At 36.0% G+C, this 288,358-nt stretch overlaps 5 protein-coding genes across 6 annotated transcripts; 1 reads left to right on the top strand and 4 right to left on the bottom strand.

Annotated features, from left to right (window-relative positions):
* Positions 1-42,441: 42,441 nt before the first annotated feature.
* enc1 (ectodermal-neural cortex 1) lies at positions 42,442-58,423 on the bottom strand. The gene is made up of 4 exons (XM_056458064.1): positions 58,070-58,423; positions 56,386-56,685; positions 54,475-55,999; positions 42,442-47,384 (listed from the first exon to the last, which is right to left on the bottom strand). Exons 2-3 carry the CDS (start codon positions 56,677-56,679, stop codon positions 54,518-54,520), a joined length of 1,776 nt encoding a protein of 591 aa, XP_056314039.1. The 5' UTR covers positions 56,680-56,685; positions 58,070-58,423; the 3' UTR covers positions 42,442-47,384; positions 54,475-54,517.
* A 3,734-nt stretch (positions 58,424-62,157) lies between these two features.
* Positions 62,158-81,032, top strand: hexb (hexosaminidase B (beta polypeptide)). 2 transcript variants are annotated; one of them, XM_056458062.1, is made up of 14 exons: positions 62,158-62,498; positions 62,648-62,796; positions 63,082-63,147; positions 65,287-65,333; positions 65,461-65,571; positions 66,827-66,928; positions 70,413-70,545; positions 70,651-70,831; positions 70,958-71,044; positions 75,126-75,198; positions 77,376-77,553; positions 78,952-79,042; positions 80,333-80,437; positions 80,641-81,032. In XM_056458062.1, the coding sequence occupies exons 1-14, from the start codon at positions 62,257-62,259 to the stop codon at positions 80,702-80,704; spliced, it is 1,629 nt and encodes a 542-aa protein (XP_056314037.1). In that variant the 5' UTR covers positions 62,158-62,256; the 3' UTR covers positions 80,705-81,032. The 2 variants fall into 2 exon arrangements, with proteins under 2 accessions (XP_056314037.1, XP_056314038.1); XM_056458063.1 differs by lacking the exon at positions 77,376-77,553 and adding an exon at positions 75,566-75,740 and having other exon boundaries at positions 62,159-62,498.
* gfm2 (GTP dependent ribosome recycling factor mitochondrial 2) lies at positions 80,985-99,392 on the bottom strand. Its single transcript, XM_056458060.1, has 20 exons — positions 99,110-99,392; positions 98,280-98,361; positions 98,151-98,196; positions 97,841-97,938; positions 96,079-96,204; positions 95,013-95,101; positions 94,640-94,728; positions 94,495-94,555; positions 94,227-94,412; positions 92,796-92,876; positions 92,248-92,396; positions 92,028-92,168; positions 91,675-91,774; positions 90,540-90,717; positions 90,385-90,461; positions 88,895-89,033; positions 86,001-86,183; positions 85,787-85,902; positions 83,161-83,343; positions 80,985-81,376 (listed from the first exon to the last, which is right to left on the bottom strand). The coding sequence occupies exons 1-20, from the start codon at positions 99,143-99,145 to the stop codon at positions 81,248-81,250; spliced, it is 2,289 nt and encodes a 762-aa protein (XP_056314035.1). The 5' UTR covers positions 99,146-99,392; the 3' UTR covers positions 80,985-81,247.
* Positions 99,393-102,293: 2,901 nt separating this feature from the next.
* On the bottom strand, positions 102,294-132,250 carry aif1l (allograft inflammatory factor 1-like). Its single transcript, XM_056458059.1, has 6 exons — positions 132,118-132,250; positions 131,854-131,915; positions 117,942-118,008; positions 113,413-113,454; positions 109,762-109,924; positions 102,294-104,048 (listed from the first exon to the last, which is right to left on the bottom strand). The coding sequence occupies exons 1-6, from the start codon at positions 132,140-132,142 to the stop codon at positions 103,961-103,963; spliced, it is 447 nt and encodes a 148-aa protein (XP_056314034.1). The 5' UTR covers positions 132,143-132,250; the 3' UTR covers positions 102,294-103,960.
* Positions 132,251-134,231: 1,981 nt separating this feature from the next.
* Positions 134,232-275,325, bottom strand: lamc3 (laminin, gamma 3). Its single transcript, XM_056458058.1, has 28 exons — positions 274,563-275,325; positions 266,471-266,775; positions 236,246-236,376; positions 233,850-234,016; positions 228,036-228,224; positions 224,666-224,783; positions 221,675-221,773; positions 220,434-220,570; positions 219,254-219,370; positions 201,837-202,035; positions 199,448-199,551; positions 187,965-188,198; positions 160,659-160,847; positions 160,187-160,438; positions 157,701-157,854; positions 157,102-157,244; positions 152,884-153,062; positions 150,508-150,700; positions 148,851-149,092; positions 148,683-148,759; positions 148,467-148,601; positions 146,122-146,374; positions 144,618-144,761; positions 143,538-143,640; positions 141,362-141,564; positions 136,676-136,819; positions 136,144-136,243; positions 134,232-135,334 (listed from the first exon to the last, which is right to left on the bottom strand). Exons 1-28 carry the CDS (start codon positions 274,930-274,932, stop codon positions 135,084-135,086), a joined length of 4,932 nt encoding a protein of 1,643 aa, XP_056314033.1. The 5' UTR covers positions 274,933-275,325; the 3' UTR covers positions 134,232-135,083.
* Positions 275,326-288,358: the final 13,033 nt, after the last annotated feature.

Below are 288,358 nucleotides of genomic sequence, written 5' to 3'. Positions count from 1 at the left end.
TAAATAAACATAAAAAAAGACCTATTACACTGCAAAAAATGCTTTTCTTAATTAGATGTTTTGACTTGTTTCAGTCCAAATATCTCAAATTTGCATTTTACGTTTCCATTTTCCACAAAAACAAACCATATCGTCTCATTTTAACAAATAATATGTCAAAATTAAGAGAGATTTTTTCCTTAAAACAAGATAAATAATCTGGCAGTGGGGTAAGCAAAATAACCTATGTCAAAAGGAAAAACTAGATTATTTTGCTTACCCCAATTGCAGATTATTTAGCTCGTTTTAAAGGTACCATATGTTGCATTGGTTTAAAGACAGGGCTGAGAGATTCATCGAAAAGTAATCGAAATGGTCGTTCACAACCTATAATCAATCTAAATTTACCAGGTAGATTTTTTCCAATTACTTTTTCCTATCTAGTGTGGAGTCATGTGACCCCGCTCTGATTATTCTTCTGTGTCGGGACCCCTTGCCGTGGCTGACGCTGATGTGCACCTCTCAAAAAATGTAACTACACGTTGCAAGGATGCGTAGCATAAGCTCTGTGATTGGTTTGTTTGGTGTCACTGATGAGTGTGGGTGGGGCCAAGAGAGAGGAGCGAGCCTGTTAGAGCGAGTGTTTACAAGTTTCGAGGAGCTCCATATGGAGACTTTTGTGTTCACCTTATGATTAAAATTGTTGCACGTCTGCCGGTTTCCGCCTCTGAATAAGCGAGTTTGAGCTACTTCTACATTAGGGTAGCATTCAGAGCAAGATTCTCAAAGGCATGCGTTTAAAATATTATTTTTGTGTTCTAAATTTATCCCATTATGGGCTGAAATATTTAAAACTCTATCCAGAGTTTTTCATTGTGAATTCGTTTTTGACCCACTTTAGGTCATTTTCGGAATTTCAGACAAAACTAGATCACTCCAGGATTCCCAAAAACATCTGTTGTCTTACAGCCTTATTGTGGCAAAGAAACTGGTGCTAAGGTTTTGGAAATCAACAGAATCCCCATCATTTAGATCTTGGCTGGAAGAATTAACTGTATGGGCCCTTAGAATCGTCCTAACCCCCCACCCCCACCCCCCTAATTTTTTTTTTATTTAATTTTTTTCAATTTTTTATGTGTGTTATTTAATTTGTTTAATTCTTTTTTGCAAAAAAAATTGAGATGTTGTAATATTTGCTGTAATGCTGCAATGAAAATCTCTATAAAAAAAACTTTAAAAATAAAATATTATTTACAGGATCAGGATATACAAGTGCTATTTTATTTAGAAGGGATACTGCTTATTTTCTACTTTTAATATGAAAAACATTGAAAATTATAAATTTTGTTTCCAAAAGTGCAAGTTTTTTTTTTTTCACTTCTTTTATAAGATAAAAGTGACTGTAAAACTGTTGTAATTTCAGTTGTTCAACATTGATGAATTATTTTAAGTAATGCACCCTTCATTCAAAAATCTCTCGCTTGTAATATGTGAGCATATTTACTGCATACAAATCCTGTCAGTGAACTATGAGGGCAAAAAAAATAAATAAATAAATAAATAAATAAATAAATAAAATAAATAAATAAATAAATAAATAAATAAATAAATAAATAAATAAATAAATAAATAAATAAATAAATAAATAAATAAATAAATAAATAAATAAATAGTTCATTAATCATTATCGAGTTAAAATGTTCAATTAATGAAGATTTATATTTTAGGCCAAATCGCCCAACCCTATTTAATAAGTTAAATTGTTCTCTGAAATCTGCATAGTAGGTTTACGTCTAAAAAATTCTCCAGAAATGGTTTTATATGCGCCTTTATTACTCCATGAAACACCCATAGAATCAGAAGGTCCATGATTGACCATATATGGCTCATGTCATGAATATTAATGAGCTCTGCTCTGATGTGCTGCCCTTAAAGATACACACGCACGCACGCACAGCATGATGTACACTGAACATGGACAAATATAAACCCAATCAGAGTAACGTTAACCTATTTTGCTCACTAGATCTGTTGTGGATAAAGGCTAAATTATTAAACTTGACAAAAGAGAGTAAAAAATATAGACAAAAGTATAGTAAAAACAAACACAGCCAGGAATTAATATCAACTTCTGCATGAACAGATGATAACTGGGCAGAGTGATTTGACACAATTCAGGTGTCTACATGTGTTTGTTGAAATGTACGCATCGAATTTTACAATAAACACAATAAATTAACAAAAGATGTAACTAAACACACCCCATGCCTCTTCAGAGTGGAGATGAATAAATGTGTAATCTGTAAATCTTGCATTTTGCATCCTGAGGCCAGTTTAAATGTGCCCCGTGCTGTCGTTGCCCAGTAACACACAGTAAACAAATTGGTGCTCACGTTTTCAAAATAAAAGTCTCACATACATAGTAAATGAAATATACACTTTGAATAACTAAGGGAGAAAAATTATCCCTGTTGTATCACTAGAAAATGTTTGGATTATCAAATGTGGCCTGAGGCATGCATATTAATGATCCCAGAGCTTGATGACATGGCTGCTCATCAGGTCTGGATGAACGACCCAAATTAGGCTTGCAAATTATACTTGCAAATGTGGAGGGCATGGCAAGTGAGTCACGTCACAGTTTGTTTTGTCATCTGATTGGCCCGTTGTCCACTGAGGTTTGGTGGAATTACCATGTAAACGAGGAAACGGTGGTGTCTGAGGCTCAGTATGCCCATTTCCATATATGATCTTTTATTATTCTACTATGCTGTATACCCAGATTCATTATAGGGCACCTTTAAGGAAAAACTCACTTAATTTTGGCATATTATTTCTTAAAACAAGAGAGTATTGACTTGTCAAAAAATGCTTCTTGATTAAGAATTTTTAGATATTAGAGTAAAAACAAGGCAAATAAATATATAAAAAAATAAAAACATTTTACTACATTCATAGTGATGTTTCCTTCACTTTGCACTTCATACCTTATATGACAGACCCTAACATCAGATGTAAATTTGGTTTTAAGTTCTGTGACTAATTTGGTTGTTAAGGAGGCATGCAGCAGACTCACTATCAATTCTGTTTGGGAGTTTGTACACTCATTCACAAAGCACCAGTTTCCTGGAGTTGACTTGTGCTTAGTCAGGTTGTGTGTGACGATTCCTCACTGTGAGTTCAATGTTTTTAAAATTAAGATAAATTTAAACACATGAAGCCCCTGCAAAGTCTCGGTCTGACCCAGCAAATACATGATGATTCACAGATTTCATGTGCTGTCTGGACTGAAGGACTTCAGTACTGTGGGGTTTATGGAATCAGCTGTTGTCACATCAGAAGGATCCTGGGCTAAAGGTTTCCAGTCTGCGGTCGATGACTCTGAAGCTGGTTTGTCTGGGTGCATTTAAAATGTCTGGCCTGGGGCCCTTTTTAAAACACATGTTAGAGATTTAAAGGAGTGGGGTGGGGGGTGGGGGGTGCGTAACTTCGAATAAATGGTTACTTTCCATGTTTGTGTGACAATAGACAATATCTGGTCTCAAGGTATACCATGTTTTGGAAAGGTTTTAAAACTAACTTTCTGTTATACCGTTCCTGTGGTATATGTGAGTTTTTTGGGGTTTTTTTAACGTGTTGTCAAAGGCTATTTTTACTTTTTTTTAGAGCAACAGTAATTCCAGCAGCAAAGGAGCATCCACATCAAAAGCTACTGGTCAGCCCAAGATTCAGCAAACATTTAAAAAACAAATCGCTTATAAACCAACATCCAAACTAGTGCTTCGCAGCTAATCGAAAAAAGATTGTGATTTCGAATCGACCCTACACACTATCTTAAGTCAGCTTTTCTACGATTCAGCCAACTATAATTTAATAAGCCAACTATAATATAATAATCAGGTGAGAATTGTAAAGGCGCTCGCACAACTTTTCACACTGTTTTATATATGTTGCTCAATAACATGGACACCTCCAAATTGTGTTAAACGTGTAACATACTGTATTTATAAGGTATAATTCATCTCAAAATGTCGTTTCTGTCTTAATGTAATGATGTATTCGCCATCAAGAAATCACACGAGCTGACGCACTGTTTGTTTACAATCGAGAAGACGTGCGGGTCCGCCCGACAGTCAATGACGTCTACTTTAGTGAACAACTAAGTATTATCAACCGAGTATTATCAACTCAACCGAACTTCATTCACTTCCCCAACGTTATCCTTTTGTGCTCCACTGTTGGAATAAACATCTTTCATAATTTACTCACCTTGTTTGTCCGTCTGCTTCCCTAACAGAAGACCGGACCAAACTACAGTCAACAGCATGAGCACTCACGATCCCTTTCAGGAGTTGGTGGACTCGCTGAAGAGAGTTCTACTACCATCTGCTCCACTTCTCGAAGCACCACCAGCACTGAGCACTTCTTCACTGTCCACCCACTCATCCAGTCCCATGGCTCGACCAGTGCCCTACTCTGGCGGGGCGGAGGAGTGCAATGGATTTCTATTACAATGTTCTCTGGTTTTCACTATGCAACCCGATTTATATCCCACAGATCGGTCCAAAATTGCGTTCATCATCTCCCTTCTCTCTGGGTCAGCTCTTCGGTGGGCTGAAACCATCTGGCAACAAGCTGGGCCGGTAACAAACTCTATTCATACATTTACCAAGTATTTCAAGGAGCAGTCTGGCTGCTGCTAGCAGATGGAATGAGCGATCTCTCCTCACAACTTACCAGCTCGGATTGGAGCCCAACCTTCGATTACAGCTGGCAGCCCTCGACGATACCATGGGGTTGGAAAAATTCATTCAACAATCTCTTCGCTGTTCTGATCGTCTGAAGGTCTACCAGCATGATCTTCCACCAGTATCCCAAGCACTCCTCCGTTTGCCAGAGCCAGCCGTCCCTCCAGAACCAGAACCAATGATCGTGGAATCTGGTAAACTCACGATCACTGAGCGACAGAGGAGGCTGACCCAGAGTCTGTGTATGTACTGTGGTGCCGAAGGACATGTCAGGCTGGACTGTCCCATTTGTCCAGTACACTCCTTGGTGAGTGTGTTCAGTTCTCCCATTGAAAAGATGCACCCTCTCACCACCAATGTTCAGTTAACTACCCATTCTGTCTCTGTTTCAGTCACGGCACCTATCGACTCCGGGTCAGCAGGAAATTTCATCTCGCACGCTCTCTGTCGCCACCTCCAGCTCCACACCGAAGCCTCGACGCACATCTACCAGATTCAGCCTATAACCAACGATATCCATTCCCAGGCACGTATCCATCATAAATGTGAACCCGTCAATCTTCAAGTGGAATTACTTCACAAAGAAAAGATTCAATTTCTGGTTCTGGAGGGTGCATCAATGGATATCATCCTAGGGCGCCCGTGGCTGGTGAAGCACGATCCCATCCTCTCTTGGGGCACAGGAGAAATAAAAAGATGGGGTGAAGAATGCTTATCCAGCTGTTTTCCCGACCTACCCTTGCAGATTCAGAGACCCCTCACCGTCTACGTCACGTCTGTCGAAAGCCTAGTCGAGAAACGATCCGTCCAGATCCCTAAGATCTACTCTGCATACGAGGACGTATTTTGCTCCAAGAGAGCTTCCCAGCTACCTTCACATCGGCCATGGGACTGCGCCATAGACCTGCTTCCAGATGCTCCTATGCTCAAAGGTAGGATCTACCCATTGTCCCTTCAGGAAACGAAGGCCATGGAGGAGTACATTCAGGAGGCTCTGAGTCAGGGGTATATTCGCCAGTCCACGTCACTTGCTGCCTCAAGCTTCTTCTTCGTGGCCAAGAAGGATGGAGGGTTGCGGCCATGTATAGACTATCGAGTTCTGAACCAAGGGACAGTTAAATTTAGGTATCCCCTGCCTCTCGTCCCTGCGGCCCTGGAACAACTCCGATCCGCCAAGATATTCACCAAGTTGGACCTCCGCAGCGCCTACAACCTGGTAAGAATACGCAAGGGGGATGAATGGAAGACGGCGTTTGTGACCCCTACTGGGCACTATGAGTACCTGGTCATGCCCTATGGTCTGGTCAACGCCCCCTCCGTATTCCAAAACTCTCTCCGTCATAGTCTACATTGATGATATCCTGATTTACTCCCGGAGTGAGGTCGAACACCGCCACCACGTTGCGGAGGTCCTACAAACCCTCAGAGAACACCAATTATACCTCAAGGCAGAGAAGTGCTCATTCCACTTACCATCTGTTCAGTTCCTAGGGTACATCATCGATCAAAAAGGGGTTCGCATGGACGAGGGGAAGGTCACTTCAGTTATTTCCTGGTCAGAACCAAAAACCATTAAAGAACTCCAACGATTTCTAGGGTTTGCCAATTTCTATCGACGTTTTATCCACAACTACAGTATCATCACCGCTCTGCTGACTAACCTCCTCAAGAATCAACCCAAAAAACTATCCTGGGCTCCAGAAGCCGTCGCAGCCTTCCAAAACCTCAAGAAATCCTTCACTCAAGCTCCACTCCTGACTCACCCCGATCCTGACCTGCCTTTCGTGGTCGAGGTAGATGCATCGACCACTGGAGTGGGAGCCATCTTATCACAATCCTACGGTACACCAGCATTACTCCATCCATGCGCCTATTTCTCCAGGAAGCTCAGCCCGGCGGAAAAGAACTATGACATCGGGAACCGAGAACTACTGGTTATCAAGCTCGCCCTGGAGGAGTGGCGACACTGGCTGGAGGGGGCCAAACATTCGTTCCAGGTGATCACAGATCACAAAAATTTACAGTACCTCAAAGAAGCTAAAAGACTCTGTCCTCGTCAGGCCCGGTGGTCCTTATTCTTCTCCCGATTCCAATTTTCAATATCATACCGACCAGGATCAAAAAACATCCGAGCAGACGCACTTTCCAGAATTTATGATCAGCAGGAAATCATGGAAACCCCAGCCAAGATCCTTCCAGATCAGGTCACTGTCTGTCCCATCACCTGGTCCCCTCCTACAGTCGTCGCCACTCCAAAATCCAGGATTCTGCCGGGCTGCCCCCCCAATATTTATCCCTGAAAATCAACGGGTAGATCTTCATCATTCATTCCAGCCATACATCTTTGGGCACAGGGCATCCCGGGGCCAACAACACCCTCTCGCTGCTATCCCAACGCTTTTGGTGGCCGAATATGGCAAGGGATGTGAGGAGATACATCCAAGGCTGTAGAGAATGCGTAGAGAATGTCAAAGAGTCCTTGCCATCTACCTGCAGGTAGACTCCATCCCTTCCCCATCCTGAACCGCCCCTGGTCACACCTAGGAGTGACTTCATGACAGATCTCCCATCATCTGAAGGTAATACCTGCATTTTAGTCATTGTCGATCGATTCTCAAAATTCTGTCGTTTGATTCCTTTGAAGGGTCTGCCCACAGCCCTAGAGACCGCCGAAAACCTGTTCAACCATGTCTTTTGATGTTTTGGGTTACCTGAAGATATAGTCTCAGACCGAGGACCCCAATTCATCTCCAGACTATGGAAAGCCTTCTTCAGACTCCTAGGTGTGACCGTCAGCCTCTCGTCTGGCTATCACCCACAGACCAACGGCCAGACAGAGAGGAAAATTCAAGAAGTGGGGCGGTTCCTCAGGACCTTCTGTCACGGTCATCAATACTCCTGGAGCCAGTTTCTGGGCTGGGCGGAATACGCCCAGAATTCCCTGCGACAACCTACCACCGGACTTACACCATTCCAGTTCATCCTGGGATTCCAACCTCGACTCTTTCCCTGGGATGGCGAACCTTCTGATGTCCCCGCAGTGGATTACTGGTTCCAGGAGAGCGAGAGGGTCTGGGACGATGCTCATCACCATCTCCAGAGGGCAGTTCGCAGAGCCAAGGAGGTATCCGACAAAAGGAGGATTCCAGGTCCCATCTATACTCCGGGGCAGAAGGTCTGGCTCTCCACCAGAGACATCCGCTTGCGACTGCCCTCCCGAAAACTAAGTCCCAGATTTGTTGGTCCCTTCACCATCCTGGAACAGATCAATCCAGTCACGTATAAGTTACAGTTACCACCACAATACAGAATCCACCCCACATTCCACGTGTCCCTTCTCAAACCCTTTCACGATCCTCTGATTCCCTCCACAGAGCCTGGCCACGAAGAGAAACCCCCTCCCCCACTGATGTTGGAAGAAGGGTCCATCTATAAAGTCAAGGACATCCTACGGTCCCGGCGTCGTGGTGGTCATCTGGAATACCTCGTCGACTGAGAGGGATATGGTCCAGAGGAGAGGTCTTGGGTCCCCAGATCCGATATATTAGATCCCGCACTTATGGAAGAGTTCCACTCCAATCACCCCGAGTTCCCAGCACCTCGTGGACGAAGTAGACCACCACAGCGTCGGATGTTTAGGCCCTCAGGAGCGGGCCCTGGAGAGGGGGGTAATGTCACGGATTGGCCAGGCTCTTCCACCAGTATCACGCAACGAGCACCATCACCATCATGCTTGAGAAGAAAGAATAATAACAGCCTGCTCATATTAACATTTATTTTACATGGTCTTTTATGGTCTTGATTTTAAGCAAAAAAAATCATGATTCTCATTATAGCCAGAATCGTGCAGCTCTAATCTAAGCATGCAGGCTTGTTTTATATCCAAAGAAAAAAGATATCCAAAGATGTCTTTTCAAGTTGTAAAAAAATAAAGACAGCAGAATTAGGGCTGGGCGATATAGTGAAAAAAGTTATCACAATAATTTTTTTCATATCAGTTCATATCGATAATTATCACGACAAATGTCAAATCTTTATATCTATCATATATAAAGGCTTTCCAGCATGCCAATCCCTTTGTGCAGCTGATTTAACACATTTTGTAACATGTTCTAGCTGTGTGACAAAATAAATAAAAATAAGCAGAAGCAATAAGCAAAAGAACTATTATCTTATTATCTTAATAATTTTTTCAGCAAAAGTTTTCAACAATCAAAGACATTACCCTACAAGTTACTGTATATTATTGTTCAATAAGAAAAAAAAAGTGACAGAATTTTCAGTTTTGAATGAACTCTTCTTTTAATGGGGAGTATGGTGAATTTAGGATGAAATATCCTTTAATATATTTTATTTAGGGATGCTAGTGATTATTTGATGATTGAATGATTGTCAATAACCCTTTGATCAAAAGACCTTATCGATGACTAATTAAGCATGGACATTTAAAGGTTAAGTTTTGCTTTGCGCTGTGATATGAGTCCACGACTTGATGCATTACATACTGTAATCAAGTGTGTGCAGTTTATCTTACCTTATGGAGTCACTCTCTTGACATTCCATATTGTGAGATGCATAAAACTCTGTCATGAACAGATCATGGTTATATCAGTGGGTGTTTTAACCAATTCATCTGACATTGTTGCTTTATCGAAAAAATATATAGTGATAATTATCATTAACGAATTATCGTCCAGCCCTAACAGAAGTCAATCTTTTTTGCCTAAATTTTTTAGCCTAACATGTTTACGGTTTCAAAATATTATAAATGTTCCTTAAAATAAAATATATTTAGCTTAATGGGAAAAAAAGTAGTTTTTTTACCAGTACATTTAAAAAGAACATATATTAGAATATGCTTAAATATTAAACATATTAACAACAGCAACAACAACAACCTGACCACGTTGACCAGGTGCTGTACAAAAGATTTCGAGCAAAAACAGCAAAAGCTCGTTCACCTCAAGATTTAAATTTTGCACCAGTAATGTTTAATGTAGTCTCTGGTTGGATGGCCTGAGGGACTTTACAGAATTATAAATAGATAATAAATCATGCAAATAAACAGGAGCTAAACCATTCAGAGCTTTAAAAACCAGCAAGAGTTTAAAATCAATTTTATAATAGATTGGGAGCCAATACAAAGATCTTAAAGCTGGCGTAATGTGCTCTAGTTTATGCACCACCAGTCAGAAGCATAACCATAGCATTTTGCACCACTTGAAGGCAATAAAGTATATATATATATATATATATATATATATATATATATATATATATATATATATATATATATATATATATATATATATATATATATATATATATCTCTCTCTCCATACATACATACATACATACATAAACACACACACACAGTTGAAATCAGAATTATTAGCCCTCCTTTGAATTATTTTTTTTCCCCCAAATGATGTTTAACAGAGCAAATTTTCACAGTATGTCTGATAATATTTTTTCTTCTGGAGAAAGTCTTATTCGTAAGAGCAGTTTTGCACTTTTTTTAAAAGCCAATTTAAGGTCAAAATTATTAGCCCCTTTTCAGCTATTTTTTTCGATGGTCTACAGAACAAGGCATCAATATACAACAACTTGCCTAATTACCCTAACCTGCCTAGTTAACCTAATTAACCTAGTTAAGCCTTTAAATGCCACTTTAAGCTGTATAGAAGTGTCTTGAAACATATAGCGTAAAGTATTATTTACTGTCATCATGGCAAAGATAAAATACATTAGTTATTAGGTTATTAGTAACACTATTTTATAATTATTAGGACACACTTTGCACCAGCAATCACCGTTCCCCATATAGCAGCCTCGATTCCAGTCAGTCAGTGCCTGGAATCGATGTCATATGGTTCACCTTACCTTCTCCTTTACTCGCCTTCTTCCATGGATGTTTCCCCTCTCCTATGGACGTTTCTCCTAAGGACATTTCTCCTAAACCTGTGGATACACAAGCTATCATTAAGGGAAGTGACTTTATTCGTTATGCTTAAATGAAGATCCTTGTTTACATTGGGAACAACATTCCATCTACTCATCTGCAAAGACGATCACTTGCTTGCTTCTCCTGTTGATTAATTCACTGTGTGTTTGAATAAATTGATGAAAAGAGATAACCATCTTCTGTCTCCGTTGTGTGACCATGACAATTTATGGCCATATTTGAACACAAAAAACAAAAATCATACATGTACATATTTGTAACTCCAATGCTTGGGGAAAAAAATAGAAATGTCTATTTTTGCTATATTTCAAAATATATGTGTCATCTATGACATTTATTTTATGAAATTTAAATATGCACTTGTATGTCATAGATGTAATTTGCATATATTGTCATATATCAGTATACATGATGTAATCCATCTTCATCCATAAAATGACTTAATCATGACTACATCATCGCACTCATATCAGCTGCTCAGCCAAAGAGACCTGGAAAACATCAGGATATGACATCAGCTTATATATGTAAAATGTTTGAGAGAAAAAAAATAGAGGAAAACCGATCAATACAATTTTTTAAAAAAACATGTGAGAGAGATTTGGACAGCGTTCAAACTTAACATTTAACACACTTTAAAAGCATGTAAGCTTAATCAATAGTTTGGTTGATTCATTGACTTATAATAGCATAAGTAAGGTGGGAATATAAACACAGTTGAGATAGATGTGAATAGCCCTGTTGTTGAATGGTTAATTTGTAATCGCCGGTTAGATAGCAACACATCCCTACTACTGTTTCGAGTTAATAAATAATATGTAGCTCGAAGCTATGAAAGGTTTCAACAAGTTGTGAATAAAAGACAAAGAATCCAACTGTTACTTTTTATCTTATAAAAATATAGAGATAATATATCTGATAGTGATAAGATATCTGCTAAAAATCAAAAACATAAACAACAATGCATAATGAAAAACAATTACCAATCCGAAATCCATATGGTCTCATGGACAGCCATTAGAGGACACAGGATGGCAGTGGTGAGGATGTAGAGGCCCTTGTTTTAACCTCTGACTTTTGACCTCTGTACTGAGAGAACTACAAGTCAAACAACAGGCCTGTTGTAATAGAACAAGGACTGATACATACTAAAATTACAAGAGTCATGAGAGCTAACACACATGATCCTCCTGATTCTCCACATTTCCTGCAGCCCAAGGCCTGACCTTTGAATAACCTTCCTGATACTGGGCCAAAGAGACCAAACCTGAACTCCCAGAAGGAACATCTAAGACGCAGAGGAAAGAGGGAGGGAGAAAGAAAACAAAGCTATATAGGTATAGAATGAGAGAAAGAGAGATCGAGACCGGGACAAAAGAAAGGAGGTATTGGAGACAAAGTGCCGATTAGTCGGATTTGAGCATCTGAGAGATATGAGTAAGCTGTGAGGCAGGGGAGAAGCTTCAGGCTAACAGATAAAGCAGATTCCCAACAGACGGCATCATGGGAAGAGACGAGACCTGATCTAGAGGAATTCCTCTAAGAAAGAACCTTATCTTAGAAAAATAAGCTTCATGTCTTGTAATGGGCCGGGAGATGTATGTATATATATATATATATATATATATATATATATATATATATATATATATATATATATATACATATACATATACATATACATACGTATATGTATGTATGTATGTATGTATGTATATATATATATATATATATATATATATATATATATATATATATATGTATATATGTATATATGTATGTATGTATGTATGTATATATATGTATATATATATATATATGTATATATATATATATATATGTATATATATATATATATATATATATATATATATATATATATATATATATATATATATATATATATATATATATATGTATGTATATGTATGTATATATACATACATATACATATACATATATATACACATACATACATATATATATATATATATATATATATATATATATATATATATATATATATATATATATATATATATATATATATATATATATATATATATATATATATATATATATATATATATATACATATATATACATACATACATACATACATACATACATACATACATACATACATACATACATACATACATACATACATACATACATACATACATACATACATACATACATACATACATACCATACATACCATACATACATACATACATACCATACATACATACATACATACATACATACATACATACATACATACATACATACATACATACATATATATATATATATATATGTATGTATATATATACATACATATTTTGTATTGTGTATTTTGGTTTAAATCGCCTCAGGAAAAACACTAAATGTGTAAACATAACAGCAGCGATGCACACATGCTAGACAACTACTTGGGTTGTTTGTAACCTAATATGATTATTTGTTATTATCAGCGCATTGCTTGAGTTGTTGATGTAAGACTGTTTTTAGTTTGATAGTCATATTTATAATGATTATAACGATCGCACGTGATGGCTATTACCACACACACACACACACACACATATATACAGAGCCTTCACAGCACCCCAAACAGTAGCAGGGGAGACGTGTGCCAGTGACTGAATCCAGCATAAAATAAATATTATTAAAACATAAAACAATGTTCAATAACGAGTAATTACAGGTCCAACATAAAAATAATAGATATCGCTAAATAAAATGCAATATATAAAGATTGTACTTTCAAGCTTACTAACTTTCTTACAATCATGTTATTCTTGTTTGGGTCTTACTGTATTTTGTGACATGACAAAATAAACAATATAAACCATAATATGAAATGATAACATATCAGGACAGAAATGTGTATAATAACATGGGTATTACATAGAGATGGTGAATTATGAAGACGTTGCTGATGTACTCATTTTTAAAAAGGCTTATAAATCCATACTTTTTATTCTGAAAGTAAAACTCCATCATTTCTTTTAAGGGGTAGTTAAAGGTGTACGGCTGGGCAAGGGCTGGGGCAATATAAAATACAGTCTGTACAGCTTAAAAACAATAGAAGCCTATGAAATGTCCCACGATTCACAAAAATGTGTGTGTGCATGCATGTGTGTGTTTAGGGGTCAAAAGCAGCTTTAGTTATACGGCTGTTGAGACTAAGGCAAAACAAAAGATAGTTTGTGTTTGTGTATGACTCAACGTTTGTGATTGTCTTATTCTCTAGAAATAAGCCAAGAGCTTTTCAAACAAACAAACAAACAAATGAGAACATTTCAAGTAAGGGTAGAAAAGGCTACCGATAGCTGTACAGCTTTGAAGAATACATAAAAACACACTTTTTTTTCAGAGCTCTGATCTACTCTTTTGGATTTATTTAAGAATACTCAATTGAGGATCATGGTGCAAAAATGAGAGCAACCCAGAAATTTAGCAGGTTGTATTTTTGTTATAGGGTATAACCTCTATTTTCAGTAGCTCATTTGAATGTCAGTGCATTATTTTTTTACTAAATACATCAGGTGATCACACTCTTATATTAATTAATATAAATGTTTGGTTAAACTGCAGCATTATAGTCTATATTCAGTGTGAAATGGATACAACTCTAAACATATAATAGGTGAAAAAAGCTGATAAAACGAAATGTGCTTTATTTATTACTTGAAAAGGAAGACTAGGTTACACTTTAATTTCAGGTGTATTGTTACAGTGTTGTTTCAAGTATACACACTATATAATTAAGGTTAAAATGCAGGTTAGGTTTAGGGTTATGCACAATGCATACTTGATTCTAATTACTATACAATTAACATATGCAACATGGACACCTTAAAATAAGGTGTAACCAAAGACTGTTTACAAGGTGCTTGCCAGGGATATACAAGGGATACTTCACCCCAAAATTTTAATTCTGTCTGTTCTGAACCTGTTTGAGTTACTTTTTTCTGTTCAACACCAAACACTATATTCCCAAGAATGTTGGGAAAAAAACAGCCATTGAATTTGATAGAATGTTTTGTTCCTGCAGTGGATGTCAATGTCATTTTCCAGCATTCATCAGAATATTTTCTTTATATTCAATAGAAGAAAGAAAGAAATAAAACTTTAGAATTGCCTGAGTGAGAGTAGGGTGAGGAAATGTTCATTTGAACTATAACTTTAAGAGGTGGCTTAAGACAAAATATATATTTAAAAAAGGAATTAGGGGAATCAGGTTTTGCTCCAGTCTGAAGGTTATTGCACACCAAATCCGGAATTTTCACATGTTAAAAAATAAGACTGACCTCACGTTGCGTGAATCATATTGACACACTGCCTCTGAAACTTTCATCCATCATAAAAAAAAAAATAATAAATTGAACCGGGTTTGGTTTTTTCGCTTTTCGCATCAGAAAAAAAAAGCGCTTTGAGAGGTATTTTGACAGTTCAGAGTCACCATAAGTGAAAAAGTGTTAATACAGAATGCCATCATTTGAGCTACAGATAACTTTATGACAAACACAGCATATAAAATAAAGACAGAATGTGGCAGACCGTTGAAAACCTGTGATTGGATTCAGACATTAGCAATGTTTCTATCCACCTATTTGTATGTGCATTTGGATGGAGACAGTGCTTTATCTGCATGTTTTTTATGCAATATTGCAAGGTTTGTTTACATGACAAATTTGCATAGAATACAAAAAAAAAAAAAACGCATACGAAAATTTCGGACTTCAGTGTGAAACAACCTTTACTGTCAAAACACAAACAGACATATCCATTAAGCTGAGAATATTTACTCACAAAATGAAAATCTTGGTTTAGACCAAACCACCACAAAAAACACTGCCATTTTATGGTGTCATGATGTGAAGGTTCTTTATTATTATAACTACATTTGCTGTTTCACAGGCTTTTATCTACAATAGGGCTGTGCGATTAATCAAAATCAAATAGCAATTTGAAACATTGTGATTATATATATATATATATATATATATATATATATATATATATATATATATATATATATATATATATATATATATATATATATATAAGTTTAATTTCCCCCACCCAGAGCAAATGCGTGACTGCTATCTGTGTGTGACAGTCTTACTAGCTAATTGAGTGAGCACACTTTCGTTCTGCCCAATCAGAATTGCGCAACTGAACTATGCGGAATGCCCATAATAAACAAAATAACAAACAAACAGGAAAGCTCTGATGAGTGGAATGATGGCATCTGGTGCCTCAGGAGCATTAGACAAATTAATATCGAAGAAAAAACAGGACATCAGTAATATGGGAATATTTGTTTTCAAACTCACAGGTAATTTGTAAGAATTGTTGCCACAGCACGAGGAAATACAACAACCAGCACCTAAAACACACCACAGGCAGTGTCTTGCCAAAAAGTCAATTGAAAGTATTGCCAGTGACACTCAATATAGTAGCAAGCAACAGCAAAGTACAATTTCCGAGTTGTTTCAGCCATGTTAGTTTGCTGAGTGTTCTGTATTTTTATAATTATTATTTTGTTTTTATAATCTCCCTAATTTGAGTTCAACTTGTTTACAGAAAGGTAAGGTCATTTTATTTGTGTTTACTGTTTGCTCTAGAGAGAAATGAGCGTTTCATTTCTGGATATTTATAAACAAATTTGAATAAATGTTTAAGTCAATATCTTCTCAGTTCCTTTTTTAACTAACACTCACTGCATTTTAGCAGTAAGAAGATATAATAAATATTATTGAGCTGAAGCTTAACTACAACATTAAATCGCAAATTGAAATCTTAATATCTGTCAAAAAAATAAATAAATAAATAAAAAATAAATAAAAAAAATAAAAAAATCACAATTAGATATTTTCCCCAAATCGCAGAGCCCTAATCTACAGTACCAACAAAAAGCATTCTGCTGATGTTTGGCTGTTGTTACAAGCTAAAGAGTCCTCACCTGGTACTCCTTAGAACAATTTTCTTTAAAGTACATTGTAAATATTTGATGTGCGCGCACACACGCTGTGGTTAAACACAATTAAAATACTTAAAAGATGTCTGAACAGCAGGTATGTGACCTCCAGCATGAGAGAGGGCTTGCTTTTCTGGTCAGAGACAAAAGCTCCATTTAGGTCCACTGCTCCTGCTGTGATTGGACCATTTGAAAGAGGAAACGGATTCAATTGGCTCTCTGACACAAGGCACTTCTCTCTCTTTCTCCGTCTCGCTCCCTCACTCTTTCTCAAACATGCTTAATTAGCTCAGGTCAATGTATGTTTTTCCGCTCAGATCACTTTGGTTATAAATGTCAAAAGACATAAAATTAGTGTTCCAGAAAGTGGATAAAGCAAAAAATTACCATATAAAAATATCAGCACTGCAATATTAGATGTTCACACCATTGACCTTTGGTTATTGCTTCCTTCAGGGAGACGGTTATGAAAGGAAAGAGAAAAGGAGAGATTCTGTTTTGATCTTCTTTGTCCCATTAATCTTTATAATGGAAGTAGTAAAACACCGGATTGAAACTCACACACCTATATTGCTCACTGATACTATTTTCATCAGTGCAGTGAAATCTGCGGTTGATGATAAAGCCTTTGCACATGTAAAAAAACTAACTTTTTGAGATAACTTCAAATCTGAAGCAGATATGGCTCATAAAACAGAGTGCAACTGATAACTGAAAAGTTCATGTTTACTCAGAAGTGTAGTATTGAAGCACAGTGTTTGTGTGTGTGTGTGTGAACTGTAGGAGGAAACTCACAGTGACACTCTCATCACTCAAACTACACAATAATGTAGACTCATCGCATCAGTGTCAGACTGAAGTCATTTCTGTGACAGATTCACATCAGTCTGGAGCACAAACAAATACAATCAATTACATTACGTCTGAAGCATACCTCATTTATTATATCAATACTTGAAAAAGGAGAGACTCTTAAAGTCTGCAGTCTTGCCAGAGAGTCCACTTGTGATTTAAAAGGAATTAGTCTCAAAATGAGAAGCTGTAAGTAAAGGAAGCTGAAGTGTGCTCTAGTGTGGAGCTTGAGGAAACAACCCCTAGTCACTGCTTCGTGTAATTAAGTATTATTTAATATGCAGGATTCAATCCATCTTGAATATTTCATGATCGTATTAAACCATATTCTCATATTATCAGATTTAATCAAGATGAAATTGAAGCTTTTACTTAGCCAAAGAGTATGATGCATTTTCATCCATTAAAACTAGCTTTTATTAATCAATGTTCAAAAAAAAAATGTGAACAATTCAGAAAATGCTTTGAGGCTTTAAAAAAATAGTAATATTTTTTTTCAGCAGCAAGCCAATGAACATGAATATATTAAAGGGATCCTGAAAAAAAGTAACACAAAAATATGGTTTTCAGCAACAAAAGCTAAAGTGCATCTGGAAAGTATTCATAGCGCTTCACTTTTTCCACAATTTTTTATGTTACAGCCTTATTCCAATATGGATTAAATTCCTTTATTTCCTCAAAATTCTACACACAATACCCCATAATGACAATGTGAAAAAAGATTTTTTGGAACTGTTGCAAATTTAATAAAAATAAAAAACCTGAAAAATCACATGTACAGAAGTATTCACAGCCTTTGCTCAATACTTTGCTGATGCATCTTTGGCAGCAATTAAGTCTTTTTGAATATGATGCCACAAGCTTGGCACACCTGTCTTTTGGGAATTTTTGCCTATTACTCTTTGCTGTACCTCTCAAGCTCTATCAGGTTGGCTGGGAAGCAACGGTGAACAGCCTTTTTCAGATCTCTCCAGAGATGTTCAATAGGATTTGGGTCTGGGCTCTGGCTGGGCCACTCAAGGACATTCACCGAGTTGTTGTGAAGCCACTCCATTGATATTTTGGCGGTGTGCTTTGGGTCATTGTCCTGCTGGAAGATGAACCGTCGCCCCAGTCTGAGGTCAAGAGCACTCTGAAGCAGGTTTTCATTCAGGATGTCTCTGTACATTGCTGCATTCATCTTTCCCTCTATGCTGACTAGTCTTCCGGTTCCTGCTGCTGAAAAACATACCCCACAGCATGATGCTGCCACCATCTTACTTCACTGTCGGAATGGTGTTAGCCTGGTGATGGGTCCCTGACTAAGGCCCTTCTCAACTGAATTTACCACAGGTGAACGTCAATTAGGCTGCTGAAACATCTCAAGAATGATCAGTGGAAACAGAATGTACCTGAGCTCAATTTAGAGCTTCACAGCAAAGGCTGTGAATACTTCTGTACATGTGATTTTTCAGGTTTTTTATTTTTAAGAAATTTGCAACAATTTCAAAAAATATGTTTTCACGTTGTCATTATGGGGTGTTGTGTGTAGAATTCTGAGGAAATTAATTAATTTAATCCATTTTGGAATAAGGCTGTAACATAAAACAATGAGGAAAAAGTGAAGCGCTATGAATACTTTGCGGATGCACTGTGTGTTTACATCCACCTATTTTGCCACAATGCACATACATTGTACAAATAAGCATAAAACCATATGCGCATAACTTAGTATGATAAACTTTTTATTCAATAAGAAAAAATGTGCATAAACAACAATGGAAATACTTTTACTGAACAAATTGCAGTATGCGCATTAAAAAGTAATGTGATTTTGTTATAAGAGATCACCTGATGATAAAAATATGTGAATGGTCGGTGTTGACATATGGTGCGTTGCACTTCAGGGTGTCCCGATAGGGCTTCACAATGAATCGAAAAAAGATCACAATCTCGATTCAACCCCCTACATAATCTTAATCCAGCATCTCTACGATTCAGCCAATTTTAGTTTCAAGTTCGGGAGAGGCATAAAGGAAGTCGCACAAGTCTTCACATTGTTTTACATATGTTTCTTAGCAACGTTGACACCTCCAAATGGTGTCACATACTGTATTTATATAGTGTAATTCACACAAAACTATCATTTCTGTCTTGATGTAATGATGTATTCATGGCCGCAAAATGACACGTGAGCTGACGCACTCTGCTGAGAGGACGCGACCGTGCCCACGAACGATGTCTACTTAGTGACCAGAACCTGCATAGGCTGTGAATGACAGGTAATAAAGTTGTAAAATAATGTTCAGTTTGTTGCACAGAGTGCGTCTGAGAGCCGTTTTTTTCCTTAAAATGACGGCAGCCATGACATGAGGGCACTCGGCAGTGAAAGTGAAACCGAAAGCTTGCACATCATTTAAATGATCATATCGCAATTATGAGTTAAGATTACGACAAACATTTGATGATTTTTTTTTCATAGCGAACACAAAGTGTTGTGCATGAGAATAAATGTTAAACAGTGTCTGTATAACAACTCTAGACTATATAAATGTTAAATATAATGCAAGAGGGAATCTGATAATAATAATAAATGTCTGATTTTACCAGTTATATAAAAAAAAATTCTAATAATGTTGTCAATGACAGATTGCAAGAATATGTCTTAAACATAAAAATTCAACTTTAGAATTATGAATAGTTATATTCTGATGTCATCGCTTTACTGTGCATTAACAAGCAGGACATATCTATCCAAACCCACCACTCCAACTCTACCCAAAATTTAGCATTTTAACCAACAGTAGACCTACACATAGGCCTAATATTATTAGTGCTGCTTTGCCATATGCTTGAGAAATAACAATAATAATAACCTGCTCATATTAACCTTTATTTTACATCTACAGAATTGTGAGAAAATCGTGATCTTGATTTTAAGCAAAAAAAATCATGATTCTCATTTAGCCAGAATCGTGCAGGCCTACGTCCCGAGTTTGAATCCTGGCTCGAGGACATTTCCCCCCTCTCCTCCCCCTCCACCCCCTCTCTTTCCCCACTTCCTGTCTAATTACTGTCCTATCTAATAAAGGCAAAAAGAAGGTTGACTACATTATAAAACATCTGAAAAGTGGTTTTAGTCATTCTAAAAGGCCTTAACCACACCAGTATTAGTGTTATTATATTATTAACTATATTATTATCAGCAATTGATAATACATTTGTGTAAGATTTGTGTAGCCATTGCAAAGTATAACCATAACCGAGGGAAACTTTCATTTGCATGGGTTTTAAAGGAATTTCAAGAAAGTGTTGAGCATTCTGGCACAATGACGTAAATTATTTATTCCTTTAATGAAGAATAATTTTACTGAATTATTAATACAATGACAACTACACAGTGTTATCTTACATTATTTCATTTCTGTATCTGAACACAGTTTGACTAAACCGGTAAACCATAAAGCATACTTTTTTCTTAGCTCTATAGTAATTATTCTTGCAATTTGTTTATATTTTTTATACATGATTCACACCCTTACAAAATCAACTTAACCAATCTATATTAACATTTTTTTTTCACAAATAGATCTATTCAAACCATCTGGTAAACTTGTATTCATATTACAATATATCGCAGAAAAACAAAATATCGCAACGTCAGATTTTTCCAATAGCGTGCAGCCCTAGTCAAGAGTGTCTGCGTCTCACGCCTTCAATGGCCACCACGCATTCATTGCGTCATGTCAGCATTGTCTTTTGAGGTGCAAGTTTATTTATAAAAATAAAATAAAAAATTCATGCAGCTTCTCCTACCGCAGCAAATTCTGTTTTTACTTTTGATATTTGGCGCCAGTTAATCAGAAAGCGACAATTTAGTTCTCTTTGACTCATTTGATGGAAACGTTTCTTTGTACATCTTCTATGCGATATTCCAGCTTTGCGCGTAACTTTAATTAGCATCTTTGTATGAAAAAAAAGTTAGTGTGTACACAAAATTCAACGAAAAAATCTATTAAATAAAATTACATTTTATTTTTTATTGTAAATTAATTTATCGAAATGATTGTTTTGTTATATTCAGACAAAACAAATGCAGCCTTTTTAGGCATAACTGACTTAATTCAAAAATACAAAACAATGCAAAATTGAATTTTTGAATGCTGTGTATTAATTGTTAGTTGTCGTCAATAACAAAATTAAATTATAAAGCTTCCTGTATATGTTCATCTTTTAAACCAATATGTACAAATGATAAAAGAAGCATTATTAACACCCAATTTAAAAATTATTCATTATAGCTTTAACTTGCAAATACTAACTATAAAAGTGAGCAACATCAAATACATTCACTGAATTTTTATTTCTTTTCTCTCCATCACCATGTCCAAATCTCTGTTGTTGTGTCTGAACACATTTAACACATGCGTCAGAAACGTTGACCTACATCAAGCCGCTTGCTCAGCTAATATCAGTACACAAAGGGATTAGCCTAAGATTAGGATAAAACCATCTGTGGAGTAATTGTTTCTGCCAATTACAATCTAACATAAACACAATTAATTCAACAACTCAACCATGCAATATTTAAATATCCATCGAATCAATCCATCCATCCGAGACAGCAGCTGTCAGTTTATCAAAAACTGCTAAATATGAACCAAAAAAACGTATTTGTTTAGTGGTTATTTTGTCCTTAGTATTGCACTTTAGCATTGAAATGTTTTCCAAGAGTGTGGCATGTTTACATTGGCATCCTGATGGACCAGACATTGTCAGATTGGACCTTGTGTACTGTTGGTACACTTTTTTTTTTGGTCTCACTCAAATGAAGTGACTTATCCAGCAGACATTGGTTAGTGTAAACGCACAACATCGTTAACCCTTGTTAAATAACCCTGTTGTTTACTAAACAAATAAGTAAGTGATGTCCATCCAGCATACAGAGACATGTTTTTTGCAGCTGTCCACCTATTTGTCAAGTCATGTTAGTAAACTTTAAGATCTTCAAGCCCTTAAATGGAAGGCGCTGTCTGCGAGAATGCAGGATCCACCCAGACACACACACACACACGTTTCACTGTCTTATGCCTGGTTTATACTTCTGCGTCAAGTGATCGGCGTGACCCACGTCACACATGCAACATTTATACATCTGCGCACTGTTTCTGTTGCTCTGCAATAACACTTCCGAAACGCTAATTGGCAGTGAGGTGTTTATGTTCCTCTGTGTCGAGTTTCCACTGTGTTTTGTTTTTTCTAAATGCTTCCTTAATGTACAAGTAGTTTAAACTCGCTCATTTTGAGGCAGGAACTGGCGGACGTGCAACAACTTTAACCATAAGGTAAACAAAAAACAAAACTTTCCATCTGGAGCTCCTTCACCAGACTCGACACTTGTAAACAGTCGCTCCAACAGACTCGTGCGGCTCTCTGTCCCGCCCACACTCATCAGCGCTTCCAAGCTGACCAATCACAGAGCTTGTGCTATGCGTCATAAAATTTTTTGAGAGGTGCGCATCAGCGATGCCGACGGCCACGGTGAAGGCTATGCGTCCATGCGTAGGCTGCACTGTAGCGTACACGTGCGCTTGATGCAGAAGTATAAATCAGCCTTTAGTGTGGACATTGCATAGACTTCAGTGCTTCCCACAGGTTTGAAATATACTTGCTGTGTTAGCTCGACCCATGGCACATGGTTACCTACATGTGACAAAAAAGTGATTTTTAACAATATTTTTATTTATTATGACACTGTTATACACTGTTTCTTTTCAATGGGTTGAAGTTTTTTTTTTTTTTGTTTTTTTTTAAAGACTGTTGAAATAAAAAGGAAATTCAGTGTTTGTTTTACTTTTATTCTATTCAGGAGGAGCCATGTGCACCCACTGATATGTAAAATCTGCTTCTGACATTTTGTACAGTATTGCCAAAGCATGTTATATGTATAGAACATGCAATATATCAACATCATCAAATTTATTTAAAAAAAATACAGCAAATGAGAAATAAATGACATAAATGACAATATCTCTAAAAAATATAATAATTACAAGAATAAAAAGTGTGGATTATTTAAATAAGGAAAACGAGTTAATTAACCATTTCTAACGTGTACATTTAGAGTTTAGATGTAATTTCGTTGTCTCTGAGTAAATAGAAAAGTCGTTTAATAGAAGAGTCGTTAAGATCAAAGAATTAATTATATAATGTTTCTCTTGGTCTTGCATCTGTGTACACAGTAAATCAGCCCTAAAATAAAAATGCTATGCAAAAACACATATAATTAACCAACAAACGTCAACTTTAGAAAGCGAAACCAAAAGCAGAATCCCAAACATTTTAGGAGATTTAGAAACCCAGGACAGACACATTATTAGTCCCAAAAAGGTTCGTCTGTGTGGGTCCTCTGGGTCTCTGCAGAGCATGTGAGACTGTCTGGGAGTTTTGACAGTTCACATGCAGTAGGAAACGTGTAGGGAGAGAGAACATTTTCCACTGGTTAATCGATCGTGCATGTTTGGCTATTGGGTAGATACAAAAAAAGGGGGTAAAAGGATGATAATAGTAAAAAAAATAAATGTCACCAAATATACTTGGGCTGCTGTTAATATACCTGGGCAGCCAGTCTAAGTAAAGTCTATGTGTGGGAATCACTGGACTTTGTTTTTTTAAATCAGGTTGATAATATGTCTATGGTCAAACCCTACTCCAACCTCTAAACAAAACCATCATCAAAGAAACATGAAAAATATCTCTTTTATAAAACTTCATGTAGAAACCTTCACAAAAGTGAACATACACCAGAATAAAGTGTAATTAACTTATTGATTATGGCTCAAATGATGATTTAAAGTGGTCGCCTTGCAGCAATAAGGTTGCTGGTTCGAGTCCCGGATGGGTCAGTTAACATTTCTATGTGGAGTTTGCATGTTCTCTCCATGTTCCCGTGGGTTTCCTCCGGGTGCTCTGGTTTCCCCCACAGTCCAAAGACATTTGTGTGAGTGAGAGTGTATGGGTGTTTCCCAGTACTGGGTTGCAGCTGGAAGGGCATCCGCTGTGTAAAACATATGCTGAATAAGTTGGCAGTTCCTTCCACTGTGGCGACCCCTGATAAATAAAGGGACTAAGCCGAAGGAAAATTAATGAATGAATATACAGTAAGTGAAATATATTTACTGTGTATTTAATGTGCACATTCAAGTTTTTTTGCATGGAAAGTAGCATACTCACATTTCCTCCCCATTTTGTGGACGTCAAGTTAAGAAATGAGACCTCATAATAATTCAAATATGTTTTGGCCAATTTTTGAATAGTGAGGACCAATGGACCGTTTCACAAGACTGTTATGATGAGTTTAACGATAATCATAATCTTAAATCCTTGACAGTTTTTTGATATTTAGATTTTTTTAAACAATTGTACATTTATATGTACAGTATATTTATGTATGTATTAAATCATCTTTCTTTGCATCAAATTATAAAAAATAAAAGAAAATTACTGCTTATGCGAGGCTTTGATGTTGTTCTCTCTTCTGGCTGCTGCTATCAGTGTCACACAATTCCTGAAAGTCTTGATAACACCATTGAGCAGTTTTTCTTTTATTATTTCACCAAACAGGATTGTAAAAAAAATTTTTTGTTGTACTCTACTATTCACTGTGCTCTAGATTTGCCCAACTACAGTATGATGACTTCCGCTACTAAGAAACCTGGAAAGGGTCCATTAACGGACAAAAATTGTATGAGACTGAACGGCAGTCAGAAAAGAGAAGAACGTCAAATTTACGGTCCTGCCCATACACTCTGCATTTGAAACGCAATGTGAAAAGGGTCCATTGTGCTCACTAACCAGTTGTTATGATATTTTTTCACTATATAAAAGTGCCATTTTCCCCTCACACATATAACTAAAGTAAATCAGTAAACACACACACTTAGAGATATCTGTGCAGGTGACTTCTCATTGACAACAATTTATGTGCAAACTATACATTCTATCTAGATATTCAATAAACAATATTATATCGAATCATGATAAAATTTATGTCAATAACAATAAGCAGGCAACATGGTGGCGCAGTGGGTAGCATGATCGCCTCACAGCAAGAAGGTCGCTGGTTCAAGCCTCAGCTTGGTCAGTTGGTATATCTGTGTGGAGTTTGCATGTTCGCATGTTCGCGTGCTGCTCCGGTTTCCCCCACAAGTGCAAAGACATGTGGTATAGGTGAATTGGGTAAATTGTCCGTATGTATGTGTGTGCATGTTTCCCAGTGATGGGTTGCGGCTGGAAGGGTATCCGGTGCGTAAAACATATGCTCGATTAGTTGGTGGTTCATTTCACTTTGGCTGCCCCAGATTAATAAAGGGACTAAGCCAAAAACAGAATGAATGAATGAATGAATGACAATGATAAGCTCTGGAAATTTTACTCTACAGTATATTGATCTAAGAGTCAATCACACAGCAGAAACATACAACAATGGGAATCTAAAAGTGTGTTGAAATTTGAGATGTACCAAATTTTCGGCCACCGGTCAATAATATGTTATGGCATTTAATAGACCCTCTAATTTTTATGGCTTCAGTCATTGTTGGGTTACTCTTTTCGTTATCGTTCAATGTGGAAAATAATTATCGAGATTTAATTTTTGCCATTTCGCTCAGCGCTAATTCTATCATCATAAACACCCCTCCCTCTCCCCCAACAGATTATACAAAGAATTATGACATTTATCATAAATTACTAATATGAATGCATTCAAATGAAACTCAAATAAAATAAGAATAATTCAAACTGTGAATATAATTTTCAAATGTGGGGTATTTTTAACCCAAATTAGGATAAAATATGGAAAAAGCAATCACTGGGTTAAACATTTAAATTTAAAAAGTGACCCATCGGTTAGGTTTCTCTATATTTTATCCAACTATAGGTGGAAATATCCCAGCATTTTTAATAGTGAAGAGAAATGCTACTAAATATTTTACCTCATGTCATTCCTAAGCAGAGTGACTAACTTTCTACTGAGGGATAAAAATGAGGATCTGTTTTTGTCCATGCACAGAAAGCCAGTGCTGTTGAAACTACCGGATTACTTCAAAATATCTTCTTTTAAGCTCCACAATTCTAAACGACATATTCATTTGGAACAAATTGCAAATGTGTAAACGATGACTGGATTTTCATTTTTGGGTGCAGAATCCCTTTAACCCTGAATTATATGAAAATGTGTCCATCAGGTGTGTTTATGCATGCACAATAGCACTGAATGTGAATGCATACATGGCTGTTTGAAAGCAGTTACATGTTTGCCATATGACTTTTTGCCAGGGGTATGCGTGTGTGGTCTCAAGCAAATCTGTTTGGAATAGTTTTTTTCTCAGAATTTATGTTTGTGTGTTACACCTATAAATTCCTCTGTTTTACAACTTACAATGCAGGCTTTGCTCGATTACAAATTAAAAAAAAAGAGATTTTGGATCATATTTAACCACACACAGGTAGGCCAGGCTGAAAGAATAAAGGAGAAAGAGACACCAATACCTTAAAAGAGATGGGGGAAACAGAGAAACAAACTGAAAGAGAGAATGGAAAAGGGAGACATTCAAAGAAACGTTCACTGGAGAGAGTTGGCAGACTGTCTCCACAGCCTACAGTTAATAAGCCACCGTGGGAGATACAGGACTCACGCACTCACTCATACACTCACTCACACACACACAACCAAAAGAACAAAACATAATAAAAAAGACCCCCACTAGTCTTTCTTCGCGCATTGGTGAAGAGAATAATAAAAAGTCTGGCGTGTGGAAAGGCTACCAGGTGAAATGTCTCAGAGTGGAACTCTTCACAAATACACACACACGTAACAATTCTAAATAGCTATTGGATTTCCTATGATACTTTACTAATTACAAACTCTCCGGGTTCCTCCTCCCACTCAAACACACGCTCACACACACTCCATCTGCTCGCGTGCTGTCTAATTAGGGAGCAGCTCATTTAAGTGATGAAAGGAAAGGCGGCCCCTGAACGTCAGACCGCAGTCCCAGTGAAGAATCCAAAGCCTCTGGTGTTTCAGCCTATTAACAACACAAACTGGTGCCTCGGAGGCTGCCTTTGGAGGAATGTGTGCGTTTTCATCCTGCCTCGTTAACTGTGGGTATCCTACCTTCATACGTCATTGACCGAATTGACCCCGTATGATTAAGGGCTCCGTCTCTTATTAGTGATTTTTTTATTTTTTTATGTGGGGTGTTGCAAAAAAAAATTGTTGATTTGGTCTTTCTGTTCTTACTGCACGTTTATTGCAAATGTTACTCATTTGCATCTTGTGGCACAGCCATATAATGAAAGTTTAAATTTTAGTGAACGTCGCTGTTTATAGAGAATATATTTTTTTTGTCAAACCTTATAAAAGAAAAAACAATATAGCCAATTAGTTATTTCTTACAGAAATTATATGATTTCCTCTGTTCTAAGTGTAAAATAATAACTCTTTGTTTTTGTATGAGTTCTCTGATTTGTATTATCCCAGCGTGAGATATGGTAAATTAATTTGGTGACATTCATTAAAGAATGTGGCTTGAGTGCTAACACTCCCACCTGAACTTAAAATAAGAAAAACAGATATGAAATCAATACATATCAATGACAAAATGGGTTTTATCCAGTGATGGGAATAACAGTGCTATAAATAAACAGTGTTACTAACGTTGTTACTTTTTTCTGTAATGAGTATTCAAATAAATTACAGTTTCCCCCGTTACAACGCTGTTCTTGTTACTGACAATAAAATGTGCTTTACTATAATACTATAATAAAATCACTGAAGCTGTTTTTGAACAGCATCTCTCTCAGCCAGGACCTCTCAGGACCTCTCTTTCTCTGGGGTGGGGCAGGACACATAACCAACCAGCAATGATGACTGGTGTGTCTGTGAACATGGTGTAACTGAGAATGTGATGACTGGCTTATGCCGAGTTCAAACTGCATGATTTTAGCTCCGATTTTAACTTGCCGATAGGTTTTGAGAAATAGCTGACAAATCGGTGACCGTTCACATGAGTGACAATCACACAGTGTGAACGATCAAAGATGCAATCTGAGAGAATCGCCGAAGAGTCACAGACACCCGTGAGATATTTGGCATGCTGAAGCTGTCGTCGATTCCAATCATGCCGTGTGAAATGAGTTCTGATTGAAAATGACATCCCCGATTACCTACAGCCAATGAGAGAACAGCATCCACTAGTTTGGGTATTTGCAGGCCAGCGGAAGGTTGAGGGAGAAGTTAAAAAACGTTTATTTTCGGTCCATTTATACCCAAGAAATGAAGGAAAAACTAGTGGAAATTTGGCACTTGTCTTTTTGACGTATCAGCTGAGCAATACCATAACTGGATTCAAAAAGAAAAAAGTTTGAGAAAAATAGTTAATTCCCTTTAAAAGCCAGGTGAGCAAAAGAAGTACATTTTCCACCCAACTAAAAGCTTTTTCTCATCATGTAGTTAATAACAAAAGATATACTACGAGGCCGCTGGGTCGTTTCTATGTCACGTCTTGCATGTGTTTGGTTGTGAGACGTAGTTTGTGGACCGAGACAACGTTGTTGGCGATTCATTCTTTTGTAGAGTGTGTTCATGCAGTGTGAAAACACCTGTGACACGACTACTTTGAAAACCGTGTAGTCTGAACTCGGCATTAGATAGAGTACATTTCCATCGTTTGCCAATCAAAGGCAGAGTAGTGCTGGCTTTCACACACAAGCACACCCACAGTCAGTCGCACACACCAATGAACAGGAGTCAGAGCAATGGCAAATCCAACAAGTTCAAAGATAGCAAACGGGAAATATAAGCACTATTTTTCCCTATGTTCTAATATTTATAATGATATGTTGATTTGACGGTTGTCTCTCACATTGTCCCACAACAACATTAAATGTGTGTGGATTAGTGTACAATGTTTTATATTTATTTTATAGTCATTTGACAAATTTGATTTTTTTAAGTAATGCAATAGTTAATTTCCCTGGTAATTAGTTACTTTTATAATTGTGTAAATCAGTACTAATTCAGTTACTATTTATGAGAAGTAATTGGTAACTATAACTAATTACTCTTTTAACGGAACGTGCCCGACACTGGTTTTGTCTCACTAGGAAACGTAACTATTTTACGCATTGTTTATATTACGGCACAATATATCATTTCAGCATCAATATTGCAATGTTCATACCCGCAATAGTCACAACGCATGATGCAATATGATGAGTCTGGATTATAATCAGTGAGCAACTTCAGAGCTTAACTATAATGGAGTGAAAGTTGCATGTGTTTTTAAGGCCTGTGACTGTGTGAGCATTTTAAGCGAGTTTAGCATTCAGGCATGATAAGTTGTACCATTTGTAACTTTAATAAAGATGTATTTTATTGAGTTGTTTATATAATGAAGACAATACAGTGTTAATATTTTACATTCGATTATTCGATGTCTGTACTTCCACCCATAAAGCACTGTTTAATTTTTTTCTTAACTCTATTGATTTTATCTTTGCTTTTAACTTGTTTATTATTTTTAATGCAGGATTCAGACCCCTACAAAACCACCCCAATATCAGTTAATGACTTCTTTCCAAACAGAGCTATTCATCTAGTAATCTGGTGAAACTATATTCATACCACACTATATATGAACAACAAAATGTCTGAATTTAAGATTTTTCCAATATCGTGCATCCCTAGCATTGTCAGAAAAGTCCCCAATTTGTAAAAATTAATTCATACATAAACATACAATTTTCAAAAAGAGGCGTGCCCCCAAACCTCACCCCTAAAATCAACTGCCATTGAGGCATCAGCAAATCGAACTAAAATGTATCAATGAGGTTGTACATGCAAACTAGCCACCAAATCCAAAGGTTATGTATTGCATTGATATTACAGCTTAATCCCCCCCCCCCCCCCCCCCCCCCCCCCCCCCCCCATATTCATTAGAATATCAAGGATCAACCATTTTACCATACAAAACACCTAACTGGCATTCTGCGTAACAGTAGTTTATTTATAGCAACAAAAAAAAATCAAGAATCATTTTATCACATAATAAAATAACCTATTTAAAGATCACAATACTGCCAAATAATACCAATTAATTGTCATTTTATTTATACTTTATTTTTACTATCTTGACCACTTTAGTCTTGCCTGCAGGATGTTCAGAATCAGAATCAGAAAGAGCTTTATTGCCAGGTATGTTCACACATACTAGGAATTTGTTTTCGTGACAGAGCTTCTACAGTGCAACAGGATTACAGAGACAGGACAAAAAACAGATAATAAATATATTTAAAAAAAAATAGAAGTAAGTAGTGAATGCAAATATACAGATTGACAAGTGTATGTACGTGTTTATTACTATATACAACGTTATATGTGCAGCTGTTATGTGCAAATTGGCATGTAAAGTGTGTTGTTAAATAAGTGTATATGTGTATAAAAGTGTATAGCAAGTAGTGATGTTGGTTTCGCAATTATTATCATCAAGTGTTCATGAGATGGATTGCCTGAGGGAAGAAACTGTTTCTGTGTCGGGCTGTTCTGGTGCGCAGTGCTCTGTAGCGTCGACCAGAAGGTAAAAGTTCAAAGAGGCAGTGTGCTGGGTGTGAGGGGTCCAGAGGGATTTTGGCAGCCCTGCATCGCAATCCTCCGCCCCGCCCCTGTCACAGCAGCAACCCGTTTGTGAAAAATGCCCCATTTACACTAAAACGTCTTTGTTTTAAAATGGTATTTTAGAATGAAAACGATCCACGTCCACACTGGCATTTCACTTAGCATTTCTGATAAGCCCTCCTTCCACACTATACCGCTGAAATTGCACATCAAGTAACAGTGCAGAGCAGTGCACATCGGACAGTTGGATCAAGGATGTACTGTTGGATCGCGTCTCACTACAGTTGTTAAGCATGATATTTAATTAATCTTGTCTCAATCTAACGACTCTTCATTGTTTTGAATCTATCATGTAATGTATCACAGTTACGTATCGCTCAGGTAACGTATCACTTCAAACTTTCGCTTTCATGCTTGTACTTATTAATTTTAGCGGAAACCTCAGATACTGTTGGTTGGTTCCAGTTGGTTGTGCACCTTTTTTACCAACCAAGTTTGTCGACAACATTATAACGACACAGATCACTCGGCCTATTCATGCCAGAGTCCCCCAGAAAAAGTGATTGACAGGTGGTAGTTTGTGTGTAACTTATCTTTATTTATTTATGATTTAGTTATGGGTAAAGCAAAGACCATGCAGGTCAGGTAGTTGAAATGGTAGGCTACAACTAATTAATTCATAATGAATTAAATAACTATTCATAAATAATTAATTCACCGCCCCTATGATGACGATGCCATCGTCCATCGCAATGTTTCACATTAGACATCGTAAGATGCCAAATTGATCGACATAGCCCAACCCTAACCATGATACAGTAAAACTGTTTCTACCACTGATAATAAAGGTTTCCTAAGCAAATTAAAGTAAAAATTAAGAATGACATGATTAAGTTTGATTTTCGCATTAAAACAGTTACTTTTGTAATTTTAATAATACTGTATTTACTCTAATACTGAATGACTGTATTTTCTAACCTTTATCTCTGTATAAATATAAATTCTTTACTGCAGGAACTGATTAGCACAAATATTAAAGGCTGCTATTAAAAATGTAAACAGTGGATGAAAATCAATGGCTTTGGCACTTAAAAGTCATAAATTGACAGTTTTAGTGATTGTGTCATGTAAAGCACACAGCCTTCATTCTTAAGCAAGCATTAGGCCAGTATTTAATGTTAAATTCATCAAAGAAACGGAGCAAGCAGTCAATATGTGTCTGGGTCAGGGCAGGCTGATATTGACAACATCCCTCCCTCAGTAATTACTTTTCCAGTTCGTTAAAGACCAGCGTCTTTAACGAGAATGGCAGAGACTGATAAGAGTGAAGGCACTCGACTCGCGCCAGCTGAAGCATGAGCATTCTCGCTTTTAATTAAAGGACAGTAAACCTGATTAATTTCTCTTGTCTTTATGTGGAGATCCACTAGTTCACAGCTGGGCGTCCGTCACTGAATCACATTGATCAGACTCCTCGAGTCTGTTGTTTTAAATGAGCTTTCCTGTTATGACAGCCTGTCTGTCTCTGAGGGTCTCCAGCATTTCCAACAGCTCTTGGATTAATGAGAGGACGCGTTTAGAGAGACTGCGCTAACTCTCCTCCCCCCACCAAAAAATAAGAAGAAAGATTTACAGCTTAACAGCTTTTTTGGGCCTGAAATACAGCATCAAATCTATTTGGTTTGGTGAGGGAGGTGGGGGTTAAGCTGATGACTAGCAAATGTATCCATGAATGAACTAATGACACTTAAAAAACATTTTTCCTTCATTTTTCGCGATCAGAAAAACATGGCAGACCTTTATAACGCAGGTGCTGGAGCTAATGGAGAGGGTGATAGTGTGTTTTGATATGTAATGAGCTGTTTCCAGAGGCTGAAATGAGACGGCAAGCACAACAGGGGTTCCCAAGAGAAAAATGCGCACAGAAAAAGTTGAATTACAAAAAAAAATGAGGAAGTTAGATGATTACATGTGTATTTTACAACTACAATATGATTTGAATGAAATTAACACTCAAAAATGCTTTCAAAATTCAGCTCAACTCTCCAAATTGTGCTAGAGCTGCAGGATAATCATGACAGTGGCTGGTAGGTAATCTTAACCAAATAATGGAGATATGCAAAAGAGAGAGGGAAGGCTATTAAGCGGATATTCAACTCTGCCAGGCCTCGTAATACTGATCCAAAGAGCTCTTAGTGAAAGAGCACAGCCAGGCTCTGGAGGAGGGAACAGACTCAGACGATTCCAGGCTTTTGTGTGTGGTCTCAATAGCAAGCCCCTTGAGAACCACCCCTCCTCTGCTGCCTTCTCTCTCTCCATCCATCTCTCTGTTTACACGCACACTTTCTCTTCCCTCCTTTCCTCTTTTTTTTTAATGCACCACAGGTGGGCAGGCACAACTGAGGGCAGCTAACCTTCTCAGAGGTCAACACAGGGGCCATTACATGCGTGTATATTTTTGTGTGTGGTCTCAGAGTTTATGTTGGTCTTTTGGGAATATTGTGCTTTTAAGGCTGGGACTGAAATCAAGCACATGGCAGACTATTGCAAGTTCATGGAAGCTTTTTGATTTTATTTTTCTGAAAGGATTCGTTCACATTTTATGTTTTCACCTTCTTGGACATGCATTTTGTGCTAGTTTTTTTTTCTTAATTCATTCTCAATATTTGCAAACCCGTAAGTGCATTTCTTAAAACAGAGTACAAAGCACCACACAATGCTACCTGCAACTTTCTCATAATCCATAGTTCATCTTTACAAATATTTTTTGCCAATGAATATATCAGTGTCATCAAAATAACAAATTCTTGTGTCATTGACCGCAAACAAGACAGTCAAAATGCTTAGCCATGTTGTCAAATATAATATATCCTGATAGAATTGTCTAATGTAAACTATGGCTACAGTTTTGCTGACGATTTTTTTTTCTGTAAGGCATATTAAGTGCAACAGACAACAGAGATACACTATAATTTATGTGGGACTTACACTCACCGGCCACTTTAATAGGTACGCCTATTCAACTTTTTGTTAATGCAAATTTCTAATCAGCCAATCACATGACAGCAACTCAGCAAATGTATTTAAGCATGTAGGCATGGTCAAGAGGATCTGCTGCAGTTCAAACCGAGCATCAGAATGTGAAATAAAGGGATTTAAGTAACTTTGAATGTGGCATAGTTGTTGGTGCCAGACGGGCTGGTCTGAGTATTTCAGAAACTGCTGATCTACTGGGATTTTCACGCACAACTATTTCTAGAATTTACAGAGAATGGTCTGAAAAGGAGAAAATATCCAGTGAGTGGCAGTTCTGTGGGCACAAATGCCTTGTTGATGCCAGACGTCAGAGGAGAATGGCCAGAATGGTTCGAGCTGATAGAAAGGCAATGGTAACAAGGTATGCAGAGGAGCATCTCTGAATGCTCAACACATCAAACCTTGAGTCGGATGGGCTACAGCAGCAGAAGATCACATCGGGTGCCACTCCTGTCATCTAAGAACAGGAAACTGTAGCTACAATTTGCACAGGCTCACCAATATTGGACAAATAGAAAACTGGATAAACGTTGCCTGGTCTGATGAGTCTCGATTTCTGCTGCGACATTCAGGTGGTAGGGTCAGAACTTGGCATCAACAACATAAAAGCATGGATCCAACCTGCCCTGTTTCAATGGTTCAGGCTGGTGGTGATGGTGTAAGGATGTGGGGGATATTTTCATGGCACACTTTGAGCCCATTAGTACCAATTGAGCATCTTGTCAATGCCACAGTCTACATAAGTATTGTTGCTGACCATGTCTATCCTTTTATGACCACAGTGTACCCATCTTCTGATTGTTACTTCCAGCAGGATAACACACCATGTCATAAAGCGCAAATCATCTCAGACTGGTTTCTTAAACATGACATTGAGATCACTGTACTCAAATGGTCTCCACAGTCACCAGTACTCAATCCAATAGAGCACCTTTGGGACGTGGTGAAACAGGAGATTCACATCATGGATATGCGGCCGACAAATCTACAGCAATTGTGTGATGCTATCATGTCAATATGAACCAAAATCTCGGAGGAATATTTCCAGTACCTTGTTGAACCTATGCCACGAAGGATTTAGGCAGTTCTGAAGGTAATAGGGGGTCCAAGTAGGTACGAGTAAGGTGCACCTAATAAAGTGGCCGGTGAGCGTATGTACACATACTATGAGAGCTATGGTATCTATCTGTATCAAGTACATTTACTGTAATGTTAATGGAATGGACATATGCAATATGAATCATTACAGTACAAATTATATTAATTACACAGAGACCTAAATAGAAGTGGACAAGAGCAATATGAAGCATTACATTTACTGTTTAATTACTTGTTTAATGAAGTAATGACTAGATATTTGTGAAGTATTCAATATAACCACAATTTATTTTGACAAACAATTGATAATGCAGCAAGCAGTAAGTTGTACAAAATCAACTGTCGGAAGGAATGTACCAAAGCATTCGCAATTTGTAAAAGCAGTAAGAATTTGCTTGTGTGTACAAGTGAGACTTGAGACCTGAGAGACACTTTAGAGAGACACAAGTGAGACCTTCGAAATACTGTGTAAAATGACATCACATGGAGTCTGTGTGGCCTACATGATGTCAGCATTTTGCTACCATTCGAAAAAAAAATGCTACTATATAAACACGGCGTCTTTACCAACCGCGATATGGCAAGTGATTTATTGTGTCACCAACAAAGCGCAAAAATATAGCGTGACATGTTAGAATTAAGGGCCAAACAATCTATGAAGCGTAAATATAAAAACACTTACCTTGCATCCTCATGTCTGCCGCGACTTCTGGGGGTCATCACGCTTTGTATTTCTTAGCGTAATTTGTAATTGTCGCCCCAAACGTATCCAATCCTACAGTTACATAAACAAGCATCCTTCACCATGCCAGTTTGATGTTAATCACGTGATTACCCAGGAATCGGTTTGAAGTGTGCTGAGGTACGCGCATAGATATATACACTAGATTTCACACAGAGACCCCGAGCATGCGTCAATAGCGCCGCCACATTTGTACAGTGCTTCCAGGACAAAGTCATTCAACCGCACTAGTCAAGACAGTGTGACATTGTGAAGATATTAATGATATTGTAAAACAATTTATGTTCTACTAGTTTTATTCACAAACTAAATATGTCATTAACTTAACATTATTTGTTATTCTGTCATATTGTTTGTCATATATAGGAATTTGAATTCTAATATACATTGACCAAACAGGGTTTGCAGTGGGTAGCACGTTCGCCTCAAAGCAAGAAGGTCGCTGGTTCGAGCCTCGGCTGGGTCAGTTTGGCATTGTGAGTTTGCATGTTCTCCTCCGCGTGTTCGCGTGGGTTTCCTCCGAGTGTCCGTTTTCCCCCCACAAGTCCAAGACGTGGTACCGGTGAATTGGGTATGCTAAATTGACAGTAGTATGAGTGTGTGTGTGAATGAGACAAAAACTTATGCTGGCGGTTCATTCTGCTGTGGTGACCCCAGATTAATAAAGGGACTAAGCCGAAAAGAAAATGAATGAATGAATGAATAAATTGACAAAACTCTCACATTATCATAACAAATACTTAAAAGTACTTAAAAAGTTCAAACTAAATGTGAAATTTAATAATTTCTTTGTTATTTATTGTGATTTTAAAGTATCACTGTATTCATTAATTATACACATATGAGTTTACATATTATATTATAATATTATAGTGGCTTGAGAAAGCCAACATACTGTTATACTACATAAACTTCTTCTTCTTCTTCTTCTTCTTAGACTATTTTAAGAACGCATCTCCTCCGAGACCGTTAATACTACAACCACCAAACTAACACCAAACCTCCAAACTGTACTGAATTAAGTTGCGATATCTTTTCCAACTGATCTGACTTAAGGTTTTCCCAGAACTGACCTGGAAAGTTTGGAAAAGTCCCATTGACTTAACATTGGGCCAAATTTTGTGACCTCATAACTTTGCACCAGATTGTCATACAGATTTAAGGCTGGGCTCATTTAACTCAGACTACCAATCTGCCAATCACTGACCACCTTTTAACTAACTAGCCATATCCTAGCCACCACTTACGGCACCCTAGCAACTGTCCCTCACACTTCCATTATAAGAAAATGCCATTGACTTTACATTGGACATACTAAAAACATACCAATCCTAACTAGCAATATAATAATTCATACTATAAATATACTAGCAACATGCTAATTTTTACTGAATTCATGCAAACAACATGCTAGTTTATACTCGAAACACGCTACTAGCAACATGTTAATTCATGTTAGAACTATGTTAGCAACATGCTTATTTATACTTGAACCATGCTAATTTATGTTAGCAGCTGCCTAACAACTCAGAACACCTTAGCAACTGCCTAGCAACACCTTAGCAACCACCTAGCAATGCCTTAGCAACAGCATAGCAAGCACTCAGAACACTTTAGCAATAACCTAGAACACCTTAGCAACCGCCTAGCAACATCTTAGCAACCACAAAAAACACCCTAGCAATGCCTTAGCAACTACTCAGAACAGCCTAGCAACAGCCTAGCAACACATTAGCAACCCCCTAGCAACATATTAACAACTACTAAATATATAACTGTTTCAAACTTTTTAAAACTACATTTATTTAACATTTAAAACTATTTTAAACTTTCAGACGAGGCTTTCTTAAGCCACCATAAAGTTTGTCTAGGAACTTTACTTTTCTAGTAAAGTAATTCCAGTAAATGATCTAAAAGTGTTGGTTTAGGTTAAGTATTGTTTTAAAGTGCTGATAAAGAAAGACGCACATTGATTCATTGTCAGGAGCATGCTTTGCTTTCCAGTCTGTAAAAATGAAGGAGCTTATAAGGATTCTGAAAATGCCATTAAATTTATAAATGGTTATGAATACCTTACTGAGGTTATGACAGAATATCTAAATACATTATATGGTTGTTTTGTTTATAAAGTGCATGACTTTTGTATGTTTATGTCCCTTATATTGTTCAGCTAATAAAACAACAGAAACCACACTGAATGATAAGGGTTGTAAGACAGGTTATGAGTTTTATAGTGCTGCGAGAGACTGGCACACTTGTTTTGCCATTATTTCTAAAGTAGGGCTGCACCTTATTGAGGACTGTAGGTCAGATTTAACACAGTGTGACCTATAATTGGCCAAGATACTGTGTGACATCTCAAGGAGGCTCTTACTACGGCAGAAAACACTGAGCATGTGCCAGCTTACTGGAACTGACAGACATGTTGCTTGGCAACAGGAAATTGAGGAACATCATATCACATGACTATCGAGTGTATATTTGTGCATGTAGGGGTTTATACTATGCTAACTGGAGGAGATTACACAACCAGTAAAACATTATTAACTATCAGAAGTTGTTATGATATTATCGTACAGATATAGTGTAATTGCTTGGGTTACATGAGTCAGTGAGAAGTGTGAACTTTATGGCTTCCTGAACACATCCTTATCATCTTGCATTTGTGTCCTCGGAGCCTGTAAAACTGGTCTTTCTTTAACTTTACAGAAAGGGAGTCGCTTTATCACAGGAATGTAAACACTCCTGTCCTCAGGAAGAGCAGGTTTGCAACATCATGTGTCACTGCGTGTCTGTTTACTCACTGCACACCTGGTATATGCAGTGTCCTCATCTAATATTGGCACCCTTGGTAAATGCAAGCCAAAAAAAGACTGTCAAAAATATTCTGTATTTTTTTTTTAACATTCTGCTTAAAATATATTACCGAAACTAAACCCTGTAGACACTTGAGTGTGTTTTGGAAGGCAGAGACAGTTTCTAACAGTTGATTTCAGATTGTAGTTTTTGAGACTTTCTGGATCTCAAAAAGGTTTTTTTTTAGCTATTCGAATGATCCTCTGGTAAAAGTATGTTTAAACACGACAAACACACATCCGGGGTGATTCATAACACTTACAGTTGACTGGAATTCTGTAACACTTTCTGTGAAGCCCACTCTTCTAATGAATTATAGCTCTGCTTATAATTATTAGGGACATTCTACCAGAAACGTACATTTTCACTCATAAAAAATGTGACAGGGTCTGACTTAAGCTTGTGGTCCTCAAAAACAAAAATCATACAAATCAAGCATAAAATCGTACAATTCAATGATAGAACGCATCCTTGATCACTGTCAGCTTCTTCATCAAATTAAGTCACTTTTGAGTCAGTCTTAAATGTGTATTGCACGCATTTTATGTTAAATTTAATGCAAATGTGAGAGGACTGACGGAAACACGAGGACAATTGTACATTTATTTGTATTAAAATTTTTTATTCGTTCATTTTTTTTCAGCTTAGTGCCTTTATTAATCAGGGGTCACCACAGCGGAATGAACCGCCAACTTATCCAGCATATGTTTTACACAGCGGATGCCCTTCCAGCTGCAACCCAGCACTCATAAACACCCATACTTGTGGGGGAAACTGGAGCACCCAGAGGAAAACCCCTCGCGAACACAGGGAGAACATGCAAACTGCACACAGAAATGCCAACTGACCCAGCTGGGGCTCGAACCAGCGACCTTCTTGCTGTTAGGCGATTGTGCTACCTACACCGCCACTGTGACGCCCCTATTGTTGTATGTATTTGTAGAATTTATTTATAATTTCATGTTTTTAATCAATTGATATGAATGATAACATCTTAAACTTTGCTATTTCTGAAGTTTTTTCTAAATAGATTTTTAGCATAGTAACAAAACTATTAAAGCTGTAGGTTCTGTTGGGCTGAGGACCAGGACTATGACAGGGTTTGAACATTTGTAAAGTGTTTTTAATAAAGAACAAAAATCTGAGAACCAAATGAATGACACTCCTTTACAGAACAACTCCCAGAAATCAACCATCAGTCCACTTTAGAGATTTTTGAGATGAAATACATTTTATTCACTGTATTTGTTTTTATTTCAGGGACATATAATGTATGTTTCTCGTTGAGTGTCCCATTAATAATCAAGCAAAATAATTCTATAAATGTATCTGCAAAAACACAACAAGGCCTATATACTGCTCTATAATGACAGCTACAGCTATATTGATAACAGTGTTATTAATACTTATTATTAGTGATGCATTTGATTTTTTGGGCTTCATAAGAAGTGTTTCCAGAATTTCTCATTGCCCTGGTTAAAGAAATGTATTTTCTTAAAGCTATTTCTTAATTTGTGAAGCTCAATAACCTTTTGCCGCAAATCAAAGCTGTAAAAGTTTTAGTTTTTACCCATTGTGATAAATGAAGTGAGTTTGGTCTTGTGTTGCCTCATATCTATTGCCCAGTAAAACAGGATATCCCAGCTGAAAAATGTCCTGTTCCTTCTCACCCAAATTATTTAATGTTTTATATAAAATTCTTATGAATTCATAAGGATGCCAATAACAGTGGCTAACATATATTTCACAAAGTATTGTAATATTGTTATTTATGTATATCGTCTCCTTGGAATTATTAAGTTCTATCTGCGTTCTAAAGGATTTTGAGTGTATGTAACAGTTCTCTTTCATACATTTACATGACAGAAACTCTAAATGTACTCTAAATGTAAATTATCAAAATTCTTATCAATTGCAAATTGAGGTAAAAAAAAACAAAAAAACAGGGCAAATGCAGACAGAACCTTCTAATTCTAAAAAGTCGTTTCCCGCTTGGAGTTATAAGGTTCTATCTGGCAGATCATTAATCGAAACATTACTTATCAAGAAATAAAATCAGCCTACTTATTAATTTAGTAATGAAAAATAAAACTTGGAATTGTAACAATATGTTGATGTTTGAGAAAGTTAACTTTTTGCTTTCTATCACTTTTTTATTTAATATTTTAGGATATTTTTTTTCTTGTTCAAATTAAGCACACAAGACTGCTAAATATTTTGTCCGGTGCAGATGCTTATTTTATGTAATTAATAAGGTAACATTTATTGTCGAAATTAAGAAACAAAACGAAAACAAATCAAACGGAAAAAACTTGCATGGAATTTAGACTGCTTAAAAATTTAGACTGCTGTTCTTGACAAGATTGTCTATAAAATAGTCGACAGGGAGGTTTCTTCTTAATTTTGTGTGGCGCGGCATTATTTAGTCGATTCTGATTTTGTGTTTCTTTCCCACTGTCAACGAGGCAGTCTAGTGGAATGACAAAGAAAACTGATCCTAATTGGTCCTCCTGCGTGCATTCGAAATGCTGATTGGCTAACAGAAAGAACCTAATAGAGCCAAGCTAGAGTTTGACTTTGTAAATAAACCTTTTTGTTTTTTTAAATAAAAGTCTTAAAATGTAAACAACTTAATGTAATAAGTTGACTTTTAATAAGAAGTATATAAACTTAATTTTGACAAAAATGTCAGATAGGCTTAAGCATTTTTGTTATTTAGTTTAATTGATAAACCAGTGTTTCTCAACCATGTTCCTGGAGGACCACCAACACTGCATGTTTTGGGTGTCTCCTTTGTCTGTCATGCTATTACAGGTCTTTCAGTCTCTGCTAATGAGCTGATGATCTGAATCAGGTGAGCAAAGCTGGTGGTTGAGAAACACTGTGCTAAACATCACTTTTTTTTACATTGCACCATCTTTGCTCACATTCAGAGTGCCAATATTAGTGAAAAGCATTGCATGTTATTCAGAATGCAAACCATTTCAAATGTTTAAAAATAGACCAGGGTTATCTGCAATTCATTAAGGAATTAAGGTAACAGGATGAAAACAAACGTAGGAGGAACAAAAAAAAAAAAAAAATGGCAAGAGGACAAGAAAAGGAGGCCTGTGGCGCTGGAGGTCTTTTAAATTTTCATGTTTCACATCAGCTGCCAGAGTTTGCAGATAATGGTCAGGGTTGCCAGGGAAACACTGGAATAAAAGGGAAAGAATCTTACGGGTCACGTATGGCCGTTACTTCCTGTCTCCCAGACACGACGAGATGATCTCAGCCCTTTTTTGTGCATTTATAGGGGCCCCTAATAAACACACACCCATTTAATACTTTGTACAGACAAGTGCTTCCTGCCGTATAAATCTGGCCAGATATGGGAGAAATGTTTTAATGAGCTCCCACTAAACTGGAACGAAAAGCTTCATTTCCCTGCATTAAAAAAGATACGAAAACTTACTATATATTCTAAAAAGTCAGTCGTAGTCAATCAGGAAGAGCTGAATAATGCAACACACCTTTATATCTATCAAGAGGAAAAACTCTTATCTTTATTTAGCCATGAATTTCACATTGTGAAAAAATCACTTGTACAAAATAATGTTAACCGCAGTGGTTGAGATAAAATAACAATACAATTATATAATACAACAAATATAGAAATGAAAAAAAATGACACTCACAAAACAAACAAACAGTACAGCCCAACATTGACAGTGTTTTAGCAATGCGTCTGTTTGTGAAGGCATACAGCGTTTAAGAGTTCTTTAAGAGCCACCTCCGAATCAATCTTTCACTTGAGCAGGAGAGAGGGAAGTTGGGAGGGCAAAGGAGTAAGAGGGAGAGAAAAGAGAAAAACAAAACACTTGACTATTACCAGTTCCAATGGAGAGGGAGCCATGATTGTTGACCATTGCTGTGGCAACTGTGCTATGCGAGGGGGCAGGACGGGGTGTTCTGATTGGACGGAGGTCAGAGTGTGCAGTGTTCTGTGAAAAGGTATTCTGAAGGGGGGTGGGGGGGGGGGGGGGGGTCAAAAACCCTAAAGGCCAGAGGGAACATTGTAAGCAAGAATTTCCTGGTGGAGATGAGAGGGTTTAGGGAGGAGAGCTTTCCTTTTCCTTTATGCAGTGACTATGCAGTGACTACAATTTAACAGCACAGAATTTATTATATTCCGTTCAAATAAAGCCGTGTCATTTATTTGTGTCGTGTTGTCACCACAGCTATTGTGTGTCAATATGCCAGTGGTGCTTTTCATCCTACCCAAAAACTGTTGTCACTGTGTCGCTTCGCAGTCAAAATTCAAACAGACAGATCGTCTCTACAGGCGGTGCGTTTGGCAGTCACATGAAAGCACCGTGGTCTTTGCCCTCATGTAGACATCACTTTTAGTTATGTTGAGAACTTTGGGATTTAGCTTTATCATAATTAACCCCATTGTGGTTAACATCATTAAATTTGTCACAGGTTTACGCCAAAGGCTGTTTCAACTAGCATCCAGTCTTAAAATAATGGTTATTTTTGACAGTTAGGCTTCTATAATGTCTAGACAATCTCAGTGCAACATTCTGAATCCATTTGTACTGTTGTTGGAAGAAGTGCAAGGTAAGGTATCAGAAATAGGTATTAGTTTACTGTCTGTATCACTTTTTAACATTCTTATAATGGCCTCAATTTGCTTATCAATCGAAACACTTGCATTCACAGTTTAGACATGGTGTAAGGGTGTTTCACACCTACGTTATTTAGTTCGGTTGAATCGCACTACAGTTCGTTTTCCCTCTTGGTGTGGTTCATTTGGGCAGGTGTGACTGTAGCAAATGCACTCGAGTGCGCATAAAAGCGGACCAAAAAAGCTGCTATACATTCTCGAAATGTATAGTTTGTCTAAAGTGATGTATACAAACTATAATGTATACTATGACCAGGGATACAATCAGCCAGCGCAGTCGTACCCCCATAGTAAAAAGCAACATTCTGTGTCTGCCTGTTTGTTTACATGCGGGAGTTCCATTGGCATTTTCCTGCACGTTAATTCGGACCAATCGAAAAGCAGCTTAGGAAATACTTTCAATAACATCTGGCCAATGAGTGATGTGAATTTTGTCACATGACTGCACATGAAAGCAATCAGTGTGGTGTGAAAAGAACCCAAAAACGTCAGAAAAATGCTACTGTGTGTCATTTGTTGCCCTTGGTCCAGACCAAATGAGCTGAACCACAGATGTGGAAGCACCCTAAGAAAAAATTAATAATTGATAAAAGTGTCCTCTGGGAACCTATAATGGTTCTTCTCTACAACTAGTACATCAAATTTATTTTTAAGAGGAATTCAGGAATGTGCCTGTGACGTATTCCTAATCCAATCATAACGTTAACAGCACCAGTGAACTGTGAGGGACAGGTCAAAGTTACAACACGCTGGTGACGGTTCCAGCTGTTCTGAGAGCAGCTGCGAATGTCACATTCCTCAGATAGCTCTACAGGATCCTTACAACCCACAGAGACCCTGGGTCACCGTGAGTTTCAGTACTGACAGTGATAGATGCATGGCAGGGTTACAGAGGCAGAATACTAAAGTCAGTTTGGCATGGGGTCACTTGCCACTGGTCAAAATCACTTGATAAACTACGCTAATGTTCCATTACGTGAAACCTAATGCCTTTTGAATAGAGGTTTGAGGTCATATTATTTGCTTTAAGATCAGTTTATGCATGTTAGTGCAACATTGGAACCAAATTGATTGGTCTGTGCATAAAACACATAAAAGATTTAATTCAGTTGCATCATTTAAAGAAATTCTAATAATGTTTAAAAAGATCAGTTTGCCCAATAAGGGGCTGATCACAACAAACACGCTTTTCTGTTCCAAAAACGCGAGCCGCACTGCACTGCCTTTTTTGTTGACAAGAAAGAGAAAAAAAAAAAAAAAAAGCGCAGTGCACTTTTTGTCCCTAAGCAACGACTGAATTAGTGTTGCTGTTAATATTAATACAATTTTTGCTAGTCTCTCCTCCATCTTCAAAAATCTGCGCAGTCGTCTTGACAACACAAACACTGCAGGCACCTCAACGTAAATTCTGCCTCTGCTTTCATTTGATTGGAGAATGAAAAAGATATTTTTCCGCTAAAAGTTGACTTTGCGGAAGCGCGAGCGCACAGACTGAGCGCACAGACTGCGTGAGCGCACAGAACACAACGGAAAAACGCAAGGCACAGCAGGTGGTTAAAATGCGAGGTGCGCAGGGCGCATAAGCAGCGCGCACAAGGCTCGCAGACGTTAGGAAATCATTAGAAAAGGCGCCTCTCAACCCAAAAAGCGCGTTCGGTGTGATCGGCCCCTAATGGACCCTTTTCACAAGACTGCTATGATGTGTTTAACGGTCACCATAATCTTAAATCCTTGAAAGTTTTTAATATTTCGATTTTAATTTTTCAACGTACAAACATTTATAAATGTATTAAATCATCTTTGCACCAAAATACAAAAAACTAATTACCGCTTATGCGAGGTGTTTCTAATGCAGCGTCTATGGGGCTGAGAGTAAATATGACGTTATTCTCTCCTCTGGCTGCCGTCAGTCACACAATTTTTTCCCTTTTTCTGAAAGTCTCGATAACACCATCGGTGAGTTTTTCTTTTATTATTTCAGCAAATAGGATTGTAAAAAAATATTTGTTGTACTCTCCCATTCACTGTGCTCTAAGTTTACTCAACTATGATGACTTCCTCTACTGAGAAACCAGGAAATGTGAAAAGGGTCTATAACTCCGATGACAGAATTTTCATTTTTTTTTAAAGGCAACTCCTCCAATTTGAATTCTTGTCCTTGTAGCCGCCCCAACTCTCAAAACCACTTCCCAACTCCCCCGTCTGCTGACCTGCCCACTTGCACCCTGGGTAATCTGAGTCCATGACATCATTCAGCCCATTCTTATTCCTCTTATGACCTTTGACCCCCAAACCTCCCCGTTTTTGATCTGATCGCTGACCACTACAAATTCCACCTGCTCAGTCCAAATGACCTTATATAAATGTGCAAAAGAGCAGCAGGAACACAGAGCATTTTGGGCCATGCGTGGTACAAAAACCTGTCAGCGTCTATAACATCCAAACATTAGGCAAGCAGAAAAAATGAACAATAAATAAAAAAAGAAATGTTGTTAATACACAATGGATCAAACGAAAACAAAAAGCTTCAAAAACATCATAAATTAAGACTATTAATAGGCAATGAAATATTTTAAGCCAGGCAGCCAGTTTCTTGCACTTTTTTTTTTTTTAATTTACAGTTTCGTTGTCGTTGCCATAACGACTGCATTCCCTCGCAGGGTGACGAAATGGCTCTCACCTCTTTTCTCTCTCCTTCTGTCGTTCACGTTTAGAGTGACTGTATGTGCTTAGAATAGTACAGGCAAAAACGGCAGAAGTGTCTCGCACAGTTCAAGCCTTGTGCAAGAAAAAGTTGAGCCGGTGAGTGATCAGGACGGTGTTTGTTGGTGTTTTCTCAGAGGACATGCTCAGTCAGTTTGTCGGGTGTTTATTTTGACTGGGTGGGAGTATGATCGGGTGTTGACTGGGCAGATGGACTCTCGTTCAGATGAACATGCTGGGACATGCCTCTCCTGCACTCACTTAGTCGCATACGCACAGCTGGCACATGTACCTTGGGACACACTGTGCCCGTGTCCATTTTCACACCAAGCTGCTAAGGTCTGTTCAACAGGACCAGTTCAGCATCAGTCTGTCCTCATTGTACAGACGTGTGAAGGACAAATTTGTTAAACAAACAAATGTTCTTCGGTCCTTTTATTCTTCAAACCAGCAAAATATGATGTTTATCAGTCCATAAAGAGTCCACATCAGTATCTCTCCTACTGAGCAAAGTTTTTTTTTTCTCAAAACATCACTATGGGAGAAGAAAAGGAAAAGGAAGATACCTATCAGGATGTGAGGTACTTTTCCTGGAGTATCTTAAACATCTCCAATCATGCGTTGAGACTCCTGTTGATCTCCATATCAAAAGCCTCCACTCATCCATCCTTCATGCAGTATACAAATTAAGACAGGCATACGGGTCTATTTCAGCTTGCATGGCATCAGCTTTGTACAAAAACGGTCATAAACCTGGGCAACGAAGCTGATGATTATGCTGGTTGTAATGGAAGCAGACTGGACTTTCAGGATGCATCTCAGTTCTTTTGGTTTTCACTGTGAAGCCCACATTTTGATACTTCACAAAATGTACAAGAAGACATCACAAAATAACTTCCAAGCAAAACATTAAAAGTTTTTGGCGAACTTGCAGCTGGAAAAAAAAAGCTTTGCAACTGGACTTCGTGGACAATACTTAGCTCTTAATGGAGAAAGTCTCTTCATAAAATTGCACAGGAGGGTTATAGCGTTTCTTCACAGTTGGAATCCAGTAGACAATAACGACGAATGGACACAAGGAACTCTGTGGAAAAAACAAAACAAGAAAACCAACATTAGGGATATCTTCAAGTTTCTTTTTCACCATTATACTTCTTTGAAAGTTAGATAAGATACTACATTTGAACTTCACAGTGACTATGTTTACATGGACATCAGTAATCAAATGATTTGCCTCTAAATAAGACAATAATATGATTAAGGTGTTTACATGAGCTGCTTTTTGAAAGTTTCTTTCATGATCCCATTTTACATGTCATAGCACATAATTCGATTAACGTCATTGCGTCAGCACGCTATCCACATTTCCTCAGGAGTTTCATGTAAGTTTCGGGCGTTTAATTTTTAATTTGTTGACTAACTGCAGTTTGGCACTTTCACTTTCATTCAGAAACATTTCATGGATGCCCCCTATGACAAACGATTGATATTGGATGAGAGTATAAACTGCTGGAACAGTGTTGTTTTAATGAAATTTGATACCGCAGGCCGTATGGGGAAAAAGAACTCAGCATTTTGATGGTGCAGAGAATGGTGTCAAACAGCCAAGTGTGTATAGATCCTGTCGCAAAATGTGGCGAAAATCCTACACGACGGTAATAGTTTGATTGCGGTGTTTACATGTCTGTACTGCACTTCTTCAATAAAATTGGCATACTTCACATGTCTTAATCCGATTTCTGTTTATTTTAATAATGACTTTAGTTGGATTAAGGTAATCAAAAAACGAAATCGCTATTTACATAGTAGACTCTTATTCAGAGTATTGTCTTAAATCACATTAAAATCAGATTATTGGTGTCCATGTAAACGTACTCATTGATGCCATTCATTTAATCCATGCACTTGGATAAAAAATATTGTCACTAACACAGACCATTTGTACCTGTTGTTTTTTTTAATCCCCTTAAAGTAAAAACAAGAAGAGAGGACATATAAGGTCAGACTCACACACCTGTTCAACAACAAGTACAAGCCAAAAGATATTACAAACCTGAATGCTTGGACTCTTAAACATGGCATTCAGTCAGATTATTGGCTGTGTAAATTCAATTAACAAAAGAAGCACCAGGAACCAAGAGCACAACCAAATGTACTACAACAAAAGCTTTATTTTCTGTCTATCATGGTTGCACCAAAATCAATACAGCGTGATTCACCCCTTTAGCTTTGATTCTACAATTGTTTTACAGCCTTAAGCTTCCACAATGGCCAAAATCTATTCTGAAGTCACGTATTCTCTCTCAGTGCCTCACTTTAGTTTGAAAAACAGGAGAAAAACGAAGTGTAGGTGATCACTTGAAAGCTGAAGTCCCCTAGAGTGTCCAAATCAAGCCATTAGAACGCATTCTATTTCTTATGGCTTTCCAACCCCCACTTCCATCTTTTAAGTTGCACATGCAGTTCGTATAGATGACAGCAAAGGGCAGCTGAAGCCTGCAGTTACAGAAGAATTGCTTGCCAATTAAAACCCACTCAAACAGAAGCCCAAAGAAACTGGATGGGGGCAAAGCCAAATCCATGCCTCCATCGATCCCAAGCCAGTTGGGTGTAGAATCTACAGAGCTGCTTTAGAAGACTAAATGTTCAGTGAACCATGACACTTGATCTGAGCGTGGAGCTGACGGTGAATGAACACAGCTTAGACTAATGACCTCCCTCCACTCCCACACCCGCCAAACACAAGCCTGGCATAAACACATACACACGCGTATGTGCAGTTCACACTTCAGCACACGCGCAGCAACATGAGCTTAGCATGGAAAAGATTTTGTCTTAAACAAGTTCAAACTTCTTTCTTTCTTTCTTTCCTTAAAAACAACATATGTATTTATTTGTATATAAAATATCTCTCCTGTTGTTCAGCATGGATGCATTCAAGCATTGATTAATGATGAAAGTGAAGAAAATTAGAATTGTATTCAATTTCAGGTGAATACTGATCAATTGAATCATTTATTAAATAATGCTTAGAACTACCGCAAAACTATCACAGCCTCCATAAAATATTAGCCAGCACAATTGTTTTCAACATTGATAAAAAAAAGAAAATGTTAGATATTGAGCACAATACAGTATACAGTATTTATTTATTTATTTCATTATTTCTGAATGATTAGGTGAAATTGAAAAAGCTTCTGAAAAATCAGCCTTGCAAACACTGAAATAAATTATTATTTTTAAAAGGTTTAAGATGTCATGGGGGGGATGTCTAGGTGTCAGGGGTGAGGTGTCTGAATAACAAAGCTAAGTAACTGCTGCGATCAAATACTATACCAAAATCGGTGATGCGAAGGTGTTATAGACCGTACCAAAAAGCTGAGGACCAGGGCAGGGAGTGGGTGGGGGTATGGTGGGCGAAGGGAGGGGGGTGGGGGGCAGGGTGGGGTGGGGTTAGGGGGCATGTGAAATTACCGGAGTTTTCCGGGAGAAATAACAAAACGGGAGGGTGACAGGAGATGGGTCTGAAATATGGGAGACTCGGGGAAAAACGGTAGAGTTGACAGGTATGGTTCTCTGCCTCAGATAAACAGCACAGTGACAGACATGAAGTAAGCAGATCTCACGTAACATTTGTGAGAAATACTACAGTAAAAACTTTACCAATGATTATTTGATGTATTTGATGTGGAGTTAATTCAAGCCTTTCTGCAACGATGAGTCACACACAATAGTGTTACAAAGTTCTCACACATACACACACAGTGCGTGCGCGTTTAACTTTGCACTATTTTTCTACGGCAAAAGTGACAGGATACAGGTTAATATCCACTGCTGTATGGACATCCGTTACGTTAATGTACAAAATAAACCTGATTTAACGTCCACAAATTGGGACTGAAGTGTCTTCTTTTATAATTGTAAAATTACAAACAAACATACACTGTTTTAAAAACGTTTTAAACTTGTAAAACTCATTCTTGATCACATTTGATGATGATTGATGATCACAGCTAGCTCAACAGATCTTTTAATTTCAGTTGCTTTGCACACGTCCTGTCTTGTTGATATGATTATAAACATTACTACAAAGACATACGCAGCTGTCAATCAGTTTGGTGGGCGGGAAAACCCATCCTACGTCACGTTGTGGTGGGCCTCAAAAAAGGAGAGATTTTGATCCTACTTAAACTTTAGGAAAAAAATTATCATAAAATAAAAAGAGACTTATTGTCTTCATATCACCCCAATAGGACTGTGGACACAATATACCTACGCACAGTTCTGTCCAAACAGCTTCCAAAAGAGGATCAAAGGTGCCCTTTAAACTACTAACTAAAAATCCTACAGGCATGTACTTATTCCATTTTGTCCTGGTTAAATTCAGCATTTCTGCAAAGAACATCCTTGAACCTTCCAGAGTCCAAAAACAGTTTCACAGAGAGACGGAAAAGATAAGAGATAAAGGGAGCAGTGTGTCTGTATGTAGGAAAGGGAGGATCTCTGTAACCAGATGCATTCTCGTGGGAGAGCGATAGCGGGAGTTTGAGTGTGAGAAAACACAGCGAGTTGGAGAGAAAGAAAGAGCAAGACTGAAAATCTTTGTTTACCCTGCCTTATCCCGTCCTCCCCCTCTCTCCTCATCTGTGTCTTCTCTCTCCTCCCACTCCTCTGGCCAGCAGTGAGGCTTCTCATTGTTAGTGGGGAGGAAGCTTGCTTAAAACACTTCATGCTCTTTTAAATGCCCAGGAATGGCCCAGCGAACAAAGGAAGGACCACCACTTTGAAATTAACTGCCCTGTCAAGGTGGGCGGCATTTCACACACACAGAGAGTCACTGAGACCTTAAAAGTGAAGCTAAATGACCAGCGCCAAAGGGTCAGGAATGGAATGACTGCCTCCGTTTTTGTTTTTTAGGAGGAAGTTAAAGTGGCTATATATCTTGTTTAGTCTACTGCCCTGAGTTTGGTTCACTCTATCAGTATTTACGGGTTATTCTGCTCTCGCTGCAGCCAGACTGATTACCTGCCATGAAGGGAGAGGAGAAATTTATGTATAAAATATTCATTTCACTCTACCAGGCGGAGATAAATCTTTCTATTGTTAGGCTTCATATTATTGCTCCTATTTCCTTCTCTTTAAAAGCTGACTACCTGCGTTTGTCCACAATATGCATGTCAGATAATACAAATATTGTCCAGGTGTTCTCTTTTTACTTTCTATATAGTTACAGTCACTGGATATCCAGATAGATTTGTGCTTTTCACTCAAGTCACAGTCGGAATCGCAAAAAGATTTCAGCACACAGTATAACATGGTGCTTGACAGTACTGAAATGGTTTACGAAAAACAAAAGCTATGACTCACCTGAATTACCTCATGAATTACGTTAGGCTTCATATTATCGCTCTCTATTTCCTTCTCTTTAAATGCTGACTATCTGTGTTTTGTCCTCAATTTGATTGTCAAATAATACAAATATTGTCTAGCTGTTCTCTTTTTACTTTCTATATAGTTACATGGCGATTGACAGTACTGAAATGGTTTATAAAAAACAAAAGCTATGACTCATCTGAATTACCTCATCGGACCTAATGTATTTTACTCTTAGTCAGGCCAAAGGTTTTCAAACCAAGATCCTCTGAATCAGCAACAGCGTGAATTTTACGGCTAACACTCATCTTGCATCTGTAAATTACTGAAATCCTTTAAGGATATGTCTATTGTAATTGACCATCTCCTTTTAAGATAATCTGATTATAAAAACAGAGCAGGTACAGGCCATGAAGTTCCAACATCAGACAGATTACAGCAATAATTTATGATTTAGTTTTTAAATTTATGAAAGCACTGTAGACTTACATAAAATGCACCAATAATTTAATAAATAAATTTAAAAATGATTACTCTAGTCATTATTGCTTTTATTACTATTATCATTAATAATATTATTAACAATATTAGAGTGATTTCTGAAGGATCATGTGACTGAAGACTGGAGAAATGAAGCTGAAAATTCATCCTTAATATCACTGGAATAAATTGTTAAATTAAATTATAAACTACTTTTAACTTTGAACAGTTGTTTTATAGTGCAATAATATTTCACTATTTTACAGTTTGTACTGTATTTTTGATGAAATAAATGCAGCTTTGGGGAGCAGCTGATTTTAAAAAAATCCTACTGACCCCAAATTTTACACCGGTAGTGTGTTTTTTAACAGAAATTATACATATAAATAAATCTAATTTCTGTTGGCGAATTATAATCTACACAACCAGACATTGTAAAATCTGTGCAGGGAAATATTTTGCCCTCATGTAAAATTCCAGTCTATTGAAATGTCTGTGAAAATTCACCAAACAATGGTATATGTGACCGCACCTTTAATCACAAAGACAGCGGTGATGCATGAGGTGCATTTAATCATTCAAATATTTGATTACGCTTTGTGGCATGGTTTCTCAGACAGGCAGATAAAGACTGTAGCTCAACAACACAAAACCCCACATTAAACAAGCTCAAAAGTACTGAACTGGTGATCAGACTTCGTGCTACATAGCATGCTTCATGTTCTCATCCAAAATAGCTCATCCAAATACATCAAACCTCACCATTCCTCTCAGTGTTTCCCCCCAAACCCTCCCACGTCTGCGATGCTCTTCCCTCCTTCCTTAGACAAATTTCCCCCTCAGGAACAATAAAAGTCTTCTATTCTGCTTCAATTACCCTCGGTGCAACGCCCCTCACTGCACACTCATAACTCATTCAGCCCTACCGCAAGCCATCTCCTCACAACAGAGGCGCACAAATGCTCGATTTTCCTCTGGATCTAAATTTTACATGTTAAGATTTGCATGAGCCTATAAGCACATTGAAATTCAGGTGGAGCCTAGCATCTCTGCCTGCTAGGTGTGTGGAGCATCAATATCTTAAAGACTAAGGCTCTGAATTTTCTCCAGCAAGGATCATCGCTCTTTTTTTTTTCTCTCAGTCTGGAGACTGATCTGATACCGCAGAGTCTCTGTATCAGCCAGGCCAGACATAGCGCGCGCACACACACACACACAACACTGGGCATATCACTGCTGAGAGGTAGATACTGGAAAGCCTGATGCCCTTTTCCATAGCAGTCCTGCTGTGACAAAGCCTGATTTCCTGGAGACTGAGCAAGACTCAGTGCCTAATAGCAAGTATTTTTATGGTCTCTCAAGAGAGAGGACATCTGTAACATCCTATTATAAAGCATCCATTAATGCCCCAGCTTTGAAAGTTATCGATTAAAGTGAAATGCTGAGATTAGTGCACCTATGCACATCCACACAACAGAAAAATCTCATTACAGAAACGAAGAAAAAGGAAAACTGGGAAAAGTTCATCAGCAACTGGAAGAAGAAAGCAAGCACTGGGGACCTGATAGACTGAAAAGAAACAGATAGGTATAAAAAGAAATGACTTATTGTGCGTATGAGCTGAGTTGACCTGGTTGGTATTCATAGCAATGCTGCCTTGCCATTCTTTTCCTCTTTGATTCGTAAAGCAATCTAATTCTGTCAATACTTAATTTGCTGCTGATTTTAATAAGTTCTTCTGTCAATGTATGTTCAAGCCAAATCATGATGATAACTGAAATCCTTATATCCAAATACAGTGTGTATTTGAACAAAGAAACTGTACAATTTTGTATGATGGATGAAGTTAACCAGAACATTGGGATTTTGTTTAATTGTATAAAGTAATGTAAAATATATAATTAAATAATGTATTTTTTGGGAAACAGATCATTAGTAACCTTCAGTTCATGACCTTAACTAACAAGGGCATGGTGCATCTCAAATGGTTCCTCTGAAATCCCTCAAGTCCTTAAAAGTGCATTTCAGTTCCTCTACAGTCTGTAAAAATCCACCATAAAATAAATCTGGCTACATGTTAAGCCAATAGCACATCTTAAAATCTAGCACTTCACATATTTCACCTGAAAAGACCATATTTATGCTATTTTTGTATGAGTATATAAGTGTCAAATTAGTTTTTAATTAATTTTGCCATCATGGCTTTAAGATGTAGAGTACGAAAAATATTGCTTAATTAATAAGTGTATAAATTGCATCACTTTTTAATTGAAACACACAAAAAAAGTCTGGTAATTCTGCTTTTTAGTTGAACAACGTACCTTGCAGGAACAGTAGGGTCACACATGGGACTACAGGCGTGCTTCAGGCTGGGAGGTGTTTCCAGGTGCTGACGAAGGCAGTAGGAATTAAGGAATAAGGTACGGTAGTGATGCTGTTCCACGCATCCAGCGTGGGGTCGTAACAGTCCAGGGTTTTGCAGCGCTGTGTACCAAAGTAGCCACCCACCACATACAGTTTGTTTCCAGAGGCCACAGCCTGGCAGCTCATTCGTTTCGCTGTAACATCTCCAACTTTAGTCCACTGATAAGTCTCACTGCTGAATTTGTAGGCAGAACAAGCTGAGAATTCGGTGTCACCACCCATTACAAAGATCTGGTTGCCGAGAACAGCTGCAGCAGTGTAGCGCCATGGCTGCGGGCAGGACGCTGGGACCGTCCAACGATTTTCTGAGGGATCATAGCACTGAACTTTGGGCAGCTTGTCATGGGCCACACTTGTCCCTCCAAACGCAAACAACTTGAGCTTTACGCTGACGACAGCTGCATTACTGACTCCTTCTCGCAAGGGTGCCACCATGCTCCACTTGTTAGCAACTGGGTCAAACTGCTCTACCTGCTTCAAGGACACAGATGGTGATGCAGGCAGACAGCCAGTGGCAGCTGTGTGACCTCCGACGACGTACAGGCAGTGGCGTAATTCTGCAGAGCCGTGACCGAATCGAGCTATCAACATCGGAGCTGCCTTGGACCATTCCTCGTGTAATGTATCGTACACCCAAACGTCCTTGGACACACCGTTCTCTGAGCCTCGGCCACCTGTCACATATACTTTGCAGCCAATGGCGCAGGCGCTGAACTCTTTGCGTGGGCTGGGGATGTCAGCCTTTGGAATGATCTCTTTGGCCTTCTGGTCAACCAGGTAGAGCTTGTCACACATAAACGTGGGGCCACCCAGCAGGAAAAGGGCATGACTGGTCTTGCGGGGCCGGGCACAAGGACTGTTGACAACACCGTCATTTTGCAAGATGCGCAGTTTGCATCGGATGGCCTCGTCCACCAGCTCTTTGCTTTTAGCCTGTGCAATGATGAGCTCTTCCGTTGAGACATTTTCCATGAGGAAGATGGCAGGCAGGAGCGCCAAACGCACAGTACGGAGCAGCTCCGGAAGGTGACAGTGCCTCCTCTCAAGGTCGTAGTTCACCCAGTTGAGTGCCGACTCATAGACTAGGCGTTCGTCCTCGGTTTCGAGTTCTTCATGTGCCAGAAGTTGCACCAGCATGTCCTTGGGCAGCTGGAGAAACTCCTCAGTTTTGCAGATAGCAGGGAAGTTGCTGAGGCACATGCTCCAGGACAGCTGGAACAGCTGGGTGCACTGGTGAGCATCTGAGAGCAGCAGCATGCCCAGGCAGTTAGATGGGTGAAGGTTCTTCTCCAGGAACTCGGCACAGGCATCGCGGATGTCCTGAAACTCCAGCATGTCACCGGCCTCAAGCAGAGACTCTGCATTCTCCTCATTTATTATCACTCTTGACGAGTAAGCATAGTCCAGAAGAAGCTCCAAAACCTAGACAATGTGGCATAAACACAAAGTTAACCAACAAGTGGCAACCTCTAATTTAAGGTCATTTGAAAACCACAAAACTATTGTTCTTCAAAAGCAAACCATATGACTAACCCTTGACATGCTTAGTAATCTTTAATCAATCATGTTTTATACCCAATTTGTCATCGGTTACTTAGTTTCATACCATTTTTAACCTTTCACACAAAAGATTATATTTTGGGGAGTGTTTGAACTTATGTCTTTCAAGCCCACTGACAGTCATTGTAACAACAATGGACTAAAATCCTCCATCTTTCATTTTAGAAAAGAGAAAAAAAGGACGTACGGGCCTAAAACTACAAGACGGTACAAAATTTTTTACATTTTTTTGAGTACTACAACAATACCTCAGGATGAATAGAGTCCCTGAAGTCCACCTCACTGTCTTGACTCTCTCTCAGGCCTCCGCTGAACATTGCTTCAAAGTAGCGGCTGCAGGCAGCCAGCACAGCCCTGTGGCAGGGGAAAGAGCGGTTTCCCGCATGGAGCAGGACATCGGTGAACAGTCTCTGCTGACGAAGGGCATTCAGGTGCATTAGCACACTGTCAGCGTACGAAGACTTGTGGAACAGGAAGATGTTCATTGACCCTGTACTGGCACGAGACTTGCGGTTCTCGTGGACACAGACAGACATTTTCATTGAATCCTGAAAAAGAGAGAGAAAAAAAATTCTGTTGATGCAGGAAGATGCAGGAATAAAAACAAATCATAAATGCACTTCTTTCTAACAAGTAACATATGCTAATGTTTTTAGACTATTGTAAATCACTCATGAAAATTGAGAGCGAAAGATTCTCAGGAGCACTTTTGAAACCTAGTGAGAACTGGCATCCTGCTGGGGTTTAAACAGCCTCAGTTGTCGGTTGCAGAAGTTGACTGACATTGTTTTGAACAGTGATATGATCAATATCAGCAAAATACACAAAGAGCATGCCAAGCCTCAATATGAAGGCAGAGAAAGATGATGTAATTCTGCAAACACAACATAAAAACCCACTGGAAACCTCTCTGATGTCTAGCCGACTGGAATGTGAACAAATGCGAGGGAGTCTAATCATTACCAGGTGTTCAAAGGCGGACGGATAAGGAGGGGGAAACTGAAGGGGAAAAAAAACTTTCAGAAGTAAACACTCCTGCCTGAAATTTACTGTGGAAAAAACGAACAAAGAGTTGAGCGCTAGGCACAGAGTCAACACAAAGTGTGTCAATGTCACCGACTACCATCTGGTCGCCTATATGGTGCACATTCAAATCCAATCAGTCTGAATTTCCATGTAAGCGATACACGCCCCCTGGTCCCTGCCGGCTGTCAACATCTCTCCAGGGAGAATTTAATTGTGTTTCCGCTAATGTTGTGCAAAGGCAAAATGTAGTTCCAAACTGAGCTAAATACATTAATGACACAGAAGCAAATGTGATGTATCACACCTGATACAGTCCAGTAATCCATTCAAATTGGTCACAGCTGTGAAGGACAAGAGCCAGAACCCATGTGCTGACATTGACCATTAATTATTTTGAAGCAAACCACTGAAAAACTGCAACGTAACATGCATGACCGTATGCATAAAGAATAAACTTTCAGCTTGTAACTTACAATGAAACAAAGTGTAATGACAATTTCATAAACATTTCTAAAATAGTGGCTCTGTAAAAACACAATTAACTGCTTTTCAAGTACAATTTATGGTTGTATCCTCAGATTTAACAGACATCTTAAATGATGACATATACTGTAATATTAAATACTGTTACAGTATATTTTGACACATTCATAGGCACACAATTAAATCAGTTGCAAAAGGAATATTAATTTTAATACGTTTTAATCACTTGCCACTGTTAAAACAATTCACTACAATAATGCACACTAGATAATACAGTGTATTATCTATAATAAACAGTAATTATATTACTATTACTCTACTACTACTACTAATAATAATATGAATATATTTAGACATAACTCCCACTAAACATACCTTTATAATCGTATAATAGACATCTGTTTATGAACATGAAAATCTAACCTGTTCAGGAGCAATGAGGATTTCAGTTCCGTCTGCTTTGGTCGTCGAACATGCCACAACGCGACGCGGACAGAGTCACAACACTGGCGGCGTTTGGAGCTCTGGCAACAGCGTGCGATGTCGCGTGGATAAACCACAGAATAAACAAATAAAGTGTGACTTATTCCACTTGGTTTTAACGTAATCAACGAGCCTATAAATGACGTTTGGTATATTGTTGCTAAGTTACACGGAGAGCTGCACGACTTCCTCAATTTTTGTTACCGACATGCAGAAATATACTGGCTCGTCTCGTCAGCGAGCAGCTCCGGCGCTGCGCGTGCAGGTCTGGATAGTGAACAGCTGACGGGTGTGAACAGCTTTTAGAGGAGGAAGAAAGAAAGAGAGGGGGGCGGAGCGCCGCTGCTCTTCAAGAGAATGTGGGAGGAGAACGACTGATGAACCGACGAGAAAACAGATAAGGACACCGTTGGTGTGGCTCATTAATAAAATAAAGGAATTTTATTAAGCTGCTCCAGGGAAAATGTGGGTTAGAAATCATTGCATTAATGAATTAAAGCTATGTTCACACATCACTGTGCTGCATTATCTAGTGAACGTTATTCTTATAATAATAGTAATATATAAAAATAAAAAAATAAGTGAAGGTTTTTAAACAATAGATGCACGCAGAGTCCAGCCTAAACTTCGTTTGTTCATTGGTTTGAGATGAACTACCATGCACACGTTGGTTGTTGGTTCAGAGCTTCAGAATTGATTATGAATTTGAATTCACAGCGCAATGTCGCCCCCGACTGAACAAAAGGTGCATTTGCGTTGTCTGATTATACTTGTAAATGCCCCATTGATTTATGGACCGTTTGAATGGAAAATGTACATTGTGGGTCTTGGGTAGTAATGTGGTGGACTAAATAATGAGGCTATCGTGGACCTCCTTCACTAAATATGTGGCTGATCTAAAATATGTGCTCTGTACTGTCAGCTATAGGGCTGTTTGTACAAACAAAATTACAATTAATTGTATCAACAATAATGATAATAACACTAATAACACTAATAATAATGTCAAGATTAATAAATAAAATAAGTTAATAAACATTGTATCTATTAATAAAGGCATAGTCCACCCAAACTTGAAAATTTTGTCATGTTGACCTACCCAAACTGTTAATTTTTACCCTGATGAACACAAAGGAAGATATTTTAAGGAATGCTGTACATTTTTTCCTGCTATGGATATCCAAATTTTCTCCGAATATCTTCTTTTTGGTTCTACTGAAAGTCATTTTTTTTTTCATTTTTGGGTGAACTGTTTCTTTATGGAAGCGCCATCTGGCGGACAGCACGGACTTGTTGTGGAGACAATTGGCACACGGGATGTCCAAGCCTGTTCCTGTAGGGCCACTGTCCTTTTTTTATTATTATTTTTTTTTAGTTTAGTTTATTTGTTTACAGGGTGAATGCACATTAATAAACATTACTGTAAAATGTGCCACAATTAGCCAAGAATGGCTATTTTTCACCTGTTGACCCCTTACAGTATGTTAAAAAGTCACAGCTAAAATAGAAGCACGGAATAATAACATAAATTACAATTTGATGTATAACAACCAATAAAAAGTAAACAACAAAAACAGACTGATGGCAGCAGAAGAGGACAAAAAGTGTCAAGAATACAGTACTAATGCTGACAATGCTGATTTGTCACTAACTAATTTCTTGGTCCTGCGGAGTTTAGCTTCAACCCATAGTAAACACTTTTAAACGAACTAATTAGGGTTTCAGGCCTTATATTAAACTCAGTCATTATTACAGTCAAAGACAAAGTGTCTTATTAATAAGCATAAATCAGGTAACATATTTGTTTTCTTGGTATGTTCAAGTGTTGGCTGTATTATGTTTAAAGTATATGTGAAATAAGAATGTAGTAGTATCTTTATTGTCGTTGTACAGGTGCAACAAAATGAAAATAAAATTGTGTGTGAACATTGCAAAAATTGTAATGAAAAAATATAATATAAGGCATAACATTGTTAATACAACTGAACAAGAACATGAAGGGCCCAGTTATGGTATAACTAGTACAAAAAAAAAAAAATAAAGGACTTGTGTACTGAAGTATTTGTCCAGAATATGTAGTATGCGGACACAAGTGGTTTTTTTTCTATAAGAGTGTGATTAGCTTTAGTGAAGGTTACAGACAGTTTGATATATGTGACAGATTGATAACTTTCAATATAAGATGAATTAGATTAAGTATTTTAATTATTGATCCTCAATGCACAAAAATTTGGAAGCCTTCAGTGAATGATGACACATATGAGAGTTAGGTTTTTGTGTTTTTTGAAGATAAAAACTGAAATGTTGACAGAAATAAAAGTATTCAGAGCTTTATACTGTCAAAGACGGGCAACACGATGGCTCAGTGGTTAGCACTGTCACCTCACAGCTAGAAGGTCGCTGATTTGAATACCGGCTGGGTCAATTATCATTTTTTTTTTTGTGGAGTTTGTAAGTTCTCCGGTTTCCCCCTCAGTTCAAAGAGATGCGGTACAGGTGAATTGAATAAACTAAATTGGCCGTAGTGTATGTGTGTGAATGAGTGTGTATTGATGTTTCCCACTTCTGGGTTGCAGCTGGAGTGGCATCCGCTGCATAAAAGATATGCTGGATAAGTTGGTGGTTCATTCTGCTGTGGTGACCCCTGATGAATAAAGGGACTAAGCCGAAGGAAAATTAATGACTGAAACTGTCAAAGTAAACAAGAGTGAAAAATTACAGTAAACAGTAAATTTACAGTAAACAAGAGTGAAAAATAATTTAAGCAATAGTTTTACAAAAGAGAAGTTAAGTTTGTCCCTCTTTTTGATTTAAATACCATGATAACAGTCACAGCAATTATTGTGCTATGGAAATACACATTTTGCTGTGAGTGTTGGCATTTTAATGATTTATTTTGAAATGTGTTTGAAGTCTGTCACATCTGTTATAATTGACTCATCTTGCAAACTGTAACAATAATTTAGCTCAAAATTGTATAACAATGGTATTTTGCCCCTCAGCCATTTGTCTTGTTTCACTTTCCAGTTTTGCAAGTTACCCACATGACAAAATACTATAGTAATTTGCAGTAAATATTATAGTAAAGTGAATTGTACTATAGTTCACTCACTCCCTTTCAATATCCCTGCTTAATCAGGTCACCACAGTGGAATAAAACCACCAATTACTCTGGCATATGTTTTACGCAGAGAAAGTGAAACCAATAGTGCTGGCAAACACCAATTCAATTTATCCAATTAACCAACAACACATTTCTTTGGACTGTGGGAGAAACCGGAGCACCCAGAAGAAACCCAGGCAGACACAGGGAAAACATGCTAATTCCACACAGAAATGCCTCCTGGTCCAGCCAGTACTCAAACCAGCAACCTTCTGTTATGAGGCGACACACTAACCATGTTTAGGGTACATTTGTCACTATTAACAAATAATCAACAAATATTTAGCTCAATAAAGCACTATATGTAGCTTAGTAATAGTTAGTAAGGTAGTAGCCTAGTTGTGTTTAGGATTAGGGATGTAGAATGTGATCTTACTTTAATCAACTGCCAATATCTTAATAATAATATAATAAGCCAGTAATTGCTACTTCAGCTAAAGTTTGCCATTTGTATTACTGTAAATATGCTGTAATATTAAATATCGTAAACTGTATATTGTGGTATAGCATATACTTTAATCTTTACTACAGTAAACTGTGGTGTATTGTACTAGCCTATACCCTGTGTGTGAAAGCTAAAATGGGTTATTTATTTATATTTTATTACTATAGTTGTTGTATTACCAAAGCATATATAGAATTACCACATCAGTTAAAGCAATTTACCATACTGTACGGTTCAGAAACACTAGTATTTCTGCATACTGATTCTTTTCATTTAGGTAGCCTACATTGAACTACTGAGCTTCATTTTGCTCGAGAGATAAAACGCTGAGGTTTGGTAATAATCTGTGCAGGTCAAAGGGACTTTAGGAAGGGAAGGTGTGACGGTTTGGAAGGTCCCATGACTTGGGTTGAGTCGAGGTAAACCCGCCTCTGAGCTTCGCACAGCACATCCACACACACGAACAGTCCTCAGCTCAGACTGAAAGCAGAGTCAGTCAGCTGACCGCTCAACACAGCCATGCTCTGTCTGCTCAAATTTACCCCTCTGTTTTTGGTGGTGGCCGTCGGTCACGGCTGGCTTTTTGGAGATCTTTTTGAAAAACAAAAAGAGTTGGATGAAATCTCTCTCTGGCCTCTACCGCAGAAATACCAGTCGTCCGCGGTCGCTTTTAAACTCAGCCCCGCCAGCTTTCAGATCGTCCACGCCAAACAGTCCACCGCCGGACCGAGCTGCAGTCTACTCGAGAATGCATTTCGCAGGTAACGTATGATCTCAATCGCATTTATGCCGATTTTGTGTTATGAATGGCGCTGATGTTTTGCCTTAACAGGAAGTATTAGCACGTGATTCATGTGAGCTCCCTGTCAACATGTACAGTAAGCAGAGTCATGACTGCTTTGCCTTGCAGATATTTTGAATACATGTTTGGAGAGCTGAAGAAGCAGGACAAGAGCCGAAAGAAAGCGTTTGATTCGGATCTCTCGGAGCTGCAGGTATGGATCACATCAGCTGATCCGGAGTGCGACGGTTACCCGAGTCTTCGAACCGACGAGTCATGTGAGCTTCCTTTCTCTTCCGCCTCCGTGATCCTCAATGATCTGTAATCCGAAGGAAGATCGGCAAATCCACTAACAGACATCTGCCTGTCGGTGGTCTAATCCGGTTAACGAATTACCGTAATTTAGAAGCTCTTTTTAGATGTAGTAACATTTGACCCAAGTAAATTGTAAACACTTTTCTTGGGATGTTATCAGACAAACTGCATCAGGATTTCAACTATAACTGTGTTGTTATAAACTAGTGAGTGGTTTGGTTGAGTAACGATATTCTTTCTTTGTGTAGATTCGCTGTCGGTTGATGAAACCTCAGCTGTGCTCAAAGCTGCTAATGTATGGGGAGCTTTGCGAGGTAAGCAAAACTCCACAATAGAATGAAGCTGTATGTAAAGACCATAAACAAGCACACGCTTGGACATGCACAACATTAAAAAGAGTGTAATAAATCAATCACAAGTGATTTTATTGCAAAAAAAAAAATAATAATTATATGTATGTATCTATATATATATATATATATATATATATATATATATATATATATATATATATATATATATATATATATAAATATAAAATTTATAGTTAATGTAAGTTTCTGATGATAACCTTGGATAAAAGTACCACGGTGTCATGGTATTGTAATTACTGCTCTTAAACAAGTTCTTTTTAAATGTCTCGGTAAAAAAACAAAAAAAAAAACATTTTCCCTATTGAACTCAATATATTTAATTTTAAGAAACATTTCTAATATTTTGGAGCAGTAAACAGGGCAGGTGAAAATAAATCATTGTCTTCTGCACTCTTCATTAATTTCAAAAACACATTTCTTTACAACACAATACATTTGAACAACTTTACATGTCCAATACTGCATTGTGATAGCTAAAAAATATTTGTTTTCAATGGAAAAAGGCATAAAAACTACTTTTTAAATACTGGCTTTCAGAGTTTTCTAGCACATTACATTTAGAGAGACACAATCTATCTGATAACATTACTGGCTTCGAAGCCACCTGGAAACCCTTTTTTATTATCTGTCAAATGCCAAGGATAACAGTTTAAAGGTAAAACCCTGTCATCGCCTGCAAGATCACCATATTGCCTGTGTCCACTGGCCTAGAAATATATGTGTAACATTGTTAACCCATGTATAATACTGGAGGAACTGATGTAAAAATGTTTTTTTTTTCTTCTGTCTTTTGTTTGCATTTCTTTTCTGTCTTTATTGTTGTTGCTAATTTTTTTGCTCTGTGTTGCTTTAAGGTCAAAATACAAATTTAATATAAAAAAACGTACATATACCTTGGGAACGGTATGGCAGAACTATTTTGCAGTATTAAAACATTGACTTTCCTTACCACGGCAAACCTTGAAACCGGTTATTGTCACATGCCTAATATATATATATATATATATATATATATATATATATATATATATATATATATATATATATATATATATATATATACAAAATACAAAATATTGAGTAGCAAAAATAAAAAAATTTTCTTGAGCTTTAAGGTCAAAATACAAATTTATTAGAAAAAAAAAAAACGTACGTATACCTTGGGAACGGTATGGCAGAACTATTTTGCGGTATTAAAACGTTGACTTTTCCTTACCGCGGCTAACCTTGAAACCGGTTATTGTCACATGCCTAATATATATATATATATATATATATATATATATATATATATATATATATATATATATATATATATTACATACATATACTATATATATATATATATATATATATATATATATATATATGTATATATATATATGTATATATATATATATGTATATATATATATATATATATATATATATATATATATATATATATATATATATATATATATATGTATATATATATTATACAATATACAAAATATTGAGTAGCAAAAATAATAAATTTTTCTTGAGTAGCAAATCAGCACAACAGAATGATTTCAGGAGGATCACGGGACACTAAAGCAGGAAGATTGTAGAAATTATACTTCAAATTTAACTTTGGCAAAACTGGAATAAATTACATTTAAATATTTTAAAATTAAACATTCAAACTATGAAAATACATTTGATAACAATAATATATTAGCTTGACTTTGCTGAGTATATCTTTGAAAATTGTACAAACTCCTAACATACAGACAAGACATGAAATATTTTTCTTAATGACATTTAACGGAGTCTGCATGACAGGAAATGCTTAACAGGGTGTAATATGTAACAGCTTATCACATTTAACAACCACAAATGCCACAAGACTGCAGCTTATTTCCTTTCTTATGGGCTGCATTGCAATCTTCTAAAATAGTTTTGTTGTTTCTAAGTTGGGATTGATATTATACTGCCAGCAATCCATAGAGAGATTATGAGAGGAAGGGATTGCAGTCTCTATCTTGTCTATATATTTTATTTAGATTTATGATTAAATTGGTGTGTAAGGTCCTCCTTTCTTTTTTGTTGTTTTAAGGACTGGAAACGTTCAGCCAGTTGGTCTATGAGGATGACTATGGAGTTGTAAGTTTGAAGCAAAACCTCATTTATTGGATTGTAGTAACGTATATATGCTGCATTTAATAATGAATGTAATCAATGCATCTATGTAAACTCTTCTCAAATAAAAACCTTTTTTTTATCCTAATAGAGCAATATTAATAAGACCGACATATCAGATTTTCCACGATTTGCCCACCGAGGAATCCTTCTGGACTCATCTCGCCATTTTCTGCCACTCAAAGTCATTTTAGCCAACTTGGTAAGTCTTTTTCTTCACGATAAAGGGTCTAGAGAGGCACTTTGGCCAAAATAGGCTCAGATTAATTGTGGAGTTTCATGAATGCTCGGTTTAAGAAATAGATATAGAGGTTCTTTTATTCCCACTGCTGTAAGACCTATAAATCTGTGAGATTTTAGAACATTGTGTGTTGTTACTCGTTTTGTCTATCTTGTGTGATGTTTATAGATTCTGTTTCACCAATAATTGCAAATTGAGCTTATGGTAATAAACTTGACTTCCTCATTAGAAGACTAATGTCACCCAAACAACTGAAGGAAGTTATTTAACTTCTGAGACTGGAAAGTCAAGGGTTTTTTATATTCACACATGAGAGAAATCACAAGACAGTTGAAGTGCTAATCACATGAATTATCTAGAACATTTGCAGCTTGTGCACAGTAGGGTGAACGTTTGACTGAGGTTCTGTCATTTGGTCTTTCATTAAATTTAAGTCACGTTCATACCAATGTGAAAATCTTTCTATTTAAACCCCATTTCCTGCATTTACATATATATTTTAGCTACTATAATGATACACAATCAGGAAAAAACAGGCTGATTAAACAAATGTATTTCAAACTAACCTAAAAAATTTATTAATAAATTAATAAATGCTAATAAATGAACTGTGGGTACTGAATCACTATTTTGTAATATTAATAACAGATATAATGTAGGCAAATTATATGAAAATGATCATTATTCATAGTTTTTCATGCATAACACATGTAATAGCACAAAATAGATTTACATTCCTGGCACTAATTGTTTTTGTGCAGCATAAATTGCTAAAAGTTAGTATAACATTAGCAGGTGTAGACATTCTGTCCAACGATTTTTTGACCTGAGCTAATATAGGCTACTTGATCAACCAAATCACATACAGTAGCATTTTTTTCCCTAGCTGACATTGAAGTCATCTGTTGCTGCTTGGCATTTCATGGCTGTCTGAAATGATCATTTTAACTGCATTTCTGCTCATTAGACCATCACAGAATTATTTTTAGAGCATGTACGCGGACATTATTGAACACAGATGCATGCAAAACACACGCAAACTCTCTGTAGTCTGTGGTGATGATGGCGAGCAGCTGGAAATCATAAAAATTGGGCGGGACAGGCTTTTGAAAATGTTCATGGGGTGGAGTATGTGCAATGATAGGTGTGAGGATGGTATTTTGTTGCCTATAAAATGTCTTTCAGTATTCAACAATGAAATGTCTAATTTTTACAGGAGGCTATGGCCATGAACAAGTTTAACGTCTTCCACTGGCACATTGTGGATGATCAGTCATTTCCTTTTATGAGCCGTACTTTCCCAGAGTTGAGCCAAAAGGTCAGTATGTGATGAATTCAGACATGACTATTTTTGGATTTATGCTTGACTGCCTCATTGATTAGATAGGTGCATATCCATAAAAGCATTGTTTGGCAAATTATAGTTTCTTCATACCAACATACTTCAACATTTTTGCAATTCCTGAATACATATGAAGAACCACATTTTGGAACCACAGCTCTTGACCTTTGATTAGAAGAATAGTTTTTTGTAATATGACATTTCTATTAAGCTGTATTGTTTTAATCCATGCACGCAAAAATGTCATCCCCTGTCTTTATTTTGATTGAACTAAAGAGCAGTTGTTTGAGAGTGTCCATAAGTCTATATGCTATAGTACCATGGCAGAACCATGAAACCACACAATAAAGCACAAAAACAGCAAAGGTGGCATTGGATGCCATGTCAGTCATCATCAGGGCAATGAAATAATGTCAGGTGTTACCACTGTGTTACAAAAAACACTTTGATCACCACTGCAAATTCATGACATTTAATCAATAGCCCGTACTAGTATTTATTTTATGCTACTACTACTTATTTTTTTAGATACTACTACTTATTCGTTAGATACTAGAGTTTATTTAAAATATATTAGTGCTTACTCATTAAAAACGAGTTATTTTTTATTATATAATAGTACTCATTCATTATGTACTAGTACTTATTCATTTGATCAAAGATGCTTGAAGTAGGACCCGTGGGCCAAAGTTGGCCCATGGTAACCTTTGATTTGGCCTGCCATCCCTCTGAGAAGAGGACGAATGATGGGGATGGTTTTGAGATTGTCAATTCAAATGTAATGTAACCCTTTGTTTGTTTTATTTTTAAAAGCTAAATGAAATAAAATGTTTCAATTAAACGATCTAAATTAAAAATTGTTTAAAATGTCTTAAATTTCAAAAACAAGATTTTAGACCTTAAAAAGTCTTAAATTCACTGGAATATTGTGTTGTATGTCTTAAAATCATTTTCAACAGGTCTTGATTTTCCTTTTTCCAAGTAAAGCTATACCCAATCTGACTGACATCCAATCACCAAGAATCCATCTTAATAATATCAGGGAAAGAAAACTAAAAACTAACACAAATTACACAGTTCCTCATTATGATAAAGGAGCAAAATATCCCTTTCGTTAACTTTCAATTATACAAAAAACCTTTTACAAAAGTAAGGGGGAATAGACAATATTTATAAATAGGCATGAAACTTAAGGTTTTATAACAGAAATGCATTAGGTTGAATAGAAGTTATAATCAATCAATTTGGACCAAAATATATTTTTGATTATTTATGTAATTGCTTCTATAGTAAATATGCTTTTAACAATGTTAAATTTACAAAAAAAAAATAATATTAATTTAAAAAAGTGTATACAACTAGATTTTTTGTATTAAAGAATGTTGCTAAAAAATTATTAGATTTTTTTTTTTCGTGGCAAGCATAGAGCATTAGAAATAAAGCATTAGAAATTATCATTAGTGTTCAGCTCTATTTAAGTCTAAAGTGTCATTCATAATAGTCTTAAAAAGTCTTAAATTTGACTTGATGAAATCTGCAGAAACCCTGACACTGTTACCCGACAATGCAGAGACTTAGGTAGCAAATCAAGCCAGAGGCAAATTCTGCTTCACTAGAGTATTCAGCATTTATCTCCACTGTGGTATAAATGTGATTGTTTATGTTTTTATTGCAACAAGCTGTAATTTAAAAAGTTATGTTAAAGTAATGAAAAGTTAAAGTAATGTTTTCTATTTTTTTAATATTAGGAAATAAATTGGGAACTTACCCATGGCAATTTTAATGTAATATAGTTTGGTATATTTACCTTCAGTCCACAGCTCATAATATTTGGTTTTTGGCCATTCATATGAAAAAGTTTTGGCACCCCTGCATTAGATACTAGTACCTATTTAATAGGTACTAGTACTTCTTCATTACATACTAGTACCTAATAAATAGATACTAGTTCTTATTCATTAGATACTTGTACCTATTAAATAGATTCTAATTTGTATTTATTAGATATGAGTACTTATTTTAATAGTGACTAGTAACTATTCTGTCGTTACTAGTAACCATTTTTTTATTTGTTCCATTGATTTTTATGGGGATCTGATAAGAGATATCAACTATTCAGTTTTGACTAGTATGTATTCCAGTTGGGACTAGCACTTATTTTTCATGTACTAGTAGTTAATCATTAGGTTGTAGTACTTATTTATTAGATACTAGTACCTAATTAATAGATACTAGTACCTATTCATTTGATAATTAATATATACTAGTGCCTATTAAATAAACACTAGTACTTGTTTATTATATACTAGTTCTTATTCATTAGATACTAGTATTGTTTTAATAGATACTAATACTTAAGTAGATACTGTTACCAATTCATTAGATACTAGTAACTATAAAATAGATTCTATAATTAATTTAAAAGATACTAGTACACATTTATTAAATACTAGTACATGTTTGAAATGTTACTAGTAATTGTTTTTTATTTTACTAGTAAAATGTTTAATTGAATTCTACTCTTCCATTTGGACTAGTCATAACATAAGACGAGTAAAACAGCAGTTGGTTTGCGCCTCGGCTAGGTCAGTTGGTGTTTCTGTGTGGAGTTTGCATGTTCTCACTGCGTTCGCGTGGGTTTCCTCCGGGTGCTCCGGTTTCCCCCACAGTCCAAAGACATGCGGTACAGGGGAATTGGGTAGGCTAAATTGTCCGTAGTGTATGAGTGTGTATGGATGTTTTTCAGAGATGGGTTGCAGCTGGAAGGGCATCCGCAGCGTAAAACGTGTGCTAGATAAGTTGGCGGTTCATTCCACTGTGGCGACCACAGATTAATAAAGGGACTAAGCCGAAAAGAAAATGAATTAATCCATTTAGATATAGGTAGGTACTAGTATCTATTGAATATGTGCTAGTACCTATTAAATAGATTCTAGTATCTAATGAATAAGTAATAGTATCGAATGAATGAATACTAGTAACCAAAAAAAAAAATGTGTCTAATGAGTAAGCACTGTTTATTTTAAAAAGCACTAGTATCTAATGAATAAGTACTAGTACTTAATAGAAAAGAAACTAGTATCTTTAAAATAAGTACTAGTAACATGAAAATAGATACTAGTACGGGCTATTGATTAAATGTCAAAACTGCTTGCCATAAGTTCACCGATTTATTGAAAGTATTATATATAAAGCCATGCTTTTAAAAACAGTTTCTCATCTACTGTTTTGTATTTGCTGCATTGGAAGCGAAAGGTAAGGGATGGACATGTAGTAGAAATAAAATAGAAATTTAGACAATGTAAAAATTTCACCTCATATAAAAAGCTTTAGCTGGACTGTTTACAAGCTTTGGGGCTGTAGAACTCAACTGCTATTGTTATTAGCTGAAAACTGACTGGGGAAGTGTTTTTCTTTCTGTACTGATCATGTTTTTTCCTAATTGTTTTGTGGTTTTCAGGGAGCCTATCACCCATTTACACATGTCTACACTCCGTCTGATGTGAAGATGGTCATTGAATTTGCTCGTATGAGGGGGATCAGGGTCGTCGCAGAGTTCGACACCCCAGGACACACGCAGTCATGGGGCAATGGTCAGTTGGTGGACACCATACATAACCGCTTTATAGATTTTTGTTTAGTCATTTAAATGAAACATGACAAATACAATTTCCTTTCTCTGTGGCTTCCTCCTTCAGGCATAAAGGATCTGCTAACACCTTGTTACAGTGGCTCTAGTCCTTCAGGATCATTTGGGCCGGTGAACCCCATCTTAAACTCCTCTTATGAGTTCATGTCCCAGCTTTTCAAAGAGATCAGCACAGTCTTTCCTGACGCTTACATTCACCTAGGGGGAGATGAGGTCGACTTCTCTTGTTGGTGAGGAGGAGGAGCTCAGTCTTACCTTTATACTTACCCAGAAAAAGAACCCAGTGCCAATAATGACACAATAAACTGTGTTTACAGTTAAAGTTCATGCTTACATTCCACTTACTCTTCTTGTAGGAAGTCCAATCCTGATATTCAGAAGTTTATGAATCAGCAGGGCTTTGGCACAGACTACAGCAAACTGGAGTCCTTCTACATTCAAAGGTAAAAGTTTTAGTACAGTGAAGTCCATGTATTACAGAGCACAACAGTAAAAAGAAAATGTATAATATGTATAATAACTGATATTACAGTGGGGAAAATAAGTAATAATAAGGGAATAATATTTCTAAGGGAGCTGTTGACATGAAATTGAACCAGATTTTGGTAAAAACCCAAACAATATAAACATAAAAATAAAACAAAACCCCAATGAGTTATGTGTAATAACAATGAAATGACACGAAGAGAAAGTACTGAACTACTGAAACATATTTAATACTTCGCCTCTCATATTTAATATATTTAACACTGACGCCTCTCAAATGGATAATGAAGTCACAGGAATTGCTCAGGTGTGAGTTTTTCCACAGACTTCAACAGAGCGTAAAAATCTTAATGGTTCTGTGGGTCTCATCTATCAAATCTGATCTGAGCTGGGCCATTCTACAGCTTGATTTTCTTTCTGTGAAAAAGCATTTGAGAGTTTCATTGGCTGTGTTTTGGATCATTGTCTTGCTGAAATGCCATCCTGATAATGTAGATGTTGGACTGAAGCAGCTAATATTAATTTACAATGATGAAGGGTAGAGGGTTGCTGAAGAACTACTGAGCGATTTCAGCTGCAGTCGGGCTTTCACTGTCTTTCTTTACCTCCCTTTCTTCATGTGTTCAATACTTTTGCCTGCATCATTTCATTTTATCACACAACACTTAATTTCTAAACTAATTAGTATAGTTTTCTTTGAATATATGGATTCCTTTGGTTGTTACCAAAATTCGGGGAAAATGACACCTTTAGGCTGCATTTACACTGCAGATCTTGATGGTCAATTCCGATTTTGTGATTGTATTTTTTTTTTGATGACCGGCTTACATCATCTTTTAAAAGTGACTCATATCTGATTGTCTGCATTTACACAGCAATGGCAAAGATGCAATGACACAGAAAAAAAACAGCGGGAGCTGACTGACAGCTGATAATAAAAAAGCCCTTTTTTCTACATTCCTGTATTTAATAATAATAATAATAATAATAATAATAATAATAATAATAATATATTTTATTCATAATGCGCTTTTTTAAAACCCAAAGCACTTACAAGAAAGTAAAAACAACAAAGCACAGTAAACAATAAAAAAAATACAATAAAAAACACAGGAAGAATAAAAGAGATATCACAAATCAAAAACAGTCCTAAAAAGATGAGTTTTAAGTAGCTTTTTAAAAGCGTCCAATGAACCGTCATTCCTAATGTTAGTGAGAAGAGAATTCCACAGTTTGGGAGCACGAAAAGAGAATGCCCTACCTCCCATGGTGCTGAGTTTGCAGTGAGGCTGAAACAGCGTAGGACAGGCAGAGCGTAGACAGCGAGAGGTAAAGGAAATGGATATCAGGTCACAAATGTAACCTGGAGCAGAACCATGAACCGCTTTATATGTTAAAATCAATGTTTTAAAATCAATACGAGACTTGACGGGCAGGCAGTGTAGCTGTTGGAGTATGGGAGTGATGTGCGACCGAGACGATGTATGTGTCAACACACGTGCAGCAGAATTTTGAATGTATTGTAATATCTTGAGAGAAAAGCATGGACGAGTCTTTCAGCATTAGGCCTCGAGAGAAAAGGATGTAAGCGAATATATTACGAAGATGATAAAAGGCTGTTTTAGTTACGTGTTTAAAATGAGGCTTCAGACTAAGCTGAGAGTCAAGGAGAACACCAAGATTACGCACCTGCGGAGATGGTGATAAGACAGACCCATCAACCGTTAAGTCAAATTCACTACACCTCTTAATGTTAGAAGGAGTGCCAACCATGAAAATCTCTGTTTTCGAACTATTCAGTTTGAGATAATTATGTTGCATTCTAGCTTTAATTTATTTAATCTGTATTTAATCTGTTCGCAGGGTTTCATTTTTTTTAATTCTTTTTAGCCAGGGGTTTTACTATAGGTTATGACAGAAAACTTCTCATTTTGCTATCTTCTTTTAATCTAGGCCTTTTTAAATTAGTAGGCATCATAATCGTAATGTCCATGGCTTGATTTATGCACGTGATGTATGCAACAGTTTTATATTAGTTTATATTGGTTACGTCCCAGATGTTGATCTCCCTCTTTTATAGCTTTTTTAGTCCTCGTGTATGAGATTTAAGATTTGCCACTCTGCTGAAGTCTATTCCGAAATGAAAGCGTCAGAGTTGACGTCATTCGCTACATTTTTTAATGGTGCGTGACTCACATTGACAGGTGAAAATCCAATCTACGTGCTTACACTGCAGACACAAGGGCACGGGTCCAATTCATATCGGATAAATTTCCACCTATGAACAAGGCCTGAATCTGATTTGAGTAAGTCGGAATCCATGTGATTTTTTCCTGCTTACACGTGCATGGGCTATATCCGATTTTTGCCACATGGGAGAAAAAAATCAGAATTGAGTCACCTAAACCATGTAATGTAAAAGCAGCCTTAGAAATATGTTTTCTGAAAAAAATGGTGATGTGTTCAATACTTACTTTCCCCGCTGTAAATCTTTAACGACAGAACTGCTGTTAAGAGGATCATTAATGGCAGGGGTGCCCAAACTGGGTCCTGGAGGGCTAGTGTGCTGCATAGTTTATCTCTAACCCCAATCAGACACACCTGAGCCAAGTAATCAAGCTCTTACTGGGCTTGCTAGAATCATCCTGACAGGTGTGTTGAGGCAAGTTGGAACTTAACTCTGCAAGACATTGGCCCTCTAGGACCGAGTTTGGGCACCCTTGATTAATGGTGTGTGCAGTTTAATAGTGGATTTTGAAAATTCTACCAATCAGAGAGCTGCAGAGATTTCTCTCTGTTAATGTGTTTAGAAACACATTTCTAAACATAATAGTTTTAATAACTCATTTGTAATAACTGATTTATTTTATCTTTGCCATGATGACAGAACATAATATTTGACTGGATACTTTTCAAGACACTTCTATACAGCTTAAAGTGGCATTTAAAGGCTAAACTAGGTTAATTAGGTTAACTAAGCAGATTAGGCAAATTAGGCAAGTTATTGTATAATGATGGTTTGTTCTGTAGACTATCGAAAAAATATATAGCTTAAAGGGGCTAATAATTTTGTCCCTAAAATGTTTATTGAAAAATTAAAAACTGCTTTTGTTCTAGCCAAAATAAAACAAATAAGACTTTCTCCAGAAAATATATAAATATTATCAGACATACTGTGAAAATTTCTTTGCTCTTTTATCATTTGGGAAATACTTAAAAAAGAAAAAAGTTCAAAGGGGGGCTAATAATTCAGACTTCAGCTGTCCTTTGCTTCAAACCACAGTTTGTAATGTAGTGATTCACCTCATGATTTTGTTCATTGCTTATAAGGCTTTAGCCAAAACTGTTACTATTAATATGAGAAAATACTTATAGAACTATTGCTGCTAAAAAAGTGATGTGAGAAAAAAAAATGCAGAGCTAGTGTTTTTCCCATACTGATAAACTTCCGGTGACCTGTTATTGTGAATTTTTACAGTTCCTTTTACAGCATCGATGTTGTAATGTAATTAAAATACATTCAGTTAAAGAAACTTTGGCATTCATTTAGTTGTTCAAGCGTAAAACGAGACAAAAAGCTGTTTACTCACACACGCCCATCAGAATCGGCAGGCTAGCACAGAAGCTCCATTGAATTTAATGAGGTAAAATAAATGCTCATATTATAAAAACATGGTGGGGGAAATGTAATTTATTGCAGTGCTTCTCATACAATCTGAGACCCACTTTATATCAGATATCACTCAGCCAGTGGAGATAGCTGATTTGTAAAGAAAACTGACCTTAAATGCGCCGATTTTTGCATTGGCATACAGTTGACCGGAAGCGTTTAACCCAGGTTACTGGCAAATCCAAAGTCCTATTAGCATGCTTCAGCATATACCCTATTGTCTGCATTGTGTAAATCACAAGATGTTTATGACAGCTTGCCTTTTGGTTTCCCCTAATTGTATGTAATTGTGTTGGTATTTAAAACAATCTAAATACAATCTGACACAGTCATTATTGAATAAAGAAATTCTCATCTTTGACAAACAGGTTACTCGATATTGTGGCTGCTACCAAAAAAGGTTACATGGTGTGGCAGGAGGTGTTTGATAATGGGGTCAAGGTAAGGCTCATCTCTTCTTATTTCTGTGGACGGGCTTGTGCTGTTGGGAACTCACTTTCAGGTCTTATTTCCAATCTGTCAATTAAATGTAGTTAAATTAAGTTGTAATTTGGGTGAATTGTATTGCTGCTGGTCCAGAATGCTTTGTGACTTCAAAAGACTCCAAATCAAAGCCTAATCTACTTTCCCTTAACCTTCTTAAATCACAAATAGCAAGACTTGCGTGATCACATTTTCACAAGCCACTGCTAACTTGCGACTAATTTGCTGTTTTTGTCTGCATTTTCTCGCATGAGGATGTTATATGCTTGCCCATAATAATTTATTAATTGACTGGGGTACATAATGTGCTTTATGCATGTTCCAGCTAAAGGATGACACTGTTGTGGAGGTGTGGAAAGGGAACGATATGAAGGAGGAGCTCCAGAATGTGACTGGGGCAGGATTTACAACCATTGTTTCTGCCCCTTGGTACCTGGACTACATTAGCTATGGACAGGACTGGCAACGCTACTACAAAGTTGAGCCACTCGATTTCCCTGGTCAGTTTCTTCAGTCAAACTCTTTTTGATTTCTTTTAGCACCACTAGCATAGTGTTTAATAATCCAGTGATGTCAAAATCACTCATTTTGAAACTCATTTATTGGATTTAGCAGTTTTGTGTGATGGTGTTGATGTGTTGTTGGCAACTTGGGGTTAAGATTGTCGGTTTAGATTCTACAGTTTTAATCAAATAAAGATCTTTCACTAGGTTTTCAATCACTTTAACTTTGTTTTTGGCTTCAAAATAGGCATGGATGTTGGCAAGGTGTTCATAAGATTTGGGGGTTGAGGCTCTGGTTTGAGTAGAGATTGTAGGTTTGTGGTGTTGTTAGTCTAGCTATAGCTTTTGCTTTTCACTGTTTTTGTTTTGTTTGTTTTGTCTAGGCTTGTCTAAAAGTATAGCGTTTAACCACCTCTGTTCACCTCTGAGCTCCTCACACATCTTCAATAGATACTGAAACCACTCTCTCCAGCACACGGTCCACAAAGTGCCAAACTAAATAGAGAGCCATTCAAAAGTCAGTAAGATAGTTTTTTAATGAATTCACGGTTGTTAGCAAAAATGCAGTGAAACCAGTAATGCTATTACCAAATAATTGTCTATTACAGTATATTGAATACATTTCAAACGCTTATTATTCTAGTGTTTCAGCAGCCATCATGTCATTTTCAGTGATCCTGCTGAGGCCTTTAATTAATAGAAAGTTTGGTCACACTTTATTTTGATGGACGTTTGTTGAATTAAGTTACATTGCATCTACATGCTAACTTATTCTCAGTAGATTATTAGTAGACTGTTAGGTTGGGGTTAGGGTAAGTTGACATGTACTTGCTAAGTTTCTTATAGTCAGTTAAATATCTGTTGAAGGAGCAGTACCAACAGATATTAAGCAGACAGTCTACTAATACTCAAATGGACCATCAAAATAAAGTGTTACCGAAAGTTTTTGCCCTTTAGCAATTTATTTTAAACTTGCTTAATAAAAATGAGACGATAAACAAATCTTACTGACCCCAAATTTGAATGGTGTATGCTTTGCCTTCACTCTTCCTTCAACATTCCTTTTACCTCACATTGCATGTTGCTTTTCAAAGGCCATAAATTATTGATCTAATTAGCAGGCATGCAGATTGATTCAAAGTTCCTTCCAGGAATTGATGATGCAATTGGTGTATTTCTCTGGACTGCATTTAAGATAATTTAACCAATAGTTATGTTTCAACTGATCTAAAGCCACATAATCTACATTTATATTGCTCTTAAACTCTATTCTTTCTAGATCTGTGAGGTCACTAGTCTTGGAAAATTTGATAAAGTAAATCTGACACCAAGTATGAAAAGCCTTATTATCAGGGGTGTCCAAACTCGGTCCTGGAGGGCGGATGTCCTGCATTAGCTCTAACGTCCTTCAACACACCTGCCTGGCTGGAAGTGTCTAGTGCACCCAAAAAGAGCTTGATTAGTTGGTTCAAGTGAGTTTAATTGGGGTTGGACCTAAAATATGCAGGACACCGGCCCTCCAAGACCGACTTCGGACACCCCTGACTTAAATAGAGTCCAGAGGGATGCATCTATCTGTTGATGGATGGCAGTTTGTATGTTATACATGCGTGTGTATGTGTACGCATGTAGCTGAAAGCCGACACACAGATCCATGTGTGGAAAGAAAGGCCGCAGTACCAGGATGAGATGGCGCAGGTAACGGCGGCTGGTTTCAGCGCTCTGCTCTCCACACCCTGGTACCTCAACCGAATCAACTATGGCCAGGACTGGGTGGACATTTACAAAGCCGACCCCCAAAACTTCAATGGTGTGTGTCATCCGCAAATCAAGATTGTGGATTCATTTTGGCCTCTGTTTATGTTCAGCGAATTGTTTCCGCTTCGCAAAATAGCACAACATCAAGGTTTAAAGTGTAAAAATGGACTGTTCATTAAATTAGGCTGTTTATTACAGTTAAATAGTGCTATTAAGGTTATTTTACGAACTGTTGGGAGTTGACTTGTTTTTAACAAAGTTTCTAAGATTTAATGGGGTGAATTTTCTATTCTTTATAGTAACTATGATTGGTCTAAATGGTTTTAAAGGGCAATGGGGTGAATAAAGGTGGCATGTGATTGTAGAGAATATTTACACTAGATCAGGGGTGCCCAAACTTTTTCTTATGAAGCTAGATTGAGGCTAGTGGGCCCAAGGCAAATATAGTTGCCATGGGTACTTCCTCATTTATTTAATAGTATTTTAAAAATAACTTGAAAACATAATAACTAATACAGTATATATATATATATATATATATATATATATATATATATATATATATATATATATATATATATATATATATATATATATATATATATATATTTATATATATATATATATATATATATATATATATATATATATATATATATATATATATATATATATATATATATATATATAATTTTTTTATTTATTTTTTTTTCATTTTATAATCATCTTATTACAGTAAAAACAACCTCATTTATAACAGAATGGAGTTACACTAGTCAAGCTGCACCTGATTTTGCCTCGACTTGCTCGCAGATGTCTTCTGCATTGTCTTCTATCCGTCGAGTCACAGTATTTACATTTTTACAAAGTATTTATTTACAACAAACATTTAAATGAAACATTTAATTTCAGTTGGCTTTTTGTGTAGCTCAGCAATAAAGCAAGCAAACAAAAAACTAGAAATGACAATCTCTGTCAAAGTCATTCGCCCCAATCCTGCCCATCATGCTCACTCTCTTCTTAGATGGGATGGTGGATCAAATTAAAGGTTACAATGGGCCAACTTTGGCCTGTGGGCACTAGTTTGGGCATCTCTGCGCTAGATATTCTCATATCCTTAAAACATCAGTTCCAGTTCAGAGCTTTGCAATAGCAAAGGTGGTTTCCTTTAGTAGGTGTGCAAACAAACGTGCATATCATGTGACTGAGTTTTTGTACAGGATGACTGATATCCGTCTATTCAGCGATCCTGATTTAATAGTTTGCTTTGTCTGCAGGTATTCAGGAGCTTCAGACTCAAATGAGATCACTTCTTTCCATCCATTTTTCATTTATGTACCCCTAATGAGATGCCTAGTGTTAGCTTCTAGCTCTTTAAGTGATCTTGAACAAACTCGTTTTCCAATTTGTTTTTGGTTGTTGCTTCTAACTTGTGACATTTTGACCACAGGCACAGATGCACAGAAAAAGCTGGTGATTGGTGGAGAGGCTTGTCTTTGGGGAGAGTATGTGGATGCCACCAACCTCACTCCTCGACTCTGGTATGACCGTTAACCTTAAGCTAAAATATAGACTAAACTCTCTATAAATTCAGGATAAACCATAGGGGTCCCATGGGTCCTTTAAATTCTTGAAAATTTGTGAATCCAAAACAGGCCCTGATTTCAATAGAGATCAATAGAGATCCTAGACATTTTCTAGAAAAAGAATCCATAATTTCCTCCAAGGTACTAATGTGTTTTTTCACCAACACTTTAGGCCTATGAACACTAGATTGCTTGATTTACATTAGTTATGTGTATTTACGCATGACGTAAGTGTTTCTTGTGTGAGGTAGGTTGCCATGATGTTGACCCATGCACAAACTCATATGATGGCAACCTCAATGTTTTATAGGCACAAAACTTTAAACTGCTGGCTGAATTAGTCTAAGTCCTTTCAATGAAATCTGTCCAAAAAGTTCATAACGGACCAATTGTGTCCCTGGACAACATAACCAGTCATGTGGAAATTTGATTCATATTATTTTATTTATACAACACATGAAATCTGTATTATATATATATATATATATATATATATATATATATATATATATATATATATATATATATAAGCTTTTTTTTTATTAATGTATGTATGCATGTATTTATTAGGATGGAACATTATTTGGCTAAGAAACAACTATTTAAAATCTTGAATCTCATGTTTAAAAAAAAAATCTAAATGCTTAGAAAAATGTCCTTTAAGGTTTTGTGTATACTGTGCTTAGCAATGTACATTACTAAACAAAAAACGTCTTGTTATATATTTACAGTAGGTAATTAACAAATTATCTTCATGGAACATGATTATTACTAAATACTCTAATGATTTTTGGCATAAAAGAAAAATCGATAATCTTGACCAATACAATGTGTTGTTGGCAATCATCAAATATATACCTATAGACTGGTTTTGTGGTCCAGGGTTAAATTTTATAATACACTATAGGATGTACCAAATATTCCTATATAGTAAAACAGAAATTTAACAAACAGAATATCAGATCTATGACAAAAACAAAACAAAAACACATTATTGTCCATGAATTCATCTGACCTGTAAACAGGTCCTTGAATTTGAAGTAAACCAAGGTCTGGACATCCTGCATATACATGTTATAGGTGTAAAATTACAAACAACAGTAAACTAACTGAATATCTTGTAATATGTAAAAGTTTATGTTTGGAGTCTGGGCTAAAAATGTAAACTGATCCTAGTGTTTGTATGCATTAAGAAAATATAAATCTATTCATTAATATAGTGTGGTTTTATTTCTGCCCTTGCAGGCCAAGAGCCAGTGCCGTCGCTGAGAGGTTATGGAGTGATGCAAGCGTGACAGATGTCGGAAATGCTTATATTCGCCTGGCCCAGCATCGCTGTCGCATGGTCAGGTGAGTTAAACGATGACATGACATGTACAATATTCTTCTAAGGCAGCATGTTTGGGGCTAATTTTTTTTTTTTTTATTGAAGTATTTCTTAACGTCTTAATCAATTTACATGCAACAATTAGCCATGTCAACAAACATACTTAAGATACATTGCATAAGCATATTTTTTATGTTTGACTGATATTTTCCCTTTTCTTCCTCAGGAGAGGCATACCTGCAGAACCTCTATTTGTTGGTCACTGCCGTCATGAGTACAGGGGTCTGTGAATGCCATGATTTAGTTCACAGTAGACAACTAAAGGGAAGGACAAAACAGTTTTTGTTTTTACAGATTAAACCATGTTAGCCATTTGGAAAACTATGATTTGCTGTTGTATGCACTGAGCCAGTTATCTAAGACTTGATGTTTGTGATTTTTAACTATACACGTTTTTAAATACTTAGGTTTCAGGTTTATTAAATGATAAGGAATATTCTTGTGAATAAATTTTATGGAATGTGTTTTATAATGAACGCTAGGTATATTCTGAGGGTTTACATGATTGTAATACTGCACTAAGTTTATATATTTAAATAAATACGATTTCTGAACGCATTGCTGTTGTAAAATTATTGTATATTTACACACATACATTTGCATACTCACACTAATAAGTTCTTGCTGTGTTTTCTTCACTTGAGAAAAAAAAGTCCAAGGGTTGTCTGTAGATGGAGGCTCCAAGATCCAAGATCATCCTCTAGACCATATGTAAGCAGCAATTCACAGAGCAATATGAAACTGTCTGTATAAATAATCAGTTGGTAACAGGGTCAAGTGAGCCCAGCCATCTTGTTGAGCAGTGTGTTCTGGTCCTGAGTGTTCATGGGTTCATAGCTGGAAAGCTCCAAAGAAAAGGTGGCATTTCCAGAGGTCAGAGTGCGCAGAATGGTTGAGTAGCCCTTGAAGAAGAAAACAATAAGTTAAAAAATAATTCCTAATATAGTGCTGTATATACTGTAGTAATCATGTGTTAAGAGTTAAGACAAGAGTTAAGATTTCTGTACTTAATTGTGATTTTGGGGTATTTATACTGTACTTGAGTATAATTAAAACGTAAATTTAGTCAAAAATAGTCATATTTTGGAGATTATTTATTCTTTTTTACCATACCATATCAAACCAATTGAATTGTGCCGATGCCCAGTTTTATTTAAGCATCATTTAATCTGCCAGTGCAATTCATTTTTACATTCTCTAAAATTGTCCGTATGTGTTCATTGGTTTTTTGGAAGTGATGTTATGTTGCGTCAGTTACCACAATGCACAATAACACCTTGACCTAGATCAGAGAGAAATGATCAGTCCGTCCCAAATGGCATACATCACCCTCTGAAGGGCACTTCGGAGTGAAAACAAACATGGCTGCCATATTGAAGTGTCATTCCAAATTGAAAATGCTGAAAAACTGGCTACTTCAAATTGATGTATTTTGAAAGGTAAAGCTGCTTGACACTCATTATCCTTTTGGTCGAGGGAAGTTGTTTGGTGTTAATATGCCCTAATCCCTTCAAAGATGAGGGTAAAACCTTTACTTTTCATACTGAAATATTGACACTTCGGCTCCACATTCAGACTCAGGGGTTTAGGGATTTTAGGATTTTCATTTTAGGGGGACTCAGCTCCTTATAAAAGGTAAAAAATAAAAATAAATCTATATATATGTTTAATATGGGTTGTATACTATTCCACTGTATTACATAGACAGGCATAGCCATTTGAGTTCTCAATAAGCCAGATAGGCTCAACCCACCTGTTTACTGTAGTAAAAACCACTTTCTATATTCAAGTGATTTTTGGTTTCCATGTATTAAATAAACTGCCACTTTTCTAATTAAATGGCATAAATATATATTTTTAAACTTACAGGCTAATTGACATATTTCACGATCTGAATGATAATAATAAATAAGTATTTTTTTTAAAATACTAGACAACACTTGTTTCATCCTCTGACAATGACTCAGTGACAGTTAAAACGAGTACATTCTCTAAGTGCTTCTGTCACTGTGTTTAATCTGTTCTGTGCAAGAGTGTATGGTATAGTTAATGCCACACGAACTGTAAAGTGTTTAATATCGGTAGTTCATTTTGAAATAAAAATAGCGAAATGTTCATTAAGAGAAAACCCAACTACTCCGTGGCATTGGGGTACAGATGATACAAGGTTATCTATATCAAAGAATGGCAAATAAGCGGATATTATAACAATTTATCAATAATCACACACCTTGTTCTCTCGCAGTCCAGTCCACGGCTGTGGTTTGCTGATTAAATAAAAAACCAAAGACAGGGAAGAGCCGAATTCTGCTGCCGTTTCTTATCAAATTTAAAGGGGACTGAGGCAATAATTCAGTCTACAGTTTATGAGCTAATTGCAAAAGTTTTAGGGGGGCTGAGTAGAAATATAGAGGGGCTACAGCCCCCCTAAAAAAAACCTAGCAACGGCCATGCTCAGGCTCCAAATGATTTGCGCATGATGTCAGAAGCCATCTTTGGAATACTTTGGCTTCATTTTTAAACAGTGGAAAAACAAACTCAACGAAGTAAATTCTAGGGTTCACGTTTTCATTGACTATAAATGCTAACTACATAACATCAGTACAACTTACTGCGATAAACTACTTCTACTTCTAACACTGATGTCATGTCATGTTTTTAGTAGCAGACAGCACAGTACACTCACCATCATCCCAGCCAAAGGAACAGCAGCCAGCAAAATCTTGTTTTCCTGTCGACTTTGGATGTCAAATATGGTACCACGTCGCTGGGAGAGATCTGCAAGCACAGAACTCAGATGCTCCTCTCCTACAGTCACTTCCAGAGCCATCACCGGCTCCAAAACCTGCCCTCCAGCCTGCTTCAGAGCCTACACGCAAACATACAAAAAGGCCTGGTTTAGAGTTTGTGATCGACAATTGCATTTACATATAGACCTTTTTCTTTATTGCTGCATGGAGGGCGCCATAGTGACCAGCAACTTCCAGTAGGTGGCTAAGAAATTTTGTTAATAATTGTCATTAGCCAGAGCAGCGTTTCTCAACTGTTTTGAGTAGCTTAGGCAGTGTTTTTGTCATGCAAAACTTTAATTTTGAGAGAAAGACGTGTGTTAAAGCCGTTACACTTCTGTCAGATGCTGTTCATGCGTGAAAGAAAAACGTTCTCCTAATTCAGTGTATGCCGTCAAAGCATCAATGTTCCTGACCGGGGTGACGCGGTGGCGCAGTGGGTAGCGATGCTGCCTCACAGCAGGAAGGTCGCTGGTTCGAGCCTCAGCTGGGTCAGTGGGCATTTCTGTGTGGAGTTTGCATGTTCTCCCCGTGTTCACATGGGTTTCCTCCGGGTGCTCCGGTTTCCCTCACAGTCCAAAAACATGCGCTATAGGTGAATTGGGTAAGCTAAATTTTCCGTAGTGTGTGTGTGTGTGTGTGAATGAGAATGTATGGGTGTTTTTCAGTGATGGTTTGCAGCTAGAAGGGCATCCCCTGCGTAAGTTGGTGGTTCATTCCGCTGTGGCGACCCTAGATTAATAAAGGGACTAAGCCTAAAAGAAACTGAATGAATGAATGTTCCCAACCCATCAGCTGTTATACTGTACTCTGCTGCTCTTCAACACACACACACACACAATACCTCACCGCATTATAAAGAGCAAACCATATTACTGGCATGAAACTAGCTGGTATGTAAGCCATGCAATTTCCAAAACATGACCAATAAAAGTTACTGATAGTATTCTGGCTGATTTGCATGTTGATTCTTATCAGGAGCACTTTATGTGTCCTTTAGTTAGTTTGTATTGTGCAGTATTTACCAGGGTTTGTATTTTTCTCATTTCAAAATGCCACTTTATTTTCACTTTGTGCCACTTATTCAATCAATGTGTTAGTGGGACAGTACAGGCTACATGTGTGTGTCAAACATTTTGGTGAATTAAATTAGTTTGGGTTGGTTATACATTTGAAAGAAAGAGAAATTGTTGACTTTAGCGATGACGAGGCTTCATTTAAACGGCACGAGATGCCGTCTGACAACTAGGGAAAAATACATGGCAGAAGTTGTTTTCCCTCCCATTATGCCGAGTTCAGACTGCAGGATTTTCAAAGTAGTCGTGTCACAGGTGTTTTCACACAGCATGAATATCTGAGCTAGCGTTCCATCGTCGCTGTGTTTACACTGCAGGATGGATCGGGGACAGGGGGTTTCACACTGCATGACTTTACAATAGGAAAAATCGCCGACAACTTTGTCCAAACTACATCTCACAACCAAACATACGCGAGAAGTGACATGGAAACAACACGAGGTCTAGTTGTATATCTTTTGGTATTAACTGAATAATGAGAAAGGAGCCTATAGCGGGTAGAAAATATACTTATTTTGCTCACCTGGCTTATTAAAAGTTTGCAACCTTTTTATTTTCCGACCTGGTTGTGGTATTGCTCAGATGACACGTCAAACAGACACGAGTGCTCCTGCCAAATTTACATTGGTGAAATTGGACCTCCATTTCTTGTGTCCAATCAAATAAGTGCTTTTAACTTCTCCCCCAACCTCCTGCTGTCCTGCAGGTACCCATACTAGTGGATGCTGCTCTCTCATTGGCTGGAGATAATCACAGAAGTTATTTTCAATCAGAACAGATTTCACATGGCACGATTTAAATCGCTGACAGGTCCAGGTTTTTAGCATGCCAAATATCTCACGGGTGTCGGCGACTCATCGGCGATTCTCTCAGATTGCGTCTTTGATAGTTTTCACTGTGTGCTTGTTACTCGTGTGAATGAGCACCAACTTGCCTGTGATTTCTCAAAACCTGTTGGCGAGTCAAAATCGGGGCTAAAATCAAGCAGTCTGAACTCGGCATTAGATCACATTTTTTAAATGATCAGTCCAGGAGGTGGCGCTGATCGACAGCAGGATTAGTTCAAAGACATTAAAAGTAAGTAAAATAGATTTAAACTATTGTTCAAAGCTGTCCGAATGGGACTCTTTATACACATCAGTTGTCGACCGGAAGTTCGAAGCATCCCCCTTGCGCATACACGCAAAGCATAATGGGTAATTTTGCGTTTTAAGAAAAAGGTCAAAAGGTATGTACATTACAAAATGGCTCTCTAAAATTATTTGATGCATCACATGACAGACTATTGTCGTCTCATCTGGTTCTCGGTTTCACCGAGGAAAAAAAAAAACTTGTGGACTCAAATACTGCACTGACAACCTTATTCTGCTGATGTGTGATTGTGGGTATAAACTCGTGTGTGGTGTTATTTGATAATAATTGTGGAAAAAAGGTAAAGTTTGAGTACCTTCAGCATGCAGCGAGATACACAGGCCGACACCATGGCTGCCGATGTGCCTGATTCCAAACGTACATTCTTGATAACGGTCTGTACTCCTTGAACAGGAAAACCCAGCACAGGACCTGCACCGAGAGACAAAGTCACAACTGCACTGCAATACTACACACGATTATCTGAATGTGTTAAATGTTCCAGGTTTAGAATCAACCATTTCTGTTACCTTGGAGGTAGGCACTCTCAACCCCGTTTTCCACAGCCTCTCTGACATCAACAGGAAGCAGCGCTTTTACGTCCTCTTCAAAAGTGATGTCACAGGAAGCACTAGAGTTCTCCTTCAGAGGATGAACGGTGAGCTCCACAGAGACAACATGCCTCTTTTCACCCAGAGTACGATCTAACAGGTCTGAAATGATCATCCAAATCATACACTTTTTTTATTTTACGGGATAGTTCAGAGAAAAATGAAAATTCTTTCTTCTGTTGAACACAAAGGAAGATATCTTGAAGAATGTTGGTAATATTGACTTCCACAGTATTTTTGTTCCTACTACGGATATCAATTGTTTCCAATTTTCTTCAAGATACCTTGTTCTGTATTCAACTGAAGAAAGAAATTCATGAGTGTGAGTAACTTTTCATTTTTTTCCCTTTAAATAAAAGTAACACTGTAGTATTTGGTATAATATTATAATGCAATTAAATACAGGGTTTCCACTCCAAGCCAAATGTCAAATTCCCTGACTGAATTTCCATGAGCTACAGTGCTCAGTATATACAAGTACACCCCTCACTATTCTCTCTTTTAAATTCAGAATTTTAATAGGAAGCCATACAATATTATATTTGTGCATATACATTAGATTAGTCAGTACTGAAGCCAAATCTGGAGCTTATCTAACAAAACGATACGATAATGGTCCAAAAACTAGTACACCCAAATTTATGCTATAGAAAAATATTAAATACAAAAAAATAAAATAAAATAAAAAGAGTAAGAATTATGGAACAAAATCAATGCCAAAAGTATTGAATTAAAAAAACTTGTTGAATAGCACAAACTGAAAAAAATAATACAATGTTTTAACAAGTTCTTGCATTTTGATGAGTTGAATTGCAGAGTTTGTATTTTTAGGTCCTGAAATTTAACAGCTGTTTATTAAAGCTGTGAATATTTCGACTAAAAATAGTTCAAACACGTTTTCGAACTTGTAAATTCAATCATTCATATTCAATTTCCAGGTTTCACTTACAAAATATTCAATACAAAATATTCAATACTGCAATAAAAACTGCCCAAATAAGGGTTTTCTTATTTAATACTGAAAACAAATTAAAATAATTTATAATAGCCTATTATCAAACCACACTTGGCTACTCATTTTATTACTTATTCTGAGACATTGATATTATTGCTACTTTTGTGCCGTTAATACCCTTTTTCTTGCCTTAGCTACATAACAATAAAACGATAATCTTTACAAACTATAGGACATTTTGCAAACGTTTAACCGTGGCAGAACCCCAAAAATTAGAAAAAAGAGAAAACAGGCAAAGTGATAACTAATAAGGGATAGAAATAAAGGGTGTTAAATATTTTGTAAGTGAAACCTGGAAATTGAATATGAATTATTGAATTTACAAGTACAAAAACGTGTTTGAACTATTTTTAGTTGAAATATTCACAGCTTCAATAAACAGCTGTTAAATTTCAGGACCTAAAAATACAAACTCTGCAATTCAACTCATCAAAATGCAAGAACTTGTTAAAACGGTGCATTATTTTTTTCAGTTTGTGCTAGTCATCAAGTTTTTTAATTCAATACTTTTGGCATTGATTTTGTTCCATACAGAATCAAGAGAAGCAAAACAATTGAAAGATTTTATTTAAATTTTGTAGGCTGAAATTTATTTATTTATTTAATTGTATTATCTTTCAATTTCTAAATATGTTTGGTGACTAAAATATTATTTTAATAAATATATCTAATAAATCTGTTTTGTTCAAATGCACCAAAATACATTGCCAGTATTCACTGAGAAATGGATACAAATATAAATTTTCAAAATGAGGAGTACTCAATTATGCTGAACACTGTATAATGAATAGAAAAACAGGCAGCGGTTGTGTTGAGCAGTCCCTCCAGATTTCTGGTTCTGCAAATGCTAAATTTAACACAGAAATAGTGTAAATAGCACATAATTGAAAAGAGATTACAGTTTTTTAATTGCCTCAGATTTCCCTCATATTTTGGCTTTTCCTTGACCACTGTTCAAATGTTCTAATGCATGTTCAAATTTCTTCTCAAATTCTGAGTTGTCATAGACTCAGCAATGCGCTGCGCTTTTCTCTAGGTGTGTGACCCACTTTAGATGCACCATGTGTACACTTCATATGAATTATAGAGACCAAAGATTCTTTAGGTTTTATCATTACTTCAAAAAAGTAATGTGTACTATTATCTATATTTCTTAAGTAAAACACCACAAGAAATTCAGCAACTATTGCCACAAATTTTGAGAAAGGTCGCTACAAAATCAGTCAATTTAGTCCACAATTATTAAAACGTTTTCCCCACAAAAAACAAGGACTGATTGGGCACAGAGCAGACAAAAAACAGGTACAGCCTAACCTAAACATAACAATAATAATATGATAAAAAATACATTATCGAAAAATACATTTTAATGAATGGGAAGTAAAATTAAAAATAACAAACAAAAATCCATGATCTTGCAAGACTTTGAAAAAAAAATAAACAAATAAAATCCCCTGATTTCACTGTCTGGAATAGACCTTTAAAAAATTGAATGATATTTCAGACATTCCATGATCTCTGGAAACCCTGTGAATGTTACAGTTAGTTGTGTGTAAAACTCCAGGCATGTCAGTTCCTGACATATACCATATACACACATATACATTTTTTATTTATTTATTTATTTTTTATTTTATTGTTTTATGCCTAGTCTTATCCATGGGCAAAGTCTATTCTGTTAGACTGAACAATAAATGAGTGAATACAGACAAACAAATCAGATGAACTGACAAGTGTTTTACCACAACATTGTGAAATGATAGTCAAAATATGAAGACATTGTTTACATTGGCGTTACCTGTGGCCGTTGCTGACTGCAGGATGGTCTCTCTGTAGGCCACTTGCAGGGGTCCCAGATGAGTTTCGATTTTGTACTCTCTCTTAATTCGGTCATGGATGATCTCAATGTGCAGCTCTCCCATTCCGCACAGTACTGTCTGTACGTGTGTATACATACAATGGTAAAACTTTAAAATAAGTTTGTATTAGTTAATGCATTTACTAACATGAACAAATAATGAACATTACATTGATGACAATATTTGTTCATGTAAGTGAAAATACAGTCGCTCGTTGTTAGTTCATGTTAACTCACAGTGCTTTAATGTAAACAAGCATGAATTCAGATGTTAATAATCTATCATGTTGATCTACGATTAATAAATGTTGCAATGTATTGTTTATAATTAGTTCATGTCAGTTAATGAAACCTTATGCTAATTGTAACCAATAAAAGAATAATTCAAAGGAATGACAAAGATAGCACAGCTATTATATTCTGGTTATTTTGTAATTATACAATATTTAATGAAGACTCTTCCTTCAATGTAAAACTTTTTTATGCCAGATAACAAACAAATTAAGAGCTGGAAACAGTTTTAAGGTTAATATTATAAGCCACCTTAAGATTGTTCTTTTGATTGGCTACAGAACAAACCACTGTTATCCGGTGGCTTACCTAATTAACTTAACTTGATTAGTGAACTTAATAACCTAGTTAATCCTACAAATGGTACTTTAAGCTGAATACTAGTATCCTGCAATATAACTAAAAACAAATTATGTCATCATGACAAAATAAATAAGTTATTAAAATTATTATTTTACCTCCCTTAAGTTTGCATATAACAGCTAATTAAATTTCATTGATTCTAAATAAGTTAATAGTGTTAATTATAAAATAGTGAAAAAAATGTATACTTTTCATACAATGATACATTCAAATAACTCATCAATATTGGAAAAAGGTTACCCCATTAACTGCCTGCTCTACCAAATGGTTGACCATGTTTTAAATAAATAAGGACTGTTAAAGTCATTTCAAGAAAATACTGTTATAAATAATGGTTTGCACACACAGCTTTGTTGGTTAACAAAAGAATTCAAACATAATCCTGTTGCACGACTACACGACTAAGTGAAAATCGGAAATATTTCATGGCATATGTAAAAAATAAAGATGATTTAGTATTCAAAAATGATTTATTTTGATTATGTTTCAAATAATTTTTTCTCACACTTTCTCAATCTCAACCATTGGGTAAAGTTTGATATTTTAGAAATTTTGGAATGTGCTCAAAAAAATGCATTGAATGTGTTAACTAACGACATTAGGAGTTAAGAAATCCAATCTAATTTTTTATTTTTTTTGTTGGGGCAGTTAAAGGGTTAATGCAATGAGGGATATGTTTGAACAACCATGCCAATTAATCATGTAAACTGTAAATGGCACAATTTAATAGACGAAACACTTTCAAAGATGAAATCCTGTGTAACGGGTTCATTTACCTGTCCAGAATCAGGATCTATTCTGACTTTCAGACTGGGGTCTTCCCTCTGCAGGCAGTTAAGTGCGTGCTCCAGATCTGTTTTACAAACCACAGAGAGATCTCAATCCCGGCACTCGTTGCAGCTTATCTGGAAAAAAATCGTAATGTTCTAACCTGCTTGTTTGGCCATAGTAGGAGGTTCAATGGAGCAGAAGAACACAGGCTCAGGGACCTCCACTCCTGCAAGAGCCACACTGTGAGAGCTGCTCCTGTTCTCTGCTTCAGCCTGAGCCAGTCGAACCGCCGCTGCTGCAGATGCTTTGGAGGACACGATGGTGTCACCGGTTACTGTCTGACTCAAAACAAGAAACATTATAGAAAATGCTACCATAACAATGTGTACAATGCATGACAGCATTACACTGAACTGAACATTTATATACTAAACTGAACTAGCTTCAATTTACTATAACTACACCAACATTCTACACTATTCTCTTGCCTGCTTGAATTGCTGGAATGTTCCATAATTTGAAATATTATGGCTTTTACTGTCTTTTTATTATCTACAGTGTTATAGAAATTAAAATGAATTGAATTGAAAGACAAAAATAGTGTTTATTGTACTTATAGTTATCACTCCTAATAATGAACCCATTTTTGATCACATGACCTTGGAAAAGTGATAAATATGACCTATTTACCTTATTTCAAATGTGTTACATTATTATAAAGCAGTTCAAACAAGCGTTGTAAACATGTATAAATTCTACGTACTAAGGCTGTACTATCGTTTCAGCGTTGATATCGCAATGTGATCATTCACAATAGTCACATCGCGAGTATATGCAATGTTGAGTCGAGATTATAAGCTATGATTTTGACTGTGTGAGGGTTTTAAAAGCATTCAGGCATAAGAAATTGTACTGTTTGTAACTTTGACAAACTAATAACAATTCATTTTATTAAACTGTTGTGAAGACTATGCAGCATTATTTTATATTTTATTATTCAATTACCGTTTACCTGAATAAAGTCCGACTTCTCTGAAAACAAATTACTATTTATTTAATTGGTATCTTTTTCTTTATTGAATTTATCTATGCTTGTAGACTGTTTTTTTATATTTTATGCATATGCACTCCCCTAGAGGATCATCCAAATCAATCTAAAATTATACATTTATTCAACAAATCTAGAGAAATTGTATTCCTATCGCAATATATATCGCAGAATAAAAAAAATAATCGTAATGTTAGATTTTTCCAATATCGTGGAGCCCTACTATATATCATTGCAGCTGAATTACCTGTTTGAGTCCAACAGTGAGTGCAATGTTTCCTGCAGACAAAGACGGGATTTCTATTTGTTGATCGGCAAAAGGTAAAAGAAGTCGACTCATTCTCTCCCTGGAGGACAACACACAAAATACTGTTCTTCAGGATAGAACTTCAAACAAAACAAATCTTGACTCATGAGAAAGCGTAAAGACATCTAAGAATTAGTTTTAAAAAAAACAACAACACCAAAGTACTTGTTTTTCAGTTATTTAAAGTTAAATATCAGCTTTTATAGTGAAATTAAAGTAAAATTGTCATCAGAACCATTGGGTCTCATTTACTGACAAGTAACTGCATGGGATGTAACGTTTACTAAACCTACGTTTCATTCCTGTTGATGTTGTGCACTGATGACTGAGCTTTCATGCTTCCTGAATAGATCCGTACAAACACAAGCGGACCCCTCTGTTTGTCATGAACCACTTTGAATGCCAAAGCACACAGATCATTTTGATACCAGCGCCTGTGCAGACAAACATATATGCATTTTTAAATGGCAATAAAAAAACACTTAGTAGAGTTTAAAGAATGGGTGTACTCACACCAGGTCATGGTTCCTCTCATTGGGGGCAGGAAGGTAAGCAGTGATGGCATCTAGCAGAGGTTGAACGCCTTTATTTTTTAGAGAGCTTCCATACAATACAGGTACACCCTTACGAGCTAAAGTTACTCTCCTCACCGCCTCCTGCAACTTGATTCATAAAGAGAATTTGCCCAGAGGCTGCTGGTTTCAGTTTCAACCTCACAAATTTAGTTTTGCTAGATTTTATAATACAGAAAATGTTTTTTAATGAATGACACAATTTTCTTTCAATAAGTTTCTTTTAAATGATAGATTTTATTCTAAATACTGTACATTTTGAAGGATTTGTTGTGGATTGAGGGGAACTAAAACATATGTTCATAAATTTGTTTTATTTTTTTAAAATATCAATATGTTTATATTCATGAAACTATAAAATGTGATTTATACACCAATTGAATTAATATGCGTTTTGCTTTATTTACTCTTTACAATTAAATTGACACTGTGTGTGTCTAATAGTCAGATGCAGTTATTTGCATAGACCACTGTATTGTATATTCTTACCTTCACTGCAGGAACTGCATCAAAGTTTTCACCATACTCTCCCAGCAGCAGCTCTGCAAACTCATCATCTAGATCTGCTACCTGTCCACACAGATTATGCAAAGATTATTTCCATCTACATACCTAATTAGTTTTCCAAAAAAATGAAATGCAAAAATAACAAAATCCCTCTGGTCTGCTCAAATGATGAGGCTAAAGCTCACAACCTCTAGTGTCTCATGCTAGAGCACCTGAGATTCACTCGCACAGTCCCCACCAGCTGGCCTCCATTACACTCACCCCCCAAACCTTAAAGTCCCAAAGAAATCAAACTAACCATATGATTTTGTTAGCTCACATTGTAAGTTTTGTGGTGACCAATTCAACTTTGCATGTTATTAAAAACAATTGCCCTTCTAATCTTTAATTGACATCTGAAAAAGCACTTCCAATTTTTTTTTCATTTAATTTGTCAGATTACTTATCTTGGGTCAGTTTTGACAACAAACAGAAATGGTGAGGAGGAGGAGTCTGTTAGGTTGTAATAACTCTCCCCAAACTAATTTCCCCATCTTTCTGAGGGAAATGCCTACTTTACTACGTCCATTCAACTTGCAGTAAAAAAAAAAAAAAAAAACATGCCACGCCCACGGTTTGCTCATTTAATATTCATTTTTTCTAGGAACTGCATCATAATACAAAAAAATAAATAAATAATCGCAGCTTCCGGTTCATTGGGACTTTAAGGGTGATTTACACTGATTTATTCAAACCTTTTGCCATGGCTGGCACTGATGTGCACCGTAAAAAAAATTAACTACACATCACAACAACACAAAGCGTAAGCTCTGTGATTGGTCAGCTTGGTAGCAATGATGATTATGGGTGGTGCAGAGAACTGTGAGCCCATTGAAAGTATAAATGCATGACTATGCACAAAGCATGCACCGTGGGTTACGGCGATCAACACAGAAGTATAAATCTGCCTTTACTCCCATGTGTCTTAAGGCAACAAATGTTACCCCCCTTGTTCAACATCCATCCACCCACTGAGAGCGTGGCTCGAACTGGAGATTCCAGCATGGCCGTCTCCCATGCTAGAATCATCGATTCGAGCCCTGCTCTGAGTGGACGGGTGGGTGTCAGACTTGAAGTATCGCAAAAATATCAAAGAGCACAAGTAATTAAAGTAATATAACTCATCTACTAAACATTTCTAATGTTGTTATGATATTTTGATATTTTCAAAAAATGTTTTTTGTTAAAACAATGAAAGTCAATAAGTTCTGTTGTTGTTTGATCACAAGCATTATTCAGAATAACCATTTCAATCCACTAAAAAAGGTGGTAAGTTACGCAAGGAGGAAAATAATTTATGATAAAACTTTTATTTAGGGAAAAACTAAACTGATCAGAATGTATTTTGTTTTTAAATAGATTTTTGTGTTTCACCTGTTCTATCAAAGCGGCTCTGGCCTCACTGACAGCCAGCAGCACATCTGGGTCATCCGAGTGCTGAAGGCTGTTGATCTCAAAGGAACGACCATCATGTGTGAGTGAGTTTCCTTGCCACGTCATTTTCTGCCTAGTGATCAAGTCCACCAATCCGGTAAAGCTCTTCCCAGACCCAACGGGAATCTGCAAATGACACGAAGTGTTCAGACTGAATCCTTGTATTTGTAAGTGTGGTTGCTTAATAAGGGTTGCTCAAAAAGCGTACCTGAAGAAGAACAGGGTTGGCTTTTAATTTAGCCTTTATGCTGTCTATAGAATACCTCAGGCTAGTAGAGATGAGATAGAGATTAAACCTTAGTTATCTGCAGTCATTCATTCATTCCTTTAAATCAAATATTTGTGTGCATCACCTAGCTGCAGGTTTGTCCATCTTGTTCAGGAAGCAGATACAAGGAATGTTATGTTTTTCTGCCTGTCGCCACACAGTCATGGTTTGAGCCTGAAATATTGGTCAGAAACACCAAGACAATTTACAAATGAATAAACCTTCTGTCCGTGATACAGTGTCAACATTCCACTTATGAGTAATATTAGTTAAACACTATATATGTACTATATGGTTAGGGTTAGACCGTGTTATTTGCATATAATTAAGCATATTTATTAAGTACAAGGTAACTTTTACATAAACTTTGGCCTAAAAAAAGATTTATAATGCCATCAATCAATATTACAATAAGTTATTAATACAATGATTATATTATGAAATCATTTCTGCCAAACCTCTACTCCAGCAGAAGCATCAAACACAGCGACAGCTCCATCTAACACTCGTAAAGCTCTCTCAACCTCCAGAGTAAAATCAACATGACCTGAAAGAAGAAAGAACACTTATCAAGATTGTCAATGCAGACGAGCAAATGTTTGGTGCCCGTATGTCTTTTTCCCAAGCAAATGTTATGCTTTAGAACTTTCTATGAAATACATAATGTTACATTTATTCATATAAGAAAGCAGCAGCACAACTGTGTCTTACATAAACAATAATAAACCTTTATTTTGCAGCAGATCCGCATATTAAATCAGTGGTTCCCAAAGTGGTGATTGCTTGGCGATTTCCAAAAATCAAATTCATTTATTAAACTATTAAATAAACTATTTGTTAAACCTACTGAAGAAAAAAAATAGTAACATTGTTAACATGTTAATAATAAACATTAAAAAAACAGCATGCAAATAAAAACCATCAGCCTTTCGATTTTTTTGCAAACTCTGGGGTGATTACATTATATTAAAGACACAGCAATAGTGTCAGATGCAGCATATTGATTTTATGGCATCAAGTTAAACTTTCTGACAACTTTACAGCATTCACGTACATTAAAGATAAATACACGCCAAAACTGAACATGGACGATGGTTCGAGTGGCGTTCTCCAAAATTAAATGATGAATAGACTTGTGCCTTTGGATATGAGTGCACTGTTGTGTGCAAGGTTTATACATTTAGAACCACCTCAGAGGATATTGGGCATTATAAGTCACTGGCATTGTTATTTTGGGGATTGTTAGCTGAAAAGTTTGAGAACCCCTGTATTAAATAACATTTGTGAGATATTGTAACAGTAACAGAATAAATGACATTTTACACATCTAATTTCTCACGTTTTACAACAAAATGTAGTCTTTGTGCTCATGAGGCATCTTGTAAAAACATAACATATTTTTAATCCATAAAATAATGCCATAGATCTTACTTTAAATTTGAAGTAATATGTGCCTTTTGCCTTTCATAGAATATAATGCTGTAGTTGTGAATGAGTGACACGTGTGTGATGGCTATCATGTACCTGGTGTGTCTATGAGGTTAATCCTGTAATCCTTCCAGTCAAAGGTAACAGCAGCTGACTGGATGGTGATTCCTCTCTCCCTCTCCTGGGCCATGTAATCAGTTACTGTGTCTCCATCATCCACATCTAAAAATAACAGATGACCATTCACACAAAACTAAGGCGCACAACACTTCTTTAATCGTGCATTAATGCTAAAAACAAATAGCTATTTTGAATTAACTTTTACATGAAGATTTTTTTCTTTTCTTTCGAATATAATATCTTTAAAAGCTTTTTAATTATTTGCATTAAGTTTTAATAATGTTAGTACAACAGCTAAGTCTTTTCATCTAATAGTTATATTTTATTTCAGGCCCATACCCAGCCTGGTGAAAAGGGTGGTTCTTTTTTTCTCAAAAGTGTACACATTTGCAGTTACTCACCTTATTTTCTATTTAATTATGAGGTTTAAATACTGCATTTAAGTGAGATTTTAAGCACTATTTTTAGCTGGACAAGCTTGTCATCATTGCTTGGTCATCATGACCACACTTTTTGAGGTACCAAAAACATTTGCTAAATATTTAGAATAAAGAAATATGAAAAAATATATATATAAAAATAAATAAATTAATTAATATATATATATATATATATATATATATATATATATATATATATATATATATATATATATATATATATATATATATATATATATATTCTCTATACATTACAAATTTATTACATCATATATCATTAGGAAAAAAGGAGTCTGTTAAAGTTTTAAATTAAATTAAAAAAAAAAAAAAAAAAAACTGTAGCCTAAACTGGGCAGCACATTCAATTTTGGCCATCTGAATTATAAAAAAAAGTAAAAACATTAATATTAATAATGGGGAGCTTCTTGATTTTCCTTTTCTTTATTTCTTGTTTAACAATAATAGCCACCCTACTAGTATAAAAAATGTACTTTAATATGAGCTGCTTTTGGTGCTTTTAATGTTTTTATAGTTATTTTGTTTTCTTTCAAGAATAAGGTCCAAGATATTAAATAAAAGTTACTTGTAGTGAAAGATAACTTCACTTACGGCAGATTCTATGCTAGGCATGGGACGATAACCGTTTTAAGGTATACCGTGGTTTGGAAAAGTCAAGGTTTTAAAATTGGCAAAATTGTCTGTAATACTGTTCCTAAGGTATGTGTAAAACTTTGTATTTTTTTAGGACGACAGTATCTCCAGCAGACAAAAAATGCAAAGAAGTTTTAAATGGTAAAGAAATCTGTGTTTTTGAAACAAATGACGAGAGTAGAAGTCAAAGATCCATTTAAATTATTTAGCCTGACATGTCTACTGCTCCAAAAATATAAATCTTTCAAAAAAATAAAATATTCAAAGGGGGAAAAGTTTTAGTTTTTTTACCCAGACATTTAAAAAGAACATATTTTGAGCAGTAATCACATTTCGTGATACCGTGAAATTTTTATTCCAGGTTATAATACCCTCAGAATCTTACACCGACCCAAGCCTATTCTATGTTTCTTTTTTTTTGCACAACTGGACATGGACAATTTTTGGAATCCGTCTTTGATGCCTTCACAACTAATGATGGCATAGCAGTCAAAATAAGACAAACCTTTTATCAGTGGGGGGTGGGTCTTTTGAACCACCCGAACCCCCCATGGCTATGGGCCTGCATTTTATTTAAGTGCTAATTCAATTACGATAAAAACATTGATCTTACTCCTAATCTACTTTCTTTCTAAACAAGGGCTCACCTCCAAGAGCCCGTGTGTAGCCAGAGTAGAAGAGCATCCTCTCAGTGGTGGTGGTTTTCCCTGCATCTATATGTGCCATGATGCCTATGTTACGAATTCTGATCAAAAGCATTATAATAAACACGTGGCGTGAATAAACCATTTTTTATTCAAATGATAAAAAGTTTAGAATCTGTTTATTCTAGATTATTTATGTGAACATAAAAACACTTATCTAAATACAGTCACCTGGTTTTCTTTTGATTCCAAGTTCATTGCTATCAAAACCACACTTGCAACAACATGTTTTGTAAAGGATGTCAAATCTTACTTTGAGATGTCAGGGTTGACCACCGCTCTAAGTGACTTTACTTCATCTGCAGAACAAAAGAAATGCAGTGATTCACCAGCGTAAATCTGCAAAACATTCTGTAACTGAATAACTATCAAATCATTTTACCTTGTAACAAGCTGTAACTTCTTTTCCATGTCACTCTCCATCTGCATGTCTGTAAGGATCGGTTTATCAGGTGTCTGGTGCTCTGAAAGTAAGAAACCAATATTATCAATGAATGACTTTTATTCTATCATGTAATCTGATTGAATATGACTGGTTAAATAATTTCAAAAATGTAAGCACAGTTGCAGTTAATTATGTAAATCAGCAATACAGGCTTATTATATGACGTAAAACTCTTTTTAGTATTCACCAATCTTATATTAAGGTAAAGTTGAATTTATATTCACACATTCGTTCAGTGACAACTTGTGACACGGTCCCTATAATGTTTACCATGCTACTTTGAATATTTGATCATAATAGGATGCAAGTAGGACTTGAAACAACATTAGCACTATTGAATTGACTGTGAACAATATTATACTTTGAAAGTCTTTGGCTGACTAACAGAAGATCCCTATTTAGAATTTGCAAAGAATACTTTTCTGAAAATATAATATTAAAAATAAGATGTGAATATAAAACCAACTTCACCACAATCAATCTTACTGACCCACACATTTGAATGGCAGTGTACACCTAACAAACTCTGACTCTTAACGTCTAAAGAATTATGAAAGAGCTCACTTTTAGGTTACACTCGGAATTAGCATGCAAATATGACTTTTCTGAAATTACATTATTAAGGAGAATGTCTGAATATCCGAGTATAAATCCAACTTTACCTCTATTCATGAAAAAATGTAAATATCAAGCTAACTTAAACGACTGTCAGTATCAGATGCCTCCGCATTTTATTCATTCAATCTTGTCAAACAAGACACACTTACCCCTCGGAGGACGGGGAACGTCAGACTTAAAAGCATTTTGCAAAAGAATATTTTGTTGAGTTAAAGATCCTGTTGTACTCTGTGACACATGACTGATGTGCTTCAAAGTCACTTTGAGATCTGACCGGACATTTAACCGCTTAAACGGAGTCACTTATGAAACAGGAAGGTTAAAGCATTAGAAATTGTTATTTTCCAATAACATAATGTAGAAAACGTGTAACTTGTATTTATTTAATGCCTTTATTCAGTCGGTGACACTTAACGACAGCACACCGTTCGGTGCATCTGTAAATAAGTCCGTTCGCAAAAAAATGACTGAACTGTAAGACGTTCCGGGGCTTGAAAAGAACCGGGGTCTCAAATCAAACGCCAGATGGCAGCAGCGTTGGCGAGCAAATCAGTCCGTGTTGATCAAGGGATTGTAAAATAGTTTTATCATAATTTTATTTTTTTACAAGCGTTTCAAAAAAGATTTCCTTTCGTTTTATAGCAAAATATAAGCTATATCTTTTAATGTTTGTTTAGTGATAGCAATAAACCAAAAATAACAATAATAATTATTGGTTTCAAATTCAATACTATTACAGCGCTATGAATTCATTAATTCAGTTTTTTTAACAAACAATAAAATGCAATTAGATGTTTTCCTCCCGAATTGTTGAAACTGCTTTAAGGAAATACCAAATATAGCAGCATTAGTAAAATATTGATTACAAAAAATATTATAGAAATTATATTTAATGATAGAAAAGCTTAGTATCGATGAGAAATCAAATTAATGCAGATAAACCAAAGGAATTGTATTTATTTTGGTTATATACCCACTTTCTACATTCAGCCACCTTGAATAAACAAATTAATTAATTTTATGTCACTAGAAAATTGGTAGATATTAAAATGTTAAATGAAGCAATAAAAAATAAACATATAAGCAACTTTTTGAAAGACGAACAGACAATGACTGAAAAAGTAGAGAAACCATTTAACATTTAATCTCTAAAAAACGTGCAGGTATATCTTTTCACGCTATCTGTGTTGCTATATATATATATATATATATATATATATATATATATATATATATATATATATATATATATATATAGCACTGGCTATTTAATAGGTACAAGTGTCTATGATTATGAAGCCTACTAGTACCTACTAAATGAGACCAGTCTACTGAGTAGAGGAATATACACATACTTATAGGCATCATCTTGTGCTCAATGAAGAATCGCTCACATATACAAACATGTACAAGTCACAATCTAAATACATAGTCAAAACTGCATAGTTGACATCAATGAAATATTCCTTTAAAAAGTCAATGGCTAAAATATGAAACTCTATATTAGCAGCAATACAATAAATAGTCCATTGGAGAAAATTGTCAACCTAGGAGGAAAAATAACGGAGAAAACAGATGACTATATGGCTCAATTATATCATAGACAAGTTGAGTAAAGCTCAGTGTTTTTGTTAGATGATTCCCATTCTATGCACGAGTTTCATCTTCTCCATTCTGGTATTTGATACAGAACTCCTATTAGTTAAACAAATCGGTTCAAACTTTCATTTATCCCCTCACATGTAAAGCTTTTAAATGTAGGGAAGATTTGTATTGTGCAGTGTGTTTTTGTGTATTATGTGACATGCTTGTATGCTGCAACCAAATTGCCTTCGCGAAATGAATAAAGACTGATTTGGTGATATATAGCCTTTACTTTGTGGAAAGGTTACCAGTTTCTAAAAAGAAGTATAAATATATCAAAATAGGCACTTGCCTAGTAGATTTATTAAATGTGATATACCACAGGTGTTCCTGGAGGGCAGCAGCTCTGCACCGTTTAGTTCCAAACACCCCTGATCAAACTAACTGAGTCCTTCAGGCTTGTTTGAAACCTACAGGTAAGTGTGTTGAATAAGGGTTGAAACCATAAGTTGAAACTAAACAGTGCAGGGCTTCGGACCTCCAGGAATGGAGTTTGACACCCCTGGGTTACACAATTTCTTCCCAGTAGGGGGAAACAAAGTTCCTAATCACGTAATTCAAACAAGAGATGACAAATAACAGGACAACACGATCATTTTCAAATGAGTAATGTCAAAAATCACTCGTAACTGATCAGCTTAATGGATTTCTTACATTTGTTTGCAACTGAGGCAGACTGAAAATGTTAAGGTACATAAGACATGTCCATGTTTTATAACTCGTATGACTGGATATTCCCTCTGAAGCACACTGGAAAGAAGTTCGACAGAACTTGTTGTAGACCTTCTGTTTGGCGTTGTGGAGGAGGAGCAGGAGGTGGTAAAAATGACTTCATCTTTAAACATTGTTTCACATGTACTGATAAACTGAACAAAGAAGTGAACTGTGGATGAGAACAAGGCCACTTCAATGTGGTTTGTAATGCAGAAGTCTCACGAGGAAGTGTTTAAATGGTCCTTTTCATTATCATTATTCTGGAAATTACCTTCAAATAACTTCTGTTTTTAAAACATGTTAACAAATAGTTAAGTGGTTTACAAAACCGTTTTTAGAGCAACATGTTTGTTCCTTTCTTTTAGTTCCGAAATGTCATGTTTTTTCCCCATTCTAAAGTCTTTCGCCCTAAAATACATAAACAGGATTATGAAATATTTATCCTACTCGATGAGGTTACTATGACAATACCACAGTTACAGCATATTTTTAGTGGTTTCATATGCTGGAAACAATAACACTTATAAATTTAACGGGCTACAGGTTAAGACACGAGTTATTTATGTGACTGAGTTTGTGGTTTTCCGTCTGCTCTTGTATCACTATTATGGCTGCTGAACAATATGAGATACACAATACGCATTTCATCCTCCTGTATAAGATTATTCATTTCCTAAACTTGAGAAACTTATTGACCCACACATTTGAATGGCAGCAAACACAGACTCCAACCTTATGAAAGAGCAAACCTCAAAAAAGGACATTTCTGAATTTCCCAAAATAACTCTTTTTACACACTACTGGAAAATTGTCACACAGAAATATTAAGTTTGTATTTCACTTACTATTTAATAAACATTTGGAACAAATTCACCTTTTTACCAGTTTTCATTTTTACATAAAAAAAAATTATATTATGATTTATAAACATGGTGGCTGAATGTTAATATTTACAATGTGAAAAACACACACACACACACACACACAAAGAAATAAAGGAGCACCACCAATAGCTCAGGTGTAACAGCAGGGTATTTACTTCCTTTGGTGTTTGCAGAAAAAAAAAATACAAATGCCTCTGCTAATTAATAAGCTGACAAAACTATTCATGATGTCTAATAACCCTTTAAAAGGGCCTTTCTAATAAATAGCAATATAGTGCAGCCATTAACTCACATGTACATGATTTAAGAAAAAAAATAAACATTGAAGAAATAAACTTGAATAGAGGCACAGAAATAAAACTCAAAACAGAACAAAAGTCAATTTCATTGCAGATAAAGTATGAAAACGGAAGTGAAAGCCACACCTGCTACTTCTGACTCATGTCCTTATTTTCTGTATATTAAAAAAATGAGATCACATTGTTTTCCTTACAAAGCACATGTTATTGAAAAAAAAATTGATGAGGCCAGTGGAAAAAAAAAAAAAAGTGAGGACAAAAGCACTACTGGAATTTTGCATCAGAGCTGAACATTTAAGTTCGCTTGGATTAAAACATGACAACATTTCCAAGGACTCCACAACATGACGACATTCTTGGAATGTCTCAAAATACAACTCGACAGAATAAAAACTCCTAGCACACATTCGCGCGCACACACAAACATAAAATCCATTTCAAAGATGCTTCACTCAATCTTCAGTCAAAACCTGGGCTACATTAAACTGAGTGAGGCACTTGAAAAGAGCGGCTTCAAACTAATCGCCTCTAGGGACTCAAATCTGCACTCCTGCAGAACTAAAAGCTGAAAACAGCAACATCATCCCTAATTTAAGCAGGTGAATTTATAAAAGCAAGTCCTAAAAGTGTGATTCAAAGCATTTCTGTACAGTACGCATGTACTTAACCGTTAATGTGCTTATACAGTACAGTAATGTTACAGCTTAGTCATTTGAGCACACAAACAGGTCAACAAGGAAAAAAAGAGTGAAGAGTAAGAGTGAAAGAGGTACAGACTGACTGAACAAAGTTTGAGGAACGAACGCTTTTCCCTTTTTGTCTTCACTCACTCAAATCCCAGCGTTCTTGGTTTGAACCTTCCGGTACAGAACTGTTACAAAGAAGATCCTGCATTCAAAAGCAGAACAGTCTAAATGAAAGCGGAGCACTAACTGAATTTTTAAAAGAGCCTCATGTACATCTACGACATCACACTACGAGACACGGTGAGCAGAATTAGCAAAACGCTTTAAGCGAATACGGAAAACACTAATGTACTGGAATGAATTAAGCACACATTTTGGGGGAAGATGAAAAATCTTACTTCTCAATCTTAATTCGTGAAATCTCTTGCAAGCTAATTGTCATCCCATACAGCTTAAACTTAGTACACTAAACTTCACTAGTACTTCACTCACAAGATTTGTGCTTGCAAACACTATTCAAAAACACTTCTCATATAAATATATACATTTGTTTACTTATAAAAAGCTACTCTGCGCTTCAACTTTTTCACAGCAAATATATAAACATCTTTCACTTTTTTTTTTCTTCAGTTTGACCGTCTATGAACTAAGATTTTCCCTGGATCTTGGCAAAAAAGATTCTAGGTAAGGCTATAGAAACCTTGTCCCTAAAGTTAAATGGACGGGATTTGCGAATGTAGGGACGTCGATCATATTCATTCATTTCCACTGGTCTACGGTAGGCTGGTGATGTCACGTTTGGGTGGAGGCCCATCCGGCTTACAGCTGGACCCATTAGCTTTGTCTTCGAACATCATAACCCTGTACAAGAGAAAGAAAATCAGTCGTTAGTATGAAAGTATTTAAAAGGTCATTTCACATGTCAAATTAATCTATGATATTTCACTACACAGGTGTATCTATAGGCTGATCCACTTCATGTCTATGGCTTATTGTTAAGGAAGTATCCTTATATACACAATGGTCTAATACTGAAACATCAAATGCAAGTGCTTTGCTTCTAATGAAAATTAGTCGATGATTGCAACATTTTTTTTGTGCCCTTTAGAAATAAACCAAATTAATTGAATGTTTGTCAGGAAGAAATAGGAGTGTGGGAGTTTGCTTGAAGAAAAAAGAAAGAAAGAAATAAAAAAAGAAATTAAAGCACAAGTCATGCGCTCTAAAGGCTGATTTATATTTCTGCGTCAAGTGATCGGCGTGACTTGCGTGTTGCTATGCATCTATACTTCTGTGCACTGTTTATGTTCTACTGCAATAACACTTCTAAAACACTAGCAGGCGGTGAGGTTATGTTCCTTTATGGAAAGTTACTTCGCTGGTGTTTTATTTTTTTCCTAAACGCTAGCCTATTGTAGAAGTAGTTAAAACTCGCTAATTCAGAGGCTGAAACTGGCGGACGTGCTGCAAGTTTAATCATAAGGTAAACACAAAACAACAGTCCATCTAGCGCTACTTCACGGGACTCGACACTTGTAAACACTGTTGTGGCTAGATCAGATATGGTTGCGGCCGGAAGTTAACGAGAATTATTCATATTATTTATTAAGTTTCCCATTAATTGTATTTTATTAATATCTACCCCCACTCCAACCCTAAACCCAACCGTGACAGTAAGTATTATTTATGCTATCCATTGAAAATCACTCAAAAAATTGTTTCATTAACACCTACCCTAAACAAGACACAGTACTCTAAAATATTAAGTATGTTATACAGTGTCATAAAAATGCTGCTATATTGATGTGCATATTGCACTACGGGCCCTCCACGTGTCTGGTCTAGACTTTACCTGTAAACACTCACTCCAACAGGTTTGCGCGGCTCTCTGTCCCGCCTATACTCGTCAGCGCTACCAAGCTGACCAAATCACAGAGCTTGCGCTACGCATCGTTTGGACTTGTGGTTACATTTGAGGTGCGCGTCAGCATTGCCATCAGATACAGCGAGGGCTAAGTGACCACGTGCAGGCGATCACATAGTTAAGTTTAGAGAACTGAAGCCTCAAGCGCACACGTATGCTCTGGCGAAGAAGTATAAATCAGAATTGACACACACCTAAAACATGTTCACAGAACACTTCTGATCTTGAATTCAGTTCTCTACACTCAATTCTGCACAAAATTATTCCAGAATATCTGTATTTACACAAGTCAGTCTTGAATGAATCTAACAGTTGCATTATATTAAAGCCTATATAACAAATAACAACTATTGCTACTAATATAATAAAAGCTTTTTAAGTAAAATACACACAGATGATGCGCTGAGAATGGTAATAAAGTTGAATTGTTGCCCTCAGAATAAGTAATTTAATTGTAAGGCAAGTAAAGTTTCACACCTCTAATCGATTGTTGATTAAAAGAATTGTTGGCAAACAAAAAACAAGCTAGAAATGTATTAGTCACAGTTATTTTTCAAATTTTTTTTTTTTTAAACAGTGTAGATTACAAAGGTCATCCATACACTAGAGTCCTGTGCTTCAGAGAATAAGGCTTTATATGTCCAGCTATAGCTATTTAGGAACACCACAGACACATGGGGCTAAAGCCATTATAATGTCCACTCAGTGTCCAGCACTGGATTTAAGCAATCCCAGCCCCCCACTGCGCAAATCAATTACTGTAGAGAGAGAGAGACATGCTGCAATAGGAAAGTAAAAAGAGATTGGGTCAGCTTGTGGAATTGAAAAGGTTGGATCAGACAAAACCTTGCTGTTTTGGAGATATGAGATAATAGAGAGAATAGTGGATGATGGTGAAGAACTGCTGACTGATCTCTTCAGAGCATGTAACTGAGTTTCAGGTAAACCTGGACAAATCTCTCATAAGCTTTTAACAAGCCCTGAGTCAACTAGCAGCTAGTCCCAAAATCACCCAATTCACAACATGTAGAATTTAGAAAAAAAAAAAAAAGGTGTACACACTGCTAAAAACTAATAATATATTTCTATGTATCTGTGCCATGATTCTGTTCCAGTTATATTAAATCTCTCCAGCACAGCCCAAAATTAATCAATCCCCATCTGGATCATGGCAGCCAAGAACTGCACATTTAGACACAGTGCTTATATTTAGCAAAGCACGCAATTTACAAATGATCAAAGTAATCGGTTGTTTCAATGTCATTACAAAATGATTCCATATCTAGAATGACATCTTCAAAATTTGACGTTTGACATTTCCAAAAATTCCAACTGCAAAGTTTACAGTGATTTACAAACAGCAGAGTTCTGTGGGCAAGACTCCCCAGTCTGTGTCCACTCAAGTTTTGTGATAAAAATGGCTTAAAGTGGAAACTTGGCACTAGTTTGGTTGCAGACAACCACCACAATCATGTTTTTGACAAAGGCAAAAAGGGAAAGGAAAACAGGAAGTTGAAGGGTTTGATTAAATGGGCTGCATTGAGACTAGGGAGGGGGTTTACCAATGACAACGTGGACCACATTAAAGGAGTGGTCCACTACGATATCATATTTTTAACTTTACTTCATGTGTAATGTAGCTGTGTAGACAAACAACATTTCTGAATGTAATAATACGCTCAGAGCTCAATGCAAAAGGAGACACTGCTTTTACTGATTTAGCTTATCAAAGCCTACAGCGAAAAAAGTTTGGGGACAACAAAAAAAATTGATCTGGGTTATCAAACCTTCAGGTTATGTGCATACACCCAGTTCAGCGAAGGGTCATCGCCAGATGCGCTGTAATGTTATAGCAGAGAAAGCTAAAATGAGGTCCAAACGCTGCCATTTTCAGAGCTTGTTCTGTTTCTGCATTTGGGCTTCCAAAGGACACGACATAAAAGGCCCGTTTCCACTGAGTGGTACGGTATGGTTCTGTTTGGTACGCTTTTATGGCCGTTTCCACTGTCAAAAAGCGTACCGTACCAAACCGAACCGTACCACTTTTTCAGCACCCTTTCAAAAGGGTACCAAACACGAGAAAGGGTACCAAAAGGCGGAGCCACACGTGCAGCTGAACGCTATTGGTTTAAAGAGATATGTGACTGAATGAAAACAAAAAAACCAGCCATGTTTGAATTACATAGCGAGAGATTAAAGCAGAATTATAAATACATATAACAACGAGCCATGGTCGATCTGGGCTCAAACAAACCTTGTCGTTATTTTAATAAACAGCCACAAATCCGAGAAGAGCAGATTTACCCTGTGCCCCGTAGTTTTTTACAAGCCAGTCTGAGGCGCGAGCAGTTTCGCTTTCTTGCTAGCGCGAGCGCGCGTCTAACATTATATCTTAAATAAACTTCTAAAGCTGATGATAATAACCTGCGCTTGATTATTGACATGCTTTTGAAACCAGATCCTGTCAGACACTGACAAACGCGAGAGTGAAGTGCGAAGAAACAAAGGAGAAGCCGGAAAAAAAGGAGCACATTATTTTTTCAGCAAACGCGAACAAAATGCCATGATTAACTAACTTATTATCTTCACATTTTGGACTAATATGAACCGGGAATGATGGAATTACTCTCTAACAGAGGCTACATGTGCTGCTGAAGCTTAAAGACAAAGATAAGAGGTTTTCACTGACTGTAGGCTATAATTTCTGTTGTTTTGAACCTAAATACGGGCGAAATGTCTGCTGTGTGTAGTTCTTCTGTAGTTGGTAACATATCGGAGACTGTAAGGGGCTGTATGTGTTTATATATGTTCATTTATTTAGTTATTAAATATAATTACAGACGTTACAGTAGGCTGTTTCGCACTGTCTTTGATCTGCAGTTATAATTAACTCATGTTCATTGAAAAGTTAGTAATAAACATTTCTACACAAGTATTTATGTGTATGAAGCATCTGTTTTGTGTGAAGTGCTTTTTATATGATATGTAAGACCTGTACAGCTTTATTGTAGACATTTCGAGAATGACGTCGACAAAAACTTTCTGTCATACACCACGCCCACCAAAAGGGTACCCTTGTTAGTGGAAACGCAAGCCTGATAAAGGTGACCCGTACCAAACCGAACCGTACTGTACCGTACCAGTTAGTGGAAACGAGCCAAAAGAGAGAAGTGCTTACAGTTTAATTTTATTTCTGTTCCAGAAAATTTTTTAAAAATATATATAGCTAGCATTTGACAAAAGGAGAGCTTCCGGAATCTCTCCCAGTTCAGTGCTAGATTCTGCTAAAAATTCTTCAAAGAAGGAGCAGCTCCAACTATAATAGATGAAGCTGTAACTTTGAGCCACAACCTGGAAGTATATTCATTTGTTAAAATTTATCTGTTACATGCACAGTTTTTAGCATTAATGGCATGTTGTAACATACACAAGAATGAAAACAATGGAAAATACTGTTTGGCACCACTAACAATTTAGCTACAAATTCATATTGATCCATTAAACTGCTGTAAACTGACAATCTTCAGCAGCGCTGCAGTGTCTCTCAATGCAGCCGCTTTCCTTGCATTCTACATGTCAAATAACGAACTTGCAAAAGATGTGAATGTTTTTATATTATATACACATGCTTAGAACTCGAATATATATGAAAGACATTTTAGATATTTTAAAGACTCAGATTTTATTTATTTTAGAGAGCAGGCGTGAGCGAGGTTCAGCAGTGTCCTCTGTGTCATTTTCTGTCTGATTCAGTCTCAAACTGATACGGCTAACAGCTACTCTGACTGACATTATTTACACAACGGCAAAGCACGGGCTAGTAGAGGTGTGGCGCTTCCTGGTGACATGGAGTTGATCTGCGAATCCCAGCACATTATGCTAGCTGACCAATCAGAGCTTCTTGGGAGCGGGCCTTCAGAGAAACCAGGAAATATGATAGTCCTTTTCATGTTAGCCAAGTAGCAGTACGTAATGTAATATATATATATATATATATATATATACATAAAAAACAATGTGATTAACAAATGAAGCATTTGTGCCCCAAACACAACCAAGCCTTAAAAATACAATCAGGACCACCCCTTTAACACTTGTGTCAGTGGCAGCCATAATTAGGCCATAGCTATATCCCTAACGTGATGTGAAATGTAGGTGTGAGTGTCAGTAAACATGCATAAAGAAAATGTTTGTATTAATAGTATTTTTTTTTTAGGTTTAAAGGCTCCACGCATTAGTGAAATGCCATAATTTAATAAACAATATCAATTAGCTGATAGTGCCAGTTTCATTTTATCAGGTCACAGAGGAGTGTTTATTTATTGCCTTATGCATTGATTTAGTATTTATGCTGGCATTTAAATGTGCCAAAGCCAAATGTCTGGTATTGATCAAACCACTAGTGTCTCATGATGATGACATCACCACCTGCCACAGCTGATCCTACTGAGAGATAATGGCACAGATATGCTGATCCTGCGCTGGATGCGCTGATAAGATTAAACACACACGAAGAGACATCTAAAAATAGCTGGACTCAAAGCACACGCCAGCAGGAAACAGCCTGACAATTCTGCATATTGGCATTTGCTGATATCAGAAACATGCATAAAGAATCAGAAACATGCGCGCACAAACACACACACTTACAGTTTGAGAACAGCTGATCGCTTGCCGAGCATCATTTTCACAAAATCCCTGTAGTTGATGGTGTCGCTGCAGCCTCCGGTCACCTCAGAGATCATTTTCTTCATCTGCAGATGAGTTTTTGGCACACCCAACTTCTCCATCATTCGCTTCAAGCCCATCATGTCTGCAAAGAAACCCATTACATTTACACAAACAACTTGATTATAGATCTCAAAGATGAGACGGCTGACTAGTTTTCCAGCTAGTCAGTTTATTGGTCTACAATTTTTTATTATTTAAAATCAACCCTTTTACACTGTATGTTTATTTACAGTTTTTGTATTTTAAAGAGCTAAATAAATCCAAACAGTTAAACTTAACCATTTATCAGGTGAAAAACCATATATCGTAACCTCATTGACACTGATTACAATGTAGTTTTTATTTTTCCAAGTCATAAAAGTTAAGAGTCTTGTAATAACCCAGAGGTTTTCCAATCAGTAAAAATAAATAAATTTGTCTGCATGTTTCCCAAGAACAATTTTCCTTTCAGATTGGTGTGGTGAGCAGGATCAAAAATCAGCCTTTTTATACAAGACAGATAAATTCTATAATTTGGTCCACCCATAATAAGAAATGTATTTATACTTTAGCAAATGCTACATACATCAAGATAATGTCACACCATATATCATATGATAACATCCTGAGTGTGAACAACCCGCAGGGCTGAAACGACACCAAGTTTGACACCAGAGAGAGTAGAGCTACACAGAATGGTCACTGTGCAGCAAACCACGTTATTTGCATTCGTGGAAAGATTTCAAAGACTTATTTTATCCTCATTGTATACTCATTTTGGTGTCCACAGTAAGCATCTCTCACATTCTATCACAAACCACATATTTTTACAATCCATGAATCATTCTCTGAAGTGCACACACATCAGCTGTTTGGATTTACTGACAGGAACGAAAGCCTATGCTGCTTTCCTACAATAACGGATGCGGGGAAGCCTGTCATTTGCATAGAAATTAGTTATAATTGCATTATAAAAAAAATTATTAAAAAAACGTACAAAAATTACACTAAAAATCTAAACCGGAAAATAATAGAATTAAAGAACATGGTTATTCTATCGACAAACAGTACTTTGTATAATAAGAATAGTGTTAAAAAATATTCTATATATTTAACTTAAATTTTTTTTCCAAGCCTTGGCAGGTTTTAAAGTTGTAGTTTTGGCAATATTATTTACAGAGGAAGTGTATATTTGTTTTTTTCCACAGTAATCTAAATATTGAAAGTCCTACTGAAAAGAAGAGGGCAAAGGCTGTGACAGGACAATGGTTTTCCTATTATATTTCATGAAGGACAACGTGTCTATAGTTCTGTTAAGATTCTGTGCATTAAAATCCTGCATGTACAGCAAGCAACGTGATAATTTTTTGTTTTAGCTGTGACACCACAGAAATAACCACCAGCAAGTACAAAAACTCCCTATAAAGGTATATTTTATCAGATGTCGCAGTAGCTTGTGTGTTTTTAGAACATGGTGTAATCTAGCAACTGAGATGCTCCGGTGTAAAGAAGAGAGAGAAAAAATAAAATAAAATAAATAAATAAAATAAATAAATACATGAGAAGTTTTGTAAGAAACGTACGAAAAAAGATACGTTTTGTGACATTGGTGCCAAAGCCCAGGAAGAAGGAAAAACACACAGCCAGAGATGCTGATGGGAGAAAAAAAAATGTAATAAATAAAAATAATAATAAAAAATAAATATTCAAACCGCTGAAGAGGTCAAGCAATAGAAAGGACTGAGTGACAGAGTGCACTAATTTTGTTTGGTTGTTTGTGTTAATCTGTTATACGGTAATCATGTCTGCACATTTCTAAAAAGTTAAAATAAATGGCAAATACCCTGATGGTTAACTGTTGATGTTAAATTTAAAAGCTAGATATTAATTTGAATGGGCGGGACACCTGTCAGTGTTCATTTTCTGACTGAAATGTACATCTTGACAAGCTATTTGCAATCATGGCACGAGCCATGTGTTGGAGACCAAATGAAATAATGAATGGCAACTACAACACTGATCAGGACCTGTAGTTTTCTACAATGGAGGATTGTCTTGAAGCACACAAACATTTTTACAATAAAAGAAACATGTGAAAAAATGTGTAACCTTTCAAAATCTAAAAACACTGGATATACCTAGGCATAGCTGAATAATAGGATTACAGTACATAGAGAGCCTCAAACACCACGGTTTCCTCGTTCTCATGCAAAACACATAAGTGTAAAATTCCAGTGATAAACACGACAATCTGAACAAAACTTATGGGATCATTAAGATGCATGCCCTAGCAGTGTTTGATTGGCCACAGCGTTTCCTAGTCCCATCACAACAATTGACAATTTTCCCCTATTTTAAGTTAATCTAAATTTGAATTATATTTGTCATGTATACGAGACTCTTATTTTGGAAACATGGCAGGTCTATAAGTAAAGCACAAGCAGTTCTGTGAAGCAGACAGCAGGTCAAAAATCAAAAATGCGGCACATCCGGATTACACTTTATTCAATGTCATCCTGAAGATGAAGAAGGTCTGTTTAAATGTATCTTTTGTTAATTTAATAAATTGTGTATATTGTGAAATTCGCCATGTTTGTGGCCTCAAAGTTCATGAATTTTAGTTTAGCTTTTTTTGTCTTGTTTTTTATTAAAGGTGCCATATACTCCATTGATTCAATAAGTTAAACTGTTCTCTGATACACTACATGTGCTTTTGTTGAAACATACACAGCAAAATTTACAAACACAATAGCTTAAGATACAATTAAACATGCCTTATGCCTTTTTTGAGGTATAGCTGATTAAATGTATAATATGTATATCCCGCATTTTACATCGTGACGCGCATGTGAACAGATGGCTTGTGGAGTCATTACATACCTATGCATAAAAAAAAAAACAGTCTGACAAATGTCATACATACACATACAAAGCAAGTTTAATATCGATAAACAAAAAGAAGGGAGGAAATTAGCATTGTTTGAATGTCAACTGGAAAATTTGTGACCAATCAAACAACCTGGGGCATGCATATTAATGATCCCATGCGCAACATTTCACATTCTGTGTTTTGTCCGCTGATCTTCTGATGACACTAGGTCTGGATGACATAGAACATGACCTAATATACATGGAAATGTTGAGGGCATGCTACTCAATAGACCCGTGAGCAATGCAACAGTCTGTATGATGTTCTGATAAACCTGTTTTCCCCAGGGTTTTATATTTGCAGAATTTACATGAGAACGAGGAAATAATGGTGTCCGAGGCTCACAGTTTGGCCATTTCTATGTACTGAACTATTCCACTATTGGAAATCAAAAATAATAGTTTAACATAGAACAGTCATAAATTTACATCAACACATTTATATGGTGATCCAAATTATTGTCGTTATCATTCCTTTTATACATCCCCATCTCCCATGAGCCTCTCCTACTCCATCTACAGCACATGACATTGACCTTTAAGTTGGTTACAGGTAAGTTCTCATGTTTCCCATCTGTCAAGCATGGTATCACCTACACAGTGAGCATGACAAAAGAGCCCTTCCCCATTAACACTCACAGTCTTAACTACACATGCACTTACCGATTTCCCCTTGATCGTTCAGGTCAAACTCTGCATATTTATCTGTGGATTAAACAAACAAGCAACATTTTAATAATCCAAGCAGCACAATTGAAATTCACCAAACCAATATCACACACACAAACACTAAAATGCCAGCACCATCTGACAGTGACAGTATGTAGAGGTCAGGCATGTGACAGCTGCGGTTCAGTGGAAAACAACAGAGGGGACATCTGGAAAACCCATCATCTCTCCACACTTTTTTTTTTTTTAACAAAATTGAGGCCTGTTTCTTAAAGATGGCTGGCTATATCTGTAAATGAGGACAGCTAGAGCCAGATTTGAATCCTTGCCCTATTTGATTTTACTGGATTATTCCACATTCAGAGTATTTCCTCCCTCTCCCTCATTCTGTGTTGTTTCAAATCTCACAATGAGGCTTCTGTTGGAGAGGATGCATTGAAAGTGTAACAGAGTCACCGTGAGAGGAGGCTGATGGGAAGGAGAGGGTTACAATGGACCCCTAAGAACACAAACGCAGCCTGTTCACCCCGAGCTGAATGAGTGCATGCGAATCAGAGCCGTCGAGAGATAAAAATGCAGTGATGATGCCATAACTGTAACTCACAATTTTCACTGGCTGAATCACCATCTCTCTAAACAATTTTCTTTTTGGATGGCGTACCCTCTTATTCCCAACTGCATTCATTTACTCACTGCTCTCTTATTTCATTTCTGGAGCAGTCACATACACGTATACTGACATTGGTGGGTCAAACACTGCAGCAAGTGCTCAGACTGTATGGAAGAAATAAAGGGTGTCCCTTTATTTCAACAGCGTCAAGAGCAATCTTGAAGGTTTCATGCTCCACTTGTCCCTTGTTCTGACTTCTGTCCTTTCCTTCCATTCTCTCACTCTGTTTAACAAGAAATCATTGTAACATTCAGAGCCACTTAACCCCTTTAACCCGATCACTCAGTCTCAGTAATGACCCACAAACCCAAATGTACACACAGAGGACAGTTGCTAGTAAATAATTCAGAGTTATAGGAGGCACTTGGGTCTAAAGCCAGCATGAAGCATGCTTCACAAGCCATTTATTTTTAGAATCTGTTGTATTCCAGATTAGACTTGGTTGGATTGTGAAAGGTGGATATTTGGATACCAAAATGGAGACAGGTGGTTGAATGGGAGGAGGAATCTGTGATCCTTCAGATAAGTATACACTGATATTAAATCCTCTCTCCAATAATAAGAAGCAGATGTTAGGTCTCATAACAAGTGAAATTAATGACTGTCTATAAAAATACAGTACAAAAATCAGTTCACTAGTAGTGTAACAGATCACAAATCTCATGGTTTGGATCACACTACGGTGATTTGAATGATGCGAGAGGTGATCTCTCTGCAATTGTTATAAAATTTGTATTAACCAACAAATTAAAAAAAAAAAAAAGTTATTTAATCACATTGATACTTATGCCGAAATGGCCCACCAAACCATTTGAGAAAAGAATGAGAACGATGCCTCATTAAATGCCTTTAAAAGAGATCGTCATTTATAATTTCACGTAAATCAGTGTTTTCATAGCATAAGAGTGAAGATGTTTTTCAGACCGAAAGAGTTGTTCTAACCAGGTATTAGAATTTTTTACCCTCTCCATTTCAAAGTAGTTTATGCATATTGTAATAATTTGCTTATTATATTTAAAATTAAGACGATGTCTTCTCTAGTGTATCACACTGATACGTATGGCAATTATACAAGTAATATTAATTATTCACCTTCTTAATCATGTTTAATATGATGTTATTGTGATTACTGCTCTAAAAGTTGTTTTATTAATAAATGTCGGGGTTAAAAAAAAAAATAAATAAAATGAAAAAAAAAAAAACTTTCCCCATTAAACACACTTTTTTTTTTATTAAAAGATTTAAATATTTTGGAGCAGTAAACATGTCAGGCTAAATAAATCAATGAATCATTGACTTTTGCCGTCTTCATTAGTTTCAAAATCACCGATTTATTTACATCTTTGGATATCTTTCTTTCTGTGGATTAGGGTTGGGCGATGTTGACCAATTTGGCATTGTACAATGTCTATTGTGAAACATCACGATGGACGATGACATTGTCATAGGCGGGGGTGGTTGTTGTTAAATAACAATTAATTCGTAACTAATTAATTAATTGCAGCCTACCGTTTTCACTACCTGACCCACATAGTCTTTGCTTTACCCATAACCAAACCATAAATAAAGTTACACACAAATTACCACCTGTCAATCACTTTTTTCCGTAGGACGCTGACATGAATTGGCACAGTGATCGGTGTTGTTATAATGGGTTTTTCCCACAGCTGGTGCAGGAGACGAGAGTTAGTTTGGAGTTCACTGTAATTTGTATTGTGATTGATGATAACTTCCTTTTATTATTATTATTATTATTATTATTATTATGAGGAAATAATAACAAAGTAAAAATGCTAGGGCTCAACCGTTTTGGTCGCATATGCGCCCAAAATTTTATTTATGCGATCTAAAAATATATTTGGAAGGATTTGAGTGAGTGCATAAATTGTCGTGCAACCAGTTTTCACTGCAAAATCCTCACCACGTGCACGGATTTAGGAGACATTTATGCAGAATGCATCTTTGCACCTAAAAGTGCCAAACGCAGCGCCCAGGAAGAGGTTAAAACAGTTGTTATGTGAACTTGCTGAAGTAAAAAAAAAAAAAAAAAAACACAACGCTTGCCCTGCCTTCGCGCTCTTAAGGCTGATTTATACTTCTGCAATCACACGCATATGCTATGGTGCGGCCACTGACAGATTTCGTTTTAGAAACCACCTAAAGTTAGTATTAATGGCACATCTTATTAGTGATCATTAGCTGAATGTTAATCCACCATTTACACTTTTCCAAGAGTGGATAAAAGACTTCCAGTAGCTTCAAGTCCGCTATGAAAATAACTAAAGTCATTCACTGTAAAGTCTGTGGGACGTGGTTTGCAGGTATGAGCGTTTGCCACTGAATCCACACATTTTAAGCGCGAGAGGTACTGTATAATCCTTCATTAAATCCTCACGATGCTGTCAGCCATGCAAGCGGCAGCTATATGTCAAATTTAACACAGCTCATGAAAAGACCGTTATACCTATTAAGATGACATGCAAACATTAAAAGTTATACATTAATATAAACGTGGGGCGGGGCGATGGATCGCGATGCCGGCTCAGCATTGTGAAGTATATCGGCCATCTGTGATGACATTGTCTATCGGCCCAACCCTACTGTGGATATAAAGTACAGCCTCTGCATTGTTCAGCTCTATAGCATACTTGGATGCTATGTTTGTTTTTCAGATGTTTGCTGAATCGTGGCCTGACCAACAGCATATTATGTGGAGATACTGTTGCTTTAAAATCTAAATAAAATATTATAAAACACATTGAACTTAAATATGCCTTAGGAACAGTATAACAGAACATTTTGGCGGTTTTACCACCTTGACTTCCAAACCGTTGTAAACCTTAAAACCGATTACTGTGCCATGCTTGGTCTCTATCCTATTATATAATAAGTAAATTTATAATTTTTTGCCAGTTGCCAGTTCACTGGATCAGAGGGCCTATTGTTTATTTTTTGTTTTGTTTTTTTTTTTAAGCACGAAACATTGTAAATGTCCAAAGACCTCAGCTTATGCCAGAAAACATAGATATACTGATATTTATTTTTGTAAAAACCCAGCGGCACAGTCACAGTTTTAGTTTATATATATATTAATGAATCTTAATTAGTTTGTATTATTCTTTTTTTTTTTTTTTTTTGGAATTTACTTGTTTTAGAAATTGCATTTTACTTGTGGCAGAAAATATATTATTTAGCAAAAAATGTGCAGCATTTAAGAAAAAAAAATGAAAGTGATCTTCACCTTAAATCAGTTTCTAATAATTTTGTTTAAAAAAAATCGTGAGATTAGTATCGTGAATCGTATCGAATCGTGAGTCTAATGAATCGTCATTATCTTTCCATTGTACAATAAAACCCACATTTGCTCACGCGCTAAGATTTCTTTGGTTTAATAATAGTTGTGGGGTCAATACACAAGTGAATAAAATATATACTAAATAAAATATACCATTTTAGAAGGGTTAACATTAGAAAGATAAGAGGACTTCAGATTTCAGGTGGCTGAAGCTTGCACAAAGATTTTCAGAGAGAAAAGCAAAACCACACTTAAGCTTTAACCAAAAAGCTCAGAAGACTGTTAGTTTACATTCCAGTTGTCCTTTCCCACACACACACACAAACCGTTATTTCCTTCTCCCACAAGCAGCACGTCCAAAACCCTTAGTGCTAAAACAACAACAAGGGGGCAAGACCAGCACATTCCTGCAAGACCATATGGAGAAAGCAAGTCAATCACACATGCGCAAACACCCACACAAGCTCTCTTAGCATTCACGCCAACACGTGCACATATAAACACTGGACTGTTGTCGGTTTTAAACATTTCAACAATACTTTAGTATGCCACTCTTACTTTTAAAAGAATCCAGCTTTTCAGGCAAGTCCTCCTCGTCTCTGTACTTCTGATCTTCCATGAACTCCTGGAATCAGAAAGAAGGAAATCATGATCATGAACTAGAAGAAAATGGGTGGATGAATGATTATGCTCTGTTTGATTTTTCTTCCACATGGCAGAAGCCCAGAGAATGAGCATGTGTTCAGGATCCACAGGCCTGTGTAAACCATTTTAAAGTGCTGATTATTGCAGGGTTAATAAAAAAGCATGTTTCAATTAAATGTTGTAAATGAATCTGATTATATGCAAGTAATGTCTCTTGATGGATAGAGGACAATAAAAAGAGACATTGGTGAGCAAATGAAGGCAAAAAAAAAATGTAACTCCATTCTGTTCTGAATTAGATTGTTTTTGTGTTTACTTTAATGTGTTTATTATAAAAGGTAAAATATGATGTATTAGTTGATATGAAGTAATGTTTTCTAGTTATTTTTGAATATTATTAAATAAATTAGGAAATTACTCATGGCTACTATATTTACCTCCGTCTCACTAGCCTCAATCAAGTTTTTGGCCATTTACATTAAAAAAAAGTTTCGGCACCCCTACCCTAACACAACATGTACAGTATAAAGAGTCTGTGGCTCCAATGAAAACAGATTAACAACAATTTACTTTCAAAACGTTTCCTTACATTTTTTCTAAAGAATGGAGTTTGTTTGTATGACTTTTCAGTCTCTATAACAACCAAAGGTTGTGTATTCAAAGAGAAGACAAAAATCAGTGTATAAATTTAATAAAAGTTCTGACCTTGACCATTACTACTAAATGCTCATGAGACTATTAGCGCAGCAGTGGATGCTGACTCCCTAAGAAATACTACAAATTTGTGTTTTTTTTTTATTGCCACATCAGCAACTTATAGCTTTCATGTCAAGATTAATACGGATTAAAAAATAAAAAAAACATTGCATAATAATGGCATAATTATTCATGCATGAAAGACAATACAAAAAAAACATTAACTAATACTTTTCACTTCAATATATGATACAATTTTAATTTTTTTACTAGAAAAACATAAAACACCAATGTATTCTCAGTATAATATCCTTGTGTAGTACTCTTTAGAAATACTAATGTTGTAGGAATCCTAAAAATCTCCATCCATCTATCCATCCATCCATCCATCCATCTATCAATCAATCAAAGAATGAGTGAAAGTAGGACTTTTTTTTATTTTTGTGGTCTGAAAAGATGATATGGCATTGGAACAACACCAGGGTGAGTGTCTGATTGCGGAGCTGTACTTCTGGCCAAATGACTAATGTTTAGGGATGAATGATATATCGGCGGCCATATCATTATCAGCCGATAAATGCTATTTTTTTAGATTATTGTTATCGATTCGATGTCTAAATTAGGCCGCTATCTTTAAGCCGATAAATTACGTAATTGTACAGAACTGCCTGCCTCGCGCATGCGTGGGTGGAACTTGTTTAGACTTGTCCAGTGCACTATAATGGTGCTCTCCACACATTGTTCAAGTCTGTCCTTTCTTCATGTGGTATTGCTGTGCGTTAATGACTCAGTAAGTAACCATGTTCCTTCTCATTGTAGACATGTTTGATTGAGTGCCATTGTGTATTTTGCTTTAAAGGGCACCTAGGTTAGCCCTTTTTTCAGATTTAATAAGTGTTTTGAGTCTCCAGAATGTGTCTGTAAAGTTTCAGCTCAAAACACCCATCAGATTTTTCATTATGCCTTTCGCAAGATTCCATTTTAAACATTTTTGCACTAGGGGTTTTTTTTGTCATACTGCGCCTTTAAGGCTAGTCCTCCCCGCCCACCGTTTCTACGTGCCTTTCTGCGTGCCTTAATCTCCTCCCTCGGCTGCGTCAGACAACAGACAGACTTAAAGGAAGCAGATCACATGTAGTGTTTGTGAGAAATACTACAGTAAGAACTTTACCAATGAGTATTTGATGTGCAGTTGCATCGATGAGTCACACAAAGTTCATGCGCGCACACACAGATACACGCGCACACACACACACACACACACACACACACACACACACACACACACACACACACACACAGAGAACCCGTTTAGCTTTGCACTCTTTTTGCACGCAAATGTGACAGGCTACAGGTTAATCTGTTATGTTAATGTACTAAATAAACCTGATTTAACGTCCACAAACTGGGATTGAAGTATCTTCCTTTATAATTGTTCTGACACGTGGCTGTGCTGATGAAGTAAATTGTTGTAAATCATTACACACGTGCACCGTTTTAAAACATTTTAAACTTGTAAAACTCACTCTTGATCACGTTTGATGATGATTGATGATCCTAGCAAACTGAACACACCTTTTAATCTCGGTTGCTTTGCGCACGTCTGGTCTTGTTGATATGATTATACACGTGACTACCGGGACTTGTTAATACGCGCAGCTGTCAATCAATTCGGTGGGCGGGGGGACCGCTCTCCTACGTAAAGTTGCGGTTGATCTGAAAACTGCTCCAATTGGTCCACCGTTTTTATGTTGCTAAATTGAAAGAAAAAAGGACTGTGTGTGTATATCACCCCAATATGACAGTCTATACACCATACATGCACATATGTCTGTCCAAACAGCTTGAAAAGTAGATTTTTCACCATAGGTGCCCTTTACGTCGCACCAGTTACTAAATGCAGGGGTTCTCAACTCGCCGCACATTCTGTCTTTATTACGCTTTGTGTTTGTCATAAAGTCATCTGTGGTCAATGATCAGGTGTTGGATCAAAATCTGACTTCAAAGGCAAATCTGTGCCCGCAGTTGAGTGAAACTCACAGCGGTTTATCATGAAGTTTATCAATCATTTTTCCCGCAATTAACAGCAAGAACAAACACAGAAGCGTTGTCTGATTGACAAGCAGCAGCTAGATGCGTATAAAAAAAAAAAAATCTAAAACGCCAAATAGGATGAATCTATGCCGCATTTTCTAAAGTAATACAAGCTGTCTCTAACGGTTTGCATGTACGGTGGCTCTAAACTGTCAAAACACCTCTAAAAAAAAAAGAAAAAAAAGGCTTTTTCGGACATTGCATATTTGTACATATGTACATCACTGTAACACGTTTTATTCAAGAACATTTGTGCTGGTTTCAATCCTTAGCTCTTTCAGTTTCATCTTATTTAAAATATATTAAACTTGCTTGTTGATTATATCCCATTTTGTTATTTAACCTATTGTTTTTATGCAACAGTCAAGTTGCATAATTTGCCATGAAGAAAAGAAAATAATTAGTTTTTTGCATGCTGATTTATGTGAAATCGTGATTATAGGTTTATATAAAACACCTTGCAATTTTTAAATTATAGCTTTTTTTGCTTTGAGTAAAGACTATTCAGTTCATAGGTTCAGTTCAATAAGTTTGGGCACAAATATGAAGTTAGCTGTAAAAAAAAAAAAAAAAACCATTTTGAAATATTTATAATTATCGGCCTATATATCAGCCTCCAAGTCTGAAGAGTTATCGGTTATCTATATCGGACAAAAAAAAAAAATCCATATCGGTGCATCCCTACTAATTTTACTGTATAACTCTGCAAACCAATCAATTTTGTTAGAGGATACGCATGTTTTATAAACCCAGTCTGTTAGCTAATGACATCCACAAGACATTCTAAATCTACAAAAAGACATTCAAAGGTTTTACCATCATCCTAAATAAAAAAAAAGTCCCCAAAAAAAAAAGTTAAAATGTAACATCTTAATGATCAATGAAATTGCGAAACATTGACTGTAACTCTTAAATCAAAGATCCACATACACAATGAGACTTTGCTATCAGTAAAGCATTAAGAGTGTGGGTGTGAAAAAGAATAACAGTGTGTGTTTTGTCAGTGGATTTTAATTCTGGTTGGTATGAGATGCTGCTGATGAAGTAAAGGAATGTGTGATGGAGGCAAAAAGCATGTTTGCATGGACATCTATCTATCTATCTGAGCCTGAGGAGAACAAAATAACCTTGAACACTCAGTTAAGAGTGACTCATCATGACGTTTTCTTGTCTCTGCATTTTTCTTTTAACCCTCACACACAGAGAGGGAGTAAGAAAACGCGTAGCATGGTAAACTGTGATTAAGTCATGAGAGTAAACCAGAATTGGATGATAAAGGATGATGAATAGTATGCTGTGAGTCATGCTGAGAAGAGCACGATTGCCACTTTTACAGAACCTCAAATCACGACTACACATCAACATTCCTTCACATCGGAAAGCGGTACTGAGGGTTTGCTTCAACAGATAAACACCCAGGGTTGCTTTTCATCAGTCTGCATTATTTGACCAATCACCACCAAGAGCTCTTATCTGATGAAGGCAACACATCTGACTGACTCTTTTTCCAATGTTTTGTGGTTATATCGCACATAAACAAAATGTATAAAAGACAAGGGTGCCATTGTATTGGAAGAAAAAAAAGTCTACTCAAGTACATTTACCTTCATTTTTGTTATTATTAGGCATGAGATGATAACTGGTTTCAAGAATTACAACGGTTTGGAAAAGTCAAGGTTTTAAAACCACCAAAAATTTTCTGCTATACAGTTCCTAAGGTATGTGTAAGATTTTTTATTAAGATTTTTTAAAACAACAGTATCTTCAGGAGAATTTTTTTTTCCAAAGATGCCGTTTTAAACTGTAAAGAATCTGTGTTTTTGAAACTAAAGAGAAGAGCAGAAGTCAATGATTCATTAGAATTTAGCCTGACATGTTTACTCCTCCAAAATATTATAAATCTTTCAAATAATAAAATATATTGAGTTCAAAGGGGACATTTTTTTTTTTTTTTAAAACGCAGAAATTTAAAAATAATATATTTTAGAGCAGTAATCACAATATGGTAAAACCATGCTATTTTTATGCAAGGTTCTCATATCGTCAGAATTTTATACCGGCCCATGCCTAGTTATAACAAATAGTAACAATTTAATGGAAACATTGATAGATTTTTTTCTCATTTATTTTGATGATTTCACCACTGTTACGCTGTTCATAATTAGATTACTTGCACAACGTGGCACTGCCCATACTGTCATTCTGCCTTTTTATCCACTTAAGTCATGACTTATCGTAGGGCCAGACAGAATCTGCGGACCTTTTTTGTTATTTCTGTGGAGAATTTTGTAAAAATCTGCGGAAATCTGCGCGCGCAGATTCTGTGTGGGCCTACTCAACGGTGACGTATGGAATACGGTTTCCGGGTCCAAGCCGCTACTCATTTGAATTGAGAAAATATCCATTTATACCCATTTTTTACTCATCACACATTAAAGTGAATTTTATATAAAATCATGGTGTACACATCAGTTTCTGGACTTAATTGCATGACAGACATCCACATTAACAATTTATAAAAAAAAAAAAAAAATGAATGGCCATCGGATGTTAGGCATGGATATATAGATAGTGAATGTGATTTTCCCATAAAGTTTGATAGAGCGATTGGAGCCGGAAGCTGCTTCGAGTGACGTCACACTTAACAAGTGGATAGAAATAATAATCCTACTAAGTTTTAAACAACAGATGCTACATTTCTAACCTAAAAAAAAAAAAGTTGTCTAATTAATACTTCGACTCTGAGCAGAGCAGATGTTTTATCTTGTAAAATTTGCAGTACCATAAATTCATACACACAAGTCACAGTGTGACCTTGAGGCTACATTCACACAATGAGCTTTCACTATCTGATCTCTTTTTTTTTGCCTAGTCTCAAAAAAGTGTAAATACGAAACCACTGAAACCAACAAAAGTGATGTAGAATACGGATATAAACCTTGTGAACTGTAACAAGACAAGATAAACATGGCAAACACTTTTGGTAAAGCTGTTAAGCTCAGTAGCACAAACAAACATGCAGTCCTCAACTGCCATTTTTTGTGTAAGGTTACATGATGTAGCAGTGCCTGACTAGGGTCAAAACATGGGATAATAACATCTTCGTTTCACAAAATTCGCAGATCAGGTGTTCACATGAACACTCTGATACACTCAAAACTCCACCAAAACACTTCTGTCTGGACAAAACACCTACAAATATGATACAAAATTTGTGTACACAGCAAAATGGATCTCTGTGTGAATTTGGCCTCATCCAATAAGAAAAGGGCAAGGATTTAGTGGATTAAAATTGAGAAGTTCATTCTCTAAGGTTTCAGATCAAGTTTTACCACTTCAATTAAAATTACTTCTGCTTAAATGGTGAAACAACAGACTTCAAATTCGTTAAAGTTATCACTTTCGATTTTGTAAAATATAACAGCTTCCTGAGATCAATCTCTAAACTATGTGCAGGTAAACGCTCCAGATGTCACCAAGTAGGCCAGTACATGACCTGATTTCCCCATTATTTCTAAGTGATCATGTGACCAGATCAAGCTGTCACTTCCGCCAGCCAGTCCGCATGAGACGGGGGAAGAGAACAGCCGCTCAAATACCACTGCTGCCCACTCCTCCATCTCTCTCCCGCATAATGGATCCATTCATGCCGAATCACAGACACCTGTTTCCCGTCTGAGAGCACAGAGACAGCCGGCTGCGGGGAGACAAACTGCCTCTTATCACTTCAAAGAAAGCTGATCTTAAAACATTAGCTTTAGAATAACACCAGTCAAAAAAAACAAGCCTCTTGGGATTTTCGTGAAAGGTCAGATTTTGCTTGAAACACGCAAGATTACTCAAAAGGTTAAGGATGTATTTTCTTAACTTTGTTAAGAGAGTTTACGCTAAAGAGCTATCTGTAGAATTCAGAAACCTTAGGCTACATTTACACAACAACAATGTAGCCCTTGTGTTTTAAAGTTTTATGTTTACACGACAATGTTATAAATATGATTCACGTTTACACAAACAGGCAAAGACCCTGCAGATCAAATCAGGCTATTTCAGTCAAAAAAAGAACAAACAAACAAGCTTCAGCTTAGCTTAAAATTTATTAAAATATTTCAAATTGCATGTGGTGGTATGACTTTTCAAGATTCCCCTGTCCACCTCAAGAGCTCCATGAAAAGCCTTGACAGGGAAATAGCAGCAGTTTCAGGTCTAACTCTGCCATTTTAAGAATAGGAGACTAGCAACAATAACCCTTTAAGTTAAACATGAGTTGAAGGAGGAGCGGGTTGGCAAATAGCTAGCAGAAGCAGACTGAGGCCCCGTTTACACTAATACGTTTTAGTTTTAAAGTGCATAAGTTTTGCTACAGTTACGCCATCCGTCCACACTACGCCGGAGTTTTCGAGCCCCGAAAACGGAGCGTTTTGAAAACGCCGGAGAGGCAGAGAGACATTCGCCTATTTGATTGGGGCTTTTTCCTTAATATTAAGTAGCCTACACACAGTTCAGTCTTACATCCTCTTCTTGTAAGTTCAGACTTTGCATGATATGGCAAACAAACTCCCGAGCGTGTTCTTTATAAAGTCATTCATATCACCCAGGCTATGCGGTTTCACTATCTTATCAATAAAATGAAAACATGTAAGGAACTGACTATTTTTATGTTGATATTAGCAACTTAACATCCATCAAAATGTTGAGGCGTCTAATATTATGTAGCTGCATAATATGACCGTCATCTTCATGCATATTTATAATAAAACGGAGCCAATAACATTACTGCCTCCTTTCATATTCTTTGAAAAATGAAACATACCCTCTCTTTTATTGAATATCAGTTTTAATAATCAATAAATGACCATTATAAAAGTATAATGCACAATAAGTTCATACAATAGAGAAAATAAAGGCAAGCAATCAGTCAGATGTGCAGAATCGCTGTCCGTGGTTACATTAATGAATATATTAACCTAACTTATCTTTGCACCCAGCCAAAACACGATACCTGAGAACAAGTAATAGATTTAACAGACCAAAGTCTGGAAATATGTCGTTAGATATAGACAACAAGATGAATTAAAATGTCACGTTTAACAAATATAGTGAGATTGGATGCAGCGGTAGATCCTTGATGAACAGTCCGACATGCACAATTCTCATATGGGTATATGCTCAAATCACGCTGCAGTGCATGTCAGAGAGTGTGTGTGCGGTCACGTGATGTGTTTACAGTGGTGTAATGTGGATGGAGAGTTGTTCGGAAACGCTGGGTGAAACGCTAGTGTGGACGTAGATCGTTTTCATTCTAAAACTCAGTTTTAAAACTAAAATGTATTAGTGTAAACGGGGCCTAAAGTCTTTAAAAGCGTGCCACACTAGGTACAGTTGCCTTGAACCATGCCGAACCCAAGACGACCTGCACTCATACTGCTGTTTGCCTTCTGAACCGGAGCACGCTTCCGTCATTGATACGGACTGCGACTGTTGAGTTCAACATGAAGAAAAGTGCTCTCACTCTGTACAGTGGCGATTGCTTTAGTTATATCGTTTGGGATGCAGTGACAGTTAAATATTTTGCCGAACAGATCCACAACTTTTTTCATAAATTATCATAAAAGTCTTTCTGCTGCAGGTATTAGAAGGTTTGCTGAAGGTGCAGCTGATGTGCAGTGAGGGGTTTGCATCTTTAATAAACTACAACAGTTTGCGTTCAATGACCAGTAAGAATGATTAATAAATCCATATGAAACAGTCCCTTAAAAGTGACGTTGCATCTTCAGTTTCGGGTTCAGGCGCGCTTCCCACTCACACTACAAGCGTACCGGACCAAAGCACAACTGAATAGCACTCTGACACAGCTCTTCCAACCAGGCCAGAGCTGGCCAACTGAATGACCTGAGCCGTATTTGGAGCAAACGCATCTGGTTCGGATAGCATAGTGTGAGTGCACCCAAAGTAAAACCCTAGTTTAAGATAAGCCAATTGACCCTTCACTAAGCCCCGCCCTCCTTAGTTACTGTTGCTACACCAGTCAAGCTTTCGTGCCTGGAACATCTATTACAATATGTATGCGCATGTGTCAGACATTGCCAGGAATATAATTAGTCATTTTTGGCGAACAGGTGAGATATCCGAGAAAGCCAGACAAAAAAAAAAAGACTGTAGTATGTATTACAGGGGTATATTCACAACATAATACGCAACCGATTAGAAAATATTTTAATCAAAATTGAAGCTGGGTTAGCCTAGCCACCTCATATGCTGACTGCTCATATTCAACTGCTTAGTTCATGCACAGCAGGAGTGGTGAAATTAAAAAAATTATGTAATTATAAAAAATTAAACCGCAGATTCTCTTTTTTAGCTCAAAAGCCTGATAGATTAATTGTTGTGCAATGAAATATAGCGTTACTAACCGACAAGGGAACACACATGGGCAGTGCTTCTACATCATTCATTCATTCATAGAAAGAACAGCCAGAAAGGCGAAATTGATAGGTTAGTGCCAAATATTAGCACCATTGACCCATAACAACGTACAGTACCTATAACTGTCTGCATGTTTGTGTGCTCTTTATACTGTTTCTATTCTAATTTGCAGTTAAGTGGTTAAAATAAATAAATTGAAATGCAAATCAAAGTATAAATAGCAGAAGTGAACAAATAGATTTTCCCTACCAGCAAATATTAATCTGACACCAAATATAAAAGCAGACACTAACCTGCTATAACATCGTCACCAATGACTAAATCTCCAAAAGACTGACGAAAACATTGGTGAATTGTAGCTCTGACATGGGCACGAAGGTTATAAAATTACTGAAAAACAGCTGCGTGTGAAGTATACTGATCACAAGTGCTCAGATTGTGATCACATCTCGGTTTTGTTGTGTTGATATGTAATTTCAAATATTCGTAGCTTGAAACAGATGGAAATATGATTGTTATTAGTATGACTATTATAGCAAAGTCTTAAACGGAGCAGTGCTTATAAGAGCGAAAAAAAGACATCTGTGAAACATAACCTGCTTTGTATTTTGTAGGAAACACAGTTTAGATCTTTTTAGGGTAAAAGGTGTGCGAGTTATTGCCATCGGTCGATCACTGAATGTGTCAGGAATGTCAAAACAAAACCAACTTAACTCCGCTCCTTTAGCACCCCTCACAGAGCTTGATACACGCTGACATTTCTCCCCTTGGGTTTTAGGTTTTGAAAAGGGAAAAAATTTCACCACCCCGTTAAAACTTTTAGGATACCGGGTATCAGATTTGCACAATCTAGATGCACAACGCTTTGACTTGTTTCCCTTGCTCGAAAGCTTGACAGAGCCCTTGCGCGTAGCTACGGTTTTTGGGTGTGGCTTAGCAAAGGGTCAATTGTCTGTAGGTATCTGATCAGCTGATAGGGAAGATATTTGATATTTTAATCACTTGATAAACTTGACAATGAGACCTGCCTGAGCTAACGCAGAATGCTTGATTTCATATGACAGTAAAGTATTTGGTTAAGTCACTATTCCAAGCTGAATTCACACTAGCAGCGACTATGTAGCTGCCTGTCTCCATGAGCGCCAATTGAAGACACTCGTGGGCGTTCCAACCTTGGAGAACACAAACTGCTACTGCAAGAGCTGAGCGCGGATCATGTAAGCTCTACTGATGCTCGTATTGGCTGTCGCTCGCAAAGGTCACTCTTTATTTGCATAAAGTAGGATTCTCAACTTTGTTGCGTCGTTTGACAAGCCCACATCTGGTCATCAACCATCCAAGTTGCTCATGTACTGGAGATCACCGGCAGTGGCTTGCTCTCCATTAAAATGAATGGTCGCTTGTCGCTGATTGTCACTGGTAGTGTGCATGGGGCATCAGTAAGCATTATATTTAAGGTGTGTACATAGTGCACTGTTGCGCATGTAGAATTTTCCGTATGTTCAAGATGTGTCTCAGCTTTTGGTTTTAATGTGAAGTTAAACCACACTTTAGTGATGGATCATTATATCTAGTTCACACTACAGGATTAAGCACGATTTGAAAGTTAACGAACTCGCTGACAGAAAAATCAGCAGGCGATTATGCTTGGCAATCTTCGTGTAAACTACTGAACGACACAAAGAGGCTCGCCGACACCTTGCAGACAAAAATCCAATATCTTGCAGTGTTTCTTCTAGAATTTTTTTCCAGCTGTGGCAGCAGGCCTTTTACACAGATCTACCAACTACCTGTGGCGTTATTTCAATGACAAATGTTGTGAGCGCAGTATTAGAAGTCGAGATCGCATTTATGTAATACGAGCATGCGAATCCCTTTGCTTAGGTTCCGATTTCCTCTATTCGTGCATTAAACTTCTTGCCTGCCCTCAAATATACGCTATTCAAGTGCGATGTAGTGCGTATACTTAACATACAAGTATGTCTCCAACATTTATTAGATTTGCTAGGAATATATATGAATGCCTCCAATAGACCAACAGAGCGGCATTAATGCATCCTGAAGTAATGTGAAATGGCTATAAACTCCAGCAAGATAAAGTTTTTGTATTCAGAATCATAGGCCTTTATCTAAAGTATAATTATGGAAACGGTGATCATCTTAACTGAAAGCTACATCGTGTTCACGCACCTGTCAGTCAGTCTGTCACACAATCAGTCAGCATGTCACCTTAAAGGGTTACACAAATAACGCACAGCACTACTACGATTACAGAAAGGTTTGCGCTGCATGGTTTCCGCTACATTTATTAAGGGCGGGGTGCCACACCAAAATTCATCCCGCCACGGCTACATTACGGCTTCTTATTCAAAATATATATATTTTTTTTTAATAGCGGGTTATAAATCGCACCAAAAACCTATTAAAAAGGCAAGTAAATAACAGCACAAACTTCTGTAACAGTAGCGCTGTGCCTTCTTTGTTTAACCCTTTAAGGTGACGTGCTGACAGACAGGTGCGTGATGCCAGCAAACACGGCGTAGCTTTCAGTTATGGATGAACACAGTATCCATAATTATATTTTATTCATAAATAAAGGTCTATGGTTCTGCATACAATGACTTTTTTTGCTGGAGTTTATAGCAGTTTCACTTCAGGACGCATTAATGCCGCTATGTAGGTCTGTTAGAGACATTCATAAATATTCCTAGCAAATCTAATAAATGTTAGAGACATACGTGTCATATAAACGTGCTAAGTCACACTTCAGCAGCGTTTATTTGAGGGCGCGCAAGAAAATCTGCACTTGAGCAACATATATTTGAGGGCGCGCAAGAAGTTTTGTGCACAAGCAGAGGAAATCGGCGCTCGAGCACAGAGATTGACATTCTCGTAGGCAATTACATGAATGCGATCTCGACTTAATACTGCGCTCATGACATTTGTCAATGAAATAATGCTCTTTTTGCGCTCTAGTCTGATTAAAAAATTACTTTTACAGCAATATAAATGTTAAAAATCCAATCTCCATTTATACTGCTAAGAGCGGTATATAAATATATGCTGCGCTGAATTGGAAAGTTTAGAATGATCTCTTTTCTTTGCAGGACACTAACAAATACAGCACAGAACTGCTCTTTTGGCAATATTTTCATCATTGAAATAGAGGCTCTCTGGGGCGCATGTAAACGTCACATTCGTTTGTTTTTCCTGGCAAAAATGAGTCCCAGGTCGTTCACATAAAAATCTGTGTTTTCATAGACAACCTTATAAGTCCAGGAAGGTCTCACCATCTCATTCATATGAAGTAGTGTTGCAAGAGGTCCATAAATTAGCAACTAAAGGGGACTAAATTCTTATGCATGACACTTTTAATACATCTAGTACTAATTTGAAAATGTATACTTGTAGAAACTGTAAACCAAAGGTCATCAATCTCAGTCCTGGAGGGCCGGTGCCCCTGCAGAGTTTAGCGCCAACTTTCCCCAGAACATCTTCCTGGGAGTTTCAAGTAAGAGCTTGATAAGCTGGTTCAAAGGTGTTTAATAAAGAAACTGCAGGACATCAGCCCTCCAGGAACAAGCTCAGTGACCCCTGGTGTAAATCAACAAAAACGAAACTATCCTTTAGGTATGCTAGCCCTGCCCAACTAGGGCGTACTAACCAATGGTGCTAAGCTAGTGACTGAGCCAGTGTCGGGTGGGGCTATCTGTTGGTCCAAGCAATCATATGCTAGTGTGCTAATCATGCTAGATGGATAGTGTTTGAGTGAAACCTTGAGCATTTGAACATGCCTTGTTTCATATGATGTAATTTCAACTGAAGACAGAGGAGTTTTAGGGTTCCACCCTCTCATTGTTACAACTAACAAATTTGGATGAGTTCAGATAAACATTGTGCTGCATGCTCTTTATTACTTTTTTTTAACATTTGCAAATGCCTAGGTGAACACCCTGTATAAATGTTTGGTTACATATGACAAAAAAAGTGACTGAATTCTGATGGTTCAGATACGAGAGCACATGATTGGTCAGATGAGAAGCTGACGTTCTCTGTAATGTTCTAAAATGTTTATCCATATTGATATAAATGCTAAATTTGAATGCTTAACATATATTCTAATCGTAAAATTAGCTTTTTTTAAGCAAGTTAACTTGAACGTTAATATTAAAACTAACGTCATACCTCAAACAAGGGTGATTTCATGAGGACTTTACAAGGCAGCTGTGAATGACTCATGCTCAAGTCTCAAAACTCAAGCTGCCGATCGACACAGCGATTTTTAAACGCTCCAGTCTCGTGAATCAGCAATATAAGGTGAAAATCCTACAGCTCAATAGAGAAGGAGACGCTGCCCTGCTCTGGATTGTGAAATGATCTGCGGCTTAATGTGGTCGAGCTGTCTAACTAAATTAGGTCATGCTGCTGTAAAATTGAGCTTAACAATTGCGCTACAGTCCAAAATAACATTAATCAGCCACAGAGACCACCTTTTACCTCACTCATATTTCCAGACAATGCGTCTAGCAGCACCACGAGAGTGAACAGACCAACGTGACAAACTCGCCTCCCGATCGAGACAATAATAACCCATCAGCGGTCGCTCATTTACCTTATTGATCTCCTCCAGCTTGTCCCTCTGCTGAGCTTTGAGCAACCCGAAGGCTTTTCCGCCTGGACAAATGAGACATAATAGCAGTTATTCACCAGTCTGGAGGTTTCACCCAGGCTGTCTGGTGCACTTGCAGGCATGAGATAAGGACGGTCGGCCGCTAACGGCAAACACAAGCGCGCCAACAGAACAAAAACAGCCTTCGCGCGTTTAACGGTGAATAAAGCATCATTCCCTAAACACAGACTGGTAACGACAACATACCTTGTAAGTCCATGTTGGAAGGCATGCTGGGAAGGTCGAGAGGCGGTGGTGGAGAGAGGAGAGACGCTGGCGTCTGCTGGCCGCTTGTGTCGGTTATGCGGGAGAGAGACAGAGAGAGGGAATGAATCTCACGCTGTTATTTAGAGGCGCAGGTCTCCCTGTGATGCGCTCACTGGCCACCAGGAATGCAGCTGTAAGCGCCACCGCGTGGTGAAGAGAGGAAATGCAGACTGTACGAGCTGAACAGGAAAGCAGTTTTTATTATCCAATGCAAGTGTTTCTTTTATTGTTTCAAATGGCTTTTGTAAAATGTCAAAACATTGGTGAAATAAAGCCCCATACCCATCATCATGTAGAGCAACAAATATATATACATATAAAGTCATAATTATTAGCCCCTCTTTGATTTTTTTTTCTTTTTTAAATATTTCCCAAATTATGTTTAACAGAGCAAGGAAATGTTCATAGTATGTCTGATAACATTTTTTCTTCTGGAGAAAGTCTTATTTGTTTTATTTTGACTAGAATAAAAGCCGTTTTAAATCGTTTAAACACCAGTTTACAGTCAAAATTTAAGCTATGTTTTTTTCTGATGATCTACAGAACAAACCATCATTATACAATAACTTGCCTAATTAACATAACCTGCCTAGTTAACCTAATTAACCTACTTAAGCCTTTAAATGTCACTTTAAGCTGTATGAAGTGTCTTGAAAAATATCTAGTAAAATATTATTGACTGTCATCATGGCAAAGATAAAATAAATCAGTTATTAGAAATGAATTTTTAAAACTATTATGCAAAAACCTCTAAGTGCTGTCTGAAATTTCAGTTGTAAAATAAAAAAAATTCTCAGCCTCCTTTGTTTATGTTGAGATATTTCACTTTAAAGACCATGAAAAGACCATATTTTGTGCCATAAAAGTGAAATTATTGAACCTGCACACAGAAGCCTGATAAAAATTCTCATTTTAGAAGAACATTTCAGATGGCATTTAGAGGTTTTTGCATCCGAACTCTTCATATATAATTTCTACATGTTATTTGAGACTATATATATATTTTTAAACCACACACAGAACAGCTGGCTCTACACCTTCAGCATTCCAGCCTTGCTCATCTCCACCATACTGTAATTAATACAGCACTTACTTATTTAGTCAGTTGTGTGCTTCTCAAATTGTATTGAAAAGGGCATAACAATTTTCACAGCTGCAAATATTGCACTACATAAAACGTTTATGGCCCCAAAACACTTATTTATGGTTTGTTTTTCTTTTGTCATATCTTATCTTTCACTGCAACATTTAATTTTTACCCTAGTTTTAAAAGTGCGATATTATCTCTGCAACATTTCACTTCCTTCATTTCCTGCAATTATTGTTGCATGCTTTATTGTTGTGCAGTTGATTAACTTCGACGTCACCTAGGTCAGGGTGGGATTAAGAGCAAGTTTTTAATATAGTTGCTTGAATTTATGTGCATTTTATGCTATGCATTTCTTTCAACAGCTGTTCTCAATTAATTTAGGTTTTATCATTTTAATTAAAAACCTACTATCCAATTCGATTAATTGATCTGTAAACATTAAACATACGGTATTTAGCTCGCTAAAGCTATAACTGATAATTATCTATATAAATATGACTGTTTGATTTTGCAATGCATGCAGCATTTTTAGTGTGATCTGTTGAATAGTTTTATGTTTTTAAGAGAATAGTTTTGAAATAGGAGTTGTGCAAATAGTCTATATAGCACTCAGTTCAATGGGGTTACGTTTATCAGCACAGTCAGCAGTTCAGATAAGAGATTGAATACTATCTGCAAAGAATGAAGATACAATAAAAACACAATAAAACATGATAGATCAAAACTGTAAACAAGCTAACAAGACTGCACTGCAGACAACCATGAAATCCAAATAATGGAAAATTACAGCTATTCATAGCCAGTCCCTTTTTGTGACAATATCATATGAACAGATGGATTACTAGCGCATGAATTAATTTTTAATATGCCATGTTGGATATTAAATATGTAATAAGTTGCATGTCAGTATACACATATGGATACTAAAAATGTACAGCAAAGACAGCATGACACACACAATAGGTTTTGTTTTCTCATGAACTTTATTCACCAAATTCTCCGTTTTCAAAGTACATTGTGTACAAGATTAATTTGTGAGGATGGCACCCCTAAGTGGCCAAAAAGCGCCATATCTGGCCAGGAACTCTCATTAGTTAAGAGTTAATGTACAGAATAAAATTGCATAATAATATCATCAATCATTATAACGTCATTATGTCATTCTTTAAAGTCTGCAAAACATCAATAATCAAATATAATGTCAATGTGATTATCTGTGGAAGCTCAGTAATGATCGCCATGACATTATGTTTGAATATTAATTTAAAAGGATAGCTCACCCAAAGATTTAAATTTAATCTCTATTTACTTACCATCAAATCTTTATGTTTTTTTAATCTGTTGAACACTAAAGAAGATATTTTGAAGAATGAGGAAAACCTGAAACCATTAACTTCCATATAAAAAAAAAAACAAATAGTCAATGGTAACAGGTTTTCAGCTGTCTATATCTTTTAAAAAAGAAAAAAAAAAACTCAAACAGGTTTGGAACAAGTAAAGGGTGACAAACTGATGACAGAATTTTCAGGTTTGGGTGAACTGTCCCTTTAAGTTCAAAGTGCTATAGTGTATAAATGCCATCATCTGCATTTGGACTTTTTAACCAGTTGGAGTAAATAAGTAAATAAAGCCGATCTGTCTTTACAAATGCATGAATGTTTATAAAGAATTTCCATTTTAATGTGTTATTTATATGATCAGTGCTGCTTTTCTAAAACAGGAATGTAGTGGGGGGTTTCAGAGGTTTGTTCACCTGTTTTTTTTTTTTTTAAATTATTTTAGACTTTGTTTTTGTCCCCCCACCCTCCCCACTGTCTCAGTGGCCTTTTTGTGGGCATGTTTTGGGCAGGTTCTGGGCGATGTCAGTGAGACTGTCTCTTTCCTTTCGTATGTCCTGCAGGCTCTCTTCAAGATTTTGCATCTGCTTCTCTTGATCAGACGCAGCGCTGCGAAGCCTCTGGATCTTCCCGGTTAGAGACGGACTCTCCACGGCCCCCTGGAGGACACGAAGGCGCACTGCTGTCTCATTTAGAATGCGATCGTAGTTCTCCAGAACCACATCAGCTTCTGTTCAAGTTAATAGGAGAAGAGGAGGATTTTAAAGTTAATAATTTATTTTTAAATATTTTCCCAATAAGAATAAGAATAACAAACAAACAATATTGACAGACAGATAGATAGATAGACAGACAGACAGACAGACAGACGGATAGATAGATGGACGATAGATAGACAGACAGACATTTTATTATTATATTATTAAAATTAAAACTATATAACCAAAACTATTAGCCTAAATAAAAGAATTAAAATTTAACAGGAGGGCTAATAATTCTGACCTCAATTATATATATATATATATATATATATATATATATATATATATATATATATATATATATATATATATATATATATATATATATATATATATATATAGTAGAATTATTATTGGCCCTCCTGTTAAATTTTAATTCCTTTATTTAGGCCATTTAGCAAATTTTTGTATAAAATAGTTTGTTCTGTAGCTGTCATGATCATCAGTGATCTAGGTCTTGCAAACCACTGGAAAACATGCACTCTCTTAAATAAATACTTAAGGGGATAATAATATTGACCTTAAAATGGTTTAAAAAAATAAATACTGCTTTTATTCTAGCTTAAAGAAAAAAAGGTCTTTCTGCAGAAGAAAAAAAATATTGTAGTGAAAAATTCCTTACTCTTTTAAAACTCATTTGGTAAATATTTGAAAAAGTAAACAAATGACAGGAGGGCTAATAATTTTGACATCAAAAACTGTATGATAGAAATAAACATAATGAATAAAAACTGAAATAAATTATAAAATATTCTAAAATAAGGATTTGTGAATTTACCCATTTGATTGAGAAGCAGAGTGAGCATCTCTGTGAAGGACTCCAGCTGACTCTTGGCTGTCTCCATGCTGTCTATCATACTGCTTGAAGAAACCATGTCCTGAGAAGAAACAGCATATCAGCATCATGGCAATGCAAAAAACAATCCCTGTTGGCCACATAATCTGGACATTAAAGATCAGATTAAGTCTAATTCCTGTATTTCACTGCAACATGAACTGTTATGCCTAAAACCGCCAAAAATAGGGGTGTCCAAACCTGGTCTTGGAGGCCTAATGTCCTGCAGAGTTTAGTTTGAAGTTTAAACACACCCAAACATGAAGCTGATTAAGGTGTTCAGATTCAATAGGAACTACTTCACAAGTGTGTTGGAACTCAAATTTGCAAGATTGTCCCCCCAGGATCAGAATTGGATACGCCTGCGGTACTGAATGTCCTACAGAAGTCTGTGTTCTAATAATAATGACATTGAGGTTTTGTCCAACTGGACAAACATTGGCAGCTCTGTCAAAATAAATGCCAGATTGTTTACCTCCTCTGCTTCCAATGCTGCCTGTTTCAGTGCGGTTTGGCTCTCCAGCTCAGACAACTGCTCCAGGGTGACGTCCAGAGCTGAACGCAACTGTCCAGATGCATGTTTTATCCGTTTCCCCTGCGTGAGGGAGGCTTTGGCATCCTGTCATGGATAACATCAAAACAAGCCTTTTAGTTCCCATCAGTTCTTGTTTCAATCCAGTCTCCTCTAGGCAGAAAGTGTTTATGCACATCTTGGGACTTCATTTAATCAAATAGCTTTTTAAATGAGATTTTATCATACACTTTTTCTATTACCACAATGTGATGGATTGAACAATAGCATAAAATTGTTACTAATACTTTAATGATTTGATTTAGTGAGGAATTAATTCTTGTTTCGTGTTATTTTGGAAGAAACTTCAGCTAAACATGACTGACAAATAAAGGTGTTTTCAATCCGGCTTGTCTGTAGAGTTTGTTTTGGAATCAGTCATGTTTTCTCCAATTTCAGTTCGTTTAGGCATATATGAACAAGGCAAGTCGTGCTCGGATCCACACCAACTCAATCAGCCGAGTCTGCCTGAATGAGGTTGTCTTGTCTCAATTGAAAACAAACTGTAGAAATGTGACCCAGCAGACCAACAAACCAGGCTTTATTACAACAAATAATTAGTCATTATGTACACTGTGTAAAAAGAAGCGTTTGTTTTGCTAATGCCTCTCAGAATGAATCTTGGGTTAACCAGTGAAATGTGAGCTGAAAGTCAGGAGAGCAGCTGACGCTGGTGGCTAGCACATTCATAAAGGTACACTGAAAAAAATGATGACTGCAGAATTGTTGCAAACAATTTAAATGTGTTGAATTTAAACAAACAAATTAAATGTAGTAATGTTCAACTTAATATGTTTGTTTAAATTTAGCCCAAATACATTGTTTACAACCACTTAAAAATTAAGGGTCTCACTTTATATTAAGTGTCCTTAACTACTATGTACTTGCAACAAAAAATAAATACAATGTACTTACTGTGTTCATAATGTATTTGAGAACACTTGTTGTGCTCTTGAGTTGGGATAGGGGTGAGGTTATGGACAGGTTTGGTAGTATGGGTTAAGGTTTAAGGATGGGTTAAGGTGTAAGGAATAGTCAACAGTGTATTTACAAATGTAGTTACAGAATTTAATTACAGATGTAATTACATACAGGTATTTAATCAAGCATAAGTACACAGTAAATACATGTATTTACACAATAAGTACATTGTAACGAATTATTTATTTCTGTGTAAGTGCATAGTAGTTAAGGACACTTAATATAAAGTGGGACCACATTGAGTAAATCTAAGGAGTCATCTTTGAATAATTTTTTTTCAGTTTACTATTGACATTATTGTCATGGAGGCGTACTGAGTATTGGCTTTGTACAGAGACATACTCCAGTGTAAAAAACATATTGCTGCCTTCATTTTTTTTAGTTGAATCAAACAAACTTTTCTAATCATCACAACATGAGGAATTAAATATTAAAATTTCTGCATGTAAGTTTTTGACTTTTATAAAGCATAAAATTTGTTTAAGAATCATGCTAAGTGAACATACTTGATTAAAAACAATGCTTAAGTCTGTTATTGTTCTTTAAAAGAGTGTGTTTCATATTATAATGTATTTTTTGTTTGTTTGTTTTGGTTAGTGTAACTCCACTCACTGCAGGTTAAATACTGCCAAATTATATTTTGACACCCCGGGATGTCTTGGTGGAAATCACAGGGTATTTTTTTTCAGACGTGAAGGCTGCCTCAATATATGTAAGCAAAGCAAGAATCGCAAACCCACAGCTTCTGAATTGAGACACCGATTGAGATTTTTTAATTAGAAAATAATACAAATATGACAAATTTAAACATTAGCTAAGCAGCTCACAGTTTAAGGCTCAATCGTCAGGCATGATTGCAGCTGTTTGTGTCATCAATCTGGCAACCTGTGTGTGCATATTATTGTCAGAGAAGGGAATGGGTAAACAAATATATTTTGACATATTTTGAAATTGGACTGCAATACTCAGTTCAACCACTAGTTGTACATACATACTACATATTTAAGTTGAACTTTGAATAACTTAAAAAACTTTATTTTTAAATTATATATTTTTGAATCATTTTTTAAATAAATCACTCAATTTTAAGCTAAAGCAACATAAAATATTTGTTGTTATAACCTTTTGTTATAAAATTCCTTTACAGTGTCTATACAGTGATCCCTTGCTATAACGCAGTTCACCTTTGTGGCCTCACCTGTTTTGTGGATTTTTTAGTACAATTTGACATGCTTTTTTATAGCGCATTGTGTTCTGCGTCCTGACTAGTGCATTGTGCTGTACAGAATGCATTCAGCTTGCCAAATGTACATAAATCTTCAATCGCTAGCAGTGTGACCCTGAAGTGCTGTACTGTATGTTTGCAAAGTTTCTCCCCAACAAAACCTCATAATTTTGACGAAACGTTCTGCACCCTTACAGGCACCTGCGGTAGCACCCAAACAGCAGAGGAATATGCTAACCATTGCACAAAATGTTGGAATTTGGACATGCTAGACGAAGGTAGAAGATACATGGCTGTAGGGTGTCATTTCGGAATAAATGTATCTACTTTGTTTTACAGTCTTAAAACACCTATAATAATTGTAAAAAATAAATCTGACTACTTTGCGGATTTCACCTTTCATGGGTTATTTTGAGAACGTAACTCCCGTGATTAACGAAGGACCGCTGTACTGCCATCAAGATGCCAAATTACATGGGAAATGGGTTTCATAGGTATGAAAGGAATGTGCTTGACTGGCCTGGAGGTCAGATTTTTTGTGAAAAGAAAAAACTGACATCGATGATCGCTAATTGTTGAGCAGCCAAGTATCATCCAAGTTAGGGCAAATATTTTGCTTATTAAGCGTAAACAATTGAAGATTGTAAATAAAAAGAAATTCTCTCTAGAGTTAAGTCTTTGCTAGTGTTTATAGATCTTGAGAGTGCCATGCATGACCTAGTTTTATTGTGCTTGGATTATTGTAATTCTTTATGGGTTGCTTTACTCCAGTCTTTTTAATATAACTCCAGATGGTTTGAAATACACTAAATGATTTACCAGCACTATAAAATACATTTTAATTATATATTGGTATTTGTTTTTAAACGTTAAAACAACCTGACACTCACTTATTTGTCTATTACCTGACCTATTAAAAAAAAACAAGCCAATGAGACATGTGAGGTCGTCAACAAACTACTCTTTGCCTAGTTTACGACTAAAGAAAAAAGGTGATAGTACATTTTCAATAGTTGAATCAAGGCTGTACTGCTCTGCAGTTTTGTTCCAATCATAATCAAACACAGCTGATCCACCTAATCACGGTGTTCAAGACTAGTGGGACTATTAAGCAGGTGTGAGTTGGAGGTGGTTGGAGCTAAAATCTGCAGAGCTGTGGCCCTCCAGGAGCCACTGCTATAAAATAAAGCTTCAATTTCCATCCACGAGTTTAAAACTTGTTTAAATCTAGCTTAAAAGTTGAAATCTTGTTTTCTTGCATTTGCTTTTTAATTATTCACTGCCAAATTACTGTTCTGGATTTTGCTAATGTTATCTCTACTTTTCTTTGGCTGTCTTGGCTTTGTATTTTACTTGTACAGCACTGCCCTGCAGGCACAGGATGTGAACATGGCGTCATATTGACATTGTACCCCAACTTTGTGAGGACGTTGGATTTTGTTTGGGAATGAAAATCAGGCTGACGTCAAAGTCCAACCTAAAATCAACCAAATATCAACGTCTAATCATGTTACACCTTGACAGTGTGTGGATGTTATCACTATGACATCTACCAGACATTGGATTTTGGTCACTTTCCAACACAACCTAAAATCAACCAAATATCAACATAATTTGATGTCATTATTGGACGTCAAAATAATGTTGTCCTTAGAAGCTGACTACACGCTGAATTTCGGTCCCCTGACGTCATGACCTAAATTGAACCTAATATTAACGTCTTAATTATGTTGTGTGGCTGCTGGGTAGTCAGCGGCTGTTGGATATGTCGGTGCTAAATAAATGCTTGAAATGATGAGTGTGTTGCAGCTATCGAAATGTGTTCTAACAATAAGCAGATGTTGAATGTTTTGTTATTTTTGCTGTCCTTTCTGATAAAAATCACAGCTACTACAAAAACATCAACAAAAAAGCAGTTCTGTGGCTAGGAGCTGCAGCGAAAATTAGACTTGATCGTTAGTTTAATAATTTAATACAGCCATGAGCAGGATATATAGTTTGTGTTTCTGGTGTAGCGCCGAACTTTATCTTAATTTACTGTTGTATATTGTGCAGTGGATGAGGTTAAAACCAAATGGATAAAAATGACAAGATACATACGAAAAACAAGATCAGGATAAATGTTCTAGTGGACAGGCTGTCCAAACGGTCTGGGTCACTTTAAGTGCAGACATGAATTTGCTGTAGGTGATCAATTGTTTCGTGTTTGGTGTGAAAACAGAGTTTATCTGTGATTCACCTCACTTTATCACAACACACTCAGTGTGAAGGGCCCTAAATTGTCTTAACCCCTGTGTCAGTACAAAGCAGATGGTCTACAGGTGTGAAAATAGCCCACGGGTTGAATGTAAATGCAAATGAAATGTTGAATGCATGTGTATTACTTTAGCCACCGTGTCTGCAGACGCCTTGGCCTGTTTAGCTGTGCTGTCTGCATCTGTCGCGTTCTCCATTGAGGGCTTGATCATCTTCTCTGTCTGCTTCACTCTTTTTTTCACCTCCATCAGTGTCTTCTCGTTCAGCATTTTCTCTCTCTTCAGAAAGCTTTTGCTGAGCGTGGGCAGTTGAGGCCAGTCCTGCTCCATGTCTAAAGCAGAGAACATTATTACAATTTACTGGATGTTAGTATCCCGGCTGGGTCAGTTGGCGTTTCTGTGTGGAGTTTGCATGTTCTCCCTATGTTTGCGTGGGTTTCCTCCGGGTTCTCCGGTTTCCCCCACAAGTCCAAAGACATGCGGTATGGGTCAATTGGGTAAGCTAAATTGTCCGTAGTGTATGTGTGTGAATGAGTGTGTATGGATGTTTCCCAGTGATGGGTTGCAGCTGGAAGGGGATCCGCTGTGTGAAACATATGATGGATAAGTTGGTGGTTCATTCTGCTGTGGCGACCCCAGATTAATAAAGGGACTAAAAGAAAATGAATGAATGAATGGATGTTATTATTTGATTAAATAGTTAACACTGCATGTGAAACATTATTACAGTGAAAATGTATCCATTTGAATATTTTTAAATATAATTTACTCCTGTGTTGGCAGATTTTTTTTATTTGCTTTATTTTATTTATGTTTATTTAGCTTTTTATTTATTTATGTACTTATTTTAGTCATTTTTTGCTACATTGGATGAATAAATAGAGTACTGAATATTGTTTTGTTTTCTCTATTCTTATCTAGTCTATATAAGCAGACTAGTCATTACTCCAATGTCACATCTTTCATGTTACATCTTTAAAAAATAATTTATATGAGCTGTTCTGTTGTTATTTGCCCTTAAAATAATTTATCAGATGCCAATGTTTTATTTGAGCTGGATCTTGCTGGATCCTGTTTCAGAAAATGTCAGATATCCGTGTTTTGCATTGTGGTATTTATTTTAATAGATCAAGCATTAACTTGTGCGTGGAGAATACCTATGTGTGTGTGTGTGTGTGTGTGTGTGTGTGTGTGAGAGAGAGAGAGAGAGAGAGAGAGAGAGAGAGAGAAAGAGAATGTGAATGAGTGCAAGCGGAGGCTATGGATTGTGTGTGCACACACATGACAGTAGTCACCATGTGCAAGTTAAAGCAAAAGCCATGTTTAACCTTTAGCCATCAACAATATTTTCAGCCAACTGGCCTTCTTATGTTTACAATCACTCTCATTGGTTGGTGATTGTTGTTTCGTGCAGTGAGCAGCAAAAAATAAATAAATAATGGCATAGTGGCCAATCTAAATATTATTTGTATTTTCAAAATGGCAAAGAGGCAGTCCAGCATATTTTCATAGTTTAAAACCATGAGTAAATCTGATAATGAGCCTAGATCAGGATAGCGGGAGACAGAAGCAAATCGATCTCAAGTCAGCCAGAAAACATGACAGAAGAGGTAATTGTGGGCTCTTCTTGAACATAATAGTAAAGCGAACTGAATAGTGATTGTTCATACAATTTATGTTTGTAGCAACATGTTTTTATTATCCATGACTGACCTATAAGATTATATGCCACAAAATATTTAAAGACCAGAAAGTTCAGAAATGTGATGCTCTTTTTTGCGCCCATTTAATGACGTCTTGTTCCGGGAAACCTGAAATGATTTGGTGGACTTCGGTCATTGTGACTTTTATTTCCTGGTTTTGTTCCGGGAATTATTCATTTACAAATTAAGCACTGTCAGATACCTTAACCTTCCCTGCCCCACTCGAAATGACTTCACTTCTGGTCGTGTATGCCTTTCAGGAGGAGCTCTCGTTTCTGCACTACTTTTGTTCATTCATCAGTCTTCCTCTATTTTGTTAGCAACACCTTCTCATCATCTTTTTGGATTGTCCAAAGATCCAACTGGTTCCCAAAGAATGAAATCAAGCACTGCCCTACATTTTCTCATTTCATTACTGTTTCAGTTAATCATGAAATGGGAAAAAATGACAACCTTAGCTTCTGTTTCATGGTGACTTTAAAACTGCTTAGCTGTAGTTAGCACAAATTCCCTTTCATCTTTACCTCATTTATGTTCAAACATATCATAATTTGAAAAAGCATCTCGTGTTTCAACAGTGTAAGTAAGAAAGGAACAGTTACCTTGCAGACTCTTCTGCAGAGACAGAATCTCCGCCTCCACCTCTTTCCCAGTCACCACAGAGGAGACGGTTGACACCTTCAATCCCTCTACCGCAGCCGTCAACTGCAGATAAAAACACAAAAGATGCATCTCATTACACTGTCTTTTGGCAGAAAATTGTCACATTTGAGTTTGCTTTGAGCTGGGAATACATCCCTATTGTTTTTGTCTCTCTTTCTCGAGCTGTAACATTTCCCACCAGACTGACTGTCAGGGGGTGCTAAAACTCACAGGATGAAAGAACTGCCAGACCTCTAATTACAAGGACTTTTTAAAAATTCTTTTTAAAGCAGACACATTATGCCCCTTTTCATAAGATGTAAAATAAATCTCTGGTCTCCCCAGAATGTGTCTTGAAGTAAAATGTAAAAAAAACAAACAATACACAGCCTTTTTTATTCTTTTTATTCCTTATGTATATTTTTAGACTACATTTTATGTATATTTTTTAGACCACATTTTATGTACAATTGTATATGTTGTAAATGTAAATTTTCTTTTCCTTAAAACTCTACTTTTTATATTAATATTATATGTTAGGCACCTAGGGTCTGACAGTAATGTAATTTCGATTCTCTATATGTCCTGTACATCTGGCTGAATTGACAATAAAGCTGACTTTGACTTGACTTTTTGACTGACTTTGTGCTTGTCCCTTTAAATGCAAATGAGCTGATGTCTTCCAGAAGAGGGCAGAGCCTTAACATGCTATTCTCCAGAAACAACAAAACAAATGACTCTCACACACTATGCTGATTCAGAAATTGCAAATCAACAGCTAATTCAGCAAGTAATCAGAAATGGCTAGTGCTGCAGCGCATTAGTATGTGTTTCCTGTCTGCTGCTTCTGCCAGTTGTTTGTTGCTCTGGTCTGTTTGCTTTATTTCAAATTTAGTCTGTTCAATACATTGTCTCACATGTGTACTTTTGTTTTTTCATGCCTCATTAGACACTAGCGGTAAATCAGAATCCACTTCACTACGTCACAAGAGAAAAGTCATATTTTCATGGCATGTCCCCTTTAAGTTTACCAGATTTACCTGCTGCAGCTCTTGAACAGTTTTCAGATTATTTTCGACACTGTCCATATCAGGCTGAATTTCCTCTCTGGTCTTATTTACCAATTGCTCCTTGGACAGAACAGAAATGTCCAAATTGGTTGTTCTGTTCATCAGGTCTTCACTCTGAAATGCAGATACATTTGTTTTAGAATATATATTCACTCTGACCTCCAGATTAACATTTAAAATCATTTTATTTTTATTGGCAACACTTTAGTATAGAGACTAATTCTCACTTTCAACCAGTTTCTTATTAGCATGCTTACTATTAAGATATTGGCTGTTTATTTTTGAGGGCAAAATGATTAGCCCTTTTGTAAATTTCATTTTTTTCCTAATATTTCTTGAGTGGTGTTTAAAGGACAAAAGATTCTGTCAACAACATTTTAAACATAGTTTTAATAACTAATGTCTAATAACTAATTTCTTTTGTCTTCGCCATGGCCATGACAGCATATAATATGTTATTGTACAAGATACTAATCTTCAGATTAAAGTGCAATTTAAAGGCTAAGTATGTTAGGTTATTTAGGAAAGTTATTGGACAGTTTGTAGCCAATCTCTCTCTCGCCATATCTCTATATGTCTGATAATATTTTTTCTTCTGGAGAAAGTCTTATTTGTTCTATTTCCGCTAGAATAAAAAGCAGTTTTAGTAATAAAAAAAACATTTTAAGGTCAATATTATTAGCCCCTTTAAGCTAAATGTTTTTCCGATAGTCTACAGAACAAACCATCGTTATACAATAACTTGTCTAATTACCCTAACCTGTCTAGTTAACCTAATTAACCTAGTAAAGCCTTTAAATGTCACTTTAGGCTACATAGAACTGTCTTGAAAAATATCTAGTAAAATATTATTGATTTATTAAGATAAAATAAATCAGTTATTAGAAATGAGTTTTTAAACTATTATGTTTAGAAATGTGTTGAAAAAAAATGTTCTCTCCGTTAAACAGAAATTGGGGAAGAAAAAAAATCAGGGGGCTAATAATTCTGACTTCAACTGTAAATATATATATATTTATATTCTGCATCACTAATCCTACCCAATACCCAAACCCAACTACTACATTACAACTACTGCTAACACTTTAGTTTAGGTTATATTTCATACTATTAACTACTGGCTTATTATTAAGATATTAACTGTTCATCAGTAGCTATAAAGTATGATCTTACTCTGCTTCCCTAATCCTACCCAAAACTTAAAATCAACTTCTACCTCACTAACTATAAATAAACAGCTAATTGGTAGTTTATTAATTTAGTAGTGTAAGTTAATGGTTTGCTAATACTGCATATTGTGACCTAAAATATAAACTAAACTATTAATAAACAGCAAATAATTAGTACTTTTTTTTTAGCTAAAAGTCTTATTATTATTATTAAAATGAAGCGTGACCATTTTATAAGTTCTTCTATAGCCACATCATCAGCATCATTGCCTCTTTTCACAACAATATTAACATGCAGCACAAACCTCTGTGAGTTGAGGATTCTGAGCTGCTGTTACATTGGTTTGATTAAGCGTCTGTGAGAAAGAGGTCATGTTGGTCTCCTCCACAGCGAGGGTGAAATTGCCATCCGTTCTGCGTAGTTCTGACAGTGAAGTGGTGATGTTGTGTAAAATGTCCGCAATCTCTGCGTTGTGTTTCTGAAGTGACAGGTGTGTCACTAATGTCTCATTAACCTCAAGAGTCAGATTCTCCTTCAGCTGCTGCATCTCCTCCAGCCTTTCACACACAAATATACAGTGACATTTAAAATGAGTTATTAAGGGTCACCTCAAAACCATCAAATCAGATTGATGAACAAACAACATGGCAAGCCATTTTAATATTTAATCCCTAAAATGTACAAATATCATTCACACCTGTGTTTTTTTGTTTGCTACTTGCTATTCCAGTAAGCACTAGTAGTATCAGTGATTATTATTACTATTACTATTGCTATTATTTAGATTACTAGTGATTATTTATAAGTACTTGTATCTTTCTAAAAGATACTAGTATTTACTCAGCAGATATAAGTAATTTTTTTATTAGATATATGTTTATATATGATATATGTGATATGTTTATAATTATTTATTAGAGATATTAGATATATTTATTAGTTATTATTTATGAGATATCGGTCCCCATTCAATATCAGTTATTCAATTGATAATATTTGCTCATTGTTAAATTTAATTAAAATAATAGTTGAACAAATTATGTTGTGTTGATTAATTAATTCATTTGGAACTGATGTACATGATTAAATGATACTGTCACGACCACCAGCGATCCAGGCTTGCAGATCACTGGTTAGCATGCACCATCACCCGGGCTACAATTCTGTCACCTTATGAACTACAAATCCTGTCATGCAACTCATACACCTGTTCTGGTATTCCGATAATTACACACACAGCTGGAAGCTGTTCAAGGACTCATTACACAGACTATTTATACACCACTCTTGCACACACACTTTGCTTAGTCTTGTTACCTGTAAATCTACGAATCATCTTCTTGTCTTGTCTTGTTTAGGTGTGTTTTAATTTTTTGCCTTGTCTTATAACCCGTTTCCAGTAAACGGTAGGGTACGGTACGGTTCGGTACACTTTTATGGCCATTTCCGCTGTCAAATGGCCTGTTTCCACTGAGTGGTATGGTATGAACAGCCACAAAGCCATGAAGAAGAGCTTTCTAAAAACATTTCACTTTCTCGCTTGAAATAACAAACTTCTTGAGCTGATGATAATAACGTGCGCGTGGTTATTGAAGTGCTTCTGACATCCGATACTTTCAGAAACTAATGATTCTTTCAGCAACCTAAAACATGAACAAACTGCCATGTTTAACTATTATCATCATCTTTTGGACTATTTTGAACTCAAATGATGGAAATACTTTGTAACAGCGGTTACATGTGCTGGTGAAGATTAAAGATGCAAATGAAAGGTTTGCACTGACTGTGGGCTGTATGTTACGTGTCGTTTTAAAACCCAAATAAGGACTAAATGTATACTGTGTGTAGTTTTTCTGTAATTGATAACATATCAGAGACTGTAAGGGGCTGTATGTGTTCATATATATTGCATTTATTTATTTATTTTATATACTTGTATATAAAGTTTTTAAATATTTGTGAATAATATTAAATAGAAATTTATGACTCTGGAACACAAATACATAAATGTTTTTTTTAAAACTGAGATTTATAGATCACATTTAAAAATAACCCTAACCTTACACTAATTTGAATAAATAGGCTTTCTATTGACATATATTTTGTTAGGATCAGACAATATTTGGTCAAGATACAACTGTTTAAACATCTTGAATCTAAGGGGTTTAAGAAAAATCTAAATACTGAGAAAAACACTTTTAAAGTTGTCTATGAATTGCTTAGCAAAGTGTATAACCAAACAAAAAAATAAGTTTTAATGCATTTACAGTGGGACATTTACAAAGTATTTTCATGTAAAATGATCTTTACTTTTGACATAAAATACAAAAAAACAATACATTTGAACCACAGACTTTATTTTTGAATATTTCCTAAAATACATCTGTGCACCATAAGAAGGTTTTGTGGTCTAGGTTCACATTTAAAGATTTAACCAAATAAAATTAAATATAATTTGATAAAAACTTGTAAACAAACAAAAGTAAATAGTAAATTGCCTGTAAGACTTTAGAGTTTGTTTTTAAACTATTTTCAAAAACAAAGCTAGTTTAAAGTATTTTGTGTATGTACTTCACATATGTAATAAATACCATAGATTAAATGTTAAAATGGACTGCCAAACACACAAACAAACATTAAATAACTGACTTCTCTGTGAGATCCTGTATGTGAGACTCTGTGGAGTTGTCTTCAAGAAGAGTTACCAGCTGCAAATAAGTTCTGTTAGCCATTTTAAAGACATCTTCTGCTACCTGCTCTATATGAGCTGCCATCTCTGTGTGACTGTTAGAAGAAAAAGAATATAAAGCATGTTTGCAGAAATTACATCTAAAACTTGAATCTACATTAAGTCAGTCTGCTAACCTTTTCACCAGCACCTCAGATTCATTCACTATGGCGTTCCATTTATTGGGTTCTTTAGGGATTACAGCTGGGATGGCCTGAGAATAAGATATTTGAAGAGTCTCCATTAAGACATGTTTTCTGGCCAGATGGATCAGAAGATCATTTATTTGATTCATTCAGACTCACCATGCTGTTAAGGTCAACAGTCATCTTTTGAAGCTGTTCCTGCATATTCAGAGTAGTCGATAAAGTGTCAACAAGCTCTTGACACTCATTTTCAACCTTTAGAGTCTTTCCTTCTTCTGGATCTTTCGCGCTGTCTGTGAGGTTGCAGTTCAGGGCTGCTGCAATGCTTCGCAGCTGCAGCTGTAAGGTCTGGGCAGATGTTTCCAGCTGTGAAAACTGCTTTATGAAGGCTTCACGAGCTTCTGCAGTAAAGAAATAACAGCAGTAAGTTTAAAACAAAGTCACTGTCACTGTGAGGAGCAAAAAAAAACAATGTATGCATATATTTGTGTTTGCATCCAACAATAAAATTTGTTAGTATATGTTTGTTTGAGATGTTCCATATTTGACTTAAATCATGATAAACAGTCAAATGAGGTGAACAAATTCAGATTTTTAGTTATGTTTATATGAGATTTGCTCACAAAAAGGATAATGTTTTTGATTTTTATACTTGGTACTCTTCTCGTTTCATAAATATAGTATGTGTTTGGTCAATTATAGACAGTTTAGGGCAAAATTATCCTTCTGTGAAATTGAAATTCTTTTTCAAACATTAGATTGAATTTTACTTTAAATGTATTTTAAAATATTATTATATATGTGGATTCAAGTAACATCATGTGCCTGGACGATTATTAAATGCTATTATTTATTGGAATATTATACATAATGTAATTATATTCAATACTATCAGATAGTAAGCTCTTACAGAAAAACAGAGTACTTCAACATTTGACACATACAAGATAATTCATTCATTCATTTTCCTTCCGCTTAGTCTTTATTTCAAAGGTTGCCACAGCGAAATGAATAGCCAACTATTCTGGAATTTGTTTAACACAGTAGATGCCCTTCTGGCCGCAACCCAATATTGGGAAACACTCATTCACACGCAAACTTATACACTATGGCCAATTGTGTCCTCCAGTGACCTTCTTGCCGTGAGGTGACAGGGCTAACCACTAAGCTACCGTGCCACCCACAAATACAAGTTACTTTTGAATATTAATCAGAGCACATTTCAATTGACAAATATATGTATTTTTCAGAAAACGTTAAGTTTTTTCACATTTTATTGGGATAGGATAGTGAAGAACAGACAGGATAGTATTGGAAGCAAGAAAGAGGGGAAGGATCAGCATAGAACCTCAAGCCAGGAATCGAACTCGGGTTGCCGTGAGCACTATGGTTCTATATGTCAGCGCACTTAACCACTAGGCTATTGGCGCTGACTTAAGATTTTTTTTCTTATGATATGAAACATGCTGATACTAATATTCTAAAACAACTTGTTATTGCCAAGCAACTATTTTGTTTATTTTTTGTATTGTTATAACTAAGCGATAAATCTGATATATCTACTATTACATTTCTATAGTTTGTTTTGAAGTGAAAGGTCTAAAATACATGCTTTAAATGTTTGTAAATATTTATTTTAATTGGCTAACAGTAAACAATTGGTAACAGTAACCAAACAGTGTGTCATATTTAAATTTAATTAAACTCTATCAACAACGCATCTTTCTCAAAACACATCTTTCTTAAGTTAATAATTAAATAAAGAAAATTCATTAATTAATGACATGAGCAGTTTAAACAATTGAGAGACTTTCACCCTGAATAGCAAGGAGATCCTCAAGAGCGTTGGGCAGGTAGTCTTCAACCTGGTCCTTCTGTATGTGATTATCCAGGTCATTATGATAGGGTCTGTTCTGCTGGTGTCCACGAACCCGTCGGCTGTATCTATTGCAGTCATAACTACTGAGCAGCAACTCCAACTCCTGCAGTCTAGCTTTCAGTTTACTGGCCTGTTCATATAACAATAAGAAATTCACTATCACAACACACAAGAAGAAAAATGTAAAAACTGGGTCTCATTCACTAATAATTGTGTGTTGTTTATATTATGCACATTTGCACTTCTCATAAAATATTTCCACCTTATTCACAATACATTCTAACACACGTGAGCTTGTTCTTAAAGGTCCTATAAAGTGCTTTGAAATGTACATTTTTATTCGATGTTTGACATAATCTCAAGGGAAACGTGAAGAAAGGGTAGGACAGAGTAGCTCCTCCCCTTTTTAAAAACAGCGAATAGTGTTTTGTTTTATCAAAGCTCTGCCTTTGAGAATGGTTGAGCTCAAGTGCATCAAATAAAAAAAGCAAATCATGAAGGGGCGGGGCATGTCACATACTAGAAAGCATTTGATTGGTCAAGATTTGATGAGAAATTTAAATTTTAAATATGAGTGTCAAAATGTCAAAAAAGTTTCCATTTAGGCGAAAGTGACAAACTGCAAGTTTTGGATGTTAATATCAGGTTTATGGTTTAATATCTTCCAATTTCAATATTTGTCACTGTTTTGGAGTGATTATTCATTCATTCATTCATTTTCTTTTCGGCTTTGTACCTTTATTAATTTGGGGTCACCACAGCCGAATGAACCACCGACTTATCCAGCATATGCTTTACGCAGCGGATGCCCTTCCAGCTGCAACCCATCACTGGGAAACATCCATTCACACTATTCACACTCATACACTACGGGCAATTTTACTTACCCAATTCACCTACTGTATAGCGCATGTTTTTGGACTTGTGGGGGAAACCGGAGCACCCAGAGGAAACCCTTGCGAACACGGGGAGAACATGCAAACTCCACACAGAAATGCCAACTGATCCCAGCCGAGGCTAAAACCAGCAACCTTCTTGCTGTGAGGCGACTGTGCTACCCACTGCGCTACTTTTGTGCTACTTTTCAGTTCATGTTACCTTTAAACACATTCTTATATAATATCATTCTTATTTAGTGAATTTGGAGTCTTCTAGAGCCGGCATGAACAAGGTTAATATTTTGCATAATACATGCCCAAACCAGCTCCACATATGGGCTTTTCCACTCACCCTTAAAGGGTCACGAAACACCAAAACAGATTTTTTGAGATGTTGACAACCATATACAGTTGAAGTCAGAATTATTAGCCCCTCTGAATTATTAACCCCCCTTTTTCCCCCACAATTTCTGTTTAATGGAGAGAATTTTTTTTCAACACATTTCTAAACATAATAGTTTTAATAACTCATTTCTAATAACTGATTTATTTTATCTTTGTCATGATGACAGTAAATAATATTTTACTAGATATTTTTCAAGACACTTCTATACAGCTTAAAATGACATTTAAAGGCTTAATTAGGTTAATTAGGTTAACTAGGCAGGTTAGAGTAACTAGGCAGATCATTGTATAATGATGGTTTGTTCTGTAGACTATTGGAAAAAAATATATTGCTTAAAGGGGCTAATAATATTGACATTAAAATGGATTAAAAAAAATTACACTGCTTTTATTCTAGCAAAAATAAAACAAAAAAGACTTTCTCCAGAAGAAAAAATATTGTCTGACATACTGTGAAAATTTCCTTGCTCTGTTAAACATCATTTGGGAAATATTTGAAAAAGAAAAAAAAATCAAAGGGGGGCTAATAATTCTGACTTCAACTGTATATAGGGCCCCGGACGTACATGATTATTGCGTAGGTGTGTAATAAGTTGTTCTTTAATCTTTTCGGGACATTTAGAATACATTTTTGTATAAATATTTTGATGGTTTATTCTTGAAAAAATATCCAAATGCACATTTCACACAAAAATACATGTTTAGTGAATGAGACCCTTTGTACAAAAGTAGTCATAGAAGAAAAATAGAATCAAAGCACTCAATCACGAAAGCAGACATAGATTTAATTATTAAAACTATCAATCACACCTTATTATTAAACCTCACTGAGCTTCCCACTATCATTTAAAAGGCAGAGCTGAAATCAGCCTTGCATTACCACCCACCCATGCTGATTACGAGCAAAAAAGAAAGATGTAGTTCAGGAACTTAGCGAGAAGAAGAGATAAAAAATAACAGTGAACCTTTTAATTTTCTGGGTAACTATTACACTAAAAGATCCTTTCATCATGGTCTCTGTTTCACCCACCTGGTCTCTAATGATGCTGTAGCACACGGGACACTCCTCGCATTGGTGGCTCAGGCGGTTCTGGTAGTAGTTCTGTTCACATTTGTCACACTTATAACCAACAAACCCGTTGCGACAAGAACACGTCCCGTTGTTGTGGCACTGCATTGAGGTGGAGCCCATGGGGTCACAATTACATGCTACAGGTGGGGAAAACAGTGTCTTAAAAAATTATTTTAAAGACACAATGGACAAAATTGAACGGTGCATTAAAGATGTGTTCATTGTGTGCAGTTTTTAATATCACTCCATTTGTTATAATACTTCAGGGATGGATTGAAAAAATGAGTGCATTCTGAACATGTATCATCACAGTACATTAAACTATATATATATATATATATATATATATATATATATATATATATATATATATATATATATATATATATATATATATACATACACACAGTTGAGTTCCTGCTTTAGATTAGACAAAACATTAGATTTGGATTAAGATTAATCCCCCCTTTTCGAGGTTGAATGTGGTGAATGTTTTGTAATACAGACCTAAAATCTTTTTAAAGTCACTTGGCATATTGAAAAATTCTTTACAATTTTTAAAACGGTTTTGTACAGACACTAGGACACATTTCTCAATCCTTAAGTGACTTTTGCAAAACTCTTCACACAGTGAGCACAACAGAAGTCTATGTGGGCTAAACTGATGATCAATAATCATTGTTTTGGCACAAAATGCATTCATTGACTACATCTCTCAAATTTCATGAATTCTTTTCTCACTCAGACAGAACAACTGCCAAAAATCTTTGTATGTACAGGACATTTTGCACGTGCTTACATACTGTTTTCAAAACTGTTAAACTTATGTTCAAAACAATAACATGAATAAGACAGCAAAATTCAACAGCAATATTTTATTAAAACATATTTAAAATCTAAAAATGCAGTTTAACCTGCCATTAGCATTACTATTGTATCTGTATCAGTGGATGGAGTGTATACAAATTATTGTATTTTATAATTATTTAGTGCAAAAAAATAAAATAAATTACATAAAATATTGAGGAATGATTCATTCCAGTAACATATATTGCAGTTAAAACAGTATATATTGCATTTGTAAACAGAGATGTGACCATGTTTTACACAAGAAAACACTGTGTAATGCCACATGTTGTTAGTGTTTTTAGGTCATTGTTTTTTGGGTGACAAAGTGTGTTTTTCAGCTGTCAACCTTTGCTAGTGTTCTGGAAGAATGAGTTTATTTAAGACCTGAATAAAGTGTTTTAGTAGTTGTAGCGCATTTTGAATGTGAAATGAACTGTTTTGCCAAGCTGAAAGTCGGTTAGGAGAATTGTGTGAAGAGTTTTGCAAAAGTGACCTAAGTATTGAGAAATGTGTCCTTGCGTCTGTAAAAAACTGTAATATTTGATATTATTTTATACTAAAGATGGACTATTAAATTTAAATATAATCAAAGTCATAGGTCCAATCAAGCTGAGCTGAATATTTTTAAATTGAGGTTCTGCAAGGACACAGGTGTCAAACTTAAGGTGCATTCCAAATTGCATACTTGTGCACTGTTCTACGCCATTTTGTAGTATAGTGTAAGTAGTGCATTCACACTGAAAAGTTTAAAAAGAATAAGTGCAGTTTAAATACCTGGAAGATGCACTTATTTAACCATTAAAATGAAGTGTGGATTGTTGGACACTTCATGCACTCAACACCCGCTGTAGCGGAAGGGGCGGAGCTTTCTGACATTGATGCTGGATTACTTTATGTATTTTGGATTGTGAAAGCAGAATTCTCCTATGAAAGTGATTATACCACCTCTTGATGGTGAATGCGGTTATGCTCATGTCAAATATTATTTGGTGGTTAGGTCATTTATTTCACTAATTTGGCAACCGTTAAACGTCATCTGGGAAACGATTTGAATTTCCGCTTAGTAAAAGAAAATGTTACTGTTCCATTTGGGACAACCTTACATACATATATATGATGTTGAGTGTGTAAGTACATAGTGGATAAAAGCATAGTGCAAAGTGTGCCACATACTGCAGACTTAACTGGGTAGCAGGGCTTCTTCATATCGTGCGCCAAAATTATGGAATGCATTACTCATTACCATTAGGAATGCTGTGTCTCTGGACTATTTTAAGAAAGTTCTTAAGACTCACCTCTTTAGTTGTATTTTGTATGTGTGATCTATTGTTATCTTACTTATTGTTATACTTTCCTACTTATTGTTTTTACTGTTTTATTGATTTTTGCCTTATAGCGCTTTGAGCTTGAGAAAAGCGCATTACAAATAATATGTATCATAATTATTATTATTATTTTATGGAACGCAGCTTCAGTTCCTAGAGGGCCACAGTTCTGCACAGTTTAGTTCCAACCCTAATTTAATACATCTGATCAAACTTATTGAGTGCTTCAGGCTTGTTTGAAACCTACAGGTAATGCTGCAGTCACACTACTGTTGAGCATGAAAAATTTTGTCGTACATCGCTGCAAAAAGGGGCGGGATTAAACAAGATGAGGATTTTAAAAAACAAGCGATTGGTCAATATTTTACATTTCTGTCCAGAGAGGTCGTGTTTTGATCTTCGATTAGTCTCACGCAAATCATGTGATGCGATTTCACTTGTCAGTATTCACCAAGCTTGAACTTTGCCATGCAGCGAACTGCGAAACTTGTGTCTCTGGTCTGATGCAAAAAAGTGCAGTGTGACCATGGCTTAAGTGTGTTCAAGCATGGTTGGAAGTAAACTGTGAAGGGCTGTGACCCTCCAGGAACTGAATTTAACACAAAAAACTTTTATTTAAAATATGGGCTCAGGGCAAAACATTGTTTTTATGGTAACATACAGTAATATTCAGTATCAAAAATTTCAGTGTCAAAAATTCTGAGTAATTCTGGTTTTCAATTTAGAAAAATTTAAATATTTAATAGTGAGAAAAGGCAATAAAAACCAACACAACAATCATTTCATTAGCACAGAAATATTTCTTTGGCATTTACATTTGAATTAATTTCATATTTTCAGTTTTTTAATAATTACAAAAATGTGTTTGTGTGTGTTTGTATCTGTGTGTGTGAAATAAGTTAAACTATTAACAAATATTGCACAAAATAATGATGTGGCCATGATGCAAAGCAAAGTGACATGAAACTGAAAAATTTTAGCTGTGCAGTTCCTTAAAAATAATTGCACTTCTTATAATGTTAACCATCCAATAAGAATCAAGCATTTAACCGCCCTATGTTAAAATAAAAAATAGTGCACATTTGAAATTGTGATGATGCGGATCATCTTTTCTAATAAATAAGTCGTTCAAAACTAAGTGAAAATTAATGTGAACAGCAATATTAATGCCTTACTACTCAAAAGTGTCAGGTTTGCAAAAAAAAGTTGCATGAAACTAATACGCAGTGTAGCAACATGTTTTTGTTGCAGTTTTTGTGTGCAAGTGTGTGTTTTAATATGAGACTGAGGCCCCGTTTACACTAATACATTTTAGTTTGAAAATGCATAAGTTTTGCTACAGTTACGCCATCCGTCCACACTACCCCGGAGTTTTCAAGCGCCGAAAACTGAGCTTTTTGAAAACGCTGAAGAGGCCGTTTTCATTTTAAAACGCTGCTGCTCCGTCTCAGTGTGGATGGGGGAAAACGGAGATATCTGAAAACTGAGGCGGGGTGCAGAACTGATTGGGGTTTTTTCCTCAATATTAAGTAGCCTACACACAGTTCAGTCTTGCATCCTCTCCTTGTTAGTTCAGAATTCGCATGTTTTATATGGAAAACAAACTCCCGAGGACACGTTGGGTAAATTTTCAAAGGGAACAGTGAATAGGCTACTTTAAAATGTCATTCGCATCACCCTGGCTACGTTGTTTCACCTTCTTAACAATAAAATGAAAACAGGAACTGCCTATTTTTATTTTGATATTATCTTAACAGACACCAAAGATGTTGAGGCGTCGTGTAGCTGCATATTTATATGACCATCATCTTCACTGTATGCATATTTATAAAACAGAGCCTATAACATAACTGCCTCCTTTCATTTTCATTGAGCACTTTTTTAGTTTATTTCCTTTGAAATAACTGAAACGATTTTGAAACTCCAATGGTCAAGACTAACATGGCTACACCCTGAAAACAATGCACACCTTAGATTGACCTTCATTAATGATATTTAATACCTCTGCAGCCTCTTGAGGAGAAACCAAAGAATCCCATTCGGCAAGTGTCACATGACATCCCTTCGACACCTGTTCGACACATGCACTGTCCTGTGATTGGATGACATGCTGAAGACAATGAGCCAATGGGATTGCAGTTACACCTGTAAAAAAAAAAGCAACAACAACAAAAGAGCACGAATTATATGATATTATTCATTTTCATTAGGCTTAGTCTTTATTAATTAGGGGTCGCCACAGTGGAGTGAACCACCAACTTATCCAGCATATGTTTTACACAGCGGATGCCCTTTCAGCAGCAACCCAATACTGGAAAACATACAATCATTCACACACATACATTACGGCCAATTTAGTTTATTCAATTTACCTACAGCGCATGTCTTTGGACTGTGGGGGAAACCGGAGCACTGGAGGAAACCCATGTGAACACGAGGAGAACATGCAAATGGCACACATGCCAAATGACCCAGCCAGGACTCAAACCAGTGACCTTATTGCTATAAGGCTAAAGTGCTAACCACTGAGCCACCGTGTCACCCTATATGATATTATTTGACAGGTAAATAAAGGACAAACTGACAGATTCTAAAACTTACATCTCACAGCCCAATCCAGGCTGCAGATTGAAGTATCCAGCTTCGCATTGTCCACAGTCTCGTCCTGTCACATGACCCAGGCAAACACAGTTTCCTGTATCTGGATGGCAGTCATTCGGAGACCCTGACGTCCCAGCCACATGACAAGCACAAGCTGAGAAACGAGAAATGCACAAGCACATTTCAAAGTAACCAGTTATGAAAAAAGTTATATAAACAATTTTCTTTCAAAGTTTTCTTCAAAGAATTCCACACCAATCTTCTCACCCACATGCTGATAAATGATGTATAGCTCAAGCACAAAATGTTTTTTTAATGTCTACATTCTAATGAGGCATGCAACAAAGAACAAGGATGTTGCTAAGCATCTAAAAAAACAATTTAATCTCACTTTTGAAGTCTCAAAGCACACCACTGACTTTCGGTTGACTTCTGTTGCTTTTATACTGAGATTTTCTCCTACGCTTTGCATTTAATTCTTATTTACGTCTGCAGCATATTTATTAAGGCAAGACACTGCAGGTGAATAAGTAAATAAAATAACAGCTATCACCATACGTCCCTAGTGGTTGATTCATTAAGAAATGCAAACTTTTTTAAAAGATGTTTTTCTAAAATCTAATATTTAGTATGCAGTTTGATATATAATATGCAATTGTTCATGAAAAATGCACAGAAAAAACATTTACATATTAACACATTTTGATTATATTTTTTACAGAAGAAACTTATATGTCTGAGTATGTCATTTCATCACTGCACAATTCAAAAAATGCTGCAAAATGCCTGAAAAAAATGACATTTTCACATTTTTGTAGAATGAAATTTATTTAATCAGGCAATTTATGCATGAACAAATCCTTCTGTTAAAACCTTCATGATAGATTTCTGAATTAAACTGTATAGTCCGGTGTATGAAGGTGCTGCTGAAATGGTGATTTATGGTCAGTGCAGGATAAAAAACATTTTGAGAAAATGACCTTAAAAATATTAGTAGACAAATAGTTTCAATTGTCACTAAAAGTAAATGGACGAGGTTTAACACTTGGGAAGTTTTCTTAATGTTACTGACAAAAAATTGTAACACTTTAGTTTAAGTAACAGTTCACACCATACTGGCTTATTACCTTCCTATTATTAGGATATTAAATGTTTATTAGCACTTAAAAAGTATGATCTTATTTTATATCTCCAATCTTACCCAATACCTAAATCCATCGACTACCTTATTAACAATTAACAAGCAGATAATCAGTAGTTTGTTGAGCTTAAAGTCTTTGTTAATGGTTTGTCAAAGGTTCAAGAAACCCTTGAGTACTTTATTTGAAATTTTAACAGATTTGTGTGTGTTGAGCATCAGTTAAGACAACGTTAGCACCTGTCAGCTTTAATTGTGGGGAAAACTGGATATCTTTGAGCTTTTGTCAGCTAATTTTTATCTTCCTGGTTTAAAATCATTTTTGGGGCGGGGTCATAATCGGTGGCATAGCGCTGATCTGCCTGTCCAGAGATGACACGTTGGTTTCTCATTATTATTCATAGCTGAGTTTTCTTATCCTATGAGGCTAACAGACCTGCCAAAGCTGCGAGACTGCAGCTGCGCATAGCATGCATTAATTAGCCGTTCATGAAGGCTTGTATGCGTTTGTGTCCATGATCCACGGGGGTTGTTGCAAACAGCAAAACTGTTGTTTTACAGCAAGTATATTTGTTGGAAGAGCTGTAAGAGAATTGGAAAATGGCGGACTTTGTCTTTTATCAGTTGAGTTCATTACCATTCAGACACATCGCCTATATCTGTGCTACTGTGTTCGCATATGTTATAAAATCCTCCAGATTACCAGCAGGGCTAATGGTTGAAATAGACAGGGCAAGAGACCTGCTGCACTGCTCCACGGTGTCAGCATTTAGACCCGGAGATTGAGGAGGAGAGAAGTCCTCATTTATAGTGTTTATATAAACATGATTATCTTTATAATCATATAACAAATTGTGGTTATGTGTATATGAAATTATGAATAACAAATGTAGCCAGGCATTAAATTACTGTTTATTTGTTTGTATTTTAACTTTGTAAACTATAAAATCATGGGTCTCCTCACAGTTTGTGTCTAATATTGTGAGCCAACTGACAACAGTTGTTCGCTCTCCTTTTTTTCCCTTGCTGTGCCTTTTTGAAAAAATTCTGAGGTAGACATGAACTGAAACGCTCTTTAATAGCATGAATTGTACATTAAAATAAAATGTGACCAAAACTTTTTGCATTATCTGTCATTATTCATCTGCATTATCAACATTTTTTTCAATGGCCAGTTTCCACAATGTATGTGATTCCAAAACTTATTGTCTTATTATTAGGATAAATGCAGGGAAAATCTGTTGATGTGCATCTATATTTTCTGTACTGACTGTAAACCCATTTCACCACAACTCAACAATCAGATGCCTCCACTTTGTGCCCCATTCATGCTTTAAATGACACTCACGTTTGCACTTTCCCCCCGCATTGAGTTGGTTGGCCAGTGCGTTGCCGTAGTAACCCAATCTGCATTTTTCACAATGGTCCCCAGTCGTATGGCCCAGACACTTCAGACAGCGTCCAGTCATGTGATCACACACACCCACTGCATTGGCATCCACATTCCCATTACACTGGCACTTCACACAGGGCTGCACTGTGCCACCCCAACCCAGAGGGTTGCCATAGTGACCGTCTTCACACAATTCACATCGTACACCTGGGGATCCATTAAAATCCATTAACAGCATTTACATACTTATTACTGCTCTCTGTGCTTGTGCTTCACATTCAAGCATCAGCTAAAATGGATAAATCTACATTTATTAACAGTGAATGTATAATGTATTTTATCTACTAATGTTTATATGTATTATTGGTAAATTGAGCATTTCTGTGACACAATGATGTAAATAGCACATAAAGTCACTGGAACTGACCCCTTTGGCCTGTCGGACAGTTGGTACAAATAACGTCCCCTGTCTCTGGCACCTGGGCGCAGGTGGTGCGATCTGGACAAGGACAAAGTAAGCAGTCGCCTGGGCTGCCAGTCAGTGCGTTTCCATAGTGACCATCTTCACAACGCTCACAATGATGGCCGGTGGTAAAGTCTGTGCAGGAGCACACACCTGCAGCAAAACACACACAAAGACAACATTAGTAACTCAACAAAAATGAAAAGATCCAACTACAATTTAAACTATATTACACTGATCTATGAAAATTTATCAAATCCGAAGTTTAAAATGGCTCTGGATTTACTGTATATATTAATTAAGGGTTTAAATAAAAGATTTAACGTTGTATTTGTTTTTTGTTTTTTGGAAAAGGTCAGATTTTCTTTAATTTAAATCAAAATATTGTCAAATATTGTCAGTTTTTTTTCTGAAATTGACAACTGGTCAGAATAACAAATGTTTTCATCTGTTGGAATTGAACTTCAGGTTTATTCCATCAAATATTGCTTTCTTAATGCTTCTGAAGTAAAATCTTTGATATTATGTTGTTTAAAAGATATTAACAGAAACATTCAATTCACCTTTATTTGTATAGCGCGTTTACAATGTAGATTGTGTCAAAGCAGATTAACATAGAAGATTATAGTAAATTGAAACAGCGTCAGTTCAGTTTTCAGAGTTAAAGTTTAGTTCAGTTCAGTTCAGTGTGGTTTAATTTTCACTGCTGAGAGTCCAAACACTGCATAGTAATCCATCGATGCACAGCTCTACAAGTCCTGAACTACGTAAGCCAGTGACGCCAAAAAAACTTCACCAATTGGTGAAAGTAAAGGCTAAAAAATCTTGAGAGAAACCAGACTCAGTTGGGCACGACCTTTTCTCCTATGGCCAAACGTCTTATGCAAAGCTGCAGTCTAGGCACCAGAGGCTGTAGAACGCTGGACGTCAGTGAAGACTCCTCTGTCCACAAACAGGGTGCCTTTTTTGTTATTTTACCCCAAAAACCTACTTCGAGCAATTTCATGCAAATGTAAACCTGCCATGAAAAAAATTAAGTTTTCACCAATATACAGAAACCGTTTCTAAGTTTTTTTGTGTAAGCAAGTATTTTACAGTACTTTAGAAATACTCAAAAATGTCTGTCAATGTTTCAAACAATTATATTTGATTTACCAAAGTCACACAAGTGGCAATTTCACATCAGTCACATCCATAACGACACTTTTTCCTCATAAATGCTAAAATATAAAATAAAATAAAATCAATCATTTTTGTTCTATAGAGAGCCGACTCGTCCTTTTGATTATCATTATTTATTTTGGATTGTGCAGTTTAATTCACAGAATTTCTACAAAGCATGTTGTATACTGTAAACTGTTTTGGTCACATCCATAACACATGTTTATTTCTGTCATTTAAAGTACAAAACATGTTTACAGATTAGGCATGGGACGATAACCGTTTTCAAGGTATACCGCAGTTTGGAAATGTCAAGGTTTTAAAACCGCCAAAATGTTCTTCTATACTGTTCCTCAGGTATGTGTAAGATGTTTTATTTACAAATAGCTTTTCTTTGGCGAAGCAGATTTTTTTTTGTCAAGTAGCGCAGTAGCGTCCACACAAGCTATATTTACCAATCGCAGATCAATAAGTGACGGCACCGACATTCACAGAGCTGTGAGGCCGATGTCTAGCTGATGAAAGTAAATCAATATGATGGCGAGAATGACGTTGATGTTTTTCGGTGGTCGACAACAAACTTTTTGGTGAGCTGCTGCCACCTCCCGCTCCAATTGGGCTAACGCAAGAAATTTGCTTCATAGACTGAGGGAGAGGAGTAATATATATATATATATATATATATATATAAATATATATATATATATATATATATATATATATATATATATATATATATATATATATATATATATATATATATATATATATATATATATATATATATATATATATATGTTACTAATGACACTACATTATGTAGTGTAATTCTTTAATGAAGAGTTGTAAAAGTATATAAAATATAATGCTTATTCCTCAATATTTTCCTTTAATATAAATTATTTCAAACATGTAACACTTGGTTTTATTGGATTTTTAGTTTTTGCTGTTATATACTATAATTTGTTTCTGTTTGGTACAGCATATTATTTGCAGTAAATAATTGAACTGAACAATTATGCCTCAAATGTTTCACTGACAGTTTTATTGATCACTAAGATATGACTTGGTTTTAACTTGCAAAAATTCGATGTAGCTAAGCTACTTTTGCCAAGTAGCTTTTAGCTTAGCTTGCTACATTTCCCAGAGGATAGCTTTTAGTGTAGTTAAGCTACATTTTAAGTAGAGTAGCTAATAGCTTAGCTCACTACATTTTTCAAGTAGCTTGCCCAACACTGGTTAACATATACGTTCTCTGTGAACTTATGTTTTGAGTTTTTACTGCAAATGTCACAACCATAACTCTGCATTTTCTTTATTTAAAATTGATTACAAATGTCATAAATCACAGAATAAAAAAATCACATTTTACTCATACAAACATCAATCAATTAGGATCCATCTAAACTAAGATTTTTGAAGAAATTCTTTTAATTAAGGGAGCCAATCATTTGATTCCTCAAAACTCACACACAGAACCTCAGTATTAGGGTTCGTGAATACATAATGAATTTCTACAAAAGCAAACAAACTTAAATGGCTTTGTGGTTCACTGCAGAAACACCAGGGTGTGAGCCATCACATATCAGCTTATCTGCTCAGACAAGCAGTTCAACGCTGCCAAAGTCAGCATAAAAAACAGCCTTAAATATGCCACAGGGCAATGCGCTGGTCTCCATTTGGATTCAGCCCACATGCCCTGACAGTCTGCAGAGATTAACAAGTGGAGATATACTATAAAAACACACATGCACGCACACACACACAAACACACATCCGCACACCCTAAATAAAGAATACATATTATATAAATAAAAAAAATATATGTATTAATGCTTATAGTATAACACAGGGGGTCGAAGTCCCCCCCCCCCCTATGGATTATTTGCAAGGCAGTTAAATTATTTTATAAATGATTAATAGTAAAACAGACACATCTACCATGTTCATTTGGACAGAGTGATTAACTGAGGTGTATTGTTGTCAAGATACTAGAATTTCTAAATTCAATACATTGCAAAATATTGATATAATAAAAATTGTATCAAAAATAGTACCATAAATAAATAAATAAATAAATGCTAGAAATGCTTCAAATTTCTTTAGAGGGATATTTTTTTCTCAAAATAGGGTGATGCGGGCATTGTGGCACTTTAAATGCATGTAATGCCTGTTTCATTCATACTGGGCGCTCTTGAGCAGAAATTCCATATATGCCTCACAAAAATAGTATAACATTCCAGGAAATCCTTAATATGGATGAAGGCATCGAGCTATTGCTGTAGTTGAATGAATGAAAATAAGATCTGAAAAAGAATAAAAAGGTTTTTAACTGACCATATAAATGACTGTGGCCATAAACGGTCTATATGTGTTCCTCCAGCCATCTTAGGTATTTTCATAAGAATGAAGTCGATTTATAATCTAATGCTAACTGACATAGCATTTTACAGTAGAATATAGCTATAAAATAATAAGCTAGATGCATGAACTCACTGTGATTTAACTATTACAGAAACAGATGACTGGCTAGAAAGCTAGTACAATTTATGCTTTTCTAAATAATTCGAATATGATGCCCATTTTATTGATTACAGTTATTTTATTTCACCACAACTACACACATTTTATACTATAAATATAAAATATGAAGCTTTATCAGTAGTTAGAACTATTTCGTTTTTTGCAAAACAGCTGTATTACCTTATCAGCTTCAGCTCCTCAAAATAATGAATGAATGACGACAGTGCAGTGGATTTTTTTAACACTTGCCATGTAACAACAGTCCCACTCCCACCTGCCAGTAGAATGGGACTGCTGAACAGCTGACTAATTACATACCCGACACAAAAGCTGCGTTAAGCGGAATGCATGAATGTGTGAGTATGTGGTAATTTTAGGTACTTGGATAACAAAATAAATGTTATACAACCTATTTTTTTAAGTGCAACATATTCCAAAAGATTAGGGGCTTTTGACTATACATCAAGGACTTAAGCCCCCAAAGCAACCCCAACCCCCCTCACAATGCAATTGGTATAATATTTACATATAGTCAAGACTACATAAAAGTCTTATAAATAGGATAAAAAGAAGGTACAAACATATTGTTCTCTGCTGCAAACAGATCTTGCAGTATTTCACTTAACAAGGGTTTTCACACACAACCATCTCTGTGGCTTACAGAGAATGGTATGGGAGAAAAAAAGAAAAAATATCCAGTGAATAGCACTAGAATGTTTGTGCCAAAGGTCAGAGGAGAATGGCTAAAATTGATGGAACGGCAGCTGTAAACTAAATAAACCACTTGTTACAACAAGATCTGTAGAAGAGCATTTCTGAACCTTGAAGCAGATGAGCAAACCAGTACCACTCCTGTGAGCTGAAAACAGCAAACCACAATAAACACAGGCTTAGCAAAAATGAACAATATAAAATGGGAAAGGTTGCCTGGTCTCAATCTCTACTGTGACATTCAGATGGTACAGGGTCAGAACTGGTTGTAAACATCATAAAAGCACTGATACATTCAGCCTTGTATCAATGGCTCAGGCTGATGCTGGTGAAATGGTGTGGAGGACTTTTTTTTAAATCACACTTTCGCTCCTTAGAACGAACTCAGAATCATTTAAACACCACAGCCTACCTAAGTATTGTTGCTGACCATTTCCATCCCTTTATTACCACAGTGTGCTCATCTTGTTCTACTTCCAGCAGTATAATGCGTCATGGTACAAAGCTCAAATAATCTCAATCTCATTTCTTGAACACAGCAGCAGCAGCAACAACCAAATGAAGGAGAAACAAACCATGATTACAGAGAAAAAATGCAGTACTCATCTCGAACAGCAGATGGCAATATACTGTCATACATGAAGTGTGAGAGAAAGAGAGAAAATAGAGCACATCTCATGGTAACTATGCAACTTGACTCTATTAGCTTTAAAATCATGTCTGTAAACACAACCTGTATGTTTCTTTAAAAGCTTATTCATTAATTATCATTCACTGGTAAGGACTCAGTTAAAAGGGTACTCTATTTCTGTTAAAAAAAAAAGGAAAATAAAACGTGCAGATATAAATAGGCCTATATGAAGAGTTCAGATGCAAAAAACTCTAAGTGCCATCTGCAATTTTCTACTAAAATGAGCATTTTTCCTCAGACTCCTATGTTTGTTCAGTTATTTCATGTTAAATGTAATGAAAACTCTCTTTATATATATATATATATATATATATATATATATATATATATATATATATATATATATATATATATATATATATATATATATATACTTTATTAGGTACACCTCACTAGTCTTGGGTTGGACCCATAGATTTAACAATGTACTAGAAATATTCCTCAGAGATTTTGGTCCATATTGACATAATAGCATGATGCAGTTGCTGTAGATTTGTCGGTTGCGCATCCATGATGTGAATCTCTCATTCCACCAAATCCCAAAAATGCTCTATTGGATTGTGATGTGTTGACTGTGGAGGTCATTTGAGTACAATGAACTATTTGTCATGTTCAAGAAACCAGTCTGAGAAGATTCATGCTTTATGACATGGCGCATTATCCTGCTGGAAGTAACAATCAGATGGGTACACTGTGGTCATAAAAGGATGGACATGGTTAGCAACAATACTCAGGTAGGCTGTCACGTTGACTAGAAAATATTCTCCACACCATTACACCACCAGCCTGAAGCATTGATACAAGGCAGAATAGATCCATGCTTTTATGTTGTTGACGCCAAATTCTGACCCTACCATCTGAATGTCGCAGCAGAAATTGAGACTCATCAGACCAGGCAACGTTTTTCCAATCTTTTATTGTCCAATTTTGGTGAGCCTGTGTGAATTGTAGCCTCAGTTTCCTGTTCTTAGTTGACAGGAGTGTTACCTGGTGTGGTCTTCTGCTGCTGTAGCCCATCCACCTCAAGGTTTGATGTGTTGTGCGTTCAGAGATGCTCTTCTGCATACCTCGCTTGTAACGAGTGGTTATTTGAGTTACTGTTGCCTTTCTATCAGCTAAAACCAGTCTGGCCATTCTTGTCTGACCTCTGGCATCAACAAGGTATTTGCACCCACAGAACTGCCACTCACCAGATATTTTCTCTTTTTTGGACTATTCTCTGTAAACCCTCGAGATGGTTGTGAAAATCCCAGCAGATCAGCAGTTTCTGAAATACTCAGACCAGCCCGTCTGGCCTAACAACCATGCCACGTTCAAAGTCACTTAAATCACCTTTCTTCCCCATTCTGATGCTCGGTTTGAACTGCAGCAGATCATCTTGACCATAGCTGTTTCTCAATTCCAAGAACACAGAGAACGAACTTGCGCTCTTGTGAAGACCGGTCTTGGTCACCTCGGAAGAACGAACTCGTGAGACCACGAGAACATGTCCTGTGAGAAATGAGATGCTGCATTCTTCCTGATGGTCACATGACCTTCATGCGTTTTTAATAGAAAATGATTTAAACATCACAGCATTCATACAATGGTTTATTGTTTTTCCCCTTTTCAAAATATATACTCTGCATAAAGACCTTACAAACATACGTTGCACAATACAAATAAAACAGATTTTAATATGAATTTCAGCAAATAAACACCCTTGATGTGTTTATTCCTTTATTAAGATTTTCATGGTAATGTGTACTTTCACCGTCTCATTTAGGGAAACTCCTGAGATAAATAAGTTCCATCTCTGAACTATAATAATAAACCTCTATTAAATGCTCCACTTCCCACCTCCAGTCGCAATGACTTCTGGGACTTCTAGAGTGAGTTCGGTGCTCAAGTCTGCATCCATGCGTCATCGATATCAAGAACACATCTGGGAAGTTTCACACATCCTCTGTTCTGGAGTATTGGAACGGAACTTTGGCAGTTGATGATGACGTTACTCGAGAACACGAGGATGCAAGATCGCTGAAGAACGCATATTGAGAAACAGCCCGTGTCTACATGCCTAAATGCATTGAGTTGCTGCCATGTGATTGGCTGATTAGAAATGTGCGTTAACAAGCAGTTGGACAGGTGTACCTAATAAAGTAGCCAGTGAGTGTGTATGTATACATGTATATATATATATATAATTATGCCATATATATACCAGAACCATATCCTTGACCTGTGTGTATAAAATATGTAGAGTCCATCAGATAAACAGTGCAGCAGCTTCATGAAGAGCAACTATCTATCTATCTAGAAAGATCAAAGAAAATAACACCATCAATAACACAAACTCAAACACTTGAACTTGAACATGCAGGGAAAACCCTCTAAAACTTCTGAATTGTATATTAGCCTTAGTTCTGTTCTCTATTGAAACAGTTCAGAGACAAATACCACCGGCATAACAAACACAGAAAGAAATCAATAATAAAAAAGCTGGAGTTAAAGAAATGCTGCCCTTAAAACAACCAATGACGATGGTGAAAAAACAACTCAGTCTGCAGATCAGTCAGGTTGTGTGGAGAAACTGAAGCTCTCGGTGTGAAGGATCATTCACACCTGTCAATCAGGCAATCACATCACAAACATTTCAGAACAAAGTCTTCAGACTCCTGCTGTCCCTCAAATGGCCTAAATGCCACTGAGAGAATTTGCAAGGTTGAGACTAATAGATTTAATAAGGTTTTACTGAGATAACTGGGTGCTTCAGAGCAACTTCAGATAGAGAGAGCAAACAAATTTAGTAGGATGCACTGATATGGAAATTGCATTCACTGTTAATTAACAATTTCCCTTAGTTTGTGATTCATGAGTGTTTTCCATTTAGCTTTTGAATTGCATTATGGGAGCTTGATCAACATTTGATCATGAGCAGGTTAACAGAATGACTTTCATTGACAATTTTAGTAGCTTGAAACAATATATTGTTTGGGCTGGTCATGTAAATTACAGTCCTAAAAGCAGGTAATGAGCTGCCAGTAGTTTTCCCGACTAATTTTCAGATTTCAGAATTCAGTAAAAAGCTAGACTTACACTGTCGAAACTACTTGACATGGCTTAAACATGTTATGGGCATAATTTAAAAAATGTGTCACTTAACAGTTCCAAGTTTATTAAGTCAATTTACTCAAAGTAAAGTATCTTTGTACAGTGTATTATTGCTTATACATTATACAAAAAGTCAATTAAAGTCAGTTTGTTAAACAGTTCCAGGCTTGCCCTGACAGGGATGATGGTGGCACTAAAGCAATCAAAGCACAGAACTATACACATAATTCATAAACTCACAAAAACACAAAAATGTAGACTTTTTTTAACCAAATAGTGCTGTCATAATAAGAAAACACACACTTAAATATATCTGTAACTATTTGACGAAGCTGACTAGAAACTTTGCAGGCATTGAGTTTGTCTAAAGTGACAGTCAAATCAATGAGGGCATCGGTGTATCTCGAAAAATGAACAGGAAACTTTGTGCACATATTACGGAGATCAATCTAAAGAAAGTCCCTGGGCATGTTTGACTAATGGCCCTAAAAATCTGTGAAAAAAAAATAGAAATCAGCCACTAGGGGTGCCATCACATTTTTCAAGCATGTAAAAAATTGTAACTTGAAACATCTGGTTTTAGGCCACAATAATTCATCGGTAGGGACTCCTGACTGTGTAAGGACTCCTTTTGCAGCCAATACAGCATCAATTCATCTTGGAAATGACAGATATAAGTCCTGCACAGTGGCCTGAAGGATTATGAGCCATTCTTCTTGCAGAATAGTGGCTAAGTCACTACATGATGCTGTTGGAGGAAAGCATTTCCTGACTCACTCCTCTAAAACATTGTAAACTGGCTTAATAATATTTTAATCTGGTGACGGTGCAGACCATTGGAGATGTTAATTTTCATGTTCATCAAACCACTCTGTCACCAGCCTTGCTGTGTTTATTGGTGCATTATTATCTTGATACATGGTACCACCTTCAGGATATAATGTTTGAACCATTAGGTGTACATGGTCCTCCAGAATGGTTCGGTAGTCCTTGGCAGTGACGCACCCATCTAGCACAAGTATTGGGCCTAGGGAATGCCATGATATTGCAGCTCAAGGCATTACTGATCATGTATCACTCTGGGCATGCAACATTTTAGGTGGTACACTTCTTTAGGGCTTCTCCACACCTTAACTCTCCTGGATGTGGAAAAGACAGTGAAGATGGACTCAGAGAACAATACATATTTCGCATTGGCAAAAGCCCAAGATTTTCGCATCACGCACTATTGTAACCAATGTTTGGCATTGCCATGAGTGACCAAAGATTTGGCTATAGCAGCCCGGCCATGTATATTGACCCTGTGGACCTCCAAATGAACAGTTTGTAACACTAAATCGGCCAGTGTTTTATTTCCGTTGTCCAACCCAGCTGAAGTATTTTTTTATGATGACCGTGATATATTTATTATTTATGTCAAATGTCAAAATGTGCTTCATTTTAGACTCAGAAAATCATATTTTTGCGAAAATCCAATTTAAAGAAAAGCTTGTATTTAAAACTGCAACACATCTGAAGCATAATTATTCTGACTGGTATTTGGTATCATGTGCCACATACCAAATTATATCTGAGATTCTCTTATTTTATAGTGATATATGACACATATGAAAATTGACACATATGACACATGAAATGTTTTGTAAAACTGGTCTAATTGTTTTGATGTGGTGGTCCAAAAAGCATAATAAACAAATTATTCGCCGTGGTACAGCAGCTTTATTTGTAAAATTAAATATTAGAAGAAAATAATAATAAGTATATTACTGTAATATAATATAAATGCAATATTGCTTAATATTTATTCATTTTCTTTTCAGCTTGGTCCCTTTATTAATCAGGGGTTGCCACAGTGGAATGAACCGCCAACTTATTCAGCATATGTTTTACGCAGCGGATACCCTTTCAGCTGCAATCCAACACTGGGAAACACCTATACACTCTTGCATTCACACACTCACATACACTACGGCCAAATTAGCTTATTCAATTCTCCTATAGCACATGTCTTTGGACTGTGAGAGAAACCAGAGCACCCAGAGCAAACCCACACAAACACAGGGAGAACATGCAAACTCCATAAAGAAATGACCCAGCCGGGGCTCGAACCAGCGACCTTCTTGCTGTGCTACCCACTGCACCACTGTGACGCCCATATTGCTTATATTTATATAAAATATAAATATAAAATATAAATATTACTATAGCATTTTTCATGTGCTAACATTACATTGACTCTATACAGTCACATCAACCACATATTTAGCAAAGACAAAAAACAAGCTAGCCTGTATGAAAGAAACTTTCCTTCAAACTCATCCTCAGCTTTGATACAGAATGATTCTTGCTGGGCAATCTCCAAAACATAATTCACTATAGGATGTTATGTCATAATTTGGGACAATTTCACATAGATTTATATCAAATTAGCTTTTAAATAACCTGATTTTTGCCCTGCACGGTGGCGCAGTGGATAGCACGTTCGCCTCAGCTGGGTCAGTTGGCGTTTCTGTGTGGAGTTGGCATTGTGTATGGATGTTTCCTAGTGATGGGTTGCAGCTAAAAGGGCATTCACTGCGAAGAACATAAGCTGGATAAATTGGTGGTTCATTCGGCTGTGGTGACCCCTGACTATGAATAATAACTAATGAATAATCTGCTTTTTGTTTCTCATGCTTCATAACAATTGACCTGGGGTGCGTTTCCCAAACAACAACGTAACTTGCCGCTAAACTATCATAGTACGTTTGGGAAAAGAACGATGAAGTGACGAGTGTTTCCCAAAAGGTAGTTTCTCTGTCACAGATCCATCATTTGAACCACGTTAGTTATAACGTAAAACGCCCATATTGACGCTTTAAACGGGTGGAGTAACTAATTCTTTAATGAAGAACCCCATAATTTTTTGTGCAGATTATATTGTTTTACACGTACATGCGTTTTTAAAAAATCCAATAACATGCGCTTGTTTTTCAAATTAATTGAAATATATGTAAATGGCAGATATAGGGCATATGTTTACTTTATAAATATTATTGAGAACATTCCACATTCTACTCTAAAACATAAAATCACTTACAAAAGCTAACACGTATTCTAATCTCATAAATACATAAATCATATAAATAAATAAATAATGAGGCTATTTATTAAGAAATGAAATTTTATATTTATTATAATGGTGATTGATGATGATAATGAAGATAAAGATGATGATGATGATGATGATGATGATGATGATTGTTATTATTAAGTAGGATATTGTTGTTGTTTTTTTTGCTGTTTTTTAAAGTCTACTTTTACAATTTGATACATGCAAACCACTGCAGAAATGTTGGAAATGAACCAACAGGCCCATGTCATATACAGTACAGATACTTAATAAATAACCTACTATTAAATTAAAAGTATTACGTATGCTGTTTTTTTGTTTTCACAAGCTTTGGAGAGGTAACATAAATTCCACTTTTAAATAATAGCTCACCTATAGCTTTCGTCATGAGCCACGGCTGTGTTCAAAATGACACCAATCTTATCTTAATGCACTACGAAGGAAACGCAATTGTAAACAATTGTAATTGCTAAAACTGAACTGTAAAAATACTTCGAAAGCAAATTACACCTAAGAGAGATGACTTTAATATACATTTTTAAATCATTCCAAGTTTAAATGTTAGAACGAATAGGGCATAGGGGGGATAACTGGGAATAGAACACAACCAGGAACTATCTTTCTAACTACAGCTCCAGAGGTGTAGTTGCAAGCATACAAGTTTGTGACACAGTTTGCGAATGTTCATTGGAACGATGGATTTGAGAAACACCAAATCAACGAACTATGTTTGTAATGACGAAACTTGCAACCTTAGTTGGCTAATGATGGTTTTTGGAAATGCACCCTGTCTGACAGAGAACTTGTTAAACGCATAGCATCAATGTACTCTCTGACCAAATGATTTTTCAGTGAATCTGACATAAAATACTATGATTTTCTATGTGAAGCTGCTTTGACACAATCTACATTGTAAAAGCGCTATACAAATAAAGGTGAATTGGATTATTTTTTTGAATAAAATGACCTTAAAATAGGAGGGTTACCAAGACACATGGTGAGCTTAAAAAAATTCAACAGTTCTTAAAATTTTGTCGATGAAGTGGAAAATAATAAACAATTTTTTATTGCATATTTTTGTCAATTCATGGCTTCAACGCTCTTTTTCTCAAAAATAGATTATGTGACTTTAGCTTGGGTTTCACAGAGTGGCTTACACACAGTATGTTGAAAATTATTTTTAAAACATTTGCAGTTACTCGGTTTTGCTCCTTGGCCAAACCACACCAGTGCTGTTGATTAGATTCTCTAGGTCAGTAACAATCGCATAAACAAATGTAGAATTTTTATATTTGGAAGCTATGTGATGTGATGAAAAAAGCTCAGATCCGTACGACTGAATTGTTTGAGAAGCTCCTTCAGTGTGCATTTTGAGTGTAAGACTGTGTGTCTGCCAAATTTTTTTCAAAAGACCAAAATATTGTTTTCCCTTCTGTATTCAGTGGGACCTACACATTATTTTTAAATGGCAGCAGGCACTGAGCATCTATTTGACATTGAGCATTGCACACCGAGCATTTTATTTTTAGTTGTGGAGAGCTGGAGTGTTCAGCTCTGGATAAAACAGACTACTCATCACTGTCCATTTTCAGTCAGCCGTCGAATCAATTAGGGCAAATATATCACACAAGCTAACTATCATAACAGTCGTGTTACAAGTTGGTCAACAACATTAACAAGTACATCAACAGAAAGATACAGAATGCTGGCATTTTCAGTTGGTTAGAAATGCTTTAGTGGACACATAGCCTCAGGCTTATTAAATGAGAAAAAACAAAAAACAAAAACACTGCTTTAAAATGTTATCATCAAATCACAGGAATGAACGAAGCCATAATATTACAGAGTTTCCACATGTCAACTTATAAGCCAGTGTGCCATCTCTGGTGTTGAAGAGATTGTGATTTTAGAGATTTTGACCACCATTAACAGATCTGAATCAGAGGCAGAGAATAAAAAGCGAAAGAAAGCAAGAGACGGAGAGGAACAGAAAGATGGGCAGAGAGATCAATAACGGGAACCAATGTGATAACTTCAATGAAAAGCACCTTAGTTCATAAAGAAGTCTGGAGCATTTAGAGAAAGACTGTAGGGGTGTCTGGGTTTTTTTTTTTATAAGCAGCTGTGTTGGGCCATGTTTCTCTTCCTCTGTTTATTTGTTCTGCTGAATTAGATTTAGGAGGCATTTTATTTTCAGGCTTTGGGAGGTCTGGGAACACAGTGTGTGTGCGTAGGCATATGTGTCTGTGTCGGCCTGACCTGGAGGAACAAAATTAACTCTAAAAGTCTTACTAAAAGAACCACCACCCCATATATTACTTCACCAAGACAAACCTGAACTCTCACAAAGATCAATACCACTCTCATACACAACAAAACAGAGGCCTCAGAGAAGCAGAACACTTCACAGAGCAAAAATGGTTTTGTACACTCTGCTACACCTTTGACAAGAAACACCGTCAGTTTTGGTGTTTTTAGGTGTATGATGGTGTGGAATAAAGTACTCTTATAGACTTCGCATTCTTTCGACACATTTGTTTGTAATTGCATGAAAACAATCTGATGTTTTTGGTTTGTCAGTATATGCAGCTTCACAGTATTTGCTCTAAAATTACATCTCTGAAACACCAGACTGTCCAAATATATCACTTTGGTTATTTCTGATTCAGTGGTAAGAACTCTATTATAAGGTCGTTTAATAGGGAAAATGACCACACATTGCAGATTTCTAGTTCTATAAACTATAAAGGGAAAATGAATGTAAAATATTAAGTGGTATTGTTTGTTTTTATGCAAAGATGAACAGAAAGACATTAATTAGTCTTAATGTTGTGCTATGTTGGCATTTACAGATGTTTCTGTAAAAGCAAAAAATGCCAAGTTCTACTAACTCAGATTACAGGTTCAGTTACAGTGTGTCAACTAAAATGGTCTAAGTAAATTTGACTCTATATAAGAAATACTTCTAATATATTAGTAAGAAAGACTTAATTTCATTTCAAGAGTTCACACTTAGCTGATGATTGATAATGAAGCATCTTTGGCATGCTGTCCTGGGAGAGAGCCCTGAGCTCTGAAGATCCTCATGCCCAGGGCTCCTTATTTCATCAGGAGAGAGGAGATTATGAGCCCAGGTACCTGTAGGTCTCCCCTGAATCCATTCATGTGACCTGTTCTTTGATTATTAGAGTTTGTGCATTGAAAGCTTAGTAGATGGGGGGATTCTTCAAGACAAAGATGGCTAAGGTGAGAAAATCTGGTAAATTTTTGTGCGTTTGGGTTCGTATGATTGGCATTTCATGTGATAGCTAATGTGGGACTAGCCTTGGACAATCATAAGCATGTGATCCTCTCGAAATTAGCTTATAAATAAACTTCACTAAGTATTCTTAACTTTATTATATTATAGCAAAAATGTTGCATAAATCAGTTAAGTAAACTAAACAAACTGCTTTTTAACAGGGATCATTTTAAAGGTACACCGTTAACAGTTTTTGTACATTACACAGTATTTAACTAACACAATTTTACTGCAGAACAGTTATGCAGTATGTTACTGTGTTTAAAGTTGCACTGTGAAAATGACTATATTTGACAGTAAATATATTCAATACTGTATATACGTACACAACAAGGTAAATGATGCTGTTAACGTAAATAGTGTTTTTGCCATTATGAATTTACAGTAAGTTACTGGGAAACTGAACTGTAATACAAACAAAATTCAAGTAGAAACATACCGCTCACCCTCATGAAGCTAAAACAGAGGTAACTGAAACAGCAGTTCATCGACTGGCCTTTGGGAGCTGGCTCCAGAAACTCCAGATGTCCACTGACTGCTATGCTAAATTGGCCAATTTTACAGCTGATAAAAACATGTTTACAGCCTGGTACAAAAGATGGTATTGTTGCATATAGCTAATATTACCCTTCATGTCAACTGTTAGGGGCTGAGTTTTTTTTTTATAACTTTTCGGTTCATTTACATTAAGTCTGCATAATTAAGGCCGTGGCCGCTTGAGTGACAGCTAAGTCTCGCCGGTCGCCGTGACGTCACATCAACTGATTCTGGTTGGTTAGCCGCTGAGCTCGGCATATACATCAAATTTTTGTTTTGTTTCATGTGGCTTAAAACAGTCAATTGCCTTTTGAGATTATTTCTTACAGATAATATGGCATGCTGTGTGCATTAATTGAACTCACATTCAAGTGACCTCCTTTTCCCAGGTCAGTGAAATTCTTATTCTTAAACAGTCATCTGAAATGCTGTCGCACAGTGTTATGCCTAGATTTCATTAATATCCTTGCATTTAATACAGACTATACTGGAAGAAATTCGTGTTTTCCTCCTGTAGGAAAACGTCATAAGAACAATGCTTAGTGGGTCAATGTATTACAACAGTGTATGTATTACAACCAAGCATATGGGGTCAGAACACAAACGAGTTACAGGTAATGAAGTATTAAGCGTTTCTCCCACCAAAAAAACTAAGCAAAATGTCAGCAGGCATCTGTAGCTCCACTTATGCCATGCCTCTTTATTCATTTTTGGTTACCCCCGCTCGGCGTAATGACATGCGAACAAAATGGCGATGATTGGCCACACCCACTTGTAGCTTCAATTGGGCTCTTCAGAAACCTATGGGTGATGTCACGGATACTACTTCCATATTTTTTTTAAAGTCTATGACAGAATTGCACTGTAGGACAGTTATGCAGTATGTTACTGTATATTTTAAAATGACTGTATATTTTTTTGTAAAGATATACAATACTTTAAATATACATATCCAGCAATATAAATGGTGGTGTAAATGTAAATACAGTGTTTTTGCTGTAACTGATTCACATGGAGTTACTGGCAAACTGCTGGCAGTAAGTTACTGTAGATTCTACAGGAAACTGTTAACAATGTAGTTTCTCAAATACATTGGGGTTTTATATTTTTATGGAAGACAGAGCATAAGAGTGAGAAATGACAAAACCTTCATTTTCAAGCAGAACAAATTGAGGAGTATTCAAACACCAAGCTCAAGTTTGTGAATATTAACAAGACATTACAGCTTTTTTAAAAGACCAATTTCCATTCAGAGCTGCAGTCATGTTGCAATTCAAAGGCAACAGGTAGAAAATTGGACTAGATTCATTCAAATCATAAGTGAGAGCTGCAAGGTGATGGATGACATTTCTGTCAGCATTGCAAACGGTGACGAGAATGTGTGCAATACAGCTGAAATGATTAATCTCAGGACGTTTTTTAGCAACTAAGAGGCGGTTACACCTGGCCACAAAGGTAGAAAGAGAGAGACAGGCGGGAAAATGGAAAGGTGAAAGAGGTTACATTTAATTCTGTTTGAGCGTAAAGGAAATGCTGGCTACCATCTGTCTGTCGGCCTCAGCGGATGTTAAAGCTGCCCTTATGGTAATGTGAGACAGATGTGGCAGTTATTGATGGGCAGATGCCACACACACACATATACACACACAGAAACAAGCACTTCCCTGTGTGCAGATCAAAAGCCGCTGTCTTGGAAGTTGCATTCATTTGCATTCTGAAACAAAAGTCTCCTTATTCCCTCAGATCGCTTCACGGCTGACAGAGAAATCCGATTCACATTCTCCAACAGAGAGTCTGATTCATATTTAATGCTTAATCAATCAAGAATAATCAAGTTAATCTTACATGATATCCAACTAATGGTCACAAGAAGGCCAGACTCATTTTATATTCAAATCGAAATCCTAAATATTCACAGGCTCATCTGTGCTATGCAAAACAGTACGATATCCACGGCCAGAAGTCTGCTGGGATTATCATATCAATGTCTTTATTTGAGATCTTGCATCTCTTCGGGCAAGTTTATTCCCAGCATCTGACATTTGTACCTCTCCTCGTTCTGAATTATTCACTGCTTTAGGGTGGCTAAATGTCAGCACCTCCGCATGGGCCCTTCCTGACTCTTTGAGAGGGGTGAAAGAATGAGAGCAAAAATAAAGACGGCTCTCTCTTTCCAAAAACAGAGACCTTTTCCTACTCCTGTCCTTTGGGAAAAGGGCGCTCTTGACCCCCGGAACCCGTCAGACTGTATCCGTCATAACGCGGTCAAACTCGTTAGAATATTCATTACAGTTTGGTCTACATGAAAGAGCTAATTAGACTGTAGCATTTTCATTTATGAGGCTCCAGATGGTTGAGCAGATCAAAAAGGTTCTATTTGATATTTTATTTCTCAAAACATTGATATATTCACGTACTATGTGGAAATATTTACTTTGTGATTTTTTTTTCACAAATGACATTCACACATTCTCGTTCTCTATGGCAATATATGTACTTGAGATGTTTTTTTTTTATTAAATTGTGACTATTTTGGGACTTTTTTATTTAAAAATCCTTATGCCAATGTTATTTTTGAATGAAGATACAGAAGAAACCTAGATTTCTAGTTAAGGTGACAATGGAATCAGATTGAAAAAAAGTGCTTTTCTGAGTATAGACAACACTAAAAATATCCATAAATTAGGAGTTTTCTGTATTTTGTGATTCATGTTTTGTTTATCCCCCCCCCCCCCCTACCCCTGTTTTTATGTTTTTGAATTGCATTATGGGATCTTGTTCTTTCTTACAACAACTTTTAACCTTGAAAAGTTCGAAAAAGCAAATTTTATTTATCATTTATCATTTTTAATATTAAAGTGATATATTATCTGGTTTGGTGTTGTATATTATGGTACAAAAACCTTGTTATAATCTGCATTTTCTGTTTACAGACTTATTTCTCTATATATTATGTCTTATACATTATTTCAAACTACTAAAATGTCAATAAAAGTCCCGTAGTTAAAATGCAGAGCTGAGTTTTCTACATCAAAAGTCGACAGAGCCGAGATCAAGGTCCCACAATGCAACTTACGAACGTGAATAAATGAAAAACACTTGTGAATTAACAGATATTTTTACAGTATACTAATGTGGTTAGCAAGAATATTTAATCAAGCAAAATACATTAGTAATATTCGTAAAATAAAAATATTGCAATTATGTAATTTTTTAAAGGGGTGGTCCTCTACAATATCATATTTTAAACTTTAGTTGATGTGTAATGTAGCTGTGTGAACATAAACAACATCTCTGAATGTAATATGCTCAAAGTTCAATGCAAAGGGAGACATTGGCTTTTACAGAGTTAGCTTAGCAAAGCCTACAGTTTGGGGAACGAAGTTTGGGCACTACAAAAAAAAATACATCCGGGTTAGTGAGATCACAAGCGCTTCAGGTTACACGCTCACCATGTGCAGTGAAGGGGCATGGCCAGAGCCACTGTAATGTTATAGCAGAGAAAGCTAAAATGCCGTCCAAATGCTGCTATTTTCACAGAGCTTGTTCTGTTTCTGTATTTGGACTTCCAAAGGACACGACACAAAGACAGAAGTGCTTACAGTTTAATTTTAATTATGTTCCAGATAATTATAAAATATATAGCTCTAGCATTTGACAAAAGACAGCTTCCAGAATCTCTCCTAGTTCACTGCTGGATTCGGCTAAAAACTCCTCAAAGAAAGCGCAGCTCCAACCATAATAGATGAAGCTGTGAATTGTGAACCACAACCATTAAGTATATTTATTTGTTAAAATTGATCAATTACATGCATAGTGTGTCTAGTGTTAACAGTATGTTATAGCCAGGACATAAACAAGGATGTAAACAATGGGAAATGCTGTTTGGCACCAATAACAATTTAGCTACAAATTCATGTTTATACGTCAAACCCCTGTAAACACCCACAGTCTTCATCAGCACGTGTGTCTCTCTGTGCGGCTGCTTTCCCTGCGTTCTACATCTTAAATAACAAACTCACAAAAAATATGTGAACGTTTCCTATTACTTACACATGCTTATTTTGAATACTTGTCAGATTTTATTTTAGAGAGCAGGCAGGCGTGAGGTTCAGCTGTGTCCTCTGTGTCATTTTCTGTCTGATTCAGGCTCAAACTGATACAGCTAACAGCTACTCTGATTGACAGTATTTACACAGAGCGAAGGCATATGATTATAGGGGCATGGCGCTTTTCCTGGTGACATGGAGCCTATCCGGGAATCACAGCACATTATGTTAGCTGACCAATAAGAGGCTCTTAAGGGCAGTCCTTTCAGAGAAACTAGAAAATATGACAGTCTTTTTCATCTTAGCTGAGTAGCTGAATAAGCTTAAGAGATTTCTAAAAAAAAAAAAAAAAAATGGTATTAACAGTATAGTAACATATTAAACCCAAGGACACCAATGCAAACTAAACAGTTTATAGATTAAATACATTATTTAAAAAAGTAATTGTTTTGTATATCATGCTAAAAGTGCACCAGCAAATAACCACAGAATGAGATAAAGTACTCACAGATACCCTTAGACTCACTTATGCTATGGGTGAATGAAGGTATTTGTAAACCAGAATCTAAGAAGTATTTTCATTTAATCTTTGACTTGAAAATGTGCGCTCAAGACTGAAAAATGGAATGCTGATCTTCAGTGACAGAGAGTTGTCTTTTCTTACAGCAGAATATCTTCTAGTTATTTTTTTCTTCTCCTTTCATTATCTTTTTTCACCTCTTTTTTTTCTAAAACTCTGCTTCACTGTAGGAACAATCATGACAGTAGGTGCAGAGTGGGAAAAAATCATAATGGAACATGCAAAAAAAAAAAGAAAAAAAAAAGCCTTTTAAAAGCATGACTCACCCTTATAAAACACATTTTAAAGTCTGGACCTCATGTAACAGGATGTAAGAATACATTTAACACAGAAGTGGTCTTTTTTGGGACTGTTTTTCTCCTTGCTACAGTATATTTAAATGAAACAAGAAAATATTCAGACATCCTTAGCTTGTAAAGATGTTATTGTTATGTGATATTTTATGCAGTATGAATTAATTCATAGCTTTTTGCTATATTTGCTAACCCAAATAAAATGCAAATCAACTTTGCAAACAAAAAAAGTGGGAGAATAAAAAGTAACACTGGACCAGAGTGAGATATGAATGCTTTCACACTCTCTGTGACTGCAGCAGTTAATGTATATGTACATTCATATGGAAACCCCCATTCTCAGCAAAACACTTTTTCCTCTTATTCTTTCTGCACATTTCCAAGACAAATCTAAGCCCTCTTAGACTAATTTTATGGATGGGATCACTTAAATTAACACGCTCGGAAAAAGAACTCAAGAAATAAATCGAAAAAAAAAAAAAACACACACACACACTCGCAAAATATATGTGCATCCGAAGGACATATGCTTGACTTCATTAGCCCTCCAGCACCACAGTTCCATTTTCCCGCCGCAAATATTAACATTTTCCAATCTGTTGTATCGCTTGCGGGAAAATAGAAATGACACAAACGGGCAGATTTGAAATAAATCACAATTACGAAGCACTAGTACCATCCAGCCCCAAAGAAGTTAGCTTCCCTCCTCTCTTATCTGTGACCAAACAAACAACACCTGTGCTGAGTGACAAGACTAATAACCAATTAACAGCCAATTATAAGCGCCTTGCAACACCCACTCACTTGGAAATAGTAAATCAAAGGGGCGTGGCCTGTCAGCGAAGAGATCCAATTAACACTCATCAAAAGAGAATTAGGCTTACGTATACCAAACGAGATGAAAACACACTGGGTTTCTGGTGAGCAGAGAAATGAAGAGTGACGTATGCATATGCTAATGATAAGCGTGCTGGTTTTCAGCAGGGACCTTGTGGGCCTTGTTCTATTTATGAAGCTGGAAAATATTTAAGCAGCTAAATGGCAATGAGCAGCCCCCTGCTGTGACTTGGGCCAAATCTGCTTTGAAGTTAAACAGGTTCATAAATAAATAAAAGCAGCAGGCTCCTCCTTTTCTCCTGGGAGGTGGAGATTTCCTATGCATACTTTCGTTCGATCTTTCGCCCCCCTCGAGCACCTCTTGCTTTGATTCCCTCATTCCGTCTTCCGTTCATTCCCTCCCTTTCTCCGAATCGCTCGCTCCCATTCGTCCTTTTGCCAACCCCGAGTGGTAGATAAAGTCATGTCTGACATTAATTTGTAATGTTAAAGACTTGTACCAAACTAATCACACATTACGCTCATAATAAGAGCGATGGAGGTTTAATTTGCCGCATATTAAGAGAGTGAAATTACTCATCAGTGGGAAAGAAAGACAGAGCAGGAGAGAGATAGAGAAAGATGGAAGGACAAAGCTCAAATCCACACTGAAAGAAAGCAGACACAAATAAACACTCTTTGTTGTGCAATCGACATTACAATTAATTAGTGGGTGACTGTCTCGCAGGTCTAATAGAGAAGAGAGTAGCAGGCATGAACTCTATCTACCCTCAACAGAAAGACAGGCCGCCATTCAGGCTGCTAATGGGGTCACGGGAAGAACAAGAGGAAGAATGAAGAAGTGAGAGAGGAACAAGAGGAAGCAGGATGGAAAATGACAGAAACAAGAAGAGGATTGTGAGAGGAACATCTGAGCGATCGTGCTGGAGGTGTAAAAATGTATTTGGAAACCTATATAGTCAGGAACGTTATAAGCAGACCACTTGTAGATAAATGAATGGGAGAAACTGTAACGGGCAATATGTTGGTTGCAGAAATAGAAGATCTAGCTTTGAGATAACAGAGCAAATAGTCTTTTTGATGGAGGGATTGGTTGTATTTTATTTTTCATTTGGCAGTGATAGGAGAGGTCCTTTTATGTCTGTTACACCGCCATTCAAATGTTTTGAAGCACTTCAGAGCCTGGAGGGCTTTCATATTTGAAAGAGTCAAACTTGGGTCATTCTAAACCCCTGATAAACACAATCTAAATCTGTCAATCCTTGATGTTTTATACTGCACCAGGGGTTAATATTAAATCTCGGGGATTCATAAGTTGATTTTTTGACACTGTTTGTTTAAAGTTAAGATCAGTTAAGCTGCTTTTTTCCTCTATCATGAAGTACATTCACTTGAAACAGTTCTGAAATGAGAAAACAAGGTGTAGGATGGTGCATGATTTCGTTCTTTGGCGAATGACTGGATTGTTGCTAACAAATGGATGACGATTGACGAATGGATGAAGGGAGAGCAGAAATGTTTAATTTTATATAAAATTGTTTTCAAAATTGAAGAGTTCAGATGCAAAAATCTCTAAGTGCCATCTGGAATCTTCTTCAATGAACATTTTTCTTAGCCTCTTATGTTTATGTTCAGTTATTTCCTATTAAAAGTGATAAAAAAAACTATTCTTTCCCATAAGTGAAATTACTGAATCAAGATATAGGAGCCTGAGAGAAATGCTAATATTGGAAGTAAATTTCAGATGACACTTAGAGGTTTTCGCATCTGAACTCTTTAATTGATAACAATAATGAATAGGTAATGCTTGGCACATAAGAATATTCATTTCTGTAGGAAGCTGTGACAAAGACTGTGGAGTAATAACTGTTTTCCATGTTAGGAATAAGGCTTTTTTTTAACCTCTACCCTTCCTCTACCCTATCCCCTTAGCCCCTGAAACAGAGTGTGAAGGGGAAGAGCTTCAAATTTGACCCCTATGAAATGGTACACCACTACAACACCTGTACATGTCATCAAATGTCATTTCCAGCTCTTACTTCATATGAGATCGATGATCATGACTGCTGTAGTTATTCCAGTTGCATATTATTAGGTCTTTATCTTCAGGAATCCACCAAAGTCAACAATGTCATGTTATCATAACAATATAATGTGGCAATAAGCTTGTAATGTCACATTCACCAGCGATCTATTGCATACAGTTCGCTGGAGGGCTACAATCCTGTCTCCATATGAACTACAACTCCCTTCAGGCACCACACACACACACCTGTTATGATTCTCCTTTGATTACTCACACACATGCAGCTCAGGTATTAATTACATGGACTATAGATAGAGCATACTCACACACAGTCTTTGCTGAGTCTTGTTTGTTTAACTGTACTGTAAGCAACATGATGCAGTTTCCTTGGCTTACTGTGTTAGACCCTTGCTTTGTTTTGTTTGTTTTATGTTTGACCCTGCTGACCATTGCTTGCCTGACCATTCTTGTTAATAAACCTGCATTTGGATCTGCCCTCACTTTACACGTAACTGTACTGTGCATTTACACTCTGGCTATATTCATCTATGTAAACACATGAAAACAACATTAACAGTATACCAATCACTGTGAAAAGGTTATTCCCAGCAATAAGACTTTTGGGACAGGGGATTCGAGTGTCATATGTGAAAGTATGTTGTTGGACTGCTATACAAGTTATTATTATGGATTATAGAGAAATTTAGCTGTTTTTCACTTTAGCATTTTTTTTAAAAGCATGACGGTAAACCACGAACGGCATTATGAATGTATTAAAACATGCTTGTTTGTTGTAAAAATTCATAATAATGACAACAAATACTAATTTGTGCATCTCCTGACCTCTGTGCGCAGCCATGTTGTAGTTTTAGATGGTGTATTCTGGATACATTTTCTTACCCTGTGGTTTCGAGTGTGGTCCTGAAAAATCTCTGTTTCGAGGGGTATCTAGCCCTCCTCCTTAACCCTACACCTTCAAGCTGAAGAGAATTGGGACACCTCCACCCGTCGTTTCACATGTTCACGATAAGGGGAAGGGCTAAGGGGTAAAATTGGGCTAAGTTGCATTTTAAAAAATATTTTCAGCTGTCATTACTCTACTAAGAAAACCTACTGTTATATAATCCTTGAGAAATCCTTTTAACGTGCTGATTTGGTATTCAAGAGACCTTATTATTAGACATCTGAAAATGGTTGTGCTGGTTAATGAACTGTGGAAACGGCAGTGCAGTGTCTTTTCTTGCTTGTTAAAGTAGTGAATACACTTTCATTTCCTACACGTCATTGTACATTTTCAAGTGAAATTTCATTTTTTATAAATGACCCAACATAAACAGATTCTCTTTAATTCATTCTATTGTTCTTTTAAGATATTAAAGCTATTCTGAGCACAAGAGCAAAGCAAAGATGATCTAAGCAGCAGAGGGAGAGAGATGGACATCCTAGACGCAGAAAAAAAAAAACTGAGAAGTACACGAGAACGAAGTTTGAGCAAAGACCCCTCGCTGGTGCTCAGCTTGAAGCCTCGCTGAACTGCACACACTGAACAGCAGCTTTATCTACAACAGTCAAGAGAAGACGCTGAGATGCTGCTGGCCTCCAGAAAGAGCTCAAAGGAAAAGCCACATCTGACACTTGCATGATAAAATGATCAAAAACAGTATTAGAAATGGATGAAGTGAATCCTGGATAAAAAAAGTGTCACTTTCAAAAACAGAAGGACAAAAAAACTTTTAGTGTTTCCAAACATTTCTATGTTGGTGAATCTACACAAAAAAAGCTATTTCAACTGAATTGCCCACAAGGAACATTTCTATGAAGAGAAAACCAGTGGTGAAGCCACGGGTGGGCCCATTCTGTGGCCCACCCAATAAGAAGTCAAGAATTTCATTTTAATTTGTGAAACGTATTGTTATTCATAAAACAACAACAACAACAACAACAACAACAACAACAACACTAATAATAAATCTCTTATGGAACTGTTACTTTAACATTAATTTTAATCAGTGCAAGTTAAGTACTGGTAATTAGTTTTAATTAATATTGTTAACCAGGTTATTTTTTCATACTTATAGTAAAGAAAACAAACAGTAAACAATGCAAACAGTAATGTATACCGTGCAGGCATAATAATTATGGGAATATGTGAAAGTGAATATTCTGATCTTATTCATCCCGAAGATTTAAAAGCATATCCCAGTTGTTTCTCTCTTCTATTTGTGTTGTAAAAACATGACAGGACATGAGGTACATCTTGACTCACTGTTGCATGAAAACACAGCAAATAATTGCAAGCTGTGCAAGTGTCACTATTAGGAATTATGAAGTGTTCATATTTTGGTTTTGAGAGTCCTCAACAACAAACTGACTTACATGCAAGGTCAAAAAACTCCTCTGTTGCATTTTAATATGCCTTTATTGTTACCCTACTTGCTCAGTGACTTAAAAACGAGTCACATTTTTCAAACTCTTCCTTTGAGTAACTCAGATTTGAGGTGATTGATCTGATGACATAGGGCTCTATTTTAACAATCTAGGTGCAAAGTCTAAAGTGTATGGCGCAAAAACATTAAAGTGTGTCTGAATCCAGTTATTTTTTTCCAAGTCCGCTATTTTAAGGACAGAAAAATAGACTCTGCGCCCCGGCGCATGGCCTAACAGGGTTGTGCTCATTCTCTTAATGAGTTATGAGTGTGTTTTGAGCATAACATGCATTAAACCAATCAGAGTCTCATCTCTCATTTTCTTTAAGAGTCAGTTGTGTTGCACCATGGCACATTTGTTATTTACATAACGGACTTTGTAAGTGGAAAAACTGAACGCTTCACTAGCGAGAAAACAGTTACCATTCGCAGCGCAAGGAAAAAGAACGAGCCTTCTCCATTCAGCCTCTTTACTTTCTCTTTACTTTACTTTTACTCTTTACTTTACTCCTTTACTTTCGTGGACTAAGGAAATGGTGGAAACGCATACATGAATACATGCATATGCATACACGCATATGCATACATGCATATCTCCAAAACCCGACAGGTGGACAAATCTGAACTTGCTCTTATTAAAACAAATATATGTCATGATAAAGTGAAAAAAGCCCCGAGGTGAAGAAGGCATGGAGGCAGTGGTTTTTATATTTATGTAGAAAATCATAATTTTTGTAACATTTTAATTCTTTATTATTTTTTCATATGTAAAGATATTTGTGTATTGCTGTACATCCTGTGTTTGTTAAGCAATGTGTAAATGTTTAGACCCGCATAGTCGCATAACTAACACGCTCTGCGCTGGACTTTAGACCAGCTTTTCATTGGTCAATGGCTTGGTCTATTTCAATTGCTCAAAATAGCGACGCACCAACAATGCGCCTTAACACACCTCTATTTAAGACCAGCATGCCCATGAGTACACAAAGTGGCACAAATGGATTTGCTATTTAAACAATGTTGCGCAAAATGTAAAAATTTTGAGTTGTGCTGGTTGGAAAATAGCAACAAATCGCACCAAACACGTGTTGCATGTTATTGCGCCGGTTGTATGATAGGGACCCTATCAATTTATGATTGGTCGACTACATATGTCACATGTTGGAATGCCCATGTAACACCCATTATCAGTACTGGTGGGGGGGGGGGGTTCAAATTTTCCCTGTGGGCAGGCAATGTTTTAATCAGATGCCATAATAAAATGTCTAAATATCCATTTGGAAAATTACTAATTTTAACGACTCTGAGTCAACTCTTTCGTTTTGAGAGACAATAGCTTTATATACGATGCATTTTCAGATTTTAAAACTCAGCTCAAATGTTTTAATTTACTTAGAGCTGTGTTACAAATGGCACAACAGGTAATTTAATGAAAAAATTTAAAGAAATAATACTATAAATATAACAATATGATTGATAATATGCATAATAGGGGTCCTATAAACAATCATACCAAAATATTTACTGCATAAAGCTAATCAATTTATAAAGATATTTCAGCGATGCTTATGATAAGTGGAGAGAAGCTGCCTTCCAAACAAAACAAAAAGCAACATAGCTGTCGATAGCAGTTCATTTATAGTTGACTATAACGAGTCAGCAATAACATTACTTCAGATGTCAAGACATTGCTAGAGATACAAAAGTGTAAATTACTGAAAGTTTGGGAGCAATCTGTGTTCCATACACTTGACGTAAAAACTAATAATTTACAGAATTCATATTTATATTTAAATGCGGTAGCCACTTCTGAAAATTCCTAGTGTGTATCATACTGAGATAGACTGACATTTCCTAGGCATATATCATGCACAGATGTTGCCTACAGACTGACTGCATGCAAACAAACAAAAAACAAAGACTTCTCAACCTGTCTCCGGATGGCAGGTCCCATGCTGATTGCAGTTGCAAGGTACACAAGGGGAGAAGGGTCCACCATCAGCGGTCTCCCTGGTGAATCCAGGAGCACAGAGCTGACAGAACTGGCCTGCAAATCCTGCGGGACAGGAGCACACTTCCACCCACAGAGCATGAGGGAGCACATCTGGATGATAGACTTTCTGGACTGCAGATTCAAGGGTTACTCTGGAGAGTTGAGATGTGTCTGCAAGCAAGAAAAACAATACATCAATAATTGTAGAACCTACTTATAAGTGATACAATACATAAATACACTACTATTCAAATGGTTGATTGTTGTTCATACACACAAACAATAATAATAACAGATATAGCAAGAATGCTAACCATAATAACATCCACACTAGTGCACAATAACAGATTTAAAATCAGCTTCTTAGAAAAAGCATCTGAAGGGTCATATGCAGTGGTGTAAAGTAACAAATTACAAATACTCAAATTACAGTAATTGAGTAGTGTTTCTCAGGAATTGTAATTTACTAAGTAGTTTTAAAACTGGGTAATTTTACTTTTCCTTAAATACATTTTTAGTGCTGTATCTGTACTTTTACTCCACTACTTTCCTTCAACCTGCACTCACTACTGTATTTATTTCTTGTCTATGGTGACTGGCCAGAGTAGAAAAATCAGAATCAGTCCAATCAAATCGCACATAGAAAGTAAATTGTATCATACTGAACAACCTCAAGACATGGCCGATATATAAATGCAGCACACGTTTTGGAAGCTCTAAAAGTGTCCAAGAAGATGTCCAACGGAATGACCCAGAGACTTTTATAGACTGCATGTCACTGATGAGAAGATGAACGATGTCGACTGTATGACGACTGAAATCACTAAACAGCCTTAAACTATCACTAAATGGAACGAATGAAGAATGGAAGGAAGGACCAAACAAGGAATGGAAGGAAGAACCGAACGACGGAAGGACCGAACTAATGAAGGAAGGAAGGACCAAATGAATGAAGGAATTCAAGGAATGACTAAGCAAATTAATGAAGAGGAGCTAATGAATGAATGAACAAAGGACCTAATGAAGGAAGGAGCAAAAATCCGAACGAACAAACGAATAAATGAACAAATGAATGAAGGGAGGAAGGAAAAAAGGAACAAATAATTGAATGAAGGAACAAACAAATGAATGTAGGAAGGAAGGAACAAACAAACAATGGAAGGAAAATTGGAAGGAATGAACGAATATAGGAAAATAACTAAATGCACTACAGACTGTTTCGCTTACACATCCCTGCACAATCTGCATGTAAACGCATCAACTTTTCACTGTGTAATAATCATTACTCCCTACTCTTGAGTACTTTTAAAATGGCTACTTTTTTGCTGCCGAGTGTGACGCGGCTGGGATGAGAATCAGCACCTCCAAGTCGAGGCCATGGTGCTCCACCCGAAAAAGGTGGTTTGCCATCTGCAGGTAGAAGGAAAGTCCTTACCGCAGGTGGAGTTCAAGTATCTTGGGTTTTTGTTCACAAATGAGTGAAGGATGGAACGTGATTTGACAGGTGGATTGATACTACGGCAGCAGTAATGCTGTCGATGTATTGGTCCGTTGTGGTAATAAAGGAGCTGAGCTGAAAGACAAAGCTCTTGATTTACCGGTCAATCTATGTTCCTACTCTCACCTATGGTCATGAGGTTTGGGTCATGATGGAAAGGACAAGATCTCGGATGTAAGTGGCAAAAAGGAGTTTCCTTCGCAGGGTGGCAGGGCGCTCCCTTATAGATAGGGTGATGAGCTCTGTCACCCAAGAGGAACTCGGAGTAGAGGCGCTGCTCCTCCACATCGTGAGAAGTCCGCTGAGGTGGCTCAGGCATCCGTTTCGGATGCCTCCTGGACGCCTACCTAGGGAGGTGTTCCAGGCATGTCCCACCCGGAGGAGGCCTTGGGGAAGACCCAGGACACGCTGGAGGGACTATGTCTCTCAGCTGGCCTGGGAATGCCTCAGAATGCCCCCGGAAGAGCTGGAGGAAGTCTGGGAAGAGAGAAGTTCAGGTTTCTCTCCTAAGACTGCTGCCCCCGCAACCCGGCCCCGGGAAAGAGGTTAAAAGTGAATGAATGAATGAACTTTTTACTCATATTTTGAGTAATATTTACAACAGATACTTTTACTCGCACTACATTTTTGGCCAAGTAATAGCACTTTTACCTGAGTATAATTTTTCAGTGCTCTTTTCACCACTGGTTGTATGACAGTTTTTATATTACACGCAGTTAATACATTGAGTTTCTACAGGCACTGAAGGCTAATGAAATGAATGAAAATTCACCTTACTAACAAAGTGTTTTAAAATATATGATATATATTAAAAAACATATTTTACAACGTAAATAATTCAACCTTTTATGTTAATTTGAACTTCTTTCAAAATTTTTAGTACTGCAGTGCTATTTGCAGTACTGCAAATAGTTTTTTTATTAAGAGTAAGAAACATTGTGCGTAATAACTAAGCCGAGTTCTCGTGAAAGAGTTGTGTGTATGTTTTTGAAAGCAGAGAGCGATTCAGCTGTTGTGATGGATTTTGGAGCTCCGCTGAATGTGAAATCGGGGCGTCCCGTCCACTTGTAATTGCCCTCACGATGTAGCTTTGCTAGCCTGCCTGCTAAAGCTCCCCTCTCTCACCTTTGCTTACACACAGACAGACATCAGGACCACTGGGCGCAAGCACATAGAATCTTTGATCACCATATGAATAAATGAACAAGGAATGAATTAATCAATAAGGGCTGAGCGGGGAGAGGTGGAACACGGTGAAGGTGAGTGGATCTTTGTTTCTCCCAGGGATCCACATTGCCTCATAAATAGTGATAGAGGGAGACTGTACACAGATCAAATTTCTCTCACTTCGACTCATTCTTTCCCCAGGGTCTCGAAGTCCTCACATCTCAACTTCTCAACTTTCAGATCAGGACATGGCCCGGATGACTAATATTTATGTGTGCTTTGAACAGCTCATACAGGGAAAAAAAAGAAAGAAAGAAAGCTCTTTTTTTCTTTCTAAAATTTTAAATATATAGTAAAGAATTTTTGTAAATAAAAAATGCAACCTTTAAACAACAAAATACATAAAAAATGTATTTCAGGGTGTATACACTTTTTAAAAATACAAATATATTTTAAAGAATTACATTCGAAAACAGATTACAGACATAACTGTGTATTGTTTTTTTGTATTTTGTTTTTGTTACAGTGGCAGTTTGGCAGTGGCAGAAGAAGTTTCTAAAGCACCTGAGTTAAATATATGAGTGTCACAGCAAAGGGCCTGAATACTTAAGATCATGTGATATTTCAGTTTTTCCTTTTTAATAAATCTGCAAAATGTCAACAATTCTGTGTTTATCTGTCAATATGGGGTACTATGCTTACATTAATGAAGAAAAAAATTACTTACATGATTTTATCAAATGGCAGCAATATAACAAAGAGTGAAAATTTTAATGGGGTCTGAATACTTTTGGTATTCGCGAAACATACACCCCTATATACATGTATACAATCTTAAAGGGCACCTATGAGAAAAATCTACTTTTGTAAGCTGTTTGAACAGAACTGTGTGTATGTATAGTGTGTCCACAGTCATATTAGAGTGATATAAACAAAAAAAGTAAAACTAGTCTCTTTTTAAAAATTTCCTGACATTAAAATGAGACCAATATCCCAGTGATTTTGAGGCTCACCGCAACATGATGTAGGAGTGCAGTTTTCCCCTTTTACCAAATTTATTGACAGCCACCATCTTTCTATAAAATTATAATACATTTTTTTTAATAAAAAAACTGGGATTAAAATATATGTTCCAATGCTCTGTGATTTTTATAAGTTTTATAAGTTCAAAACGTTTTTAAAATAGAGCATGTTTGTGATAAAGATAGTAAAATCGCAATCTAAGGGTGCACTCACACTATGCTATCCGAACCGTGCCCAGGTGAGTTTCCCAGTTCGTTTGACAAGTCTAAGTGCTCCAAATTAGGCCCAGGCGTGGTTCAGTTAGCCAGCCCTGGCCCGGTTGGAAGAGTGTGCCAGAGCGCGGTTCAGTTGGGCTTTGGCGTGGTAAGCTTGTAATGTGAGTGCAAAGCATACCTGAGCCCGAAACTGAAGACGCAAAGTCACTTTTAAGGCACTGTTTCATATGGATTTATTAATTATTCTTACTTTTCAAAGAGTGCAAACTGTCATAATTTATTTGACCAACTGCACCTTCAGCAAACCTCCTAATACCTGCAGCACAAGGGCTTTTATGATAATTTATGAGTGTCAAAAACTGTGGTTCTGTTCAGCAAAATACTTGACTGAATGTCACTGCATCCCAAACTACTAAAAATAATGCAAACCATATAAAATTTAAGCAGTGTCCACTGTGCTGAGCGAGAGCGCTTTTCTCTGTTAAATTCAACAGCACATCATCGATAACGTAAGCGTGCTCCGACTCGGATGCAATGTGAGTGCAGGCCGTCTGGGGAGATGGGAGGGGTACAACAGCGTTTTGGCACGGTTCAGGGCAAGTGAGAGTGCGTCCTAAATCTTAATCGCTCTAATCACCACGACCGCATGGTGTCAGTAAGCGATATGTGTGTGTACTGCAAACAGCATGTGTTAAGACTCATCATTTCAGAAAGGCTTGAATAAACTCCACCACAAATACATGAACTAAACTTACTTGGTATCTTTGACTAATGAGCTGTATTTCAGCTTCATCCTAGTCTGTCTCAGCTGTTTATCTGACATAATGTAGGAGAAGTAAACACTCACGTGGGATCGGTGGGCAGGGAGAAGCAGCTCATTTGCATTTAAAGCCACAGGCTACAAAAACAGCTACATAGTCCTCAGACACTAAAATGGGCAGATTCTGGAGGCTATAATAAATAATCTGATGGGTATTTTGAACTGAAACTTTACAGACACATTCTGGAGAAAGGCTTATCTTGCATATTGTAAAGGGGCTAAAATAGGTACCATTTAAAAACTGTATATATTTTTGCAAATATATATTTTTACCCATATTGTTATATCTTGAAACATAAATATATTTATACTTATGGGAGATGCAGTACAGTACAGACAAACTGATTATCATGTGTACATTATAGCAGAACAGGAGAGCAGTTGAAACTCATGCACGTATTTCAGTGCAGCAGAATCAATAAGAGAACCTGTCAGCACAGGATGCGGTGGAGGAATAATTATGCTCTTTGGTAAGCTGTAATTTACTTCCTTTGATGAAGAAAACAGACCACAGAGAGACACAGAGTGAAAATGTATTCACAATGGGGTTCCTCCACTCAATCACACCGAATCAAGCTGTTTGTTTCACACTCACACACGCTGCTGAATTCAAACTGCATGTGTTAATAAGTGCAGTTTGGCAGGTATGAAAATAGTTTAGGTTTCTCTTATACTAGTTTTCTCTTTTTATACACCTACTGTCTGCTGAGTAATGATGTTCCGTGCTTTTGATTTTGCTCCTGATTAAAGTTTTTTGAGATTTATTTCTTTCTATGGCAATTATGCACATTTTCCTTCCTTCCTTCCTTCCTTCCTTCCTTCCTTCCTTCCTTCCTTCCTTCCTTCCTTCCTTCCTTCCTTCCTTCCCTTCTCTTTTTATCAAAACCAAATACTTTAAATATAAATTAAGATTAATGATAATTCTTTTTATAATATTGTTATTTTTTATCCTTTTATTGGGATAGGAAAGTGAAGAACAGACAGGAAAGCATTAGGAGAAGTGAGAGGGGAAGGATCGGCATAGGACCTCAAGCCGGGAATCGAACTCGGGTCACTGTGAGCACTATGGTGCACTTATGGCTCATTTCCACTGACTGGTACGGTACGGTATGGTTCGGTTTGGTACGGGTCACCTTTATCAGGCATGCGTTTCCACTAACAAGGGTACCCTTTTGGTGGGCGTGGTGTATGACAGAAAGTCGACGTCATTCTCGCTTGAGGAAATGTCTACAATAAAGCTGTACAGGTCGCTCACATATCATATGAGAAGCACTTCTCACAAAACAGATGCTTCATACACATAAATACTTGAGTAGAAATATTTATTACTAACTTTTCTATGAACATGAGTTGATTATAACTGCAGATCAATGACTGTAACGATCAATGACGTCTGTAATTATATTAAATAAATGAATAAATGAACATATATAAGCACATACAGCCCCTTACAGTCTCCGATATGTTCTCAACTACAGAAGAACACAGAAGAATTTCGTCCGTATTTAGGTTCAAAAACAACCCAAAATATAGCCTACAGTCAGTGTAAACCTCTCATCTGTGTCTGTAATCTTCAGCAGTTCATGTAGCCTCTGTTAGAGAGTAATTCTGTCATTCTGAGTTCATATTAGTCCAAAAAGTGATGATAACAATAACAGTAAAACAAGGCAGTTTGTTCATGTTTGCTGAAATAATGTGCTCCTTTTTTCCGGCTCCTCCCTTGTTTTTTCCACGCTTCACTCTCGCGTTTGTCAGTGTCTGACAGGATCGGGTTTCAAAAGCATGTCCATAATCAAGTGCAGGTTATTGTCATGAGCTCAAGAAGTTTGTTATTTCAGATATAGACACGCGGCGAACGCAAGGAAGAAAGCAAAACCGCTCGCGCCTCAGACTGGCTCGTAAAAAACTACGGGGCTCAGGGTAAATCTGCTCTTCTTCTTGGCTTTGTGGCTGTTCATCATGACGACGACAAGGTTTGTTTGAGCCCAGGTCGACCATATATGTATATATAATTCCGCTGTAATGTCTCGGCTCGTCGGCTGTGTATTTCAAACATGGCGTTTTTTTTGTTTTCATTCTGGCTTGTTGCGTAAGCGAATGACGCCTCTCTGTAAACCAATAGCGTTCAGCTGCAAGTCTAGCTCCGCCTTTTGCTACCCTTTCTCGTGTTTGGTACCCTTTCTCATGTTTGGTACCCTTTCGAAAGGGTGCCGAAAAAGTGGTACGGTACGGTTTGGTTCGGTACGCCTTTTGACAGTGGAAACGGCCATAAAAGCGTACCAAACCGAACCGTACCGTACCGTACCGTACCGTACCACTCAGTAGAAACGGGCCTTTAACCACTAGCATATTGGCGTGGACAAATTAATGATGATTCTTAATAAATAATAATTTTAATAATTATAATTAATGTATTGTTTATAAGTCTTAGCTAATTCCTACAAACGTTTTTATAAATAATAATGATATTAGCAAAAACAATAATACAAGCAACAATTAATATATGTTAATTTCTACTGTCTCTCAACAATAATAATAATTTTTCTTCTTCTTCTGCTGCTTTATTATTATTATTATTATTATTATTATACAAATTAAATAAATACAAATTAAATTAATAAATTAAATTTTTTGCCATAGAAAATGCTAAAAAATAAACGTGCTATACTGAAAAGCAACTGTTTCACAGGAGTCAAATAACATGTTAATAATAATAATAATAATAAATATTATTTTAAAATAATATTATATTATAAACATACAATAAACTCATTCATTCATTCATTTTCTTTTCGGCTTAGTTCCTTTATTAATCAGGGGTCACCACAGTGGAATGAACCACCAACTTATCCAGCATATGATTTATGCAGCGGATGACCTTCCAGCCACAACCCAGCACTGGAAAACACCCACACACACTCATTCACACATATACACTACAGCCAAATTAGCTTATTCAATTCACCTATACAGATGTCTTTGGACTTGTTGGGGGAACCGGAGCACCCAGAGGAAACCCACACGAATACGGGGAGAACATGCAAACTCCACACAGAAATGCCAACTGGCCCAGCCAGGGCTCGAACCAGCGACCCTCTTGCTGTGAGGTGACAGTACTAGCCACTGTGCCTCTGTTTCGCCCTACAATGAAATCATGCCATTGTTTTTCATTCAAAACTTCAAAAAGAGGATACAGCCTATGGTAATTCACATTTAAACCAGTAAGCAGTCGAAAAGATGTCAGAATGAAAAACACTCAGCAATATTGTTCTCCAGTGTGTGATGTTTTCCACTTGGCACGTTGATTAGGTACATTGCTGCACGTGTCTCAATGATGGCATTTTGCAATCTGTCTAAAAAGCATGGGAATCATAGAAAAAATGAAATGCAATCACTAAAAGAATAACAGGCCAGGATTGCATTGATGAGGTTTGATAAAACCTACAGGCTCCTCTAGACCAGGAGTTTTCAAACTGTGGGGCGCGCCAGCACCTATTAAGGGGGGCAACAGACATTGAGGCGTGCACTCGAGTAAATTATGATGACGATTTTATGCGTTCACTAGAGGGAATATGATTAGTGTTAGCTCCACAGCTAACTATCAGGCACATGCAGAGTTAATCCTTAAGTAAAATATATACAAATAAAATGGACCGGGTGCTTTTTAAAATTAATGACGGTGAATGGATGAAAGTCAAACCGGTGAGAATCAAATCAGCAGGATGCCCTTCTGGATCTTTCACTTACTTTGAAGACACTACTGACTATGTTTACATGGACATCAGTTATTTGCCTTAATAAGACAATAATATAAATAAGGTGTGGCATGAAGTTCTTTTTGAATGTTGTGTCACCAGGCAATACACTTTTCCTGCAGAGGCTCATTTAAAATTTTTCGACTTTACTGCAGCTCGTTTCAAGTTTCACTCATGAACATTTCATTCACGTCCCTAGGCAAATATAAAGTAAGGACTGGTGGAGGAGTGTTGTAATGGAAAGCCGAATGGAAAGAAAAAAAAAAACGTCCCCATTTTGTGATGTGTGTGTGTGTGTGTGTGTGTGTGTGTGTGTGTGTGTGTGTGTGTGTGTGTGTGCGCGGTCCTTTACTGACAGCCGTGTGTGTGGACCTTGTCACAAAATGTGGCAAAATGTCCTACATTACGGTAATAGTTTGATTGCGGTGTTTACTTCAATAATGCCACTAAAATCTTAATTCCATTTCTGTTTAGTTCAGTTATGACTTTAGTTGAATTAAGGTAATCAAAAATCACTGTTTACATGGTAGACTCTTAATCAGAGTATTGTCTGAATTATATTAAAATCGTATTAAAGTATTGTTTCCCATGTAATCATACTCTATATGTTCGACTCAACCACACCATCAGCGATCTGCAATCTTGGCTTTGCGAAGCAGCATTTTCTGTATGCACGTACATCAAAAGCAAGTATGCTATGGCTCAGGCTTATTGGCAGTGGAAGATGATTTATGGTTAGTCATGTCAGGAATCCGACCACAGATTAGCATGTTGTCCTCACAGAAAAAGGCTCAGCCGTCCCACTGAATCAGGTAAGCTATATTTATGTTTCAATGTAATTAATTCTACACAGTTTAAACGCAGCAAGTATAATGTGAATGATGTTAGCACACGCATTATGCCTGATGTGGGGGGGGGGGGGGGTGTTCTCATGTAACGTCATCATCAGCTGCCAAAGTTCAGTTCCAATACTCAAGACCGCATGCGTTTATGTTCCCGGATGTGTTCTTGATATCGAGGATGCATCGATGCAAACTTGAACTCGCTCGAGAAGTCCCAGAAGTCATTGCGACTGGAGGTGGGAAGCGCAGCATTTTACAGAGGTTTATTATTAAAGTTCAGAGATATAACTTATTATATCTTAATTTATCTCAGGAGTTTCCCTAAATGAGATGGTGAAAGTAAGCATTACCATGAAAATCTTTATAGAGGCATGAACACATTAAGGGTGAAGGGTTTATTTGCTGAAATTCTTATTAAAATCAGTTTTGTTTGTCTTGTGCAAGGTATATATGTAAAGTCTTTATTTATTAAAAGCTTAAAATATATTCTATAAGATTATATATTTTGAAAATGGGAAAAACAATAAATCATTGTATGAATGCTGTGATGTAATTTTCCATTAAAAACATGTGAAGGTCATGTGACCATCAGGAAGAATGCAGCATTTCTCATTTCTCATAGGACACGTTCTCTGTTGCCGTGGTCTCCCGAGTTCGTTCTTCCGAGGTGACCTGGCAAGACCGGTCTTCACAAGGAAAGCAAGTCCATTCTCTGCATTCTTGGAATTGAGAAGCAGCCTTTGACTCTGGATCTTCTTCATCTAACAGACTGGTCATTTTTGGGTTAAAACTGTATACTATCCCTATAGTTTAGCATTATGTTTATTTTTATTCATCATGAAAATACTGTTACACTTGATATCTAACAAGATGTAAAAAAGAAGTCTCTGATGTATGTAAAGTTTTAGCTGAAAATACCACATAGCTCTCTGAAACTGCCCCTTTTAAGCTTTAATCCTAATTGAGCCATTTTGATGATTGTCACTTTAAATTCAAATGAGACTGTGCTGTTTTCAAGACTGCAGAACGACAAACACCTACGTGTCACCATATCAACAGAATCAAAATAGGACTAACTTTATCTATTTAAAAAACTTTAACCTTTTACTTCTTTTACTTTGACATTTATAATCCTCTTAAGGCTGATTTATACTTCTACGTCAAGCGCACGCGTAGATTGCACGTGGTCGCATTGCCCTCGCTGTGGCTGTCGCCGATGCACACCTCTGAAAAAATGCCAAGGGTGGGTCACGCCGATCACTCAGCGCAGAAGTATAAATCAGCCTTTAGTCACTGACATTACTTTCAGCAGGTGAAATCTCTAATAATGAATAGCTGCTTCTCTCTCAGGGCTGTTATTGTTCATGGGCAGGGCTTTCCCGCTCTGATGACATGTACAAAGGGAAAACATCAATCAAAGTGTATCTTCAGACTGTTTTTATCAAGTGTGATTATAAAAAATAGAATTAATTAATTTTACTATTAGAGACTGACTATATTTACACACTGTTGCCACACAACTGTGTTTTAACTCCTTATAAAAGTGTTTTTAGCATAATAGGTCCCTTTTATAGTATAATTAACACAAGCATATTTGTGGAAAAGGCTAATTTGAGTTCACTGTGTTTGTATTGCTCCACATTATTGTCTCTTTGTGATTTGTTCAGCACAGCAATATGTTTCATTCATTCTTTCATTTTCTTTTTGGCTTAGTACCTTAATTAATCTGGGGTCGCCACAGTGGAATGAACTGCCAACTTATCCAGCATTTGTTTTATGCAGCGGATGCCCTTCCAACTGCAACTCATCATTGGGAAAGCAATATATTTAATATAGAACTTTAATACATACGTTTGCTATGAAAAGACTCGTTTAGAGTTACCATGGGTAATTCATGGTCTGTGAATGTAATTTGTTAATTCTAATAAGTTTACTTTATATATGCCATGGCTGAACTTTGAGGAGAATAATTACACCTCCTTGTGCACCATTTTTTTTACTTGGTGCACAGATTGTTTACAGTTTAAAGCAAGTTAATACTATAATTCACACAAAGCATCATGGAGAGTAGGAAAATGCTGGATATCAACACTGACTTACAGTTCTGGCCTCCTGCATTGCTGATATGAAGAGCTGTCAGATTGTAAAGCATTCGGAGAAACTTAAATGATGATACAGAGGGATTTACATCCTTCTCTGTTAACCTGGAGAGCAGAAAGCAGAGAAATAATAGTGAAAACTGTCATTTTCTGATATAATATATAGCTGGTGTTTTTCTAGAGAAAACAGCACACAAACATCAGACTCTATTTATTTATGTCAAGCTCTTCATTAAGGTTCGCTAGGCCTAGTCAATTTAAGATAAACCAAATAAAGAATGTTCCTCTGTATGAATGAGTCACAAGAAAATACATGCATTTACTTGTCACTCTGGCAATAAAGTAGCCTACCCGTCAAAACAATCAGCGCAAAAGTAAAAAGCTTTTATGAAAATAAAAGTCTTCAGCTTAGCAGAAAACATTGTCAAATAAAGTGGCATGTGCATAATGTCACATGCGCACAGGTGTCGTGACTCCATCATTGTTTTGTAATCTTTTTCATGTTGTTCACACAATACTCTATTGGGTCTCAATAGTCAGTTATTGCTGTAAAACCTTCTTATGTAAGCACAAAAGAAATCCCATTTAAGGCAATTCAGCCTATAACATAACCTGCTTCCACCTCGTTATAAGATACTGTTGTGGTGATCAATTCACAAGCTGTCAGAGGTAAATACAGCTGGAAACGGTGTAGTAATTGCTGTAATATTCAGCTTTTAGCAGCACTGCAAGAAGAAAATAACAACTCTTGCACTTTCATGGGAACAACTAATATACTTTAAGCATAAAGCTCAGTCCTGCCATAAATCTGGCCTTTTCACTAATGAAAGCTTGTATATTTATTCTGGAACATAATGAAGATCTTAACCAACATCATAAACAGCTTGCAATGACTACTATGTAAATTTTATACTCTATTCTGTGCAACATCTAAAGTTGTAGGATCCTTTGTTTTAGAGGGTTTATTGCTTTTTTGGCAATAATTTGTTAATTTGCTGGTCAATTTCTTTTTTTCCATTTTCAATTATATTTGTCCACTTCCCTTATTTCTGAAATGTTTTTAGCAATTACAATTATTCATTTAAAAGACTTACAAATGAGGAAAACAACAATAGGAATGATCCCAGCAAGCATTTTTTTTTGTTTTTAAAAGATGTCTTATAGACGTCTAAACATAGTCGTCTTGACTAACAAGGCTAAATTTGAGCTGTCAGTAAAAATCTAATAGACGTCTAACAATAGGCCAAAACTAGACTAGTCATTGAATAATCAGAAACAAATGACTACTCATATAAAATCTGTTTAATCTGTCTATTTGATGACTAGTCTAGTTTTGGGCTATTCTTAGACTTCTATTAGACGTCTAATAAACACAAAAATGTTTGCTGTATATGCACACACTATGGAATAAACTCTAATCAAATTTATTGATTAAAAAAATCAAGGATAATAAGTTAATTTACCCTATTATAAAGTTATATCTGTTATTTCTGTCAACAACAACAAAAAAGAGTTCCTCATATATTCTATTTGAAGAAGAATGGATTGATTGTTAAACAGCTGGGATCAAATTGTTTTCCATTTGTTTATCTATAAAGCATCTATTAGACTCAAATTTCTGACGTTTACAATATCTTTCTTTAAGATTTTCACTGACAGCCCAACTTTAGTCTTGTGTTAGCAAAGCTGTCTACATTCAGATGTCTATAAGTCGTCAACAAAATTGTCTGCTGAGATACAGTTGAAGTCAGAATTATTAGCCCCCCTTTCATTTTTTTTTTCTTTTTTTAAATGTTTCCCAAATGATGTTTAACAGAGCAAGGAAATTTTCACAGTATGTCTGATAATATTTTTTCTTCTGGAGAAAGTCTTATTTGTTTTATTTCGGCTAGAATAAAAGCAGTTTTTAATTTTTTATGAACCATTTTAAGGTCAAAATTATGTTTTGATGGTCTACAGAACAAACCATCGTTATACAATAACTTGCATAATTACCTTAACCTGCCTAGTTAACCTAATTAACCTACTTAAGCCTTTAAATATCACTTTAAGCTGTATAGAAGTGTCTTGAAAAAATCAGTTATTAGAAATGAGTTATTAAAACTATTATATTTAGAAATGTGTTGAAAAAATATTCTCTCAGTTAAACAGAAATTGGGGGAAAAATATAAACAGGGGGGCGAATAATTCAGGGGGGGGGGGGGTAACAATTCTGACTTCAACTGTGCATGACAAATGGTGCTGCAGTATATATCTATACAATCCGCTCCAGGTCATAACAAAACAAGAGGGTAATTGCATGAAATTGAATATATGATTTTACCTTGAATGCTTATAATCTGTCCCATATGAGCAAACAACACTCATAACAATCACTTTTTCACACACACCTGAGAGAAAAGGTGTTAATGGGTGTCTTTTCCAGCCGTGAATTAGGCTCCTGTTGAGTGTATAAATCAGCAGAAACTGACATCCCAGAGCCCTCCAGCCTCACAGTCACACTTCTGGGCAACAGCTCCTCCAGCTCGGCTGTAAATGACATGCTAAGGGTCCGTCCGTAGCTTAGCAACATGTTTCCCAGATATTTATCTGCAACAAAGATTAAAAAGAAATTATGTCTAAAAATTACCTTGCATATTCTGATTGGTATTTGACCATGGTGTGATTAGGCACACGTGACAGTAACATCTATCAGGTAGCAACAGCTGGGCTGTGAACTGAGTTAAGTGGTTTGCTCAAGGGCAGCTCAGAATGTTCTGGAACACAAACCCACAACCTGCAGATTACCAGCACATTACACCAGCCACTGAGCTGCAGCGACCCGATTACCAAAGATAAACACCAGCACAATGAAGAGTGTGTGACCGTGACAGATAACAACTGTAAAAATATATCAGGAGACCAAAATGTTCAGTTCACTGACGGAAGTGGAATTTTCTGGTTTGGGGAAAATATGAATCTTGGATCTCTCTCTGATCTCATTGTGTGTGTACATGCAAGAGAGTGTAAGAGGACGACCCTAATTGCCACTCATCTCATCCTGCCTCATTAAAGAGCTTTAATAAGACTTCAAAGATCGCAAGCTGAGCTTCTACACACACATAAAAACTCACATGCGTGGACACAAGCTCGTATTCACATATACACACACTGAGACACATACAGAAATGTGTGCTTTTATTAACCTACTGTTGGGAGTAAATCAATAAAGAACCCAGTCTAAGATTAATCTCTTTGATTAAGTATTTATTATAGAAAATGCTAGAGTGGCTGTTAAGTAGTTGGCACATTTTAAATAGCAGCAGAAGTCAAGTTTGAAATTAGCTCTACTACACTGCTTTTTCAGAAGAAGCTGCTGTATTTACAACATCAGAGAATGCAACAGCATGTGTAACTGAGGTGCCATTTACATTAGTGCATTTTCATTTTAGAATCATGTTTCTTGCCAATAGTAGAGTTTTTTATGGTCCAGAAAAACGATCTCCATCCACACACACTGTAGAAATGATCTGTAAATTAGCAATTCGCCATATTTTGTTTCATGTTTTTATTTTTTTCCTGTTTATTTATGCCTTCCAACAGCTTTGAAAACCTTGAAAGGTTCAAAAAAGTGACTTTTATTGACTATTTTTAATACTTTAAAGCAGGGGTAAGGAACCATATGGCTCAGGAGCCACATGTGGCTCTCCAGCTGTCTCTCTTCGATAACATTTTAAAGTTTAAAAAAATTATAACTGTCACTAAAAATCAGTTTCCTATTGAAAATACAATTACAATTCCATTTTTATTGTATTTTTTACAGCAAAATTAATAAGAACTCATTCATTCATTTTCTTTTTGGCTCAGTCCCCCCATTAATACGGGTTCGCCACAGCAGACCGAACCGACAACCCATTCAGCATATTTTATGCAGCAGATGTCCTTCCAGCATAAACCTAGCACTGGGAAATAGCCATACACACTCATTCACACTCATACACTACGGACAATTTTAGCTTACCCAATTCACCTATACAGCATGTCTTTGGACTATGGAGGAAACTGGAGCACCCAGAGGAAACCCCCACAAGCACGAGGAGAACATGCAAACTCCAAACAGAAACACCAACTGACCCAGCTGGGGCTCGAACCAGCAACCTTATTGCTGTGAGGTGATTGTGCTACCCACTGCGCCACCGTGACTCCCAATAAGAACTCAGTTTACAATAAAAGGATGTTTCAACCAGTGCACGTGTGTGGCATGGATTAATTTGAATCGCGACACCAATAAACGGCAAACAACTTTCATTTCACGTACATTCAAACAACATTCATGAATGGCGAAAAGAAAAAAAATCTATAAATTGTCCTTTCTTCATACATAGACTTGCTCAACATTTGATGCTTCATATTTATTTATTTTTGAGTTGTGCATGGATATAAATAAACATTTTATTTAAACCTGTATTATGTATATGTATATGGTTTAAAGTGACCAAATTAACCTAGTTTAGCCTTTAAAGTCACTTTAAGCTGTATAGAAGTGTCTTGAAAAATATCTAGCCAAATAATATTTACTGTCATCAAGGCAAAAATAAAATAAATCAGTTATTAGAAATGAGTTATTAAAACTATTATGTTTAGAAATGTGTTGAAAAAATATTCTCTCTTTTAAACAGAAATTGAGGGAAAAATAAGCAGGGGGGCTAATAATTCTGACTTCAACTGTATATATTCCCTTTCATTTATCACATTTAAATTAAATAATTACATTACAAATTTTAAAGCCTCCGTTGTTCTAGTGTTAAAGCTAAAATACAAGTGTAAACAGCACCTGATCTTTCATTACTTCAATAACAATTCAATAATAAAATTTCTTTAATAGCAAAAATTCAATATCAATCCCTGGTGTTATGGTGTTCTGTTCATGCACAGATGTGGTGTAGTTGATTAATCGATTTCTCCACGTATTAATAATTTGCTAACTAGATTATATAAATGTTATATCTTGGAGTGAGCTGCTTTATGTGTGATTATTTCTCTCAGGAGTGGCTCTAAATCAGGCAATATTATCTTCCTGACATCTGTCATATTTGTTACTTTTTATTGCATTTCGGAAGTTCAAACAGAGAATCAGAGTGACAAAGAAGGTGGTTTAAGGGACTCTGAATCTGCTGCCAGACAGGCTGGTCTTTTTTGAGTATTTTAGAAAGTGCTGAAGCTGGGATATTGTTGGACGAGCATCTCAGGGATTTATAGAGAATTAATAGAGATTTATATGGTCTGAAAAATGTATAATGTGTTAATTCTGTGGCCCAAAATGGCTTGTGGCAAGTAGTCAGTGTATAGTTGCCAGGCTAGGTTTTTAAATTATTATTTTGTGGATAGAACAGCAATTTTAAAGAGATATTTCAACCCAAAATTTTTATTCTGTCATTATTTACTCACTCTTGACTTGTTCCAAACCAAGTTTGAGTTTGTTCGTTCTGTTAAACACAAAAGAAGAGAAAAGTGATGGAAGCCTGTAACCAATGATTTACATAGTATTTGTTTTTCCTACTATGGGTGTCAATGGTTACAGGTTTCCAACATTCTTAACCCAGGCTCGTTCTTAAAACGTACCGCTATATACATTTCTGGAGAGTGCAAAATACATCCCAGAAGGTACGTTTATTTTTCCGTTTTTGCTTTTGCGAATCCACCAGAGGCCTTTGTTTGCTTTTCAAATCCACCAGAGGCCACTGTTGACTGACTGGCTGACCGAATGGCTGAAAAGCGTCCATACGGATGTAATCGGTCAGCTGGTAAGCGTGGAATGGAATGGCATCATACTGCCACATAGCATTTGTTTTAAGGATGAAATGCAGCCATACGTACTTCTGGCTAAATAATCCACGAACTCCAGAACTGTATATACGGCTACGTTTTCAGAATGAGCCTGTGTTGAACATTCTACAAATTATATTTGTTTGTGTTCAACAGAACAAAAAAACATCAAACTGGTTTTTGGAACAAGTCAAGGCTGACTAAATGATGAAAGAATTGTAATTTTGTAGTGAAGTACGCCTTTAACTTCATAATACACTCATTACAATCAAAGAATGCAGGACAAAATGCTCTGAATGCACATTAAACATTGAAGCAGAAGGGCTAAAACAGCAGAAGAGCACTCTGGTTGCCACTCTGCTGCATTGTTTGAATGGTTGGGTCAGAATTTGGCTTGATTTCAAACATAGATCAATCCTGCATTGTATCAACATTTCAAACTGCTACTGATGGTGTAATAATGTTGGGGATTTTTTTTTTCTTGGGACACTTTGAATCCCTGAGTTTTGTTGCTCTCTATGTCCATCTCTTTATGACCATCTTGTAATAGCTTTTCAGAAGGATAAAGCAACATGTCACAAAACTCAGGTAATCTCAAACTCATTTCTTTAACATGACAGCGAGTTCACTATAACTCAAATGGCCTCCACAGTTTTAAAGTCTCAATTCAATAACACACCATATGGCGTATTCCATATATGGATTTCACACACACATTTACATATATATATATATATATATATATATATATATATATATATATATATATATATATATACACATACATACAATATATATATATATATATATATATATATATATATATATATATATATATAAATATGTATTGTAGGAATATATATGATAAATATATGGCTAAACACTGATAAAATTATAGCTAATATATTTTAACATATATGTAAATAAATGTAATTCATATTGGTAAAAATAGATATATATTTTGAAATATGTGTTGAATATATGACATATTTAATATACTTTATGTTAAAATATAAACAAATATGAACTTGGACATCATTTATGAACATGGAATATATTGCCATATATCAGATTTTAATATGGGATGCCAATGTGGACCAAAATCTCTTCGAAATGCACCTTGTTGAATCTGTGCCCTGAAGAATTGAGGCAGGTCTGAAGCCAACATGGCGTCCAACCCAAAACTAGCAAAGTGCCCTTAATAAAATATAAATAAAATTGAAAGTTGCAACTGCAAAATAAAACCCATTAACATTCTTAAACCAAACACTTTTTTTAAAGAAAGGATGTACATGGTTATTGCTAGAAGGTTTACAGCCAGAAGTAAATGAGAATTATTTATATTAGTTATTAAATTATCCTTTCATTGTGTTACATTGCAACCTCAACCGCAAACCTACCCTCAGAAAAATGTAAAAATAGCAATTATTGTTGCACAGTGTCACAAGAATGATGCTTTATTGATGATGTACACATGCCCAAATATGCGCAGCTGTATGCCTGCACTTGGCAATTGTACACAAAGCAAGGTGTGTTTATCTATTTGTTTTTGATGGGGCATTTCCAAGCAGTAGGTGCCTAGAGGTCTTGCTATAATTTTTCCTTGGAGCCAGCGTATATCTGGGCAGTTAATCGTCACTCCTCCCAGAATTTAATACTCGCTTGAGTTCAAGAATATTTCCCAGTGATGAGTTACATTCATAAAGCAAAAGCAATACCTGTGAAAAAATATGATATAGTCTTGGATGGAAAGAGTGAGCTAAGGGAAAGGCAGACTGTAAAAATTTTGCCTAGACACTAGAATAGCCAGTGGTTATAGTAAAATAGTTTCATTGTATTGGGACTTTGAGAGATGTGCCTGCAGGTGGTGATTAGAGGCTCTGCTTATGGATAGCAGTGCTGTCAGTGACAGGGATTCAATGATGTCTGACTTTCTCTTTTAAACACGCTTTTTACTACATTTCACAGCACTGTTTTCTATTTTTCTCAGAGAGAACAGAAGTCACACACAAATGTAATTAATTAATAGTTCATTATTACATAACATTTTAAAGGGTTAATGGTTAAATGTTTAGTTTATAGAATGGCGTATGAGTATAAGAAATAATTGTTTATTTTTCAGGATTTGATGAAAATCCAGAGACTATAGAATACATAAGACATGTCACTCATATAGTTTTGAATGGGGGAAAGTGTAACGGTCAATATGGCGAATGAAGCCCTGCCTAGTAGTACAATAATCGATCGATACAGACTGACGATTCTATTGGGGTGAGGCTCAAATCAGATGTGTGCCTTTACGACACTTTATGTGGTCAACAAACGCACTAAAATCTAATTGAATACTTGCTTTACAGACATAAGAAATATACCCACACAAAGCTGGAAATCTCTACTTATAAATGAACCCACTACAATTGAAAACAAAAGTTTTCTGGTTTTGTAATTTGTATGAAACGAACGCAAGGTACAATCCTTCCTGTCAAACGCACATCACATGACAGCAGCAGCTATTAAACGCCAACAAACTTGTAAACAAAGAGTCGCTGTCATTTCTGGAGGAGATTTGCCATCAAGAACAGGTTGTGGATTACTTCAGAGGAGCAGTGCATGTAGAAAAGCCATAAATGCAGTTGGTGCCGTAATCACTTTCCTTTCTATTTGATTTGAACGTTTAGAAACTAAACTTATGAGATGGTTGTTGTTTAATCATATTGGTTGACAATTTTGGAGAATTTGATATTCCCCATTCAGACAGAACGCCCGGACATATCGCCCAAGAGGCGTTTCAAAGATGATTTGCCTTAAAGGGACTTTTAAATGTGTATTTGATGCATGTATATATTTTAGGTTTTGGTTTTGAATGATTTGTAAATTTATGTCTATTTATTTGTCCATATTTGTGTATGAATGACCCCTCTGTCATTTCCATAGTGGTGTGATTACACTGATTTAAGAGCTGGGTTTTGTTTTTGAAGTAAAGAAACTTCACTTTCGTTTTTATTTATCTATTGGTTGACTTAGTTTTGTATGGCCAAGCTTTTTTTTCCTTATTTGAACATTAAAAAGATATAATTTGCTTGCAAACCATTCCTCCTGCTTTACTGAAAGAACCCTGACACTTTGTAAACCAGAACTGGACATGTACATGTTTGACCATAACACATCTTTTGCAGCATCTTGTACATGATACAAGATAAAGGATGTTTTTTATTTTATTAAATTGTGCATATATTTACATTGCATGTTTTGTAAGAACAGCCTCTTACTTATAATTCTTCATCTATTATAAGCTGCTTTTGGGAAAACATTAGAAAATATTTGTATAAAGCACACTGTAGTGAGTGGGCCTGGGCCGAGAGAACAGAACGAGGCCAGTGGCGATAGTGTTAACGACTGTCACCTGTGTGCGCCACCTGTCTCGAGTCCCATGGAGGAGCTCTGAAAACTTATAAGGAGGAGTGACATCAATGGAGGATGAAGAACAAGGCCTGGACACTTTGTTTATTTACTTTCAGTTTGATGGTAGTTTTACATTTATTTCCTTATTACAATTATTTAAAGTACGTCGGTTCTCTGCCTTTCTGATGGCCAGGGAGCCATCAGCCTTTATTACATACACATACTGAAAAGTCACAAAGACTCAATCAGTAAGGGCATTAAATGAATTTTTTTGTTTAATTTTGTACTCATATACTCATATACTCATGTACTCATATAGGAATAAGTGGGAGCTCATCATTTTCGCATACTGTGGCACATCCACAAAATTATAGCAAAATTACAGATCTAAAGCACTGGCCACTCTGTGGGCTCAAGTCTCTAACTGGACCATTATCTGGCACCCCTAAGAGTTTCTCGTCTCCATCATCTCTTCACCATCGAACTGAGCCTGAAATACATGCACAGCACCACATGCTTCACCTGAAACAAAGAGCTGTAAAACATTCTAAGCCCTGACAACCTGAAAGCTTGTTAGATACTTAGCGGGAGTGTGTTTTCTTCTCCGCCCCCCCTGTGGTTCCACACACACAGACAAGTATGAGTCAACTTCAACAAAAGGAGGCTAAAATGTTCTGTATCTGCTGGATTCCTGTTGTTTTCAACAACCGCACCCGTAGAGATGCTGAAGCAAACTTTAACTCTAAGAGTTTAAAAAAAAATTACAGTCTGAGTTATTCTTCCAACACCTTCCTATACCTGAAATAGATTATTTTTGGAGACACCTGACAGCCTAAATCAATATTACAGAATAAACAATACAGTACTCCAAGGTATACAAAGAGAAAAAAAATCTAGAGAAACAAAACACTCAATTGTCTCAACTGAGACTAATGTCACATTAAAACACAAAGCATAAAATTATTATTAGGATTAATAAAAATATAGCACAGATTTTTTTATGGATTATTTATATTGTAGCATTTATCTATTTGTTTCGATCTTTTAAATGGAAATTCCCCAAACCAGAAAGCAACCCAAGAGAAAACACAGGCATGCTGAAAAATGTGGATAAAGGAGAAAAAATATAGCCGATCATGCTCAGAAGAAAACATTTTTCCTCATAGTTTCCGGCACTACCCATTTAACTCCCATCTCCTCAAGATCAGGTTTGATTAAATGGAGGTGTTAACCCTCTCTCAGACAAACAAATTAATCGTCACCACCACAACAAAGCCTGGTGACATTTAGTGAGCCGCCATCAAACTTAACAATCAATCCGGGCTTTAACTTTTCCCTGACTCAATTAAACCCACTGAGCCTCAATTAAATTTCCTCAGCTTCACACAAACAATCCCTCTGAGGCGATGGATTGAGCATCTGGGACGTTTTTATTGGCAGAAACCAGCTGAAATGCATTTTCTACATCTTTCTGAGGGTTTGGGTCTATACTTAATAAGGCAGAATAGGTAGAATATCTTTAAAGGTAGAACAGGTAGACTATTTTTAAAGTAGCAGATATTAACTTTTTTTTTAAACAAATTTTTTTTTACATTCAAAGTGCAAACAACTGCAAGAAACCCCTTTGGGTAGATGGTAAAAATATCTGATCATTTCATCATCCAATTATTGTTCCAATCCAGTATGATCAAATCTTTGTTAAATCACAGTAGTGTATAAAGAGAATTTCTAACCAAGCAGTTTTGACATCCATCATTCATTCATTTTTCTTTGGCTTAGTCCCTTTATTTATCAGGGGTTGCCACAGCAGCATATGTTTTATCCAGCATATGTTTTACGCAGCAGATGTCCTTCCGGCTGCAACCCAGCACTGGGAAACACCCATACACACACATTCACACACAATTTAGTTTATTCAATTCACCTGTACTGCATGTCTTTAGACTTTGGGTGAAACTGAAGCACCCGGTGGAATTGCAACACGGGGAGAAACTCCTCACAGAAATGTCAACTGACCCAGCCTGTGAGGCGACAGTGCTAACCACTGAGCCACCATGCGGTCATTTTGACATCCAATGCATGGGGAAAAAAATCCATATAATAAAGTCATATATGTTTGAAACTAAATTAGAGTAATTAATTACAATCCATTAAAGGTCATAGTTCATAGTTCTAATTCTACATTATAAAACAATTATATATTCTTAACAGATCATTTAGATTTTGTTTAATACATGATTCTTCTAATTAATTGTATTTTAATATTTATTTCTTCATTTATAAATTTAGTTATATAAATTGTCATTATACAAATTCACTAATACAATAAATGTCAACAAATGCCAACATCACAGCACACAATACAACAAATATACAGCAAATTGTACTTCCATCTCCCACAGCTTCATTTTTGTTTGGATCACGTTACATATGAAGATTGTCTAATCATTTGTGAGCTTAAGGGGCATGTTGGAATTCACTTTTGCTATTTTAAGGATGGAAAAATACGCTCTGCACCCCGGTGCATAGTCTAATAGGGTTGTGCTTATTCTCTTAAACCAATCTCATCTCACATTCCTTTTAAGAGTCAGTTCCGTTGCGTCATGGCGCATTTGTTATTAACATGGCGGACTTTGTAAGAGGACAAACTGAACCCTTCACTAGCGAGAAAACAGTTAAACAAACCATCAGGAGCGCAACGATAAGGAATGAGCCTCCTCAATTTAGCATCCTTACTTTCTCTTTATTTTACTTTTACTCATTACTTTACTCCTTTACTTTTGTGGACAAGAAACACACTCCACTGAAGACATCCATTAGCCTACATATTTAAATTAGTTTGTTAAGTGCAAATATTTGTTTCAAAACTATTTCTAAATTCTGTTCTAATTTCCAGCAAATTAATAATTGAACAATGATATTCATTTATATCCAAACACACATCCTGTTCTTATGCCCCATATGGCGATGCATATGTTTTCAAAATCTGACAGGTAGACAAATCTAAACTTCTTTTTATTAAAACAAATATAAATATGCATATAATAAATAATACTTCTACTAATAATAACATTATACAACTGCAAATTGTCATGAATAAACTGAAAAAAGTTGTATTTTATTTATTAAAAGTTGTGTGAAAATAGCAACAAATCACGCCAAACACATCTTCCACCTTATTGCGCCGAGTGTAAGATAGGGCCCTACATATTTATTGTTGAGTTTAATCTTTTGCACTGCAAATAAACTTCTTGTTTATTAAAATAAAACTTAGAATTTACTCACCATCATAGATGTACAAGTATATGATTTCCTTTCTTCAGAAACATACTTCACATACAGTACTTTATAAAAATATTAACAACAACAAAAAAATCCATCCCTGTGTCTACACTGTAAAACCCAACAGTCAACTTTATCAAATGAAATGAGTGTAATTAACCTCAAAATTGACTGAAAGTTAATTCTACTCATTTGAAAAGAGTTTGGAACTCAGTGTTGAAGTTAATGAGTTAATTAAATACCTCATTACTTCAACTTAAATGGAGTAAGTTCACAGAACTCATATAGATTAGTTTAACTCAAATAGTTTGCAGCAATCATTTTCCTAAAATGGTTTGAGTTGCCTTAACCTATTGTGTTTTAAAGTACTCAGCTGGTTAAAGTTCTCTTCGTTTATTGGGTTTTACTGTGCCCAAATTTCTTTGTTCACTCAAATAGATTAAGTTCACAGTACTCATTAGGATTAGTTTTTGAACTTAAATGGTTTGTTGCAATCGGTTTCCTCAAATGGGTAGAGTTACCTTAACTTTTTGGGTTTTACAGTGTATATAATATAAATGAAATTCTTCCTCAAAGCTAAAGCACAAACCACAAAGAATAAACTCCAATTCATATGACCACAGTTGATGAATAAGGGGCATCTAAAAAATACATATTATATACGTACTATACGTACAACTATAATAATTAGGTAGCAGAATTTTCATTTTTAGGTGTGCTGTCTCTTTAAAAATACAACACAGTGAAGATCCTCCAAAACATCAGCCAGTGATGGTAGAAAGGCTTACGTAGCAGGTATTTATTCAGTATTTACCTCAGTGCAACCACGGTGAGGTGTGCTTGCACTTTTCTCCCAGGATCATCCCATGCCATCCACTGTACTAAATCACGGCGTAGCAGCATCACTGCGGCATGCATCACGCATTTTAATAGAGGTGTCTGTTCATGAATGTAATTGGCCTTATTGCTGCAGTTCTATTGATATTTCTCATTTTACAATCAGCACAATCTCACATACGGGAGGAGAAGTTGGGAGGGATATTACGATTAAACCCAGGCTTTAAACATCAATCTCTGTGATTAAAGGATTGAGCATAATTTGTGCCACTTGTCTCAGTTGATCACATTTGATACGTCTTGCCAGCGAGTCCTGATTGCCGGAGAGATTTATTCCAGGCATATGTTTGGCTGTCAGGGAGCACCGACCAAGTTGTTCACGGACACACTGTGGTATACCTGGACTCATCTTTCTGCGGACAGGGGGGTGTTTTAGATCTCCCTCCAGCCCCCATTCTTCTCTAACTCTAATCTCACGGCGACCTCCGTCTCTCTCCATCTGTGTTTGTGACTCCGAGACAGCTTGCGACCAGCTTTTGGGAGGTGTGTATGTGTGTTTGTGTGTGCATGCGTGTGTGTGTGACATGTTGTTTTCTCCTCAAAGCTATGATAAATGTTCCACTCTGTCCTCTCACCATGGAGCAGATGTACCTCTGGGGAGATGGCACAACAAACGCACACATGCACACACACACATACACACAGTCTGGTGCAGTCAGCCAGCTAAACTCTTGGCTTGGATGCTTGGCTTTGGTATCTTGTCACCCCTCTGTTGACATGGCAGCCTCAGTGGTGTCAAAAGCTGAAAGCTGTGCCCAGCTAGATGAGCTATTCAAGTGAAGAAACACACACACGCACACACACATTATCTATGCAACTCCTTCCAATACTCAAGACAGACTTTAATCAGAGAAGCGTTCCTCCTTCCCATTGAATTTTCCTCTCTGCTGAGGCCAGTCGTGTGTGAAAAAAGCATTAAAGATCCAAATAAAGTGCGCGGCGTGAATCAGAAAGTGACGTTTATGAAAAGGATGATCTAAAAAGTCCTTGGGTGCCGGCGCAGTTGTTGGGGTGGCTGTGTAGTCTAAAGCACAAGCGCATGAACGAGGAGACGTGAGCAAATGAGAAAACTGAGGGAGGGAAGGAGAGCAAATGAGATCGTTAACCGCATCGAGGGAGCAATAGATCTCTGTGCATTTTAGCAGAGCGGTCAGAACGGCACAAACAAGCCCTGCATTGAAGCGATAAGAGAAACGGCACCAAGTGCTGCAAAGAGCTGCAAAAAGGGCAACTCTGCAGCTCTGCGGCCAGTCGATGGTGGGAAAACAAAGATGGATGAGAGTAAACATGCACATTAGGACCTTGTGGCTACATAAGAAATAAGAGTGTAACAGTATTTGCAGTTTTGAAGTCACAGTTCAGTGAGGTTTTGGTACAGCAGGGGGAAAACTGAATATAAAATTGCATCTTTTTTATTATGCAGCAGTTTACTGAAGAAATTGTGGTTGCCTATTTTATATGTACTTGGCACTGGGATATATATGGTAACTACGTATATGGTAACTACATTAGTTCAGGGGTTAGTTCTGTACACTTATAGTTGGCTATTAACTACTAGCTTACTACCTGGCTATTGTTAAGATATTAAAGGGCACCTATGATGAAAAGCATCTTTTGGAAATAGTGTGTCCACAATCATATTGGGGTGCTATAAAGACGGCAAAAGTCTATTTTTTAAGTTTCCTGACGTTAAAATAGGATCCAAATCCCTCCCATTTTGAGGCCCAACGCAACATGATGTAGGAGTGTGGTTTCCCTTCACGCTGAATTGATTGACAGCTGTGCATTAACATGTCTCTTTAGTAACGCGTATAATCATATCAGCAAGACAGGATGTGCGCAAAGCAACTGGGATTAAAAGATCTGTTCAGCTCTCTGTGATCATCAATCGTCATCAAATGTGATCAAGAATGAGCTTTACAAGGTTAAAACATTTTTAAAACAATGCATGCTTGTAATGAATTACATCGAATTTACCATTTTTACTTTATCATCACAGCCGCATGTCAGTACACTTATAAAAGATGCTTCAATCCCAGTTTGTGGACATTAAATCAGGTTTATTTTGTACATTAACATAACGGATATCCATACAGCAGTGGATATTAACGTACAAAGTTACAAAAACAGTGTGTGTGTGTGTGTGTGTGTGTCCGTGTGTCCGCTGTGTGTGTGTGTGAACTTTGCAATGACATTGTGTGTGACTCATGGTTGCAGAAAGGCTTAAAATGAACTCCACTACAAATACATCAATTAACCATTGGGAAAGTTCTTACTGTAGTATTTCTTACTAACGTTACGTGAGATTTGCTTCCCTCATGTCTGACTGTGCTGTTTATCTGACGCAGTTGGGCGGGGAGAACTAGCATTAAAGGCACAGGCAACAAAAACAGCTACATGGTGTTCAAAGCACAAAATTCCAATATTCTGAAAGTGTTTTGAGCTGAAACTTTTCAGACACATTCTGGAGACACAAAGGTCTTATCTTAAATCTTGAAAAAAGAGGAAAATAGGTCCCCTTTAACTGTTTATTAGTAGCTATAAAGTAAGATCTTGTTTTACATACCTAATCCTACCCAAAACCTTAACCCAACTTTTACCTTACTAATTATTAATAAGCAGCTATTTAGCAGATCATTGAGCTAACAGTCTTAGTTTCCAGTTTGTTAATAGCATGAATTGTGACATAAAATAAAGTGTTACCAGTGAAACTACACAGACCTACAGTAGTTGATTTAACATGGAACATGAAACCTTAAGTTACATCTCAATTCAACTACGGTTGTTTAGTTTCATTTTGTGTAAAAACTGAAGTGGTTTCAACTGAATTTTCTAGTAAATTTGTAACTATTTGGGTTAATAATGTACCTAGTAATTATCCAGTTTATATAATGACTAAGATAAGTACATAATTTGTGCATACTAAACACTTTTTAATGATGCTTTGCACAAATGATCAGAGTAACTTCTCTTAAATGGTAAAAAAAAACAATTGATTAGTGAAGTCATCGAATATTAAAAATTGAAAGAACAAATTACTTTCAGCGGACGATGAATCACGCCAAAAAATCGAAACAAGTCTTTCCACTGCAACTTTGCTGTCGTATATTGAACTAAATTGTTCTTTTTGAAATATGAGAAAATAATGTGGAGGAATAAAACACACAAAAAAGATTTGGAAACAAAAATGTCTTTGATATTAATGTCATTTTAAATAAAAAAGCCTAATGTTATATTCATGACAGATAAAAAAGCACAAAGCCAAACATATCTCTCTATTGCACCATGTACATGTAAATGGATTGTTTTTAGCAAAGCCTTATTATTTAAATTAATTTGTTTTCAGTTCATTTGAAAGAAAGCTCCCCAAACTTGAAGTGTAACCCGTAAATCACATGTGGAAAACTGAGAACATAAACCACAAAACATACCATTATAGGCCAAATAAATAAACAATAGCATTCTACGTCTGCACCACTAAAAGCACCTTCATAAATTTTAGGAGTATTTAACCCAAAGACATTGTTTTTCTGAATATTTGTGAATGTGCCGCTGGTAATCTATCAGAAAACGTGTGAGACATGAAGATGTGATGTTAACAGGATTTCTCCCAGAGTGCGCAGCCAAGTTGTTCTGGCTAAGTGTCTCCCCATGGCACTAAATTGCTGTGTAGACAAGAGCAAATCCCCTCAGTCTGTCCACTAGACTCAAGGGACCTGGAGTAAAACTAGCCTCTGGACTGGCCTGAACAGCTGCTTTATCTTCAAAGGATGCTCTATGAGATTCTATTTATGGCCAAGCATGCTAATTCTAGCACACTGTTTGTCATCTGCTAGCTTATTTGCATTAAAAAGAAAGCTTATAATAAATTAAACTACCTCACACAATCCAACCAAGCTACACTGTAAAAATATCCGTAAATTAGCAGTTTTCTGTATTTTGTGATTCATGTTTTTATTTATTTATTTTTCTTTGTTTATTTATGCTTCCCAATTGCATTATGGGACATTGGTCTTTCTTCCAACTACTTTTAACCTTGAAAAGTTTGAAAAAGTGACTTTTGTTAACATTCTAAGTAGATTAAAGTGATATATTGTCTGTATATTATGGCACAAAAACCTTGTGATAAACTGTCAGTACATTTTCTGTTATTTTACAGACTTATTTCTCTATATATAATTTCTTATACATTATATTATTTCTAATTACTTAAACTCACTTCGTTAAATAGGATTTTCAATGTGAAAGGTCGACAGAGCAGATATCAAGGTCCCATAATGCAACTCACAACCATGGTAAACACTTGTGAATTACAAAATACAGAAACCAGTGTTTAATTTGAGCCTGATTTTGCCGGATCCTGTTCTGGGAAATGTCAGATATTCGTGTTCTGCATATAGGGATTTATTTTAATTGATCCAACTTTTGCTAGGTGAATACCTGCACATGTGTGTGTGTGAAATTTGAGTGAGTCCGAGTGAAAACAGCTAGCAAAGCTGTGTTGATTATGTGTATGCACACACACATAAAGGTAGTCACTTTTGACCAATCAGCTTTCTTAGGTTTACAATCACTCTCACTGGTTGGTGATTATTGCTTCTCGTGCAGTGAGCAGCGAAAATAAATAATGGCACGGTGGCCTACCTAAATGATATTTTCAATTCAATTCAATTCATGTTTATTTATATAGCGCTTTTTACAATATAGATTGTGTCAAAGCAGCTTAACATAGTTCTAGTAAAGTCCAGATTTTCAGAGTTGAAGTTCAGTTTAGTTTAGTTCAGTGTGGTTTAAATTTCACTGCTGAAAGTTCAATATATATAGAGCAAATCTACCGAAGCACAGCTCCCCAAGTCTCGATCCGAGCAAGCCAGTGGCAACAGTGGCGAGGAAAAAAAAACTTCACCAATTGACGAAGTGAAGGGAAAAAAAACTAGAGAAAAACCAGGCACTGTTGGGCACAACCATTATTCTTCTGGTCAAACTTCCTGTGTGGAGCTGCAGCCCAGTTCAGGTATTTTCAAAATGCCAGAGGCAGTCAAGCATATATTTTCTTAACCACGAGTAAATCTGATTATGAGCCTGATCAAGAGAAGATGAAACTGCACCCCTGGATCAGGATAGCGAAAGACAGAAGCAAAGCGATCTCAAGTCAGCCAGAAAACATGACGGAAGAGGTAACTGTGGGCTCTTCTTGAAGATTAGACAGAGTCATTTTCGCTTGGCACTTAATAGTGAAGTGAACTGAATGTCAGTGGTATTAGTAAACTGAATAGTGATATGTCATACGATTTATGTCTGTAGCTACATGTTTGCTTGTTACAACCAATACAACTGCCTAGTAACGGCATGTTCCAGGAAAACTGAAATTGTGTGGTGGATGTCAGTCACGGTAACTTTTATTTCCTTGTTTTGTTCTGATCGGAAATTATCCATTCACTAAGCACTGACATAAAATCTTAATTAACAGATTTTTACAGTGTATAGTACTCTCAAAAATTAATCATGATGAAGTTTATCATTAACTTTTTGCAACCTTTTGATTTTATTTAATTTGTCAGTTGTTTTAAAATGAATACTCTCAGATTCCTGAGAATCCATCTAAATCTGTTAACATTGAATAAAATTAGATTTAATATGCTAAAATTAATATGGTATAAATATATCTAGCTGTAGACAAAGCCAGATTCAATTAGCTAAATTTTATGGTTTACCTACTGTATATTCAGGGGCAAAATTGACACAGCTCCACAATCCACACAATAGATTAATTAATAGGAAGCATTTAAAAGTAACTGGATGTATTGATGTTATTACATAAATCTTGTTCTTATTTGCTTAATTTGTCACATAAATTTTATTAGTTCAATTATGTTAAAAGAAAAAACTAACATGGTAACAACAACAAATAGACATAAAGACATAAAACATAGACATAGTAAACACTCTCTTAAAAAAAACTAAATAAATAAATAAATAATCTCGTCAAGTGTCCAAACTCACAAAGTGACAACAACAAATGGACATAAAGACATAGACATACAAAGCACTCTCTTCAATAAATAAATAATCTCTTCAAGTGTCCAGCGCAACCGCCTCAAAATAATAAGTGTTTAAAACAATCTATAAAATGTCAAATATACAAGTATGTAATCCAAATGGATGGAAATTTTATTTTCAATCAGATTACATACATCTTATTTGTTAGGCCTAAACATTTATTAAATGTAGGTTCTGTTTTAAACTATTTATGCAAATTATGTGAATTAATTTTACATAATTTTTTGTCTTATACACTTTCTTTATTTGGAAGCATATACTATTTAACACCTTGACCACTGTGACAGAGATTGTAAATCTGGTAACCAGTCAAAGGTAATTTCGAAGCAGGCAACCAAGAAGTGTGCATTTGCTTTCCTACCAGGTGCTTTGTAGAAGCCATTCTCCTCTTTGTAGGGCAACAGATAGACTTCTCCCTCCTTCCAGATCAGAGATTGTTCATGGCCTCTAGAGAAAACACCCTTCCAGCCATCTGGATCTAAACACAGTGAACACACAAGTCTCAGATCATTAGTGAAACCAGCTTTCACTTTGCGTTCTTTCAATACAAATTGTTAATTACAAAATAAATGTTCAGTAAACGTTCTGTTTCTCCACCTAGGTGAATATTAGGTTACATTTTTAAGTATTTCCATTCTTTTGCCTAAAAATGAAAGTACATAGGGCTTCTGAAAATAAATGTTTCTTGTGTTTTTGTGCACCCACAAGTGCATCCAGATAAAATGAACTGAAGCTTTGTCAATTTGTAAATAGCATTTCTGTATTAAATAATGCATCTCGAAAACATAAATTACTTTTGTGTTTGTGCAAATTATATGAATGTAGCATATTCTGATTTGAAAATTGTTACATTTAAGTTCTGTCCGTTACAGAATGTTTCATTATTTGAATTGTCTCTATTTTGCTTTAATGACAGCAGCACTTGAGTGAACTCCAAATGCTTCAATAGATGTAAGAACATCTGGCAAAGCAAAGGGCCAGATGATCATTGTCACAATTTTGATTGTTCACTTTGAATGCAAAATGGGCAAAATTTGAATAATAAAAAATGTTAAAGAAATTATTCAGCATCATTCATTTAAATTCAGAATTAAAACACAAAACTTTGTTAAAAATGACTGTCAATGTGGTGCCAGTTTTTTTGGCCTCCCTGTATGTTTACTTAAAGGTCCCGTGAAGTGCTTTGAAATGTGCATTTTTAATTGATATTTGACAAAATCTCAACTGAAAAAGGATTTTAAAAAAGCCTTTTGATTTTATCACAGTTCTGCCAGTGAGATTGGTTGAGCTCAAGCCCATCAAATAAATTCAAGGGACCTTTAATAAACTGTAAAATACTTGTTACTTGTTAATTGTTAAAATTACTTGTCAGAAATCACCTAAAATTTACCTCCAGTTATCTAAAACAATTATTTTAATATAATTGTGTTAAGTGAGTGATAAAAAAATGTGTGTGATGGCAACAGGGGGTGAGAACATTGTGAACATTGCTTTTCAATATGTAAAAAGTAGCAAACCCACATTAATGTTGGATCAATTACCTTCTAGAAAGTCTGAAGTAATATTAATTGGCGTGTACTGATTGGAGGAGGAACAGGCGAGGGAGTGACCAAAGCAAAAGCATTTATTGCAGCCCTCTGGATTCTCCAGCTGGAGGTTGAAGGATCCTGGCCTACACCTATAACAAATGACAAAAGAAAGCATTAAATGGCTTTAACATTATATAATCTGGATCATCAGAGTTAGGAGGCGATATGAGTAATCAAACCAAAAAAAATGTAAATAACTAGTTGGTCTGCCTATGTATTTGTATTTTTATATGTCTATTTATTTACACCCCGTACATTTTATTATATTAAATTATATTATATTATATTATATTATATTATATTATATTATATTATATTATATTATATTATATTAAATTATATTATATTATATTATATTATATTATATTAAATTATATTATATTATATTATATTATATTATATTATATTATATTATATTATATTATATTATATTAAATTATATTATATTAAATTATATTATATTATATTATATTATATTATATTATATTATATTATATTATAGTATATTATATTAAATTATATTATATTATATTATATTATATTATATTATATTATATTATAGTATATTATATTAAATTATATTATATTATATTATAGTATATTATATTAAATTATATTATATTATATTATAGTATATTATATTAAATTATATTATATTATATTATATTATATTATATTATAATTATATTATATTATATTATATTATATTATATTATATTATATTATATTATATTATATTATATTATATTATATTAAATTATATTATATTATATTATAGTATATTATATTATATTATATTATATTATATTATATTATATTATATTATATTATATTATATTATATTATATTATATTATATTATATTATATCATTTGTTGTAGGATAAGGGAAACAAAATTCTGTGTTTCTAATATTTGTAATTGTAAAATGCGACTAAACCAAAGCAACCAAGCATTTATTTAATTTTTCTCTGTCAATAAGTCAATTTTGCGGCATACGGGTGTGGCACAACTTATTTTGTGGTGATACAAATTTCTATGCAAAATATGCAAATGGTTGATTTATGAATTATTTGCACTTTTGCAGTTACAGATTCACTCTGTGCTAAATAATGTATCTTATTATAAAATAATGGGAAAATAAAAACAAGAACAGATTTGGCATAGACATGAGTGTAAAGGTGACGGAGATGACCTGTTGCAGGACTGTCCCTCCACATTTGCTTTGCAGTGGCAGCGTCCGTCTTCAGCTGAACACACTCCTACACTGCCCCTCTCATCACAGTCACACAACCTGATTGAAGACACACACATGCACTGATATACACAGATGACAGAGCCACAGCTGATGTGCCTGAATTGTGGCGGTCAGTTGGCTGATAGCCTCAGGTCAGAGCTGCTCTATCTGGTGGAAACTTGTATTTTTTTTTTATCTTTCCATGATCTGCTACATGGCCTGAAACTACAGTTTTACTTGGCTTGCCATTACCCATAATTCTCCTACCTGACAAGTAACCTCCCTCCTCTCCTTTTTTTTTGTTTTCATCTCTTTTCATTCAGGTTTTGCTCCAGTGAACCAACTAATTTGCACCCAAAAACACTGACCCACATGGACCACATGCAAGTGTAGTGGTGTATAAAATTTTTGTTTGACGTTTCCCTCTCTCTTGTGTTTTCTTCAGAATTACACCATTATTTGCGTCATTGAGTATGCATATGCATTTCCTCAGGTGCATAAAATCTGTACGCAGCTCAATACTGTAGTTTCTTTTTTTCCTTTTCTTTCTTTCTTTCTTTCTTTCTTTCTTTCTTTCTTTCTTTCTTTCTTTCTTTCTTTCTTTCTTTCTTTCTTTCTTTCTTTCTTTCTCTTTCTTTCTTTCTTTCTTTCTTTTTCTTTCTTTCTTTCTTTCTTTCTTCAGAGTATATACAGGTATCAGAGAGTAAAATTCAATGTATTTTTCCATACATTTTAAGACTTTACAACCACTTTTCAATCAGAAACACTGGCACTGAGATTTTAACTTAAACTACACAGCATCCTGATATTCGCAGATTTAATTCAGGCAAACATTAGCATACAACCATACACTGCATAATCAAAAATGATATAAAATGTAATACCTTGCAAAATAGCATTTAAGAATTTAATGCTTTTTAAGGGCCTTAAATTTCTCTACATTGATTTATCAACTTTTAATACTTTAAGACCCTGCAAAGACCATGGTCTTTCTTTCTTTCTTTCTTTCTTTCTTTCTTTCTTTCTTTCTTTCTTTCTTTCTTTCTTTCTTTCTTTCTTTCTTTCTTTCTTTCTTTCTTTCTTTCTTTCTTTCTTTGTCATAACAACATAAAACTATAAAAACAAATGCAAATTGTAATGAGAAACTGAAATAAGAGTCAAAATTGATTGAAAGTAAAAATAGAAACATTTACATTAATAGTAATAAAATATTTGTATTACAAGTAAAATAATTATCAAATAATCCCAAAAAATTAAAAATGATTTCAACTAAAATGTTTATCAGCACTACTGAAAAAAATAATAAGAAATGCTTAAGGTCCAAATCAGCAAGAACACAGAAATTTAAAGGGGTGGTCCAGAGTGTATTTTTAAGGCTTGGGTGTGTTTATAAGATACAAAGCAATGTGTGCTCATGCTTCATTTGAAAAAATCATGTTATTTTTTCAGATATCTTACTTTAATTAAATACTGCTGCTCAGCTAACATGAAAACAACTGTTATATTTCCTAGTTCCTCCGAAAGGCCCGCCCTCAAAAGGCTCTGATTGGTCAGCTAACATAATGTGCTTTGATTCTCGGATTGGCTCCACATTACCAGGAAAAGCATCATGCCCCTACAAACTTTGTCTCTGCTGTATAAATACTTTCAATCAGTTTAGCTGTTAGCTGCAGCAGTTTGCCTGAATCAGACAGAATATGAAGAGGACACAGCTGAAGCTCACACCTGCTCTCTAAAATTAAATCTGACAAGTGTCTTTCACATATATTCGGAATAAGCATGTGTAAGTAGTATGAAATGTTCACATATCTTTTGCTAGTTCGTTATTCGAAATGTAGAACACAGGGAAAGCGGCTGCATAGAGAGACACTGCAGCGCTAGGGAAGATTGGGGGTGTTTACAGGGGTTTGATGGATAAATATGAATTTGTAGCTAAATTGTTAGCGGTGCCAAACAGCATTTCTTGTTGTTTACATCCTTGTTTATGTCCTTGCTACAACATACCGTTAACGCTAGACACTATGCATGTAATGGATCAATTTTAACAAATGAAAATACTTACAGGTTGTGGCCCACAATTCACAGCTTCTTTTATTATGGTTGGAGCTGCTCCTTCTTTGAGGAGTTTTTAGCCAAATCCAGCACTGAACTGGGAGAGATTCTGGAAGCTGTCCTTTGTCAAATGCTAGTGCTATATATTTTTTATAATTCTCTGAAACATTATCAAAATTAAACTGTAAGCACTTCTCTCTTTGTGTCGTGTCCTTTGGAAGCCCAAATTCAGAAACAGAAGAAGCTCTGTGGAATTAGTAGCGAGTTAGCTTTCTCTGCTGTAACATTACAGCGCCTCTGGCCACGCCACTTTGCTGTGCAGAGTGTTTATGCGCATGGTGAATGACCTGAAGCGTTTGTGATCTCACTAACCTGGATGTATTTTTTTTCGAGTCCCCAAACTTTGTTCGCTTTATAACTCTGTAAAAGCCGATGTTTCCCTTTCAATTGAACTTTGAGCGTTTAACATTCAGAGATGTTGTTTATGTTCACACATCTACATTACACATCAACTAAAGTTTAAAATATTGTATATAATGATAATGTAGTGGACCACCCCTTTGATAGAGACTATATATTTTGCTTTTAGCTTTATTTTCACTCTTTTACCTACATTTTCTTAGTGTTTATTTATTTTTCACTGGTAATTCAGTGGTAGATGTATAGATTGTTTTAATAATAATAATAATAATAATAATAATATCAATAATAATAATTATTATTATGTAATTTTTTCATACTGTTGTTGTTGTTGTTGTGTATTATTATTATTCTGCTCAGAATGAGTCAAGATTTCCCACTGTTGTAGTCAGATATTTCTGCATGCAAGAAGCAAATGTTTCTTTTTTTCTTCCTCATTTGATGAATTCTTGGTAGTGATACTCTTGCTCTCATTACCTGCATCCACCAGGGCCAAGAGAATGGAAGCCAGACTTGCAAATGTCACACTTCACACCAGACACACCTGGCCAGCAAACACACACTCCATCTGCATCACACTGCAACCTCACAGAGCCTGGAGATACACACATGAGGGAAGACAGCTTTTCACACACTTTCAAAGCCTTCGGGGTTTTTTAATGAACGCATTGATCGTTTCAGTCGCATTAAAGAATCATTTCCTCCTCTAAAAATTCAGCCAACAAAAAATGTTAATTTTAACCTATCTTATGCACACATTTTGTCACCTGAAGCTAAATCAGATATTTCAGATACAAGACGAACACAATTAGCGTGTAATTAAACAGTGTCCAATAAATTGAAAAGACTACTTCTTGTTTACTTTTTCAAAGAAATCTAGGAATTTAGGTTCATTAATACTGCACTTTCAGAATGCTGATTAATATTTAAAAGAAAGAATATCCATATTTTGACTGTGTGTGTGTGACTCATTTTCTCCAAAGTTCTTTAGAGCTGTATATTTGAAAATAAAAAGCACAGGTCAAAAGTGAAGCCTAGATAAGACAGTAACACAACATTTTTGCTTTTAATAACCCTACAAGTTTATTTAAACAATGTAGGGCAGGGGTTGACAATTGGAGGTCACATTAGACTCTGGGGCAGCTTTAGAGGGCCAGACCAATACAGTTAATTTGTATTAAAAAAATATTTGAAACTATTCAATAAACATTCATTAAAACTCTAAAGTTTAACAAAGGATCATTCATTCATTCATATTCTTTTCGGCTTTGCTCCTTTATTAATTTGGGGTCGCCACAGCAGCATGAACCGGCAACTTATTTAGCATATGTTTTACGCAGTGGATGCCCTTCCAGCTGCAACCCATCACTGGGAAACATCCACTTATTCACACACATATACTACGATCAATTTTAGCTTACCCTATTCACCTATACCACATGTCTTTGGACTTGAGGAGGAAACCGGAGCACCCGGAGAAAACCCACGCGAACACGGGGAGAACATGCAAACTCCACACAGAAATGCAAATGACCCTAACCCAAGGCTCGAACCAGCAACCTGTGAGGCAATCGTGCTACTCACTGCGCCACCGTGACGCCCAACAAAGGATCAACTTTACAAAGAAAAAGTATTTTAAAGATCAGCATTACAATATCAACTTCATATAAATGCCACAGGGTTGTTTGTTTGATTGCTTCACTTTAGTTTCTTAACATTTATTTATTGATTCATTTATTATTTCTTATGTCCAGTGAAAGGATTCTTGCCTGTGTTTGGCTAAACAAGTGCACTGAAGCCAGGTTGAATGTGAGGTGGATATGTGATGTAATGATCATCCCTGAGAGGATCTGTTTCTGGATTTGTTAAATCGTTAATCTGAGTTAATTAGTCTACCTTTATTACTGTGTAATCCCATACAAAGTGTGAAGCTGCCTGGTTGGTTCCCGTCACATGACTCATAGTTCGCTTGCGGCACTCTGAAATGTTTAGATTTTTCTCAACTCGTGGGCCCTGAAACGTGAGCGTGACATACCTCATGTGCATCTCTTCCTGTTTGCACGCGGAACCCATGCGCCTCTATTTTAAATAGCGAAACTGAGCGTGCAATAGATGCTATATGTGAAAGTCCCCTTTTGTTGACTTGCAATATCAGACCTGCGCATTGCAAGGCCCTGTTTGGAGTTAAATTTATATTAGATACATACTTTGATTAAAGAAGTCCAGTGGTCGCAAAATGCCTAGCTCTGATGTAGAGCATGCTATGTTGTAAACTTGAAAATACTCAACTTGATTAAAGTATTGTTATCGCAAATGAAACACCAAACAAATGTAAAACTTTTAGCAGTCTTCAAGCACAGATGTGCAAAATATTCAGAAAATCTACATTAATATGTTTGAATAAAGAACAAAACTAAAATTTCTTTAGGCAAGACATAACTTTTACTGTAAAAGTACATTTGTGTGTATATTATATTAATCTTGGGCAACACTGTGGCTCAGTGGTTAGCACTGTCACCTCACAGCAAGAGGGTCACTGGTTTGAGTCCCGGCTGGACATTTCTGTGTGGATTTTGCATGTTCTTCCCGTGTTGGCGTGGGTTTCCTTTGGGTGCTCCGGTTTCCCCCACAGTCCAAAGACATACGGTAAATGTGAGTTGAATAAATTAAATTATACGTAGTGTTTGTGTGTGAATAAGTCTGTATAGATGTTTCCCAATACTGGGTTGCGGCTGGAAGGACATCTGCTGCATTTAAAATATGCTGGAATAGTTGGCGGCTCATTCTGCTGTAGGGACCTCTGACATAAAGACTAAGCTGAAGGAAAATGAATGAATGAATCAATCGATACATTAATCTTCCTGTCATTTTTTAAAAATGTAAGAATTTTACAGCACATTTTTTAAACATAACAGTTTTAATAACTAATTTATTTTGTCATTGACACAATGACATTTTTTTTGTCATTTTGCAAGATACAGCTTAAAGTCTAATTTAAAAGGCTTAAAAATTTAAAAGTAAGTTTAACAGTGCTTTTGTTCAGTAACCAATCAAGAAAAAAAAGTTTCCAAAGGCGTCCGATAATATGTTTTCACATTATGTCTGATAATATTTTTTCTACTGGAGAAAGTCTATTTGTTTTATTTTGGCTAGAATAAAAGCAGCTTTTAATTTTTGTGTATGTACATACATATATATACAGTTGAAGTCAGAATTATTAGCCCCCCTTTGAATTTTGTTTTCTTTTTTAAATATTTCCCAAATTATGTTTAACAGGGCAAGGACAGGTTCACAGTATGTCTGATAATATTTTTTCTTCTGGAGAAAGTCTTTTTTGTTTAATTTCGGCTAGAATAAAAGCAGTTTAAATTTTTTAAACACCATTTTAAGGTCAAAATTATTAGCCCCTTTAAGCTATATTTGATTTCGATAGTCAACAGAACAAACCACTGTTATACAATAACTTGCTTAATTACCCTAACCTGCCTAGTTAACCTAATTAACCTAGTTAAGACTTTAAATGTCCCTGCTGTATAGAAGTGTCTTGAAAAATATCTAGTCAAATATTATTTACTGTCATCATGGCAAAGGTAAAATAAATCAGTTATTAGAAATGAGTTATTAAAACTATTATGTTTAAAAATGTGTTGAAAAAAAATCTTCTCTCCGTTAAACAGAAATGGGAAAAAGGGAAACAGGGGGGCTACTAATTCTGACTTCAACTGTATATAATGGTTGTGGTGCTAGCAGGTCAACAAATTGATTTCATGCATTGAAATACTACGCATTATGTCTACAGGTGTGACTGTTGCACTATTGGTTCCTTGAGTATGCATATATAACTCACCCAATGCATTGCAGTTACAGTTTTGGCAGGGCTGCAGTGTTGATGATCTGAAGTAGTTTTCTCTGCACTGCTCACAGTGAGGACCAGCAGTGTTTTCCCTGCAGCCGAAACAGCGCCCCCCTCGTCCCGTGCTGCGGTACTGCTCCACATCAAACACGCATTCATCAGCAAGACCACTGCAGTTGCACCCTGAGAAACATACAGACGAAGCCGAGGAGAAACAGAAAGAGCAACTGATGAGAAACAGCAATGGGCATTCATTTCAACTTTTAGGTCAAAAGCTTGTTCAGTTCCAATAGGCTTTAGATCACACACACTACCTAATAAGCTCCCCTGCCACAGGCCGCTTCTCCTCAACATATCATCGAACCAGAACGCACAAAGTCAGCTTTTTTATGGACCCGTCACCTAGGGGGGCATTGTGGGACATTATTCGTTTTATTACAGTTCCGTCAGCCTATTGACTCCGCAATAACCATCACATTATCGCTCTCTAATGGGACACAGTTTCTTGAGCTTGCCGCTGAAGAAAGAATTTCTCACTATTGCACTAGAAGATAGGAACAACAGAAAAGGAGGAGTGCTTATCAAAGACAATGTGCTTTTCAGACTTATGATACTTTTTAATAAAGACAAAAAACTGTCATTTAAATAATATTCCTAAACAGTCAAAAAATAAAATACACATGCGTGCGCAGACACACACACACCACATATTTACACTACCGGTCAAAAGTTTGGGGTCAGTTTTTTTTCCATGTTTTTTTTTTTTCAAGAAAACTCATCAAGGCGGCATTTATTAAATGTAAAAAAAAAAATTGTTAAATTGTTATATATTTATTAACATTTTAAAAAACTGCTTTCTTATTGTATGTAGTTTCAAATGAATTTATTACTTCAGTCATTTTTACTTTTAATACTATTACAAAAAAAAAAAAAATTATAAAAAAATAATAAATAAATAATAATAAAAAAAAATTATAATAATCATAATAATAATAATAAATATTAGAGTGATTTCTGAAGGATTGTTTGACTCTGACGCTGAAAATTCACCTTTAAAATCACCGGAATAAATGATTAAATTAAATTGTTTTATAGTGCAATAACATTTCACAATTTTACAATTTGTACTGTATTTTTGATAAAATAAAGGCAGCCTTGGTGAGCAGGTTAAGCTTATTTTAAAACGTTTAAAAGTCCTACTGACCCCAAATTTTTGACCCGGTAGTGTAAATCCTAAAAAGTATGTTTCATAGTTTACATATTTATGTTACTTTTTTGAGGCAGTGGCGTAGTAGATAGTGCTGTCGCCTCACAGCAAGAAGGTCGCTGGTTCAAGCCTCGGCTGGGTCAGTTGGTGTTTCTGTGTGGAGTATGCATGTTCTCCCCGTGTTCGCATGGGTTTCCTCCGGGTGCTCCGGTTTCCCCCACAGTACAAAGACATGCGGTACAGGTGAATTGGGTAGGCTAAATTGTCCATAGTGTACGAGTGTAAGTGAGTATATGTGGATGTTTCCCAGAGACGGGTTGTGGCTGGAAGGGCATAAAACAAATGCTGGATAAGTTGGCGGTTCATTCCGTTGTGGCGACCCCAGATTAATAAAGGGACTAAGCCGACAAGAAAATGAATGAATGAATGTTACTTTTTTTTGTTTAGCTTTTTTATAACAGAAAAATATAAAGAATTAATTCACACAAAAATGAAAATTCTGTTAATAATATAATAATAAACTTTGCACGTCTCTGGACCCTTGCAGTCTATGAAGGGTCGGAGAGCTCTCATCTGAGCTGTCAGATATCTAAAATATATTTTAATATATATGTGTATATATATATATGTGTGTATATATATATATATATATATATATATATATATATGTATATATATATATATATATATATATATATATATATATATATATATATATATATATATATATATATATATATATATATATATATATATATATATATATATATATATATATATATATATATACATATATATATACACTTATATACACATATATATTGAAATATATTGAAATATATTTTAGATATCTGAGAGCTCTCCGACCCTTCATAGACTGCAAGGGTCCAGAGACGTGCAAAGTCCAGAAAAGGAACCTAAAACAGTCAAAACATTCCATGTGACTTTAGTGGTTCAACTGTAAACATATGAAGCTCCAAGAACAATTACAGTAAAAATAAAAACAGTAAAAATGACTTTTTTCTTCATGTCCTGGTGCACATTTACTACAGGTACAATACTTTTGCTGACTATAATGGCAATACATAATATTGCCTGTAATAAATTTGTCCTGATTACCTGATCAGAAAGTAAAAAACATTAGCAAACAAAGTAGTTTTTACAAGTTTTTTTTGACTCTGGGGAAGGCTCTGGACAGCCCATTGTGGATTTAAACTAAAACATTGGATACACTTTCACTGTTATAAAAACAAACAAAAAACAAAACAATAAATAAATGTCTCGGGACCTTTGTTGCCTCTGAATTGAATATCAGAAATATTTTAATTTGTGGATGACTAAGAGGGTGAGTAAACAATAACAATTAATTGTGTTCCATCAACTGTATATATTTAAGGGTGGTTGTGGTATGCTAAAAATTCCAGGTTGTTTTAATTGCTCTTCTATTACTTTTTTGTAGATGAAAAAAGATAGAAGACAACACAGAGAGTAAAACAACCGCAAGAAGGAATCAAGGCTTATTTTTCCAAGCAAGTCCTTCACAGTTTCTCTCTACATCTAATGGAGGGTAAAGAAGACATCCTTCCTCAATTAATGTATCTGTTTGAAGCATTACGAAAGAGGCATATGGCAGCATGTCTCAGAGTCTGCCATGCAAATCCTAAAATTGGCAGTGTCTGTGATGAAGAACTGTGAGGAGCGGCCATGCAGGCAATGCATCCCTGGTTGATTCCACCTCCTTACCGACACATAGTGCTGCTTTTGCAACCACCAAAAACTTGTTTATTCATTAAATCCACTTTGATGAGAAGGCACAACAATTACCAACAGAAACCCATCTGCTGACCACTGAAACAGAGAGTTAATTAAAAGAACGTGGAGCTTAGTGGAATACCGAATGAAAATAATTAACATGGCTTTTTTCTCCTTACGGGTTTATCAAAATTGCCAATTATAGCATCCCCCTAAAGTATTTACCAGTGACGCATGACAGCACACACACAAACATGAGTGAAACTTCCTTAGTTAGAGTGCTAAAAGTCTAAATGATGTGCTTGATTGAATTAATGACTTGTGTGAGCATCTAAATGTAAGACTGCATTTCAAAATCAGTGTAGTGAAGGAAACAAGATCTTCCAAAAATATTTATAATTTAAAAATGCAATGCAATTCTCGAATTTTACAAAATTTTAAGATAATTTCTGGCCTTTGTTAGGAAATGTTATATATATATATATATATATATATATATATATATATATATATATATATATATATATATATATATATATATATATATATATATATATATATATATATATATATACGTACAGTGCTCAGCATAATTGAGTACAACCCATTTTGAAAATGATTATTTTTATCCATTTCTCAGTGAATAGTCAATGTATTTTAGTGCATTTAAACAAAACAGATATGTTTATTAAAATAATATTTTAGTCACCAAACATATTTAGAAATTGAAAGATACAATACAATTAAATTCAAGCGAATATATATATATATATATAAAAGGTAAATTTTTGAGGGGTGTACTTATAAACAGTTAAAACATTCGGCTGATTTAATTTCCACAACACAGATTGGCAATTAGTAAAATGAAAAACACTGTTAAGCTTAATCATACAATGTAACATATAATTTACTTGGGGTCAGATACATTTTTTAGGATTTCTTCTTGATTATAATTACAACAGTCTCACAAAATGTATGTACCAGATGATAAAACTCAGAAAATGGAAATATACAATTAAATATATATACAATTAAATAAAAGTTTTTTTAATGTAGTGAATGTCAATCCTATAATTCCTATTATTTTAGTTATTTACCTATCTATTATTTTTAGTTTATCTATTTAGCTTATCGTTTTGTTTATACACTTTTATTTTAGCTTGGCTGAAACAACAACGACAATAACAGTAATAACAACTGATGATTTTAAACATCTTCAGGTTTCATCAGGCCAATTGTGTAAAATAATTAAAGCCTAATAATTCAAATGCATTGACCAGCAAATGAGTTAGTTTCTGTTTATTTCTATATGTAAAAATTCTCAAGTAGTAATAAAATTTTCATTTCCAATGTGTGAGCAGCATGTATTAATAATAATAATAATAATAATAATAATAATAATAATAATAATAATAATAATAATGATAATAATAATAATAATAATAATAATAATAATAATAATAATGCCAACGCGGTGGCGCAGTGGGTAGTGCTGTTGCTTCACAGCAAGAAGGTTGCTGGTTCAAGCCTTGGCTGGGTCAGTTGGCATTTCTGTGTGGAGTTTACATGTTTTCCCTGTATTCGTGTGGATTTCCTCCGGATGCTGCGGTTTCCTCCACAGTCCAAAGACATGCGGTACAGGTAAATTACTGTCCGTAGTGTATGAGTGTGAATGAGTGTGTATGGATGTTTCCCAGAGATGGGTTGCAGCTAGAAGGGCATCCGCACCGTAAAAAAACATATGCTGGATAAGTTGATGGTTCATTCCGCTGTGGCAACCCCAGATTAATAAAGGGACTAAGCCGAAAAAAGAAAATGAATGAATGAATAATAATAATAAGAAGAAAACAAATAAGAAAACATGCATTTACACCTAAGCTGACTATGGAAGCCTGTAGATTGATTTTTAAAAATTATTATTATTATTATGTGGTCATTGGACATTTCAAACAAATGAAAATGAAAGTTACATAACTCATAATTATAATAATGTCATTTTAATGACCTAATCTATCAACACAATGCAAGTGAATTGCAAATTTAATGCAAACATTCTACATAACTAAGATCAGATGCCACAGTCCTTTTTCTTGTGTTTATTTTGTTATTAAGATTATTTTGTTTATTTTGTTATTTGTTATTGTACACAGTCACCTGCAATCTAGCCCATGCAGATCGCTGGAGAACTCTGCCAACAAAAGAACTACATATCCAGTCATGCACCACTCACACACCTGGCCTAGATCCCCATGATTGCAAACAGACACAGCTGAAGCTGTTCAGGACTAATTACACAGACTATATGTACACCTCTCAAACACACATACATTGCTGAGTCTTGTTTTACAGTTTTGTGACATTACAACAAGTTTTCCTTGCCTTGTCTAGCCATGTTTTGACCCTTGCCTTGTTTGTTTGTTTATGCTGTCTGCTGCCTGCCTATACTGGCCAATTGCCTGTGTTTTTGACTATGAATCTGGATTTGCCTGCATACATCTGTTTGCTCCTAATTGTGACCATTGCTTGCCTGACTATTCTCAATAAACCTGCGTTTATGGTTTATGGATCCACACCTCCCTTGCCAGCGTCCCGTTCACATTACAATTGCAACAGATATTAGTTATGAGTATTTTGCTACAAAAATATATCAAAGATACACCATAAAAAAGTGACTCCTTATTTAGTGAAACAGAACTTGAAAACTGATTGAAGATTTGATCCCATATTTGTATGTCATATTATTTATTTGCTTTATTTTATTTATGAAATCTAATCATTTCACTTAACAGCCGTCAGTGTCACAAACAACAAAGTATTACTAAAAAGTCACAAAATGAGGCCGTACTCACTCACACACTGGTTGGCAGAATGAGCAGTGGCTCGTGCCCAAGGTCTGTCCTGGTAGAAGGGAGCACAGAGCTGACAGTCGACCCCTGCGGTGTTATGCTCGCAAACACACACCGAACGGCCTTCGTCATTGACCACACAGTCACTGGCATGGCCATTACACTTGCATCTGCAAGACAGTTGAGAGACATCATTATTAGTCTACTTTCAAGGCTCATTGTTTTCTGTGGACACATAAAAAAACAGCCTTAAAAATAAGCTCAGGATGTGGCATACTGAGGCGGGAGAAACAAATGAGCCAGATGGTAGAATTTAAAACCAAATGACACCAAAACACAGGGCAAATTACTTTATGCTATGGGGAGAAGAGAATATGAGTTGGTAAAGTTGATAAACACTGTCAGAAAAGTGGAACACATACTAATCAGTGAAGATGTTGCATTCATTATATGAGGAATTATCTTAACAAGCCTTGTGTGCTTTCTTAACTCGCAATGATGACCAGGATTAAAGAGACAGTTCACCCAAAATTGAAAATTTACTCAACATTTACATATTCGAAAGTGGTTTACATATATAAGCTTCTTTTTTTCTTGAATACAAAGTGAAGTTTCACGAACTAATTTTGAGAGGAGCATGTGATATGATTAACTACAGCTGATCCTCATCGCTAATCATTAGCTAGCCTATCGGATTATTCCAAAATTACTTTAAATATCCTGCCTAAACTTCATTCCCTATCTTTGTTTTGGAAACCCCCTCTGTCCTTCCCTTCCCCTCAATTCTATGATCGGGCAACACGGCGACTCAGTGGCTGGCGCTGCTGCCTTTCAGTGGGAGGGCCAATGGTTCAAGTTCTAATTGAGCCAGTCGGTACTCTCTGCGCGGAGTTTGCATGTTCTTCCCCTGTCTGCGTTGGTTTTCCCTCTGGTTTCCACAGTCTAAAAACATGTACATAAGCAAATCGTAATAAAAGTCACAAGCACTTATCGCATACATACTGAATCAATTAGAATCACCATATTAACCAAAGAACAGGTAAAAAACGAACTGGGGGCTCACGAGAAATACCTGATCTCGTATCCCTCCTAATGCTCATTGATCAGGCGGGAACCTTAGGCTTATCTGTCTCCGAGCTCAGGGTTCTCTCCCAGGACAGCATGCCAAACTTGCTATAATAGTTGAGCATTATCTAAGTGTGAACTCTTGAAATAATACTGAAAAAATGTTGGAAACTGGCTAACTTGCAAAAGTAGATGACAAAAAATAATGTGTCAAAGGCTATTGTATTCCTTATACATTGTTCATAATATCTTATTTTTTGCTTATTGGGAGAAAGAAACGCAAATAGGTTTGGAACAAATATAGAATTAGTAAATTACACAATTTTCATTTTTGTGTAAACAACCCCTTTGTCATGACTGGTCCCTCTTGGATTCCAATGAGATGAAAAAAGATAAATGTTACAATATTTATGTGTATTGTTCTCAGTCAAACACAATTACTGTAAAAAACGCGATTAATGTCATTCATTCATTCATTCATTCATTCATTTATTCATTCATTTTCCTTCAGCTTAGTACCTTATTTATCAGGGGACACCACAGCAGAATGAACGGCCAACTATTCCAGCATATGTTTTACGCAGCGGATGTTTTACGCACCCATAGTCTCATTCACACACACACTCATACACTACGGTCAATTTAGTTCACCCAATTCACCTATAGCGCATGTCTTTGGACTGTGGGGGAAACCAGAGCACTCAGAGGAAACCCACGCCACACGGGGACAACATGCAAACTCCACACAGAAATGCCAACTGGCCCAGCTGGGACTCGAACCAGCGACTTTCTTGCTGTGAGGCAACAGTGCTAAACACTGTGCCACCAAATAATGACATACATTTTGAAAAAACCTTAACAAAACCACAAATTTTTAGGAAAATTCTAAAAATTCCCTGCAAAATCCTAGCCGAACTGATTACAAAGAAAACGACCTAATCAGAGAAACAACACTGTGATATATGAGCTAATGGAATGAAAAAAAAAAAATCAGACATTTACAAACTCAAACACAGACACAAACAAAATACAGATGGTGGCAAAGACACAAACACTGTCTCTTCTACATCCTGTTTATACTACAAATACACTGACTGAAGAAGGAGAAAGTAGATCACACGGCTAGAAAAAAACTCTCTCTCTTTCCAACAGAAGCCCAGTTCCTCTTGATATTTAGTTTTTTTCTCTTTCTAATCCTCTTATTCATCACTTTGTCTGTTGCTTTTTTTGTTGCTCTACTTGCTTCCATTTTCTATTTGTGAGAATATTCAACTGCTACAACATTGGTGGCAGGTAAAGCACATGCAACGTAGTTGTGTATATAGTTTTTTTACCTTCCCCCCACAGAGAAATCAGAAATGGCATAAAAATATGATCGAAGCACTTTGGCATCTTTGAAGAACTCATCTCCAAAAGTATTCAGTCTGTCCAGAGAGATGAGGATATCCGTAGCAGTCACCCAGTCCTAAAGATAAAAAGACAGAGAGAAAAACAGGAGGGAAAATGCATGTTGTAATATTTTTTTTACTTTTTCAAACTACTAAATTAAAATGAACTGAAGCAACACAATTCTCATTTCATTGGAGCAACTTAATTTTTTTGTTCAATTCACATAAATCTATTAAAAGTGTTCAGTTAACTTAATTAATTTGTGTTGGGATAACATGAATGAATTGTGCACTCTCAGAATTAAAGGTACAGGAGCTGTCACTGGGGCAGTACCTTTTTAAAAGATACATATTTGTACCCAAATAGTCAACAGGGGTACCTAAAAGGTGCATATTAGTACCCAAATGTACCTAAAAAGAATCTTTGAGATACCATTATGGACCCTTCAGGTACAAATATGTACCTTTTGAAAAGGTACTGCCCCAGTGACAGCTCCTGTACCTTTATTTCTGAGAGTGTGTGGAACCCTGCATTTTTTAGTGTATATACAGCGTTTTTAAAAGATGTTACATTTATTATAGTATTACAGTTCTTCTGAAATATTAAGCAGTTCAGTTGCTTTCAACACAGATAACATGTTTCTTGAACACAAATCAGCAAGATTGATACCTGAAGGAATATGATCAAGGGATCAAGGGAATATCTGAAGGATATGATCAATTGTATGCCAAATGCATGCTTTTATGTTAATTTAACTAACTAAATAGGTTTCGAAGTTGATTTTTAAGTTATATGAGATTAAAATTGATGCTTTGAGTCTAATGTAATGCAAGTTGAAATTACTTGCAAAGTAAATTTGAATAAACTTTTGCATTTAATTATTTTCTACAGTGGAATCGCACTGTGATTTGCAGTACAGTTCATTCATTCATTTTCTTTTTGGCTTAGTCCCTTTATTAATCAGGAGTCGCCACAGCAGAATGAACTGCGAAATGAACTGCCAACTTCTACAGCATATGTTTTACGCAGCAGATGCCCTTCCAGCTGCAACCCATCACTGGGAAACTTGCAGTACAGTGTATTATAAAAATGTTTTGTTGTTTTGAATTACAAATGTACTAAAGCTTTATATTTTTATATTTGTACTAAAGCACAATATTTTTTTTCTTGTCATATTAAGTTGATAATGTACTTATATAAAATAATCATGACTACACGGTCGCCTCAAAGTTTTAAGTTGAATAAAAATACCCTTATGAGTCCATTGAACTAATATTATGATAAACTGACTTAAAACAGCCTGCATAACGTCTAAACTTAAGTTAGAACGATTAACTTAGTTTAATAAGTTACAATGACCTAAAAACATATGCTGTCAGGACTAATTGATCATATAATTTTTTACAATGCAGTATGACATAGTTGAAAGTATAACAAAACCATGCATCATAATTTTACAAAACAAATGTGTTAAACTATATTAAACACAATTACCATCATACAATATGTAAAATTAAATTCATCACCAAAAACGTACATGTGCGTATAATAAGAATTAACTGTATTACCAGCCTGATCTCGCTAGGATCCTTATCTAAGTAATGTTTTGTCAGTTTAGTGGCTAATTCATACAAACTCATATGAGTTTAGAAATCTAATTATGTATGATTTTTATAAAAAAGAGACGTGGCACCAAACTCCTGCCTTAAACCAACCATCAATGAGGAATTTGAAAATCATACTAAAATGTATGAATAAGATTATACAAATCCACACGAATTAGCCACCAAATCAAAAACTTATGAATAGGCGTGAGATAGTATTATCAGTTAATCATAATTCAATTCATACTCTGACAGATCACTGAATCAGATACAGCTAAGGTTAGAGGTTGTTTCGAGATCACAGCAGAACCATAACTTATCCTCATAACTCATGTGTATGTCAAGAAAAAACAAAGCTATAGCACCTTTGTGTATTAATGAACCTGACATAAGCAGAAATAATGAGGCGGCAGACACAAACAGAGCCTTCCTCATATTTTACCGCGCAGTTGTGCATCTGTTCAAATGTGTTTTAGTTTAGTCACGTGTCCGTGTGAAAGCAATAGAGTTTGGTCATCCTTATCAGTGGCTGGCCTGTTGACCCCTGTTCTGTCCGTCTTAATGGGTTTTAAGCCCAGTGTGACGGTGCACACATCTCTCATTCTGGAGGAACAAGATAAAAGAAGGAGCAGAGCTGGAAGCACATCCGAGGCTCCTCTCGACGGGACGGTAAAGTCCATTCCTATTCAGAGCAGTTGAGTAAACAAAAGAACGAAACAAATAATCCCTCCATGTCTCTTTGTCTCTTTAACGACGCTCCTCTGACTCGGCTTCTGTTTTTTATTATATATGTCGCTCTGCTCTTCTGTTTCTTCCACCTCTCTCTCACTTTCTGTATACAATATTCTTTATCTTCCCCCCGGCGTCTCACTCTCTTGTTTCTCTCGCTCATCCACCGCTCTGCTCAGTTTTTTTTATGCCTGCTTTCCTTTTTCAACTCACACTCTCGTCTACCTCTCTTGTTTTTGTTTGTGCAGTGCTTGTGCATCATGTAGAAAAGGACTTATTTTGGGGGGAAACAATGTGCTATGAATCATAAGCAATAACAGCTCCAGTAGTGCAGAGTGAGAGAAATACAAGCGCCGTTCTTCAGTCTAATGAGCTGCCTCTGTAGGCAATGTTTTAAGACATCATTGTCATGCTACAGCTGTGAAACCAGTGGTAAAGTAGCCACTGAAAGCAAGCAATTTAATGCCATCTTCTAGTATTTCTTACTTAACTAAGTTATACTGTATATTTCCTTTTTAAATTTTATATATTTTTTAAGATTATAAGCAATGCTGAATTTACACTCTACAGAAAGCAAATCACTTCAAAACAGAGATTTATAAAACAAACCAGTCAACATTTTTCAATAGTGACTTTTTTTTTCATTTTTATTTAAAGGTTCAAGATTCTTGAGAAATATTTAAGATTTTAACAGATTTGTGTGTGTTGAGCATCAGTTTAGACAATGTTAAAGCACCTGTCAGCTTTAATTGTGGGCAAAACTGGATAATTTTGAGCTTTTGTCAGCTAATTTCATCTTCCGGGTTTAAAATCATTTTTGGGGCGGGATCAAAATCGGTGACGTATAGCGAATCTGCTAGTGGAGTGATGATGCGTCAGTTTCTCAATATTATTCATAGCTGAGCTTTCTTATCTAATGAGAAGACCCTGCTTCTTAATTATTCATAAGAGCACATGCTTTCTGAAGGCAAGGCAGACCTGCCAAGCTGTGATCCAATGACTGGGTGAGACTGCATCTGCACGGCAGGGGTCGTATGTGTTTGTTTCCATGATCCGCGAGATTTGTTGCATGTTTTTCCCCATGATTCTGTCAGGGCCGATACAGCAAAACTGTTGGTTTGCAGCAAGCTTTGTTGTCGGGAGAGCTGTATGAGAATTGGAAAATGGCAGACTTTGTCTTTTATCAGATGAGTTTGTTACTGTTCAGGCTGCTGTTTTCACCATATGTTTAAAATCCATCAGATTACCAGCAGGGTTAATGGTTGGAATAGATAGGGCAAGACACCTGCTGCACTGCTATCCACTGTGTCTGCATTCAGACCCGGTGATTGAGGAGGAAAGAAGTCCTTCTCATTTATAGTGTTTATATAAGTTTATATAAACATGATTATTTTTATAATGTTATAGCAAATTGTGGTTATGTGTCTATGAAATTACTAATAACAAATGTAGCCAGGCATGAAATTACAGTTTATTTCTTTGTATTTTAACTTTGTAAACTATAAAATCATGCATCTCCTCACGGTTTGTGTCTCATTTTGTGAGCCAACTGGCAACAGTTGTTCGCTTCCCTCTTTCTCCCCTGCTCTGCTGGCCACGCCCACTCCTCCCTCTGCTCACAGCACTCTACGCCCATCTCAGAGCATTTTAAAAAGAATTCAGAGGTAGACTTGAACCTAAAGAGGGGGGTTCCATGGCCCTTTAATGCCAAGTCAGCAACCAAGGCTATTTTCATAGCAAGAGCATTTCAATAATAAATATACAATTAAAAACCAACAAACAAATGAATACATAAATTAAATACGATTTTTAGCACTAATACGTGAAAAAAATTCTACAATTCTACCTCTAGTGTCACTTTGCTAGAAATGTCCTTAAGATAGCTCATTTAATAAAAAAAAGTCTTCTGGACACATTAAAAGAAGGACAGTCCAGTAAAATGTGTTTTACTAGAGAAATTGTGCAGTACAATTATTGAGTATAGGGTCTTAACCTTTGAGTAAAAAACATGGGTTATTCTTGTATGTCCAATATGACATCTGCTAAAAATCACCTTTTTTCAAAAATGTAAATTAGTCTTAAAATGTTTTAAAATTCTGTTTGAGATTTCAGGTTGGATTTCATACAATGTATTATTTTTCAATGCATTCCACTCCTCTTGCCACTTGTTTAAATGTAAACATTGCAACATTTTGTAATATTTTTAAACAATACATCAAGTTATTTATTTCGATGTTAATGAACTGTGAGCAAATATATCATTTATCGTTATCAACAGCAACAAAAACGAATGATAATGAATGTGTTAATACTGTAAGTAAAAATAATTGTATGTTTAAATATACAATTGCATTCAACATTAACAATATTGTAAAAGTATTAAAATAATTCAAAACCAATGTGCATGGAGTGCATTAATAATTCATAGCTCATATATAGTTCATTAATTCTTACACGTTCCAATGGCAGCTGGAAATTAAGCTTTGCCAAGAATAAATTACATTAAAAAAGCAATAACATTTCACAATTTTACTGGTTTGTTCAACAAAATGTACAGTATAGCTATGAAGAACACATGATGATTTTTTCTGAAACATTATTAAAATCCTAATGACCCCAAATGTTTGACCATTAGTGTTCATAGAGTGTTCCAGATCAGCAAAATTATGAGGTTACACTTCAGTAAATGATCTGCTTATGGAGGCAGGGTTTGCTTATGGGTTTTGGAGCAGAACAGCAGAAAGGTTAGTTGATTTGCTTTGACCCTTTACTAATGCACTGTACACTGTAGGGGGCTCTACTAGTAAGCTCCACTGATCCTCTGTGTCTGCTGATCTTTAAAACTCAGCTTGCAGGGCTGTATTTAAGTACAGGTGTCAAACGGGTCCTCAACTGACATTTAGACTCATTTCACTCATTTATTCATGCAGGCTCTAGAAGCTAGCTCACATCTCTGACATTAGCAATAGTAAATAACAAGTTAATTATTATTATTATTATTATTATTATTAATAATAATAATACTGTGTAATGGCATAGTGTTTTAGGGCCTGTTTAAAGATAGTATTCATTTTTTTTTAAATATGTATTTGTTTTTCGAATTTAGATACCGCATCATGGCCAATCAAAGGTGTTTAGGACTTCATTTAACAGCACTCAAAAGCTGGTATCTGTCTTTTTGACCCTAATATCTAGAGCAGTGTTTCTCAACCACGTTCCTGGAGGACCATCAACACTGCATTTTTTGCGTCTCTTTTGTCTGTCACACCCATTACAGGTCTTTTAGTCTCTGCTAATGAGCTGATGATCTGAATCTGGTTAAGGAGACATGGAATATGTGCAGGGCTGGGAACGTGATTGAGAAACACTGATCTAGAGAATCAGAAGATGGGGCCATTTTTATTTTTATTTTACAAATGGTATGCATTAGCTGGTGCCCAACACCAGCTCTGTGAGAAAATAAGTACATGCTACATGTGTATTTGTTATAGTTTAACCCTTTATTTTATATTCATTTTATTTTACCAAATCAAATCAAAACTATTTTACTTTAACCCTGGCTGAAGCAGTAGGTTTGTTATGTCAGTCTAACAATAATCAATATGTTATAGTTTGAAGGGAAAGATAGTAATTCAGCAATTCAGAGTTTTATGATTATTTGATGGTTTATTTATTGCTTATTTTACATTTCTTTCTTTGTATGATGTTTAAATATAAATAAAAGCTAAACATGAATTTATTTGTATTGATTTTATTTCTAAAATATCATATAGTTTTATAAGAGGTGGTGTCATAGACTTGGCAAATTCACTTCAGACTTTTATTCAGGCATGCATTGTGGGCGATTTCTATTTTTAATCAGCTATTTGATGCAGTTTTCTGATGCTTTTGAAATATTATTCAAATCAATATCAGAATTATATCATATGGGGCAAAATTCAGAAATATATTTGCAATGTGTTTCAAGCTGGGTTTACACTTTTCTGTCTGTAATTGTAAGTTTGTTATGATATTAAAAAGAGGTAAATGTAAAAAATACATTTTATAGTGATCCTAATACAAACCACAACATTCTGCAAAGTTTGTCTGCAGTTGGAGTAGAAATCAAAGCTGGTGCTCTCTGTATTATTTTCTGTTGACTTCTTTCACATTTACATGTAAATTCCTTGACCTTATTTTGAATTGTTAGCTTGAAAAAGCAGAACAAGCCCATACATACAGTCACCCATAAAGCCCATTTTAAAAAGTCAGCAAAGTAGTTAAAAGCGACAAAAAAAAAACAAAAAAAAAACATGGATTTTAATCCACTAGAAGTATCTCTCTGTGATCCAATCAACCTAAACGCATCTTATTAGATGTGAACTGGGCCTTAAATGACATACTTGATTTCCTGTCAGAACAGTAATACAATTCAAAATTGAACACTTGCCTAAAATGTCTACCCAGCACACTAGACTGACTTATTTAAACAAGCTGTGAACTAATTCAAGGAGGATAAATATCAGTAACCAAAGGTGGGCCGCATTATGAGCCAACAGAACAGAAACGACATGCATGACTTTCTTTACACATTTTATCTGCCTCTGTCAGGACTGTGTTAGCAACTGTTCTGTCATCTCACCGCATTTGTACAGTACCATGATTAATCATATTGCCACTTCACAGCTCAGCTTACTGGCACAAACCCTGTGCCATGAAAGATAGTGCCCTGGGTTGGTATTAACAGTACTTGTTTGACTTCATAAGCCACGAGGAGACTATTAAAAGACGTTGCTAATCCATAATTGTACATATGCACAAGAATATGCCCACAAAGCATATTCATTTAGTATGATTAAAAAATAAATAATTTTGGCAACAGGTTCATGGGTAGCATGTCAACATGCAGTTGCTTCTCAGATAGCTGTGTTTGAATAAAGAGCTTTTGTATCAATTAATGACAAGAACTTAGTCATAGGAACTAGTCCAGTTTTCCTGAGAACTAAGTTCCCCCTGGATAATTTTTCTGCTTGTATTTGCGCCATCAGTAGAAAACTCTTTCAACAATATCAAACACTGAGGATGGAGGACACCATGATTAAAGCTGCATTTTCACTGTAATGGAGATGGAACATAACTGTATAAAGTTATGTGACTGAAATAGCAAGCAGGAGATCTAAATAGAACCTGTAGTGCTACATACGGTATCATCGAGGCTGAGAAAAGAGCACAACTTGGCAGACAAAGGCAGGAGGTAAATGCTGCTAACATTAGCTTTCTGAATGTTGAAAGGGGCCAATCACACAGAAAGTGTTTTTGAGTCTAAAAATGTGAGAGGCAGCATTCAGAAATGATTTTAAGCGCCTCCTCTGCCATGTTAAAGTCAAAGAAAACCAACTTGCTACTGTAAACAGAAGCTTACAATACTGTCCCCTCCTCCGAGATTGGCCTACTGCTTTGGAAGTGACATTGATGTGTAGTACTGAATGTAAAAGCTGATTTTCTTTTAACTCTATACAACATCTTAAAAGACACAGGTTGGGAGGTCATGCATAGCTGTCAAGTGTGTGTTGGCATAGAAAACAATGAAAAGTAATGCATTTGAACGGAATAACATGTTCTGTGTGAATACCCCATAACAGTGTAAAATACTTTGAATGTGTTTTGTACTAAGTGCATTTGCCCAATCAGTGTATACTTGATGAATTAAACCCTGCTCTGAAGTTGGAGCTAATTTAATTCCCCCAAATTTGCTAAAACTAAAATCACTGTTCATGACTCAAGTCCTTTGTTGACTGTTCCACGCTCTTTGCTCCTGTCTAGTCTCTACTGTCCTAACAATTAAAGGCAAAAATATGTTGTTGTTTTTTAACATTTTACACTGGTTAGTTCTCACTACTAATGTGATGCTTCCAAATTGGTCGTGCTTAACTGTGGAGAAAACTGGGAAGACACACAACACAGCAACGTTATACAGTTTAGTCAGTTTTATTTTATTCATTTGTTTATTTACTTTTCAGCTTAGTCCCTTTATTAATCTGGGATCACCACAGCGGAATAAACCGCCAACTTATCCAGCATATGTTTTACACAGTGGATGCCCTTCCAGCTGCAACCCATCACTGGGAAACACCCAAACACCCCTGCATTCACACTCATACACTAAAGACAATTTAGCTTATTCTATTCACCAATAGTGCATGTCTTTGGACTTGTGGGGGAAACTGGAGCACTAGAGGAAACCCACGCCAACATGGGGAGAAGATGCAAACTCCATACAGAAATGCCAACTGACCCAGCCGGGATTTGCTCCCCAAAAAAGAATGTGTTTACACCATTTACTCACCCTCAAGTGGCTCTCAACCTTTAAGAGATTCTTTTTGTGTTGAACACAAAAGACACTATCATAGAGAATGTTATAAATTAACCATTGACTTCCATAGTAGAAAAAACAAATAGTATGGAAGTGGTTGTCAGTTTTTAACAATTTATATAACTAATTTATTTTGTGTTCAACAGAAGAAAGAAATATGGGTGACGCGGTGGCGCAGTAGATAGTGCTGTCGCCTCACAGCAAGAGGGTCGCTGGTTCGATCCTCGGCTGGGTCAGTTGGCATTTGTGAGTGAGTTTCCTCCGGGTGCTCCGGTTTCTCCCCACAAGTCCAAAGACATATTGTACAGGTGAATTGGGTAAGCTGTGTTTGAAATGGTTGTTTCCCAATGTGGGTTGCGGCTGGAAAGGCATCCGCTGTGTAAAAACGTGCTGGATAAGTTGACGGTTCATTCCGCTGTGGCGACCCCAGATTAATAAAGGGACTAAGCTGAAAAGAAAATAAATGAATGAGAGGAAAGAAATACAAACAGGTTTCTGACAAGGTAGAGAATTGTAGTATTGTAGTATTGGAGTAATGATGAACAATTTTTCAGTTCTGGGTGAACTACTCCCTTAAAGCAAATTTTGAATATGGCTTCTTTTTTAATATAAACATTTTCTTGATTGTATCAAAGAGATGAAAATACCAGTTAAGTGAATTACATTTTTGACATTTTTGTCATGAGCGAGAATTGATGACGTGCAAACACAAATATTCACTATGCAATCCACAATTCTCATTTACTGTACACAATCTACCACATGAAGCAGGCCAATGCATGCACAGCAATACATGTTGTCATCATGAGTAAATAAGCAAAGAGTTTTCTCCAAGGATAATAACTACGATAACTACATCTTTGCTACATCACATCTTGTAATATCCACATGAAATAGCCATTAACCATTTTTATCACCCAGCTTTTTCCAACAATTAAATTGAACATGCTACCATTTTCTTCTATGATATGCATCCTCTGTTAATATCTCACAATATGTACGCTAGGGTTTTAAGATCCGTTTAAAAACAAAACACCTTCATATTGAAGGGTCAAATATAAGCGTTCAATGTTTCATTAAAAAGGGTTGCAACTATAATCAAAATAATTCTCTTCTCCATGGCAGTGACATTCAAAGGGAAAGCAGATCATAATAAAAGAATCAAATTTTTGGCCTGTCATTTTTTCATGATTAATGCCAGCTGAACCCTGGCTAATTGTCTCAAGCGAGTTAATCTTTGAGATATTATTTACATGGCAGGATGGAAGTATGCTTTGAAAGGTTAATTATTGGATCGTTTATTGGAGGTTCATCGTGCAAACGGCAGCAAGCGCTTAATTAGTCTTCATTTGCTTCTACCGGTTTGTCTGATGAGTTCATAAAAAACTGCTGACTAATGACAGTGAAAATGAAGAAATAGTCTCTGTCTTCAATCTTCTGTTTTAATTTCTTTTTCTTCTTTGAAGAGTTTAGAGTCAGACTTTTTTTTATACTGCACTTCTGTGAATTATTCACCCCCGCCCCACAGCCATTCGCCTCTCAATTGCATTTTCTGTTTTTTTTCATCATGAAGTGCACCATTTTATACATTCTCTCCATCCTTCTGCCATCTTCCTCTCTTCCCCTCTTACGTGGGTCTCAGCCAGGAGGGTCTTTATGATTAGAATGCATCAGGAAGAGGCTTGTCCCTCATTTCAAACTGAATAACTTTTTTTAATTTGATTGCTTAAGTTCACTGTGTGCTGCTCGCTTTATGCGCTCTATCTCTCATTCTCATTCAAAGCTGGTGTTCCAATTTAACACCCAGCTCTCCAGCCTCAACCAGAGAGGGAGAGAGAGAGACAGTGAGAGAGAAAGTGTGTGTGTGTGTGTGTGTGTGTGTGTGTGTGTGTGTGTGTGTGTGCGTGTGTGTGTGAGTGAGAGAGAGAGAGAGAGAGAGAGAGAGAGAGAGAGAGAGCATGCATGCCGATTTAATGGATGACTGAACAAATTAAATTTGAATTCACAGGACAACTTTCATCTTCAGCGTGGATTTTGTTGGTGGGGAAAAATATAATAATAGCGTTCAGTCTAAAAAAATACATACAAATATCTCCCTTTGAAGTAATCCATTACTTTGCAGGAAACCATCAAGTATCCAGTTACAAGGTGAGTGTTGTTTTTGTTTTTTTTATCCCAGCCAATTTGTTTAGCAATGATGAAAAAGGTGAAGTATGCATATTTTAACTGATCAACATCAGGCGTGTGAAGTAATTTACAACAACACACTTTGAAATAAACTACAATGAATTAGATGCTAATCTGATCCGATAATTAGGCTGATACCCGTGGAGTTGAGCATGGTTGTAAATGTTGCGTTTGAAGAGTTCTTTAAAATCTAAGAAAAAGTCTTCAAAGTCAAATGAGCTTTCAATCATTCTAATATGTTGGCATTCAGTGAACATTTGGGTGAAGTTACTGCTCATAAATGTCAATGATGTCCGTGAACCATGATTTTTATATCAGGATTAAAAAAAATAGAGACAGAATATGCAAAATAACAGAATTTATATAGATCTATATTATATATGAGCCGAATTAAATAGATATAATGCATAAACAGCAAAAATCAGTCCAGGGCACTCGAAAAATATGAAAGACTATTAAAAAGCCTTTATTCACATGGCAAATCCTTAAAAAACCTACACTGTAAAACCTAACAATCAACTTTGTAGTTAATGAAATGAGTGTAGTTCACTCAAAATTGACTGAAAGTTAATTCTACTCATTTGAAAAGAGTTTTGAACTCAGTGTTGAAGGTAATGAGTTAATTAAATACCTCATTACTTCAACTTCAATGGAGTAAGTTCACATTTCTCAGATAGATTAGTTTAACTCAAATGCCTTGATGCAATCGATTTCCTCAAACGGGTTGAGTTGCCTTAACTTATTGGGTTTTACAGTACTCAGTTGGTTTGAGTTCTCTCCATTTATTTGGTTTTACTGTGCTCAAATTGCTTTAATAAAAATTTACTCAAATGGATTAAGTTTACAGTACTTATTAGGATTAGTTTTTTGAACTTAAATGCTTTGTTGAAATTGCTTTCCTCAAACGGTTTGAGTTACCTTAACTTTTTGGGTTTTACAGTGGACACATTTTGGCAAAGAACTGCCTTCATCAGGGTACCATTACCCTGGCTATCGTTACCTTAATGAGGGCAATTCTTTACCAAAACATGTATGTTTTCTAAGGACTAGCCATGTGAATAAAGACTTAAATATTTTTTCCACATTTTTCGAGTGCCTTAGACTGATTTTTGCTGTTTAGTCTAATGAATCCCTTGCCCAAAGAGCACAGACACATTATTTAGGCGGGGCATTTTTTTTTTTTTTGATTTTAGATATAAGGCCTACTTTTGAGACAAACAAACAAACAAACAAAAAAGGGAATAAAAGTGTATTATCCAAACATTTGAACAATAGTCTATAAAAATAAACAGAACAAACCTCTATTTGAAAATTACGTCCAAATATTGAATTACCCCATGTTCAAAAAACCTGTATTAAATTAATAGATGTTCTTCAACCTTTTTAAAAAGGTTTCGTATAGCAGACATGACAGTAAAGAGCATCCCGCAGTTTATTTGAGTGTTATTCTTTCCTTTTTGACCTTTTTTTCCCCCTTCTCTCAAATTATTCTCAGAATGGAAATATAACCCACGGGGCCTCTCATTTCTGTCATCTGATTTGGAGTTCAAACTTCCTTCCTTTTTTCCATTTTTTTTTCCGTCAGAGAGGTTTAAGAGTGGAAAAGGGTGTCTGTGTCTGTTTTTTCTTCTTCTGTGAAAGCACAGTAGGAGACATACTAGGATTAAATGCCAATATTAAAGGCAGGATGCTGTCTGCTGGTATTAAAGCTGATGAAATATGGATGGTTTCAGAGAAAAACCAGGCAGGGTTGACCATGTGTCAGGATACATCTCTTATTTTTGTATTGTTATTGCTATTGCTGAAATTGAGATTTGCAACCTAAACAATAGGCAAAACAATAATTAGGCCATTGTTTAATTAGGAAATTTGTGATTTTGTATAGATGCATACCTTGGAAAACATTACTGGTGTCCATATTAAGACAATAACAAAGCACTGATTTTAAGATCAGCAAGAGTTAGTTTTTTTCAGTTGAAACAGCTCAGATTTACATTTTAGTCAAGGGCTAGACTTAAGACAATTCTGCGCAAATAGGGGGTGGTGTATTAATTTCAACTGCAATTATCTTACTACACTCAAAAAGTAATTTTTGCTGCTTGTTCAAACTACTCATTTAAAATGAGCTAAATCAACACAATTCTTGAGGCTTTTTTCAACTGAATTGTTTTATGTTCAATGCACTTGCATTTGAAAAAAGAATTAAGTTAACTTAATTGATTTGTGTTGGGAGAACATGAAGAAATTGTGTGGAACCCAGCATTTTTACAGTGTATATTAGCATGCTACTGATAACATAATCTTTAATCCATTTCACAATTTATTGGCACAAGGAATGAGGTTTCATGAGAAAGGAGTTACAGTTACTTAATATGCCTGGCCTATAGGTGAGGATCAGCAGAAACCTTTTCACTTTGGTACCTGCCTTAAAGTGGTACCTTAAAGCTAAATATTAGATCGATAACTTAAGCAATGAATAAACAGCCTTAGGCAAGCGATGAAACTAGTGCTCTGCATTCAATCATTTAGTGTCAGCAATTTGCAGTTCATATCTATTTTAATGGTTGAAAACCATTAGGGTTTTTTCTTGGGTCAAAAACGTACACAGTAAAACAAAATATAATGCACATTATCCATTCAATTCATTTCATCTTTATTTCTATAGAGCTTTTACAATGTAAATTGTGTCAGCTTAACAAGCAGCTTAACATAGAAGTTCTAGTAGATTGAAACTGTGTTAGTCTAGTTTTCAGAGTTAAATTTAGTTCAGTTCAGTGTGGTATACATTTCAGTGCTGAAAGTCCAAACACTTATCCATGTGAACTGCTCGTGAGTATTCACTATAATAAAGTGATTACGCATTCTTATGCATTTACTGAGACAAAAAAGAATCAAAATGGGTCAATATGAGTATTATGGAGCTAAGTACTCTAATGTAATACATGTTTATTCATACGTTTAAACAGATTTAAAACTTTTTAAAGGGCACCTATTATACTGCTTTTACAAGATGTAAAATAAATTTCTGAGGCCCCTAGAGTCTGCGTGTTAAGTTTCAGCTTAAAATACCCCACAAATAAAGTTTGAAATTGTGAAAATAATGAAGAACTCTTTGAAACTGCCCCTTTTAGGCTTTGATCCTTATTGTGCCACTTTGGTGACCGTCACTTTAATTCTAATGAGACTGTGCTATTTTAAATTCATATGAGACTGTGCTATTTTAAATTCATATGAGACTGTGCTATTTTAAATTCAAATGAGACTGTGCTTTTCAAAGTCAAATGAGACTGTGCTCTTTAAACTCAAATGCGAACGTGCTTTTCAGATTCAAATGAGACTGTGCTTTTTATATTCAAATGAGACTGTGCTCTTTAAATTCAAATGAGAATGTGCTCTTTAAATTCAAATGAGACTGTGCTCTTTTAAATTCATATGAGACTGTGCTATTTTAAATTCAAATGAGACTGTGCTTTTCAAAGTCAAATGAGACTGTGCTCTTTAAACTCAAATGCGAACGTGCTTTTCAGATTCAAATGAGACTGTGCTTTTTATATTCAAATGAGACTGTGCTTTTCAAAGTCAAACGAGACTGTGCTCTTTAAATTTAAATGAGACTGTTCTCTTTAAATTTAAATGCCTATGCATCAGCACAGCAGCACAATCAAAACAAGACTAAGGTCCTGTGCTAACAAGGAAGAGATGGTCACTAGTAGGTGGGGCTTTCCCCTGCTGATGACATGTACAAAGGGATGATGTTAATCAAAGTGTTTCTGCAGACTGTTTTTCTGATCATAAAAAATAAAATAAATACATTTTTACCATTGGAAGCTGGTTATATTCACATACTGTTAAACCCCTCATAAAAGTAATTTAGCATAATAGGTCCCCTTTAATATTCAACTTTGGACCAAATAAAATAAAATAAAAATCACATAAAACATTTCACATAAAACAGTAAGTTATTTCAAACAAAGAAAGAGAAGGTGAATAAGATACTTTTTATGCTTTTTACACTTTTGATTTCCTTTTGTGGGCAAGGTTGCTGTTTGAACAGCTGCAACTTACAAAGCACAAAACCCACTCCAAAGTGAGCTATTCCCTGTATAAGCGGTTTCTAGCTCACACAAAAGAAGAGTTTTTTTTTTTTCAGGAATGTTTTTCAGTCAACTCTGAATCTAAATAATTCCTGCCCAAAGGGATGAGGATGGATTGTGTTAGTTTTGATAATAGTATTATAGTAGTTAATAGCTTTACAGATAAAATAATCTGAAAAAAAAAAACATGCTAATTCAGTTGACATTAATACGCATAATAACAAACATTTATGTTCATTTTAGTTTGTATGCGCATGTGATTTAATTTTTTTAGTCTTATGTGTAATTGATTTTTATGTGTAATCTTATGAGTAAGTGGACATTCATTATCATATGTTGTTACCTGGATATGTTGTGTGTTTGTGTGTGCTTATGTTGGTTTGTATGTGTCTATGCCCTCAGAAGACCACAAAGTATAGAGTTTAAACTGACAAGGCTTAAAAATGCATAGAGATATGTTGTTTGTTGTTGCTGGAGTAACAGATGCAAAAACTGTAAATGCCCTTCTCTCTTCAGAAAATGCAGTGAGGGCAACAGCTCATTTGCATTTAAAGAAGAACATTAAAGCAAAATAAAATAATTCAAAACGGACCACATTCGGCATGGTATAATAATGCTCCCTGGGATATTTTAAGCTGAAACTTCACAGACACAATCTGGCAACACCTGAGACTTTCTAGACATAATAGGTCCTTTTTAAAAAGTGTGAATAGAAAGGATATGCTCTTTCACAGTCATCATATGCACCATATCGCCATCACAAGGACAGCAGCAGTCATCTACATCCCCCAAACAGCACATTAAATCATAAAATGTAGCTTTTAAGAGACAAAGATTCATTTTGGAGGTGGCCAAAATATTTCCAGTGCAGGAAGAAACACTTATTAACTCTAAAATATCCACCCCAGCACAATAATAACAAGGAAAAAAACACCAACAAAAAAAAAAAAAAAACAACAACATTCTCACGGCAATTCGTAACATTTTGATTTAGTGGCTAATTCATACGAATTCGTACAATCTAATTCGAACAATTCAGTACGATTTGCTCATCCCACAATGACGGTTGGGTTTAGGGGTGGGGTTAGGTGCCACCTCCTTTTTAAAATCTTACAATTTCGTACGACTGAACTTGTACAAATTCGTACGAATTAGCCACTAAACTGCCAAAACATAAAATACTTACGTTTTCTCGTGAGATCAGGCTGGAAAAAATAGATAAATATATAGCAAATGTTTACTATAGTCATTTTAGATTGTACTATGACAATATATCAATAAAATTATTAATTTCAAACTTTATTTTATATTTTAAATATGAAAAATTTCTAATAAATACATACATAAATAAATAATTTTTAAAAAGTGATATTGATTTATTCTTCTGATGTATGTAGTCTCCACAATATATGGAAAACATAATTCACACACCCATCCATTTGTACATAGTATCAAGTCAAGTCAAGTTGATTGGACATGCAGAGGACTGAAATGTTGTGTCTCGCAGGACAAATTAATCATAAATATAAACACAACACTGGACAAGCTAAGAGGCTTAACTATATACATAAGACAGGCTATGCAAGTGCTTTTATATGAGACTGAACAATGTTGTGCAGGATATTGTGCAAAAGAGTTATTTAAGGTTGAAGCTAACAGTGCAACCTGATTGAGGTTCATTTATAGTAAACATTCTTTTCCTTATTGAGTTATTGTAGGATGGAGTTTAGATAAAGTGTCAAGTGCATAAGAGAGAAGAGTGTTTCTACAGGTGGTTTGCCAAGCCCACTCACAAGCACAATTCAAAATGCACAATGTTTCCAAGAGACATGGAGTGATTAAGGAAGTGTCTATAGTGCAAATGTGCAACCTGGTGCAAGAGTCAGAGAGATGAGAGTATGCCATATACTTTTTACTTGTGCATTTTTATAAAGATATATTTTTAATATATATATATATATATATATATATATATATATATATATATATATATATATATATATATATATATATATATATATATATATATATATATATATATATATATATATAATTGTATATATTGTTTTGTATAATATATTGTAATATTTAAAGTATTTACCATCCTTTTGGCATAGTAACCAAAACCTAATCTACACATTAGTCGAAAGAAATAGGTTTTGTTGGATATAGCTCACTTCAAATCTTTCTTCTTTCCTATTTTTCTTTCTATCCTCTGCTTTTGTGCTACCCCAGTTTATGCTGGAAACTTAAACTAGAAAAAATTGACTATTGTCATCTCTTTTGTGATAAAACGCTCTTGATATTCTTCTTTTGTATGCTGTTTTGGATAAAAGCATCTGCTAAACGACTAAATGTAAAAACTGCAACAGACACTTGACTGTATCGAGGAATGAATTTGAACAATTTTAAAGAAGACATGCTGAATGTCACAGTTTGCTAAGCTGCAAGGTCACTGCAAATCATAAATCAATTTTATCAATTTCTATGCAGAAAAAATGTAATAAATCAATAGTAATTCTTTTTTTCGGGCTAAAGTTTGAACTACTTGGGAATTTATTAAAACTGGTGCAATGTCTGATGTGCAGGCTCACAGTGGTAGCTTTTCCTTGGCCTGAGGAGTTGACCTAAAGGGCCTTTTAAATAGTATCTGTCTAAACTGAAAAAGGCAAGTTGCCATAATGAAGAACATGCTTCATAAGTTATGTCTGCCACATTTACAAAGGTCAGCTCATCTTCATAACATCCACAGAATTCAGCTCATCTCCTTGAAAAATCAAGGAGTCGCAAACGGGCAGTCAAATGAGTCATTTTCCTTTTCACATTTTAATTTAACAATATGTCAGTGAGAGGTGTGTGTGTGTGTGCGTGTGTGTGCGTGTGTGTGTGTGTGTGTGTGCGTATTTGTGTGTGTGCGGTAAAGCATTTGACTGCATTGATTTTACTTTCATTCCGATTAGAAGTGAATGTGCACTCATTTTCTCGTTAAAATAAGCAGAGGCGTGCAAAGATGGAGAAATACAAAGAATGAGAGAATGAGAAAAAAGACAGAGCACTTCAAGAAGATTGAGTGAAACAAACAAAAAATAAATAAATAAATAAACCATTCTGTTTTCTCTCTAGGATTTGTCACCACCTCTATGTAAACTGGCTTGCGTATTGATTAGGGGTTGCTTTATAATCAGCACGTCGATGAATGCCTCACTGAGCAGAAATCTATGGGCAACTGGGCCATTAGAGAAAGCTCAGCTATTTAAAAAAATCTGACAGAGGTTTTGAAAGCTAAAAACGATCAATCATCAAAGAAGTGACAGAGAGGGGAAATGGGAAGCATGCTGTGCCATCATTCTTGTTAACGATAACAGAAATGCAGAACTACAGAGCCACAAAACCTTCAGAGGAGTTATGAAAGCTTGGGTGGTAACAGAGCATAATAGCTGAATCTGAATCTGGAGAGACAGCCAAAACATATTTACATTTACTTCCAGCTCAGATGCTTTCCAGGATATGAATGCAGGTAATATATGTGTCAGTGGTGGATGATTTAAGCATTGTACAGTACACAACTTCACAATTCTGGCCACAATTAGGTCATCAGTTTTGAAGCACATTCCTGCATTGTTGCTTCTTATACAGTGAATTTCAGATTATTAACAACTAGGAACACATACAGTAACTTAATGAAGAAATGACAACAAACTTAAATTCCTTTTAATACATTAGTTTTTTTTTTACTTTTCATTTAAGTAATAATCAATGCTCACAATGTTTTTCTTTGCTAACTGGCATTTAATTCCAGCATGTCAATGTGGCTTCATTGACCTTCATGGAGCATGTCATAGATCAATGATGTAAACCCCAGATGATTTTTCATGTGGTTCTTGACTGTCATTCAGTAATGAAAACTAATGTCCCATGGTGTGATAAGGCTTATATCTGGAAACATCTTTATATTTACCAACTAAGACATGTTTCTGGCTCAATATCTTTTCAACATATTTATTCAGAAATGTAGTCGTAACACAAACCTTTCTCCTTAATTATAATAAACTGTAAAAAATCCATCATTTTACTTTTTTTTCAGGCAGCAGGGGTGCCGAAAAAATAGGCAAAATAACGTCCGTTAAATTACAGAAATTTACCGTAAAACAGCGGCCATTAATTACAGAAATTTACAGTAAAATAACAGCCGTTAAATTACAGAAATTTACTGTAAAATAACAGACGTTAAATTACAGAAATTTGCCGTAAACTAACAAATGTTAAATTACAGAAATATACCGTAAAATAATAGATGTTAAATTACATAAATTTACCCTAAAATAACAGCCTTTAAATTACAGAACTGTACCGTAAAATAACAGCTGTTGAATTACAGAAATGTACCGTAAAATAACCAATGTTAAATTTCAGAAATGTACCGTAAAATAACCAATGTTAAATTGCAGAAATTTACCGTAAATTAACAGACATTAAATTACAGAAATTTGCCGTAAAATAACGGACGTTAAATTACAGAAATGTTACGTAAAATAATAGCCATTAAATTACATAAATTTACAGTAAAATAACAGCCGTTAAATAACAGAAATGTACCGTAAAATTACCGATGTTAAATTACAGAAATGTACCATAAAATAACAGACATTAAATTACAGAAATTTGCTGTAAAATAACAGCCGTTAAATTACAGAAATTTACCGTAAAATAACAGACATTAAATTACAGAAATTTACCAGAAATTTTAATTTAAGGAAATTTAAATAATCAGTAAATACATAAATTTACAGTAAAATAACAGACATAAATTACAGAAATTTGCCGTAAAATAACAGATGTTAAATTACAGAAATTTACCAGAAATTTTAATTTAAGGAAATTTCTGTAATTTAACAGCCGTTATTTTACTGTAAATTTCTGTAATTTAACGGCCATTATTTTATGTTTTTTTTTTTTTTTTACAGTGTACCTAAAATTAGTGGGAAAACAGCAATGTGCATGTAAGTCAAATGGAACCCATTAAGACTTTGGGACAAAATAAGTGGTAAAATGAGGATCAATACATTGCAAGATGGAGAGAGATCACAACAAGCTCAGAATAGAGAGGGATGCTATCCTGCATTTTTTTTTTTAAAGATGAGTGATTGTTTGGATACCTTGACATGATGTTGTAAGAACGGACTAGCTTACTTCAATGTTGTCTCATGCCAAACACCAATCTAATACACAGAAAAGTTCTAACAACATTCAGTACACTCAAACCTCACTGCATATTATTAAGACACTTTCACTTTATCATGTTTACAAGCTTTTTGCACGATATACTGTTTTGTATTGTACTGTACTTTTTGCACTAAATACTGTTTTGCTTCTGCACAACTCTGGTTTGCACTCCTTGCCATGTGCCCTTAAGTGTAATTGTATTGTTTAAATTTTTTTTGACTTATATTTTTAGACTATATTATATGTGTAATTATATTTATTGTATTTTCTTTTAAAAATTCTATTCTGTTTGTAATATTATTATTTGTTATACACCTAGGATCTGAGAGTAACGCAATATCGATTCTCTGTATGTCCTGTACATGTGGTTGAATGGACCATAAAGCTGACTTTGACTTTGAAATGTATTTTAGACTGTTTTTATCCCATTTAACCTTGAAAAATTAAGTGACCCGTATGAGTAATCATTTTAACAAAATGTTACTTTCAGCCAATGTGATGTTCAACATAATTTCTGTTTCAGTCTTGACTTTTTGATGTTCAACAGCTGCTGTAGGTCAATAAAAAAGTCCTTGATTCTTTACTGTATCACCAAGCTATGTCTTTACTTACTTAAACAATACTTTGAAGATGTTCAACCTGGAACATATTTTTCTTTCTGTTTTTACTTTTGTTCAGTCATTGCTGTCATATGCAGGACAAACAGCACAAATGCAGTGAGCAAACTTTGGAAACAAAGCTCTCTATTTTAACATTCTGCACTTAAGGCATGTCTGAACCCAGTTTTACTATTTTAAGGATGTGAAAAAAACGGTCAGTCTAAAAGGGTTGTCATTATTTTCTTAATGACTTTTGGGTGTAATGTGCATTAAACCAATCAGAGTCTCATCTATCATTCCCTTTAAGAGCAAGTTCACTATCTACATAAAAGACTCTGTAAGTGGTAGAACTGAATGCTACACTTTAGCCAGCATCTACTCGTATGAAAGGCTAAAGTGAGCGAGCAGACCATGTGCGAAATTATTCGCATTCTACAAAGCCTCCTGTGGTGAAGAAGTCTAGGGTTGAGGTAGCATTATTATATTTACTGTATGAGGAAAATAATAATCTTTTCTATTTTAATCTTTAATTTTTTATATTTAAAGATTCACATCCCTGTGTGTAATAATGTAAAATGTGTATGCACATTTTGGATCTACCTATTACTAACATGTTCTTTCAATAACTAATTAAATAAATATAAAACCCTGTGCCTTTGACTTTACTCCAGGTCTTAGTTAATAAATGGTGCAGTTCCATTCAGTTGCCTCAAAATAGAAATGTGTCAACAATGAACAATATCACACCTCCTTTTTAGACCATGCCCATGGGTGCACAAATAGGCACAAATGCATTTGATATTTAAACATGGCAGAGAAGATGAAAATGATATCCATGCTGGCCTAAAACTAGCAAAAAAAACCCAAACTGATTCCCCATTTCACCAGGATAGGGCCCAAAGAAATAACAATAGAGCTCAGTCAGCTGAAATACTTGACCTTTTCCATGTGCATTTGATTAGGAAATTCCCCTGTTCTCCCTTTTTCCAAAATATTTAAATTAGTTATCTTATTTACACAACCTTTCTACAAACTACAAGTCAACCTCTCCCCCAACGCCTACACAAAGTAAATAGTAACTGAGATACTTCCTAAATATCAACAGCGAGAAATGTGGCAAGTTTTTGGATCAAGGTAAGCTGAGGCTTTCATGTGGGGATGCAGGAGATTATTCTCTAAGAAGCATCTTGGCAGAATGGTGCTGCTATAAATAAAACAGTACTGTAAAAGAAACCTGGTGGCAGAGAAAGGTTCAGGGGTTCAGGCATTAGAAAAGAGGGGAGAAAAGATAATGAAAGACTCTTGACTTCCCTTCTGTTTTACTGAGTGTCTAAATCACTACTTCCTTTCTCTAATTACAGAGTGAAGGAATTAGTGATTAAAGTAATGAGTGCAAAAGGAGACAAATGGTGCTGGAGTTCAAGTCTGTGTGTTTGTGCAAGGTAGAAAATAAATAGTAAATAGTATAAATACTATGCAAGTATTAACGTATGCAAAACCTTCACCCAGCATTTCAAAGTAGCACGTAAATTACGTCACATTTACAGTAGAATACTATAACGCACTTGTTATTTATTGAGCAGTGTTATAATATGTGTATGACATGATTGTGAGTTTTTAGAATCAAACCGTTGTTACTGCTAAATTGTGCAAAGATAATGAACATACTTTCCTAAATTAAAACAATTCAAAGACATTGCAATTATTGTCATTTCTAAGCAGAAAAGGTTCCCCAAGGTTTCCCCAATTTCAATAAAGGAGAGAAGATTTTTTCAACACATTTCTTAACATAATAGTTTTAATAACTCATTTATAATAACTGATTTATTTTATCTTTGCCATGATGTCAGCACATAATATTTTACTTGATATTTTTCAAAACACTTCTATACTGCTTAAGGTGACTTTTAAAGGCTTAACTATGGTAATTAGATTAGTAGCAGTGCAATATGGCTGTATATCAGCACTGCTGGGAGGCATGTGTTGGAGTGTGATATTGCATTTATACAACAGTTCGACGGCATAATCGTGTATATAAAAAGAAAATCAAACAGTCTAAAAATTTTTTTTAAGAGGGAACTACTTTCCTCACATTTTCTTCTGAATTTCCATTCATTCGCATTTGCAGCTTTCGTCAAAACAGCGGAAACTGTTGCTACTTCACCAACGTCACTTTAGAGCTGGTATTTGTATGATTCTCTATAGCGTGATATCTAAAGTGATGACAAAACAGGTGATTTTGCTCACATTTTAAGATTATATGGCTGAACAGCATGAAATGCCATCAGTCTACAGAGATTTCCCAGTATTTCTCTGTTGCAATCGGGAGATCACAATAATTACCCCCAAAAAAGCCAAAGAAGCGCATACACTACCAGATTACTGTTGTGTTTGCGATAAGGAAAATTGCTAAACATATGCTGACATTTTTTCTTTCTTTCTTTTTCTTTCTTTCTTTCTTTCTTTCTTTCTTTCTTTCTTTCTTTCTTTCTTTCTTTCTTTCTTTCTCTCTTTCTTTTTCTTTCATTCTTTCTTTCTCTTTCTTTCTTTCTTTCTTTCTTTCTTTCTTTCTTTCTTTCTTTCTTTCTTTCTTTCTTTCTTTCTTTCTTTCTTTCTTTCTTTCTTTCTTTCTTTTCTTTCTTTCTTTCTTTCTTTCTTTCTTTCTTTTTACTGTACTAGTTTGCAGTAATGAAAACAGGAGACTCATTAGATAGTAACAGACCAAAAAGTAACCAAAAAGTAACTCAGGGTTATGCAAAGAGTGGTCAACACAAAATACATACATTTCTGATATGTGAGTCCCATCTCACACGCAATACACTTTGGTATACAATTACTATAATTGTACAATACAATTACTATGGTATAAATACAGCACTACAACATAAAAAAGAAAGAAATCGACTTTGTCATTTACCAAATTTATAATGGTTTGATCAGCTGTGGTTTGAAAATACGCTGATCTTTTCTCCTCTAAGGGCTTATTATGCGGTCTCTGTCGCCATCTTGTGGATGGACAACATCAACTGTCAGGCTGATGGATGCCGATGCACTATATCTCAGAAATTATAAATGTTTTAAAATGTGCACTATCCTTATAAATAAACTGCATAGATGCAATCTCACCTAAAAAGCCTGAAAAGTACTTTATGTTATACAACAGCAGCTATATTTGTCAAACTGTAGTGAGTTTATTGATCTGTTGTCACTCTATATGGGTGGAGTAACAGAAAAGGGTGAGGAGGCTGTGCAAATTTTATATTACAGAATATCACACGGCTATCAGCCAATCAGATTCGAGAACCAAACCGAGCTCATTCATTCATTTATTCATTCATTCATTCATTTTCTTTTTGGCTTAATTTCTTTGTTAATCAGGGGTCGCCACAGCCACCAACTTTTCCAGTATATGTTTTATACATTGGATGCCCTTCCAACCCATCACTTGGAAACACCCATACACTCTCATTCAGCACATACACTAAACCCAATTTAGCTTACCCAATTCACCTATACCGCATGTCTTTGGACTGCGGGGGAAACCGGAGCACCCGGAGGAAAGCCACGCGAACACAGGGAGAACATGCAAACTCAGAAACGCCAACCAACCCAGCCGATGTTCAAACCAGCAACTTCTTGCTGTGAGGCGACAGAGCTACCCACTGTACCACCCCACCACACCATCAGACAGTACTGTTGTATAAATATATTTATTTTGAACGGCTTTTGATCAGCTACCAGTGTATTTTTAGACCATCAGCAGAATAATAAAAAAAAAAAAAACACTGGCAGCCGATCAACATCCATTCACCTTCAAATTATGAGCTGCAATTACATTCACAGAATGTAAATTAATTTCTCAATATAACACTATATAAATAAAAAAGTATTTTGTTAAAATTTACTGTTAACCATATAACATATATTTGTTCTAATAAAATTAAGGTAAAATTAAATTAATGAGAAATATATAGATATAAAAATTTATAAAATGACTTGACAAAAAGACTACAATGCAACAACATAAACAAACAAAAAATGTAAATAAAATAAATAAATAATAACAAAAACAAATATAGCATCACAATGCTACTAAAACAACACTGTTTAGGATTTGCCTACTGTATTTGGTAATTGTATGTATTTGACATAGACCAGTAAGGCTGCTTTAATGAAACCATAAAACATTCAGATGTCTTTATTTTCAGCACTCATCTCATTTAGTCTCATCTTTCGTGTTCACTGCACACCCTTGTGCCAATCACAGGAAATCAAGTAAATTAATTCAAATAAATAGGCTAGCAACAGGGTGACATTTGGATAATTGCAGAACCATAGTTCTCCTGCTATCTAAACAGGATTCATTTCCGCTTGCAGAGAGCCCATTATGATAAACTATCCAGATACACGTGTGAAAAATGAACTCTGAGCTATTAGTCATTATAAAGAGGTCAAACAAAAACAAGCATCTCTGAATAAAGTGCTTGTTTTTAACCATCAGTATCCAGGTCAATAGTGGAAGACATGCTGTCGTGTTGATTTGATCCACAACACACATGCTGATTACTATGCTCCCTAGCAGTTGGACTACATCTCAAGCACTCTTTTCCAGTTCCCTCTCTTTTCTGCAGGGTCACTAGAGTCCCCTTACATAGCCATTTTAAACCCCCCAATTCATCTCCCACCTGTCTGATAGGGAGATTCTATTTCACACATCCGGCCACAAGCCTCAATCACAAGAAGCCAAACTGTTATCTCTGCTCTTAAATAAAATGACATCTCTTCTTTTCTGTCGCTCGCTCTCCCGTTCTCCTCTAGTGGCTCTCACCTTTGTAAACAGATGGGTTAGCTGTTTTTTCTTTCAAACAGTGAGAGAAAAGAGGATGATGAAAATATTGAAAGTGAAAAAGCTTTTACCAAAACTGGGCCTGTTACATCTCTACAAACATACACACATACACATTCAACAAAAAATAAAAATGCAGTTGGTGGAAACAAATTTGTTTCTGCTCAACCCCTGCATGTCAAAGAACCTGTTTTGCAAATAAACGTGCAGTTTTGTGTGTGTTTGTCTGTGTTTACCTTGTATTTCTTACATTGTGGGGAACAAAATGTCCCCTCAGCTATAGCAATACAGTACATTTTGATCTTGTGTGGACATTTTTGGTCTCCATGAAGAAAATGGCTCATAAATGACAACGAATGAATTATTTTGAACATGTAAAAATGCAAATGGGTTTTATGCACACAGACTTTTAATTTCCAGCCAGGCAGCCCAAGGGCTTCCGGTGAACTGTCTTTCGATTACAAAATTGTCACGTTTAGGCGATCTTACATCTGATTTCTTTAAAAATCAGCAATCTTCATTGCCTGATAGATATACGATACGAACTGGGTCTCAGATCGGTCAAGAAGCACTGCATTAAATTCCATTTCCCCACCATGTCTTTAAAATATGACTGTTTATTTTACCCCAGTATTTTCAATGGAATTTCTGCGCTAGCCTATTGCTACTTACGGCGCTAGAGTTAACACGGTCTTTCATCTCGATTTACACTTGAACAACTAAATGAATGCTGAAGTCTATTTAACTGAACGTATTGTACATTACAACATCGATGCTGTAAAAACAACCTTGTGAAATTGAAAATAGTCACATATAGTCATATCGTTGGCTTTAAAACTCTAGCTGTGCAGAGAGCCCATTGCTTTCTGTGAGAGTTGGGTTTAGGGGTAGGAGGACAAAAGTTTATACAAATAAATGTATTCATGGAATATTCCCAGTGTGTATGTATGTGTGATGAATGCAAGTGCAAATGGGTCCTCAAACACATCTTTGTGATTAGAAATAAATTGCTCATGATTCGAATAATGCTGTAATATAAAAACATACATTTTCCTATCATTTCTTATAGTATCATTGACTACGTTTACATGGACATCAGTAATTGAATTATTTGCCTTAATCTGAATAAGACAATTTTCCTAGTGATGGGTTGCGGCTGGAAGGGCATCCGCTGCGTAAAAACGTGCTGGATAAGTTTTCGGTTCATTCTGCTGTGGTGACCCCAGACCCCAGACCCCAGAAAGGGACTAAGCCGAAAAGAAAATGAATGAATGAATGAATGAATAAATAAGACAATAATATGATTAAGGTGTTTACATGAGTTGCTTTTTTGAATGTTCATTTCATGATCGTTTTAAATGTTATAGCACATACTATAGATCGATTAACGTCATTGCGTCACCACACTATCCACATTTTCTACAGAGTTTCATGTAATTTCGGTGTTTCATTTTTTATTTTTTTAACTATAACTGCAGTTTGGCATTTTCACTTTCATTGAGAACAAATTCATGCATCCCCCTGTGACAATAAGATATTGGATGCGAGTATGAACTGCTTGAAGAGTGTTGTTTTAAAGGACACTTATCATGAAAAATCTACTTTTCAAGCTGTTTGGACAGACATATGTGCAGGTATAGTGCATAGACTGTCATATTAGGGTGATATACACACACAGTCCTTTTTTTTTCAATTTAACAACATAAAAACGGTGGACCAATTGGAGCGGTTTTCAGATCGACCACAACTTGACGTAGGAGTGCGGTCCCCCCACCCACCGAATTGATTGACAGCTGTCGTGTATAATCATACCAACAAGAGAGGACGAGTACAAAGCAACCAGGAATAAAATGTCTGTTCAGTTTGCTAGGATCATCAATTTACAAGTTTAAAATGTTTTAAAACAGTGCACGTGTGTAATGAATTACAGCGATTCACTTCAGATTTACTTTAAAGAGAAACTTATGAAAGGAATAATAAAAAATCTGATGGATGTTATGAGCTGAAACTTAAATCTGAAAAAAGGGTAACCTAGGTGCCCTTTAATGGAATTTGATATCATACGCCGTATGGGAAAAAATCTACGCATTTTCCGAAGCAAGTGTCTGTGGTCCTTCACTGACTTGGTAGGTGCAGAGAATAGTGTCAAACAGCTGAGTCTGTGTGTGTGAAATACCCTCTCACAAAATGCAGCAAAAGTCCTTCATAACGGAAATAGTTTGATCATCGTGTTTACATGTCTGTACTGCACTTCAGTAATGTGACTAACATCAACATACTCCAAATGTCTTAACTCAATTTCTGTTTGATTCATATATGACCTTAATCTGATTGAATTAATCAAAAATCGCTGTAAACATGATAGACTCGTGATCAAAGTATTGTCTAAATCATATTAAAATTGGATTATTGGGGTCCATGTAAACATACTCTGCGTCATTCATTTATTCTCATTTTTACTTACTTTCCTTCATGTTTTCTTGCAATGTGTTTTGTTTTCAGTGTTACCAACAAGAATCATGCAGATGAATTATTAAAGACACTCTGAGCTGCATTCAAAATCCACTTGGCTCAAGAACCGAAGAGGGCACTTGCACATTCTACTTGCATTCTGTTAGCTAAAATGCTTTTCTTTGCCTTACATTCATTTTCTTGAAGCAAAAATAGATGGAAGGTGGTGAGCTTCCATTCTGAGTGCTCTTTTAGCAAGTGCTGATCATCTAATATCCTGTCAAATCTGGTTTGAAATAGGCAGTTCCTACTGCAAGAAGTGAACACTTCCTCAACTTTGTACATTGTAATGACAGAATTTTGTTTAGGTTAGAAATGCCAGATCTGAATGATAGATTGATTTACTTTTTCATAATGTCAGAACATCATTTTTCCAGCCTGATCTGACGAGGAAACGTAACTATTTTACGTTTTGTCAGTTTTGTGGCTAATTCATATGAGTTCAGTCATATAGAAATGTGTGTTGTTGTTTTTTTTTTTAAAAGGATAATCAAATTATACTAAATGAGATTGTACAAATTCATACATATTAGCCACTAAATCAAAATTGTATTAATTGCTGTGAGGTTGTGTTGCATGTTTCATAGCATTAAAATCGTCTGGCATCTTAAAGGGATAGTTCACACAAAAATTTAAATCCTGCCATTATTTATTCACCATTAATTTGTTCCAATTATTTGCTCACAAAATTTGTTAATTAGTTTTTTTCCTGTTGAACACAAAAAAAAATATTGTAGATGAAAACCTGTAACCGTTGCTTTCCATAGATTTAGCTTTTCCTATGGAAGTCACTGGTTATACATATTTTAAATATCCTCTTTTGTGTTCAACAAAACAAAATCACTTTATATGGTTTAAAATAAGGAAAGGGTAAGTAAATAATGACAGAATTTTTCTTTTTGGAGATATATATTCTTTTGATACATACATTTATAGGATTTAAAAAAAAAAAAAAAAAAAAAAATATATATATATATATATATATATATATATATATATATATATATATATATATATATATATATATATATATATATATATATATATATATATATATATATATATATATATATATATATATATATATATATATATATATATATATATATATGTAGACTTTGTGTTGCTTTAATAAGACAAAAAAGTATATCATAATTTATATAAATGATTAATTAACAAGGGATGAAATATATTAAAAAATTCATTGTTTGAAAATAATATGATTTTCAATTATAACTTGTTCAAAATACACACACACACACACACACATGATCTAATACCTTATCGTGTGCATAGAACGCATTTAAATTTTAAACCATTTATGCACCAAATTTAAAATAAAAATTTGCCACAATTTATCTTCTGAAATGTTTTAAGAACTTTACATTTGCCATTTAAACTTGTTGGTATACAAATAAACTAACAAGAATGTGAAACAATAGTTTATTTTCCAAGCTCTGCAACATCAAAATGCCCATATTTGCAGAAACAGCAGTATATGTGTGCATTCATACACTGTATGAAACAACTGTGTGAACTCCAGCAGTTGCCTGTCACCTATAATTCTCTGAACTTCATCTGACGGCTGTGACTGTATCTCATTGTACAAGAAGCTCTCTAGAAATCTTTAGAGAAGGTTGTGGGTTTTATTTAGTAGCACGGCATGCTGAGCACACTCATGTTTAGCCGCAAGATTCTGCAGCGAAAGTCTGAAAGTTAGAGAAGCTTGACAGTGAGGTACTGTATATTTCCCTTAAAGCTGTTCTGTAGAAACAACAAAGTTCACATATCTACATATCTAAAGGTCAAAGACATGAGCAGCTAACAAAAACTGCAAGTTATTTTCAACCAGCCATAAAGATAAATAGATAGCACACGTATACACACTGTAAATGCCTCAGGTTTACATTAGAATGTGCTAGTGTTTATATCTGGGATGCTAATAGTCATATCCAGATGGGATAAATATAAAAGCATTGCACATAAACACACACAACCAAACTCTCATGCGATAACAGGACATACCTGCAAGACAAGACTCTGGTCAAAGTTGTAGGCACTCGGTCGTCCCTCTAATGTTGAGAAGGCCACATTTCCGCCGGTCAGTGGCGAGATGTCACTAAACTCATCCGTGCAGAGTGGCGTCCTTTCGTTATCCCCGGGACGTATGAAGCCCTTATTGTCTCTTCCGTACGTCTTACGGCAGGAAGCGCTGTAATACTGGTACGGCTGCCACGGTCCATTCTCATCTGTACGCTTGTAGACAGCGAAGCTCTCTGGTCGACTGGTGTAAAACTTCAAACGGACATAGGTGATCTCAAAAGCCTTGCCTGGGGAAAATATGAGACAAAAACGGTTAATGTTAATAAAATGAATGGAGGTAATTAGGTAATAAAAATCCAAATCCTTATTAAGGTGAAGTATAATTTAAGTTCATGTAAGATTTACAAATCCATCTCTTCAATTATGAAGAGTCAAAAAAAGTAGAAGATCAAGCTAAAAAAAAAAAATTAAGGATGAAAAAAAATAAATAAAAAGGATGAAAACACTTTATCCAATTTAGAGCGGAAAGCAGTTTTCTTGTGGCTCTGTAGAGAATACGTGGTGTTTGTGTCTTGAGAAATTGGCATACTTGGTGGTACTTTGTCAGTTTAATTGCCGCTTGAATCTAATTGTCCAAATGAACCGGAGAGTTCCTGAGAAGTCTTTAACCTTAGGTTTCTCCAGAGGGACTGTTCCGGCAGCCAGAGCACTGGAACAGATAGAACTGTGACAAATGACTCACAGTTTCTTTGTTTAAATCCATTTATGTTTAGCCAGCAACTTGTTATACTGCTGCGTTTTGAGATTTGCTACAGTATCATCCCTGTAAAATTAATATAAGCTACTTATTGTCAGTGTTGCTGCCGGATGACTGCTTCGTCATCCACCAATAAAGCCCACAGCTGGCAACTGTCTGTGTGAGGTCTAAGTAAGCAATAATAACATGACCGTACTTATACACAAACAAACAGCGCGACTGCCAGCATGATATTACTTGTACACAACAATCCAATCAACACAAAGTTAATATTGAGCAACTTTTGCTTTTCAGACACAGTGTTACCAGTTTTATTGTCTATTTTTGTTCCAATAATAAAATATTCTTTGGTAAAGTCCAAGTCATTTGAACAACTGTGCCTCTCTGAGCATCACAGAAACGTAAAGGGATAGTTCACCCAAGAATGAATCTATCCTCCCCATTTGCTCACACTTGCGTAGTTCTAAACTTTTATTATTTTTTCTGTTGAACAGAAAATAAAATATTCTGAAAACTGTTGGGAAAAAGCAGTTATTGATATCTATAGTAGGAACAGAGCATGCCATGAAGTCAATAAGGCTGTTTTGTGTGTGTGTCAGTGTGTTTTTAGAAGAAAGAAATCAGAACAGGTTTGAAGGATAGCAGCATTTTCATTTTTTCATGAACTATCATTTTAAGGCATCAGAATCTGTGATTTGAATATCATTTTAACAAACTCCTACAATTTCTAACATGTTAGGATGATAAGTACTTATCAAACAGAACGCTGCATCCTAATAAGGGCACTTCCTTCCTAGTACAGTCCTTCTGCTAATTGAAGGCTAAAATTGTCATCAGCAATAAACTCAACTTCAGTCAATCAGTGTTCCATACCAAGTAAGAGGTGGGGATATAGTTAAAAAGTCCCACTTCTTGTACAGGTAAAACAGGAATGAATGTGTGGACATTATTTTAACAACTCTTATAGCTTGGTAATATTTGCATGCTCACAGGTCATCTGAGGACAGTTTTGAATCCAGACATTATTACATAACAATTTCATTTATTTATTTTTTAAACTGGCTAAATGAAAGACTTTGTTTTAAAAATGCATTTTAACTTGAATGGGTTCTTATTTTAAATAAGTATTTTGATTGTTACCCTCAAACTATTCGTTCTATATACAGCAGTATGAATATGTGCAGCATGAATGTAACCAGGACATGCTGAATGTTAACAATTTTTACTGCAACAAAACCTACAATACAGTGTCTGTTAGGATGTCTCAGTGCTACAGTAATAATACACCCTCTGCTGTAGCCTTATGGGCAGTAATATGTGTTGTAAGCACAATTCAGAATCTAACCAATTAGTATGTCATGTAGGGTTGGGCAATGTCGAACAAATTTGGCATTGTATGATGTCTAATGTGAAACATCACGGATTCATAACAAATTAATTATTTGTAGCCTATCATTTCAACTACCTGACGCGCATGGTCTTTGTTTTACCCAAAACCAAATCATAAATAAATAAAGATAAGCAACACACAAATCTGTCAATCACTTTTTCCGTGGGACTCTGGCATGAATAGGCAGAGTGATCTGTGAAAATACAAACTTGGTTGGTAAAAAAGGTGCACAACCAACTGGAACCAACCAACAGTTTCTGAGGTTTTCTCTACAATTACTAAGTACAAGCGTGAAAGCGAAAGATTGAAGCAGTGTGCTGACGCTGTGAAACGTTACATGATAGATTCAAAAGACCGAACAGTCGTTAGATGGAGACAAGATTAATTAAATATCACGTTTAACAACTATACTGAGACACAATCCAGCAGTACATCCTTGATAAACTGTCCGACTTGCACTGCTCTCTGGGGTTTTGTGCTCAAAGCACCCAATGACTGCTGGAGCTCAGACGTGCAAGTATGCTGCAGCACATGCCTGTGTGTGTGTGTGTCTGTGGTCACGTGATATGCGTTATCAGCGGTATAGTGTGGACAGAGGGCTTTTTAGAAATGCTACAGGAAATCCAGTGTGGACATGGATTGTTTTCATTCTAAATGCCATTTTAAAACTAAGACGTATTAGTGTAAACGTGGCCTAAGTGTGTATTTTTCGCGAGCAGGTTGCTGCTGCGATGGGAGCAGAGCGGGGCGGGGCGGAGGATTGCGATGCCGGTTCATCATTGTGATGTCTATCGGCCATCGGCGATGGACGATGGCAACGTCTATCAACTCAACCCTAATGTCATCAAGGTATTTTTTGATATCTCTGTTAGGACTACTTGTGAATTCTGACATACTTATTTGAGAATACTGACAAAGTTTGCAATTTTGGTGGCGGCCTAATATTGCCTATATTATCCTTCAAACAGAGACATCCACTGAAATGGCAGGAGATATGCAGCCTTACAATGAACACTCCTGGTTAAGAAGCACCCATAAAAATAATAATATGATAGTATGCTAGTCTAAATTCAGACAGTCACTTATTTATTTCGTGAATGAATCCATTCTGAACACAATTTCTTCTTTAAATGAATCAGAGGCTAAATTCAAAATTAAAAAAAAAAAAAAATTACAATCTCACACTGTTTTTTCATGACTTTCTGTCATATACACCGACATGCTCACCCCCAGCATGGTGTTGCCATGTTGAAATCATTTAGGCATAATTTAATCTCAGCATGTGAGAAGATTATCTTGGCTGGAGATAAGAAGGAAAGAAACGGAGAAAAAACATGTGGGGGAAAAAATAAGAAGAATACAAGGGTTGGTCTCAGTCTCTAATCATGATGATTGCACAAAACTCGAATTTGAATATGTACATATATATGTCAACCACTGTGTCATATAAAAAGCCACCTGGATGTAGTGCCACAGCTGTTCTCCTTGAAGAAAGAGCAGACTAAACTTATCTCTGTGTATAAGTGGGTGTGTTTGTGTCTGAACTCGACTGAACCTGACCAGACTCAATATTTATACATAAACTTTAAAGCTGTGCGTAATCATGTCTGTGTATGGTAAAACAGGAATGACTTTTTGCTTTTTATGATTTGGGAATAAAATGAGAAGGCAAACACTATAAGCGAATCCACAACAAAATCCTGTTAACATTTACAATTTTCAGTGCACTTTGTAGATGACTTGGTGTTAAGCAAATTGAGTTGTTTGGCATCTGCATACGCTTTTTTTTTGCACTCAGTCTAAACACTTTGCTAAAACTGTAGAGTTGCACACGTTTATTTTTAATGTTCCATACAAGTATTTTGCAGCAAACATCTGTATCTCATATTGGCCCTTTGAACATCACTGAATGAAACCCACAATAGAAACCAGATGTGGAAACATTCCTTAGAAGTCTGCATATGTGTGTTTGTGAATGTTTACGTGTGTGTATGGGAAAGACCTGACCTGCAACTGGACCTCTGCTGTTTTCTGTGTTTGTCTTATTCTTTGTAGTGTTTTTTGTACCACCCCCGTCGCTGTGTGTGTGTTTGTGTGTGTGTGTGCATCTGTCTGTCTGTATAGGCCTCCCTAGGATGTTTTCTGTTTGGTTTGGAAATTTGAGTCGGCCTTTCATAGACATCCAACTGCAAGGCATCTTTGAATCGGAGAGTGTACACCATTTTTACTTCTTTTTAAGCTTGATTAGCCTCTTAAGAAACAATTTTACAGCCCTTTCATCTCACTTTGTTTTCTGTTCTCTTACTTTCACAAAATGTGCTTCCAAGAGAATCACTAAGTCCCTTCTGCAGTTTTGATGTGGAGAAACTGAAAGCTTTTATGAGAAGAAGTACCAGATACATTGACTTCAGCTATAGTTTGATGAGAAGAAAATCAGAGCGACACATGGTTATTTACACTATAAATCAATAGTTTTGCTTTTTTTGACTGTAAAAACTAAATCTGGTTCACATTTGAGCTTGGAGGTGCCCACCGAGACAGGAAAGAAAAAAATCTATAGCCTAAAGACATATTTCACAGTTTGAGCTGTTTTTACACACCAATTTAAAAACTTTATACGTTATTTCAGTTGTCGCATTACCAGAGGACTGAACTCACAGCCCTTTAATTTCATCCTTAAACATGTTTTTGAAGGCTGTTATTTATTACAAATAATAATGATGATTTAGGCAAGATTTTCATCAATGTATAATAATTCCTGTCACTTACTGTTCCAAAATGTCATCCCTATTACTTGAAGTACTGTTGTAAGTGATGGTTTTGAGCAAAATTCTCACTACATTACTTTATAAATGTACAAATATAATATATTAAAATAGTTTTCACAAACTTTACATTGAATGGCACCCATTTTACCCCTTTTACAAGATGTAACATAAGCATTTGGTGCCTCCAGAATGTGTCTGTAAAGTTTCAGCTCACATACCCATCAGATTATTTATTATAGCCTCCAGAATCTGCCAACTTTTGGGTGTCTAAATACATCGTAGCTGTTTTTGTAGCCTGTGGCTTTTAATGCAAATCAGCTGCTTCTCCCCACCCAGATCAGATAAACAGCAGTCGGTGACAGAGACTGGTATTACTCAAAAATACCAAGTAAGTTTATTTGATGTATTTGTAGTGGAGTTTATTCAAGCCTTTCTGAAATGATGAGTCTCTCACAAATGCCGTTTGCAGCACACACACACGCACGCACGCACGCACGCACGCACGCACGCACGCACGCACGCACGCACGCACACACACACACACACAGACACTCACACACAGACACTCACACACAGACACACACACACACACACACACACACACACACACACACACACACAGACACACACACACACACACACACACACACACATACACACACATGTTAGCATTTACTGACACCATGCGGCCATGGTGATTATAGCTGTTAAGATTTAGATAGCGATTTACTGTCTTTATTACAAACATGCTCTGTTTTAAAAACGTTTTTAAACTTACAAAACTTACAAAATCACAGAGAGTTGGAACAAATATTTTAATCCCAGTTTAATTGAAAAAAAATGTAAAGTTATTATAGAAACATGGCACCTGTTAATCAATTGGGTGGGTGTGGAAACCACACTCCTACATGACGTTGCGGTTGGCCTCAAAATCACTGTGATTTTAGTCCTATTTTACTGTCAGGAAATTTTAAAGACTTGTTGAGTTTATATCACCCCAATATGACTGTGGACGCTGTGGAAATACAGATAAACTTTTTTTTTTCTTCTTTAATTACACTTTTGAAGTACAGCATACCACATCAGGAAATGTATGCCTTTCCACATTATTGGACAAAAAAAGGCCTACATGTCAGGCACTCTAATTAAATTTTTAGCAAAAGTGTTAAAGATTGTGTCAATTTGTTGGTGTTGTTTGACTTCAGTAGGTTGTCGCAGTAATGTGCTAATAACCAAAAGTACTGTTGAGTCACCTGACTGTCACCTTCGTCGAAGTGTAGCTTCAACACAAATTTAGTGAAAGTTTTTTGTTTTTTGTTTTAATTGCTTTATACCAACTGTGTTGTTCTGTAACTCTGTCTCTCTGAAGGTTAAAGATGAAAAACAAGAGCGAAATCTCACAGAATACAAATAACACTATTTTCTTTCAAAAATGTTATATAAGACAATTGGGAGTGCTTATGATTGAAAACAATGTAGCATAAAGCCTGCAGGGCAATAATGTAATAGAACTAAAAACCGTCTGAGATTTCAGTCAGCTAAAATGATAGGCCACCAAATTTCTATCACATTTACATACAGCATCCAATTCACAGCTGGGACTGGGACAAGACTGCCGTTTATTACAGTAGTTGTATTTTAGTTTGCATTCAATTTACAAAGAAAAGAATGCTGGGTTGAATAAATACGTTTGAAATGCACTATTAATTAGTATATCATTACAATTCTGAATTTTATCAAAATATATGTATATATATAATATATTAAACATTTCTGAAAGTATATTAAAAATTCTGTTGTATTTTTTTTTATTTATTCATAAAATCTGATATTTTAAGGGATATGAATACACAAACAGTTGCAGGTCCCCCATTGACTTCCACTGCATTTTTTTCATACAGTGGAAGTCAATGGGGACCATTAACAGTTACATTTGTAAAAACGTCAAATTTTTGAAAAAAGTCATGTACTGTATGTTTGGAACAGTTTGAGGGAGAGAAAACGATGACAGAATTTCTACTTTTGGGTCAATTATGGCTTAAAAAACAAAACCTAGGCTGCATGTACTGAGTTCATTTGGATGGCTCACGATTTTCAGATAGGCCTAGATGCTTTACAGCATGGTGACAACTGTTCAGATTTGGGCTAATTAAGTATATAGCTAGCACTGTATTGCATCAATTCATTTATTCATTTTCTTGTCAGCTTAGTCCCTTTATTAATCCGGGGTCACCACAGCGGAATGAACCGCCAACTTATCCAGCACATGTTTTACGCAGCAAATGCCCTTCCAGCTGCAACCCATCACTGGGAAACATCCATACACACTCATACACTACAGACAATTTAGCTTACCCAATTCACCTGTACCGCTTGTCTTTGGACTGTGGGGGAAACCGGAGCACCAGGAGGAAACCCACGCAAACACGGGGAGAACATGCAAACACCTATTGCATCAATGTTAAATATTATAAATATTATTTATGATATAGTTTTAAATATACTGACAATTTTCTCCAGTTTACTTATTGTGCTTATTTATTATTATAATTTTTTTACATAGTATTTATATATACACAATCATATTTTTTGGAATGTTAAATTTGTCCAGCATGTTTGCATCTGAGTCTAATATGGACAGTAGGTCTCAAATAAATCTCTTAAAGAAACAGTATATCTGAAAACAGCAGTATAAAATAAGACAATATAATAATAGTTTTTATTTCTGTATTTTCTGTATTTTACTAATGTCCTTGTTATTTGCTATTTTTATAATTTTATTATATATTTCTATGTAAATAACTTCAACTTCTCTTTTTCATTTCCTCTGAAATGTATTTGTTTCACATAAATGCCACACCTTTCTTTTAATTATTATTACATAAATTTATTTCTAAATTATTTCTAAATTATTTTTACATTTTTAATTAATTATATATTAATTACTTAATATTAATTGATAAAAACAATTCCGAATAGTTTTTGTAAGCAATACCAACACTGCTCTACAAACTTCAGTTCAAATTTCTTCAGCACATATAAACACAAATGTAAACAAAAAATAAAATCAGGCATGCTATAAATATTTTAGATTTTGCACATTCAGTGCTGTATTTTCCCTCCATTTCATCAATATCAAAGCCCAGTAGGGAGTCTTACCAAGATGCAGCGTGATGTTGACTGAATTCGGGTACTGAACTCCATAGAACATGGACTGGCTCTGCCACCAGGTGGGCTCTTCATCCGTGTGGAAGTCTGTCAGGTAAGTGGCGTTCCGATTTAGCTCAGAGTCGAAGGCGTCACAGTGATGACAAGAGCGTGTGGACCCAGTCTGCATGCAGTAGTCCTCAGGTGGGATCCCGCACACATTTGAAACTATCACGGAACGATTGAAGGCCGCATTTTCAAATTTAGGTAAACACAAGCTCGGGACGCCGTTCTCATCATAACACGAGTCCATTCCAGCAAAAACAAAGGAGACGCTGGCAAAAAGCAGAAGTAAAAGAGAGTGAAGTGCAGAGGAATCCATCCTTCCACAACGGCCTACAACAGAAACAACTTCAAAAGAGCAGAGCGCTCGAAAACAAGTCTAGCAAATAATCCAAATCAGAGCCACATGCTACAGCGAAAAACTTCAAGGGAAGTTCAGTAGTTCAGTGTTCAAAGGCAAGCATAATAAAGTATGTGATACAGCGAACACGCATGCAGATACACACATTTTGTGTAAGAAAAACAAACAATTCTCTGAGTTTGCATGCAGCACTAAAGTTTCACAAAATGTAGAAGAGATGCAGCTCAGTTAAGCAGGAGAGGTCTACAGAAACTGGAATACTCCTTCATCTTCAGTCTTTTCCCTCAGTGCATTTTTCTTTCTAACAGCATGTGTTTTCTCTGTAACTGGGACACCAACTCTTTTGCTCTCTCATACAGATTTACAGACACACAGAGCAGAGGGAGGAGAAAAGGGTGGAGGGGAGTCCCTGGAGTTGACCAATAATTAGATAAATAGAGGGAGGCACTACATGAGGAAATGAGTTTAAAAAAGGGGCTATAGTGGTGCCCTCTATTTTAAGGCAGGGGATAGGAATCACTGATATATACTTCAGTTAGTGGTAGTGGTTTGGCTGAAAAGGAAGACATTATGGTAACATTTTATTTTGATGGTCCATTTGAGTATTACTGTCTGCTTAATATCTGTTGGTACTGCTCCTTCAAAAGACATTAAACTGACTATAAGAAACTTTGCAAGTACATGTCAACTTACACTAACCCTAACCTCACAGTCTATTTATAATCTAATGAGAATTAGTTGGCATGTAGATGCAATGTAACATAATTTCAAAAAACGGACCATCAAAATACAGTATGACCGACATAGTGAACAATGCACTAAATTTTTCCACCCTTTGATTTCCAGGGGAATTTTTACCTTTGAAAGGGCAGATTTTCAAACTTTATTGAGTGTATGGGTCAATCACATAATGCCTAATATTTAATGAACACATGCAAATTAGAATAAAATGACTAAATGGCACAATTTACATCTTATGTGTCATTTACACAGATGTACTTGAGGAGGTATTCATACAGGCTGTTTAACGCTGCTCAGAGATTACATTAACGCAGTTACACAAATTATTAGGTTGCTTGAAATAAATGAATAATCTTTGACAAGCTGAATGGATGGATGAATTGATCTTAAAAACAGAAATTCAACTCATCCAGTAATAATACATTTAGAAAATGAAAACTTGCATTTTTGCTGTCTTTCGTTTGCACGGGTATTAATGGAAATCTGTCTGACCCTTAAGACACATTGATGTAATTATAAAATATGATCATTTTATCACAATCAATCAATCAATCAATCAATCAATCAACAAATTAATCAATCAACAAATTAATCAATCAACCAATCACTGTCCAAGTCAGAAATCACATAATTCCCTACTATATTATATATGAAATACAGGATATGACAATAAGTATGTTTGAATTGACAGTTGCTAAAAAAAGTAGTCAAAAAGTCCTTGCATGTCCTATTACTTCTGATGAGATTCTAAATTGGGTATATGATGGACATTTTTATGTCTCATGAGGCCACAGGAGAGGATCTGTGAATGGCAGCAAAAGTTTGCCACTGACCATGGTAACTCATATGACTAAACAACATGGTGAATATAGTCAAATTTCATCCTTTCTACACACATTTAGTTAATAGCTCCAAAGCAGTTACTTCTTCAAAATAAGTCATAGATAATATGTGGTTTCAACGCTATGTTAACAAATGAGTAAATGAATCAAGCTACCAGTTCATTCAAGAACATTACCAGTGAAAACAGACCATTTTAAAAACACTGTGTCAATAATAAGCTAAACAAATAACACCTACTGAAATAACACCAACAAATTGTTAACTAAAAGTTATGTAATTATACATGAGCAGTCCTATACTCATAAAATATATCGTAGTAGCACTAATAGTACTATTAAGAGTCCAGCTCAAGCTTGTTTAAAAATCTAGCCCTGTAAGTCTGGCATTTCAGTTACTGAAGTGAATAACCAATTAACAAATTAATTTCATTTACATTGAATTAATCTTTATATTTTTATCAAATACTCTTTTCATAAATATAATCATTTTATAATCATCTTCCCTCAAAAGACTTGGACTCTTATAAAGTAAAATTTTGTGATATACAATAATCTGCCAATGTTATTTGGTCTAATAATATACTGGATGATGATTTATTATCATGTTTCATGTACATGCTAAAGTCATCTCTGAACTTTGAGGCACAGTTTCTCATCTTCTTATAGTTTATTAATTTCAACCTCTTTTGCAAAACTTTCAGGAGGTCTTGTGCCAGCTGAGTAAAAGAGATTGCTCAATACAAGTATTACAAGTCTATTTGGACATAACCAGTGATGGCAAAAATCGTGGGAGCACTTTTTTCACACAACAGAGTAAATTAATATTTACACATGCAAATAACCTGAAGTTTTCTATGTACACATAAATATTTGAGGCAATCACTGGCGCTTGACTTTTTCCTTCAGCAAACAAATTGACAGTCTTACAGTGTTTGTGGTAAATGACAGTGTAACTATTCATTTCAGTTGAGTTGAGTGTAATTTGATTGTGTGCACTCATTAAGACAAGGTAATCTCAAGCAACAACATAATCATTTGTTTAACAGACGCGGTAAAGAGTAAAGAGAACGGAGTGATTGATTTTCCTTTCTGGAAACCTTTTATATGAAAGAGAATTCGAGCCACACGGAAATGCAATCATTACAGAGGAACATGAGGAATAAACGCAACACACTCATGGCATTGCTTTTCATTGACAGGACTGTGATTGGACAGTAATTCAATTTCGCCGCGGCACAATTTCCTCTCTGTTTAGACTGCAATGCAAAAGACAACATTATTCAGGCATTTGCAATAACGTGTCTCATATTTAATCTGCAAAATGTAAAGCGTCACATTTGCGATATAGCTGGATAAGTGGATTATATTTCAAGGTGCGAATGCTTTTCATTCCAAAAAGAAAGACATTTCTGCAGTTTATTGTTTAATAAGCAAATCACCATACATTTTAATGAAGAGATAAGCAGCAGTAAAGATACATAATGAGTTTTGCTTTTCACTGTGGCACAATAGGCAGGTTGCAACAGAAAACTAACAAGTGTCATGATTGTATTGTGTTTGATTTGCATTGCATGAACCAAGATCTGCGAGGTACATTCTGCTGAATGCCTAGCCTGAAATTGAAAACCAGTTTTAAAACTAAAACTTTGCTACCATTATTTTGGTAGCAGTAGCATGTTATAAAATGTTGCTGCCATGTACCTAACATGTTCAAGAACATTGTTAACATGTTTCTGGCATTACAAACAACTTTGAGACATTCTCTTATGAAAATGAACAAGATATTTAATTTGATAAATTACAGTTAGCGCAGGAAAATTTGATATCATTGATCACTGATTTTTTCCCAGTGTTGGATTGCGGCTGTGAGGGCATCCACTGCGTAAAACATATGCTGGATAAGTTGGCGGTTCATTCTGCTGTGGTGATCCCTGATTAATAAAGAAACTAAGCCGAAAAGAAAATGAATGAATGATCACTGATTAATTTGTGATCATTGTATAAATATATAATCTATGTTGTTTGTTGCATTTAAAGCAAAACATGGTTAGTAAGGGTTGTTACATCCTATTAACAGATTGCTAGTAGGATTTGGGGCTGGGCGATAAAATTGCTATCGACATTTTTTGATCGAACACTATTGTCAATATCAGTAAAAAAAAAAGATTTTCCTGGAAAAAAAGCATGTTGCCAGAGTGACTTTTTGTTTTCTTTTCTTGCGCATCCCAGCATTAAGCACCCCATCTGAAAGAGTACAGGGGCTAATATAGTCCATCCAACTTACAAATTTGTAATTTTGCAGTATGTATTTGAATAATAATGGTGAAAGCTCAAATTTGATTATCATAATTTGTGTTGTTGACAGAGTTTGTGCTTTATCTTTATTATTCACACCTTTATTATTCACATCAAAGTTTGCTTTGATTGTTCAGTATTTATTCTTTACCATTGCACACACTTTGTAACATTTAATCAAGTTTAAGAGTCTCTTTAACACTTTTGTTTATTTTATTAATATTTTGCTTAAATTAAATTTAAATTAAATTTAAATTATTTGCCTTAGTAATGTTGGTAAATTAAAATAAAGTGGTTAAATAAGAAATACTAATATTCCTAAATGTATTGTTAAAAAATATTCAATAATTATTGAATTTGAATTGAATATTACCGAATGATATGAAACATGATATTGTGATATTTTTTTTGCAATATCGCCCAGCCCTCGTAAGATTTATCACAGTGCTAGCATGTTTCTTGCATGGTTTAGCTCATTACTACATTGTTTAATCATTTTGCTATGCTAAAATGTGGTAGTGATGCCATAATGTGAGCATTGCTAGGATTTTAAAACACGGTTATTACATCAAAAACAGCTAGCATGTTTTAGGATATGTTCCCATGCTAGCACATTTGTGTACACTATACCCTATTTTATTTGTTAGCATGTTGCTATAATGTTTCATGGGTGGTAACTATGTTCCAATATATTCCTATCATGTTTTAACATTATTAAAGGGCTATTATATGTCCTTTGCTAGTTGCTAAGCTTTGCTAGTGATGCAGGTCTGAAAATCATGAGCTAGGTGGATTTATGCTCGATTATAATGAGCATATAATGAGCTTTGACAGTCTCAGGTAAAGTCTACAGGGTTGTCATAGATTTGATCATCTGTTTCATGAAAAATTGAAACATGAGCAGTTAAAATATGTAGCAAAAAATTCAGTTCAGCTTGATAATCACTATGAAGTTTAGTAGCTGTAGCTTTAAAGCTCTCAGAAGACAGTTGACATGAAGATGCAGATCATAGTAGATCACTATGTTGGCCCAAGCCAGCATAATTCAGAAAAACTACACCATAAATGTATGTCTACGTTTGAAGTTGCACTGGTAAGCTGGCATCTAATCAGCTTTGTTTCTGGGTATGCAGGGTGCAATCTAATGGCTTTATAGCATTGTGCCACCGGGCAGCTCCTTAGAGCCACAACTGCTGTAAAAATGGCCCATCATTATTTTATCAAGATGAATGAGCACACTTCACTCTGAGGACCTACTAAACATTCAGGGGAAAGTAAAGTGCAGGGGTTGGGGACCAGATATTCATTTATCATTTGCTGCACAAAATCCTGTTCTACCTTTGCAAGTCAACCAAAACCTTACAAGCTATTGTAGTGGGCAAATCCGTATTGAATGTTTATACAGTACCTACATTCGCATTTATTCATTAAGGAAACACTTGTAAGGCTTGAGAAGTGATTAGGTAAGAGTGTCCAGGAGTCTAGACCTGCACCTTTCCTCTTTCTCTATTCTTTGTCTCTACAGCCTCTGTTATCTTCGTGTAATTAGCTGATGGTTAAAGAAGTCAGGAACAGTCATTATATAAACCTTCATTAGGATGTTCCTCTCTTTCAATGTTCTGCGCTGGACTAACATTGCAGTTTTCACATTTTCACCGAGCTGCTCCTCAGTGGCTTTGATTAGTCAATCTAAAGTGCTTCAGAGAGCTGCGTGCTTGCTTGTGATGCATGTCGAATGTTCATTAAATTAGGCACATTGATGTGACATTTGTGTCACAGTATTTTTTTTGTTTGGTTCCCGTGTTTCAATGTAATTTTGTGCAGTTTAATTGCTTCTCTCAAGATATTACATTTGAGATAATTACCACTTAGTAATATTTGATTGTTGTCAGTTAAGATATGATTAAAAAGACTGGCGTTCTTGTTGACGTCAATAAAATAGTCAAGCGAAATTGTACACAGACAAAATATACAAGGTTTAATTCGTACCTTTCTCTATGCAGATACTAGTCAGTATTAAATCAATCAATCAATCAATCAATCAATCAATATAATATTACATTCTAACAGATAAACTTTAGTATAACTTAATCTACACTCATCTGACACTTTATGAGGTAAACCTGACCTGTCCAACTGCCCGTTAATCACATGGCAGCAAATCAACGCATTTAGACATGTAGACATGGTCGATAAAATCTGCTGCAGTTCAAACTGAACATCAGAATGGAGAAGAGACTTTGAATGTGGCATGGATGTTGGTGCAAGACAGGCTGGTATGAGTATTTCAGAAACTGCTGATCTACTAGGATTTTCACGCACAACCATCTCTAGGGTTTACAGAGAACGGTCTGAGAAAGGGAAAATATCCAGTGAGCCGCAGTTCTGTGGGAGCAAATGCCTTGTTGAGGCCAGAGGTCAGAGGAGAATGGCCAGACTGGTTTGAGCTGAGAGAAAGGCAACAGTAACTCAAATAACCACTCGTTACAACCAAAGTATGCAGAAAAGCATCTCTGAATGTACAACACGTTGAACCTTGAGGCGGATGGGCTACAGCAGCAGAAGGCTATAATTTGCACAGGCTCACCAAGATTGGACAATAGAAGAGTGGGAAAACGTTGCCTGGTTTGATTAGTCTCGTTTTTCTCTATTTGGTGTCAGCAACATGAAAGCATAGACCCATCCTGCCTTGTATCAATGACACACTTTGGGCCCATTAGTACCAATTGAGCATCGTGTCAACGCCACAGCCTACCTGAATATCGTTGCTGACCATGTTCATTCCTTTATGAGCAGTGTACTCATCTTCTGATGGTTACTTCCAGCAGGATAACACACCATGTCATAAAGGACGAATCACCTCAGAATGGTCTCTTGAACATAACAATGAGTTCACTGTACTCAAATGGCCTCCACAGTCACCAGAGCTTAATCCAATAGAGCACATTTGTTATGTGGTGGAACGGGAGATTTGCATCAATCTGCAGCAACTGCGTGATGCTATCATGTCAATATGGACCAAAACCTCTGAGGACTATTTCCAGTACCTTGCTGAACATATGCCATGAAGGATTATGGCAGTTCTGAAGGCAAAAGGGGGTGCAACCTACTACTCTACATTTGTTGTTTTCCCTGTTCAAATTAAAATGAAACATGAAAACATCCTCACCAGCCCTTCCTTTCTGTTATACATAATTAATGTATGATGGCCCTGAAATACACTGTTTTTGCACACATTCACAATGCATGCAAATCTACACACAAAAGATGCTCATATATACACGCTGCAACCCCTATAGTTGAAAAAGGACAAGTAAGTCTAATCTTCTCGGAGGTAATTTGCTTTTAGATGAATGACCAACCTAAATGTGTGTGTTTTAAAAATGAATTGCCATTATTAAGAGGAAATGAGCCATGAGGACCTCAACATGGCGCTCAGTTAGACACACAATGAGATCAAGATCCAAAGTGTGTGACTTATGAATGATTTCTTTCTGCCAATTTGAGAATTACAGAGGGTGAACAGAAAAGAACCGAATCTAGATGAAGGATGTGTGTGACAGAGCAGTAGGGGACTTTAATTGTACAGTGAACTGTCACATACTATAAAGACAAGTTCAAACAAGGCTATAAGGAAGTTTCTGGCAAATGACATTGATAACGAGAGCAAAGAGACATTTGACATGAGAAGAGAAGAGTGTGAAGAGATGATGAGAGGAGAACAATTAGGTGCTGGAGGAGAGAAAAGTGGGCGGATGCATAGAAGGTAAGCTAATGTTACATGAAGCTGAAAAAAAAGACAATAATGGATGTATGGGGGTGGTTGAGAGGAAAAGATTCAGACAAGATGAATCCAATCCATCAAGCTGTGCATTTAGACGCTGAGACAAAAAAAAAGACTTCAAGAACCCCAATGAATCTTGAGTGTACGGCGAGTCGGCTGAAAGCTTGATGAGAATTCAGATAGAGACAGCTTGCAATAGACCACCTGAAGGATCCTGCAACACTCCATTAAAACCCACTCCATTGCGCAGCTCTATTTAAACCCAAAGATGGTTTCATTCTCACCTGTGTTTTGAGCACATTTCACAGAGTAAATGAACTGTGGCCTTCAATCAGCAGAGGGAAAAGAGAATTACCTCAAATGAGGCCCAGCTCACAAATGGACACACATTAAAATGCGTTTACACACAGATGAAGAGCAAAATGTGTGTTTTCTGCTAAAACAAACAGCAATTAAATGAGATCAAATTTAACTGACATGGTTTTTAACCAGGAATAAAGTGCATATATTGCATTTGTGATGAATAGCAGCATTTATTAAACAATGGTTGACTGTGTTACAGATGTGGCCGATCAAATATATAAATATATATAATATATAAATATTTTGTTGTTTTATTTAACAAATAATACACTATCAACCTCTTCTACCCAGAAAGACTGGATGGTCAGTGTGTAATACAATTCCAAGTTATTTACGACATGGAGGAATGCTCAGAAATGTACACAGACATGGTCAGGACTGATCCTTTAATGTAAACCTTTAATCTTTCTTTATGTGTCAGGTGTGTTGCAACAATATATTGCTCATGTATTAATTTTATGGTTTTAATACTCCTGTAATCAGTGTTTTAACATGACCACAGCTAAACCAGATCATAGATGGCTCTTGTTTGATGTCCCTGCATAGCTATTTTGGTGTACTGAATGATTTTTTGTGTTTTATGTTAATACGTGTGCAACATATTAACATTTGTTAATGATTCATTGGATTTACTTTTTTAAGGTAAAATGGTTGCAAAAAAAATGCATGGGCTGAAATTTAAACAAACAAATTAAATTACGCACTAATAAATTGTATTAATTTTTTAGCCCATATAAATAGTTTGCAACAGTTTTGTAAAAAAAAAAAATTCAGCGTAGATAAATAAAGAGATATAAATTAAGATAAACAGAGAGACAGGTGATAGCAGAGAGAGAGAGATAGAAATAATGAATAAATTATAGATCAATAAATAGACAGGCAGGCAAACAATAGCAGATGAAATATGAGAATACAAATAGAGAGAGACAGACAGATGAGAGCGGATGCACAGATAGATAAATAGTGAGTTTGTTTGTCTGTCATTTAGACATAGAGACAAACAGAGACAGCAGAACAATAGATAGAGAGACAACAGATGATAGCAGAGAGACAGATAAATAAAAAGTGAGTCTGTTTTCTATATGTCTGCAGACAGACAGATGGATAAACAGACAGATAGATAATTGTAAAAAGACAAATAGATAAATAGAGACAGACAAATGATAGCAGATAAGAAAGATATACAAAAACAGAGAGAGAGAGAGAGACAGACAGACAGATGAGAACAGATATATAGATAAATAGCGAGTCTGTCTGTCTATCTATCATTATCAGTCAATTTATATAAATGCTTAATGCTTAAATGATAAAAAACAAGATATGATAGCAGATAAACACACTTATAACGAGATAAATATAGTGTGTTGGCTACTATACATCTGTCATACCAATAAAGCAGAACAAAACTGAACTGAAAAGGTAAGAGAGAAAGAAAGAAAAATAGAGCCAACAGAGAAAGAGAAACCGATTAAGAGAAACAGAGGCAGCGAAGAGACTTGGGAAGACAGAGGGAGCAGAACCGATTGCGGTCAGTGATAAGCATCTGTAAAGGTCAAATTGAGAATGCTGTTGGAAATAAATGGCATGGCTGCTTCGCCATTAGACCCAGAATTAAGAGCAGTGGCACCAATAAAACAGGAGTGCTTTTACTTTCCTTCTGGCTTATCTTTACAGCGCCTGGGAAAAAAGGGCTGTTTGGCATGTTGTAGGACTTCCATTTCAGCTAGTCTCTTCAAAGACCAATGACTTCATTATCTTAAAATGCATACTCAATACTATGGAGTCATTCAAAGGATAATACACACGAGAATGACTTGCAAATTCATTTTCAAAACTATCTATTCACTCCAGAGAAGAAACTTATTTCATGTCTGGTGCAAAACAAATTCCAGTACCTTGAAGGAAAAAGATTGAACTTTCATGCAGCTCATCTTCATATATTTAATATGTAGCTGCCATATTGTAGTATGAGTGTGTGTGTGTGTGTGTATATATTTAAATACATTAATAAAAAAATTTCACCACAGGCCCTTAAAGCAGTAAATCCTTTCAGGTGCATGAAACGAGATGTTTGTTTAATGAATGAAAGAAAAAGATGTGTTTTTTTTGTGATAGGACATTTAAATATTTAGTTTTTCCTGCAATATATATTGCGATATGAATACAATTTTACCAGATGGCTTTAATAGCTCTATTTGGTAAGAATTCATTCATTTAAATTGATTTGGGGTGAATCTGTAGAAATGTGAATGATGCATAAAATAATAAGCAAATTAAAAGCAGATAAATACAATAAAGTAAAGAAAAAAATTGCGCTGTATACTTTTCTGAGAGCCTAACAGTATTCAGTAATTGTAAAATAACATTATATAGTCTTTATTATACAATTCATCCAATAAAATGTATCTTAATTAAAGAGCCCCTGTTATGGGTTTTTGAAAATTACCTTTCTATGCGGTGTATAACACAGCTCTAAGTGAAACATCCAGCTAAGGCTTAAATCTGAAAGTGCACCATGTTTAAACCTATTGATTCATTTATTAAAGAGTCGACTCATAGTGGTTCAAATGAATCGTGAGTGTAACAAGTCTTTAGCCGTGCCGGCATGCCGTTGATATGAAACTCAAGCCCTGCCCATTTGTTTCACATGCAGACCCGAGATTGAAAACACAAACATAGTAGAAAGAAAAAGAGGAAGACAAACAATCTAGCGAATCCCAGCTGAATCATGTTGTGAAGACGCTGTGCTCTTAAGTTTGAGGGAAAGTTAGTGTTATTTTTCTTTCCCTATTGATGTATTGGACTTTGTCAGAGCTTTACAGGAACTTTACAGTACACAGTTCATGGATCATTTCCTTCCTCCATTTCACAAGTGTAAGTAACTTAAGTGCGAGTAAAATGGTTGCCTCCTTGTTTTCTCTAGCTTGCAAATGATGTATTTAATTGTTTTTGTTACTTTTAAACATTCCACGCGGCTTGTAGTCTGGTTAACTCTTTATATTCTCATATTGTGTCTAAAACCACACTGAAAATGTGGCGCGTGCTGCTTTGTTTACGGATTTAGATGTGTTTGTAAGCTCGCGATCCACTGCCGTTTGTCATTTCTATGGCCACCGTCAGCTGTTCCTACACATGTGTGGCAGTCAAGTTTCAAAGTAGTTCAGCCACTGTGGATTAATACTGAATGCATGTCACTGTTTTTACTTGTGGTTAAGAATAGAGAAATATGCTGGTGTTTAACTGCAGTGCTTTAATGCACTCCTACATTGGGATCACACCATAGACTTTAAAATATATGGACGTAGTATCTGTGACGTCACCCATAGGTTTCTGAACACTGCAAAAGAAGCTACAAGTAGGCGCGGCCAACTGTCGCCATTTTGTTCGCGCATCATCGCACCCTCGGCGGGATACCAAACAAGGGCAAAGAGACGGGGAGTGAGCGGAGCTACAGACACCTGCTGGCATTTTGCTTGGACCTGGCTTAGACAGACTTTTCTTTGGGAGAAACGCTTAATACTTTATTACCTGCGACTCGTTTGTGTTCTGACCACATGTGCTTGGTTGTACACTATATCAATAAAGTGTTTAGACTTTTAAAAACACAGTTGTAAAACAATGAGCCACTTAGCATTGTTCTTATGATGTTTTTCTACAGGAGGAAAATACAATGTATATGCCGAGTTCAGTGGTTAATCTGCCGGAGTCAGCTGAGGTGAAGTTACCAAGCTGTCACTTAAGTGGCCACGCCCTTAATTATGCAAACTTAATATAACTTAATATAAGGAAACGGATGAGTTACAAAAAAATTCACCCCCCTCACAGTTGACATGAAGTGTAATATTAGCTATATGACCCAAAATCGTTCTTTGTACCAGGCTGTAAAAACACCTTTTTTTTCCGTTGTAAAGTTGGCCATTCTAACAGTGGGCTCAATTGCATTTTGCTCCATATGGAGCCAGGACTAGCCGAATTTCGAAAATTGCAGTTTCAGTTACTTCTGTATTGGCTTCCCGAGGGAAAGCGGGAGGTTGCCGCTTGGTTCACACATACACTCTGCACTCTGACTACTTCAAAACTGTTGATAAGCTGTGGTGGCCATTTCTCTCTGTCTCGCACTGAACGCAGTCGACCAATCGCAATAGACTGGGTCATCGGACAAATCAGCGCAGACTAGCATCGCGCTAAGAAGGGGTTTGGGACCAAATGAATCGCTGAACGAATCATATGGGAGTTGTTGGGATAATTTGGTAAAAGTAAGTGCATATTGTAAGACAACGAAAGTGTTGTTTGACCTTGCATGCATATCAGTCTGTTTTTGGAGACCCCCAAAACCAAAATATGACCTTTTTAAATGCATAATAGGGACACTTTAAAGTTACAAAGGGTACAATTTCTTGTAGCTGAATGCTTTAAACTCTCTTAGAATGCTCATTTTCTCTCTTTACTTGATTATAACTAGTTTGAGCTTTTTTTTCTATTGAAGACAAAAAGGATATTCATACATGTGTACTGTACATATGTATGGCCAATGATGCAAACAGGATCTACTCAAATAAATGTCAAATACACCCCATTTAAACCATTCATTCATTAAATATTGTTTTGAATATTTTTCATGAAGCACATGGTTTCCTAGTAACATTACTGTCTTCTTCTCTTTTTTGTCCTCACAGACCAATTAGTTAAAAACTAAAATAAAAAAAGACTCTGGCTTGAGGCTCCAGTTGCCATAAATCATCTAAAAGATGATTCATTCAGTTAATTAATAAGCTTGTCCTAAACTAACCATATATTTAATGAATCCTTAAGACAGATGCTCACACACATTAAACATTCACACTAATTTCTGTTTTATTTTTCTTTCTGTGAGGTAGGATTTCACAGCTGGGATTTCAGTTCACAGGCTTTCAAAAAAGGCTTGCTGACTCAGAGCTCAGTGTCTGCTCTCAGTGGGAAAAATGTTCATGTCTCTTTCAAAGATCTCAAAGACAAACATTAGCATGAATGTCTGCATGTGAGGTGATGTTTTGTGGGTGAGTGTAAGTGAAGATATCCAAAATGGTCTATATTCTTATCTGATGGGTCCTGACCAGTCGTTCATTTTCTTTTCGGCTTAATCCCTTTATTAATCAGGAGTTGCCACTGAGGAATGAACCGCCAACTTGTCCAGCTTATGTTTTATGCAGCGGATGCCCTTCCAGCTGAAATCCATCACTGGGAAACACCTATTCACCCTCATTCACACAGGTAAACACAGGGAGAACATGCACACTGAAATGCCAACTGAACCAGCAACCTTCTTGCAGTAAGGAGACATCGCTACCAACTGCACCACCTTACCACACTAGGGGTCCTG

The sequence above is a fragment of the Danio aesculapii genome, chromosome 5, assembly GCF_903798145.1.
Source record: "Danio aesculapii chromosome 5, fDanAes4.1, whole genome shotgun sequence".
Classification (NCBI taxonomy): Eukaryota; Metazoa; Chordata; class Actinopteri; order Cypriniformes; family Danionidae; genus Danio; species Danio aesculapii.
The sequence above is the reverse complement of the archived record's forward strand: the minus strand, read 5'-3'. Positions and strand labels throughout refer to the sequence as shown.

What these genes read in the sequence shown, in the direction of transcription:
- enc1 (XM_056458064.1), bottom strand. Translation starts at nt 56,679, where the DNA reads ATGAAAATGTCTGTCTGTGTCCACGAGAACCGCAAGTCTCGTGCCAGT. An exon ending in GGGACTCTATTCATCCTGAG is followed by an intron (nt 56,000 to 56,385) that starts GTATTGTTGTAG and finishes CACATTGTCTAG; the next exon opens with GTTTTGGAGCTTCTTCTGGA.
- aif1l (XM_056458059.1), bottom strand. Translation starts at nt 132,142, where the DNA reads ATGCCTTCCAACATGGACTTACAAG. An exon ending in GAACGATCAAGGGGAAATCG is followed by an intron (nt 109,925 to 113,412) that starts GTAAGTGCATGT and finishes GTTTCTTTGCAG; the next exon opens with ACATGATGGGCTTGAAGCGA. An exon ending in CGATCAGCTGTTCTCAAACT is followed by an intron (nt 104,049 to 109,761) that starts GTAAGTGTGTGT and finishes TCTCTTGTACAG; the next exon opens with GGTTATGATGTTCGAAGACA.
- gfm2 (XM_056458060.1), bottom strand. Translation starts at nt 99,145, where the DNA reads ATGCTTTTAAGTCTGACGTTCCCCGTCCTCCGAGGG. An exon ending in CTACACACGGGCTCTTGGAG is followed by an intron (nt 96,205 to 97,840) that starts GTGAGCCCTTGT and finishes TGTTATTTTTAG; the next exon opens with ATGTGGATGATGGAGACACA. An exon ending in ATGCTTCTGCTGGAGTAGAG is followed by an intron (nt 94,729 to 95,012) that starts GTTTGGCAGAAA and finishes CCAATATTTCAG; the next exon opens with GCTCAAACCATGACTGTGTG.
- lamc3 (XM_056458058.1), bottom strand. Translation starts at nt 274,932, where the DNA reads ATGGATTCCTCTGCACTTCACTCTCTTTTACTTCTGCTTTTTGCCAGC. An exon ending in GATTTCTCTGTGGGGGGAAG is followed by an intron (nt 234,017 to 236,245) that starts GTAAAAAAACTA and finishes ACTGTCTTGCAG; the next exon opens with ATGCAAGTGTAATGGCCATG. An exon ending in TGGCTTCTACAAAGCACCTG is followed by an intron (nt 202,036 to 219,253) that starts GTAGGAAAGCAA and finishes TCTTTGTTGCAG; the next exon opens with ATAAATATCTGGGAAACATG.
- hexb (XM_056458062.1), top strand. Translation starts at nt 62,257, where the DNA reads ATGCTCTGTCTGCTCAAATTTACCCCTCTGTTTTTGGTGGTGGCCGTC. An exon ending in GAGGTCGACTTCTCTTGTTG is followed by an intron (nt 70,832 to 70,957) that starts GTGAGGAGGAGG and finishes CTCTTCTTGTAG; the next exon opens with GAAGTCCAATCCTGATATTC. An exon ending in TGTTTGATAATGGGGTCAAG is followed by an intron (nt 75,199 to 77,375) that starts GTAAGGCTCATC and finishes GTACGCATGTAG; the next exon opens with CTGAAAGCCGACACACAGAT.